Source organism: Brienomyrus brachyistius, chromosome 19 (assembly GCF_023856365.1).
Source record: "Brienomyrus brachyistius isolate T26 chromosome 19, BBRACH_0.4, whole genome shotgun sequence".
NCBI lineage: Eukaryota > Metazoa > Chordata > Actinopteri > Osteoglossiformes > Mormyridae > Brienomyrus > Brienomyrus brachyistius.
The window spans coordinates 17561710-17844313 of NC_064551.1; the positions used below are offsets into that span (position 1 = coordinate 17561710).

General features: G+C 46.1%; 16 protein-coding genes and 1 long non-coding RNA gene across 21 annotated transcripts in view; 9 read left to right on the forward strand and 8 right to left on the reverse strand.

Moving 5' to 3' along the window:
• Positions 1–2360: 2360 nt before the first annotated feature.
• On the reverse strand, positions 2361–19538 carry kcnk3a (potassium channel, subfamily K, member 3a). The gene is made up of 2 exons (XM_048986443.1): positions 19168–19538; positions 2361–5387 (listed from the first exon to the last, which is right to left on the reverse strand). Exons 1-2 carry the CDS (start codon positions 19448–19450, stop codon positions 4531–4533), a joined length of 1140 nt encoding a protein of 379 aa, XP_048842400.1. The 5' UTR covers positions 19451–19538; the 3' UTR covers positions 2361–4530.
• Positions 19539–28216: 8678 nt separating this feature from the next.
• Positions 28217–49731, forward strand: enpp1 (ectonucleotide pyrophosphatase/phosphodiesterase 1). Its single transcript, XM_048985417.1, has 23 exons — positions 28217–28440; positions 32881–32953; positions 35410–35470; positions 36361–36458; positions 36614–36693; positions 36862–36981; positions 37852–37961; positions 38979–39044; positions 39274–39346; positions 39490–39598; positions 40459–40590; positions 40683–40714; positions 41777–41898; positions 41979–42048; positions 43488–43575; positions 44668–44852; positions 45121–45160; positions 45297–45451; positions 45964–46099; positions 46245–46310; positions 47608–47740; positions 48064–48208; positions 48843–49731. The coding sequence occupies exons 1-23, from the start codon at positions 28294–28296 to the stop codon at positions 48993–48995; spliced, it is 2394 nt and encodes a 797-aa protein (XP_048841374.1). The 5' UTR covers positions 28217–28293; the 3' UTR covers positions 48996–49731.
• A 3429-nt stretch (positions 49732–53160) lies between these two features.
• Positions 53161–61234, forward strand: sytl3 (synaptotagmin-like 3). Of its 2 annotated transcripts, none has more exons than XM_048985132.1 (16): positions 53161–53465; positions 54998–55241; positions 55483–55698; positions 56333–56400; positions 56974–57025; positions 57699–57765; positions 57881–57953; positions 58258–58376; positions 58755–58877; positions 58997–59160; positions 59269–59371; positions 59465–59635; positions 59896–60004; positions 60124–60226; positions 60392–60582; positions 60894–61234. In XM_048985132.1, exons 2-16 carry the CDS (start codon positions 55144–55146, stop codon positions 60980–60982), a joined length of 1746 nt encoding a protein of 581 aa, XP_048841089.1. In that variant the 5' UTR covers positions 53161–53465; positions 54998–55143; the 3' UTR covers positions 60983–61234. The 2 variants fall into 2 exon arrangements, with proteins under 2 accessions (XP_048841089.1, XP_048841090.1); XM_048985133.1 differs by having other exon boundaries at positions 55001–55241.
• A 106-nt stretch (positions 61235–61340) lies between these two features.
• Positions 61341–78445, reverse strand: ezrb (ezrin b). Of its 2 annotated transcripts, XM_048985131.1 has the most exons (14): positions 78299–78445; positions 77504–77603; positions 73144–73227; positions 69906–70001; positions 67996–68270; positions 67690–67773; positions 67449–67595; positions 65992–66088; positions 64897–65060; positions 64087–64217; positions 63497–63657; positions 63217–63309; positions 62813–63058; positions 61341–62563 (listed from the first exon to the last, which is right to left on the reverse strand). In XM_048985131.1, the coding sequence occupies exons 2-14, from the start codon at positions 77513–77515 to the stop codon at positions 62399–62401; spliced, it is 1755 nt and encodes a 584-aa protein (XP_048841088.1). In that variant the 5' UTR covers positions 77516–77603; positions 78299–78445; the 3' UTR covers positions 61341–62398. The 2 variants fall into 2 exon arrangements, with proteins under 2 accessions (XP_048841088.1, XP_048841087.1); XM_048985130.1 differs by lacking the exon at positions 78299–78445 and having other exon boundaries at positions 77504–77670.
• Positions 78446–84973: 6528 nt separating this feature from the next.
• rsph3 (radial spoke head 3) lies at positions 84974–89227 on the reverse strand. Its single transcript, XM_048986442.1, has 9 exons — positions 88994–89227; positions 88509–88596; positions 88232–88373; positions 87699–87844; positions 87317–87520; positions 87078–87240; positions 86477–86563; positions 85621–85709; positions 84974–85054 (listed from the first exon to the last, which is right to left on the reverse strand). The coding sequence occupies exons 1-8, from the start codon at positions 89104–89106 to the stop codon at positions 85633–85635; spliced, it is 1020 nt and encodes a 339-aa protein (XP_048842399.1). The 5' UTR covers positions 89107–89227; the 3' UTR covers positions 84974–85054; positions 85621–85632.
• Positions 89228–93054: 3827 nt separating this feature from the next.
• On the reverse strand, positions 93055–98366 carry tagapb (T cell activation RhoGTPase activating protein b). The gene is made up of 10 exons (XM_048984844.1): positions 98211–98366; positions 97721–97811; positions 97478–97519; positions 96863–96932; positions 96567–96712; positions 95802–95963; positions 95568–95677; positions 95061–95229; positions 94762–94870; positions 93055–94467 (listed from the first exon to the last, which is right to left on the reverse strand). The coding sequence occupies exons 2-10, from the start codon at positions 97745–97747 to the stop codon at positions 93317–93319; spliced, it is 1986 nt and encodes a 661-aa protein (XP_048840801.1). The 5' UTR covers positions 97748–97811; positions 98211–98366; the 3' UTR covers positions 93055–93316.
• Positions 98367–110784: 12418 nt separating this feature from the next.
• Positions 110785–136613, reverse strand: ppp2r5a (protein phosphatase 2, regulatory subunit B', alpha isoform). Its single transcript, XM_048984846.1, has 14 exons — positions 135943–136613; positions 135674–135847; positions 126341–126537; positions 123108–123209; positions 122446–122538; positions 117492–117622; positions 116666–116725; positions 114884–114992; positions 114248–114301; positions 113235–113285; positions 112993–113112; positions 112787–112914; positions 112385–112486; positions 110785–111895 (listed from the first exon to the last, which is right to left on the reverse strand). Exons 2-14 carry the CDS (start codon positions 135822–135824, stop codon positions 111694–111696), a joined length of 1500 nt encoding a protein of 499 aa, XP_048840803.1. The 5' UTR covers positions 135825–135847; positions 135943–136613; the 3' UTR covers positions 110785–111693.
• Positions 136614–137635: 1022 nt separating this feature from the next.
• On the reverse strand, positions 137636–145035 carry dtl (denticleless E3 ubiquitin protein ligase homolog (Drosophila)). The gene is made up of 15 exons (XM_048984960.1): positions 144787–145035; positions 144230–144355; positions 143966–144058; positions 143739–143800; positions 143524–143644; positions 143051–143116; positions 142791–142906; positions 142629–142702; positions 142221–142324; positions 141998–142102; positions 140603–140715; positions 140173–140262; positions 139705–139840; positions 138799–139445; positions 137636–138621 (listed from the first exon to the last, which is right to left on the reverse strand). The coding sequence occupies exons 1-15, from the start codon at positions 144839–144841 to the stop codon at positions 138559–138561; spliced, it is 1971 nt and encodes a 656-aa protein (XP_048840917.1). The 5' UTR covers positions 144842–145035; the 3' UTR covers positions 137636–138558.
• Positions 145036–145040: 5 nt separating this feature from the next.
• Positions 145041–153735, forward strand: ints7 (integrator complex subunit 7). Its single transcript, XM_048984959.1, has 20 exons — positions 145041–145283; positions 145576–145705; positions 145826–145972; positions 146104–146241; positions 146391–146437; positions 146522–146721; positions 147028–147150; positions 147270–147387; positions 147869–148003; positions 148308–148405; positions 148489–148731; positions 149350–149487; positions 149592–149798; positions 150131–150325; positions 150565–150668; positions 150803–150871; positions 151189–151321; positions 151452–151550; positions 151671–151856; positions 152868–153735. Exons 1-20 carry the CDS (start codon positions 145190–145192, stop codon positions 153156–153158), a joined length of 2895 nt encoding a protein of 964 aa, XP_048840916.1. The 5' UTR covers positions 145041–145189; the 3' UTR covers positions 153159–153735.
• Positions 153736–154789: 1054 nt separating this feature from the next.
• lpgat1 (lysophosphatidylglycerol acyltransferase 1) lies at positions 154790–187964 on the forward strand. The gene is made up of 9 exons (XM_048984965.1): positions 154790–155250; positions 156134–156273; positions 156824–157096; positions 167879–167997; positions 169176–169271; positions 169603–169876; positions 178006–178132; positions 183503–183609; positions 183965–187964. The coding sequence occupies exons 3-9, from the start codon at positions 156859–156861 to the stop codon at positions 184114–184116; spliced, it is 1113 nt and encodes a 370-aa protein (XP_048840922.1). The 5' UTR covers positions 154790–155250; positions 156134–156273; positions 156824–156858; the 3' UTR covers positions 184117–187964.
• A 2841-nt stretch (positions 187965–190805) lies between these two features.
• On the forward strand, positions 190806–195716 carry nek2 (NIMA-related kinase 2). Of its 2 annotated transcripts, XM_048984963.1 has the most exons (9): positions 190806–191069; positions 192000–192217; positions 192514–192754; positions 192951–193033; positions 193124–193250; positions 193762–193981; positions 194130–194184; positions 194412–194491; positions 194952–195716. In XM_048984963.1, exons 1-9 carry the CDS (start codon positions 190974–190976, stop codon positions 195146–195148), a joined length of 1317 nt encoding a protein of 438 aa, XP_048840920.1. In that variant the 5' UTR covers positions 190806–190973; the 3' UTR covers positions 195149–195716. The 2 variants fall into 2 exon arrangements, with proteins under 2 accessions (XP_048840920.1, XP_048840921.1); XM_048984964.1 differs by lacking the exons at positions 194412–194491; positions 194952–195716 and adding an exon at positions 194261–194399 and having other exon boundaries at positions 190810–191069.
• A 1605-nt stretch (positions 195717–197321) lies between these two features.
• slc30a1a (solute carrier family 30 member 1a) lies at positions 197322–202330 on the forward strand. 2 transcript variants are annotated; one of them, XM_048984962.1, is made up of 3 exons: positions 197322–198501; positions 200040–200955; positions 201504–202330. In XM_048984962.1, exons 1-2 carry the CDS (start codon positions 197925–197927, stop codon positions 200945–200947), a joined length of 1485 nt encoding a protein of 494 aa, XP_048840919.1. In that variant the 5' UTR covers positions 197322–197924; the 3' UTR covers positions 200948–200955; positions 201504–202330. The 2 variants fall into 2 exon arrangements, with proteins under 2 accessions (XP_048840919.1, XP_048840918.1); XM_048984961.1 differs by having other exon boundaries at positions 197326–198501; positions 200040–202330.
• Positions 202331–209110: 6780 nt separating this feature from the next.
• rd3 (retinal degeneration 3, GUCY2D regulator) lies at positions 209111–219638 on the forward strand. Its single transcript, XM_048986531.1, has 4 exons — positions 209111–209775; positions 209980–210354; positions 216065–216388; positions 219011–219638. Exons 2-4 carry the CDS (start codon positions 210332–210334, stop codon positions 219330–219332), a joined length of 669 nt encoding a protein of 222 aa, XP_048842488.1. The 5' UTR covers positions 209111–209775; positions 209980–210331; the 3' UTR covers positions 219333–219638.
• Positions 219639–219942: 304 nt separating this feature from the next.
• Positions 219943–223054, reverse strand: si:ch211-22i13.2 (uncharacterized protein LOC553945 homolog). The gene is made up of 7 exons (XM_048986533.1): positions 222845–223054; positions 222491–222569; positions 222234–222389; positions 221914–221969; positions 221280–221369; positions 221068–221160; positions 219943–220973 (listed from the first exon to the last, which is right to left on the reverse strand). The coding sequence occupies exons 1-7, from the start codon at positions 222845–222847 to the stop codon at positions 220923–220925; spliced, it is 528 nt and encodes a 175-aa protein (XP_048842490.1). The 5' UTR covers positions 222848–223054; the 3' UTR covers positions 219943–220922.
• A 3326-nt stretch (positions 223055–226380) lies between these two features.
• rhag (Rh associated glycoprotein) lies at positions 226381–234255 on the reverse strand. The gene is made up of 10 exons (XM_048986530.1): positions 234042–234255; positions 230664–230841; positions 230026–230176; positions 229761–229908; positions 229181–229347; positions 228944–229081; positions 228659–228777; positions 228343–228416; positions 227926–227999; positions 226381–227835 (listed from the first exon to the last, which is right to left on the reverse strand). The coding sequence occupies exons 1-10, from the start codon at positions 234217–234219 to the stop codon at positions 227761–227763; spliced, it is 1302 nt and encodes a 433-aa protein (XP_048842487.1). The 5' UTR covers positions 234220–234255; the 3' UTR covers positions 226381–227760.
• Positions 234256–251658: 17403 nt separating this feature from the next.
• si:dkey-12h9.6 (macoilin-1) lies at positions 251659–265272 on the forward strand. Its single transcript, XM_048986526.1, has 11 exons — positions 251659–252002; positions 253410–253551; positions 253827–253953; positions 254421–254544; positions 255453–255631; positions 255840–256302; positions 256944–257102; positions 257526–257705; positions 259010–259136; positions 259754–259928; positions 261255–265272. The coding sequence occupies exons 1-11, from the start codon at positions 251926–251928 to the stop codon at positions 261440–261442; spliced, it is 1941 nt and encodes a 646-aa protein (XP_048842483.1). The 5' UTR covers positions 251659–251925; the 3' UTR covers positions 261443–265272.
• Positions 265273–279315: 14043 nt separating this feature from the next.
• Positions 279316–282604, forward strand: part of LOC125715219 (uncharacterized) — a 24656-nt gene continuing 21367 nt past the window's right edge. The window contains exons 1-2 of the long non-coding RNA XR_007383969.1: positions 279316–279350; positions 279602–279668. This is a non-coding gene — a long non-coding RNA (uncharacterized LOC125715219). The remainder of the gene's footprint in view (positions 279351–279601; positions 279669–282604) is intronic.

The following is a 282604-nucleotide window of genomic DNA, read 5'->3' on the forward strand; positions in this document are numbered from 1 at the left end:
CTGCAAATCGGGAATGGATCGGAACAGTTTGGGGTCACTTAGATCGCTGTTTCTCAAACCAGTCCTCGGGACTCCCAGGGAACTGGGAGAGAGGAAAAGGGGGGACTGCCTGGGCATCCCTTATTATATGACTCCGTTTGTATGTCATAGGACTGTGATGGGAATCTACGTGTCGCCTGTCCCCTTTGTGTTGCAGCTGCCGATGGAGCTGACAGACGGGCCACTTCGGCCCATGCCGAATATGTCACTCAGCAGTGCTGAGTGGGTCTTTTAAGTGCAAATGAAACCTTTGGTTTTATATTACATCTGCATGCAGTTTGTAAGGGTGATATTTATATTATTAATGTAAAAAAAGGTAAATGTCAGAGGTAAATAATTGATTAAAGAGCCAATAAAGAGCTTTTCAAAATGCTCTTTGGATAGGAAACACATCCTCACAATAAACACAAAACGGTTTAGTTTAAAATTTGTCTTTTAATGTCGGGTAAGTATGAGTGAACCGGGGAGAGAAACCAAAATCCCAGTGAGAGACCATTCAGAAGATCACCAGCTTGGTGCCAAGAAGCTCCAGGGTGAACGAATCGCCGGTGACCCTGATTAAATTGCCGTTTTGTTAAGGTATAAAAAGAGTCAGCTGCAACAGCGGAGTTTATCATGGCAGTTTTGGCCGTATTTTTGTAGCGGTGCCCTTTTGTGACTTGGGTTTGATTGTATCAAAACGTTGCTTGTTTCGCATGATTCTCCCATTTTCTGGTTATTTGTTGTTGTATATTATATTATTATGTGTGATGTTGGCTTTTGCACTCCTCAGTTTTTCCCAATCCTTTTTACGATCTGTCTTATGTGACCCCTGACTTTGATCCCCTTACCAGGGCTGCCACCTTCAATCTAAAGAAATACAGGATGTTTGCAGGAAAACACAGAACAAACTGTGTTTTTCTCAGCATCTTCTTTTTGGGATACAGACAGTCCTGTACCATCGAGATGGGTGGCAAATCTCTCACTAACCCAATTTTACGTATAATTTGGCGTATTCAAGGTTCCGTGAATCTGCCGGGGTGTCCATGCCCCTACTGTGGCCCTGCATGTGACCGCTATGCTTCTTCCCGATTGGATACTTCCTGCTTCTGACCTTCCTCCTTAGAGCCATTTCCTTGCAGAAGGACTTTGGGCCAAATCCGGCGCCATAGAGCAGACGCCAGCGCGGTGGGGGTTGAGCCACCGGGGACTGCAGCGATGGCGTACCTTCTGCCACTCCTCCGTGAGCCTTAAAATGCAGGAGGCGGCGTCTCCCACAACAGGCCCGGAAACGGAGGGTTGTGGGAACTGAGGAGGGAGAAGGGGATGAAGGAGGGTTACGAGGATGAAGGAGGGAGACGGAGACGAGGCAGGATAATGGAGACAAGGGAGGGATACGGGGAGGAGGGGGAGTGAAGATGAGGGAAGAAGACTGGGATGAAGGAGGATGATGGAGACGAGAGACGGGGGAAATGAGGATGAGGGAAGGGGGTGAGGGTAGGTTACAGGCACAGGGGAATGACACAGCGATGAGGGAGGGGGACGGGAATGAGGGAGACAAGGAGGGGGAATGGGGGAGGAAGATTGGAAGAAGGGAGGGGGTGAGGACGAGGATGAGGGAGGCTGATGGGGAGGTGGGAGGGAGATGAGGATGGAGGGGATGATGTGGACCAGGGAGAGGTATGAGGGTTAGGGTTGTAGGGGTGAAAGGGGGAGACAGATGAAGGAGGATGATGGGGATGTGTATGTGGCTTTGGATGAAAGCGTCTGCTAAATAAGTAAAAATATATCAGTGCTGCAACGGGTGGGTGTTACATATGCATGCACATGTGTGCACTGTTATTAGGAATAGAGTTATAGATGTAATGTTATTAATGTTGAGGTAGGAGGCTGTGTGTGTTACAGAGCACTAAGGCTCTGGCCCTAAGGTACGATCAGTGGGAATCAGTCTGTAGATCCGTAATTAAACAAGGTACAGAATGTCAAACAGGTTACTTGCGAAATAAGTGAGTCTTGTGACTTCATCCTCTCGTGTGTCACAATGGTTTAATGTTATTTATGGAGGACTTAACGGTCTGTAGCCTGTTCCCCTGCGATATGACGAGAGTCACACCGGGGTCGTCTGGAGGACCAGCCATGGACGAATGGCGAGGCAGCGTCTGCTGATTTGTTGCCTCTTCATGTTCATCTTCCAGGCCAGCTCAGTAAATTATAATGTGCTTTTAGCGATTTGTACCCATAATCCAGAGTATTAGCAGACCTCGTATGGACCTGAAGCTGCTCCGCGGACTGTGACCAAATCAGCACATAACAACAAAATAAATAACAGGAGAAGCACCAGCTGATTTCTATATCTAGACTTCTTTAATTACAGAAAATTTCTTATCAGTGGCAAGGTAATCATTCTCTAATTTCACACGCCAGCATAACAGTACTTTTCGTTAAATAATTCTGAGACAGTGAGACATTAAACTCTTCAAATATTTATGAAATCTCTTGTAAATGGAAATTACACCCTTTTCTGACAACCCATAGTATGCTGATTCAAGCTACTTTTGTTCTAGAAACCTCTATTAGAGGTTTATGCCTTCTTAATGGAGTGGTAGGGGAGAGAAATCACAGTGAGTTTTTACTCAATTCATCCCTAAGGTCTACCAATAAGCACAGTAAACCAAAACAACACAGGGGTTCAGATCCTGTCAGCGCTGAGGCCAAATGAAATTGATAGACCTCTGCCCAGCAATGACCTCATCCTGTACGTACAGAGCGGAGGGTTTGCTGTTTCTGGAGCCACCCCCCCCCCCCCCCCCCCGTATAGTGACTGTTTGTGTCCAACAAAGGGGCCCCAAACCTAAAGGGCCCCATGCAAATGTGTGATTAGAATGGTGGTCTATACCACCGCTGGGCACAGATGGACATATACATACATATACATAGGGACATTAGCAGTCTGTACCACACTAGGCTGTGTCAGCTGACATGGTACCACATGACCTCTGTGACTTTAAAAGCAGTTTAACCACTGGAAAATTCAGCTGTGGAAACTGTGTTAAGTCTTGTAGGAATGTGTCTCAAAAATAACTGTCGCAGGTTTGGGAATGACATCCTCATTAAAAGGTCCCACCAGCTCTAAAAGTACATTTTACGTTGGTGTGAGTGGACAGTGAAGTTCAGTGCAGGTCAAGGGAGTCCCCCGACGAGTAGCTGGCAGATCCGGCGGTGGGAAGAGCACCGGGAAAGGGCATCTGAGCAGCAGAGGGCAGTGAAGTACTTCAGGGAGGCATCCTTCACAGCGCATTCGGATGCATGGACCTGTGTCGACAGCCTCGGGAAATCGTTACCTTGCTGTCACCCAGTTCCAGCAGAAAAGGGAATGTTAGTTTTGTAGTGACATGCGATGCATCCTCCTCGAGTGATCTGGGTGTATTCTTTTAATCAGAGGACAGAGGACACACAACAAGGCAAGTTCCATCCACCAAATATTGCTGAAATCATGACTGGCAGCCTTTTTGCTTCAGATAGAATCTCGGCATTCTGGGAGCCACGAACCAGAGGGAGACCACAGTCTGATGCTTGGTCACACACTGGTCACCTCATTTTGTTGTGTGTGTGCACAGTGATGTTGACTTTCACATCCCTAGTCCAGTTTGTCGCACTGTCAGCAGACGCACAGACCACGTCGAGTGAATGGCGCCTGATTCCCGTACCATGCTTTTGGACCCTTGATCACTCGTCCAGACCCACACTGTCCTCAAGCACCATCTTCTTGGTCCCCCGCCTCCATTTTCTGTCCCACTCCACCAGCGATCGACATGTCTTCACATTTCAAAGGATATGAAATTCCCGTTAAGTTTCAAACTTAGGTGCTATAGTGTTCGTTCGGCTGGTTCTGCCACGAGTACCAGCGTGCGGATATCTAAGGAGGTTTCCTAAAGTGCCATTAACCCTCAATTACTCACTATACACCAGGTGTACCATGTGCCGCAGGACATTAAAGCAAGGTTAAAGCAGCTATGTGGACGGGAAAAGCATTTTTGAGAAACACAGTGGGGGGGACTGGTCTGTCATGGACTGGACATTACGTGAGACTGAGACTTAAATCCTTTGGCAGCAAAAATAAGCATATCCCCTGATAGAGTTATAATCTCTGTTAATTGTGAAAATTACAAATATATACACATTTCTTAAATATTCCTGCACTCGAAAGTGTCCCCTTAGTCTTCAAGGGAAACGAAGACACAACTTCATTTTATAAAAACAAAGCATTAGGACATTAATTAATGATGGGATCATCTGATAAATATCTCTGTCCTGCATATTTCAAATCGTAAAAGTATGAATCACTAAGTGTAGTATGTCTTACTGTTACTAAAGAACTTCCCCCTCACATATCCATTCCTATATGTCCCAAAACAGGTGAAAGACAGCTACACCAAAGAGGAACGTTCTGCCTGTATCTAATCCGAGCGTCGGTTCTGTTTGCTAGATAAAATGCGGTGAGTCCTCCGGCAGCTAGATGGAGCTGCGTCGTTTCATAAGTGCCCTGTAAGTGGAGAGACTGTGCAGGCCAGTGGACACGGAGCTGATGGCAGAGCGCCGCTGTAGGCTGCAGACACAGCCGTTGGCGTGGGGGTCGGTGAAGGCCTCACCCTGGCCCATGTAGGCATCGGAGGTGGATAGGTCCCGGGAAATCATCATGGGAATGGAGTACTGCAGCTTCTCCCTGCTCTTGTACCACAGGCAGGAGCACATAGACTGGAAGTGCATGACCTCGGCATAGACATTGCGGAGGCCACGGCCCGATGAGGATGACGGCGGGTCCGGCACACAGCACGGGAGGCCGGCCCGGCCAGAACGCGACAGTAGCGCCCGGTGCTCGGCGTCCCGCTTCTCATCCTCTGCATTCATGGTCATGAAGCGCAGCACCACCAGGTTGAGGAAGGCCCCGATGACCGTGAGGCCTGTCAGGATGTAGATGAAGCTGAAGGCAACATATTTGGGGTTGGTCTGCAGGGCATGGTCTTTCTGCAATGCCACGTAGTCGCCAAAGCCAATGGTGGTGAGCGTGATGAAGCAGTAGTAGTAGGCGTGGAAGAAGCTCCAGTCCTCATAGCGGGAGAAGGCGGCAGCACCCACACACAGTGTGCTGATGCACGAGATGAAGCCGATGGTCACCATGTTGGCCATGGACACCTCCGTCCGCCGCAGACGAAGGCACTTCTTGAGGCGGTGGAGCAGGTACTTGACAAAGGTGTTGATGCGCTCACCCAGACTCTGGAACATGACCAAGGTGAGTGGGATTCCCAGGAGCGCATAGAACATGCAGAAGACCTTCCCACCGTCTGTGCTTGGGGCAGCGTGCCCATATCCTGTATGACAGACGGGGAAAATGGAGAGCTGGACGTTAACAGATGGTGCCTGATGACTGAGCTCACACTAAGCCTCAGAATGTCTGTCACTAATGAATGAGTTCATACTAAGCCTCCCGCTATCTGTCCCTGATGATGGAGCTCACCCTAATCCTCCTGCCGCCTGTCCCTGATGACTGAGCTAACACCAATCCTCCTACTATCTGTCTCTGATGACTGATCTCACACTAATCCTCCTGCTGTCTGTCCCTGATAACTGATCTCACACTAATCCTCCTGCTGTCTGTCCCTGATAACTGATCTCACACTAATCCTCATGCTGTCTGTCCCTGATAACTGATCTCACACTAATCTTCCTGCTGTTTGTTTCTGATGACTGATCTCGCACTAATCCTCCTGCTGTCTGTCTCTGATGACTGCTCTCACACTAATCCTCCTGCTGTCTGTCCCTGATAACTGATCTCACACTAATCCTCCTGCTGTCTGTCTCTGATGACTGATCTCACACTAATCCTCCTGCTGTCTGTCTCTGATGACTGAACTCACACTAAGGCTCTCTCTCTCACACACAGAAAGTCTCCTGCTCTCGTCTTCCTGCCGACACACTGAGGAATTTGAGAGATAAGGGCGCGCGGCCAACTGGCCCTTTATCAGCATGATCTGTGAGAGAGAGCTGCGTGATTCAGTGACAGGCAATCCTTCATACGCTGAACTGCACTCGAAACACATCTATTAAAATTATTTACTTCTAATTATCTAAAACATTTTTTAATCAGATTATAGCCAAGTTTGAATTTTACATTGGAACAGTTCTGTTTTCTTGGACCAAAATGAAGAACACGAATAGGGGAAAAGCGTCCTTTTTCTTTTCTTTTTTTTTAAACCCGGTTGCATAGTTGTCACTGGGAATGGAAGTTCCTCACATGGTTACGCAGGTAAAGCTCTGCCAGAACAAAGAGGCTAGAGAGTCTGCAAGAAGAAGTTGCTGGAACGGTTTTAATTGCCTGTGTGTCCTTTCCAGTTCCAAAAATGAATGCCAGCCCAAAGCCCAGTAAAACCACGGAAATCATTCCCAGCTCAGAAGCTTGCAGTGACTTGCTGCAAAGCCGTCATCTCTCACACTGTCAGGGCCATGCTGTAAATATCGACCCGGGCCTGGACTAATGATGAGCCTTAATTAGTACAGTGACAAGTGTCACCTTAAAGATCACCCATGTGGCTTCGCACGCCACCCACAGGCAGCCCTGCTAAGACTCCATCCCTGGTCTCTGATTGGGGAACAAATCACCTCCCTGAGGCTCTCAGGGGAACTGCAATATATCACTGCGCTTATTTTGTAACGGTGGCCTCTCCTCTTTTTCCAGTGATGTCCTGCACTTTCCTTTCTTTTTCCTGTCTGAGTTCCTGTCTCCCCCCAAAGCATACATTGACTTGCCAGCGGGAGCTTCAACCCCCCCAGGATCAAGAACATGCTGCATTTCCCTCACATCAGCTGACACATTCTGCCAGCATATGCAATTTAAGGGTACGTGGCAATTTAAGAGGTGTGATGTCAGTGCTCCCTAATTGGATGCAGGCCCAGACATGCATCATGTGATCAGCCGGGCACTCAGGAGCCTGACATTTCCTTGCCTGTGTACATAGCCATTTGTAGACAGTCTTATAATGAGCCTGAAAATGTCTGGTGTTGTCTGGTTTTGGTGTTGTAGTCAGTGATGTAATGTTTTTCTTTGTACTATTTGGGATTAGTCAAAAATTAAGCAGACTGGGTAACATCTGTGTTTGCTTGAGGTTGGCTGAATATCACCAAAACATGCAATTTCATTTCTAATGCACAAGAGCAGCCGGTGCCTCCTTCCACATTCGATGCCATTTACAGTCCAAATGTCCAACAGCTAATACAGACAGACTGCGTTACGCAGGGAATTTAACATACTGCTCATCAATCTAAACCGACCTGTGACTCATTACCAATGACATGCTGTTAAGAAGACAGGCTATTTTCTTACTTATTAATCTACCTGCTTGGTAATTATTAATGGCAGTGAGCCATCTGATGAATTAGCTCACGCTGACATATGCGTGATTGCATGTAATGAGCAGGACTCGGCGTGACAGTGCTGCTGATCTTATAAAACACGCCGGTCATGGTCGTCATGCATAAAGTCACTATGGGATGGCGTTTATTGCCAGCAGGGGTGTGTCAAAGCAGATCAGATGGAGACAGAGGAAGGGATATGCTTTTACCAGCAGGGCGGCAACACCCCTTCCCACATTTCTCAGGATCGCCTCTAGTCCAAATCGCTCCATGCTGGTTTCCTAATTAGACAAACGCGCATTTTTGTGGGATGACAGGAATGCTGGATCCATCGCCGGTGTCACCTTGTGTTTCTGGGAGCGATGTGTGGATCCGGATCCACAGTGCTCTCCCGCTAGTGAAAAAATTCCCTAAAAAAATAGTGCCGACATAAGGGATTATTCCAGAAAGAGGGCCGTTTCCTCGGGAGGAGTCTGACCCCGACCATATTTAATTACACAGGCATTTGCTAGATAAGTGTGTCAGTCACAGATCCAAACAAAGCCTTGCTCTTAATCCATGCTCCTGTGTAATCCTTAAATATATGTTACTGTCCGCAGTACCAAACACAGATCTATAGGGGGCAATGTGTGGCTCAGTGGGTTGGGATGCTACGATCAAAGAGGTGCCGGATCAAGTGATTTCATTGTTGGGCCCTTGAGCCAGAGACGGACAGCAGGAGGATTGGTGTGAGATCAGTTATCAGGGACAGACAGCGGGAGGATTGGTGTGAGATCAGTTATCAGGGACAGACAGCGGGAGGATTGGTGTGAGATCAGTTATCAGGGACAGACAGCGGGAGGATTGGTGTGAGATCAGTTATTAGGGACAGACAGCGGGAGGATTGGTGTGAGATCAGTTATCAGGGACAGACAGCGGGAGGATTGGTGTGAGATCAGTTATCAGGGACAGACAGCGGGAGGATTGGTGTGAGATCAGTTATCAGGGACAGACAGCGGGAGGATTGGTGTGAGATCAGTTATCAGGGACAGACAGCGGGAGGATTGGTGTGAGATCAGTTATCAGGGACAGACAGCAGGAGGATTGGTGTGAGATCAGTTATCAGGGACAGACAGTAGGAGGATTGGTGTGAGATCAGTTATCAGGGACAAACAGTAGGAGGACTGGTGTGAGATCAGTTATCAGAGACAGACAGCAGGAGGATTGGTGTGAGCTCTCCTGATTTAACCAGGAGACTGTCCATGCATTTCCAAAAACTGTATGTCACTTTGGATAGAGGCCTCTGCTAAGTGAAAAACGTTACAAAAAAAAAACCCTATAAGAAAACCGTCATCGGCCTTGGCCTGAGGTCAGGCAGTATTTTTTTAGCATTGTTGGCCGTGATAATTTTTGCTGATAATTTTGCTGATGTGATTTCACGCATCAGTTTACGATTCATTCAACAGCTGAAATCACATCAGGCCGAGCGGGACCAGAGGCCCGCAGTGCTCATGAGAAAATGCTCCTGTGCAGGAGTGGCGAAGGGCGACCTGGCGGACGGTGACCCGGATTTGCCTTCTGTTGACTGTCACGGCAAAGCCGCTGTGACACAGCTGCACCCACGGATGTTTACAGCCAGACGTGATGGTTAGCGAAGCATGAGCTGAATTCACCATGTGGTCATATCTTTTGATGGTCAGATGACTTTATCCAGACGGCGGAGCTGAAACATCTTGGATATGTTATGTGCCACTGTACACCTATATATGGATGGTATGACAATAATGCCCATTTGATGGTTACTATTATTATTATTCTTATTTTGATTATTATTGCTATTGTTATTGCTGTTATCATTGACTTGCTGTCTGTATGTTTCCCTGTGGTCCTGGAAGAATCTCGTGCCGCTGTAGAGCTGTGTCTGGATGGAAGACAGTAAAAGCCCACTTGCTTTGATGCAAACCTGACTCAATATTCGGCCACAGATAAAGGAGTCAGACTCGGATCCATTTTTCCACATTTCTGGCTTTTCCCAGGGGCTTCAAAGTACGTGTCTCTTAATGAATTTTAATCCGTTCCATCATCCGCTGTTAATTCCCTCCTCACCATTACTGGGCCTTTATTGCCGTTCGCTCTTTCCACTAAAAGCCAAACCCCAATTATTCCTCCATCCTAACTGAATTTCTGCAGGCGTTTCTAAGACCGAGCCATATTCACGATTCCCTAAATTAAACATTTGATATTTCCGGGAGGCTCTTGCGCTTTTGAAAAGGCATTTCCTGCTCCTTTCGTGGCTAAAGGTCCTCGTGTTCCCTGACGATCGACTCAGTGCTGATCGCATGACGCCTCGCGCCGAGTTTCGCAGTCGCAATTAGCTGAGCTAAAAATGCTTCGAAAGCACTTTGAAGCTCAGCATGGTGGTGATGGGACCCCTCCACCCATGATGCCTTGGGAAGCCTCCACGCTGCTCTCATCCTTGCTAGATTATCTCCCGTATGTCAGTCTGTGTCGTGAGGCACGCTTCAGTTCAGATGGGACACTCGTCAACAGACAAGTGAGTTGGAATCTGGTTAAAAGCGAAAACTGAACACGCGCTAAAAACCCAGCTTTTGTAAGTCAGTTCATATTTCTGCCAGAATGAGAGCATCGACAGTCAGAGAAACCCTGGATTTGAGATGGCAGGGCTTTGGATTCATCCATTCAGAGGTGTCTGGAAGGCAGAGGCTTGGGACGTCACCGGAAAGCCCATTTGATGTTGTCACACTTTCACCTTGTAAGCATTTCATGACAAAAGCTAAGAATCTTCAGCTTCAGCTTCAGAGAGGAAAGGGATTACTGGGGTATTTCAGGAATAAGAAAAGAAGAATATGATGATTTGAAACAGAGAACCGATATGAAGGGACAGAGAAAATTTTGTAGCTTAACCCAACACTTCACGTAATTGAACATGGTTATCTACTGAAGTGGATGTTTTTAATGAGGGATATTACTGTAGCAGTTCTGCATCACTCACCTGCCTCTAAGGTACAACGGTGCAGTGGGACTTGAATGTTAGAGGACCCATAATTCCATCTGTCTCTAACAGCCCACTTGTCTTTTCCAAAACCACAGCACAGGCTTTGCAGATATGTTGTGATACCGCCATGTTACCTCCCATGCTGCCTGCCAGTAAAGATGAAATGATAAACCGCGGTGGAAGCATCTCTGTCAGCATATCAGGAAAGATCGGGATTCCTGGCGGGGGGGGGGAGCATGATCGGGGGATGGAAAATATGGCACCTACACCACCAACAACCTGAATGTTGTGAGAAGTGCGGGGCTCCCGAGGCCACACCCACCCCGTCACCCGCTGTGCGTGGGATGCATTCTGGACAGCTGGGAGATCCACCTGTTTCTTTTCGCCCCTTTTTTCGCTCCCTCCTGCCTTTCTTGGCAGCTTAATCGCCACTCCTCCACCCTGTTTACATTCCAGACACACTTCTTTACGGCAGCCCGGCTCGCTCTTTAAATCTTCATTAGTGGCCTGCTGCGAGAGGCACTCCTCCATCTCCCATTGACACCCTCACACTATTGCTGACCTCCTCACTCACAGCGTGTTTTTAGCCGCGAACATGTTTCCCCAGTCCACTGGCCTGACAACAGCCCTGGTAACTGGGGGATCTTGTTTACGAAGCAATCAGCTGTTAACTAAACAAAAGAATGACAATGTGAACCGAAGGGCTTCTGTGACCTTTGGCTTAATTTTAACATCAACAGAATACGAGTGTAAGAGAGATTGACGGTTCCGTGTTTTGCTAAAATTCATGTTTGATATAAACAAAGGCTTCCTGTGTGGATGGCCATGAGGGAGTGATGGGGGGTGGGGTGACACAGTGTGTACTGACCCAGGATCAGTCTATGCCTGTACTGTAAGGTCTGTGGTACTGTTTGTCTGGATCCACCCGTGTGACACCTTGACAGTTTGGATTACACGTTCCATCCAGTGGTTCAACAGCTGCACCTTCTGACAATCTGTGGTTTACGAGTCCATGCCTGTTCTCTTCATAGTACCTGCAGCTGCACAACCTTCAGCTCCGTCCTGCGGGCCGATACACCAACAAACCCAACTCACTCCTCTAATGCTGCGCCTGCCTCCTCTGTTCTTTCTTTCGGACAGCTTGGCTAAATCATCTCGATTGTTATTTTACTCAGCGACCACAAATCAGAATGATAACTTCATCTGCAACAGGCTGCCTTAAAGCTTCTGGATGCTACTCTTCCTGCCCCCTGAAGGCACACAGGTGTGACACCCATGAGGATTTATATACTATGTCTCTTTGATATTAATAAATAATATCTCAGATGAAAGCAGCACTAACAAGTAATAAAACAGTCTTTGTTTTTGGGTTTCACCCAGGTTTTCATGAAAATTACCAACCTTGAACTAAAGACACTGAACAGTATTATAATGTGTTAAATCCATCCATCTTACTCTGGTCAGGGTCACATGGGGGCCGGGAGCCTATCCCAGGCAGCTCAGGGCACAAGTGTACGGTACACCCTGGACAGGATGACAGTATGTGCTAAATTGTTAATGAAAATATCGCTAATCTAATTTCCAAAATCCTCACAATTGTAAGTAATAGCAGAGCCAAAACAATGTCACAGAGAAGATGAGTAGTGATGTTTTGTAATTCCCACTATCAGCCATTGCATGTTATTCATCAATTTATCTAAAAGATATGTCACACAATAAAATACACAAAGACTCCCAGCCATCTGCTGAGAAAGACATCCACATCCATCTTCCCTCCGGCCATTAAGCTGTCATAATTCACATTGGATACTGAGCTCTCCAGACAAGAGGAGAGGCTTGGTCACATGCTCAGCCTGCCAGCCAATAGCGTGGCGTCTCTCAGCCCAGCACAGCCGTCAGTAAGATGTATCTTATTTGCGAAAGGAAATTGGAGAAGCACAGTCATAAAACTATTAGGGGTATTAAAAGGCCCATAATGGATGTTTCGGTTTGTTTTCCACCCACTAGGCATCAGTGGAATCATCCACGAGCACAGTGACAACCAGGACCTGGGTTTTACCACATCGGGGACCCGGGGGGGTGGATCTGTGCCAAGAGGAATGGATGAGTTTGTCGTGACTTGGCAGGGGCCCTGGTTTTCTGTGGAGGGCTTCATGCAGGAGGTCAGGTGCCTGTGTCCACAGAGCCTAGCAATCAAAGATATAAAAGCAGAAAACGACCGGACCGGACCACATGTGGAGATCCCCCTACGAGATTCCATACGGAGACACATCCCGTGGCCTATCACAGGAATGAGGAATTTATATCCTGATTGTGGGAAAACTTGCAATCTATTATTTGGGTTGTACTATTAATGTATAGGCATAAAAATGAATATTAATGTGAGATTTTTTTCATTTTAGAAGCGAATACGCTTCCAGAGAAGAGCAAACATTTACATTTGAACCTGTCGCTACATTTTATTATTACAGCTCCGTTTGACAGCAGTCGGACTCCGGCCTTTTAAAAAGGAATCAGCCAATACCGTGACGGAGGACAGGGTAAACACAGATATTAGCATCAGGGTAGCTACAACAGCTTCACGGTTTAGAAAAGGGTGGCTTCATTGTGGTGTCACGCTAACGACCTTCTGCTTGGCTCCCAGCCCTCTGCTTGCTGATTAATCATGATATCAGGAATATGACTATTTTAGAAGCTCCATCAATTATCTCCGCTGAGCAAGGTGGTTTGTAACAGTTTAGTGGGTCCGACTCGCCCTTCAGAGACTTTTACAACCTGACGGTAACACGCCGGGAGAGTTTGAGCAAAACACGGTGTTTCATCAAGCTCCGTGTCAATCTCTCCATTCACCTAGAATCGAATGGAGCCAGCAATCAAATAGCAAGCAGCAGGCAGGCGGTGCTGCAGTATTAGGGCCTGAACTGACAGGCTGCCAGACGGTTTCTACCAGCAGGCCGTCAGAAAGGCTGAGCTCTGCAAAAACGCACATGTTTTTCACTCACCTGTACTTACCAATTTTCACGTGTTGTGACCAGTGATGTGATTTTATTTGATTCTGAAATTAACTGCTCGTCTTTGCAGCGGCATTTTACTCTTACCCGTTACAGGTTAAAAGGAAGCTGGGAATGAGCTTCAGTTTTTCCAGAGGCCAAAGTCATTTCACACTGGATCGCTGGACTTCCCACACTGGGAAAACATTCCTTGACCATATCCGGCTAATGCTTATGGAGGCTGGACTTGGAAAGGTGACTCAGAGTGGAGGGACTAAGTATCTCTTACAGCAGCGGAGTTGTGATAAAATATAGCCAAACATGCACAATTTCAGGCTTGCTGACTTCGTAATTGCTGTCATTAGGCATGATGAAGATCTTACTGAACACCAGGCTCTCAAACTCCCTTCAGCACCCTGTTGGTACCTCACAGATCTTTCTAGAACATGATAATGATCTTCGTCTGCTGACACGAGATCCCCGTAATGTTTGTCTCAGTCTGGCGCAGTGACTGGACTCAGGCCGCCGCAGTGCGATGCTGTTTATGCGCCAGCCCGTGCAGGCTGGGCGTCAGGAAACGGACTGATCTCAGCTGGCATCTGCTATGCTACATGAGCCCGGCTTGGCAGAGCTACGTCCCCATCCCTCTGGAGGCCCGGCCAACTAAGAGGCAGGTGTGCTCTGATTGGATGCCTCTTCCCAGGGGTACAGCACTCAAGGGTCATGTTCCAGCACTATGACAGCAAGCATCCAGGCCTCAAGGGCGGTGAATCGCTGACCCAGGGCACTGACAGCAGGGAATTGTTGTGTCTGTGCTTAAGCAAGAAGAGAACAGAAGGCCTGACCTGTACCTCCCCTGCGTCTGAAGTCCCCGGGCAGAACCCATAATCGCGCCCGTCATGTCGTAATCACATCTGCGAGAGTCAGCCTATTTCATATCAGCCTTTTGCTTTAGTTTGTTGTGTGCTTTTATTTGGTTGCTGAGATACAAGCTTTTTCCACTGGAAGCGGTCATCGGCTGTCCGGAATCACTTAAAATTCTGGGCAAGGCAGGTGCTCTGGAGTGTCTCTCCTTGGGCGCCAAACCGCCGGGGGCGGTGGAGCATACGCTTGTTCTGTCAGAACACGAGAGCGGGATCCATAAGACGGATATCTGCCGCGTGAGCTCCTGATGCAGATCCGCCTCCCAGATTATCACGCCTCACGTTTCCTTCGTGGCGGTTGCAAAAGAAGCATGAAAGATTATAGGAAGAAGCAACACTTTGTTTGAGTGTGTTGGCGGCCATCTTGCCTTGCTGCTACAACACGCCTCAAATGTTACCTGCGCCATTAGGAACCGTGAAACAGGAATGTAACAAATTTTAGCCTTAGGCACTATCACCACACAGAAACACCACCAGCACCATCCATCCATTTTCCAAACCGCTTATCCTACTGGGTCGCGGGGGGTCCGGGGCCTATCCCGGAAGCAATGGGCATGAGGCAGGGAACAACCCAGGATGGGGGGCCAGCCCATCACAGGGCACACTCACACACCATTCACAGTACCTGAACAGCAGACCATTGTGATATAATATATCTGAGTAATGAGTGCATAGGACATTAGTGATGATGGGTTCAATATTTATACTGAAGTCTCACTATGCGAGGGAACTGCAGGTAACCTGAAGGTTCTTGGACATACACTAAAGTCCTGCAGGTACTCTAAATGTCACTGGGGATACTCTAAATGTCACTGGGGATACTCTAAATGTCACTGGGGATACTGTAAAGTCCTGCATGTACTCTAAATGTCACTGGGGATACTCTAAAGTCCTGCATGTACTCTAAATGTCACTGGGGATACTCTAAATGTCACTGGGGATACTGTAAAGTCCTGCATGTACTCTAAAGTCCTGCAGGTACTCTAAATGTCACTGGGGATACTCTAAATGTCACTGGGGATACTGTAAAGTCCTGCATGTACTCTAAATGTCACTGGGGATACTCTAAAGTCCTGCATGTACTCTAAATGTCACTGGGGATACTCTAAATGTCACTGGGGATACTCTAAATGTCACTGGGGATACTCTAAAGTCCTGCATGTACTCTAAATGTCACTGAGGATACTCTAAATATCACTGGGGATACTGTAAAGTCCTTCATGTACTCTAAATGTCACTGGGGATACTGTTATGTCCTGCATGTACTCTAAATGTCACTGGGGATACTGTAAAGTCCTTCATGTACTCTAAATGTCACTGAGGATACTCTAAAGTCCTGCATGTACTGTAAATGTCACTGGGGATACTCTAAAGTCCTTCATGTACTCTAAATGTTACTGGGGATACTCTAAAGTCCTTCATGTACTCTAAATGTCACTGGGGATACTCTAAAGTCCTTCATGTACTCTAAATGTCACTGGGGATACTCTAAAGTCCTTCATGTACTCTGAATGTCACTGGGGATACTATAAACTTCCTCGGGGATACTCTAAACCCCTGCAGATAGTCTAAACTTCCTGGCTATTCTCTGAGCTCTTGCAGGTATTCAAAACGTCCACGGTGATACTCTAAAGTCTTTCAGATAATGAGGTCTTTCCCATCACAATCAGAAATGAACAGCTGTTGCTTAACATCATTGGAAGGAGCTGGACTTTATTATTTTATCAAGGCATCAGATTCGTTTAGCTTTTCACACTGAGCTGTCTTCAAGATCATCATTCAAACAGGCAGTCAGTGTACTGGAGGGGGGTCATTTATTTTTCATTAATGGCAGATTTACACTAATGTTCAAAAGTTTGGGGTCACTTGGGGTCACTATTTCCCATGGAATAGCTTTCCTTTCTCAGAACAGACTGATGAGCTTCAGAATAAAGTTCTTTATTTCTGGCCGCCTTCGATCAAACCCACAATTGCTGATGCTCCAGACACTCAGCTAATCTAAAGGAGGCCATTTTTGTTGCTTCTTTAATCAGCAACAGTTTTCAACAGTGCTAATATAACTTCAAAAGGGGTTTTTTAATGGCCAGATCTGACTTTTAAAATGATAAACTTGGATTAGCAAACACAATGTGCCATCAGAACACAGGACTGACGGTTACTGATAATGGGCCTCTGTACGCCAGTGTAGATATTAGATTTAAAATCAATCATTTCCAGCTAGAATAGTCATTTACAACATTAACAATGTCTACACTGTATTACCTATTCACTTGATTTATTCTAATGGAAAAAAATGCCTTTTTTTTTTAGAAACAAGGACATTTTTAACTAACTTGAATAATGGTGAATATGAACTATGCTTATTATTACATACATTAAGAGCATCCTGCTGCCTGCAGAATTCTTCACACCATGGATTTAACAGGGTGCTTGGAACTTTCCTTATGTAGTTAAGCCCATGACATTTTTGCACTCGTGGCCTACCTGTTGACTTTAACAAGTCTGACCATTCTCCACTGACATCCTTTATTAACAAGATGTTTTTTGCCAACCAAACTGCCTATAACAAGATCTTTTTTATTGCACCATTCTCTGTAATCTCTAGATAGTACTGTATTAAAATCCCAGAACTGCAGCTGTTACTGAACAGCTGGAACAACCATATCTGTCATCATTTGTCAGGGTCTGCATCCATCTGTTCCAATCTTTCATGTCTCCTCCCTATTTGGCCAGTAGATGTCGCTGGCCATCCTGTTCCTCCTCCTTATCCAAGTCCTTAGTGTGTTTCCTCTACTCCCTAAACCGCAGCGAGGCACAATGAACTGAGTGGGTGATTATTAACTCCTCTGTCGGGTGTTCAAATGCTGCTTCCTCTCTTTTTGTATTTTGTTTCCCTGGTGTTTCATTTATATGTCTAGTTCCTGTGTTTCGCGACTTATATTCTGTTTTGGCTTTTTGCTTTGCCTTGGTTCTGTTTTACCTGCTTGATCCTGCGCTGTTTTTAAAAACGTATTTCTAAAATAACAGCTTGGGATATTTTTGAATACTTATTTTCATAAGCCAGTATTATCACCCCAAACCAGCTGCGTCAATGCGCGAAATTACCGCTATAAATAAGTACGAATAAACTTTTATGCAGAGTAATTGAAGTAATTTCCTCAAGCCACGCATGCATAACAACCGAAAATAAACAAAGGCCGTTAATCGAGTTGCGTCTGTTGCTTTATTTTCCAGCCAGTGGGACACATTGATTTATTGCGTCCGTTCGTGCAGAGCCGGACCCCGCAGATCACCGCAGTTCCGCGGCTCGGCTGCCTGACGTGAGAACGGAGGCTTGGCATTCAGTGCAGCTCAGGTTGCCAAAGAGGAACCATGTGAAAGGTCCGCGAGAGTTTATCAAAACTGCCCTGATGCCAAAAGCCACATGTGTGAGAACACTTCCCAATTGCTTATTTATTTTTCCCATTCAGCATTCCTTCCATTAACGTGATCCTTCCCAAGAGGAATCTAGAGGGACAGGGGAGGGAACTGGTTCGGCGGCGCTCTCCAAGCGTTTTATTGAAATTCCTCCCTTTTGCTTTGCGTTTGAAGTCTAATAATATTTTCTCTCAATCCAATTCTACCAGTCTGTAAAACACGAAAAGCGTATTTTTAAACTATAGGCAGACAATTGTAAAACGAGAGACTGTATAGTGTTATTGCTCAACGTTTCCCGACAAAACGTATGTATGTCATACATAAAATCAAGCACTTTTAGGTATTATTAAGTGAAATTAAAGTATAATGGCTTACAGATTGACCCTGCGAAGTAAGGAATCTTTAAGGTACATGACGTGCTCTCTGCGGAGGGGCATTAATAACCGCCCTGATGTAATCATCACTCAGAGCCAGCGGAAATATGCCTGTGACTTCCCGTTACAGCATTGCTGTCAATGTGGATATCACTTAAAACACAATTAAGTTAAAAGGCATTATTATTATTATTATTATTATTATTATTATTATTATTATTATTATTAACATTTGGCCTGTTATTATTACTACTAGGCTTAATAATATTATTATTAAGTTCATGAAAATATTTACGGAACTTTTGAAATGATTCCCAATGGAGGAGGCTGAGTTTGAGCTGTAAACAATACTCTCGCGTATAATGATTTTCTGGGACGCCTTTTCATTGTAAAACCGGTTGCAGTTTAACTCAAACGTTTATTTTGCGGAATACGATTTATTCTGCCGTTACTGTATTTTGAGACGTTTATGATCCACCCTGCCTCGGATCACGGCGGCTCGAGCAAAACAGCTCAAAATCCCTCCGTAGTTCACTTTCAAGATCTGTCAGGCCACTCGCGGAGTCCCAATAGATAAGGTGGAATTGGGATCGTAAACTATAAAATATAGCTTGTATTATAATGAACATCCCGTTTTACTCATTTATGTTACAAATTCCCGGCGGTAATCGCAAAATTTCTGAATATCTATAACGGCAAATTTTATTCGACGCGTCAAGAAGCTGGCTTCACATGTGTCATGGACTAAAATAAACACGGATTTACATGGATGCGAGTCTGGAGCAGCAACCTTGGACTTGATCCACTAAGACCAGCTACAAACGTTTGAAAACCATCTAATGCCGCTCAAAATGAACCATGCATTCAAAATCCGCCAATTCAGTTTTTTAGGACTATTACCAGCCTCTTGCAGTTTAAAACTGATGTGCCGGATATCGACGAATCACCAAGCTATTGGAATTGGAAAAGTCCATCTACGGTAATATGAAAAGCGATGTCTGCCTTACACCTGTAGTGTTGAGTAACTTGCGCCGGGGTCTTACCTATTGTGGTGATCACAGTGATTGCAAAATAGAACGAGCCGGCGAATTTCCACTGCACGCCGGCTTTGTGCGGCTTCAGCTGCAACACCACCCCTTCCAGCTCGTCAAAGTTGACGTTAGTTAGGTTGTATTTACTCATAAGCTCTTGCTTTTTGTCGTCCAGTTTCTTCTTCTGAGTCGTCTCCTTTTTAGATTCCAGCACGTCGAAGACGGCCGCCCCAACCAGTAGGTAAGTGAAAGTGCAGATGATGAGGGCGAGGGTCCGCACGTTTTGCCTCTTCATGATCTGGCTGGCGCTGCTCTCTCCAGAAGTTTAAATGCACATCTTGAGGACGGAGAGCTGGGCTGGCTCATGGCTCCGCTGTGCTGTGCCAGACGCTCTTTGATCACTTTATTCCCAAAGCCCACGTTAAGGGGAGCTGTTCCTTCAGCACCACCCCCACGCCGGAGACCCACTGCGTGGCTTCCTTATTTGGCCATTTGTTCTGAGGTGTGTCTGCCTCTCTATTATGGCCTGTGCAGGCGTCCCGTATCACAGCATACTAATCCTTCCTATTTAGGATGTACAGTTAGCGGGAGGCGATGGGCTACGGGACGCCAATTCTCAGAACTTATCAAAATATCTCATCTGAATACAATTAAAGGACAGAGAAAGTCGGAATCAGATTTAAAATATGCATGACATAGTAAAAGAGCGCTTTGTTTTGAAGTTAACGTAAATTTTGTATTGTATATATGCTGTTTTCCCAAGACAATTTATAAATGTAGCAGTTTAAATGCAGTCGAATACCAAATTCTGTATCAACAGAGAGTATGCAACGTGTCTGTTTTGCAAAGTATGTGATAACAGGTAACCATTACGACTTGTTACTTTAGCTAAAGAACCAACAACAAACAGCATGTCACAAACCTGCGGCCGTAGAAGTAAAAATGTCACCAAATCAGAATTATTCACCTTAAATGTGTTTAATCTGTCATTCCGTGTATTGGGTGCGCTTAGACCTCATGCCGGTCCCATTGCTTCGTCGCTTTTATCCTCTGTTACCTCTCTCGTTTTATACCAGACTGTCAGTGCCATTGAACCACTGACCGGGCATATCGCTTCTGTTGTGAGGGCATAGCCTGGGGTAAAGACTGAGTGTTAGGCGGGGCTTCTAACGCGGCCTGATCGCTGCTTTATTGCCTCTATCCAATAAGTCAACCCCGCTTGCAGCTTAATAGATGCTGATAGCTGCTGGGGAGACTCCAGGGGAATATTTACTACGTATTATTCCCTGTAATATTTCTTATTAAACGGCTTCCCTCAGATGACCACAAATGATCTTACGGATGGGATGATTTCCATGATCCTGCGCGTAATTATGAATTTCGTTAACCTGTTTCGCAATTAGACTACAAGGTGCGAGAATTTCACCTTCCGGCGATTTAAGGTATTGTGTTCACTGAAGTAGAAATTATATTTGCATATATTATGGAACTAGATAAATGAACTTTTTTCCATATATAGGATAATATTTAGCATTTATTGTGTTATGGTACAAACATTGAATGCTGACGCATCACGTCGATGGTTTTCTTAATCTTACTAGGTGACATTACAAACTAAGAAGTCACGAGATATTTCTGAAAATGGAGGCTACGCCTTTACTAGGCGGGGCTAATTCTATTGAAAATGACTGAGAAGTGTACAGCTTTCATTCGCGGGAGGGGAGCTAATGCCCCCCCCCCCCCCCCCCACACACACACACACACAAAAACACAGTCCTAGCGACGCCCCTGTCACTCACCCGTGTGTGTTATGATCCCCTGGAGCCTGCAGCAGGAGGTCAGAGCCCCGGTGCCGCGACGGACCCCTGGCTGAATACGAAGCCGTCATTAATTCAATTTGGCGAGCCCAAGTGAAGAGCCGCGTCGGGGTGCCAGCTCGGCTTGGCGCGGAAATAGATTTATTTTATTTTACAGTGCAATGATCTTACTGTGCTTATAATGGGTCTCGGTATAAATAGAAGCATCCAGGAAAGATTGGCCTAATTATAATGTTGCCTTTTAGTCATGTATACAATGTATCTGTAGTATGTATACTTTGCATAAACCAACAAATGCTGTTCGTCTCCCTTGCATTACCGATACCTTTTAGTATAATCACACGTAATTAATATTTGAATAGACCCGCTAGATCTGAAGTCGTGTATGATTATAATTAAATCACTATAATCCTTTTCCACCAACTGAAATGATCGTTATTTGCTCCTCGTTGAGAGAGGAAAGTGCATGAAAAAAATGAGCCCTTTGAGATGAAGACTGACCTGATTTTCAGACTCACATGTAATCAGAAATATTTGCAGTAGGATGATTATCAGCTGTTGGTATTAAAGGTCTTCAAAAGGTAACAGCTGAACACTCCATACATTGGAAGTGCTATTGTTAGACATCTTCATAGTGTGATGGAGGTATAAGTTTTAGTTTAATCAGGTGTACCACAGGAGACAAGCAACATGTTCCAGTTAATTGGACGATCTACGCATGTGAAGTGTTTCGTCTTTAATGTCTCGAGAGGCAGCACTTGGAATCAATTACCTTGGCTTTCGATTTCACCATTGATCAGTCCTGGGGTCACAGAGAGCACCTCTCCCATGGTCGTCTACACCAGGCGATGTCTGCATCAGGTACCTGTCAGATGCCTTGTATCCTGTGACCAGAACAGGGTGAGCAGACCCAGATTATGTTGTGTTATAGAGAGGAAACAGTCTGTGTTCAGCTGAGTAGGGGGGCTCCAGTCTAGATGTGACATTTTAACTGTAACTGCGACTTAAATGAATGTCATTACATACACACGTAGCCTGTTAGGGTCTCCCTCAATCTGCATTGCCCCATGCCTGCATTTATGGAACTATTTTCCTGCGATATATTTCAATTACTCCCATCCATATTATAGTGATGCAACCAAAATAAATACACCCGTTGAAATGTATGTTTTTCACAGACTCCACAAGTTTTACCTTCTAATATATCGCACCTTCATTCTGCTGCTTCAAACTGGGATCTTCTGTTGTCAAAGTCACTTCACCTTCTATTTACCGGACTCCTCTGTTCGACGCAGCAGAAGTGTTAGAGAAAGCAGACTCAGCTAGTTGTTTGATCGAGGGCCAGACGCCACAATTGTACCACTGACCTCAGGATTTGAACTGATAACCTTCTAATCACAGAGTCTAAACTTGCTGAGCCACACACTATTCCTATAATTGTTCCTTCACTCATGGTTAAAACTGCGCTTTATTGACATCTGCTGTAGGGCAAACAGTGTGGGGGAACTCTGATCTGCGGGGTGGTACTTGACCACATAATTATGGCTTCATAACGAAGTCAACTTCAGCTTCGCTGAAAGATCAGATCTGACAGTTCCATCATTACATACGGTGCGTCGCCATCAATATCACAAAGCACTTCTGAGATTTACAGACCATAACGCAATTCTCCAATTAAAACAGTCCTGCTATCTCAAAGTCACAAACTTTCCCTTCATATGAATTGCTAATTGCAAATTGAATTCCATGTCAATAAATATAGATTCACATCTTCAACAAATTCCCTTAACCGTGTCCCCTGACGCAACTACGTGGACACAAGTGACTCCATGTCCTGAAGGTCTTTCTAATGACTTATGAGGACATGTGACCTGCTGGACATGTGACCTGCTGGACATGTGACCTGCTGGACATGTGACAGAGGCGTGTGACACCGAAAATATAAAAACAACAAACAAGCAAACAAACACACTGTGCCAAATGGACAGGGAAAGGAGGTCTGCATTTGCACAGCATTGGCAAGATAATACAAACTTTGAAGGTCACAACTGAGATTTGTGACCATTATTATTTCATTCTACCATATGATATATTTACAAATTTAGATATTTCCCTTCTAGGCACAATAAACCATAATTAGCAGAGTTATAATAGAGAGCTATACAGCTTGGCAACTTAACACACACACACACACACACACATATTACAAGTGTTTGAGAAACACATCGAGGGCCAGATGCCACAATAATTAACACACACACACACACACACACACATATATATAAAGAACAAAAGTATTAAAGAATTAACAATAAAAGTGATAAAAATTAAGTCTTGTGTGATTATATTTTGAAATATGAAAAATCCTCAGGATCATTTATATTCATCAGTTAATTATAGGATTATAATGTATCCTGTTATGGAGAGGAACCACCCCCCTGTTCATGCCAGTGTGAGGCCAAAGCCTAATTTGCCCGCTGGGGGGTCGTTATGTTTGCCACCACTGCTGGGCTCATTACAGCAGCATCACACATCTATCCCAAAGCCACACCCCCTCAGCACTTGCCTAGGTCCTCATTGGGGATGTTAATTAATGCACCTGTATTTCAAAGGTCTTATTCCTGGTGTGGTCCTCTTCATTATAGCTTCCTACCTGAAGATTCTCTGATTCTATATGAGCGCTTGGCTTGAACCTTTGCACAAGAACATAATTATTAACTGGAATATTTTGTTAAGACCATCATGAAGTTTTATCACTTAAACTGTTGACGGTTGGTTGGCTTGACGCCAAAACCCCTGGAAACCCTCATGTCTGTGCTTCCTTCCAGATCTCTCTTTTAGCCAGGCTGCCATAGTTACTTTAGTACTGCCAGAGGTTAGGTGTAGGGCAATAATTCTTCTCCATCTTCTCTTTCCCGAGCCGATACTACACCGCTTGAGCCTTCACCAGGACTCCTTGGAGATAATTACATGAAACCAACTGGGACTTTTAAAACTATATGAACTCTAATGAATCTCAGTATAAATGCAGTTTCATGCTGCCCGATCCCCCAGAGGAGGATGGGGTCCCCTTCCGAGTCTAGGTTCCTCTCAAGGTTTCTTCCTGCTTGAGGGAGTTTTTCCTTGCCTCTGTCGCCTCAGGCTTGCTTGGTGCGGTTTGGGTCAGTTATATGTAAAGTGCTTTGTGACAATGACTGTTGTTAAAAACGCTATATAAATAAAATTGAATTGATTTTTTTTTATTATTATCTCATGAGGGATCAAGGCACGTATAGGTCTTTAAATATTCGGTTAACATTGATATAGTATAGTACTCCTCCTGCAGGACCTTTACCTTGTGTGAACACAGTTAACAGTCTTATCCTCATCTCATACTGGTGTTACGAGGAGTAGTACCCGAGCTCTGAGTAATGTGATTTACCTGGCAAATTTCAGTGGTTTATGTGGGATTTTCACAAATCAGTCAGACAGACAGTTCAGTGATTAATGACTCACCAGTTCATGGATTTTACTCTCATTCTCTTCTGTTTTTCTCTACCCCCCCAAATGACTCTTCTACAGGTCTTCATATAAAAAAGCCCCCCCCCCCCCCCTTTAAGGAGAAGGATTATAAAAATTTCCCAATGGTATGTCCGTTCCTTTGGCTTCCAGCAATGAGACGCGGCATGCACGTAATTCGTCTATATTTTGAAAAGGTTAACAGTTTGTCCCGAGGCTACGATGAAGGGAAGGTTTAATTTTTAAATTAATGTATGCGTCATAAGGCAGGTTTATCTGAAAGGTTTGCATACATGGAGACGACAGGTGAATAATGCAAGATCTTCACATGCTGCCGTGCGGGGAATTAAAAAACTGAAAAGCTGACAGAAACGGTTATTCCAGGATTAAGATTTCTACTTGGTTTGTCCTTGCTATTTGTTTTCACCGGAAGTTGTTTCCACACATACATCTGTATGCACAAACACACACACGGTTACATATGTTTATTCATTATGTTTATTAAGTTTACACTCGGCTAATACGCCCCCTCATGACTGTCACGTCCCCTATCTCATGGGAAACGTCAAACACCTGATACAGCAGAGCGCATTCATGTCCCAAACGCGGGAGCGCGCACACACGGCCGCGCTGAAAAAGCGGACGCTGGAGCGCGAGCTTAACTCGTGCCCTGCAAGAGGTACAGTGCGCTGTTTTATTCATGAAGCTGAAATGACAGGCTGCCTTATGAAAATCGGTCCACCCAGGGTCTGAGTATCCGTGCACGTTTCGGGAAGCACCTTGATGCGGCACAGCAGAAAATTCAAATCAGTGTTTAACTTTAGCGCTGCCTAAACAGCTACATGGTGGTGTATAAAAATATTACAAAAAAGGCTTGGGGGCAGGTGGAAGCTCATTTCACAAAAATGCGTTTTCATTTACATTTCGGATTTGTAGAAATCGCTTTCCGTCCATGCCCCCTACCTAACTCTGCGGAGGGGGTGTAGACTCTGAAGTCCCCTCCCTCCCCCCTAACGCTTCCTCTGTCTGTCACCCAGAGGTTCTTCCCGGGCCCCTGTTTGCTCCACCGGCTGGTGAAAGGGTTTATAAATGGAAAGGCATTTCCTTACAGAATTTCATCACCTCCATGTCAGTGTTGTTATCCTGTCAGATAGGGACCTTTGGGCTGAATAGCTGACGTTCAGTCTTGGGGGAGAGTGGGGCCGTTTTTAAAGGCTATAGCTCGTTAGCTCGGGACCTACTATACTATATTTCAAAGCGGAACGGAGAGACGGGGAGTGTTTCAAACCCTGTTCTGGGCAATGGGGGGGGGGGGGTCACATGATTGTAGCCGTCCAATCCTATCAGGGACCAAACAGGGAACAGCGTCAGGCCAACCAATCAGGAGTCAGTCATCATGGAGGTGGGGACAAAACCAACCTATTTCGTAAGTCCATACAGGACAAACCGAACGTGTAGGTTAAGATTTAGGGTGTTAAACTTGTGTGTCGGTTTGCATGATGCTAGTTGACAGGGTATAGTTTTAAAAGACTGACGCATCTGGCGTGGCACTCACGCTTTCTGACTCAAACGCAGTCGCAAAAGATCTTACGGCAAATCTATATTATTCGATTATAAACCAAAAATTAGCGGCATCAAAAGCAATTGAGCAGTTTGCAAACCATAAAGACTATTTACAAGGTAATAAAACTGTTACATATATGTAAATGATTGAGCAGAGTTGTCTCGAATTGAATATGTCACGAAAACCCAGCCGACGAAAGTCGGCAACACTGAAATGAGCTAAACCAGTGTCTTTTAGGTCCATGAAAAAGACAGAAAGGCTCACGACTCGTGCATAAGATTTGCGTACAGCCCTTAAACTGGTTAGTGCTGGTTGGGGGTTGTAGGACGATTCCAAGGGCCCCTGAGTGGCAAATTACAAATTAACATGATTGGTGTGGACTGGGGGTCCCAATGTGATATATCTTCATGGGGCCCAAAATCTCTAGCAACGCACCTATTGGTGACTGCCTTTCAGTGACGCATAATTTCGTCACTGTTTCCCAGGGCAAAGTTTTTAGTGAGTCACGTTCATAAATAATTCGCATTATAAATCGCACAAAAAATCTCATTATAAATCACGCCATCCGTACACAATTAATGGGGTTCTTTTAGTTCGTCCGGTATAACCCGGTCCCTGGATGAATCAGCGTACCGAAAGACTTGTGGATGTTTGAAAGATTCTCCGTGTTGGATGATTCATTTATATTTTAACTCCCGAGTATACGACTGAGCTTTGTGAGTTTGGGAGACGCTGTTATAAATTTCGCTTTTCCAGCTAGGATTTCTATTCTAGGATCAGTACCATCGTGGGTTTTGTCGACTTGCGCTTTGTTATAGTCTGTTTCTCTGCTTTAAATTTCCACATAAATGCCAGTACGTACATCAAGGATGACAGAGTGTATGCCGAGGAAGCATGACTGGGTTGGCGTACCACAAAGTAGCAACAGAAACGTCCCTTCTAAGGATATATACTTTAGTTTATATATACACTGGAAATGTTTGAGTCTGTGGGAATGTCCTTCCCACGTTTCCCATGAACCCCAGTCACAGTGGCACCGCTGTGGGAGCCAGTGTGCAACGGAGGCGTCCTTGTCTTGATATAACTTTCTGGGAATAAGACGCAATAATGTTAAAATCCATTAAGGTTATACACGTCATTGACAAGTGCACAGAAAAAGATAACAAAGCCCAGCGGTGCAGATAAATGACCCAACGGAAGTGTGAAAGTAGCTGATGTACTCAACGTGTACAGTAATCAGGATCGGAAAATACCCTGAGTTTAAAATACTAAACTAATATTAACATCTTAAATATTTTGTGGCAATATATCCTAGTCAGATAGTAAACCGTGGGGTTTTACAGGTAGGCCATCTTCCGACTTTGCTCACAGCGTTAGTCATGTTTTACAGATGTAGCCTAAGATCAATGTATATGTTATCTTTATATAAGGTACATAGACCGAAGCAGTGAAGTGTGCTATCTGTGTTTACCCTGTTACCTGGGCCACTAGAATAAGGGCGGAAAATTAAAATATTAAAACATCTTCTAACCGCTTCTCTTGGTCTTGGTCGTAACATGGGGACACCAACCCATAATAATCCACTATTTTCGCCTGACTGCATGTTAATTTTGGCCTGGATACATGCGCAACATAGAGAAAACATGCAACCTAAACGCACACTGTGCGGAGCGCTACCCACTGAGTCCTATTCACAACAGTGGGAAACCGCGTAATTACATTAAAGAAATTGTATTCCGTGCAATATAGTTCAGCCATGTTCAATTATAGCTACAATGATTCAATGCTATTTATCATTCTGAAATAAGAGAACCACAAAAAGTTCGAACAGCGGAGAGTGCAGACGTGCCCAATTTCACTAGGTGGTGCTCGTATTCTTCTGTAGGCCTACGGATTGAAACATTGCGAGCTGTATAGTCAGGTTAATTTCACCAAATATTCCACTTAGCAGGATAAACACGTGGTTCCTTCGTTAAATGAACCGACCAGTAAGTTTTTATGAAACTTAACACGATCACTGATATATATAGATATCCAGCTGCAGACGGGTCAGCGGGGTCGGAGATCTTGGCTGGCGATCTCTAACACACTTGGTAAAATATTAACACGGATGTGCAAATGTGGGATTCAGCGCTCCTCATTTCCTCCTTATTTCGCTCAGCAGCGAAATAAACGCCCCTGTATCGCGTCAAAGAGCAGGAGGCGGTGCTCGTGTGGGAGCTGAAGGGCTGCGGCGCTAGAAGCCTGAGCTCTAGAGACATGGAGAACCAGGGCAATGGGTCGGGGTGTCCCGAAGCCGAGGAGCATACAGCCACGCAGGCTGCCACATTACTGGCCCAGGAGGAGGTGACACATGCCGGTGACAGCAGCGGGAGGAAGGCGCGCAAACGCCGGCTTATTTTTGTGGTGAGTGAGCCATCCACTGGGCAACAGTAAAGAACCGATCCGAAAAAGTTACACGTGTGAAGTTCAAACTGGAGACGACTGCAGATCTATCTGTATCTGCTATAACACGCAACAGGACTGAACCCTTACGAAAACCTTTTTGAATGATACTTTCAAAAACGGTGTTTTTTTTTAAACATTGGCAGTAGTGTTGTGTAATAGCAATTTTTAATAACTTGTATAGAATTAATATTTCCTAGTATGTAATGTTGTGTTAAAACGGACGTTATGTGTTTAGTTTTTCCTAGTGCACCTTTATGTTCCAGAATGTTGATATCTGTTAACTTTGTGGGCTTTGCAGACTCCAGACACAGCTGACTTACTGAATGTGTACATGTGCCTTTTGCAAAATTTCTATTACAAACATACGGCGTTTTACGCTGTAATTTTATTCCAAAACGTGAACGTGTATGAGCACGTCTCAGATTTTTTACTTGTTAGATTAATGGCTATTTGTAGTGAGTTCAGCTTATATCCATGTAACAGCGTTGTAGTGAGTTTTCTCAGAAAATTAAACTTTGCACTCATCCAGCTGGAAAGAAACTTCTGCAAACATTTAACTGACAAACACCGCCAGTTCTCATAAAATATAATTCCATGCAGTCACCGCTTGTAAAACATAATTTAAGTAGCCTATATATGTTGCTTTAGGTTGCACTACATGTACGCAAGCCTCGTTTCTGAAACTGCGTGTGAAATCGAATACTGAATTAAAAGGACATGCAAACTCCCCGTGATTAGAGATGATTAAAATCTAGAATTAATTGGTTAAGTTTAAGTAAGCTTTGTGAAAATGAGGTGTAACTTTTTCAAACGAGCCTTGTCCATTGCCAAGAAAACAGCGTATGTTCCCCGCACGGTTTTTTAGAGCGACTTGACTGTTTCTCTTCACAGTGCAGTCATTTCCATCAGATCAGGTTTCCATCAGACTGTGTTTGCTTTTTACAAAACCTCAGTGACTTGTGTGTATTTTGGCCCGGATCGGGTCAAGACTCTAGACCCTCCAGTAAAACATTACCTGCGGCTCGGAGCATAATATAAAAGGTAGTGTACGGGCAAAGTGCCGTGTATTAGTGTTTTAGGAATGGTAGCGATGTTTTAATGCCAGATACATTTTGGAAGGATGGGAATGTTTATCGGAATGATGTGCGATGGTGCCCCATTCTGCATTTTTCTCCGCCGTGCGCCCGTAGCCTCCGGAATAGGCTCCAGACCCACGTGACCCTGAATAGGACAATAGTTACCGCATAGGATGTAGTAACATAGTTACCGAAAATCGATGGATGGGATGTTTATCTATTTACTTTAAGTTTCACAGCTTTTTTCCAAACACATGTACAGTTTTTTTTCCCTTTTTTTGCATTTCCTCATGGAGATAAAGTGTGATAGCATTTTTAGATGATGTACGTAAGGCACTGTCAAAATGGTACACAGAGCACGGAACAAGAACAGAAAAGCCAAACTGTTTGAACTGGGAGCAGTAAACAGGAGTTGGTGCTTCACCACACCAGCCAGATGCCGCAGATCTCTGTGTCCCGACCAGAAAGAGACTTGAGCAGGAGGAGATGAGGAACCACTTTGAAGGGCCTGAAGACTTCGGATAGTGAAGCAAAGCTATGCCCTTAAATAATACCAGAGACTCTGTGTAACACGGGTCTGTGTGGGTGGCTGATGTCAAAAAAGCCTTTACAGAAATGGTAAACATCTGTGTGCCGTCTGGAGTTGACCAGAAAGCAAGGGAATAATCCCCATTTTGATGTGGGAAGAAGCTTTGCGGTCAGACAAGACGAAGATAGGCTATAAACTGAAAGCGCTATACTGCTGATATGACCCGGGGCCTGTATCACAAAGCTGGTTCAACAAAGTCAGAGTTCAAAGATAAGTTCCGGCTTGACACAAACAAACAAACATACAATCTTGGATAAACAACATTACAATGCTGATTATTAGCAATTGCTGTCAAGCCAGATGTTCTTACCGAGACCAAGATTACTTCATGAGCGCGTGTACGATCTGTACATAAAGGCATGTCGCATGCTACGACTGGCCAAACACATAAGCGTGGATCGCAAAAGGGCTACGTACTTCAAAGCAGTGGGACAGGGAAGTAATATGGTAGAATGTAATAATGGCGAAGCGGAAGACCATGATTTCCATCAGTGTTAGAAAAGCAGGCAGTGGATCATTGACGGTATAAATGCAAACAGTTTGATTGCCGTTAAGAAAATACCATAATTGTCTTAATTTCCAAAAATGTGCTTTGTGGATTTGAAATTATTCTTAGACTTTTTTTATTCATATCCATAATAATAAAAAAAATATTTTTTAATTTTTTAAAAATTATTCAGTATTATGTTTCTTTACCCATGTCACACACACATGGTTGCATTCATATCTTTGTGGAGACTCTCCATTCATTTCTATGGGAAACTCCATTCCCAGCAGGACGACCTTAACCATAAGTAACCAAACTAAATATAAGACTTGTGGGTACTGAAAAGGTGGTCCCCACAACATCAAAATAACAGGTTTTTATTATGACACCCCCCCCCCCACACACACACACACACAGCATAGGTATGTGGCCAGGGACGATAACAAAGGTGTGGACATACTTAAAGAGAGCGACCTTCATGCTCATGAAAGTGGAGAGGATGCAGTAAGTAAATGGGCTAATAACTGTAGAGGTAAATGAGCTGGACATGTTCAGCAAAGTGTGGTTTAAATAATGGCCTTTGGGGGACAATACAGGCCATTTGAGTTTCAGATTATGCATTTATATACAATATTATTAATAAATGTACTGTGTCCATTTGCCACCAATGAGTGAAAGAGAGTCACAACTATTGAATGTGAAATTCACATGCAAACATTGGAATATTGGAAGACCACAGGGTGTGCAAGAGTTGCTATAAACTGAAAGTTCATAACAGATACGTAGTTCATTTGATATTAACAAGATTCATCACACACTGGGAAAGGGCTCAGAACACAGAAATAATCAGTGTGCATCTCTGCTTGTGGGCATCAAAGGTCTATGATTATCTTGCCTGATGAAAGATAACGAAAACCTGGAGATAAAATGCAGGAAAATGAAATGAAGTGCAAGGCTACTGGTCTGAGATCCCTTGCAGAAGAGTTTCAGTGGGATAGTAAACCCAAGCAGGACCCAAAGCATCCCTGACAGAAAAAAAAGATGGATGTCGTAGTTTGTTCTTTTCCTGGCCGCTAGAGATCTGATACAATGAGGAACCTTCATGACCGTCTGTCCTGAAAGACTCTAAAAGCTGTTAGTCTGCAGAAATGTGCCAGTGTGGTTCTGTGTGGGGTCTGAATATTTAAGCAGGCAGCTCTTTTCAGACTGATTTAATCGCATTATAAAGAAAATTACACTAGCAATAAAAACACTGATTGTGGAAAAACAATTGTCATTAATGATCCAAGCAATGTTTTCAACTATTTCATGCACTGAATCCTGCAATTGCCTTTGTGTGTGTTTATGTGTGAATGTCCAAGAATTCAACTCTTTTTTTTTCATTTTTCCATTTTAACCACCCACTAGTTACAAATGCTTGATGTGCATTTTCTGGAGCAGAACCAAATATCCAGAGGACCAGCAGTGTTTGTGTAATTTGATGTGATTCATGTCTGAATTCTCTGCTGAAGGCGTGTCCCACACTACATGCATTGGAAGGGCCGTCTTTCACAGGGTGTACTTTCTATGATCATATTAACCGGGGAAAACAGATGCTTTTCTCTCAAGTATTATACAAGTGAGGAAACTGTGAGGTCAGAGAGCAGGATCCGCTTGAACAGTTTGGGTAAAGGACCTTGCTCATGGGCCCAACAGTGATCAGTGGGATTCAAACGCACAACCTTCTGGACACTGATTTCCAACCCCCTGAGGTTTATCTACATAAACCTATAACAGAAATACTCACGAAGCCCTTTTTTTTCCTAACTGCATAATAATGAATCATTATTGCCATATTTGAGCTGGTAACCTCCACGTTAAAGACCTGACAAGTGCTGAAAAGTGCCGGGAGCATTAAAAATGTCCCCACATTCTTTGGGACGACCATGTCGGTTCAGTGAGCGTTGTCTTGGCCAGGATTGTGCGTTTATCTACAGATCAGCGAGACCATGCCGAAATAGCATCACGGGGTGTTCTTAGTGAGGTAATTACGCAGGCTGGTTTGTCTGGGCTGGGTTGCAGCCTTCTTACTAATTAGAGTCTCTGAAAGACGACTTCATGAAAGAACAGGTGTGTGCAGGATTAGCGTATAACGGAATGCAGGTCACAGTCAATAGAGTCTGTGTGGGACATGGGACCATGTGATCATAGGCCACAAACCTCACTCGCCATTTACTCTCCTGTGTTGTTCTTCCCTCTGCCTGCAGGTGTTATTGCTGTGTTTGCTGATAGGCATCTTAGCAGTCATCTTTGCACTGAAGCGACACTCCAGCGTTAAAGGTAAAGTACTGGCGACTTCTGCATTTGCCAGCCGATTTAAAGGTGATGGATTCATTTTACGCGGTGCTGATTTTTATCTGCTGTAATCGTGCGACACAGTGGGGTGCTGTCCTGTCCTTTGTCTTGCACCCTTTCCCTCGCAGGACAGGACGCACTCACGTTTACCTCCGTCCTGGAAGGACTGAATTTCTATGAGGCGAAATCGGAATTTTACCATCACGTAAAGCCGTAGTCGAGCCAATTTGTCTGCAGATATAAAAAGTAATTATTAAAAAAAGATGGCAAATCTGAGGTACTTTTAGACGTACATCACCGTTAAGTCTAAAAGGAGTTTAAGATACTCATTTACTCAGTTACTCAGCCATGAACTTATAATGTAATGTACAAATTAAAGAAAAACACATAAAAGTGTCTGTTTCAACCCAGATGTTAACACAGTGGCCAAATTGGATTTTTGTTGGCATGGATGCATTGTTATTGTGTCCATGTTGAGCTTTGATCATTATCCTGCCTGACACTCCTCTTCATTTTTCATTGTGTGAATATTTCTGTAGTCCCTGCTGGGACCTTTACGACGTCCTGTGTTTGGAGAGAGGTCCTTGTTTCTCCTTGTAATCTATTTTTTGTCTGATGATCGTCAGGGAGAGCGAGGACCCTCAGCATCCTGTCCAGGATAATGTTGTCGTGTTTTATTTTTCTTTATCAGAATACTACAGTTTAGTGAATTTTTTGTAGCGTAGAGGAGGTTGACTGAAGGATAGCTCTAAGAGTGACCACAGCGCTTTCCTGTCAGTGTGGTTCCCCATGATTCCCCAGACACGAAAGCTGACTTATGATTGGCCAGAAGGGGGTGGGCAGTGTGTGGACCAATGGGCTAAGCCTCTGTGCCTGTGATCGGAAGGTTGCCAGTTCAAGCCTGGCCTTGGTTTGTCTGTGGGCCCTGGAGCAAGGCCCTTAACCCCCAGCTCCCTGAGCACCGCTAGGGGTGCTGGCAAGCTGGCTCTCAGCTACAGAGAGCAAGATGGGAGGTAAAAAGAGAATTTCCCCACAGGGACCAATAAAATATAGTCATAATCAACAGTCACACATGATGAGATGGCAGTGTACTTTTGTAAACATGTGGCTTCTGTGGAAGCGGGGTGTCTTCGAGATGACCAGGCTCTTTTGGCTGTTTATATGTTTTCTTTGCGTCTCTGCAGAAAACATCTCCAGTAATCATCCAGTAATCTTCCAGTGGCTGCCTTTGTGAATTCAATCGCAGGACTAGAAAGATGTCCGTAAAAGGCATGGCCACCTCACTGCCTACCATTTATCTGCTCCATAGTTTAACTGTCCTGTTGTACCAGACGAAGGAGCTTTTCCACAACTGGCTAAATAGTTGTACAGGATAATGGAGGGGGAGGGCCCTGGATGCTGTCCCAAGATACCGGGTTCATGGCAGGACACACACTCACACTCACACATACACAGTCGTGCTCTTTGGGAAATGCAGAGTCAGTATGTAAACGCACAGCACAAGGAGCACATCCTTCCTTCACAGACAGAGCGGAGGTAGGATTTAAAGGTGAAGGGCGAAAGTGTTCTGGGGGCATTGTGTTGCTCGAAGAGTTAGGACTCTATGATCAGAAGGTTGCTAGTTCGAATCCCAGGGCTGACAGACTGATGCTGCCATTGGGCATCTGAGCAAGGTCCTTAAGGCCCAACTTCAGGGGCACTGCATGCTGTCTGACCCTGAACTGTGACACTTAAGCTTACACACACCGATATATGTGTTTCATGTAGAGCAAGGATTTTCCCTACAGGGATGAATAAAGTATCCCTATTCCCATTCTGTTTCTACATGATATCATGTAGAAATGTGAAAGCCAGTGTATGAAGGATGGAATGCTTTAACATAAACATGATGGTCCTTTGTAAGGTGTTAAAAACACATTGTGGAAAAAACCCAGCCAGCCTCTCACCCATCTCTAATTACACATCTGCAGCTAATGACATGGTCTGGCTTTTTTGTTGGGGGGGGCGGGGCGGGGGTGGGGGGGGGCTATGCAGTAGTCAACGTCACTCTGAACCAGGTCGCCGGCCAGCCAATCAGATTCTCTCAGCACAGTCACATGACAGTAATGGCAGTTTTCTAGACTCGGCTTTTCCATCAGACTTTGGTGTTTCCTTAGCCCTCATGTTTTCTGCCCACAAAGAGCCCTGAATCTATTGCATGTCCAACCTTCAGCTTGTTATCTTAACAGATCCCAGATGCATGGAGTGCAGTAGGTTGAGGGTTAAGCTACCAGACATGCCTCAGTTCATTATCTTACTTTTGTTCTGCATACAATGTGGGAATTTCATCTGTGCTGCTGTTTTTTAGGGTATTACTTATATCCTCACCATGCAAATCGATTTACCCACACTGTACTGCATCCAGTGTCTGTGCCCTGACCCAAATTAATGCTGTCGCTCAGGATACAGCACCTGGATTAATGAGGCCTGTGAAGACATGGAGACTGTTCAGTGTCCGGAAAGGTGAGGACGGCAGAAACCGAGCACTAACTGCGAGACCCTCCATCAGTCAGACATCTGGAAAATGCTGCCACATAATTCTGAGTCTGTCGTCATGCTATGTGGCTGTGGTTTACTCAGAGCAGATTTCCAGACAGAGGATGGTAGACAGACCAGCCGTATCTGAATATCAACCTTGGGGCTTCCAAACAATGTTTTGTATTTTTTGAGTTTCTTTTAACTACAATAGTTGTACTGTGACTGTGTCCTGCTGAACTACAAGGCTGTAATTGTTCTGCTGGACTGCGAGGTTGCGGCTGTCTGTTCTGCTGGGCTGCGAGGCTGCGGCTATCTATTATGCTGGGCTGCAAGACAGCGGCTGTCTGTTCTGCTGGGCTGCAAGGCAGCGGCTGTCTGTTCTGCTGGGCTGCAAGGCTGCGACTGTCTGTTTTGCTGGACTGCAAGGCTGCGGCTGTCTGTTCTGCTGGGCTGCAAGGCAGCGGCTGTCTGCTCTGCTGGACTGCAAGGCTGCGGCTGTCTGTTCTGCTGGGCTGCAAGGCAGCGGCTGTCTGTTCTGCTGCATTGTCAGGCCTAACAGGAGTGAGGATTTTGGAATGAAGTGTACAGATGTTGGGGGGTTACTCAGTGTCTTTTGTAGAGGAAGAAAAACAAGCCTACTCTTTGTTTCAGTTCAGCTTTGAGGTGGAAACAGAGTGATCATAGTCTCTGGTTATTATTCTTGGAAACAGCTGCCTGACCACGCTCTGTGTCAGATCTGCCTGGGAGCGTTATATTAGCTACTTAAAACACACAAGGAAATCTGAGCGTAATGTTAACATGACAGGACCCAGCTTGTGTTATGCTGACTTATTTCACACCATTGTTAAAATTAATTCCATTATCTCACTTCACAGTTTCTCAAAATCGCCCCTCATTCTGGTTTCCATGGATGGATTCCGAGCTGGGTACTTGGAGGACCATGGCAAAGACCTGCCAGCTATCAGTAAATTGCGTGAGTTCTCGTCCTGTGATCTGTTTCAGGAAGAATCACAACGACCACAATGAATGTTTTCATAATCGTGTATGTGATATGGTGTTTCGTAGGGTTATCTGCATAAGCCTGACAGTCATGCAGCGAGCAATTTATCCTGTTTTATTTTTTTCTAGGAACATGTGGGACGTCCACCCCATTTATGCGTCCTGTCTATCCCTCAAAGACCTTCCCCAATCACTACAGTATTGTGACGGTGAGTGTGCACGGTATCCTGACAGTGTCGCTGATGTGATAGCGAGTGTGTGCTGTATCGTGACAGTAATGCATAGAGCATCACTAATGTAACAGCAAGTACCACACCTAAACTAAGGCTACGCTGATTACTGTAGTTTAACAATTGATGCTGTTTCGTTCTCTGAAGGGCCTTTATCCTGAATCCCATGGGATCGTGGACAACAAGATGTATGACGCCGGAAGAAACGTCAGCTTCAGTTTAAGGACTGAAGAGAAGTTCAACCCAAACTGGTACCTGGGACAGCCTGTAAGTACAGTCTCTGGGTTAAAAGCTCCTTCGAGGTGGCAGGAGCAGATTTACATTTACGGCTTGTACTGGACATGAATAGGCTGGCGTATTCTATTTGTAGAATTGCAAGGGCTTTTGTAGGACTTTTAGCCAATGATATGTTTGAAACAGTGAGATAAAGAGATAAAGATCTGATGCAGATTCAGCTGTGTCCCTCACTGGCCGTAGGCCCTCGCGCCTGCGTCCATTCAGACGGCCGCTGTACTCACTGCTTGCTTCCAAGCCCCCACATCACCGAGATACTAAATGAATAAGGCGATGAATGCAAACCATCAGCATTTTAATCCACTTTTAATGTCCTTTTCTTGGAGCCATGCCAGCAGGAAAGTGTGTATTTAACAGGAAGGGGGGAGCACTGTATGTGTGGCTGGTGGTCTCCTGTTCCAGATCACGAAGCCTCTAACGTAAATCCACCCTGTTCTCGGAAACCCCCCCCCCCCAACTCGCTTCCTAGGCCGGGGAGCCTTCGCAGGCTGCGCTCTGCTGTTAAAATGCAGCGTTTCCCGCTGTTCATTATTCGAGTACGAACCTGCCTCATGGCTGTCCTGCAGCCCCAGAAAGCTGCTGCCTTGCAGGCTTAACCAAGCCCTGAAAAGGCACCGTCTTCCACCCCCAGTCTCTTTGACAATTAACCCGTTGTCTGCTTCGAAACTTGTTCCCCTAGCAAGGGGGAGGGAATCAGGGATAGTTATGGAAGAATTTATTGCCACCAATCGGTCCATTATTGGACAACAGGGGAATTTATTGAGGATTCTGGGTTTGCTGACCTGGAAGGCAGAGTCTGTGGGGTTCCTTTAAGCTACAGGTCTACTATATGTATGCATGCAGGTATGGCTCACTGCTAAGTACAACAAACTGAAGGCAGGAACCTACTTCTGGCCGGGGTCCGATGTTCCGATCAATGGGAGCTTTCCAGACCAATACAGAAAATACGACAGGTAAGAATGGAAAAGTCAAAAGGGAAATTAAGTAAAAAGCACAACCGTAACAACAAATATTGTGTGCAGTACAACACTGGGGGGGGAGGGGTTAGCCTAGCCTGCCCTGTCCCAGATTGCACGTGCAAAAGTGTATTGCAGCATACAGATGCATTATGGGTAGTTCATATTTGCATAATTGTTGGAAGAAATATGCCCAACACAGTGAGAATTTGCAAACCCCAGAGAAAGAGTGCAGAGGTGGGATTTGAACTCACAACACTGGAACTGTGAGAGTGCAATGCTAAACACCAAACCACCATTCCTGATCTGCGAATTATAAAAATTACTAATGATGTTTAATATTATCAATAATATTTATAATTACACATACGATAACAGTTACGTTACTGATCACTATAACCCTGTACTGGATAACTTATGGAAGACATTTTTTGAACTTATGGAAGGCAATTTTGAGCGTGATCGTGAGCATGACCTTGGCTGTGAGCGTGACCGTGAGCGCGAGTGTGGCCGTGGCCGTGACCGTGGCTGTGAGTGTGACCGTGACCGTGGCTGTGAGCGTGAGTGTGACCGTAGCTGTGAGCGTGACCGTGAGTGTGGCCGTGACCGTGGCTGTGAGCGTGAGTGTGACCGTGACCGTGGCTGTGAGCGTGACCGTGAGTGTGACCGTGACCGTGGCTGTGAGCGTGACCGTGAGTGTGGCCATGACCGTGGCTGTGAGCGTGAGTGTGGCCGTGGCCGTGACCGTGGCTGTGAGCGTGAGTGTGACCGTGGCTGTGAGCGTGACCGTGACCGTGGCTGTGAGCGTGACCGTGAGTGTGACCGTGGCTGTGACCGTGGCTGTGACCGTGACCGTGAGTGTGACCGTGGCTGTGACCGTGGCTGTGAGTGTGACCGTGACCGTGGCTGTGACCGTGAGTGTGACCGTGACCGTGGCTGTGACCGTGACCGTGACCGTGAGTGTGACCGTGACCTTCTCCAAGGCAGTTGGCTAACATGGCTGCCCGTTCTCAGGGACGTGACCTTCGACAAGAGGATCCAAATTGTCATGGAGTGGCTGGATCTGCCTCCTGAGGAAAGGTGCACATTTCATTTCCATCCTTCATCCGGTGACGTACATGCAGCTCTCCACTGACATAAAAAACCAACATAGCCAAAAGACAACCAAGATTCACAGAGTTTAAAAAAGTACTAACACAAAAAGGTGACTTATGCCTGCAAGTAAATTTACACTTTGGATCACACTGGTTTGATAGGCGGCTGTTTTCATTTGATGAAAATTGTGACTGGGTCGGCATTCTGGTTTCAGGCCCGACTTCTACACGCTTTACTTCGATGAGCCCGATACAAGCGGCCATTACTACGGACCGGAGAGTAAGGAGGTAGGGGGTGAGAATACACGAGGTGACTCGATACCTGATGGAGCAGCCGACCCCGACCCTGCGGTGCCCCCTGCAGGCCATCAGCGTAAGGGCCGCTAACCATGTCTCCAGGTCACCTGATGCTCTGAAGTCGTCCTTTCCAGTTGCTGGATGCTCTGAAAACCATGGACACCAAGTTGGATTATCTGATGGCCAGTCTGAAGAAAAGGGGGCTGCACAAGTGCGTCAACATCGTCTTGCTCTCCGACCATGGTACGCACTTCCATCCTGGGGGGGGTCGCCGAGCTACTCTCCATCCAGATGTTTGGAGCTCTGTTTGTGTGGGTCTCTTTGGGAATACCAATCCCAAACTCCTCATGTCTCACCTCTGGATCCCTCTCCCCAGTTTGGAGACCATCTGAGACCCTTTGATGCTCACTTTTCTCCATGTGTTTTTTTTTATTTTTTGGTTGGGGGGGGGGGGGGGGGGTTGTGTTTTGGCCTCAGTGTATTTTTAACATTGAAGCTTGTGGAAGAAATTTCTCGAAGTCGGATGTTTAAGTGTTTGACAAACTTTATTATCTGATGAGCTCAAAGGGAACAGACACTCAGCAATCATGCGTCTCATGTTCTGCTCCTCGAACAACAAGTGCATAGATCTCTTATAGCCAAAAATGCCGTCATCAGATAGTTCAAAGAGAAGGACCAGGCACTTCTGCTTATTGAGGCTTCCTTATAGGCTCAGAACAGAGCAACCTGAACGGAATTTTCCTTTGCAGTTTCATACTGAGTCAAGTTCAATTTATCCAATTACCCAATTACTTAATCTCACTTCCAGGTCATGCTGACCCGGGCCCCTGCTGATCAAGCTGCATTATGGCAAATGTTAATTCCTTCATAGAAAATAGAAATCCCTTTACTTGGGCAAGCTTGCATTAGTACATTGTGCTTGATACATCAGACTGATTCAAGTGAGGTTATATTGTTTCAATCATTATAGGTAAATCAACAGCACCATTATAAATTCTATTATTAATTACTGATTAGATATGTATATATACTTGCATAATCATGAATTTTCTATCACAGGCTCCCTGAGGTATTGCATTATGTCATTAATCACCTTTGTTTAGGGATGGAGGAGGCATCCTGCCAAAGGTCTGTGAACATCTCGGTGCTCCAGGAGAACTTGGAGGCCTTCACTGTGCTGCAGGGGCCTGCAGCGCGTATTCAACCCAGGCGACTCCCAGAGGACTTCTTCACGTGTGAGATACACCCCCCAGTGGGTCGGACGGCTCACTCACATCTCTGCTTGGCTTTCCAGTAGCTAACCTTTCTCCCTGTCTTCTTCCTCCAGTTGACTACGAGGGAGTGGTGAAGAATCTGTCGGTATGAGGAAACACACTTTGTCAGTCTCTCTGAACCGGGACGCTCAAATTCCTTTTTTCTCGTGCGTGAAATTCGGGATTCAGCGTCTCTCTCTGCTTCTGCGCTTTGGAAAAGCCGTCGTTCTGAACGACGAGCCGTAACCCGGGTAACCAGCATCCCTCCCCATTCTCACACCTCCTGTCCAAACTCATGTGGCCTATCCCTAAGCCCTTTAGGCCCCAGGGGTGTGACACTCCCCCCACCACACCAAAAAAATACCAGTTTTTCACTGTAACCCACCTGTCTAGGAAGGTGACTGATGGCAGGAGCTAAATTGATAATTGGCATGTGGCAAATCAAATAACCGTCAGTAAATGCAGGTGATTTCTCAGATGAGAAATTATATCCACGTTCGTTTGCTCAATTGACATTGTTGGCTATTTACCAAGCAGCCGAAGGTCAGATGAAGCTACCTTCTGTTTCAGTGTCCTATTCATGGGTGAATCTCTCACTAAGAATGCAGAGATCGTACTTGTGGTCTTGGCAAGACCTGTTTTGCTGACTCGCCTTCCAAGAACGAACTTGGGGCCCAATGAATCATGGGATTGGTCTCGTTCAGTGCCGATGCAACTGCTGTATCTTTAATATTTGTGGTGGAGCAAGACCAACATCCAGGGATTTTTACAGTCCTCTATACTTGTCTTCTTAGTATTGAAACTGGTCTTCGGTAATGGAAGATGACTTAAAACGGGAACACAAGTACGGTCAAGTACGCATGTTGAGATTCACCCTATGTTGTGTTCCTCGTTCCATCGGTGTGAGAAGGGGGGCAGAAGCTATTCTGGAAACACACGCAGCGTCTTACTAACCCCAGGAAAGGGACCTTTTAATGTGGTGGGGCTGGGGGGGCAGCTGGGGACATTTACTATTATCCAAAGTGACAGTAGAGCGGTTGTGCTGTTAGCGTAATGTTGTATCTATTAAGCTACAGGAGCGTGTATTTCTAAGTGAGCACCCCTGAGTTCCTGGGGGTCTGTTGGCCAAAGACTCACCCCTCCTGCCTCCCCTGTTCTCCCATTTAAGTGCAGAACTGAGAAGATGAGGCCTTATCTGAAGGAGCACCTACCCAAGCGACTGCACTTTGCCAGCAGTGTGAGGATAGAGAGGGGTCATATATACATGAAGGAACGATGGCAGGCTGCCCTGTAAGTGCGCGTCTCACCAGGGGAGGGGGGCCACTCTCCACGAGGCAATTAAAGGGGCGCGTTTGCTCTTTCGCTGACAGGAGGCCAAGAGACCTGAAGTACTGCAAGGGAGGATTCCACGGCTCTGACAACGTCTTCAAGAACATGCAGGTTCGCTGTTCCACTGCGTGGCTGTTTGTTATTCTCACAATGAGTCCCAGATTGCGTTTCTCCTTTAATCAGCAGCGCTAAACACCCCCTCACACGGCCCGTCTCAGATGTCCACAGCTCACCCCGCCTTTTTATGGCCCGTGCGGGGCGGACATCCTCCCCGTGTGACCCAGACCCCAAGTGCCCGAGCTTAAGGCTTCAGGAATGCCGCTCTTCCCATCGGAATGAATGTGGAGTTTGCGGATCTGCTTCCTGCCGTCCCTTCTGCCAGGGTGTGGTCGCTGGCAGCAGCAGGAGGACAGGAATGGCACCGTCTGCTTTTGGAGGCGGTTTTCCTGCCCCTCGCCCCCATGTTTTCGATTTCCTGCTTCCATGACTCATGGCTGTGTGTTTGAGGGACATGAGCTCCCTCCTTCTCTCCCTCCTCTTTCCCTCCTTCTCTCCCTCCTCTTTCCCTCCTTCTCTCCCTCCTCTTTCCCTCCTTCTCTCCCTCCTCTTTCCCTCCTTCTCGCTCCCTCCTTTTCTCTCCCTCCCTCCCTTCCTAGGCATTTTTTCATGCACTAAATGCAGGTCATTGAAAGACGACTCCCCTAAAAATAAACCATCCCTGGGCGTAGCTCAGTCCAAGCTCGGTTTTGGAAACCACAAGTCTGCTTGGAAGCACGGCAGTTTATTTCTGAAATGATGCTTGATTTGCCATAGAAGTACAACTCCGGGTACGGTGGAATGTGTTAGTTTTCCTGTATTCCATCTTGCATTCCATTGAGATACAAACAATCACACAAGTGTATGTGAGTGTGGAGCTTGTGATCAGCCTTTATTCCGGCAGCTTCTGGAGCCTTTTTCATGGGGATAAAGGCCTTGCTTATGGGCTCAACGGACTTGTGACTATTTTGCCAAGGATGGGATTTGAACAGACAACCATCTGAGCACAGACACTGGGTGCTAATTGACTGAGACTCACCCCCCAGTGAATAAAACTGATCCGTATCACACTGTGAGCGAAAGAGCCATGTGACGTATAACTGAAGCAAATAGTCCTTGACTTTTGCGGCCTCCTGACGCCGGCTGCATAGAATTGCTGTCACCGTCCTCACTTGCATCGAGAAACTTTATGAATACAAGGGCATTTATTTGCGTTTTGTATATCAGTACTCAGGAGTTCCTGCTCACACCATCCAGTCATCCTTCTCATAACTGGAAGGTATTCATAAAGTAAATATGAAATACATTGAAGTAAGGGCTGAAAGAATATATAGCTAAATAAAATATTAATGTATGAAAGCAATATAAAATATATATATAAAAGAAATAAAAAAATAAGAAAAGGAGCAGAGTAAAGTGCAACGCGCTGTGTCACTTTGCCCAGTAAAGTGTGTCTGCTGTGTATATTACTGTTCCTGCCCAGCTCTGCAACGCCTTCCTCTGCCTTCCTGCAGGCCATCTTCACTGGATATGGTCCAGGGTTCAAGTCTGCAACAACCGTACCTCCATTTGAAAACATCGAAGTGTACAATCTCCTTTGTGGTAAGATTTAAGTCATTTTTAGATGTTTTTTAACCCTGCATTTTCTCCACGTTACATGATCTCACAGCGCTTATTGTTGTTTTGCTGCTGCATCTCATTGACATATATCACACTTTGATGAGTCTATATTTGTCATTGAGAGAAATTGACCTCGCCCGTGTTCTCTATGCAGGCAGCCTTAGCCTCAGGTAGCTAGCGAGAACCAGATGGGTTTCCGCAAGGCAGATTAGGACGAACAAAGTGAAGTAAACAAATGACCTCAGTTTTCAATTTTTCCGTATGTTGTCATGTTTTACAAAAAAAATATCCGTAGGTACCGTGGGCGTCAGTGGCGATAAAACTCATATGCAGTCTGATAGTCCAAAATTGGCTGTAATAGACAGACTGAGCAGAAGATACAGACACGAGCAGCCAGATGATATCTTCTGCATACTGATTTGATTAGTGTGTGGAGTAAGGTAGAAGAAAATAGTTCTTAAATTAAACTGCGTACTACAAAGCCCGTGAAATATCTTCAATAACTGGGTCATGATTTATGGTTAGAGACATTGCTGTTGAGTTTCTGATTTGTCTGGAGCTTCAACCACCACAGAATGAATGCCATTCACTCTCATGATATCCGATGTGCAGGTGTAACACCATCTCAAGTACGTATATAGAGCTGCACCCCGTGGCTGAAACAGGAACCTTGCATTCATTCCCAATAAAATGCAGAGCCACACATTACATTTTCATCAATAAAAGGTGCAACTCCCGCATTTTGCGATAACTGCCGCAGTATGTAATAATCTATTACGAAGTGCAGGGGAATCCATCCCATATTGCCTTCAGGCTGCCTATTACAAAATGCATCCGATTATTATAAAATACGGGTGCTATTACATAATGAAGTGGAAATTTGTTACATTTTTTGGAGTTATTACATAATATGGTTTTATTATATAAGGTGTAAGGAGGAAAGGGTCACCGACAGGTTTGTGGGCACAGGAAACAGGAAAATGCCCGATATGACTGATGCCAAGTCCAGCCCTGGACAAAAGGAACAGAAAGGAGACAATAAGGCAAAGGGGGACAATGTCTGTCTGCTTCCAGATCTGTTAAACATCCCTCCTGCCCCCAACAACGGGACCCATGGCAGCTTGAACCACCTGCTTCGGGCGCCTGTCCACACCCCTGTGTTTCCTGCTGAGCTGTCCCTCGCCACAAGCTGCGTGGCCCCCGGGCGCGCACCACCAAATGACCTGGGCTGCACCTGCCGCACTCACACCAAGGCTCAGGTGGGCTTTCAGCAGCCAATTAAATTAATCGGGCGTGTCATAATGGGATAGGAGGAGGCGGGACTTCCTGTTTGATTGGTTGTTAGCAGGTACGATACCTATAGTAGTGGTGATTTAAAGATGGTATCTGTTAACATGTTTGCTTTTTGTCATTTGATATGTTTTTAATGTTCTTCATGAATAATTAATTGGACGAAAGGGCTAAGAGTTGTTACATAATGATGAAGGACATTAGATATTCATGTGAGATGTGAACTTCTTGTTTCAGTTGCAGGAATTCAATGACAAGCTTCGCACATACAGTTTAAGTAAGTGCCCCGCAGTTGCCTCCGTTAGCTTGGCTGCAGGAATGCAGGTACACACTCAGAGAGGCACCTTCCACGGTGCTCCTGACCTCCGCTATGGCAAATGCTGCTCAGCCCCCTGTGCTTTTTCTGCCTGCAGATCTGGGAGCGAAACGCCAACACCTCCCCTATGGAATCCCCCGGGTCCTCCAGCCCGACGTCAAACACTGCGTTTTATACCATCCCGATTACATTAACGGATTCAGCAGGGACACACTCATGCCATTTTGGGTGGCTTACACTATTAAACCTCTGGTGAGTCATTTTCACAATCTGTAATATTTATGAATCAAGTTTATGTCTGTATAGGTCTACTCCAGTCTTTTCAGGCAAAAAAATATGTGTTTGGGCTGTCAGAAGTCTCCAAATCTCTTGGATCTGGCAAATTTGGCAACTGCCTAAGGGTCTGTTCGGCACAAGGGGGCACAGACAAAGTCATGAAAAAATACATATATTAACGGTCGGCTCTAGCTATAAGTATATAGTTATCCCCTGCGTTTGGGAAGTGAAACGACCATCAGTTTTCTTTGTGGGGCTGGCCTCCCAAGTAAAGCTTTGTCTAGAACCCCTGTAAAGGGTGAACCTCTCGTGTGTGTGTGTGTGTGTGTGTGTGTGTGTGTGTGTGTGTTCCCTTTGATGGGCTGGCATCCTATCACAGTCGTCTCCTGCCATGTGACCTTGTCCTGGATACTTGTTTATGGAATATAGGCGGTTAGCCGGATTTTTTTTTTTGCCGAAAGGCTACCAACTTTTCCAACGTTTTCCAGAACTCCGTCCAGCCTTTGAGATCGAATGTTTCCGACTGTCTCCGTGTGGATGTGCGAATCCCACAAGGAGAAAGTCAGAAATGTCCTAGCGCCCAGCTGGACGGCGCCACCTCTGTCGGCTTCTTGCATCCTCCCAGTAAGGCTCCTGCTTCTGACTTATAGATGCTGAGTCACAGACGCCCAGCTTACCTTCCATACACTTGGCTTGAGACTCTAGTAACTGTCTAGTGAACTCTTATAAACGAGCAGCGAAACCTCTTATCTCATCTTCTCATCTGTAGATCTCGGGAATGAAATGGACTCATTAATCACCAGTAACATGGCTCCCATGTTTCCCGCTTTCAGAGGTAAGGTCACATCTTCGGCAGAAGCTCATCGTGTGAATTCACCTCTCTGCTCTGGGTAACAACATTTCTTTGGAAATGTGACCAGTCATTGGCCCATTTCATCCAGTTAAGTCTCTGATTGTGCCGAGAGGCTTGACCTCCGTCTCTCTCACCCATTTGCTCTTTTATCTGATGCTTTTATCCTAACTTGCAGCAGCTCTGCTTTTCGAGATGCTGGAGCTTTAAAATCTGTGTCTTCGTGCGTCGTCGTTTTGACGACGAATGGATGGACTTTTGGAGCGTTTTGCTGAGATTGTTTAGTTATCGTTGGCCTTAGCAGCTGGGAAACTTTCAAAGAGCTCAAATAGTTAAGAATGAAATAGTGACCAAAACAGCATTTGTTGTGATAATCTAATCACACCAGAACGGGTCTGTTCATTCATAAAGGTTGCACGTTTATTAATTACCTAGCTTGGGGGAGTATGTGGCTTCAGCACAGTACTGCTATCACCCTCCACATTTCAGCACAAAGACCGATAAGTTCTTGACTTCGATAATGCTAATTTAGCTATTGCCAGCAGATGAAGGTTTTTGCACCAAATGTCTTCATTGGACTTTCTGTGTTGTTATGATGGTGCCGGTTATGTTCACCTAGTGCGTTTTGCGATGGGGGAGATGATCTGAGGAATGCAGGATATGAAACGATCCCCTGCCCTGAACCTCGCCATAGCTCCAGAAATCTCACTGACCCTCAAGGGCCACTGACTTCAGTTTGTTTGCCCTCTACTGTATTTCGTAAATAATGTAACGGAAAAACCAGTTTCGCTACGTTCAGATCATGCTGGCTTCGCTGAAATTGTAGCTATTTTGAGGGCAATATTCAGGATAGTGTTATCCAGCAGAGTAACAGTTTACATCCTTGGTTCAGTGCACATTCCAGTGTAGCTTGTTGTGTTGATGATTACTATACCCTTTATACAGTAGTTAATACGGTTATAATCAATGACCGGTTGTTGGAATATTTTTACCTGATTTTTTTTTTCACAAATCCCATCTTGCTTGCCATGTGGAAGGTGCAAATATTCATCTATATACAGGTGACAGCAAAGAAAAGCCCAGTGGATTATTCTACACAATTTTAAAACCAGACAGAAAGTTCCCTACTTTCCTAACCATGCACTGGTCCAGTGCAGGAGAGTAATATGAAATTGAATCAGAGAACTCACTTTTAATGCCACTTACCTTATGTGTGTATTAAATCACGTTAGTTTTAGTAAGAGGCAGGCTTATTGTATCTACCGCTGCTTCTGTTTCACAGCGGTGTGGATGTATTTCCACAACGTTCTCCTGGTGAATTACTCCAATGAGCTGAATGGATTGAATGTCATGAGCGGGCCCATATTTGACCAGAACTTCGACGGGAACTATGATGCGCCGGTGAAAGCCAAGCCGTGAGTCTGAGCACGTCGCATTTCGTTAACGTTGCGTTACTTTGTTACGTCTGCCGTCCGCCCCGACGGCCCCTCTGCTTGCTTTGCGGCGCCTTTAGGATTGTATAGAATATTCATATTTATGCATCTCTTTTAACTGTCATTTTTGCTCTTTGCCGTAAGATCAAGCCTGATGTCTGACTATAGAGCAACTGTGTAGCTTTTCATGGTGCAGATATGATACCTTTCCTGACCCTGCAGTGTCACATGATCCCCCCAACCAAAAGTCTTACCCCCCTCCACCCCCGACCTTTTGGAGTAATAGTGTCACCCCCCTTTGGCAGGAATGAGGCCCCAATCCCCACACATTTCTACGTGATCCTTACCAGCTGCAGGAACACCACCTTCTCCCCCGGCGACTGCGTGGGACCCCTGCAGACCGTAGCCTTCATCCTGCCACACCGGCCGGACAACACCGAGGCGTGTCCTGTGAGTTTGCACTCCACCGCACTCTGCTTGCTCGGGCACACCTTCAGTGCTTCTGCGGCACGGAAAACGTCTGTGTGTGCTAACGTGTGTATGAGTGTGTGTGCATTAATGTGTGTCTGTGTGTGTCTCTGTGTCTGTATGTTTGTGTGTGTGTGTGTGTGTGTTAATGTGTGTGTCTGTATATACCTCAGTATCTGTGTTTGTGTGTGTGAGTATGTGTGTTGGTGTGTGTTAATGGGTGTATGTCTATGTTTGTGCGTAATGTGTGTGTGTGTGTGTATGAGTGTGTGTGCATATTAATGTATGTGTGTGTGCTAATGTATATGTTGGTGTGTGTTAATGGGTATATGTGTGTATGTTTGTTCATAGTAGTGTGCATGTGTGTGTGTGTGTGTGTGTGTGTGTGTGTGTGTGTGTGTGTGTGTGTGTGTGTGTGTGCCTGCATGCCTCGTCTTGACCTGCAGCTGCACCCTTCTCTGTGACCCCTGCTTTGGTTCCAGGTCTTTCCACGATTCTGCACTGGATAAATGTCTTTGGACACAGATGGACCTTTGATATATCCTGATGTATTGAGGGCACTGCAGTCTCTGCTCATCCAGATCCTTGTCATCTCCTCCTCTTTGTCTTCTTGCAGAAGGGGTCTGACTTGCACTGGGTTCAGGAATGGGCTCAGTTTCATGTGGCTCGGGTTCGAGACGTGGAGCTCCTGACTGGACTGAGCTTTTACCACGACAGGATATCAGTCACTGAAACTCTGCAGCTGAAGACATTTCTGAAGCTTTTCTGAGCGTCGCGTTGCTGTCTGGCCGGGTTATCGTGGTTATCGTCTGGCCAGGTTATCGTGGATGGACAGGGAACTGAGTCCACAGACTAGTGACTTTTTGTGTTTTCATAGACAAAAGGAAATATTCCTGACAAAAACAGGACATTGACAACATTTCTGTTGCTGTGGACAATATTTTTTAACTTTGGATCTGAAGTACTTTTATTCAGAAAATTCCAAAAAACCTCAAACATGTGGATTCTCTGTTACTGAAAGTTTGTAAAACACATTCGCCAGTTTTTTTTTTTGTTCTTTCTTTCATCCGTTAGTGATTTAGAAAGTTGTCTGAAACAGGCTATAAACCAAAAAAAATATCTCATTAAGGAACCAGTCTTCTCTAAAAGCATGTTTTATTTCCGTTACAATTTGGTGTTTTTAAACAAGTAACTGCATACTATATTCTTAAAATGTTTTTATAATAAAAAGGTATTAAATGAGTGCCCTTCCCAAAAGTCAGCCATATGTATAAGTTCGGTTTTTAACACGGTCGTTTGTGCATGTTTGTGTTTCGTTATTACTCCGGTTAACCTCGATACTGAGAGACCAGGCTGAATTCACAAAACGACCATAGTGACTAACGTTAAAAGCTGCCAAATGTGTGTGAATTTGTGATCCCAAGAATTTATTGTAAATTCATTACAGAATATATATTACAGTTAAAATATGTAACTAATTAAAATTGTTATAGATTTTAAAGTGAGGATCGAGAAAATGTATTATATTTGGTTTTATGTGCACTTTAATATACGTTACATATTGATTAATTGACAGATACTGGTCAGACTACGGTGAAAATCCGCTTATATATGAATGTTTACATTGTCTACGTTCACAGCGTAAGGGCGGTGGCCCTTGAACGACGCCTGTACTGCTGTCTGTTACCAGTAGGGGGAAGTAACGATTCACCACAGCCCACAGAGAGCAGAACGTTGGTGTGTTAAGCTGATACGCCACCTAGCTGTAGTCTCGCTGTATTGTTAGGGGGACGATCGAGTGAAATGCTCTAAACAATTCGGATAAAAAGCAGTTAATTACTATTTAAGAAAAGGTAATAAGTGCTCAGGGGCATAGATTCCTTAATTTGAACTTTGCGGTAAGATGTTAAAAATAAATGTGGTGCCGGGATTTTTTTATTTTAATTTTTTAAATGCCAAAATGAAAACATGCAGCGTACTTATTTATTAGGCCCAATGCATATAAAATGCTATTTAAACCGAGGTGAGTCAGCCTACAAACAAACTCACGATCCCAACGTTGGAAGCTCGGGGTCCGGATGGCTCACGGCTACACACGATTTCTCACGACCTCCCGACGAGCCGCATTAAGTTAGCAGGGAATTACCTCTGCACACAAGTTATTCACTGCTAACTTAATGCGGCTCGTCGGGAGGTCGTGAGAAATCGTGTGTAGCCGTGAGCCATCCGGACCCAGAGATTGTCAGCGTTCAGGGACAATCAGATTTGGCAGAGGGCACAATCGGGGCTGGACTGGGATTAAAAATTGACCCACCCAACCATCGCCCTACCAGGAAAATGCCCGGAATGCCAGTCCTACCAGGGTTGCCCACTCATCATCTGGCTGGAGTGAGATTTTCACTTCGAGACAAGTCTGCACACACATCCACACGCATTTACATGTGTGTAACAATTGTATTACCTTGTAAATAATCTGTAGGGTTTGCAAACTGCCCCAGCGTTTTTGATGTACCAGATGCGTGACAACTGGCAGCCCAGCCGTACAGAGCTGTAGACGATACAGTCTACCGAGCTGGGGCGCCAAATCACGAAATACTGGGGAAACATGCGTCCCTTATTGGTTTTTCAGTACGAGCCGATCACGTAATAAACGGTGCAGTTGACAGCTTTACACAGGCGTGTAATGACTTCTGCGTTGTGTAGAGGTGCACAGGTGTGTAGTGACGTTGGTAGAGGTGCACAGGCGTGTAGTGACATGTTTTTTTTGCGGATTGTGATGGACTTTTTTTTTGCCAAAAAAATACATGCCAATATACTGGATATATTCCAATATAAACTTTCAGATTATTTTATAAGAGGTCAGCATAACACACAGGCGCGTAAACATGCAAACAAATAAACACACACAAAGAAAAGAAAAAAACGAGGGTAAGCAGAGGAGTCATACGGTGGATAATTACAATGTCATGTGTTTATTAGACTGTCATAATACCCAAGAAACGGAATGCTCTTTCTATTCTTTACCAATCTAAGAGACTAAACAATACTGAAATTCAATACAAAAAAAAAAAAAACATTCCACCTTGGTTTGGTGTTGAAGAACCTGTATTTGTGGATGAAAATGTTGCAAGATAGTATGAAAAAGTTAGTTACAAATTCAATAGCTTTATCTTCATGCATGAAAAAACATCATTTTTTGTAAAAACACATGAGCGACCAAGAAAGTGAGATAAGCGATTTCTTCGATTGATCCAGAAGTCATACACGACAGTAAATTCATAAAATATGTTGTTATTGATTCTTCCCCATCACACAAGGCACATTTAGCTACATCCATGAATTTTGATAACACTGCATTACAGGGCTATATATTGTGCAGAATCTTACAATGTATTTCTTTTATTTTATTGGGAATGCAAAATTTATATGGTAATAACCGGGCAGTTTTCCGGTCAACTACACCAATCAAATCATTCCAGAAGCACTTCCCTTTCGGAAAACACTTATTTTTTAGCATGGAAAGCATTGCATACAAACTCATTATTACAGTTTCTATCAAGAACATGGCAACCTTCAACGACTAGATTAGGGTCTGCGCTGACATTCATGCTGTAATGATGATGATATTGGTGATATTTAACTAACTGAATGATACCGGTAGGTATGGCCTTACATACCAGATTAAATTCTCTAGATCGTACATGAAACTGGTAAGTATGAAGAAATTTGTCATAAGGAGGTGTCCATGATTGTCAAGTAGGTTAATAATAATAAAAAAGAGATGCCTTTAAGGTGCCAAGAAGGGGGAAAGATAGATTTATTGTTGACTGTGATGTCTTTGTTATTCCGCAAGAGTGCTTTATGAGGGGAAAATTGTGAACGTAAAAAGTTTCCTCGCTAAGAGAGCTGCTTTATGGAAGTTAGATAGTTTAAGAGGAAGTTTAGAGTGAGAATAGTTACATTTTAGAAGAAATTGTAAGCCATCACATTTTTAAAAGATTTTGCAAGGAATAAAGTACCGCAGGGGCGGCATGGTGGTGCAGTGGTTAGCACTGTTGCCTCACACCTCTGGGACCCGGCTGGGTCACATGTGTGTGGAGTCGTGGGGTTTCCTCCGGGTACTCCGGTTTCCCCCCACAGTCCAAAAAACATGCTGAGGATGATTGGAGTCGCTAAATTGCCCATAGGTGTGCATGTGTGAGTGAATGGTGTGTGAGTGTGCCCTGCGATGGACTGGCCCCCCATCCTGGGTTGTTCCCTGCCTCGTGCCCATTGCTTCCGGGATAGGCTCCGGACCCCCCGCGACCCAATAGGATAAGCGGTTTGGAAAATGGATGGATGGATAAAGTACCGCAAAGAACCTTCGTCGTTAAACAAACATCTTCTCAACCAATTGATTTTGAAGGTATTAGTAATGTCAAAAAAATTAATCACTTCACGACCACCTTCGGATCTGCTATTTGATAAAAGCTAATTTTCTTTAGCTTATGCCGTCTGTTACGTATGTTAGAGCAACATGTATTTGATCTTTGTCCTTCGGAAAAGGTGTTGTCATCGGTAAGCTGTGACATCTTAATCTCTCTATTAAAAATAGATATACCAAGTATAAGAGAATTATTTCGAATATTAATAGACATTAGCTCTACGACCAAAATGAATAAAACGGGAGAGATGGGACATCCCTGGCGAATGCCCCAGTGAATACTAAATCTTTCGGGAGTATCACGATTAATAATTACAGAGCCATTGTTATCTTTATATAACAGCAGAAATAAAGTTAGAACCAAAGCCAAATATTTCTAAAGAAGCAAAAAGAAATTTGTGTTCTACCGTGTCACAGACTTTGCAAAAATCTACAAACAGAATTATGGCATCAGAATCAACCGAATCACAATAGTAAATCAGGTCTAAAACTAGTCTTATATTACAACTTATATGGCGGCCCTTCCTGAAATCTGTTTGAATCGTTAATCAGGTGATTTAAGCATTTTGAGTCTATTGGCATAATTTAAGGCAAGCAATTTGTATTCCGCAGTTAGCAAACTTATTGGGCGCCTCTGTAGTGACGCGTAGAGGTGCATAGGCGTGCAATGATGTGTGTATCGTGCAAAGGTTCACAGGCATGGCTGATGCGCGCAGGGCTCTCGTGGTACCTCAGGAAATGAGTCAGCTGACGTCTCCTTTCCTCTGGGTGCTTGAGCCGGTGCAGCGATTATTCTGCGCAAGCGGCTGGCTGCAGGTAAGCGGACTCTTCGTATTAAAGGTCTCGGTCTTTTTCGGCTGCCTCGCGCTCCTTGCCGTGCCGATTCGGAGGGTGGAGGTCTGTGGTTTCCGTGACTAGAGGCAGGTTCATCAGTGCCTCCATGCTCTCTGATCTTCTTCAGGAGTTCAGCTAGCAGCTCCTTGATGTTTCACAGGTCTGGTCTTACAGTACAGACGTTACTCCAGCGCTCAACGCGCAGATATACTTTATTTCGCGTTTCCCGATAAATATCAAATTGATATCTAAGAGCAGTACGCGTTTCTGTGTTTAGTGGTCGCCTTCCACGTTACTGTCAGGTTAGTGAGTTTAAATAACAGTCGGTATCTGGTACCCAGGACTTTTAAGACTCTGGGATGTCATCTGTGCAGGGATCACAGTTCGCCGTTCAGACGCTTCTTGATTGTCGCTCCTGTTTCCGGTGAGGATTCTTTGTCAGGTAGAGATTCTGTTACTCGAAATCATGGAAGAGGACTTGTAGTCAGTCTTGCATTTCTCGTAATCACTCTTCCGCGCGCCCCCCACCCACGCCGATTGACTACAGGAAGCATGACTGTAATGGGAAGTTGTGTTGAAAACCCTCAGAATACTGGCAACTCCCGCCTCACTTCTGCTCCACATGCTAAACTCGTTCACACAGCCGATGATGACGGCTTACACTCCCACAGTGACCAGCAGTGAGATTCACACATTTCCTATGGCTAAGACCTGGGCTGAATTATTAGATGCCTTTGATGCCCCATTTAATGCCTCATGTAGACGACTGGGTTCCCTGGTGCGAAGAATCAGCTCTTTCCATAACAGGTCAGCTGGAATTTCCTGTGACAGTGAGATTCTCCTTCCTGTTTCATTACCATAGTCTGCTGTACACCTGGAATCTGGGCAGAAATACTTAATAATCATATAACGCTTCAGAAGTCCAAATACCCAGTATAGCATTGCCGAAATCAGAGTAAAATTGTTCACTTCACGTCCACATACCTGCGTTTACATTAAAATGATTCTCCTTGTACTGTTCTTAATTTGCCTGGGCAAAAGTGGCAGACAGGCTTTTGCTGTGCAAGATGGATGGATGACATTAGGTAGATGCATTGGGTGCTTTGTTCTAGACTCTGGTCCTGACAGCGTGTTCGTGTTTGACTCATGCGAGGCTCAGATAAGGAGGAATTTCTTTATCTACGGTGACAGGAGGGTCACACAAAGCCTAGTACAGATGCCATCTGTATGTAGAACTTTAGTGATCAGGACAGATGTCTTGCCATATCCCACGTGAAGCAAACAAAGGAATCATGTAAGAGTGAAAATCTGTGGTTGTTTGGACATAACTGTGAGCTGAGAGGGGGGAGGAGTGATCTGTTAATCTGAGCTAAGAATCGGATCACTCAAGATTCTCAGGGTGCCGTGATTAAACGTTTAATGGCCAATAGCAGCGACTGAATCACGGTGTCCAAATAACAGTCTGTCTCCTCGGTTGTGTGAGAACGAACCCAACCCATGTGTGTGCTCCTCAGCAGACCCTGAAGTGGAGAAGCTCCGCCCTTCCTGCAGGGGGTGGGCCAGAGCAGCGTGATTGGCCGGAACGACGAGGCGTGAGGTCACACGTTTCAGGGAACATCAGGGTCTTCTGAGGCATCTCGTCGTGAAGAGGGGAGAGAACATGGATCTCAGCCTCCTCAAAGCTTTGGAGAGGGAGAAGGTTCTAGAGGTTCTTCAGCGGGATAAAGTTCTGCGCTCCGTGGATGACGAACGAGTGAGGTAGAAAAAAAAGAAAACCTTTGTTTTGTGAGACCCTTGGATAATGGTGGCATTTTATGAATGTATGAATATAAAAATGCTAGTTTATTCTATTTGACCATATTGGCTGCTTTTTAGCTCTAATTTTGCTTCAGGAAACAGCAGCAACCGACCTGAGAGTGTTTTGCCTGCAAAGAAACGCACCCTCACGCACATACTTGGTCTCCTCACACCCCGCTCACCCGCTGTCCTTTTCCCTCAGGAAGCTCAGGTCAGAGTTGCAGGAGATCCGCCGCCGCGGGGCAGTGAGTGTCATGAGGCAGTATGGGGAGCGCATGTGTGCCAGGTGCCAGCGGCCGCTGGGGCAGCTCTGGAACTGTGGTGCCGTGTGTCACGGCTGCAGCCACCGCATCTGTGCTGCCTGTCGCGTCGTCTGCAGCAAAAGAAGCTGGAAGTGCACCATGTGCCACGCCTACAGGTGGGGGGGCCCGATGTTGGAAGTGTGCCATGTGCCATGCTTATGGGTGGGCGGGGGCCATAGGCTGGAAGTGTGCTGTGCCTATGGGTGGGCGGGGCCATAGGCTGGAAGTGTGCTGTGCCTATGGGTGGGCGGGGGCCCTAGGCTGGAAGTGTGCTGTGCTTATGGGTGGGCGGGGCCATAGGCTGGAAGTGTGCTGTGCCTATGGGTGGGCGGGGCCATGGGCTGGAAGTGTGCTGTGCCTATGGGTGGGCGGGGCCATGGGCTGGAAGTGTGCTGTGCCTATGGGTGGGCGGGGCCGTAGGCTGGAAGTGTGCTGTGCCTATGGGTGGGCGGGGCCGTAGGCTGGAAGTGTGCTGTGCCTATGGGTGGGCGGGGCCATAGGCTGGAAGTGTGCTGTGCCTATGGGTGGGCGGGGCCATAGGCTGGAAGTGTGCTGTGCTTATGGGTGGGCGGGGCCATAGGCTGGAAGTGTGCTGTGCCTATGGGTGGGCGGGGCCATAGGCTGGAAGTGTGCAATGTGTCATGTGCTCCTAATACGAGGTTTTGATATGGCTGATCCTATGTAGATCTGCATTCATCTGACGGTTCCATGCTATATAACCCAACAAGGTGACCTCTTTATCTTACACAGGGATTTGAAGAATAAATCTGGGGAATGGTTTCTGGAAGAAAGAGGCAAGAAGTTTCCAGTAGACTCCGGTAAGTTCATTTTCCCAGGGTAAACATCCACAGTCATTGCTTTGTGTTTTTTTTTTTTTTTGCACTTAACTACTTTATATCTTTATCTGGCTGGTATTGTGCTCTGTGCAACTGAGAGTGGAGCCCCCTACAGGTTCAGTGCTGTCATTTTCCTCACGAATTGCCAAATCGGGGCCTTTGAAGGTTTCTCATTTGTGATTGGCCAGCTTATACTGAGCCCAACGCCCCTGGGAGTGACCCTGTAATCATAATTATGTTAACGAGAAAATTAGAAGCTAAAGACAGAGCTTTCAGATCAGGCCACGGCAGAATGGCCTTTTAATGCAGGGCTGAGTACCACATTAAAAACATACTTTACTTGCTTTGTAATGTCCTCAGTGCTGTTCCCAAACTGTATAGCCACAAAACCATAAAATGCATTTTGGCTAAATGATCCTTTTCTGTTCCAGGGTTTCTGTAATGTGAATTAATGGAAACAAGCTTCCTCCTAATGTAAACACTGTGATCTTGGCCAAAACATCGTGTCATTAAATAGAGAATGATAGTGATATAGTCTTTTCACTTTTTCTTAAGAGAAATACGAATGCGTTGGGGAAGAACTGCTGAAATCCTACCAGAGGTTAAGGTAAGCCCAGCGACCGTGCTGTTTTTGTGTTGCCCAGATGTCGTACGTGAGGCTGACAAGGCTGTTTGTGTTCCCCGCTTCGTAGAGTGCTTTAAACATGTGAGACTTTAACATGCTGTGCCAGACGTCTACGGGCAGGAAGTATATGAGGGAAAACAACCTGTTCTCTATTACAGTATAAAGTGTGGTACCACACAGTGTACCCAGAGCAGGGGCAGATTAACTTGCATGGGGGCCTTAGTCTGACATCCAAGGGCATGGGAGGGGTGTGGATAGCACTTTATTGCAGCCTTAAAAATCTACCCCTCCCACCACCATCCTGCGTGGCAAAATCGACTGAGAGGGACTTTCAGGTGTTCAAGTCACCATTCTGTTTTCCCCCAGACAAAGTGGGGGTTATAGCCAGAGTTGGGTAATTCAGGTCCAGAGGTTGAAGGTCCAGACCGGGATTTTGTTTCAACCAGCCAGTTGAGCATAAAGAGTCACAGTCACAGAGTACTCAACTGGCTGGTTGAAACAAAATCCCGGTCTGGACTTTTGATCTCTGGACCTGAATTACCCAACTCCGGCTGTAGCCCCCTGACCCAAACTTAACTTTTCAAGCTTATCAGAACCTGAAATACCAACAGGTACAGCTGGAACACAGCAAAGCCTTTTGTGATTTTCATTTCAGCCACATCTATGTGGTGCCTCCCACTCCGCCGCCGTTCGGCAAAGACCCGTCCGTGGGAGAGGCCGTGGTGAGCTGCCACTCTTTGCCATTCCATTCGTTTTCATTCCAGCTTTAATGTTGCCCATGACTTGGTTACGACTGATCAGAAGCAGTGATTACCAGCCTTGTGTTGTTGTTTTTAGGATCTGCATAATTCCAAACCCTTCACGAAATCTGTTGAAAACCTGTTTGTGTCATTCGCGACTCATATAAAAAGTAAGTTCTGCTCATTTGTGTATTTCGTTTATATATTTCATTTATATATGACTGAAGATGAAAGTTAGGAAATGCAATCATTAAATAATAATGATGAACAGTAATTGAATACAGGAAGCTAAGCAGGTGTCCCGAATGGTATAGGGGCGTCAGTCAGATGGGTTACTTACGCTAGTCGAGAGCCGTCTGTAATTCACTAGAGCCTTGCTGCTGTGTGCACATCTGTGCATTGAAGCATTCTGTGCATGTGAGTTTTTTTTTGCATTTTTTTTGTGGCTGGACTTCTCCGTCTCTGTACCTGCAGAAATATCGAAGTCCCAGAATGACATGTCCGTGGATCAGGACCTGCTGACGGAGGGTTACTGCAAGAACCCGGCCAGGGAGAGGCGGAGCCAGTCTGACACAGCCATCAACCAGTCCAGTGTACGGCCTCCACAGAGAATCGCCGCCGAGACACCGTGTCTCTGTGCTGCTTCCTGTCCTCGTAAAGCTATGAAAACCTACATGAGATATTGCTTTTCTTAGATAACCCGTAGCTGCTGGGATCACTCAGATGATATCATTAAAATTACGTTTTATTAAGACACTTTTATCCGAAGCACCATACATTTGAAAAAGCGGGGTCAGCCAGTCCCCAGAGCAATTCTGAGTTAAGAGTCTTGCTCAGGAGGTCGTCAGTGAAATCAGTGTGCTGACCTGGGGATTTGAACTGAAGGCCTTCTGATCATGGCCATAGTGTTCTGCCCCCCCCCCAATTATCATTCTGAACCCAAGTGATACTGTTTCATTTCCCCTCCACAGATTGCCAAAGCTCCCAGCCTTCGAGATCTGCCCAAGAAGGTTGATTCTCTCGATGGCTACTTGGGGGCAATGGGTAGCGATGACAACCTGTCCATTGGCTCAGGGCATGCCGGGAACAAAAGAGTAAGTCCCCGCGAAGCCGAAAGTGTAGCTGTACACGTATACCTCATGGGAACCTAAAATGACAATTGGGCCCCGGCCCGGACCTCACGTTTCCCTGCCTTCCCCTTCACTGCTCCCAGAACAGCACAAGCAGTTGTTGCTCTGAGTTTGCCTACGGCGGCGAGGTATCAGGGGAGATCCAGCTCGCCGTGGCCTACAGCTTCAGGAAGTCCAGCCTGGAGATCACAGTCGGCGCCTGTAAGGACCTGGCGGATGGAGACCCCAAGAGGAACAAATGTCACCCGTAAGCAGGGCGTCTCAGGTGGGCCGGATGTCCGGCCACCGCCGTGACTTCCAGCCGCAGGTTACGGCACGTCACGATGAGCTTCTTCATCTTTCCCGTGACTTGTAGATACGTTAAGATTTACCTGCTCCCCATAAAGTTCCCGGCCCGTAAACTGAAGACTAGCGTCAAGAGGAACACGGTGAACCCTGTCTTCAACGAGACCTTTTCGGTAAAGAGGAACCAGATCCTGTTCCATTGAATCCATTCAGCTCGGAAGGTCCTGGGAGGTGTGACCCTCCTCACCATCTCTGTGTTTTAACAGCACAAAATAGAGCAGCTACAGCTGGACAGGAAGACTCTCCAGGTCTCCGTTTGGCACTCTGGAACCCTGAGGAGGAAGGCTTTCCTAGGGGAGGTTCTCATCCCCCTACAGGGCTGGAGGTTTGGGGATGAAATCACAGAGGCTCCTGTTTGGTACCAGCTGTGCCCCAAGGTAGCTGCTTTGGCCCAGGGGCTTGTCATAGAGCTCTCACATCTTGTGCTGGTTTTCTCTGCTAATTATTTTTCATAATTGAAATTCACCCTTCACAAAACAGTTATTTTACTTTATTTACTAAATTAGGCCCCCTGAATGTCTGTCAGCACTGTGCTGTCCTGCATCGTGCATCTTTTCAGGGCAGTTAACACTGTGATCTGTATGGCTGTAAGAAGCACCTGGATAAGGACATTGTGTGGACTCTCTTCTCCTTTCAGTCAAAGCAGTCTGTAGGGGGCGCTCTGGAGTGGCCCACTGCCAGCCTGCTTGTGAAAGTGAATCTGGCATCGCCCACGCAGGAGAGCAGGGTTCAGTGTCAAAGGAACGGTAAGCAACTGTGGTGACGTCCCTTTGCACCCGGCCATGCTGTGCACAGTGCAAGCAGAAACTATGTCTAAGCACAGAAGGGCTTTAGACATTAATTGTCGTCTCATTCTTTTCCTCAGAGATACACTTCAGGCAAAAAGACATCAGTCACCTAACAGTCATGGTCACTGGAGTCAAAAATCTCTCTGTTTCAAAGCCTGGGACTGAAACTTTTGTGAAGGGGTAAGAAGCAGACAGATCCAACCATCCATCTATAACCACTTATCCCGGTCCATCGCAGTGCACAGTCACACAGAGAGCAGGCAGGATTCCAAGCCCCAGTCCTGTAGATATGGGTCAGCAGTGTGTGTGTGTGTGCATGTGGCTGAGTGTATTTCCTCTGTCTAGGTGTTTCTCTGTCGCAGAGCACAGGGACATTACGCAGATGACACCAGCCAGTTCTCAGTGGGGCCACAAGCTTGTGTTCAGCGACGTGTCCAAGGTGCACCTGCTGGAATCCTGTTTGGAGCTGGAGTTGTGGGAACACACCCCCTCTGGCCTGGGGGAGCGCCCCTTGGGCAGCACCAGATTATCAGGAGGTAAGACAAGCGTCAGTCATGCACAAATGCTGTGTAACATGCACGAAGACACAGATTGGAGATAAAGGGGTGGAGTTTAGGCTAGGTTAATCTGACAAATCTAGCCAGTAATCTAGTTCAATTTAAGAGAACTTAATCTCTAATCTTTATTTCCGACCTAAAAGCTAGTTTAGCTATAACATGATGCATTGTGCCACACCCAAATTCAGAGAAAAGTTCTTGGCTTTAGTTCCTGTTGAGGCAATAGGTTTCACACTTACTGCAAAACTGTACTTTTGCGGTTATGAAAGGACCTACACTTCCGTCCCCAGATCTGATTTGGCAGCAGATACAACATGAGCCGAACGGGTGGCACAGTCTGACCCTGCCCATGGAGGAAGGCGGCTCCAAGGCCAGCTGACAGGGCTCAGCTCGGCCTCACTGCACCCCCTGAGCTCGCCGACAATCCGGTGTGACTGCCTGCACATTTCCAGTGGACAATCTCAAAAATGACATCCTCCTCCACTTCAAACCCTATCAGTCTAGCCACACTCAATGGCCGCACCTGTTTCAGTGGGTGTGACTACATGCCGTCAGTCACAAAGCTCCGCCCACTTCTGATCTTTGTTACTTTATTAAAATCAACACCATTAAATGCATCTAGTCAAAATGATCTTTGCTCTTTGCACTTGGACAGCAGCCGGGCTTCCGAGAACTACGTTTTAGTAAAAGCCTAACCCCCTACCCTGCAAAGACCACCCTTAAGTGTCACACCAGCAGACCTTTGTCACGGCTTTCCTTTATTATTGCCCATAATGTTGAACACTTCATTAAAAAAAAAAAAGTTTCAATACAGGACAGCAATACAGAGGGGAAAATGTTATGCTGTTTAGATTTCGCACACTGTTAATTCCTGTAAATTTACATGACGGCACATTTCCTGCTCTACCCGGACAGGGATGCAAAATCCTGAATCTTAAAAATTGACAGAAGAGAGGTTAAGCTCCAGCCAGGCCCCGGAGTATTTAAAGCACAGTGCTTTGAGGAGAACGTCTCTCCACAGTCAGAAGGTGGCCGGCAGACTCTGGAGGGTTACGATTAACTCCGAAAAGCTGCGTGACAAAAATCAACATCTAACAGCTTCCTAAACTGATTTAATAACATGCAGCCAAATATATACTAATAAAAAAGTAATAATTTACAAATAAATCTCTTTAAATCAACTATATAGAACACAAATCTACCATTATTTTGGTTCATATAGGAACTTTATAATACAAATTAAATTTGTTATACTGCAATAGCAAAAATATACAAAGTAGGTTGAAATACCCTTTTTGGAATGACCCATATACAAACACTCACCTATGCATGATTTCTGGACATAAACAAGTGGAAGTGTTCAAATATAATGGAAAATAAAATGAATAGATGGTCAGCTTTTTGGGGCCTAGACAAGGGCAGCTTGGGGCTGCTGCTCTTTCAGAGTGATCCCTCCACACCCAAGAAGCAGCCCCCCCTCAGCGAGACTCGCTGCCACCCTCTCTCACGATTTCACTTTTGTTTTTAGCTACAAAAAAAAAAATCTAAACGATCTCCTCCTTTTCAAGCCGTAGAAAAGCGGCATATTTTTTTTGACCGTGTCAGATGTCATTTCAGTGACAGCGACAGCATGCAGATTCGGTAAATCGGGAAAACTCAGTTTGGCACGGCAGTGTTACAGGAACTCTCCGTTGCAGGGTGAAGGGGGTGTGTCTACAGGGTGGGGGGGTGGGGGCAGTGCAGCAACCACTCAGAAAGGGGCGCCGGGCAGAGCCAGGGGTACAGGACGTGGCCGTTACAAGGCCTCAAACTCGTCGATCCGCTGCTTGGTGTTGCCCTGGCGGATCTGCCGCAGCGTCTTGTACTTGTCGCGACCAGCACGGACGTTCTCTGTGTGGAGCAGGTCATTCTGGGTCTTCTTGCTCTCATCACGGGCCTGGGCCAGTTCGGAGGTCAGAGCCTGGGGATGGGGGAGCGAGGAGGTCAGGGTGATTGGGAGCTCCCACAGATTCAAAGCTACCATGATTTCAGCTCAAAGACAATGCAAGTAACACAGTGTACATGGCAAGAAGAGAGCCAGCCATCAGATATGCGCAAACGCCACCCAGGAAATGAGAGATCTGAAATGATACTGAGCTGACACAGAGCGGTGGGCGGGGTTTGTGGCTGTGGCTTGGATGGGCCAATGGCTGCAGAGGGCGTGGCTCACCTGCAGCTGCTTCTGCACGCGCTCGTTCTTCTCGGCCTCGGTGAGGCGGTCCTCCTCCTTACGGTGATCATTGATGCCCTCATTCTGGAACTCTGCACTGTAGCTGCTGTTGCTCTCCTCACCGTCCTCCTGCTCATTGTCGTCCACGAGATCGTAGACGGGGGGCGGTGGAGGAGGGGGAGGGGCCATCATCACCCCATGGAGCTCCTCCTTGGTCTTTTCCAGGTCCTTCTGAGCTTCTTCGGCCTGAGAGACAACCGGCAGTTTCAAAGCTTGCGATACCGAGTTTCAAACCCTTACTGCTCTCAAGTGCCCATTCAGGACACCACTGAAGACGTCGGCACGATAAACCACCCGGCTGCCCTTTGAGAAGCTGCCGCGACGCGTCACAGCATCACGCTCACCTTGAGCTGCCATGTGTTGGCTTCCACCTCCTTACGGCGTTTAGCCTCCTCCAGCAGGGCGATCCGTGCCGTGTGCTCCGCCAGCTCCGCTGCCTGACAGAGGGACCCAACCGAGACTTAAAACACAAACACCACCTCCCGCTTCCTGTATAGTAAAAAAAACTACATTTCCCATGAACCTGCTGCTTCCCCCACTTCCCATATAGCTAATCGAATTCAAATAACTACATTTCCCATGAACCCACCACCCATCCAGGTGATCCCAGCCCCCCTTCCTCACCAGCTGCTCCTGGCCCTTCAACTGGTCCTCAGCCTGCTTGGCCAGCTCCTCCTTGGCCAACAGTGCGGCCTGGCGATCCGCTTCCAGGCGCATGGCGTCCTCCTCTGCCCGTCGGCGCTCCTCCTCCAGCTGAACGGCGCGCTGCATCTGGTCATGCAGTTCTACGGAGACAGAACACAACAGTCAGCGCAGCGGCAGCCCGTGTCTGAGCTCAGCCACAGGGCCCACGGCTAGATGCTGCCTGCAGGGTTCAGCGTCCGGTTCACCGCATCCCCGGTGACCCGATTCTCCAACAGCGTGTACATGCACAAAGTCTCGGACAGACGCTGGATTTGCTTAATGATTCTGGTCTTTACGCTTTAAATGCTGAGTACCTGAGTGTGTTTAAATCAGCCCTTGAGATCAGAGTCAGCCAGATGACTCTGTCATTGAAGATATTAGTATCTGCAATCAACAGCTAATGTGTACAAAGGTCAATCAGGAAATCTGCAAAGGATTAACCCCTTACAGCCTAATGAATGACTGCATCGTCTTGAGGCCGCTCTGTAATGGGTGTGCCCCCCCCCAGGTCCGTGGCGAGGCCCCCCTACCTCTCTCGGCCTTCTTGGTCTTCTCCTCGATCTGGTACAGCCTCATCATCAGCTCCTGCTTCTCCCTCTCCATCTGCTCCTTCTCTCGCTCGATGGCCTCCCTCTTCTTCTTCTCATTTTCCAGCTGGGCTCTGCAGATAAGCGCGACGACACAAAGGGCAGTGACGCATGGGGATGGGGGGGAGGCGCGTAAAGGAGACGCGGCCGGGGGGAAGGGTGCTGCCTCGGGATCTGACACTGGAACGGAGCATAGCGAGATTCACGGTCTGCTGAGAAGAACGGCCATATTGTTTGTTACAGGTGTAGCTACGGGCAGATGCGTTATTAACACGTGGGTGTCAAAATATGAAATCTTCATATTTCGTTACAGAAAAACAACCATCCTAAACTTTAAAAAAAAAATATATATATATTTTAAAACCTTGTAATCAGAAAACTACCAAGGAACTAAATACTATCGACTGATTTATAATTTAAAAAAAAAACCCTTAAAGCTGCTAGTTTATCAGTTCTAAACCTTTAAACCACCGGTTTATGCCTATCTTGATAAAAACTACAATTTCTTCTGGTGATGTGATGGTGACCACCCTCTGTCTCCCATTAAAGTGTTAATATTCCTTATGTAAATTAACCCAAAAAAAACAATGAATCAGTTCTATTCTGTACTGTACATGCCTCAGATGATTGTAATCTAGTACTGGGAACGCAGACGAGGTCCAAGTCCACCATTATATACACTTGGCAATAACTGATGTCCACCCCACGCCTCGTTGCGGGTGGCAGGCATGCACCCCCCAATCCCACCCCTACCTCTCCATCTGCTTGTGATGCTTCTCATCACGGGCCTGCGCCTTCATCTGCTGCACCTCGATGGTGTCGGGTTTGCGGCGTCGCATGTACAGCTCGTGGTTGCCCATGCATAGCTGCAGGATGCGCTTGTTGATGCGCAGCCGGGGGGCATAGAACAAGAAGTCCTGTGGGGTGGTGGGTAGGGTGGCAATGTCACGTGAGGCAGCCCGTGGCATGAGGAAGAGCGGCGGGCGGAGCCGAAACGCAGCTCTGCACGCCTGCCTCTCACGAAACACGTTAGCGAGTCTATTATAAAAATGTGTCATTTGTTCCTGCAAGTTTGTCGGTCTCGGTCTTGTAGGAAAAAAAAAAAAAAACTCATATTACGTAGACGAGAAGCTGAGGTAGTAACTGTTTGACCACAACCTGTTGCATGGTTACTCTGTTTACTTGTAGTTCCCATGGCCTCCTGTAGGTGACACTCTTTCCCAATGCATCACGTTAGCTATTTACGGGATCATGACGCAAACGCTTACAGTCGACCAGCTCTCTCTCAGACTGCACCCGTGCAGCAGTTACGCACACACTGCATGCAGTAACAGCGTTTCTGTTCTTCAGTTTACGCCCATGGTTACGACGTCCCAGGCTACTCGACCCAGTAACCAAGTAATCCGGGTCTCCCTTCATAAATCAAGGGGGATTATCTCCTCGCTTTAGGGCTTGTCAAATGCTGCAGAGCTCATGGGGAGGGGGGGGGGCTTGCTGGATGGGGGTGGGGCCTGGTCGGTGCCACGTGGCCAATGTGAGGTCAGCGGCAGGTCAATGACCGCTGTGCTATTGGGTCGGGGACTGCTTTCTGCTGGTGCCACCGGATAGGTGGGTGACAGGATACACCGAGGACATGCTCAGGTGTGCATTTACAGCCGGAGGTCCTTCTTTTACAAATGGACTGTAAATCACATCTATAATATTACTGTGTGGGACAGCGGCCAGTTGTGCCACATGGTCATTTTACGGTAAAGTAAATACAATCTGCTTCTACGAGCTCCGATTCGAGCTCCTCCCATAATGCCGAGCATGCTCATACCGGGGGGGGGAGTGGGGGGTGTCACTTACCGGAGCCTTTTTGTCGATGGGCTTTATGATGAACTTCTTATCGTTGAAGGAGATGTTCCTGATTTCACTCCAGGGGAATCCAATCTTGGGAGTCAGTCTGAGACAGGAAATCGCAACGGGAATAAGACAGCAAAAGCCACTCTGGCTGCCCAATTAGCGGCCCATGGAAACCTCTCTTTATTACGCAGACACTTATTCCTATCCATGCGAGGGTCTGTGTGCATATTGGCGCCCTCCAGTCCCACGCCTGCAAACCAATACAGCGTGACGCTGGCCGGTGTCACACAGAAAGCCCTGAATCACGGCATGAAACGCCAGGGCTGGGGAGCCAGTCTGCTGAAGGACGGGATCTTAAAAACAGGGACTGAAAAGCCCACGTGCACCGGCAGCAGAAACAAGGGTGGCACACCGGGTGGGGTCAGGCAGGACCCCGGGGTCTGGACTTTCAGCTTGGCAGATGCCAGCTGAGGGATTAATGCCAGTCAGTTACCTCTCCATCTATGGCAGGGCGAGAGACCGACAAACCCCACGACAGCCGAAAACTGATATTTCAGGTATGAAAGGCGTGAGGCGCGTCTGGAGCGCGGAGTGATTCACGCATTCCCAGGAGTTTCGACGTTTACAAAGCACACAAAAGCAGCTCGAGAGACTCGACGGGCAGGGCTGGCTGGGCCCGCATGTGTGCGTGGGGGACTCGTGCCACACCGCGGGAGCCCAGCCTCACAAAGGCCGCTCTGTCGCCATCAAAGCGGCCTTGTGTCCGTGCGGGCGGGCGGCGGCGGTGGGGCCCCAAGGGTTAAGCACACGGCTTCGCCTGGATCCGTCTCCCCAGTCCCCGGCTCTGAGGCCGGCCCCACATTCTTAAGGCCAGCGCTGCCTGAAAAACCAGTCCGGGTAGCCATGGTTACGGCAAGAGCGAGGGCACTGCAGGAGAGAGGCGTTTGTTCTCTGAGCCCAGACAACACTGCACCTACTGTGTGTGTGTGTGACCCAAAAATATGGATTTCTCCACAAAAGGTTTCAGTGTGACCATGTTAAAAAGAACAGCTGTCAAACCACGTTCATCAAGTTAGTAAAGATGCTGAGCAGGAACATAACAGACGGTCTGTGTAATGGGAGACGATTTCAGGGGATTTTCCTCTGAGACGGAATGACGCAGTGAGTCCAGCTCACGGAGGTCAGAGTCAGCCTGAGCTTTAGATGCACGCGTGCGGATATAATGGGCCCCAGCTTGGGGAAACTCCGGTCACTGACCGCGGTGGCAGAGTCATGTTTGTCCGAAGCTGCGGCCCTGTAACGCAAGGGGTCAGGGACTGACAGGACGCGTCCACTGACGAGGAGAGCTTCTAATGCCAGCTCAGAGTGGCAGCCCTGCTGCGCCTGGCCTGTAATCGCAGAGCCTTTGACCAAGCAGCCTGGAAAATTTGAGAAAATGTTGGGGTCAGAAGACAACTCACCTGTCCTCCTTCTCATAGATGTTGAGCCCCAGAGCGTCCACCCCCAGCCACAGCTCGGTCCCCTTCTTGTTCTTGATGTCAAAGTAGTTGACACCGTACATCTCCAGGTCCTGTGCTATCTTCAGGTACTCCAGCATGGCGTCCTCCCTGAAACCCGACACGAGCACATCAGATAGTATGAGGTCCCGCACGGCGAGATGACCCGCCGTGTCGCTCTCAGTGACGGCCTCGCTCGACTTACTTCAGCATGCCGCGATGCTCCTCGTGCCACACCTGGATCCGCTCCTCCCACTGCTCTCGGGAGAGTTTGTGCTGCTCCAGCACGCTGAGGGTAGAGAGAACGGGGACTTTAAGAGCAGGAGGACGCCACTGGAACCACCACTGGGGAAACCCCAGGATACTCCGACAGCATCCACAGTTTGGCCGTTTTGGCGATCGATAATACAGCGTGATGCTAACTCGTAAAAACCACTGACGGTGCCCCCCATTTTGTGGCCTAGTGACTGCTCAGGTGCCCCCCCGTGATCCTCGGGAGACAGGCACTCACCGCTGGGGCAGCAGACGGTCGGAAGTGAGGTATCCAGTGCGGTGCACGTCTTTGGCAAAGTCCCCGTGTTTGGCCTGGACGGCGTAGGAGGCGAGCAGCACTGCCGTCTCCGGGGGGCAGTAGATCTCGTCGGTCAGGATGGCCTCCTTCACCTGCATGAAGAACAGCTTCTGCGTGATGTCCTGGATCAGCTCCTCGGACACGTCTTCTGGGAAGAACTTGGCCCGGAATTTGAACTGCAGTGGGTTCTCCTTCTTTACGTCTTGGGACGCCACCTAGGGGAGCAGAGGGGAAGATAGGGCCGTCGGGTCGCGGTCACTACCACTTGCTGCCAGCCTGCGTCATGCCAAGGGCATCCGGGGTAAGCTCTAAGGATCCTGTAAAAGCCCCAAGTCCCTACGGATGACGCTGCTCTTAGGTAACATGCTGTGATGAAGCTGTTCCCACTGCGACTCTTCATCCCAATTACTCATTCACGCTACATTTACTTAGCAGATGTTTCTATGCAAAATGAGAACGTGGGGACAGAATCCCCAAATGTTCCCAGGACTAAGGGCTTTGGCTCAAAGGCCCAATTGTGAAATCACTCTGCTGACCCTGGGATTTGCACCAGCAACCTTCTGCTCACAGAAAGCCACTGTATGCTAACCAACTGACTCGCACCATCACGTCAGGACGAGATACAAGTTACAGGTAAAGCACTACACTGGCTAAATCCTGTCCTGGCTGGGAGAGCTTCGAACCAAAATGGTCTCCTGCCCAGGTGGTCAACAGGGCCAGACACACACGGGAGTCAAACACTCCGCACTCCTTGGGGAATTTCACAACCCCAGAAAAAAAAGCTCAGCTCCGACGAATGGAGAACATGAACCCGCAGTCTTAATCAAACGGCACTAGGTCGGCCAACTGACCTCTGCGCGGCCGAACGGCGTCCGCTGACACCCGGTGAAACCCGACACCCGAGATCTTCGCCTCCTTACACGCGGCGGCGGCCTCTTCCACATGTGGTAGCTTCACTTACTGGTGGCATTTTTAAATTAAATATGTCAGCTAACGGCTTGGGCTGATGGAGGGGGGATGAAGATCAGCTACATGCAGGGGAACCAGAGCAGGCCGACCGGACAGTGTGTCAGCTCTCTGCATACCGAGGTTTCCTTTACCCTTTAGTCAATGCAATAAATCTCAGTCCGTTTAGCATTGCGGTGCACCAATTTAGAAACTTTTGGCAGACACTGATAACGATAAGTGGCTAACCTCTGATCTCCAGAGATCAGCAGTGAAACTGATGTGACTTCCCAAGATCTCGGCAATGTGTAACAGCCGTACCATATAATCAGGCAGTGAGGCATCAGGGAAGTTGCTCCGACTTGGGAGGTTCTAAGTGGCGAATAAGCTGATGGAATCCCTCACCCTCCACTACGGAAAATAGCGGATCATCCAGTGCAGTCATCTCCACTATTTTAGTAACTATGTCTTTAGCTCTGTTGCTATTAACTTTGAATACTAGCTAATGTCTAAATATTGTATCAATCATGATTGATATTGCTACCCAACAGACCAATGGCAATATCTTGATTTTTAAATGATAATTAGCTGACGCCATTATGTAAGCCCAGTGTTTCCCAATCCGGTCCTAGGGGCCCCACAGTAGGTCCATGCTTTTGTTCCCTCCGGGCTCCCTGCCAGACAGTCCACAGTCTTAAAATGCAGACTGTCTGCGAGTCTCCGAGGACCGAATTAGGAAACACTGTATAAACAAATCCATTGTGCTTCTCTAGTTCGGGACATGACGGTCCCACTGAGATGAAACCCTGGAACACGGAGGGGCCCCCTCATCGCCCCCCATTTGAGTCCCTGCCCGCCTCCCAGCGGGCTGTGAAAGACAAAACGACGGCTTCAACCTTCCTTACTTTTTTATCGAGTTTCAGCCAGGTGAAGTATCCCTTGCTGTCCATGTACTGAAGGCCAAAGTACCACACCTCCCGCAGACCGATGGTCTTGACCACCTGTGAGGGATGCAGACCGTGGGCTTAGGGTTAGTGGGTTAGGTGGTCAGGGTAACCGTTTGTTCCTTGGTTAACCCAAAGTCATCACAGAGAAGGTAACAGCACACAAAGAAACCAGGAGAGCATCATGATGGACCCTCCAGGTTAAATGACATGCAGCAAGAAGATTCAGGATTCACCACCATCCTCCCAGTGTGTAAGGACGTGTGTGCACCATTTGCATACCGTGCACCATTTGCATACCATGCCTCACACAGCCATCATGAAATTTTATGTCTTCAGGGGTACTGTGCAAATTGGAATGATGTAAAGAAACTAAAACAAAATTAGAAAAGCATCCACTATTCACACCTGAATTGATAATACATCCAACATAAAAAGCAAAAATATTTACAATATATTGACCTGTTTGCATGTGTATGTACTGTGGTGATACAGATTACATATAAAATCACACACACACACACACACACACACACAAAGCCCAGAACACCAACTGCCCTGTACAGATATATATAAAAATAATATAGGAATATGTATCTCAGAGGAAGTCTTATGCCAGTGGGCCGTCTTTGGGAACACCCACCCAAATTAATGAAAAATTCAAGTAATTAATAAAGCACGGGGCGTCGCACACTGAGGGTTAATCAAAGTCTTCTAGACGGGGTCAGATGTCAGGCTCTGCTACTGTAAAGAGGCCCGCCTAGGTGGGGAGGCGGCCACCCAGCGCGAGGGCCCTCACCGAGCGTGTCACTCGATAGTGCCCGCCGTCATCACACGAGGACGAGCAGACGTGGATAATCCGCACCCCGGGTGCTGAGAGGAGCAGCATGTCGCTGTTCAGGCATTCTGAGGAACGGCAACGCCTAAACCCAAACGGCCACTGCAGGACTGGGACCCGGAAGTGGAGGGTCTCCGGCCTGCCTGCCGTTTCCTCAGGTGGGTGGGGAGGGGGGTACATGCCACGGTGACCTCGAAATGAGGCAGCTGGCACACGAGCCAGGACTAGATCCTCACGCCAATGAAATAGTCTGTAGATGGGGCCGGTGTAGCGGAGCCAGACCCAGTGGACAAATCTGCTCCCGGCTGAAACTGGAGAGCATCGCTTTTCCTCAGCACTAACCACTGATTAAATACTTTTGAACACAATCGGCTCATTCATGCGGCCGTTTGCCTTGGGACGGATATGGGGGGGGAAGGGGGGTATGGGACAGACCTCAAAGTGGGATTCATGAGCGCTGGAGTAGGTGCAGATGGTATTTTATCTTATATTATGAAAATGGTGTCAGTTAGCATAACGCTAATGATACAATCTAATGGGCGAGCCGGCGGTCGCTATTCACAAACGCACATCGTAAAAGGACTTCAGAGGGTGGCTCCCCAAGATAAGGAGGAGAAAGAGAAACCGCGGAGGCCGGAAATCACATTCCAGAGGCTGCTCTGCTCCTCCTTTCTGAGGGTGACGCCTCTCGAGCGTAACAAATCGCAAGTGAAGACAAACTCAAGCTGCAGTAGATAAAGTCTCACTGGCTGCATTAATCGCAGATCCCTTATCCAGACCTTATCCGCGGACGCGATAGCAGATCTGGCTCGGCGAGCCTCGCTGGTATGAGAGCCCCAGCTGGGCGCGACACAAACGGCTGGAGGGGGAGGGGGGGGGGGGGTTAGGGTACACGGGAGAGCTGTCAAAAGGGATTCCAAGCGGAAACGGCAGCCATGACGGCGCCGGACACAAATCATGCCGTTTTTCACATGGGCCCATACTCTAAGGGAGGGGCTCGGGGCTAGAGGACTGAACACTCAGCATTTCCAGCAGAACAGAAGGGCGGGGTCTGCACTCAGGCGGGGAGGACGGCAGCCATTAGCGCCACGCGAACGCCCTCATTACATCACCTTGCAGCCTTTTCCTGCTTCTTAAGCCATCTCACTGCTGCAGCTCACAGCGACATCAAGTTTGACCGCAGACAATGAAAATTAAACCCGTTTCTCTGATAAAATCTTATATATTTAAGAGCCAGGGAAGAGTACGTTACAACCCCAGCAACACCGAGCGGCGAGATTCGGCTGGGCCGAGCCATGCTCTGCAAGCTGGTTCCACCTGATTTACTCTGGAGTACCGAGCTCGGAGCGTCACCCTGCACCCCCGCGTACGGCCCACACAGCCTCAAGCATCCCAAGACTCACATCAGAGCTAAAAATCTGACATTCTTCCGACAAACCCGTCAGGTAGGTACCGGTTCCGCCTGAGTACGCCCCGTGGGCTCCCATGGTGACAGAAGCGCATATTTTCCCACATATGGAATGTCCAGCAGTATCGAAAGCTTAATTTCAGGAGACACGTCAGCAAGAGGAAGGTTCTAAACTTCCTGATCCACCGCGCCCGGCCGTGTGGGGACGGCCCCAGCCAGGGCCCTCTGGTGGCAGGATTCCTGACGATTCAGATTCCTGGCCTCCTGCCCGCCTGTCACCCCCCTTATGTCCAGCCTCGCCCATTTTGTGTGCAGATAAGCCCTTATCACTGCCCAGGGCCTTTGTTGTGCTGTATACTGGGTAGGCTTCCCGTTTTCAAGACCTAGCCGAGAGGGGGGAGGGTGCGGGCCTGTTCCTTACTGACCGTTCGCATCTTGCCCTGTTCGAATCACAAGCTTTGCTCTTTCTGATCGTTCGATCCCAGTTGTGCAGCCCAAGTCTTTAGTTAAAAAAAAAAAAAAAAAAAAAAAAAAAAACAAAAAAAGAGGAACAGGCTGGACTCCGATTCTGCACATCTACATGCACAGCCAGACACAGATTAGTCCATTTTCTGGTCACAGGCCAGCTTGGATAGACTGAATACCATTTAAATCTGGAAATGGAAAAGTAGTTAAATTACTGTTTAATTTAATCCTCTGCCAATCCAGGCTGATTCCATATTCAGCATAATATTTCTTTATGGGCAAAAAAGGTTCTAGGAGGCCACACAAATCAGCTCATTATCTGCGCAGTTACTGCTGCGTTTTGCTCTTAGCAAGGACGAGTTGGACAGCAACCGGCACTCGGGAGTGTACATGCAGGAAATATGCAGGTAACGTGCGTCCAGGGAACAGAGGTGGAAGAACAGCAGGTGACGAGGCGAGGAGGGGGAGCGGGTGAAGGTAGCACACACCTGGTCGAAGAGCTGCTTCCCCGTGGTGCTGGGCTGGATGGCAAACTCCAACTCAGCGTCCATGGTGGTGACGCGGACATTGACCTATGGGGATAAAGAGGCTGTGAGTGGGGGCTGCAAAAGGTACCGGGGGGGGGGGGTGAAGTGGTATGCTGCAGCACTGCAACCACGACATGGATGGATGGAGCATCAACCCAGCACTAAACGCACTCCCAACACAGGCTCTCCGTACCATAAAGGAATGTTCTAGAAACTAAACAGCAGGACAGCAAGGCTCCAATCCAGAGAAAGGCATCCCTCACTGCCCTCAGTTACAGCAGAACCAGACTGACTGCCTGAGGTGCTGTGGAGTCAGGTTTTGAACAAACGCCAACATCAGTCACCAGAAAAGCCCCTAAATCCACCACAAACATGCTCCACATTGGCGTATTTTACAGAACCTAAAGTGAGAGCAGCAGAGCAACGAGACCGTATTTTACCTCTATTACAGTGTGCATGAAGGGGGGGGGGGCAATTTAAAGCATAATCTCAGGGCATCTCACACAGAGTGACGATGTAGCTCAAACACTGGCGGTAAGAGGGGAGCACTTGGGGCCTGTGGAAAGGATTAATAACAAAAGGATAAAACACCCCCGGCTGTACCATGTGACTTGTGAGGGCCCCGCCAATAACAAAAAGGTCTTGCTTAATTCTGACTCTGGACACACACACACACTGTAAAACAGCAGGAACATGTTTGTCTATAACACTGCCAGTGAGCAGGAGCTACAACACTCCATCTCCCATGTCTGCTGCACAGCGAAGCACCTCCCACCTGCAGGGCTGGCCATTGGAGCCACTCCGCCGTGCACTTCCTCCCTGCAGCCCCCGCCGAGTAGCTGATCGAGGTCAGGGGGCGTTTGGGCTTCGCCAAGAGGCACAGCCATGGCTAAATGCTCAACGGGGACGGCGACAGAAAGACCCTGCACCTCAAACCATCACTGACCCCCCCACACACACACACACAGGGACATGGAGGGCAGCTACACTGGGTGCCCAGAATCACAAAAGGGGGCAGTTTGGGATGGGGCGTGGGTGGGAGGGACACGACCTGGATCCATCGTTAGCATTAGTGTGTCTAGAGTGGGGGGGATTCTACTTCTGGGAAATGGCACGCAGGAGGTTTGGGGGGGGGGGGGGAGAATCCATTAACATGGCAAAACAAAGGACGCCTTTCACTGTTGCCCTGCTGGGCCTTCCTCCAGCAGCAGGGGCGGCCTGATGGATGCGCAGAGAGAAGCTGGAAAACACTACATTACCCTCTCATTCACATCACACTGGATAGAGGCCTCGCAAACACCACGGCGGTCATCATTTCCGGATGAACGTCGCCCCGCCCCGCCACACACACACACACACACACACACACACACACACACACGCAGGGCGCCGCCCCTCTCGCCCCAGCGCTGGCTTTTTCGCGGACGCCGTTTGCTGCCAGCTGCTAGATGGCTTTTGTTTATACGGAGGGCCGTCTTTGTTGTGAAACAGAATCTGCTTGCCGCAGGCTGCTGACAGACATCCTCCCAGCGAGAGGCGCCAAGGGCCACAAGGCTGTGCTTCTGGCTGACGTCTGCTAACCTGCCCACCATCACAACGGTGGGTGGGGGGGGGGGGGGGGAGTTTGCTGGATGTTTCTATGACGTCATGTTGCGATACTGGATCCCATCGCCTGGAACCGACAAGACCGGACTGCACGGTCCGATGATCGGGCGGGGGGGGGGGGGGGGGGGGGGGGGGGAAGAGAATCAGTGAAAGAGGGAACCCGGGCGGAGGAGGGGGGGTAACTTCAGAGTGAGGAACAAACAAGGCCAGACAGGTGTCAGCAGGAGGGATCACAAAGCAGGACACAGAAGCCACACGGGCGTCAGCCAGGCCTGATCACACGGTCCCTGTCGGGATTGGCCGATCATCGAGCGGATCCCTTATCCGGACCTGAAGGTGAATAATATTTAAACTGCGTTTCAGCCACACGGAGAAAAGGAGGTTAATGAGTAGATCCCGAAGCGCTGGGGCCCGACTGAAGGTCACCTCACTCCTTAGCCTCAAAGCCCGTCACTAAAGGGCTATATAAGCGTCAAAGGACTCAAAGGGCCAGCGCCAGGCATGAGGAACATTTTTACTGTTAAAAATAACTGACAATTCAATTCAAACAGTCAACTAAAACTTTTCCCTTCCCACTGTGCAAGAAAAAAAGAAAAGAAAAAAACCACAGGACATTTTAATGAACATGTACCCATTTCTATGGCAACGATTACTCAAAATCCAGAGCTGAGGATTGGATTAGCATCTGGTTTAAACAAACAAACCCCGTCGACATGGACAGGCACCAGAATCCGTACATCCGACACTGCGGACGGTTACGTCCTTTGAATAACATTCTCTGCAGGCGTATCACCATTATACACTGATCAATTATTCAGGTGAACAAATGGTGACCACAATGGCCGCGGACGCAAAAAGAAACACCCATGCGAGTCGATAAATGCCACACCTCTCATCCGTCACAGGCATTTTTGCGGCGTGACTCAGTCTGCCAGTTTCAGAGAGACTCCATGTACTTCGAATAGGGACGGGACAAGGCCTGCATGGGGTGATGGCCATCTTTACAGCTTACTGCCGCCGTCACGCCAGTGACACACATAAATAAATTAAAGCACTGCATTACACTGACATCGTTTTTTGGAAAACGATTTGCAAGCACTTTCCTATAATGAATTTAAAATGAGTGTGGACTTTCGGGAATGTTCCCCCCCCATGATGGCCTTCCTGCATAAAAGTAATCTGGACTTCCGGAGAAAATACATTTCATTTCCAAGTATATTTAGAGAGAACTTCAGCACTGGTGTTCAACCAGAAAATTGTTTGATTGTGTGCAACAGGATGGAGGAGGCAGGTCCTATTTAAAGCACCGGCCATTTTGCATTTATAGCAGTGCATCCAGGGGAAGACACACGCTGTCACACTGATGACCTCATTTCCAAGGCAACGCTCACAACAGCCAGAACGTGCTTCTAAACAAACCAGCAGCACGTTTCAAAGCCGGGGTTCAAAAGGCGAAAGTCACCCAGCCGAAAAACTGCCACCTATCAACAGAAAACAGGGCTGTCCGTAGCTCACTGCACCCATTACCGACATCACGCATCCTCGCTAAATCCACCTGCATGCCGGTTCAGTTTTTACTGAAATTGACTAGAACAACTGCAGTTTGCAATTTCCAGTTTTGAACAAATGCACAAGGTAAAAAGGCCATAAGTTTATATGACACCGCGTTACGACAGAACAACTATCCATAAACAGCAACTAAACGGGTCCACACACTGCACGAATGACGCACATTAAATTATGGTCCCAAATCAACTCAATTTCATTAACAGCCATGACAAAATGAAAACGAATACGCAAGGATGAAACGAATCCCAATCGCCACTGAATGACTGACATACCCCCTTGACAGCAGGGGCCTCCATCAGAAATACAGTAAAAGATCGATTGTGCAAGTAACTTCATTTCAAAACAAATGTAAATGATGACAGTTTAATAGTGGGAGTGTTATGACGTCAGGATAAGGCAAAAGGTGTACATAGGGTGGCTAGATTTAACCCATGTCAAGGTGACACGTTCGGACTAGATGCAGGTCAGTAAGGCAGCCGGACACAGCCCCTGCTCTGCCATCTGCCCTGATGAGTCTGAGGTCCTGCAATACTTCCTGATCACCCTCTCCATCCTACTTTCCAATTTACTGCTTTTAAGGTAACTGCCAGCAAGCACTCTGACTAACATATACGTCGCCATTAAAATATTTTCCATTTTGCCCACAGGAGAAGTGAAACTCCATCAGACTATGAAACCATTGCCTTAAATTTCATGGTGACATTTCAGAGGCATAAGTGAGGATTTATTACATAATTATCTATAGTTTATAGTGGAAGCGCTGGACTAGCATAAAAACGACTTTCAGAGAAAGAAAGCAGCTAACTTTCACATATAAATGACATTCAAAATGAGAAATACGGGCTTTACAAAGTTGAGCAATCAGCCCAGAGGTCGGACACGTCTTCACCGCAATGCCAGTTAAACCTTGTTAAACTTTACACAGCTAACTAATCCATAATAACCAGTTAAGACCAAACGCGGGATATTTCTCAATCAATCCTTGCGGGAAAAAAATCGTTTAAATCGACCCCAAAGCCAGAGTTACTTAGTGTGTTATTAAACCATCTTACGGGATGTTTAATTACGGAGTATGAGCCGCCCGGACCTTAAGCGGACACGAAGGGGGAAACGTCACGGACATGAAACGACATTAAAGCATATTTACCGGCTTTGGCATTTTCGCTGGCTGTCCTGGGCGAAGACGCGGAAAGTCGGGCTCCTTGAGAGAGACAGAAGCACAGCCGAGGTCCGCCCTGATTCTTCCTCTGAAATGAAAGAAGAGAAACAGGTTTGAAAGACTCCAGCCGAAGGACGTCCCCTTTAAAGACGGGTGAATGAATCAGCCGGCGCTCCCTCCGTGAATCACGCCCGCCAGCCTCCCTCCCCCTTAATCATCTTTACAATTAGAATTTAAATTATTGCTACGTTAAATCCAATCGAAGTGGGCTGGGCCGGAGTATTTTAGAAAGGTCCCTATAAGGGACACAAACGAGGAGGCGTCCCAGCAAACTAAACTACGCCAGAAAAAAAGAAATAAAACTTTCCTGCTGCGTAAATTTCTAAAAAAAAAAAAAAAAAAAAAAAAGACAAGAAAAAATAATTGACTGCGGTAATTCAGTTCGGGCGAGATGGGGGGCCCTTATGATCGTGGCGGCTCCCAGAAAGCGTAAAAAGCCTTTTTGCACATTTTAACAATTTTTTACATGATTAATCTATTGCTGAAGCTCCGCGGTCAGCAGGCAAACGGCACCGGTCGGATCTGCGTGAAACGTCGCCAAACGCACGAAGTTTAAAGAAAGAAAAAGGTTCTTTGTTAGTAAAAACCGAAAGCGGCTGCCGTTTAAAAAGCCCCCGTCAGATTCCCCGAAACGGCCCGGAAAGGCAGCCGGCAGCCTCCCGTCCCGCATTAATCCCCAGGCACCTGTTGATCAGTTACTGATACATTTGACGGGCACCGCACCGCAAAGCCCCGGCTCTCGGCCCTGGGACCCCTGAAGTCCCCCGCAGCTTTTCTCACTGCCACAAAAACAGCAGGTGTTTTGGAGCAGGTTCCCTTCCCCCCACGCCCAGCCGGCGACCGAGGCGCGGCAATATGGCCGACGGGCTGTGGGGCGGTGTGCCGGGCTCCAGGCACCGTGGCCGGCCGGCCAGCAGAAGGCGACACCGGTCATGGCGACGGGGAAAGGTGTAGGGTTGTCGCGGATCGATGGCGCCGATGATACACAATGTACCTCTAATAGAATGCAAAGTGATTATTTTAAGTTTTTATTTTTCTAAGACTTGACTTATTCAGTGAAGCTGAACGTAACAATTTTACGTGTTAGTTTGGTAGAAGCGCCAGTTTTGATGACAGCCCCAAGTGCTGTGTCTGCACTGAACAATGTAAACGTTAAAATTTGCATGCATATCCCCCCCATAGCCCTGAATGTGTCCCAAGATCCGTCACTTTAATCCTGATACGTAATCTCCATTCCTATCTAAAAAGTTTAAGGTACGACACTGGCTATTGTCTTCAGTTGCTTGTTTGGTTTATTTTTGGAAGGGGATATTTTAGATTTTTTTTCTATAAAAGGTACTTTCAGTTTTTCCTCTAAAGATTCCGTGTATACCAAAAGATAAGCATTTATCTTGTTAATTTATCTTGTTATTATCTGTTTGGAGTGCTAGAATGCGTGGTATGTATTACAGAAGTTTAAGTTTAACATCTTTGCCATATTATATGTGTGGGCTTAATTACTCCGCTCTGTACCGCTTTATGGCTAAACCATCAAAGTGATTTACATGTGCGTGTGACTATTTACTCACATCATCATCATCCTTCTTCAGCTTATCACATTTTCCATTTAACATGTCTATCCTAAATTTGTGTCTCTGACTTGGGGGGGGGGGCGTAATACTTTCTTATGAAAAATCACAGGAACAATGCAGCCGGTATATTGTACCAAACAGCCCAGCGTTGATGCTGGGTGTAACAATGTGTTAGAGGATGTTTGACTGTTGATCACTTTTTGTTGGATTAAGTGATGAGGTTGACCAGGATGTCCATGTTTACCGAAGACTTAAAGCTTTCAATTTATGTTTGAATGACTCTTGGCTGATGCTGAGAGTAAAAAAAAGGTGATGACCAGAGAGAGTCTCCCCCAGTGCAGCTGGGGTCAGGCACAAACACCCGGACATGTGGACAGGTTGGTGCAAGTGAGTGTCTACGGTTTAAAGCCTGCCAGTAGGTTAACTTCATTTATTGGCTTTATAAGCAATTCTGGGTACCTGACCTTTATTTATACATCTGCATTTATTAAAGCACATATTTCTGTTTCTAAGTGTAATTTTATGCTATTTATAATTTCTTGTTTTTTTTCTCTTGGCAGTGTGTTTTACTGTAAACTCCATGCCACCACTTGCACTTTTTATAATTCACGAAATACATTTTATTTTTCTATAGCGCCTTTCACTACACAGCCACGCCAAGGCACTTGACAAGTGTGTGATAATCCATTGCTACATCATTCATGCAAAACATTAATGTGTAAAACAGGGAAGGAATGGCAGAAAATAGAGGAATAAAAGGATTCTGATTCTGATTGTCAATATGGTTCACAAGGCCACTGTGAAGATGGTAACTCATTTCAAAGCAATGTGCATTAATTAAAGTGAGAGCAGTGTGGCTTCTGACGTGGTTGAAGTCACATGTCCTGATCTTTCAATTCTGCACCCTGCCACTCCCTCTGGAACAATGAGCTAATCTTCTGCTTTTCTAGTAATTCCTTCTCCAAAAACCATGAAAATAATAAGATCCATTATCTGTCTTTGTGGTATTTTCTCAAAGGTTAATTACAAACAAAACCTTCCCCGTGTCCAGATTATTCTTCACAGTGCGTAACCAACAAACTCATCCAAGGCGTTTACACCTTGGGTCATTACTGGAGGTAAGGGTAAGGTTAATCAAGTACTTTAGAGGTGAACCAATGGATGTTTGCAACCTTCACTTCTTAACCATTGCACCCTGTGATTAGATAAAAAATAAAAATGAAGAAAAACTGCAACTTAGTGATATTTCTTACTTGCATTGACAAGGATTCCAACACATTCATGCTCTGGACACTCAGTGGTTACTTCATTAGATACCATTGCAAAATACCAGGTAGGACCCGCTTTACTAGGTACCCTACGCGGCGCCGGGTAGGACCCGCTTTATTAGGTACCCTATGCGGCGCCGGGTAGGACCCGCTTTACTAGGTACGCCTACGCGGTGCCGGGTAGGACCCGCTTTACTAGGTACCCTACGCGGCGCCGGGTAGGACCCGCTTTACTAGGTACCCTACGCGGCGCCGGGTAGGACCCGCTTTACTAGGTACCCTACGCGGCGCCGGGTAGGACCCGCTTTACTAGGTACGCCTACGCGGCGCCGGGTAGGACCCGCTTTATTAGGTACCCTACGCGGCGCCGGGTAGGACCCGCTTTACTAGATACCCTACGCGGCGCCGGGTAGGACCCGCTTTACTAGGTACGCCTACGCGGCGCCGGGTAGGACCCGCTTTACTAGGTACCCTACGCGGCGCCGGGTAGGACCCGCTTTACTAGGTACCCTACGCGGCGCCGGGTAGGACCCGCTTTACTAGGTACGCCTACGCGGTGCCGGGTAGGACCCACTTTATTAGGTATCCTACGCGGCGCCGGGTAGGACCCGCTTTAATAGGTACCCTACGCGGCGCCGGGTAGGACCCGCTTTACTAGATACCCTACGCGGCGCCGGGTAGGACCCGCTTTACTAGGTACGATACGCTGCGCCGGGTAGGACCCGCTTCACTAGGTACCCTATGCGGCGCTAGGTAGGATCCTCTTTATTAGATACCCTACGCAGTGCCGGGTAGGACCTGCTTTATTAGGTACCCTACGTGACGCCAGGTAGGACCCGCTTTATTAGGTATCCCTACGCGGCGCCGGGTAGGACCCGCTTTATTAGGTATCCCTACGCGGTGCCGGGTAGGACCCGCTTTATTAGGTACGCCTACGCGGTGCCGGGTAGGACCCGCTTTACTAGGTACGCCTACGCGGTGCTGGGTAGGACCTGCTTTATTAGGTACCCTACGTGACGCCAGGTAGGACCCGCTTTATTAGGTATCCCTACGCGGTGCCGGGTAGGACCCGCTTTATTAGGTATGCCTACGCGGCGCTGGGTAGGACCCGCTTTATTAGGTATCCCTACGCGGTGCTGGGTAGGACCCGCTTTATTAGGTACCCTACGCGGCGCAGGGTAGGACCCGCTTTACTAGGTACCCTACGCTGCGCCGGGTAGGACCCGCTTTACTAGGTACCCTATGCGGCGCCGGGTAGGATCCGCTTTATTAGGTACCCTATGCGGCGCCGGGTAGGACCCGCTTTATTAGGTACCCTACGTGATGCCGGGTAGGACCCGCTTTATTAGGTATCCCTACGTGACGCCGGGTAGGACCCGCTTTATTAGGTATCCCTACGCGGCGCCGGGTAGGACCCGCTTTATTAGGTATCCCTACGCGGTGCCGGGTAGGACCCGCTTTTCTAGGTACGCCTATGTGGTGCCGGGTAGGATCCGCTTTATTAGGTACCCTACGCGGCGCCGGGTAGGACCCGCTTTATTAGGTACCCTACGTGATGCAGGGTAGGACCCGCTTTATTAGGTATCCCTACGTGACGCCGGGTAGGACCCGCTTTATTAGGTATCCCTACGCGGCGCCGGGTAGGATCCGCTTTATTAGGTATCCCTACGCGGTGCCGGGTAGGACCCGCTTTTCTAGGTATGCCTATGTGGTGCCGGGTAGGACCCGCTTTATTAGGTACGCCTACGCGGTGCTGGGTAGGACCCGCTTTACTAGGTACCCTATGCGGCGCCGGGTAGGACCCGCTTTACTAGGTACCCTATGCGGCGCCGGGTAGGACCCGCTTTATTAGGTATCCCTACGCGGTGCCGGGTAGGATCCGCTTTATTAGGTACCCTACGCGGCGCCGGGTAGGACCTGCTTTATTAGGTACCCCTATGCAGCGCCGGGTTGGACCCGCTTTATTAGGTACCCTACGTGACGCCAGGTAGGACCCGCTTTACTAGGTACGCCTATGCGGCGCCGGGTAGGACAGAACTTTTTTCCGCAGAACCCCTTTATGCATTGATGAGCTGTTTGTTCAGAGAAGGCTTTCTGCACACCACTGTTGTGTTGAGCTGTTATTTCTGCACTTGTTGTCTTTCTGTTCATTTTCACAGATCTGGGGATTCGATCACATCTGACTACTTTCATTATGAGGTACTTTCAACCACAGAAATGCCCCAATTGAATGTTTCTTTAATCCAAGGATCTTCCCTAAACTCTAGACACCACAGTGTGTGAAAATCCCAGGTTGTTTCTCAGATACTGTATTCTCCACTTCTTGTTCCAACAATCACATGACAATAAAAATCTGTGGTGTATATGTTCAGTTCCAATTACTTTATTCCCTGTTAGGAAGCTGTTTGGTTAAGGACCTCATGTACATAATAAAGTGGCCTTTGTGTCTATTTAAAAACACACACATGCACAGTGGAATGGTTTTCTCTGTTACCCACAGGCCTATACACCTATACGTGTAGGCCTCTGCCATTTCGGACCCATTACAGTGTAACACCCGGCTGGTTCATGCACTGAATTGAGCATCACTTTGAATGAAGACATTCCAAAACAAGTACATGTAGCCTTAATGTCAGCTTTAGGAACCATATAATACACGCTTAGAGTTATTGCTATGTGCGGGCCACTTAAAAGACAAGAGATCTCCCACACAGCAGGAAGATTAAAATGTATTTTACGATTTAAAAAACATTTTTTTACGATACATGCATGTTAGAGTTCCTTGGTTTCCACAAAGTGCTACAGTTCATCTGTGCAGGACGCGGTTAGGAAACAATGATGCCGGAGCGCATTTACCGTCAGGCTGATTTGCTATTCCTGCTTCGAAGCAGGGCTGACGGCGGGTGGCCGCACACACGCCCATGCCTCAGACTCAGCGGAACAGTAAATTGGGTGGGAAGGCGCTATACACGAAAACCGACCAATGGCGAAGCGCGATTAAAAATAGAGGCATATATATTGCGGAACCACTGTAAACGCCGCAGCCACCTGCGAGCGGTAGGTTAGAGAGCGAGTCGCGGGTGCATTAAAGTGCAAGCCAAGTGCGCTATTAAGCAGAGTCATTTTCAGGGTGACGAAAACAGGTCCCTTTACGCAATACTAGGCACCATTTCACCTACTGACGCTATTATTATATACAGCGTATATTTTCATAGCTACTAGAAGGCTAGAAGCGCAGGAATGATCGGAATGCGTTGCAGCCTGTAAAAGTCTATTTTAAAACAGCTTGGCTTGCTTTTGTTAAAAGCTATTACAGCCGTAAAACTGAATATCGAACCAGAAACTTTCCCGCACTGCGAAAACTGTGCATGTAGGAATGTGATTGATCCATCTTATCTCATAATTTAGATTTAAGATCTCATAATTATGACTTAGTATCATTATTATGACTCAGTATCTCATAATTACGACTTAATATCCAACAACTTTTTTTTTAGTGTGGCCGAAACTTAACAGCGCCCTAATAAAAATGACACCGCCCATTTTTGGATTTCGGAGGCATTTTTAATGTTAAACTTTCCTAACTAACGATAAGAACAGTTAAGGAATAGTCCGTGCCGGTGTAATCTCAGCCTTCGCAAACACGCGCCACTCCCAAGTCTAACTTCGTCCAGCTCGTATTGACTTACTTATTCATGGTAATGAATGGAACCTTTTTCCAAGAGGCCTTTTCCTTAATCTCCTATCAGTGTATCCGCTGACACATCGACTTCCTTTCTTTTCCTTAAATTAACCATTAACAACTTCCATCTTACCTGTTTACACCCTGAGACGCAGATCAACTGCATTGACACCTCAGTATGTTTTCTCAGCCCTATCCGCACATCGCAGACTGCAGCTTGGCTGTATTTAACCTACATCTGACTAACTTTATTACAGACCTCTAAGAAGACTAAGTAAACAGCTGATACGCAGCCAAGTAAATGTTGTGTTTGTTCCAAAAGTCAGTCCATGGAAATTTAGTGATTCAGTAATTAATCAGTTTCAAAGGGGAGACGTCTGAATAAACTTCTGTGTTGTACGGAGATTATGTGCAATTGGTTGGGCAATAACTACAATATTATAGCACTAGGGCTTCACACCCTGTTAGTACAGTGGGCTATTCTGACTTGTGAAATATGATGGGATGGCAGTGCTCTGTGAATCTGAGTGAATCCAGTCAGGCTGCAGTAACGTCGGCCTCCTTTAGCTCCACGGATAATGAGTGCTTGCACAGATGCTTCACTGGCTCCGACCACAGGTGCCCTTGCAGAACAGTGGACGTTGTGGGGAACAGGAGATTCCAGAAGAATGTAGATCATTCCAGAAGATCACAAAGAGGTCAAGTGCCGTGTGAAAGGAGCAGGCAATGTGGGGAGGGCCGGTGACCCAACCCCCCCCCAGCAGAAAAAGAAGAGTCACCACAAGTCACACAAGTATTTGGAAACAAAGATACCGTACAAAAATTAAAAGTGGTCTGTTAAGTTTTGTGTCTATATTAAGACACCTTAAGTACACAATTAAAATAGGTGTGATTTCCTTTATTTTTTGAAGACACTTCCATAAAGCCTGCTATAAAATCACCGTCTACAGAATCTGTCCTGCAAAAGAACAGAGAGATGGTAAGTAGCAGATATTTGTCAGTAGCAGTTCACACCTTCGCTTACAGGTGTATAACTAGTAAATGTGTGATGACATCACAGTAGTGTCACATGACGATCCATAAAAATGCACATGATGTGCTCTCACACAGTGATGACTGAAATGAGGGTCACATGGAACTTTCACACCGCAGGAGGAAAGCCACAGATACTCCACACTCAGAGCAGGGGCAGGACTCGAACCCTCAACCAATAATGTGGGCAGCTACAGTGCTGCCCTAAGACAGAAAATTAGATGTGGAATTTCTGTTCGGAGTCTGCGGCACTAAAATCCACCCACTGACCTACATTTGGCACACCTGTGTACGTCTCATCAGTGCAGTCAATTACTCAAAAGGAACACAACTATTGTACATGCAAATTACAGCAAAACTACTGAAATTATACCGACACAATGTAGTTTATCTTTAGGTAAAAGGCTTGCCCTGAGAGGTGTGGGCTGGGGCAGGCAGGGCGACTCTTAAGAGCTCTCTGGCAGAAACACAGAGCTGGCCATGACTACTTACTTTCGTAATCGCTCACTTTGAATCAGGTGACAAATCTGCCCCCTGGTGGAAGGCCTCTACTCTCTGAGTTGTCACATCTTTGATGAGCACTGAAACAGAGATGAGAATTTAAAAAAAATCCCACTCTGGACACACCCTCAGGATACTACAATGTGCATTCAGTAAGTGATTCTTCAACCGTCCACAGTGTACTCGGGCACAAATTAAAGGTGTATATGAAATGCTATACAGAAATATAGTTTTAGGTACTAGTATACGACTAAATCATCACAGTATTAAAATTTTCTGATATTTTATGGAGCTAGTCTGTTAAAACTGGTCTTAAAAACGTGGAGATGCAAAACTTTTTTTTTTTTTGCCACTAGATGGGGAATTTGAGCTGGACCATAACGAAGGCATTTTACTGAATCATTCATGTTAGGAACAGTACAGTCAGTCTGGTTTTCATTAAATTTTATGGCCATAGCCAGTTTCCATTACTGCACCTCTACACGGTCACTTTGACAGCCTGATCTCAGCGTCATCTGCCTCTTCTGACCAGGTTATACAGGTTTAAAGGGACAAACAGATCAACGCTGAAGGAATCTTATCAAACTATTAGGACACTCACTCACTTTATGATCCACTGTGCAATGCTATACATTTCTGTGCCGGTACAGAATTCGGTGGCAAACTTTCTCTGACATTCTTTGCACTGTTGCTGTTAATTGCTTATTGTTTATTGGTTTTGTCTAAGCATGTGTTGCGTTACTGTAAACCTGCAATTGTCTATAGGATTAATAAAGCATCTATATATGTTTTTCAGAAACCGGTTTCTGTAGGAAAGCTTTGCTCTTGGCTTGAGGCAGTGACTTACTGTCCAAAACAGTCCTGGCCGCACATCGTCTTTCCAATGCGCTACTCACTTCTTCCATCAGCCATGGCAGGAACCCAGTTTCCACGTCTGCACGGCAGATTGGAGTACATTATTGCTTTACTATCACTCATGGGCCCCCTGTTGGTCACAAGCAGTAACTACACAAACAATGATCTTATCTCTTATCTTAATAAACAGACACGTTCCTTACTTAGAAGCTGAGGCAGCCTGTTCTGCTAGCGAGCGAGCTATCTCCTGACTCGCCCCCAAAGTGAATATTTCAGTGGGACCCCAAAACAATGATCCCGCTCCTGACATAAAGACACAACCACCCACAAAGCCCAGCCTCGGCAGTTTAGTCACATGACCTTGGGCCCTTGAGCAAGGCCCTTAACCCCCAGTTCCCTGGGTGTTGCAAGGTGGCTGCCCCTTCGCTTGTGACCCTCAAGCCTACTCTCACCTATACGGTAAGCAAGATAGAGCAAAGCAAAAAGAGCATTTGCCCACAGTGATTAATAAAGCATCACTATTGTATTATATTCTATTCTACAAAGTAATCCGTTCAACAGCAGTGATGCGGGGCGACTCCGTGGCAGCTAACCTCTCTGCGTGGGGTCGTAGAAGAAGCCCTGCTGTTGCAGCACGGTGTAGACGGACGGCAGCAGCTCTGCTAGATGTTGCTGAGCAAAGGCGCGAGCGGCCACCTTCTCCGCCAGCTCATTCTCCTTCTGCAAGACCTCCCTTTGCTCCCGGATCCTTCGCTCCTGAAACAAGACATGTGGAAGGTGACCTTCTCCTTTGGCTAAACGGCCCCTGCTGTTCCGGAAGCCCAGGCACCACCTTCTCCTCGCGCCGCCGTCGCTCCCTCTCCTCCAGCCTCTGCGCCTCCACCAACTCGGCATCCCGCAGGGCCTCAAAGGCACGCTGCTGCGCCCGCAGGCTGGCCAGCTCTTCCTCCTCCATCACCTCCAGCAGGGCCTGCTCCATAGTCTTCCCCACCAGCACCTCCAGCAAGGGGTGCACCTCCAGGTCAAAGTCGAACAGCTCCAGAGACGGACAATGTGCATAGTTATTATAGGAGGGGGTAACATGCCCAAAGGTCTATAGGATTAACTCTTCAACTCTGAGGATTTTTGGGAAACTCTAATTTCATACATAGTATCTGATGTCCATCCTGCCCTTCAGATGACCTTAATATGCCCGTCATTGTTATACAAGATACCTCTCCGTCCTCGATCTGTGTGGCCACGTCTTTGCCAGTCTTCGCTGGAATAAAGAGTGGAGTCGCTGGTCTATCCAGAAAGGCATCGGTCTGGCATCCCGCATTGGATTCCTCGATCCGGTCACTCAGTTCCTCGAGGTATAGGTCTGAAGAATAAAAAAATGTAGCTTTTATTACACCAATAATCTACACAATAAATGCACAATGTTTTAACTTGTATTTAAAAACGTGAAAATTATGTTAAAGTGTAAACACCTGAGTTAAGTTAAAATCTGAGATAACTATATCTTTCAATGATTAGAAACTAAAAAATTGAAGTTTTTTTTAAGTAATCCACGTCACAAACATAAAATACGCACATGCTGCATGATTAATTAGATTTATCACGTTACATTTATTTATTTAGCAGATACTGACACTGGACACTGACTGGCCTTAATGGACGATGACGCCCGACTTCTACCTTAATCTACTGTTTGCTGGGTGAATTTAAATACGACACGTGACCTCCGCTTCCCGTCATGTGACCGTACCGGTCTGGATGTCCGCGTGCTTCCTGCCCTCCACCGGCTCCGGCGCCGCGGCCCGCTGCTGATCTTTAGCTCGTTTGCGGGCGACGGCTCTCCTGCGGGCCTCCAGCTGCCTCTGAGTCTCTGCAGGGTCCAGCGGGGCGGTCTGACACAAACAAACGGGTTTCGCCCGATAGTCATAATAAACAAGCCCGGCCACGGCTGCCAGTTTCGGTTAGCGTGGGTTTCACGCCAGGTGCATGAGAGTTGGCGATCTTGCACCCCGGGGTGAGGTGCTCACCGCAGGCAGAGTGTGCAGCGCGTACGTATTCCCTCTGATCACCCGCCTGTCGTACATGATGTTCCCGTAACTGGCCGGCCCATCGTTTCTGCGTTAAAATAAGAGTGTACAGCATTGCTCTTTCCCTGCACACAATCCTAAAGGGACATTAACGTGGAAGTTTAGATTGAATTAATCGCCCATTGTAAGGGTTTCATATGGAGACGGACAGGCAGCCAAACAGCTCAGGATGAAAACAGTGATTAAGAAACAAAATCCGAAAACCTTCACTTTACAGTAGTTAAAGTCCCATTTTCACACTGAGCTCATAATCCGTCTCCAACTATAGTTCATTATTATTATTATTATTATTATTATTATTATTATTATAGATCAAATAATAATAATACAGCCAAATGATGTGCCGGGTGTATATAAAAACTAAACGAATCAGGAAAGTTTGCTATCACAGTTGGTGCGGCGAGTTGCTGGGCCGGCAGACTTACTGCTCCGCCGCGGATTCACGGTACTTGCTCCGGCTGTGTATGGCTCTGGGGCGGCTGGCAAAAGTGTAAGTTTCAGCCGGAGCCTCCTTCTGCGGAGGCAGAACCGTCGTCATTTTAACAGCACCACTAATTATTTTTACTTTATTTTTTTTTCTTAGAAGAAATGGGGACAAATGATCTGCTATGTTTTTTTTTCCAACTCAGCCCATGGCAACAGTATCCAAGAAAGCGCTACAACAGCTTCCGCCGGTTATTCACTTCCCATCTCATGTGATCGTGTCTTGTTAGGAGTTCTAGTTGCTATTGGATACAAAGGCTCGTCTCAGCATTAATGCGCAAAGCGGAGGGAAAGTATTACTAAGGAACTGCAATGCAAAGAATTGGTATGCAGGATAGCCCCTGCCTCGTGCCCTGTAGTTTCTGGGATAGATGCCAGCCTAAGATGAAGTAGCTCTGCTTAACCCTTCATCAGAATTTACCGAGTAAAACATATGAGCAAATAATGCAAGAAACATATTCCGCTAAATTACAAGATAAGCACAGAAAAATGTGTGCGTGTTTGTGCGTCTGCCGCATGACAGGCAAACCAGTAAGTCGTTTGACGTAGATAATGTTTGTTTGGTATTCCACAGGTTTCTACAACTGCGTTATTTATAACAGACTTAGTAAATACATGGGTGTGTAACAAAAATTATCATATTTTTGCTCAAGTACAACCTTCTTCCAAATGAGGGACTAAAATTTGAAATAACAGTTTTTAAAAAACCCAAAATTTTGATTGACAAGCTACAGTGTTGAAAGTTAGGGTGGCTAGAAGTTAATACTGGTACTGCCAGCTACTTGCATTTATGGTTTGTTTACTCTAGCCCCCCCCCCCCCCACCCCCATTATGATTACACATTATCCCCGTCCTACCATACACTGTAATTGAATAACCTATTACACTGTTACATTATTTTTAAGCACATTTATCTTCAGCACTGTGCAAGCTGCTCACATGTTACATTATTCGGAGAGGCACATGTCTGTTCACTGTACAGTTCACACAGTTCCTTCATTGCAAGGTTTGCTAATGAATTTGCTTTTTGAACTTTTCAAGCTTCCTATCCTACAGCAGTTTATTCAGCACTTGAAAGCAAGGTCAGCCACTCGCTGAAGCCAATGGGGGTTAAGGGGTTTGCTCAAGGGCCCAATAGTGACATCGCTGTACTAAGTCAGGGACCTGATCACAGACAGCATTCTGACCAGCTCAGCCTCACACCATTCAAACAGGCTGTTTAGTCCTTTCTCTGTTCTACCTAGTCTGTCCTGTCAGCTGGATCTCTAAGTCTGACACTGTAGTTTTTGCAGGACTAGACTTTTGGAAAGGAGAAGTTGTTTTTGGGGGAAGAGTGTAAGTTTCTCAGAACTTAGCTAATTATATGAACGCCTTAGATTTAAGGCCTTTATTCTTTTTAGAAATTCGTCTTATTTTGCAAATAATATTCTTCAAAAAAGATGTTGACATTAAAGTAACAGAGTTCTTTTTAATAATTATAGATCCTTTACAGATAATATAAATGAAGCGAACAGCAGCACATTTATAATAAGCTGTGGCCTGTGTAATCATCTGTTCTGATCTGATTGATCTGCTGTGCTTCTCATTGCAGCTCTCAGTTGTGTAAATAATTCGGCATCAGGTTCATCATACCAAAGCTAATAAATTGTGTTAGTTGTTATAGATAACTTGTTGGTATAGCAGAAACTAATCGTGTTGTATGCATGCAAACTCAATTTTGTAAAGCTGGACCAGTCAGATGCACATGATCCCAGGCCTGAATCACGCTGAGCTGGCAGAGGGATGCTGTTATCAGTTCTCAAGTGCCCGGGGGTGTGGTTTTGCTGCTGTTCTAAACATTCAGCTGGTGTGGAAACCATCGCATGTTCATGAGAATATCTAACCACCTAACTTCATATTTCAGTCTCATTTGCTGAGAACATCTATCCATCTTTCTGCCCTTTAACTTTCAATCACTTTTCCTATACAGGGTGCTGGTGTGCCATACAGCATTGGGCACAAGGCCCAGTCCGTCACAGGGCACATACAATGGGTACTATGCCAGTTCCCTTAACTGCTTGTATTTGGGTTGCAGTAGGTAACCACAGCACCTGGAAGAAACCTGGGCAGCACAAAGAGAATGTGCATACCGCACACACACAGAGCGGGGGAGGGATCGGCGCCCCCAACCCTGCAGGTGTGAGAAAAGAGTGCTACAGATTGAGCCGTCTATTAGAAATAAATGTGTCTGTTGTTTTCAGCTGACTGTGTCTGATAATTCACTGTTGTGCCAAAACCCTTTAAATGATCACATGATGTACTACAGTCAGGGGGGGTGAGTTTCCTGTGTGGTCAGGGGTGTCAGAGAGGCATGGAAGTTCTGGTACATTCCAGGGCCCGGCACTTTATGGGGACCCCAAAATGTATCTCTTGGTAATCGCCCTCCCTACTTGAACTTGTACTAAGACAGCTGACTATTGCCGGAGCATGTCTATTAAGGTTAAGAAACCAGATGTAGCTTTTGTTTGATTATTGATTAAGCTTCCTTCACAAAATGACTGTATCTGCAAGTGGATGGAATGGCAGCCATTGACAGGTGGTGGTAATGACCAGTGACAGTACAGTGGTTTTCTTTACTGTTTAATCAATACTCGATAAGAATTTATGTGCCTGCCTTTTCAAAAGCTGGATTAACTTCATTTTAGGGTTAGGTGACTAGGCTAGGAGCTGTGGGGGATTGGTGTATGAGCTAGCAAGTACAACTGCGTCTGCTAGATGGGCTAGTGTGTTAGCCTGGTCGATGAACTTCAGCACAGTCAATGCACCTTAACATCATCAGTAAGGCTTTAGCATTGTGAATGAACTTTAGGATTGTCAGTAAACTTGTGCAGTAAGCCTTAGCATTGTCAGTATGCTTATGCATGATTAGTACACTTTAGCATCCTTAGAAAACTTTAGCAATGTTAGTAACCTTTAGCTTTGTTGGTAGGCTTTGGTGCAGGGTTGCCAAATCTCATGCATCTGACGTGATACGCTTTCAGACTCTTATGCTTCCACAAGAAATCTTACAGCAAATCTATATCATTCCATTATAAACCTAAATTTGCTACATCGAAAGTGCTGGGATAGTACTATACTTGTCGCTAACTGAAAATCTCACGCCAGCCAGCAATCTTGTTATTATGATTAGTGCACTTTACCATCATTCGTAAACTTTAGCATTCTTAGCAAGCTATAGCATTGTCATAAGGCTTTTGCATGATAAGCACATCATCATCAGGAAACTTTACCATTGTCAGTCAGCTTCAGCATTGTCAACATATTGTAGAATCATCAGGAGGCTTTAGCATTATTAGTATACTTGAGCATTGTCAGTTAGCATTAGTATTTAGTGGTTAGTATACCTGGGATCCCCATGAGTATGAACAAGTAACATATAGCTTCTCCTTTACAATCAGTTTTATAAACATTAGCAGGTCAGCTACCGGCATGGTAGTATGATCATGACATATGGTCACGTTATGTGTAATGAGCGGATGGCAATGCATGCTGAGCGGCACTGAGAGTGTCGGGGCCCTTTGACAGCACAACTAACCCAGCCGCAGCAGGAAGAGGAAGTCCGTCTGCCTGTCCTAAAAAAAGAGCGAGCGACACTCTCCTCAACGAGGCAAGAGAGATTCAGAGAAAAACCAGATCAGGCTTCACATATTTTCTGGTTTCCTTTGTCAAGCAGACAGAACATTTTGTTCTCGATCGGGGGGGGGGGGGGGGGTGGATCCACCCGCTGCTTGCAGATAGCAGATCTGGGTGGCTTCCGGAATGCTGCATCTCACCGCGCATTTCGGATTAGCTTATGAATATGATTATGCTTGTGATTGTTCATGGTGTTTTAGGTGGAAGGGTCTTCTGCCTGCTCTGCTCAAGCCCAGCATGCTCAGATGTTGTTAAAGAAATGTCTTCTCTTCACGTGAGCCTATGCTTTCTGCATTCCTGCTTTGCCAAGTAAACACACAGAAACCATAGGTTAATGTAATACTGTTTTAATGTAGTGGAAATGAAGTGGTTGTAGTTAAGGTGAAAGATCAAAATATATACAAAGGTTCTTCTGTATTTACAAATGCACATTATATTACTGAAACCAAAAAAGTACATTTATATGCTAAATTTAAACCAAGTATATTTACAGAGCTTTAAGGTGCCGAAAGAAGTCATTGTTCTTGCTGTTAGGCTATAACCTATGCTACGAAAGAGAGTGCTGTAAGCCAGCATGCTGCTGCTGCTAGGCGTCAGACGTAAGACTCCTTAGCGTAGGTCATCTCCTCAAACAGGGGCTGGCTGCACCTGTGAACCACTCTCTCTGGCTGCCTCTTGGATACAGACTCGGACATTGCCCTCTGGCGATACACGACAGCCTGCTCCGCCAGACCAGTGTCGTCTCTCACATCCGCAGCCCCCGTCTGAAGGCAGCAGTCCGTGTAGCTATTGCTGGAGCAGAAGCCCAGCAGGTCCTCTGTCATGGAAGCGGGGCGTGACTTCCGCTCCATCATCCAGGCGTCCTGCACCGTCATACGGCGACCCAGTGGGAGTCCAAGGATGGTTTGCTCATATGAGGGGGGTTTTGCGGGGATCTTGCTGTCCACTCGCTGGAAAACCTCAATGGCTGACAAAGGGCGTGGCCTGGGAGGGGGTGTGGTAGATTCCGTCTCATTCTGTGAGTCTTCCTGAAGGATCTCACAAGAGAACGCCATCTCTTTCTGGCTATCGCCTTTTTTCAAGCTTCCCCTGTTGTAGGCAAGGGCAGCCCAGCTCATGGTCCTCGTCGGTTTCTTCTTCTCATTCCTGATGGAGGACGTACGCCTCTTCACCTCCTTCTCCTGATTTTGGAGCTCTTCTCGTGCATAGCTAGACTTCCGGGAGTTGGGAGGTGAGGACAGCGGAGAGCTGGTGAAGACAGAGTTCTCTGACAGGTTGGAGAAGGAGCTCTCCAAAGAGCAATTGGATGAATAGGAACAATCCTTCGATCTCGAAGTGGCCTTTGGTATAGTCAGCATGCCACTGAGGTTCTGGAGACCCAGAAGTCTCTGGCTTTGGCCAGGCTGCAGGACAGAGTCAGAGTTCTGCTTTTTCAGGGTATTGTTCTCCAAAGCAAAGTCCTCCTTCTCCATGGAGAAGTCATCATGGCTCCTGGCTTTCAAGTTGTTAATCTCCACCAATGGGAACAGAGAAGGTTCTGAGCATCTCCTGGAGACAAACTTGGTGTCATTGGAGGAGCAGATGAGGATTGATGGTTTGTCGTCCTTGCACTTTGGAGGGCTGCATTGGTGATCGTCTTCGATCTCCCTTGCCTGCTCTTTCCTCTTTGCTCCCTGTACATCTCCATCTGCATCTGGGTCAGTGCTGTCGTAGGCGGAGTCATGCTGATGTGAGGACAGCAGGTCTGTAAACCATCACAAAAACATTGCACAATGAGCACGTGTGACTCACGAGAGGGTTTAGAAGATGCTCATGGGGGTTTTTCTTACACAAAAATGTTCTGAGGACAGAAGAATGATTGGATCAGAGAGATCGATCAAATGTGGTCCCGCCTCCTCTACAATCTGATTGGTTATCTCTCTGATCCAGTCATTTTTCCTCCTGTCCTCAGAACATCTTTGGGTAAATAAAACTCCCACGAGCTTAGAAGATCACCAACAAGTCAGATTCAATAGTTTACATCAGGTCGTCAGCACACCTGAATTATCTGCCTGTTCTTCCTCGTCTGGATCTCCTAGAAGCTTCTGGACATGTTCTCCAAATATTTCACAGCAGTTTTCGATCAGGAACTGTGTAAGGGCTGTGACCTGTAGACAAATACAATTTAATTAAAGGAATGAACAATCAAAGCTTTTTGGTTTACAAACTGCAATGATCATACCCTTTTGTTTGAAATTTATTTGGAAATACATCCATCCTATAAGCAAGAGACCTTCTGAAACCTGTTGCATGTTACATGTTAAGCACCATGGGACAGGGCGGCCTGCATTCGCTAACCTCTCCCACGTCGGCCAGGTTATCACACCGGAGCAGGTTTGGGGCGATGCAGACGGCCAGGTTGCGGGCGTCCATTTTGCTTGCATTGGCGTTTTTGCTGATGTGGTGGAGCACACAGAGCAGATGCTGTAGGAGGACGGCGTTGGGTCTTGGCAGCTTGTCAGTTACCCTGAAGGAAGGAGAGAAGCTCTGGTTGGTTTTTTGTGCCCTTTTGATCCAACTTCTCCTTTTTTAAGAGATGCAGAAAGCAGAAGAACTCGGGCCTGAAGTTGTGTCATTTTTTAGGGTCACTTCCTCTTGTGGTCTGGCCAAAATATAAAAATTCCATTCAAAAGCCCCTGTATTTTCTCCTACGAAGCTGGTGTCAGTTCATCTCAACTTCAGAACTGAAAGTGGTCCCTCGTGACCCTGAGCAGATACGTGCTTCGAAAGCTCTTTGAGCACCACAGTGTGGGACATCGGGGACACTTGGGGACCAGAAGCTTGTCCGGCGACGGTTCACCTCACCTCTTGACCTCAATGCACCTCAGCTCCTCATCCTTGTTCTCCATGGCCATCATCCAGTCCTTGTACAGCTCTGCCACCAGCAAGCTTCCAGGAAGCTCCCTCAGGAAGTCCTACAATTTCACAAGTGGGAGAAGACTTTACTACCTACGCTTAACACCAGCTCAAGAGTCCACGCATCCAAGATTAAATGGCTCAGAGATATGAAGGGAGCATGAGTTTGCCCCGTGAGCTTACCTTGAAGAGTGCGGCGAGGAGGATGACCGGCTGGGTCTCCATGTCGACGTCCAGCCCCTCATTCAGCTGTGCCTTCAGCTCCTTCAGGCACTTGCTGTTCCCCGCCTTCCTGAAGACACCTTCTGTAGTTGAGCCCCTCTTAAGCAGCAGGGTCAGCATTTCCTGTAGCGTGGAAGAGAGACACCGAGCATCAGAGCTGAGGCTCCTGTAATGTTCAAGGAAGCCGTGGGTAGATAAAGGGAAGCGAATGTGCACTCAGAGGAACATCAGAGTTCCCAGTGAGAGATCAGCTACAGATTCTCTGCCAGCTTCACAGTCTGCTTGGTTGATAGTCACCACAAGAGCTGGGAATACCAGATATCACTAGATATCACTAGATATTCAGCCAAGCAAATTACCCACGGTGCCCCAGTGGGGAGCGTTGAGAGTAAGATTCAATTCTGCCTCTGCTCTGTGTGTGTGTGTGTGTTTGTGTGTGTGGCTTGTTTTCACAGTATTGTGTGGGTTTCCTCCCACAGTCCAAAAAACATGTGGTTAGACTAACTGGTGTGTCTAAATTGCCTGTAGCATGTGGGATGGACTAGCGTCCCATCCAGAGTGAACCTCTGCTTTGCATTCTTTGCTGGCTGGGATACGAACCATCTCATCTGTTTACCAACTACTTATCCAGTACAAGGTCGTAGGGATAAAAAGTACCATCATTTTCAAAGTATCATGCAATGTGATTGGTTGGGGATGATCTCTATTTAGAAGTATCATACGTACTGTGATTGGTTTGGGAAGGTTCTCATTTTCGTCGCACACGTTTGACAGCAATTGTCCGAATAGGGTCGTCTTGGAACTGTTGGAATGCAGCAGAATCTTCCTGGATTTTCTCAGGAAGCTCCATCGGTTGCTGTTGTTCCCGTTTTCTGCATGAGATACACAAAGCGGCTTCAGGCTTCTGCCCGCGGTGCGCTTTCAAAGCCGTCGCCCCTCCAGCCGCGTGGCAGGGCCTGGCAGCCGTGCCGATGAAGCCACATCCAAAACAAACGGCCGCAGATTCAAACATTCAAACTCACCAGTGGGCGGGGCCACCCTCTCATCTGCATTGCTGAGCTTCTCTGACTGGGGAATGGGTTGCATGTTGCCCTAGAAACAAGGCGATATGATCAGACCAAGCACATGACCTGCTACTACACGCATATGTGTGTGTGTGTGTGTGTGTGAGAGAGAGAGAGAGAGAGAGAGTTGGGCAAGAAAAGAAAGTGTCGCATCCATTTGTTCAGCACTTCACACCTCGTTAAATAAGGTGCTGGAATCCTGCCCCCATGCCCGAATTAACCCTAAACTGTTTCTAAAACCACTGCCAACCAATGAAAACCCCAGTCACAGGTGCAAAACTTCGTAGCTTCATGCAATTGAATTCGCTTTTAAACCATGTAAGGATGTATACAATCACTAAATCACTAAATAGTTGTACATTTTTTAGCTATTTATCACACACGCACATATATACACACATACATGACGACAAAGTGCATTTCGTTGCCTGAGTATTAGTACTTTGTGCAAATGCAAAAAAAAGTAGAATTTAACTGAATCTAATCTAAGATCAAAAGTTTAGCCCGAATTCACTGAGTGCTCAATGATTCAGCATGAAGTGATAAAGCAAATCAGGGCCGTTTGTTACTTACTTCCATCAGTGAGTCCATGTCTCCCAAGATTACAGTCTTTGACTAAAATATGGGAGAGAAAGAGAGAATGGGTTATTTATTTACAGCAATGCCGGGTGTCCATTTAGGTAGCAATTAGATTATTCACGCTGTTCTACTGTTTTATTTGCTGAAGCTTTGAACCACGGGTGTCGATCCGTGACGGTGGGGAGTGACGGAAGCAGGAACGGCAGAATGTGAAGAGAGGATGTGAAGATTACGCACCACGACGCTGCCGCTTGGCACCTTCATGGGGATGGTCGGTGGTGGGGGGGCTGACCGGTGGGCCACTCTGTCCTTCACCTCCTCGACAGTCCTGGGGGTAAAGCAAGGCGCTTTTATCACGCAGGGTGACACAGGGAGGGCGTACACGACATCGGCGCGTTCGGACGGGAGGGGCAGTGCTTATCACAGATAGCGTTTCGTCAAAAACTAGGTGGGGATGTTTGCTTTGAAAATACGCCACAAATGAAACCATGCAGACTAGCGCTTTTCGTAACGCTGTCATCAATACACTTCATATATCTTTTATAAGTATGAGTGTGCTTTTATATACATATATGTACATAATTTATTATACAATTATTATTTATATAAATTAGATTATACAGTCAGAGGAAACTGAGTGTCATTGATAATACAGTAATATTAATCTGCATTACTAATTTGATTATTTGCTATAATGAAGCAATAGGTCGCTGATGTATTTACATACCTGTGCAAAGTGTGTAGTTAGTGATCCTTCAGCTCAGGCGATCTGCTGGGACAGGGGCAGCATGGTCCTCGATGCTCACACACTCACGCACTGCGACACTCTGACCGTCTGTTGGCTGCCACCCGCTCTCTTAATGACTCGCGCGCGGTGGAAATTCTCAGCGCGTTGTAGCGAGCGGAAACGGCGTCACACACTCTCACTGCCTGCGAAAGAAAAAGCAGAGAAACCTTCCAGGGGCGGTTGTGGCGGGGGCCGCGTGGCAGCAAGGGGGAAACGCGAGTCACATGACACCTGGCCACCGGCTTCCTCTTACCTGGACGCGTACGTGTCCACGTGCATCCTCTCTGCCCTCACGTGAGACGGGTTCGACCCCGATGAAGCCTTAAGTAACAGGTAGATAACTCCCCCTCACATGATTGGTGGCTTGACTTTTGTCTTTCTGTTTACTGCCCTTCATTTATAGCAGTTCTGCTTAAGTACCTGAACCAATCCCTTAATAACTACGCCACCTGCTGGTTGCAGCATTCTGTGCCTCTTTCCTCACTCACAGAACCATTTCACTTTTAACTGATTTGGTTTATACTGAGTCAGACACACTTCTGTGTGCGTCAGGATAATGCACTAGGACACTAATCTGAATAGCAAACTCTACCCATTCACCCCTCGTCCTGGGCTGATCTTCATTCATTACAGGGGACCTTGCTTTCACTTCCCTTTTGAGTTTTTACATAATGTCTCAAAGTAACTTGGCAATGCTGTGTATGAATTTACTTAGCAGGGGTCCTACTAGTTAAGGGTGTGACCTTGGATTAGTCCCCATGTATTCCTGAGCCAATCTTTTAGTGGCTTTGGATGAAGGCGTCAGCTAAATGATGGACCTAACCACCCCAAGTCAGGTTCAGGGAGATCTCAAGGTCACACTGGAAGTTCCTTCATCATGGTATATAGCAGGTCACAAGTCCTGCAGCACACATTTCAGCTTGTATCATGCCTTCTCCCTGGAAGAGCAGATTGCCGGCCAAAGCGGAGTAGATCACTCCAAACATCTCTGCACTCATCCACTACAATGGATGGCCAATCTCCGGGAAACAGCTGTAGGCGAGAGCTAAGGTCACATATCTGGAGGTTTAATATATTTTTGCCAAAACTGTGTTCAGATTATTTTCATTAACAAACGGTGTGCCAGAAATAAACCTACAAACACCAGAATGTGCTGCTAGCTGGTAATCACCGACAGTTTGTCACCTGACCATAAAAATATGTGGTACTTTCCCATACTGGTGCTATGAGAATCTCCTCATCAGTGTGCAAACGGGACCTGTGTCCTTGTTATTGCTAATTTTACTGTAACAGTATAAATAATGAGAAATATTATCAGGTTAAAAATAGCCCAGTAACACAACATCCATGTTTTACCTATAAAAAAAACTTATGACTAATATTCAGTGTTTTCTGTTATGTTTCATTGAAAATATTGCTTTCATCACTTTTTTGGGGAAGTGCCCGTGTTTCGTTTTGACACATTTTGATCCACAGCCAGTTTCCTGTCAGCTGACAGGAAGGGCCAGTTGCTCAAGTGGGATTAAAAGGTGTTACTTTGGTGTTACTTTGGTGTTATTGGTTCATATACATATCATATAAATCTTTTAAGAACTGGTCACCCCACACGTGCACGATCATGCTTTTCTTTCTCTTTCTGAAGGACATAAACACTTTTACGGGAATTTATCTGTGGCTTTCAGTGACTCATAGCTATTTTATAATTGTTTTAGACTTGACTAAGATGAACTCGGCTTTCTATCGTAGACTGAGAAATTCACTGCAAAAGATGCAAGATGCAATTTTTTTGGTAATTTCCCAAAAATGACAGAAACCTTCATTGGTTTCCTCAAACATCTCATTTGGATGATCACTCGAGTCCTGCAGCCATTTATTTCCCAGAAGTGCTTCTAATTCTTCTTCTAATTCCAGCCATCATCCCATGCACCAGAGGCCACAAGACCGGAGATACCCGGGGTGAGATGCTGGTCTGTCCCACGCCCACATGCAGGACAGGACAGGACAGGCCGGGCTGGACGGGTCAATAACACCCTGCCAGTGGATTCCCAAGCCCCAAAATTATGGCGGATTTTCTCCGCAGAAGCTCTAAGCCAAACTTTGCGTTCTGTCCCCACCACAAGACGTGGGAAGACTGAAGGTAGTCATACCAAACCTTACCCTTTTCTGAAAAGACCACCAAAATAACACAAACAGACAAACATACAGGGCAGCTCTACAAATGCAAATGAAACACCTACAGATAGCCCGTCCATGTTATGCTAGACCACAGAGCGAGGGAATCAGTCTGAAGAGACTGAGGGGTGAATTCTGCAGAAAACTGCTCTGATCCTCTCATCATCTGTCTGATACCTTCAGTTTCATATCTGCTCTGATATTAAACAAATATGACCAAAGTACCAAAGTCAGGTCAATGTCAGTTCCCCTGGATTCCATCACTTTAAATATTTTTGGCTCAGCCATAAATGGTGATTTGCAGAAATTCCCCTGTTTGTGGTCACCTGCTCTCGTGTTCAAAGTTCCCCATCTACAATAACTGTCTCTTGTTCCTAAAAGTAGAAAAAGGTGATTGGAGTCCACCCACACAGTGCCAATGAGAGTGTTCACACTGATTGATGTCTCACTCTGAGGGTTTCCTATAAGTGAAAATCAGTGTTCACCTCCTGTCTGTGCTTGGCCATGGCTAGAACATTGCTGAAGAGGAGAAGGTGCCATGTTCTGGTCTTCAGACCCCCTTCGATCCGCTCTTTTGAGAATAGCTCTGCATTCTCATCAATGAGGCCCAGGACGATTGGACGCTGGCTCACAGTGACAGGACTGGAAGAGTCCTTTGTGAAAACCAGCAGGAAGTGGACAAGCAACCTTTAGACCAGACTGGACAAGTCTTACTTGAAAGCCAGCAGGAAGTGAACAATCAAGCTTTATGAAGGAACCTGCAGTCACACTCTTGATCTTCACCATACTGTGCTTAATAAACAAAAATACTGTATCAATGTCAAGATCCTGACAGGACTGCAAAGGCTCAGAGCCTCACATATCACGTATCAAGCTGCTTCTGATCTTCGATTTGTAGCATAGCGATGGGGGAACATCAGGTCATTAGAGAGGAGTCAGGGTTCAAAGTTCTTCGCTGTCATTGTATGACTGTACATACAAGGAAAACGCGCTTGGTTCATTTCTAATAACAGCAGCAGTACACAACAACAGAGACACATGAAAGGACATTTACGGAAACAATAACTACCGTAAGACCATGATTTAGAGTAAAATGTAAAACAAAAATGTTAAAATTAAGGAAAACGTGGGTAGAATATGCCATAAGACCTGGATAAGATGGAATAAAAACATGACGGTGTATGTATAAAGGGGTGAGAGTGTAAACAACTGTTAGGGTATCCCCTAACTTTCAGCGTGCCGCAGCGGGGCAGAATGTCGGAAGTCACCTTTGAAGCTCGCTCTAGGTCTTATCGTTTTACACTGGAGGGTACAGTAGGTTTATAGTTTAATAAGAAATCTCTTACATCTGTGAGCTGCAACACTGGCCAATAAGATTCTTTTCACATCTGTAGAAGACGTGTTGTAAAACAGGACCTGTCATCTTAACATCAGAAGGTGCATCTATCACTGTTTACGTCACTAAACTAAACAGGCATTCATCACGCCGTGGGGACATTTGGTCCTCATAAGGTAAAGTATACCTGGACCACACACACACACACACACACACACACACACACTATTTACAAACAAAATGCACACACACACCCACAGACAATTTAGCAACTCCAACACACCTGAACATGTTTATAGACTGTGGGGGGGGGGGGAACCGGAGAACCCAGAGGAACCCCAACACCAACGCGGGGAGAAGATGCAAACTCCGCACACATGGAGCTGTGGCAGGGAATCATACCCAGTTCTCCAGAGGTGTGAGGCCACTGCGCCGCCCCAAACCCAGAACACGATACCCCAGCACCTCCACACACATGAAAACTCTCTTTGCAAAATGTTAGGCAATAATTACCTGATACACACAAACTGCAGATTTCCTAAACTGTGTTTGCAAAACCGAAAGCATGGGTTTCATCACAGGCTGTGTTAAGTTTACGCTGTCATGCAGAGTCCACTGTTACTCAACGCCAGCGACTCCAGTCAAACAAACGTGTCCTTCTATACATGCTAACAAGCTAAACTGCTCACATACAGGCTAAGGGGTGAACACTGGCCACAGCAGTGGACCCTGGCATCTCTGGGGGCAATGTCACCCTTTGTGGAGGCATCATCCACCACCATGCCACCCCTGTACCATATAACACATCCAGTGATGACTTGTAGGGCTCCAAAGGATGTTCTGTTCCAATGAGACCACTAAGATCTGGAACAATCGGGAATTCCCTGTGCATCATCATGTAGAACCATATCACCTTTCACTGCAGCTTTTCCACATCATGAATGAGTGTTTCCACAAAGATCCACCTTTCAATGGTCTTCCTTCCAGAATATTCCCCATTTCCCAACCCCATTAAGGAATTTGTCTCATCGTGGCAGGATTATGTAGGAGAGAAATCTCCATAAATTGGAATTTCTTCAGGCTATGGAGTTGGCATGGTTCTGTCTAATAGATGCTTTCTTTCTGTAATTATTCCTAGTATCTGCCACTTTTTCCCCAATGAGAAACTCATTTGCATCATTAGCAAATCAAAGTTCAGTTCTGAAAGCATTTTTCTTCACATTGTATTTTAGCTGCTAACAGTGTGTTAAGGTCCTTCACAGGGTATCTCAGCTGGCTACAGCTGGTTAAGATCCCTCACAGTGTTTGTTATGCTGGTGATGAACCAAGCGCAGGCCCACCTCCCACTGCGTCTATAACCAAGCGCAGGCCCACCTCCCGCTGCGTCTATAACCAAGTGTAGGCCCACCTCCCACTGCGTCTATAACCAAGTGTAGGCCCACCTCCCACTATGTTTATCCGCAAGCACAGCCCCTCCTCCCACACTGCAGTGTTCCCCCTCGTCACTTTTGCCCTGCGTGACGCAGGGCCCAGCCTCCTCCTCGCCCACCACACACCGCCAGTGACCGTAAAGCCAACAGTCACGTTCATGTTCTGGCTGCGCGGGTCTGAGCCTCTGATGTCTCATCATGCTGGGAATGGCATCTAATCAGCACTGCTCGCAGTCATAATGCGCAGACTGAGAGGCTGCATCTCCTACAGAGGCTTCACGGTATGCAGATTGCAGGGACATTTTAGGGCAGCCTGTTTGCAAATCTGTCAAATTTACGAAATTGGTGGGAAGCTGGAATATTTTCAGCAGAGAATCTGTAGGAACTGGGAGAGTGTTTTACAGCAGAAATGTGCTTTAACTGGTTCCTGGAGGCCCTGTGGCCCTTGAATTATTGAGAAAGTCATTGGAAAGGAAAACAAAACTGAAACAGTTTGTTCCAGTTGCTGATCGGTTGGCAATAAAACAGGCCTTTGGTTCATTTCCTTGCGTTCAGACTGATCTTCCCCCTGCATTACGCAGTGCTGGCTGCAGTGCTGGCTGCAGTGCCAGCCCTCCTATGGGTATGACTTTAAGTACGAAAGCATATTCAGCGGTACGCTACACTGTCACGGCTTAACCAGATCACAGAGACACGCGGCGCATTCAGCAAAGAGGCCCTCCCCAGGAATACGCCGTGACCCATTTCTACAGGCCTCCTTGCCCCCCCCCCTGCCCCAGCACAAAACACCATAGTGCCTGAAAGGCCCACAGCGGTTGGTGTTTGTGTGTTTTTTCTGAACGAGATACTCAGTTTCGTGTTTTTTTTGTTGCTTTGGGGAAAAGATGCAGTAGGGAGATTTTACACTTTTATTTTCTTCTGCTGTGTATCTTTAGGGTCAATGTACTTGTTTCCCATTAATAATGACTCATTCGTTTTAGTTAAATGACTGGTACACAGTTAGCGTCTGTCTGATCAGATACATTTAATACTGACATTCGTCTTGAAGGTATTGATATTTAAAAGAATCCACCAGCATGGGCAACGTTTGTCATATTGCAGCCCCCCCCCCCCCCCCCCCCAAAAAAAAATTCTCTGTCGGCCTGAAATAACTGGTCTGGCCATCTGGCACCACTGGGGCGGGGCAACGAGCACAGCTGCTCACTGGCAGCGGTACCGTGGCGACCCACAGCTGCCCCTAGAGGTGAGGTCAGCTGCTCTCAGATGTCTATCAGTGTTTGGTGCTCATGTCAGGCTCCACCCACCCCCCCCCCCCCCCGCCACCCACCACGCTGCGAGTCCCCCGGGGAAAGTCCCATGAGTCAAGCGCGGTGACCGCAGAGTGGGCACTGGAAGATCCGCTGACTGTACTGGTGGGGGCGACGCGGCCAGACACAACCTGGGGCGAGTTTGTTGTTCCTGTGGCCTTCTGACAGGCTGCTCTCTAGCTGCTCTCAGGTGACTCCTACGCTTCACTTATCTTTATATAGTGTTTTCCCTACACATGTGTTCAGTGTATGTTTGTTTATCCACATGTTCAGTGTATGTTTGTTGTCTATGCAGGGTGACGGAGATCCAGAGCCTATCCAAGAAGCTACGGGTGCAAGGCAGGGAATAACTCAGGACGGAATGTTAACCCATCGCAGAGTGTGTGTATGCGTGACAAATAAAACTGGAGACAGACAAGTAAGGGGCTGGAGAGAGATGAGAGAGATAGAGAGGCAGACAGATATGTAGAGAGATGGAGAGAGGGGTAGGGATGCAGAGAGAGAGGCAAGTAGATAGACAGGTAGGGAGGCAGGTAATTATACAGGTAGGGAGGCAGGTAGATAGACGGGTAGCAAGGCAGGCAATTAGACAGGTAGGGAGGCAATTAATTAGACAGGTAGGAAGGCAGGCAATTAGACAGGTAGGGAGGCAATTAATTAGACAGGTAGGGGGGCAGGAAGATAGACAGGTAGCGAGACAGGTAGACAGATGGATAGGTGCTGATTCCATAGTACATTGCAACGACAAATGTACTGTAATTATGTATCCTGTTCTGCACAAAACTGAAAATAAAGGGCTTGTATTTATTAAATTCTCTTTGTGGATATTATTTATTTAGACTTAATGGCAATAAATTTAAGCATGTTGTTGGGAGGGGGAGATGGAGGGCCCCATGGATTATTTATGTCGGGCCCCCAGTGCCCATAGAATCGCCTCCAGTAGGGAGAGGCAGCCAGCCGCAGTGGAGAGTTCAGGCCCCTCCCAGAGATCTGCCGAAGGGCAGCGATGGAGCTGGTCGCCTCCTCGGAGCGGAATTTCTGAGCCAGACAGTAAGATGGGGGAGCAGCTTGTGGCTCGCAGGCTAAGTGTCTAACCGAAAAGCTGCTAGGTCCTGCCCAGCCTCAGCAGAATAGTCACATATCCATGGGCCTTTGAGAAAAGCCCCATGATACAGACAAACTATAGTTTTGTGATCAGTGTGATTTCTTTTGTTGCTTAAATGAAAAGATTTTGAATTTAAAGTCCCATTTTTTTTTTCATGAACAGATCCAATTTGGATCCGGGCCGGGTGAGCTATTATTTCGGCAGATCTGGGGAGTCTTTCCCGGATCCAGTACGAACCCATGATCTTTATCTGTTCCGGATCCGTGCCGCTGTGCAAGTGGACCAAGACCTATTGTGCGGGTCCCTTCCAGAGCTTGTGATACCTCTGGTCAGATCCGGTTTGCTATCTGGTGATGATGTGCTATTAGAAAGCAAGACAAAGAGAACAGCTAAACACACATCAATAGCGATAGTGTTCTGTGCTTTAAAAGTAAGGAAAACACGTCTAGGAAATAAAGTAACAAAAGCAATGCGATGTTTCTCTGGAGCTTCAGGCATTGTGTGCAGCTAACAAGCTAAAATCTGTGCTACCATCTAGTTTATAAAAGTTTACATTATTATTATTATTATTATTATTATTATTATTATTAATAATAATAATAATAATAATAATAATAATAACAATCCTACTACTACTACTACTAATAATAATAATAATAATTATATTAATCATCATCATAATAATAGTCAATACAGATAGTACTCCTGTGTGGGAAAACGTTGTAAACCAGGAAACGACGCCACCCAGTGGCCAAAGTACGGATATAAGGTTTTAAACACGCGGAAACAGAAAAACAAACTTGACTTTTTCTCTTAATGCTTAAACTGCAACGTCACCTAAATGGAGTAGAATAACGGCAGTGATATTATTAACCTTGTTTACGCTGGAATCAGGTACGTGTGTGGGAATACCTTTCCGTTTATACATCATTTACAGCGTCATTCCTGTAAAACGCCTAACACGGAAAAGCCCCAGGGAGCAGCTGCCCTCCTATGACATTAACAGCGGCGTCTTTTGCTCCCCTTCGTCATCTGCTCGTCCTTTAATGCCGTGTAAGATGAACTGCTGTTACGTCTCTCTGTGCCGCTTCCATTATTGCATAATTTTCATTAAGCGATTGCGGGAGACTACGCTGGCAGTGGGGCGAAGTTGAAAAACTTGTCTGAATTTTATTTTTCTGGTCTTCCATTCCAGGAAGTAAAGTACTCATCCTTCTGGGTTACACTGGAGGAAATTGTTTTAAATATTATTATTAAAAAAAATAACCATTCATTGCTGGAAATTGGCTGTTTGTTTCCTGTAAACAAGACGTACCAAAAATGGACGTCCCTTTGGAAGAAAGCGGCTGATAATACGTAATGTGTGCATTCGATCAGATTAGTAATATGCTTAACTTTTGGGATGAATATAAATCAAGCTCTGGACCTTAAAATATAATTGTATAATAATAATTAAGTCTCTGGCCATTTAAGAAATTCCGCCCTGTTAGCCTGCAGTTTTCACAAAATGTTAATAAAGCAAATGTTAAACTATAATGAGTTTTTGTTGTATAGTACATATCCCTTATGCCATTATAGTCATTTTATTTTTGAATCTGTAACAAAACAATTATGGATGAATAAAATATGCCTTGATTATTAAGAACTGGTACTTTTGTACACCCAGTTTTACTGACAGGACGGTAAACAATGACTTGTATAAATAACAGGGTGGAACGGAATGTAACAGGTTGGAACCCCAGTATTAACAGGTTCTAGCAGGGGATGAGTTTTCCCTCATTGTCCCGCACGCTTTGCCATCTGCATTATGTGGAACTGCATGCATATAATAATAATATTCTAAAATATAATAATGCTGCAGAACAATCACATTTTTTCCCCAGATTTCCATGCAATGTGCAAATTGAGGGAGGGACATAAATAACTGTGGGTGTGGTTCCTTATCGCGATCAATCATGATGACAAGTGGCGCATTATGTGTTCGGGTGGCTATAGAAAGAATTACAAATGAGAGAGAACAAACAGAAGAAATTGCGTTTTATTTATATTTCATAAAAACAAAGATGTGGCAGCACTGTTACCTGACCTCTAAGACCAGGGTTCGAATCTCTGCCGTGGCCCCACGTGTGTGGAGTTTGCATGTTCTCCCCATGTCGTCGTCGGGTTTCCTCTACTCAAGTTTTCCACCACAGTCCAAAAATATGCGGAGGTTAATTCAAGTTACCAAATTGCCCATATTGGTGAATGATGTGTGTCCCCAATTACATTTTCACTCAAGTTGGGTCAAAGACAGGACCTCAGCCAGTTTAATATGCACATCTCTCCATCTTCCAACCTCTTCTTCTGGACAGAGTATAGATATTTATATTAAACTACATATATCTGCTACATCACCAAGGTCATTTCTGTAGAGCAGCCTGCTGTTTGATATATAATTACTTTTTAATCCCATAATTACTGCCTGTGTTCGGAAGCAACACGCCGAGGACCTTGATCTCCATCCCAGTCACTGTAGACCAGGGCAGCAGATGCTGCCTGTCAGGGCTTCATGAAGACCAAACCCAAGGAGCAGATCGAACGCGACGCTTGGCGTCTGGCGAGTCCAACTGGTAGTTAGTTAGCTCTTACATGACGGAGTGACCAGCGGTCATCTGCCTCACAGCAGGAAGGAGGGACTGTACATGAGGCGTTCAGATGTCAGACGCAACAATGATGCCATTATTACAACACAAAGGCCTACAGTGCAGCTCTCAGACACTGCAAAGAGCAGCTCTCGGATCATGTTGAGTCCTGCAAAATTTTTAGAAATTTTAAAGGGCGTCTTACATTTATCAGAGGATTAATGAACAGGCTAAGAACCAGACACTGTGTTCACGCACGTTCCCTTAAAATGAAGATGTGCCATTTTCCAGATGATTTACCCTTCAGTGGACTGATCATCACCACTGAGTCAGGTGCCATTAGGCCTCTTCAGCCCTTAAGGTGATGTCATTACATCAGTTGAGGACAAACCCTGAGAGACTATAGATTACATACATCACCAGATACTTTTCTCATAATTCCAGAATTATGAAAGGGTTTTACACAATGTGTGCAGTGCTGTTGCCATAAAAACAAATTAAATTCTTGGTGGAAACGTTATTCAATACACCTAGCTAGTAGAGAGTAAGACTCACTTTATTAGGTATACCTAGCTAGTACCAGGCAGGACCTACTTTATTAAGTATACCTCGCTAGTACTGGGTAGGAATAGAACCCACCGTTGAGCTGAGCTGTAATTTTTGCAGTTGTCGTCTGTTAATTTGAACAGGTCTGTTCATTCCTCTCCGATCTCTCTCATGACCAAAGTATTTTCAGCCATAGAAATGCCCCTGCCTGGATGCTTTTTATTTTTCACACCATTCTGTTTAAACTCCAGACACTGTTCGCTCACCCAGTGTTAGCAGATGGCTGTTTCAGAGGTACTGGAAGCACCACGTCCAAAACCATCTAGGAGGAGCAGGATGTTTGCATGAAGAAGAAACTGTATGTAATCAAGTGTCCAGGGGATGTATTGCCTATTACATACATACATGTTTGAAAGCCACAGAGCCAGAGTCACTGTCCGGCTGGCCCTACTTATGCAGTCACGGTCTATCCTGCTGGCCCTGCTTATTCAGCTTCCGTCCAGCTGGCCCTGCTTATTCAGCTTCCGTCCACCTGGGCCTGCTTATTCAGCTTCCGTCCAGCTGGGCCTGCTTATTCAGCTTCCGTCCAGCTGGGCCTGCTTATTCAGCTTCCGTCCACCTGGGCCTGCTTATTCAGCTTCCGTCCAGCTGGCCCTGCTTATTCAGCTTCCGTCCAGCTGGGCCTGCTTATTCAGCTTCCGTCCACCTGGGCCAGCTTATTCAGCTTCCGTCCACCTGGGCCTGTTTATTCAGCTTCCGTCCACCTGGGCCTGCTTATTCAGCTTCTGTCCAGCTGGCCCTGCTTATTCAGCTTCCGTCCAGCTGGCCCTGCTTATTCAGCTTCCGTCCAGCTGGCCTGCCTACTGAATGTATCACAGTTCAATAACAATGAATTGCACATTTATCCACACATAAATGATCATTTAGAGCTCAGGAAGATTAGGTCGGTGCAGTTTTCAAAGTGCCACCACATGGCAGTTGCCTGGGACAGACAGTATTCACTGCACTGAAGCTTCAGGAGCTAAACAGCGGCCTTGACGGACTCACGTTCAAATTTACATTAACAAACTGCTACTGCTGCTTTTTCCCCCGAGAAGCGAAACCCAAGGCACTCCGTCTAATGTTACCCACACAGCTGTCACGCTGCTGGTTTTCCCCCCTTAACACACCCAATATCGTGCCAGCATGATGCCCAACATAGAAAGAGCACCAGCTTTGAAGACAGGGACAGATGTCATGGCACTATTTGTTGCTTCATCTCCGGCTCCTATGTCCCACACTGAACAGTGGATCGGGTCTGATACAAAACAATTAAAAGAGCAAAGCATAAGCTATCACATTGGTTCGTTAACCTTTAGAACTGACACCATCAGAGGGGGAACCTCAGACAAAACATCTGGAGAAAAAGTTTGTAGGGGCCTGGAACCTGTCCCAGGCGTCCCAGTCCAAGGAGATCTTCACGTTCAGAGAAAGAACAGCGGAGAGGAAGCTGGGGATGAACGTGGGATGAATGAACATTTCAGTCACTGTTTTGAGGAGATGATGCAGGAGAAATGGGATGTAAACACTCAACTCTGCCCTCTGGTGGCCGATTACCAGCCACCCTTGACCAGAGTGACCAAGTGTCTACAGGGCAACCTCATGAAAACAACATCAACTGCAAAACAGCACCTCCTACAGGACAGACTTTTTACTACAGGGTCCAGAACATGAGAAACAGAAATTGAGACATTTTCTTAAGGATTTGTTGCCACAAAACGGTTCCCTTTTAGAATCAGAATTGGATTTGTTTTTGCTTTAGAACAAACCAGTTTTAAATCACAACATGCATTGCCAATGAAGGCAAAAGTACAACAATAAGTTGGACTTAATGTAATTAAGCACAAAGATACTGGCGGCCAGGAAGGAGCAGCTCGCGGCTAAGGAGCCAACCGTGCGAGTGACAGTTCTGCGGTTTAAATATGTAACAGAGAAGAACTGGAGAGCAAAGCCTCAAGTGAAATAAAACCACAGTGTTATCTTTATTGTACAGAGTTGGAACCCTTAAGGTTTCCATAAAAAAAGGCTTCTGCAGACACTGGTATATGGCAGAGACCAGAATGATGCACTCTGACTGAAAGGCCACAGAAAACAGGGAGCCCCCCCCACACAAACCTTTTGAAAAATAAGCTTTTCTTAACATCACCACACTTTATAAGGTGCTGGAAAAATATAGGGCTCGTGGCTTCTTTGTGTAATCTTTTATTTATACATATATTCTGAAGAAATTTTTAAAATACTTAAATCTGTGCCCATTCGTCGATTTCACAGAGGTCAATACTTAAGTTTGTAGCTGCAGATCTTGAATATATTACAGCAGGAATCACCCCCCTCCAACTAGATTAAAATATAAAATACCCAGAGTGCACTCACGCAAGGCGCGATCTACTCCCTACCCCCAGACACACCGACAAGTCCCCGATCCCATCGGCACCCACGTTAACAGACACGGGTCGAAAACACATTCGGGACGAAGGACGTCGTCATTAAATAGCCCCTTAATTCCTAACTACAGGCAACACAATCCAAGAGGAAAAAAACATTAAAAAAAATTCAAGTCTTCGCTCGGCTTGCCGGGTCATTATGACAAAGTTCGTGTTAATGCTCAGTGAGACGGCAAAAAGCGAGCCTCCATCTCTCAGGAATCGAACACACAACATACTGGTCACACTATCATGTCCAAAAATACTCTGAAAAGTCAAAAATATGTCTCTCTATATAAATTTTCAGAAAATCTATGGCCTTGCTGGATATTCTGCAGGCTTCCTTTAATACGCTGGCGAGGGCGACGTTTTTTTTCGCTGTGTCGTTTTGTTAAACCCCCAACCCCATCCTGATGGACAGTTCTCACAAGCGCTGGTCTTGGGTCATTGGGTGCTGGTGAGGTTGGGTTCTGCTTCGCTGGGACCCGGCACATTGCCGTCGCCCTCATTGCTGTTGTTGTTGTTGGTGTTGCTGTGCAGGTTCTGCAGACCATGGCTGTTGCTCTGCGCTCCCAGTGCCTTCTTGATCTGCAGATCATCCAGCTTCTTCCACAGCTCCTCCCTCTCCTGCTCCTTCTTCTTCTCCCTGTAGACCGGGGGAGGGGGGGTGGGGTTGGTCATGGCACCGGGATGGAACAGAGATCCCAAATGAAGCAAGAGAAGGTCACAGGAGGGCCCCCCCGTTACCTCCTTCATGGGGAACATCACACCAAACAATCCTGATCCTTAACCACATTCATGCATAACTGTCCAAAGAGGAAACCAGACACAATTGCTGATTTTTTTTATTTTCATTTTTATAAATTGTAGAAAAATGACAACAGAAAAAAAACTAAATTCCATTCAAAGTTGTATCAATTTTCTTAACATCAGTGATTGTCTTTGGAGTACAAATTTTGCAGGATAATTACTGTATCCTGTTGAACAACTGACTCCATTCAAGAATTGTCCTTAGTCACCCCTATTAATAAGGTCTCTAAAGGTTATAACCCCCAAAGGATCGACATAGATGCATGTCACACTCTCTTACAAATGCATAGTCTCTCGAACTGGAAACCATTCCCGCATTGCTTACCGCTGCCTTTCAGCCTTGTAAGAAGATGTTAGCTCGTCAAACAGCGTGTTGTTCATCTCCATCATCGTCTTTAACACGCTGTACACCAGAGCTACAATGGTGCTGGAAGACAGGACGATGCGCTATGGGTTAACACAGCTTGATTGCTTTTTAGCATTTACCACTAAACAGCATCCACTCAGTCAACGAATTATTTATCAGAAAAAAGTGATGAAAAGATGAAGATGTTTCATCACCTGCTGACATACAGTTAACTCCTGCATGACTATTATTATTTACTCACCGTGTCCTTGACTAGGACTTGCTAGAACACGTGAATTGTTACCATAGCGACAGCACTTTATAAATCCTAAGGTCTAACAGTAACTGGGCGGATCCCAGCATGGGAGAAACGATACTTACCTGTTCCAGTGCTCCTTGGAGATCCGGTACAGGCTGCCGAACATGACTGGCAGGATCATGTCGATATTTTCTTCTATGAGGCTCAGTATGTACTCGTTGTTCCAGAAGTATAGCGCTCGTTCGGCTACCTGTAGAAGGAAGAGCTGCAGAAGTGAGATGGCGGGCCAGGCAATGGGATGAAGGCATCTGGCCTGGGAGGATGCTACCTGGAAGTGGGGGTTGGCCACACATTTGGCGATCTGCTTGAAGAGAAGCTCTTGGATCTTCTTGAACTGTGTGGGCTCGATGACGTCCAGGACCTCCTCAATTTCTCCCAGGAACATTACCTTGGTGGAGAAATAGCAATAAGTACAGGAACAGCAATAACATTCCTGTAAATAGTGACAACCGCGTGCACCACCAGTTATGGTGCAATGATCCCTTGTGACGACCTCCCTTGCACACATACCTCTTTCTGGCTGCAGGTTTTTGGCCAAAATTTCAGCAGACCTCGTATGACCTGCAGAATTCATCACAATGGAGCCGTGAGATGTACGAGAAGAGACCGCAAGCATAACCATGCATGATGCATAAGACAGCAGTTCTCAACCGTTTTGCACTGCGACCCAATTTTGACCATGTCAGGTGAGACGCGACCCAATATCAAGTATAGGTTTAAAATAACACTATGATCGAGCACGCTGTCACGCCCGGCTCGTCCGCTCCTCGTGTGTGCCACGCCCCCTGATTACCCACGTGTGCTTCCCTGATCTTGCCCAGCTGTGTCCACCTATTTTCGCCCAGTCCTGTCTATTTCAGTCCATGTCTTACCTTAGTTTCTTGTCCGTCATTGATGTTTGTCAATGTCAGTATTCTGTCCCGTTTTGCTCCTGAATAAACCTCTAGTTTTCCCCGTACTTTGCCTGCTTCCTGCCTGTTGCCTGCCCGTGCGATCACCCGTTTTACCCAGCGATCGCGCCCGCACCTGACACACGCAGTGCACTCTGCAATTTATGCCAGTCAATGTCTATTACATAAATCTGATTGGATGTGCCAGTGAATTTTAAATGAAGATCTTGAATATGAATAATATTCCATGAATATTTAAATGTTTGGCTTTTTGATTGGCTGAGTGTCACTACTTTTGCACTAAGCATTTGCAGACCCGAGACCTTTTAATATAGGTCATTTCTACTATTGGGCTGGGAAATCTGATCTTGGATCAGCATAGAAGCTTGCTGGCTTTAAAATGCTTACATTTCCAATTCTGCCTCACAACTCTTTCAGAAGGACCCATTGGCTGAGAATTGCTGGCCCAAGATCATGGCAGTGTTTTCATAGGCTGGCGATCATCTCACCACTGTGAGATAATTCCAAAGGTTCACTCTAGGTCTTGTGTCACCTCTGGTCTCAATGGCCAACAGCTCAAGCCGACTTTAACAGTCACATGAAAGCTTTTTTGGGAAGCTGAAGCAGACATACCGGCTCAGTGAGAGAGGAGTCCTTTTCCAAAAACTGTACCACACAATAGGCCAGCTGAAACACACAATGAAGAGGTCAGTCTCTCCGCAACAGGCTGCCTGCTGTGTGCCTGACAGACATAAAAGGCTTTTAGTAATGCTATAAATGTTGACATATTGCCAAACTGATAAACTGGCAAAAACAACAGTGGTATTCTAACCACATGGGGGCACAGTTGTCCACAAATTAGCCTGAGGAACTTCAACAAACCTGCCAAAACAAACAAATAACCGTCTGCACTATAACCGAATTTTACTTTCCTTCCTCAGTGATTCAAAGCTATATTAATAATTCCCGTCGCAGATCAGTCCATTATTAAAGTCCTTTCAAGGTGAAAGGCGGGAAATAACCCAGGATAGGGCGGTAACCCACCCACACAAACATCCATCCATCTATACCTTTGGGCAATTTCACAACTCCAATTAACTTCAGCATGTGTTTGGACTACAGGGGGAAGCTATGGTACCTACACATGCATGTTAGCAAAGTAATCAGCAAATTATTTATTGTCAGAGTGTACAAGTGTCCACATGCGTGACAATTAGAAGAGGAGCCAGGCTTGAGTGGGTGTCCAATATCACAGTAACACGGTCTCACCTGTGCATGGAACAGTGCCAGTCCTTTAGCCGTGTGCATGGGAATGAGGACCTTCAGCAGGAACTGCTTGTGTTCGACCTTCAGAGGCAGCGCAAAGCCATTGATGATGCTGGAGGGGAAAAGGGGATGGTCCTAGTTCATTAAGATGGTGGAGGAGAAGGTCACACCTTCATAAGGAGGTGGAAGAGATGGTCACAGTTCATAAGAAGGTGGAGGAGAGGGTCATAGTTCCTAAGATGGTGGTGCAGGTCACAGGAAGCTGCAGCTGAAGTCGGACGGATACAGGACCAGGTGGTAGGAGTGACCCAATAGTTACCAGATCTCTTTGACCTCAAAAAAGCAGGTGGTTTAACAGCTGCACTCTATGCACATGGAAATCTCAGACTACTGCCCTCTGCTGGCATGGAGGTGATAATTCCTCCTCTACAGCATGGTAAGGTAAAGTCACACTCAAAGGATGTGACAGCGGAAGCTCTTACTAGGATGCGAGGCTCGCGACTGTGGTGCGAGACCCCTTACAGTCTGAGGAGACTAAAGGCTAATGAAAATCAGGATGCGAGCCTTGGCTTCATCAGAATAAAAGGGACAGAGGATAGAAATATCAGATGTCGATATTCCCAACTGCCCATCACTGTGCCGGCAAAAATTAATTAGAAGTTACAGAATGTTTATCAATCTGTGTGACCGGACCATCCATCAGAAACAGGTTCCAGGCTGCGTGCCCAATATGACCATTTCAGTTTTCAGAAAGATTGACTGCTGCAGGCAACAGAAAAGCTACCAAAGACTGATGCAACCTGCAAAGGGCATATAGTTTTCCATGATGAAAACTACATGCCTACACCTTCATTCATAATTCAGGAGTAAGCGCCTACCCCTCGTCCAATAAACACATGTGTCTCGTTCATCATTAAGGAGTCAGCCTGCATCTCTCATCCAAATCGACATAAACATCTCATTCATCACTCAGGATTTCACTCTTTCATTCTTATGCTTTATCTAGATTAAAAAAATGTCTTTTTAGCTTCATGAGAGACTTAGTGTGACCAGATTTGCATCTGTGGCTGTTCGTTTATGTGACACTGCTTTAATTTTGGTGCCATTTGTCTGAAAATAAAACTGCAACCCAGATGATTATTATGTTCTTGGGGAGTTTGAAAAAGATCCAGCAAATACTTTTATAGTTACTATGTTCACAAGATCAAGTGTCTTCTGCAGCTGCCATTGTTTTCCTTAAATGCCACCCAGAGCTGCTGCTTCAATTTTGGTGCGATTTGTCTCTAAATAAAACCGGCTGTAGATAATTATTAATCATTTTGCAAAGTAGCAATGAGATCCCTTAAATACTTTTTGAGTTATCACATTCAAAAAGTCAAGTGTCTTCAGTAGTCACCCGCCCCATTGCTGACACAGCCCTGCTTCAATTTTGATGCAATTTGTGTCAATGGATGCAATTCCAGATCTTCACCTATACAATGTGTTGGGGAAAAGCACTTTTTGAGTTATCACGCTAACAGCATCAGAGTCTGTGGCGGTGAAATGATCCCAAAACCATACAAATTACCCATATAGGGAACATAACAAGGCAACAACAAACAATATTGTTTATAGCCGAACAGCATAAAACAGAATCTAGATTATAAGATAACCTGCGTTTACTTGAATGACACTGAATGATGTGTGGCTCAGCAGGTTAAGACACGGTGCCTGTAATTGGATGGTTGCTGGTTAAAAATCCACCCAGTGCCATGTGACCTGAGGGGGGAAGGGGTCTTCACTTACCTCCCCAGGATCTCCAGAAGTTCCGCTATCCCATTGAAGTGATCTGTCTCATAGATGAACCTGCCAGAGACAGAGGTATCGACGTCACACAGGCGTGTCCATCCGACATCATCCACGCATGAGATGCATGTGAGCTGCGCTACAGGGCCTCTTCTATTTGCCTCCCAGAATTGCTTGCTGCGGCGCTGAGCCGCATGTTTCCGTGCAGACACCTCAGCGTCATGGTCTTTGACGGAGCGCTCTGACATGCGGTGCTATTTTTGATTACCCACAGCAGATGGTTGACATAGACAGGACGTGGGTGGGAGAGCCTGTCAAAACAACGCTTTGTCCTCCACCCACCCGCAAAACATTAGACAGACGACGGACATTTTGGGTGACATCAAGTGCTGAGCATTATTTTTATTCTTTTGAACAGAAAACATTCAGAATCCCTGAAGATTCCTGCCTCCCCATGACTCCCAAACCCCAAGATTCTGCTGTGCATGTTAATATAAATTAACCCCCCCCCACCATGCCGGGGTGGGTGGACTGTGGGTTTCGGTTCATCTGCAGGTTACAGTGTGCGCATCACTTCCGGCTGGCCTGATGAATGAAAGGACTGAGTGCCTGTATAAGGGAGCAGAAGCTCGTGTTGCTGCAGGGAGATAAAATGGCGTATGTGTGTGTGTGTGTGTGTGTGTGTGTGTGTGTGTCTTGGGGGGGGGGAAATCACACCCTCTTTACTCCCCCGATGTGAGTGACCTGCAGCCTGAGGACTAACCCGGGTCCAGCAGGTTCTGAAAGCATTAATTCCAGTGTCTCCGCACTGGGGCCGCTGACTTACCGCAGAAAGATGTTGTTGATCTGCTTCCGGATGAAGGCTCTCAAGCCCAGGAACTTGCCGTAGATCCTGTGCAGGATGGTCTTGAGGTATTCCCGCTCCCGCGGGTCCTCGCTGTCGAAGAGCTCCAGGAGCTGTGGAGGCAGATTGGGGGATTGGGGGTGACCAAGGGGCAGGACAGAACAGGCACGATGACCCAAACAGCACAGGGAACCAGACATCTCTCTCTCTCTCTCTCCTGCAAGCAATCTCCAGTATGCTTCACTGCAACCTGCAGACACTCAACCCCTGTACCTCACTTCGGCCCATCGGTAGACAAACCGCTTTGTCACAGAGAAATATGTCAAATTTTGACTCCTCAGTCATGAGCACCTGCTGCCCTTGTCCTGTACTCCAGGTCTTGCGTTTTCATGCACGGGCGAGTTGCTTGGCCTTGTTTCCATATGGAAGGTAGAGCTTTTTGGCTACACGTCTTCCATGAAGATCACTGGATATCGCCTGATTGTGCAGACACGTCTGCATGATGAGCTTTACATCTCTCACTGTCTTTGGCCACTATGTTTGTGGTCCTCAGTGTTGCCTGTTCCTTTGTGCTTCTGCAGAAGACCTTGGGCAGCACATCTGTAAACATCTGTCTGCCTTAAAACGTCTGCCAGTGAGAGATCTTGCTGATGCAGTAAGACCACTGTGTGCCTCATTGCTGTGCTCAGTCTTGCCATGGTGTAAGATTCCTAAACTTATTTACCACCCTCACCTTCTTAGTAGGGCATTATCGTTCCGCAAGCATCTTCATTCCTCCTATACAGGGTTTCCATTTCAGTCTGTGTTTCAACCTGCATATCATATTGTTCATCATTGGTACCTGTATGCAATCACTTAAATTATGCACTAGTCTGTATGCCCATGTGTATGTATTTTGTATGTTAATTGACAAACCTACTCATGGTATTTTTGGACGCACTCACACTTTACAGCAGTTTTTCCATGACAGCCTGAAACCTCATGGCGCCGCCTGCGTTTTCACATTAACGATATAAAAGAACAAATATCCTCAAGTGTGTCAGATAATATAAATGTATCCTAAATTCACAAAGAATTTCTAGTGTAAACTGTGGAGCTTCTCTTCCGTTTCCGGCAATAGACAGACCCTGACTGATGTCCACCTCAAGATCTTTGTGTGACACCAGGAGTGTCCTGTCAAGCTTGACCAGAAGACTGTTCCCGAAAGTAAACCTTAGTCAAACTGAAGTACTTCATTACCAGTTTTTGGACTAAACCCAAGCAAACCATCATTTTAAGATGATGTAGAAAACACACAGTCTCACATCATCATCCTTTAAAATGTTCAAGGGATTGTAAAACTGTTGAAAATGAAAGAGACCAGATTTTATTTCCACTGGAAGAACAGAAGAATCCTCACAGTCGGTTTTGGAACTGATCCACAGACTGACAAACCTCATTTCTTATCACAGTAAATAATGGCCTTAGGATTCAGTGTCTGATGCGCACTGATTAACAGAAACTGTTAGTATCACTGCGTGATTCTTGAATGTCCCCGACAGACGGACCTGGGCTGGGCTGCTGGCTGTAAGGAGGTGATGTATCAGGGTTACCTAGTTAGTAATCAGCACACAAGGTAGAGAAGCAGCACAGCATTCAGCCTGTGGCATACTGCCTGGACGCCCGCCTCCGTACACACAGCTGCCGGGACAGCGCTCGTCAGGTCAGGCTCGCAGTTCGCACAGAGACCGCATGCAGTGCCACTGGCCGTTAAGGTTCAAGTGTATCGCACAAAAGAAGCCCAAAGATAAACAAATCAGTACTTTAGCTAAATGGTATTTTAAAAATGGCAACGGAAAGTATTTGACGTTTATTTTTGTTTTCCTTCAGTTAGCTTCAGAAGCAATATTTATAGTTTTTTTTGTCAGTTTACGGAAATGTTTTCGGTAATGATAACCTTGCCTTGTGTACTATTTGTACGTGGTTAGGGTTAGGTTTAGTAAAAGTCTTATTTTTAAACAGAGCATCCATACCACACTGCATAAATGTACTATCAGCTACCCCAAGCTGAACATTCAGGATCGTGGAAGGTCCGGCACTACGTTGTGCGCCGTGGCACGGCCATGTCCGTAGTGAATATGATGCAGGCCTTAAGTGGGGGGGGGGGGGGGGGGGTTCCTGGTAGAGAAGGGGCCGGACCATCATGGAAAGGTGTGGTATGGCTCAACAACACCACAGCTACTGAGGTTACACATGACAAAGCCACAAGTAAAAAAAAAGACACAGAAGATAAAGGAGGAGAAGAAACAAGGCAGGGGGGGGCTTAGGGGTGGGGGCAGGTCAGGCTTAGATTCCAGGGATCCAGGTGACAGCAGATCACTGTACCTTCCCCCAGGGCCACCACCCATTTCCAAGCTAGAAAAGGAGAGGGACGTACTGTTAGGCTAAATCAGGACGGCGAGCTCGCGGCCAGCCCCCTAACGGCCATTCAGAAAAATTGGCAGGACTTCCTGTGACTCAGGGAAGCTGTGATGTCATTGGCCGGTTCTCCTGGTGCAGCATGGCCTTCATACGAGTATCAGAGAGTCACCGCACGCCACTGAAGATGGCACCCGCCTGTTAAGCGGCCCCACCCCCACCATGCCAGTGGCCCCGTCGCGGGTGGCCAGCTTTCCCAGGGGGTGGGGGGTCTCTGACCCCATGGCTCTTCCTCTCCCCTCATGCCGGTGACGTGCCTCTGGGCCCAAAAATAGCCTGATGAGAACTCAGGACACAGGCTCTTTGTTACAGTTTCCATACTTTCATCCCTAGAGTCACAATAGCTCGTTCATTAGGATTAATGCTGAATAAGGAGGACTGCGGCAATAAAAAAAAAATTAAACATCTCCATGTGGGACGCAGGTTTATGGTACAAAGCGGACAGACCAGTCCTTTTCCCTTACATATGGTCATCAAGAGCCTGGCCAAAACCGTCTAGAGAAGAAGGGACAGATGATCTGGCACAGCAGGTCTTCATTGACACTAAAATGGAGAATCTCACACACACACACACACACACACACACACACACACACTTCTATTTGCATCTTTGCAGGGAATGCCCATCCATTTCTACGGGAAAAATCCAACCTTAACCAAAAGTAACCAAACAAAATACACACAATGTAATATATACACGCCCACACAGACACAGCCAGACACACGAAACCATTTTTCAGTAAACAACCGGCCTCAGATGGACCTGCTAAACCCCACAGTATCACTGATTATCGCGGATATGAATCGGCAACTTTATGGCAGTTGGAGAACCACGGGGGAAACAAGGGGGCAGCCCTCGGTGGAGGACCACAAGGATCCAGAACCTGCCCTAGAGATGTGCAGCGTCTCCTGGTTATTCTCCCACCATGGCTCTTAAACACTAGCTGTCAAAATAACATTGCTCAGATCTTGATATTTCATGGGTCTAAACCATTGTAAAAGAAATATTTGGGCAAAGGTCTGCTTGTTCTAAAACGGTGCAGTGAATAGCCCGATTTAATGGCACTTTGTTAATTGGATTTTCATAAACAAATGTGCTGTCCTGAAGTAGCGGCCTGCTTAAACCAATTAAGGGCTTAAATCTTGCAGGAAAGGCAGATGAAGATGGCCCGTCTTCCAGGCAGTGAAGCTCTGCTTAAGGTCATGGGTATTAGTGACCAGAGTGTCAACGGGTTCCCTGTTTAAATTTAGTCTGGTCTCATTCACTGCTCCCCAGCGACGTGTGGTACTGGTATTAATGTGTAAATGACGTGGAGGATGGGGTAAAGGGAGAGTCACGTAGGGAGGCCTGAATGGAATCAACCTTCCACACCAAGAGCTGGAGACAAAAGGTAGAATGTTCTCGAAGGGAGGTTTTAGCGTCCGCTAAAAAATAAAATTAAAATTAAGCTTCAAAGGATACAGAGAAAATTTAAACCGGTTAGCGAGTCTGTTATTGGCTAAAGTGCCAGGCTGACATCTGGAGTGCATTTTAACATCTTTAGATCATAAATGATACTCTTTGATAAAAAGCAAACACATTCACACTGAAGTGACCTGAACTGACCTGAAAGATTTCATTTCTGTAATTAAACCACAGCCACAGAGAAAGCAAAGATGTGTCTATTGTCTATTTTATTTTTTATCATTTATTACTTAAAGGTTATTGCTTGGGAAATCAGCAGATCATGAAAAAGAGAAGCTATTATCTTAAATACTGAACCATCAAAAGTATCTAAATTATCAAACACGATAAGGCCACTTCCAATAGAGCAGAGACTCTGCGTCCTGAGATTTAAACAGAACATCCTCGGTTTGGGAATCCCTCCAGTGAGCAAAGCCGGTATCTGACACTAATGGACATTCCTGGCTGGAAGGCCGCTGGTGAGCAGCTGAGGAAGAACAGGTCTCCCTCCTGGGAAACCTCCCCAGTGCTTGTGGGCAAAAATGTGAGCTGGACCCGGGTGGTGCTCGGAAGCTGATGAAAGAAGATGATCACGCCCTGCTGCGTGAAGACAAGGTTTTCATTGAGCACCGTTTAAGGTCACCGGTGAATGGAAAAGCAGCCCGATTGCACATTCAGACATTTTTTCCCTGAATTAAAAATGTGTTATGAGCAAGAGCACCCCCATATTTTATCTGTCCAAGGTTGGCTATATTCGGTTAGGTAGGCAGGTTACTATACTCTTTTTGCCCCTGGTGGGAATAACTCCTTTTAACTCCTGTGCAGCGGCTATGGCTACAGACAGCAGACTTAACCTACGACTTGAACGGCCTCGTAACTGAAACAGACCCCGTTCAATTCAGAAGCAGAAAGCACCTGACCACTAAGTAAAAAGAACCGATTTAATCTCGATTAATAAACACTGAAGTGTCCTGAAGATGCTACGAGGAGCCGCCGAGATCCAGGGTGTGGAACGTGGCGCGGAACGTGGCGTACCTGTAGGACGAACTTCTGCTCGATGTAACGTTTGGCGAGGCTGGACTGGAAGTCGGGGTTTTCCAGAAACCTCAGGAAAAAGTCGTACACCAGCTGCGGAACGGAAAAGCAGGGAAGCAGGCTGCTTCACATATAAACACTTAAAAACACCAGGAAACTACTAATGCCCTCTTCGCTGTTGAAATTTTCAGCCGTAAGTATATCTTGCTGAAATGATCAGTATAAATCAAAGAGAGAGCAATGCAGGCAGATGTAACTGATTACACATCAGGAAATCGTGATAAACTCAGTTTTCATAATGCACCCGTGCAAATATTCATCTGCATATTAACGTCTTGTAATACAAACCCTTAACTGAAAGCGTATTCCCTAAACACTCAGCCCTTTCACCGATATCATTTCCGGCTTCAGAGTGTATTTATCTGACTGATCATGGAGAGAGAAAACCCTTCAAAGTTTACATTAATCTCACTTAAGTCTTATTGAAGAGTCTCTACACACACAAAGGGCAACAGCATTGAAAGCATTTCCGATATAAAGAACATGAGATGACCTATGAACTTTGCTAGAACCAGCAGGTGCATGTGACCAGGCATGCTGCTAGAGTGGAATGCCAAGACCCTCTCACACCAAGACCCCCAAATGCCATGATAGTTCTTCACCTGTATGTGGGGCCATGAGGCCTCAAGGGTGGGCTCATCCTCCTCTGGGTCAAAGTCTGGGTTCTCGCTCGGAGGCAGCGTCCGGAAAAGGTTGGTGCTTATCTGCAGACACAGGATATGCCATGTGTAGCACCTCTTACTGCTACAGCATCCAGGCAAATTAAGCGTCGTCCGAAGCCAGTTCCACAAACAGATGCAGACTAATCGTGCTCCAGGTCACAGACCTATCAGGAGCTCGAGGTCCCGAACAATGTAAAATTAGGGTTAAAAAAATATTTTTGTCACGATGGTGAAATAAAACCTCTCAAAGGAAAACAAATAAAAAACCAAATGTTTGTTGCATTAAGAAAAAGGAGAAACACAGTAAAGTCACATCTTCCAAAGAGAAATGAAATATTTCACCTTAAAGATTGTATGCAACACATAAGTGAAAAAGGTGGAGCGATTCAAACCTTGGGTAAAACCTTGCATCGAGACCCACAAGTTGCCCTATGTCCTTATAATATCCTATAATATCCCTCTATAGGGGTTCAGACTTGGTCGCATTTCAGTCACTAACACAATACATCACAATGATGTACAATACATCAGCATTGCCCGATGTTTGTTAATCAAGTCATCAGCCAACACTGCCAAACATTTAAACTTCAATCGATATCCAAAGTTAGCAGCACCAGAGCTAAAGAATTAACTGCTAAAATTGTGGCAATGACTGCATTGGACCATCGGCCACTTTCCATAGTGGAGGACGAGGAATTTTGTTGACTTATTTGTCGCTTAGAACCTCGCTGTGGTCCCCCAATTCAGCGCTACTCAGCCGACGTCACACTGCCCGAATTATACAGTGCAATGCTGTCGTTACACACATGCACAAGATCTTAAGAAGTAGCAAGACCAATTTCAGTTTCACTACAGATTTATTAAGTTCGGAGGTCAGCCGATTATCGGTATCGGTAACGTTAGGCAAAAATAAAATCTGTATTGGGCAAAATTTCCACATTGGCACAGCACCATTCCCACAGGGAAGTGATCATTTTGATTTTTGATGTAAACACTTTCAGGACACATAGGTCTCCGACGTGCACTGGAATGCTTACTCAGTCACACCCAAGACGAGGAGCAGCAACTCGTAGTAATTAAGCAACAAACAGACAATGTAGTGTTAGGCGTGCAGTAGCACAATAAGGAACAAGTAACGCCCAAACACACCACAATTCACATGAAGAGCAGGGTGCAGTAACCCAGCCCAGCTAAGCATGACATGGACGCTTGGGGGGTGGGGAAGAGGCTGCTCCTGAATCTCTGGTCAGTGTTTGGAGGCCAAGAAAGACCAGCTTGTGGTCAGGCCTGTAAAGTTAGCTGTGAATGTGCTCGATCTATATCCAAGCAAAGATCGGGAGCTGGTACGAGTAAGTGTGGTAAAAATGTGGCGAGGCTGTGCCGTGTGCTGGAAGGCCTCCTTGGGAGCAGAAACGTCGCAGGTGATGCCACCCCCCCCCCAGGACACCTTCGTTAATAATCTTAACTGCCGGAACCACTGAAGGACTCCCTGCCTGGGAGGGGGCTTGCATGCTAGGAATCTTGAGGGAATCACCTGGGAGGATCCTTCCTACAGTGATATTACTGGGTATACTACCCCCCACCCTTGTCAAATACCGCCATCAGAGAGCATGTGGGTCTCCTACATCTGAACACCACCCTTAAATTTCCACAAAATCCACAAACAGCCACCGGATCCTCGAGGTGCTACCATGACAAGGATGGGGCAACGTGGGCATGGACAGTCCAGAGGGCTAACGGCATTATCGCCTTCCATTTTACAGAATGGATTTTATTTAGGCTGAGCAAAGACCCACACCAAATTCTCCTTAAAAGAACCTTTCCACGCCCAGTACAAATTTCACGTTTTATCTGGAACTTTCTGATCAGTGACTATCGAACTGGTCAGTGCAGCACAGTAAACATGGAGACTGGTTGCGTCAATAGCCTGGCTTTAGTTTCCAAAGCAACAAGGTCAGAGGGTGGAGCTATGGGAGAATAGCAGTGGAGGACTGCAGTGACAGGACCCAGTGAGAATTTAGAGTTCTGCTTGAATTTCTTTCGTAGAAGATTCCCAGACAGCATTTGCCCCTCATATGAACCTCACATGACACATGCATGTGTGGGTGGATGTAATGTTTGCCTGCAGCTACCTGAAAGCTAATACTACACCGACCCGGTGAAGCCGGGAGGTACTATTATCAGCTGGCACTGAAGCCACAGTTGCCAGGAAATTAATTTACTGACTGACACTTTAGTCTCTGCTGAAGGGGAGGGCATGGTGTTGTCATGGTGACTGGGCTTCATACAGCCAGATGCAAGCAGTGGTCATGGTTTCATAAGTCCATCACAAACTTCCAGCTGGAAGACAAGATGGTGTGGTATGAGGGGGCAGGGGTGGGGGGGTCCTGTTTGACCCCGAACCGTGCTGGACCATGATGACTCAGGCAGTACACTGCACACATTTCTGAAGTGTACATGCGAGCATGTGTGCTATTTCTTGGTTATACAACCCTCAAGGTAAGCTGCAGATTGTTCATTTTAAAACATTTTCCACACAAGCAACATTGTGCCTCAAAAGACTGAAAAATCCGAGCGGCAAATAGCACGACCATCAGAGAGCCAGACCTGCATGTCCCTGACACTTGGAGTGTCTGCAGAAAACCATCTGCCTGTCATTGCCAGGGAAGATGATGGTGATCCTGACAGCTTGAGGGCAGCTAGAAAACCAAAGCCTCGAATAACGAGGAGGGCAAATGCAGACGCTTTCAGACAGGGGATGACGGATGGGAACACGAGAAGAATTTCACACTAGCACCTGTAACAGGATGTTTCACAGATTTACTGACAGTAACCTGTAAATGGGAGCAGGTCAAATGAAGAATGTAAAGGGGCTTGTCCATTCAAACAGGAGACAAGGGTCTGAGGGGCTCCTAAATGGGGAGGTTTCCCCACATTCAACTATCACATGCTGAGACAAAGGAAACCTCAACAAATCATCAGACCTACTTGCCTTATACTTCCTGTTTTGCAGTCATGACAAGATTTCTCCTGCATGCACCTCACACCCTTTTAGTCTTTTCCTTCTGCTAGAACCTGACCACAATCACCCTAGATGATTTTTCATCTTCCTTAAACACACGCAGGTGCCACGAAGGGAGGCTAAATCGTCATCAAGGATGAGAAGCACCTACCATAATAATGATGTCTGGGTACGCAGATTCCACCAGTATACCCCTGCAGGAGGACATGTACTCCACCAGCTCGCTGAGAGCTGCCCGCTTGATCTCCTTGCTCTTAAGGTCGGACACAGAGTCAAAGTCGTCGAAGAGCGTGCAGCACTGCTGAAGCTTCTGGGTGAAGAGCTCCTGCTGCTCGGTGGAGGAGGCATCTGGAATAGAGGTGGAGATCATGAGAGCAATATGATCAACCATGGCGTCTGCCACTGCGTCAACCACATGGTCTACTACGGCACCTACTGCAGGGTCTACCACGGCACCTACTGCAGGGTCTACCACGGCATCTATTGTGGGGTCAACTATGAACCCAATATGGTCTGAAAATGATTTCAGCATAAGGCTGCAACACAAGAACATGTGAAAAGGGTGAAGGGACCTGAATACCTTCTGAATCCACTGTACGACTGGGTCTTGCAAAAAGTCAACAGCAGAGGTGACCACACGGACCTAGGGTCTGCTAGAGAGCCAGCTAGGTAGTCTACCAGGAAGCCTACCACAGGGTCAACTGCACGGTCTACCACAAGGTCAACCACAGAGTCTACAATAGGGTCAACCACATGAATTCGGGCCATGGCATGACGCTGCATGCAAAGCATAATCACATGCGAAACAAACTGTATAAAATATCAAAAGGCTTTGTGGCGTTATAGCATTGCAACGATGTTTTAAAAAAAAAACAATATTAAAATCATTCATCTGGGCAGCTGCGGAAACGTCGTAAATAACTGAATGGGGAGACATTGAGTGCCTTTAATAAAAGTCTGCGCGGATCAGATGCCCCTCAGTGTTAAAACGGATGCCAAGCCTGACCCCCAGCCAAGCTATAAACAGTGTCTGGACGTCTTCCAGCACACAAAGCGATATAGACACCACTCACAGCAGACTTGGAAGACAGTTTGGGAATGTCTGGATCAGTGTGTACGATTCATAGCTCACTCTCAGTCCGTACAGGGAAACTCATGTTTCATTATGTAGTATTTTTAGGCATCATATCATATACTAAACACACGTTTTTTTTGGCTAGGAGACATCTTGCCATGTTTAGAATATGAAGCCAGATATTAACTGGACACTGCTAGATGTCATTTGACCTGTTTTGCATTCTAGTCATGGTTACCAGGCTGAGAACCGATCCAAAGTCCTTCAGAGACCAATGTTTGGAACACCTACTTAGAAATGGAAAGATTGGTATGGAGCACGACGCACAAACTCAATGCTTCCACTTCTCATGTTTTCTGAGCTCATTCCTATACGCAAAACATTTCAGTAGCTGAGTGATTTTGAACATCAGCCCAAATGTTTAATGCTCATTATGTTACCTCCTCTGTGCTGGGAGCCAATCACGCCAGTGGACATGAGTGACGTTCCCAGGCTAACAGACAGCGTGGTTCTGCCAGGTCCAGGTCCAGTGAGAATTGGGGAGAAGACCTGAGGAGGCGCCAAGTAGATCTCAGAGTGCCAAGGGGCAGCCGTCACCATGCAAACAGCATTTGTAGAGTGGTGACCTACAGGGGGCTGATGTCAAACCCAGTTCAGATCCCTTTTCAGACAAACCACACTCTCACACTTTCACTGGGCCAGCGCAGGAGTAGATCGGGGGTCGTGTGTGGCTCAGTGGGTTAGGATGCTATGTCTGTGATCAGAAGGTCGCTGGTTCAAATCTCTTGCTTGGCAAAGTGATGTCACAATGGGCCCATCAGGAAGGCCCTGAACTCCATGGTCAGACGGTCCACGGTCTAATTCAGAAGCTGTTTCGGATAAAAGCATCTCTTAAATGATAAAATGTAAATGATCTGTAACACACTACCGAGCTGTTGTACCACCACAGCTAGTAACACACACAAGAAGAGAGACACACAAATTAGTCTGAGAACCGGGCTTGACCGGAACATGGTCTTGGGCTCCTTAGAGCTCCAGTGCTAGACCCGCATGACCACTGGAAAACCCATGAACTAAGTGCCTCATGAAGTATAAAGAGTGAGCCACCCACCAAACAAGTAAAACAAGTCTGGCTTTGGCAGGGACTACAAGTTTCATTTGGGCAATTCTGGTGAAGAGAGCAGCCTGACTGGTGAAGAACAAAGGTATATCAGAGGTGTATCACAAGACCATGCTGTTCAAACACCGAACATCTACCGGAGGGAAGAAAACCCAGGTCCAAAAGCCTGGCAGAGGTTCCGATATCCTTGGGTCAAGTTCACAGGAAACAAATACCTATCCTGAGTAACCAGCGCTGAGCGCCACTTCGGGGCAGTGTTCAGGAAACAGTCAGTGCTTTAGGAAAAAGGCCAGTGCTGGCAGCAGTGTGCCTGTAGGGGGCACACTGAGGCTCCCAGCCCCCAGCTACCACATTTATACAAGAAAACTACCACACTGGAGAAGGATAATTAATAATAAGAATAAGAATGTCATCACACCAGGTTAGGATGCCCCACTGACACAAGCCAGTAAAACTGGACTATCTTCCTCATTCACACTCTGCCCCAAACGTTCATGTGCTAACAGCAGGAAAGATGCCAGCGGCCGTAAGCAAAGTGTTTTACAAGAAAAAAAATTAAATGTGCAGACTTGCCACCATCAGACACACAGTTCTGTTTTAACACAGGAAACGGCTTTTTTTGTGCGGTTAACAAGATAACGTGAAGGAGAAAGCGAAAGAAATACCCGTAAGCACTTCCCATCAGAACCGCCCAGCCGCAGCCTGACAGATCACACGTGTGGCACAAAGGACCAGACAAACAGGTAGATCATTCCCAGGGAAATTCGCCATCAGCAGCGCAAAGACTCTTCTCATGACCTTGAAACAGGCCACGGCTTATTAATACTTAAGATTTTCATGGGAAAACAAGCCTCAGGTGAAACCAAGAGCAAAACCTGCAGCCCCAGAGTCACAGAAGCCAAAATACTGGACCATGTGGTCCCAGAGTCAGCAAGGAAAAATAACGAGGCCAGAGTCGCCAGAGGAAATTATGGGGACACTCACTACGGGCCGGAGTCACCAAGGCCAAAACACGGGTCCCAGTGAGGAGGGCAAAACCAGCTGAAGCTGACGAGATCTGGGGAAGCTGGGGAGATGTGACGCGTGTCTGACGACAGGAAAGGGGGCAGCTTCTTCACCCCCAACTGCTTTAATGAATAGCCTTCAAAGACAAAGACCGCCATCACCTGAGGTGCCAAAGCAGGTGCTATCACCCAGATGGGGGGGGGGGGGGGGGGAGACCCCAGAAGAGGGTCTCAGGGTTTGGTCAGCTGTCCTTTCCAGTATGCATGCTTTCCCCCGTTCATAGCAATAAAGCCAATTCTATTGGGAGGATTCATGCACTCCTCTGTCTGTCTTCCACCCCACGGTGGACCTCTGCTCCGTCATCAGCTACCTAAAGGCGTCCTACTCATGTTCCCCACGCAGCATTAAAAAAAAAACCTGTCGGGCGAGGTGCATTCATTCAATTCAGGGTCATTTCTGCTTCAGATCTTCACCAACAGACCCATGCTCCTAAGTGCAGGTTCCCGTGACGGAGCACAAACATCAGAAGAGCAAGCTCCATGAGGATATGCCAGGCCTGGGGGAGGGGGCTCGCTGGCCGGCTCTCCTGAAATCAAAGTCGCAGCTCCAGATCGCTGCAGTGGCCTTCTAGCTGGTCTGGGGATATTCACAGCACACAGCCCCGCTCCCCCACCCGTCAAGTCCGTCTGGGTGCACTGTCACTGCTGACGATATTTATGTCCTGCTGACACGGTCCAGCATCCCTACTAATAATACACTGCGTTGAGGGGGCTGGGACCAGCATAGTGAACAGCAGAGGGGATGTTCGGATGCGCACACACACACCATTTGCCTCCTCCCCCACTTCAATGCCAAATTACTGGCTTTCAGGAAACAAATGTTAACAGGTGCGGGATGAAACGCACCTTTGGGCTCGCCTGCGGCAGGGCTTATGCACAGGAAGTACCTGAACCGTCAGGCATTCATGCCAGAAAGAGGAAGTGAAGCCTATGAAAACCCACAAGCGCCTTTAAAGAGAGCAGATTTATGCCCCCTTTGGGTCACGTGACACCAGCACTCCGCGAGATCCAAAACAAAACTGCCGCTCATCTGCGAGGACCTGCAGCGGCGGCGATCACGTGCCTGGCCGGGAGAGGCGCACATGACGCCTGGAATTCCAGTTCACCCTGCAGCCAGTAACGAACAAAACTAGTCAAAAGAGCAGCAGGCAAAACGAAGAAAATGTCAAGGGGCCCTGGAGCACAAGAAGGACAAAAAGTGCTTTAACAGCAGACACAGACAGTGAGGAACCCCTAACCGTAACGATGAGGGAACCACCACAACTACTGTTCATTTGAAGTTTGCTTTTGATGCTGTTGATGATGAAGGGTCAAACCCCGGAGTAAATGGGGTTAGGGGCCTTGGGATTTGAACCAACAACCTTCTAATCACAAGCACAGGGTCTAAACCTATGGAAGTCACAGAGCACCCCCAAGAGAGCCGAAGCCTGATCATTGTGAGTGGGCCTCTGTGACAGGTGGCCAGCAGGGGGAGTCTGGCTGGCAATACCCAGAGAGGGGGGGGGGGAGGAGAGAGAGAGGATGGGAGAAGGAGGGAGACCACAGGAACCATCAGAAGCGTGAATGAGACCCAGAGCTAAAATAAGCTTCAGATGCAGCGCCTGTCATGACGCCATCGAGTCTCAACCCTTTAATTAACTGCTGCCCTTTAAATGGCTGAGGGTGGAATTATAACAGGGGGCAGCAAACAGCCTGCCTCTGCACCCCCTTTCAGGAAGGGAGAGGAGGGCCCCTAGCAGCAGGCTAAGCAGAGCCACAGGAAATGTCTGCCACACCACTACGCATTTATGCTAATTTTATTAGAGCTGTGACGTGATGCCAGGGATCCAATTTACAGACGAGAAAAAAGCCCCCCCAGGGCTGGACTGGGAGCCCAGACATGCCGTGGGGGGACATAGCGTGAGGCGCTGGCCTCTGCCGTGTTAGAGGCAGACACACACAAAGGGGACCGACTTTTCTGAAGTGTTACCCCACAAATTTTGCCACGCCATGTGTCCCGGACAGGCACCCATCTACACAGACCGAAAAAGCAAATCCGGCTTCAGCGTGAGTGAATCCTGTTCACAACACCCCAGTGACACGCAACAGCACAGGAGTGAATCACAGCCAGGAACTGTGAGCAGAACGCACCACTCCCAGGAAAACAGCGAAATCTGGAGGAGGAGAGCCTGTCGACCTCCGTGGGCATGCACAGGAGCAGCACGCTTTGGAGAGCCACGTGCAGGACAACAAGTGGGAGAAAACTACACAGGAGGACCACATACAGGATTACTAAGCTACAAATGAGGCTGCATTCCTTAAGTTCCCTTCCCTCAGCGGAAGGCGGGCCTGAGAGCTCCCTTCCCTCAGCGGAAGGCGGGCCTGAGAGCTCCCTTCCCTCAGCGGAATGTAGGCCGTCATAGATTAAAATCCACTTAATCTGAGGCAACACAAAGCTGATGACGAAAGGACTGTTATTCAACAAAGTTTTCCTCATTGTTTCCAGTAAAAACATGGACTGCAAGTATGCCTCCTCCACTTTTTCCATTCTCCACCTTACTGACTGCACATCGGTGACCTGCAGGTCCCACATTTCATTGCGATTAACCACTCAACCTGAATAAAATCCAATATCCAAAGCCCACTTAGAGACCAAAAAAAATCTGCCCTGTAGGAATCCACAGAGCCAGAAATATACAGCAACCTTGTCAAATACACGGTTTTGGTCATTGGTGAGTCGGATGTGAACGATTAAAACAGGAATGTCTTCCAGCTTGCCGAAAGACAGCAGAAACTCGCAGGCAACACATAAGCAAAACACAAGGCTGAACATGATTCAGATCACATATATTAATGAGTGATGCATGCTATACCTTTAATATTAAAAGTTTCACGTGTCTTTGTGACCGTGGAATCTCACAGTAACCTTTAAACTATCCAGCGCTGTTAATTTTGCATTGTTAATAATGTGTCCCAGGCATAGCGCTCCCAGTGCGTACAGTAGCAAGTTTGTACATACAGGGGGCATAATTTGGATGACTTGTTAATTACATAAGAAGGTCTTGCTAGGAAACTACAAAGTACTTTAACGTGTACAGTACAGTATGTTTAGAAATTGGTAAATCGTTCGCGTTATTGTTCGGGCACGCAGATTTATGGGTTGAGGTTAGCCGCCCCCCCCCCACGAGTATATTCACAAATTTTCACATTCATGGGAGTCTTCTGCCCCGAACGCATCCGAATATGAAGGGGTTACTGTACATTATATTTTATTACACTTGATTACAAGCTTGAAGTGCCGGGGAAAAGCTCCTGCATCAGCAACAGTCCTCAGAAAAACTCCAGCTGCAGGTATGATGGCTTCTCTACCACAGTAAGGGAGGGGCACAGGATGGGGGCCAATCCCCCAGATGGTCTGAAACAGCAGGCTATCATCCATCCACTTTCCATACCCACTTGTCCTATTCAGGGAGCGGGGAGTCTGATGCCTATCCCAGACACTACAGGTAGAAGGCAGGGAATAATGCAGGATGAGGTACCAACCCATCACAGGGCAAACTCACACATCAATCCCTCATACATGAAACCCCCACTGTAACACAGGAAGAGCAGGGTGGAGACTCGAACCACTGTCCCAAAGGTATGAGACAACAACACTAACCACTGTGCCACCCTGCTGCATGCATTCGCATGTTTGTTTGTTTAATAGACGCTTGTATCCAAAGTGAAACAATTTTCAGAAAACGGAGTCAGCCAGTCCTTAAAGCAATTTTGGGGGGGGGGGGGGGTGCAACACCCCAGCAGTGAATTCTGGGATTTGAACTAGTGACCTTCCTGTCACCGCAACGCGACAGTGACCTGACTTGCCGAGCCACAAATCAGAGCCCATCGTGACTGCAGCAAAAGTGACACCCTGAACCACGTGATGTAACCAAACCACCCAGGCGATACCGAGGGAGCTACAGGTCCGCTGGGCCAGGGAGCCGGTCCTTGGTCTACATCTCATTCTAGGAAGGCAAAAGCAAAGCTGGCGCTGTCAGAATGAGCCTCTGCATTTGGCAGCATGTCTGAAACACCTGGAGAGAGGTAGGCAAGAAACCCACCCCACCCCCTGATACAGTATCTCCTATTCTGGGAGGACTCACCCAAAGAAACAGACATGTGACCACAAGAGCTGCTAGCCCATGTGCCGACAAACGCGAATCGCTCCGGAGGGTAAATCTGCGGCACGTTTTCACACGACTGCTAGATTATGGTAAAAAAAAAAAAAACATAATCCCGATCATTTTGGTCAGTATTAAGATCACAATTATTTAACACTCCCTGTTAAATAATTCTGGAAATTATTCGGAAATATCGTGCATTTATTAAGTTTTAACCCCCCCCAACACTCTGGACCTGCTGCAATGATGGCAGACCCTGCACCCGGACCCCAAACTCTTTGTGCGACTTAAAGAGAGCAAGATAGGGTATGAGAAAACTGATGAATTCTTTTGTATTTCTGCAAATAGCAATTTCTCTGCCCTATCCTCTCCTTCATGGTGATCGCCATCAGCCTGTCTGCCTTCACTACTTTCTGTTTACTACTCCGGCTTGGTGGCTGCTGACGGGGGGGTAAGGGGCCTGCACAGATTGCACTGTAATCTCAGCATTACGTAACACGCCGTGGTGTTTATTATGGGTACAGGCAAACCAAATATGGCCAAAAGAAAGATATGGCAGGCATTTTTAGCCAGCCTGTGGTAAACACTTCCAGACAAGTGGCGTCCCTCCCATTTCTCCGCTCTTTACAAGCGTTCGTGTCTCTTCAGGCCGTCTGACTGACGTGCTCAGACTCGTTCCTGAAAATGTCAGCAATTTTTTCCCCTCTCGCAATATGAAGTGCAGATAAGATCTTGCAAAAATTCCTTTCTTGCATCCATACAAATAATCAAGTTAGACCTGATAATTTTTTTTTAAAATCCAAATTATAATGCTTATTTTTAAATGCACATACATGCATGTCCCTGTAGAAGCCCAATAAGACACCGAAAACGCCCCAATAGAGCTTCTGGTTTGGAGACCTGGCTGTTACTCTAACAGCAGAGCCAGTACATGGAGAATCAGAGAGGCATCTGTGTTGGTCCCAGTTCTGCCCGACTCACTTTACGGTTTCTGTAACACTAACACACATCTCACCCGAAAGGAAGCTTTTAATGTGGCGTGAGGCGGCCGTTTCAGTGCAGATATGGTAAAAAACACAGCCATCCATCAAACTGGCTGTTGGCTAATGAACAGCAGACAGAGAAGTTCCTCAAATCTGCAGCAACTTCAAGCAAAAGAAAGCGGATGACTGAAGCCTTTTTTGATATCTTTTACAGCAGGAACACACTGACTTTTTGGGGACGGAGGGGAGATGCCAGCTTTTAGGGTACAGAAGTGGCACACGGACTTATTTCTCAAGGTGGCCGTATATCTCCACACCAAAAACTAAGGGACAGCTGATGATGTAAGTTTCCAGCACAGAAACTGGACCGAACCGACCACAACCACAGGACACTAGCAGTATCCGTGGGCCCAGCACGTGACCGAGGCAACTGCATCTGCTAAACTAAATATGTGAAACTGACCAATGGCCCCAGCATTTCTACATCCTTGTACAGAGACACACGGGGAACATGAGGTTTCCACAGGTGTGGCCACTATAGACAGATGAACAACCTGACCAGTGAACAACTCAAACAAGTGATCAAGGGAAAGCAGCAGGGAGGACAGAGACGATCTCTGACGAAGATGGCAGCACAGGGCGAGCGCTAGTCAAGGTAGATAGTGGAAGGGAGTGAACACGCAGCGCCATGTGCCCGGGGCGCCCAGACTGCGATCCACAGCAAGAGGATACATGCGAGGGGGAAACACTAACACCACCCAAAAACAGCACCCAAAACATATGGGCTGGATCCGCAAGTAAGCGGCAGGCGCAGAATCCATCAAAATAATCACCCTTTCGGACACTGGCAGTAAGTTATGCGCAGGTTTCTCCCACATTAGCTTATATTAACTTTATAGATCCCCGGGGGAAAACGCATAAGCATCGGCAAAACAAATGAAAAAAGTACACAGAACAAGAGAGGAATCCTGAAAAGCAGTGTATTACGGAATATCAAAGCATAAGTAAGTGCACTGCTAGTATATGGGCGGTAATCGGTGCGGATGACAGGGTGCGGATGACAGGCTGCGGATGCTCGGCCGCTGCGGCCGGCCGCCTACCTGTGAGTCGAGGCAGCTCGCACAGCTCCACCAGGCTGCTCTGGCTGCGGAACTGCGAGGAGCCCTGGGACCGGCGCTGCTGCCGCTGCGCCTTTCGCACGGATTTCCGCGTGAATCCGTCCACCTTCTCCGACGCAGACACCGCCGACATTTTGCTGCGCTTTTTTCCTTCTTCTTCAGAACACGAAATAAAACAGCACTAAATAACAAAACGCAAAGTAAAAAAAACAACAACAAAAACTCACTGCGGTGATATTCTACCTACGCACCCAGTCGTGGGTAACAATGTCGGGGGCGCCGCGTATTATAATATACATTAAAGAAAAACAACAATAAGAAACAGCTTAAAGTCCCAAAAACGGTCGAGCTGCTACTGCCATCCGAGGAGCCGCTCCGGCACCGGCTGAGCTTCACCCTCACACGGGGTAAAACGAATCCGCCGGTAAATAAGACAGATTCGGGTCCGATCCAATACAGTAGATCCACAGGTTATCTAAAAAATATATATATATATATATTTTTTTTTAATATATATATATATATGCGCCAAAAACGGATATTTTATATGCGGAATAGCAAACAGTCCAAAAACGAACAGGCTCTAGGTGATTCGTTAACGCACTCGAAGACCAGCTCCGGGACAGTCGCAGGTGCCGGTGAAGCACGCCGTCCTGCGGCGCAATCGTCCGGCTTTAATCCCCTGCCGCGCAGAGCCCGCTTATTTACGGTAAAAGTTGCGGGGGAAAGCGGCATCAGACCGAGGCAGCCTGGAACCACCGGCGAAGAGCAACCGACGGCCCATCTCCCGCGCGCGCAGCCGGTTCCATGCTCATCTTTAACGCGCTTTTCGACACTCCGAACTTCTCCAGCTAGACCAGACACTCCGAGGCCACGAAGCGCAGCGCTCCGCTCCGGGCTCTCAAACGTCACCCAGCAGCCTCCCCGACTAGCGACACGCCGCCGACGCAGCGCACTTGGGCATTGGGCGCCGTATTTGACAGGCACTCGAGCCGTCCAATCAGAGCCTTGTGCCCAATAGCACAAGCCTACGGTGCTTAACTACGTACCGGGCCCCGTGAAACGTGTGCAGGAGCCGCCTTGTATACAATGACACTAACGGAGGCGTTGGAAAGTTAGCATTGTAAACACGTTGTAAATACATAACCACGGAAGCATGATAAATGATCCTAGCAGACAATAGGAAACGGTGTATTTGAGTAGACATTTTCAAAGGCATATTGGAATGAGACATCCGAAGGTGCAGTCTGTAATCTGACACAGTAGAGCAACTGGTCTTAACAGGTGTGAATTGCCCAGCACTGCATATCCCTGAAGTGCAAATAGCTGTACTTCACATTCCACTTACTACAAAGCCAGACACTTTCCTCACTCATTTAGGGCAAACAAAGCAACTTCTGAGAAAGTGTGACCTACGTCACGTATACAGCATGAAAGACAGTCAAGGAGAAATTTGTGAGTTTTGCGGAAGCAAATATGCATGAATTACCAATTAATAGTCAGTAACTGGAAGCCCACATCAACCAAGTCACACAAATTAAACTTTTAAAATGCAACCACAAGTTGAGTTCAAAATGACATTATGCCCCAGTTTACCATGATCTGTCAATTGTCCTGTTTGTATAAAGCCACGAAAAAAAAAGCATATGTGAATGTGTTCAGAGATGATGGGACACAGGATGATACAAGCACACAGCCATACTATCAGCCTAAATACAGCGCATTATGAGGGATTTAACTAGAAATATACCAACATTACATCATAAAAATACCAGAGTAGATCATTTTCCTCTGATAGTTGCACCGGCTACCGCAGAGTTGTGATTCAAGAGTAAGTTAAAAGTAACTTCCGGTTATGTTCAAGCACAGAAATCACCTCAAAAAGGTATATTGGCTGGTGTACAAGCAGAAATGGACAGATTATAAAAGAGCAAACGCGAGTAATTTGATCACGGTTCCACTGCTATTTAATCATCAGATAATTCAAACAGCATCTGTAGTGCAAATTTACATAAAAACGTAACAAGTCCGAGAATATGTACATATACACAAAAAGCAAGCGGAACATTTGCACAAGAACATTTCAGACATTAACTGGTCAAGCAACCAGCTACCATGATGCTTACAAATGGTAATTTAAGAGTGTACACGAAGAGTCACAACAACCTAAAAAAACACAGGAATGTTCCATTACTAGTTTCCCAGGAGAGTGACCCTTTAGTCACGCTTAGAGCTCCCACACAAACAAGCAAAAAACTTATGTCAAGGGAGAAGCCACAGGGATCAGAACTTTGAAAATAAATCCTTAAAACAGATGAGCATGTATAAGCTCTAATCACAGAGTAAAAATCATTCACACACACAATCAGCAAAATGTTTCCAATATCACCTCTCAAAATTAAATGCTATCTTTCCCCCCACACTTTTCTCAGATGTTGTTGGTGTGTGATATATATATATATATTCTATTCAGCAGTGATACATTTTATTTTTTGGTAGTAGAAACCAGTAGAGGCTGTTACTGCGAACACTTTCTCAGCCCGCTACTTTCAGTACAAGACGTTCAAAATTAACACAGCTTGCTATTTAAAAGCACTTCCAAAATAAAAAGCAGGCTAAAGACACTTGCTGTAAGTAATGTCCCACAAGCCCACATGGGAATCAGTGACCAGCACCCACCACGCACCCACTCCTCGCATGCTAGGTCAAAAATCAGCAGGACAAGTTCTCGGTGGCAGAGAGGCAAGAAGCACTGCCCCTCTGCAGGGACCTCGTCTGGGGGAGGGGTCACAGAACTTGAACAGGCGGACTGGACCACTCTGGTCCCTCCCAAGTCGTGGATCTGCCCAGCAGATGACCCCAGGAGCTCACTCTGGGTTTCTTCTCAGGAAGTACGAGGAGATCTTCTTCATGGAACCTGGGAGGCGTGCCTGAAAAAGGCAAAAATACAGAAAATATAAAACCAGGCATGGTCTTGGTGGGGGGCAGATTCAGTACCCCCACCCCCCCATTTCCTCAGTGGTTTAGCCAAAGCTGAGGATGACCCTTTAGCTCATGAGCACAGCCCCTCCCCCCATACTCCCATGTGCTGATAGAGCGCCCCCTACCGGAGACGTCGGGGGCCGGCTATGCGGCTTCCTGCTGCCGTTCAGGCTCCTAGCCGGGGACCCGGTGTCGGGGTTACTCCTCAGCTTCTGACCCAAGGCGGACAGCCAGTCCACACTCGGCGGGATGCTGTTCTCCTTGTCGGCTCGCGCAGAGGTGTAGTGCGCCCGGTCCTCACCGCGGGCTGCTCCCTGATTCTCAGGCGGCGGGAAACAGCATACCTCCGCCAGTCCCCGGCTCCGCTTGGCCACAGGGTGCAGCTCAGCGATAAGGTCGCAGGCCCCGATACGGCCTGGCTTCTCATCCCCGTCGGTCTCCAGGCGGCGCTTGACCTGGCCTTTGGGTTCAGGGGAGGCAGCCAGGCCTACGCTCTGGGAACTGGAGCCGAGGACCTTCCTGGGGGCACCAGGTGAACCCGAGACACGGAAGAACCAGTCCTGGATGGAGGTGGATGAAGACGGCATCGGTTTAGGGCTGCCGGCCGAGTGTCCTTTGTTGCCGGGAGTTAAGGGGGTGGTCGGCGTGTTGGATGGCAGGGGCAGGTCCGCGCTGCTAGGGGCACAAGCCGCCAGCTGTGGGGACGCCAGCCCCCTGGGGCCCTCTGCTCTGGGATTCTTGCCTGGGGTGTGCTCAGAAGCACAGACAGGACCTGCACGAGAGTAAAGAGAGCGTGGGGCCTCCATGAAGAACCACCAACACAGTAGCTCTGGATGAGGAACATCAGCAGACACCCGTCTTGGTGCTGCTGGATCTCAGAAGCAGCCACGTCACCCAAGAAGCCCAGAGACTCAACTGTAAATTGGCCATTGAATTGGTTGTATAGTGAAGCTTAGATCAGAGCAGCCTGAAAGAGCAGAAAACCTCCATGCGCAGCTAAGATGGAAGATAAACAAGAGAAGTACACCAACCACAGAGCTTCTCTTCGCATGGCAGTTTCTGATAGGCTCTCCCCACCAGGTGGGTCCCCCCACAGGGCCTTGCTCCATCTTCTCCTCGGTTCAAGCGCCACACACGTATGGTGTTGTCGTCTGAACAGGAAGCAATCTGCCAACACAGATCCGAGCTCACATATGTGCACGTGTTCCGTCACATCTACACATACAGTATGTTTCCTGCTTCGAAACCTCCGAGGTTCAGGTTACCGCACATAAATGTCACTTGAGTCAGAGAAAGTCCCCTTCGAGTCTGGCACTCCACTCTGAAAGCTAATACACCAGGGATCTCCAGGACTTTGTAACTTACTGAACACAATCACAAAGGCTGAAGTCACAGGACCACAAAGAGCACCACCAACCCAGCGGGAACGGCCTCTTCCATAGGTATCTTAATAATTCACATCCACATGGATTAGGGCGAGTGAGAGGAAGATGAATCACCTTGGTGAAATCTGTGGGACACCACATCACTGAGGTCACTTCCTGGCAATGGCCTTGCAACATCATGGGGGAACGTCCTGGATCAGAAATCTGGGATGGGAAAAAACGACAATTTTATCATCAGTGTTCACTCTGGGGTGGTGTGTCAAACTCCAGTCCTGGGGGGCCGGAAGCCCCGTGTATCTTAGTTCTTTCCCTGTTCCACCACAAATAACTCAGCTCAAGTGCTGTGTGGTAATTAGCACAAGGGGCTGAATCAGCTGTGTTAAATGAGGGGAAACCCAAAAAAGTGCAGGGGTCCAGCCCCCCAGGACTGGAGTTTGTCACCCCTGCTTTAGGGAATAGAAACGATGTTCAAATGTGGGGACAATGATCCTTTTTGGAGAGCAGAGTCACCCCCGGAGACCTGTGGGGCAAAGAAGCCTCTCACCTTCCAGATGTAAGCCTGATGGTCACTGGAACCGCTGACCAGGAACTGGTCATCCGGACTTACAGTGGATTTGACGTAGAAGGAGGAGTTTAGATGACCACTGAAGACCGCAACTGGGGGGGGGGGGAAACTCAGCATTAACCCCAATTCCACTAAACATACAAACGACACAAACAAAAAAAAAGACAACATTTCTGGGCAAACAGAATGTGCATTTGCCCACACGTGTTGTTTGAGACTCCTCTTTACCTCAAAAAGAAAAGTGGCAAAATGTGAGTCATTTTATTTTGTGGGCAAAGAAAAGTACCCAAACAAAGACTAGAAACTTTTAACTGCTGGATCTAATCCTGAAATCCATAGAGCACACAGGGAGGAGGCCCAGCCCAGCCCCCAGAAGCGTCCTGTCACACACGACACCCGCCACAGGATCAGGAAAAGCCTGCCGGGCCACATTCCAACCAGATGCCTGGGAAGGCCTGGACTGACAGCTGCAGCGCGAAGGTACAGGGGAGGAGAGCAGAGAGAGAGTGTGACGGCAAGGGCGGGGGCGCGGTGCCAGTCAGCCCTGGAAAGAACTGGCATGGACACCTTTCGCCCCCAGGGTCCCACAGAGATGGAATCTTAAGATGAGTAAGTTATGAGGGAGATCACCAGGCATGTGGGAACCACGCCCACAGAAAAGGGACCAAACCATTCTTAAGCCTTGGTAAATGGAACATCCCACAGTGTTGTTAGGGGTGATCTCCCATGCAGTCTCACATTCCTATCCTAAAACATGAGACATTCCTACAGTATCCTACAGCAGTGCTCCTTACTGCCCCCTACTGGAAAGTTTTCATGTCAACTCATGTCAACCTGGCATCCTGGCAGCTCACTTAAGGTGCCTCCACTGTACCAGGCAGCATGGTGCTGCCAGCCCCCAGAGCTGAACCATTCATGCCATACCACGGCATGTTGGATGATATCAGAACCGTGTTGGGTCAGAAGAGACAATGTCACCAAAACTGTACTCTATCCGTACAGTTAAGAGGCACCTATCATGTACAGATCCTGCCAACAGGAGCTGACACTGTATACGATATCAGGAGCCCAACCATCAATTAAGGTGGTCATGTGACTTAAAACAAGACAGTCCATTGGCAGGATAACGTGGGCAGCTTCCTGGAGCACCACTCACCCTGGAGATTAACATGGGTCTCCCAGGTTACAGTTACTAGCACAGTGCTAATTTTCCACGCCGATAGCCCTACAGCACCATCTAGTGTGGATAGACAGGCTTCCTTTACATGACATGGAACAATGAACTGCAGTGATATGGATGGAACAAAAAGCCCGAAGTAAAAATGAACTGAACAAAACAGTTCAGAACAAAAATTCAGATTTTTTTCCCCTTACCTGGAGTTGTTTTGAGTCCCGCAATATTGAACATGTAAATGTTGTCATCCGTGCAGTTTGAAAACAGATTTGTAGAGCTGGAATCCAGAGTGAGTCCAGAATAACCTGTCACGCAGAAAACAGAACCGGGCTTAGAAATTAAACCTGCGCAGATACTATGGGGGAGTTTCCTGTCAGGACCCAGAACAGCTCGCCTGAGAGCGGAGGTGTCCGACAGACCCACCTAGCTTGCGCACGCTGGACCCAGGGTAGGGGTACACTTGCAGGGGCACAGGGTCCTGGTGGTATGCCGTGTAGTTCTTTCGAAGGTCCCACATCTTGATGGTTCTGAGAAGAATGAACAAACAGAAACGCTAACCTGATGTCTCCCTAGATTCCTTGAATCTTCTTATGTTGCACTGCTTGTTTTATTAGGCTATTGTCTTGTTAGATGTTCTTGTGTAGCTTCAGCTTCCATGGCAGCTGCACCTACGCCTAACTGACCCCTTGACAGCATGAATGTTTGCAATGTGCTATCTGCCTCACTAGAGGAAAAAGTGCCCGTTAAATACGTAAATGTAAAAGTGCATTGTTATGGTGTCACACCGGCAGAACAGCATCTTCCGGCGGCCTTAGGGAGGTGTTGACGTACCCGTCTACAGCCCCCGCTGAGATGAGGGTGTGCTCATCGCGGAAGAGCACGACAGTGACGCTCTGCTGAGAATCCTGCAGGGAGCGGTAGAGTGCAGCTGTTAGAGTCCAGCCTTCGGGTGCGAGAGCATCTGGCCGACAGGAGGGAGGTTCCCCCACTCACCACGCTGGGGAGGATGCCTTTGGGCGCGTGCTTCTTCCTCTTTATCTTGGAGGGTGTGTGTCGGTCCGTCTTGTTGTGGGCATTGCTGATCTGCTTCACCTGCCTGTAGCAGCCATCTGACAGACAGAGAACAGGGGCCTGTGAGTATCTCAGAACAGCCTCCAATCAAACAGAAGGGCGCAAAAGGAATTTATAATCCATAAAAGCCGCGGCAGCGGCTCCCGTTTCAAATGGGAAGGATGTCCAAGGAGGAGACGCACCTTTCTTACTGCACCTCGTGTCCCAAACCATGATGTTCCCATCTCGTCCACCGGTACAGAAAACAGCTACAAGGGAGAGAGATTTCAATCATGGAGCCTGAGAAGCATGCAGGGTTTTCCAGCATGCAGTGTGTGGTGAGTCATTTGCCCATCAGCACAGGAAGACATTCACACACACAGGAAGGGCTGCCGCGTTACTGTGGGCAACCGGAGAAAACACACACTAACCGACAAACTCTGGGCTGTACCTATGGGACCCAGATTCTTAGTTACAATGGACATCAAAGGGATCTGCGAGCTTTCAACCCGGAAGGAAATGGGAGAGCAGGAAGGGGCACAGCCACACCCACACTCCCCACTTCACATCCTGATGTAATGGTTACCTTGGGATAAACATTTTTAAAGGAGACATATCTAAATGTAAACTGGATTGTGTAAGTGCAGTTACAGTTTCCACAGAAAGTCCATATTACCTTTCTCCTGCTTTGTGAAGGCTACGGATTTCAGGCTGCACTGGTGCCCCTTGAATGTCCCCAGCAGCTCAGAGGTTTTTACATCCCACAGCTTTGCTGTCTGATCGCCTGACGCGGTAACCTGTGGCCAGTAAAGTCAGATGCAATGCTTCCAGTGAGCACTTTAATCATTTCCCCATTAGGAAAAGATAAAGACCAGCAGACTGACAACTCACCACACTGGGCTCTCCTGGCACCCAGGCAATGTCAAAGACAGCATTGTCATGGGCCAACCATTCTACGGGAAACAAAATATCGAATTTGGCTGAAAACCCGTACAAGTGATTGCAAGGTCAATTACCAACAAATGCGTCTAAATACATCCTGTTACCTTTACACAATTAACGTGATGTCACATAACTATAAGATGTTAAAGTGACTGCTTCCTTAAAGTAGATGGTACCTTTCAGAATTGGCTCTCTTCGGCTTTCAGTGTTGTACAGTCTCACGATGCCTTCTTCATTGGCCACGGCCATAACGTCCCGCATATCTCGGGCTAGAGGAAACATCAGTTAGGACGTGCGCGTATTACTTGTGTCGAGTGATGCAGAATTAAGCTGAGGTTTCAGTCACCAGACTACTCAACTCAGCTCAAAATAGCTCCAACATGATGCCCGAAAGACAAATAAAATCGGTGATCAGTAGTACTCCAGAGAACGCGGCTTACCGGTGGAAAATGTGCAGCCAAACGGCGGAACCGTGGCGCCATTGCTCCCATAAGAGATGTGCTCATCATCGCGTACACACTCAAAGCCCCCGAGCAGAGAGAAAAGCGGATACTGCAACCAAAGATCTGCAGAAGAGAGAACGAAAAGGTTAGATTCACTCTCCCCGGCAATTCATCTAGGGGGAGTTTCAAGCTCCTCCATCTGCCGTGTTGAACAAAAAGTTTGAGAAAAGTGGGAACGTGGCTTACGAGATCGATGGGATCGAGATCGATGCCACAAAAACGCATACTACAGTCACCCATCAAATCAGTAATGAAATATCGATCATGCCAATTAGTTTTAGAGGTTTTAGGCTGTCCAATGGCCCAGTAACAGTACTGCACGCGGGCATCTTGGCAACCTAAAACATTATTTACAACAAGGAATCGTAATCAACTACGGCATTTCGGCACACATTATTTAATACATTATACCGCTTATTAGCATTCTACATGCAAAATTGCAGCTAACTAGGCTGCTTGCTGCTTCTGTTGTACTAAATTGTACAGATGCTTACCATGGCGCCTCCTGCTACTGATGACTCCTTTATTAACAATCGAGCGAAAAAGCATTCTAAAAAGCTTCGGGAAACCACCTGATTGATTGCTACACCCTAAAACACGGCGATCTTGGTTTGCAGGGAACAACACGATTTCTTTCCCGTCCGGAACAGCTCTACTTTTCCCGCGAACGAGAGAAAAGGGAAAAATCCGAACTCCCCGCTAAAGTGACGTCTGGCCTGTTGATTGGTCGAACGAGATACTACGCGATACGCTAGCGTACTGCGTCACTTCCTGTTTATCGTCATCCGGAGGCTGATTTACCCCTGTATTTATTCTATCAATATTTGGTTTTATGCTCTTTTAAATTAAAAGCACGATTTTTGCTAAGCAGATTATTTTTATTCTTGGAAATAAACAATGTCGCTTTCAACGGCGCGATCGTTTCTTTCAGAGGCTGGTTACGGAGAGCAGGAACTTGATGCTAATTCTGCTCTCATGGAACTGGACAAAGGTGTGCGGGTAGTTTGATTAGTTGATGAGAAAGATTACTGATAACTTGGCTTGACCATTTGAAATCTATGCTCCAGGGTTTTTGCTGTTTGTCATGCTGATAAATTGTTGGCCAACTAGTGCGAGCGACGTGTCTTGACCTTCGTTACCACTGCTACGGTTTTGTTACTGCTATCTTTTTTTTATGTTAAGAATATTAACATATGCTGGGTTCTGAATAGGTAGCTGGTTTAAGTATCTGCCATATGTCTTGTGTGGCGTAAGTTGACGTGCCTATGCGTCTTTGGTTGCAGGGTTGCGGTCCGGCAAGCTGGGGGAACAATGTGAGGCTGTGGTTCTCTTTCCGAAGCTCTTCCAGAAGTACCCGTTCCCCATTCTCATTAATTCTGCCTTTCTTAAACTGGCGGACATTTTCAGGCTGGGGTAAGTAATGGGTATTCTGAATATCTGTTTCCTAGAAGGAGTTCATTGCAACTTTTTGGACACATTGCATTTATTCTTAAGTTTTTATGATCGTAATTTTCTGCAACGATTTGTTTTAAGGAATAATTTCCTACGGCTCTGCGTGCTGAAGGTCACACAGCAAAGTGAAAAGCACTTGGAGAAGATTTTAAATGTGGATGAATTTGTGAAGAGGATTTTCTCAGTCATTCACAGTAATGACCCAGTTGCCAGAGCCATTACTCTGAGGTACTACAGGTTTCTTCCCTCAGCTGAAAATCCAGAGGGACAGTAAATGTTCCCTTTTCTGCAGTTCAGCTCTTAAGTGTGGAAACTCATTGCTGTAATGATAGATGATGGTTATTCCCCCTCTCAAACAGAATGCTGGGCAGTATGGCCTCCATCATCCCTGAAAGAAAGAATGCCCACCACAGTATTCGCCAGAGCCTGGACTCGCATGACAATGTTGAAGTGGAAGCTGCCATATTTGCTGCAGCAAGTTTCTCTGCACAGTCCAAGTAAGGAACCATGTTCAGCACTAATGTTCATTCCCAGTAAAGAGGGGTGTTCAGTGCTAATGTTCAGATCTTTGGCTACAGTCAGCATGTCTTGTAAGTGGTGTAAGGCTGTAATATTCACTCTTCCTTTTGTCTCCTTTCCCATTCAGAGATTTTGCCGCTGGAATCTGCAATAAAATTGGCGAGATGATCCAAGGTAAGGGGCCCTGTCATAGAAGTGGCACAGGGCTCATCTGTGCAGCATTCTTTAGGGTCCCCTTCAACTGGCTATCCTCTGCAGGCCTGGACACTCCGGTGGAACTGAAGCTGAAGCTGATCCCCATATTGCAGCACATGCACCACAACGCTGGGCTGGCCTCCAGCAGCCGGCAGCTCCTGCAGCAGCTCGTCACCTCCTACCCCTCCACGCAGATGGTCGTGGTTACCCTGCACACCTTCACCCAGCTGGCCACTTCATCGCTCATTGACATCCCCAAGCAGGTCAGATTATGGTGGTCGGATGGTCTATACTGTTGCACCATTTGGGGCGATTTAATTTGCTTTAATTTACAAACTGCATTTTGTAGTGTCTGTAATTTGATGTCAAAGTATAAACTTCACATAAATCTGACATATTTACATAGTTATTTAAGTGCAAGTTTGTGATATTTAAAGAAATGTGTGATCATGCTCCAGTCAGTGAAAGTGTGTTCCCTACCCCTCGAGCCCAGAGGGTTAATAATCCTGCTTTCCAAAAGAAGGTATGGCTTCCTGTCTCATCCATTTTCTCCTGTCCCACCAATTTAGATTCAGCTGCTACTCCAATACCTGAAGGAGGACCCCAGGAAGGCAGTCAAGAGGCTCTCCGTCCATGACCTGAAGTTACTGGCTAGAAAGGCTCCCCACCTCTGGACGAAAGAGAACACTCAGGTGAGGGCTGTTTACCCTCCTGTCCTGGTGGGGACGCTGTGCCATATCGCGATGAACATGTGCCTTTAAATGCTGATCATGCCATGTCTCCATACCCGGTCCTGTTATTTGTGCTTCAGGCCATGTGTGAATGCGCGCTCAGCATCCCATACAACAACCTGAAGTTGGGCATGCTGTCTGTGCTCTCCACCCTCTCCGGCACCATTGCCATAAAGCAGTACTTCAGTCCTGGTGCAGGTAGGCTTTGTGACGTGGCCCCAGACCAGTCGGTCTGATTGCATCAGAGGCCAGTATTGGCTCATCACAGGAGCTGCTTGAAGCACAGGGTGGGGTGGCACTGTGGTTACAGGATACAGACGTGTAACCTGAGGGTTCCAGGAAGGGCCTAAGTGGTGATTGTGTTTCAAAAGTAATGTCCTAATAAAGAGCTTCCTGATGACATGGTGATGGATCTCTGTGACGTTGCTTTCATGCTCTGTATCTACTGTTATGTAATCAGGGGTACATGTTAGTAAATGGTATTTGAAAGCTTAGTGGGTGTGTAACACAGTTTTTTGTTTTTCACAAAAGGAGTTTCTCTTGCCAGTGGAGTAATGGCTATATTAAGATCTGGCCGGGTTTCAGCAAATCCTTTTATTACCGTTAAAGTCCCTGGAAGCTGAAAGAGGGAACAGAGCATGCTGTGTAACACCCCCCCCCCCAACTGTCATTCTGCCAGGCAGTGCTCCGGCCCCATCCAGAACCACTGATTTGGTCAGGCTGGCTCAGGAATGCTGTTACCACAGCAACCTTGCTGTGGCTGCCCACGGAGTGACTGTGCTTTCCAACATCGCCATTTCCTGTCTGGAGAAAGGTGGGGGTCTCGTGTGGGGTCTCCTCTCCTTAGCGGAATGCGCCGTGTCCTTCCCCTCCACTGTGCTTAGGCCGTTTATGTCGGGTTACACTGTGCTGTCGCTTCAGCTAGGATTTCGATTCTGCGCTCCAGCCGTGCCGGGCCTCAGGTTGCAATGAATAAGTAAGGATAACAAAGTCTGAATTTAAACATTATGTTGGACACCTCGTTTAGGCGGCGGGTGTAAATTATGGATGTGGGGCCTTCGCTTACAGCAGCGCTCCCTGTATCCGACGTCATGGCGGCCGCTGTCCCCTCTCCCCAGACTTGCTGCAGCTGGAGCAGGACACAGTCCTGGGTGTGGAGGCCTTGCTGGTGCTGTGCAGCCAGGATGACGGCTCCCGGGCACAGGCCATCCTGAAGGTACGGGTCCCTGAGGGTTTTGGGGATACCGATTGCCTGTGGAGCCTATGCCCCTGGGTCACTGACTCCAGCCTTCCCTGCAGACGGCCCTGGCCTCACTAGTGAAGCTGCTAAAATCACGGCCTCACCTCAGCCCCTCGGCCGTGGAGCTGCTACTCTGCCAGTTGCGCTCGGCCCGGGACGGTGCCCGCGTGCTGCTCTGCCACGCCCTGGCTGCTATCGCCATGCAGCAGCCTGTCCTGGGGGAGGCCATGCTGGGGGACCTCGTGGACCTGTACCGGGTCGCTGGCTCCTCCTCTGGCTCCGGCAAGCAGCAGGAGCTCCTGGTGAGTAGAGGTGTGAACGCCGCTGTGAGAGCTGCACCAGTCACTCTGGCTGCTCACCGGCTGCTGGTCTCTGTTGGCTCACTAATGGGTGTAAATCACTTAACACCACTGTTCTGATACAAAGCCAGTGATATACCGGTATTATTATACTTTAAACGACAGCATGTATTGAGTTCTGAGATGGACAGAACTCTTGTTTCCTGTTATGGAGAAGCTTGCAGGGTGTCAGGTGACTGCTACAGTGTTCTTATAGTGAGTAAGAAAAACATGCTTGCATCCCTAATTATGGATGCTGGGCTCTGAAAATGACCAATAATAACTGGAGATGCACCGATGTATCGGCACCGGTCCAAACCTATTTGACGGATCGGATTGTTGCCATTGGGAGAAAAATTTTGCCACTTGCGGAAAATATTGGAAAGTATTCAAATTGAACTGCAAGATGCCAAAGATTTTTTGGCGTACATTTTTTCATTTGTATTTACTAGTTTAAAACTATTAATAATTCATTATAAATATATAAATAAATAATAGTAAAGTAAAACGAGCTCTTGTATCGGAATAAGATTTGAAAAGAAAATCGAAAATCCCTAACGACAACCTCCCTGCCACGCTCAGGTCTCCCTGGCGACCGTGGTATTCGTGGCTAGCCAGACGTCGCTGTCGGCCGAGGTGAAGATGGTGATCAAACAGCAGCTGGAGAAGGTGGCCAACGGCTGGACGGTGTACCGCGTGGCGCGCCAGGCCTCCCGCACGGTCAGTGTGCCTGCAGAGCAGCTACGGCTCGCCGAGGCCCCGCCCCACCTCACTGAGACCCCGCCCCACCTAGCTCACCACCTGTCGGCCTGTCGTGCCTACAGGGCTGCCACGAGTTCTCCGGGGAGCTGTACCAGAGCCTGCGCACGCGCGTGGCCTCCGAGCACTTCTACTTCTGGCTGAACGCCCTCAAGGAGTTTGCCCGGGCTGAACAGTGCCTGAGTGGCCTGGAGGATGGAGACTACAGCGGGGCCATGAGCGCCATTGCCGAGGCGCTGCGGGCTTACCAGAAGGGCATCGCCTCCCTCACGGTGAGCGTGACTTCCCCCTACCCCCCTCCGGTCACCCTCAGGGTAGTGTGGGAATAGCTCAGGACTCTGACTAATGAGAAGGTCACTGGCTCAAATCCTGTGGCTGCGCCAGTGATGTGACCGGTGGGCTCTTGAGCAAGGCCCTTAACCCCAGTCGATGGTTCACCCAGCGATCTGATGCTCACTTGTACGACAAAAGTGTGCACTAAATAAATGTGGTGGCTTGGTATTGCCTGCCTCTGGGTGAGGGTGGGGCCTGGCAGATAGGGCGCCTACTCTCTGTCTCTGATTGTGAGGACTAATCAAACCTGTGTCACCCATCATATACACAGGCAGCCAGCACCCCCCTGAGCCCACTCACCTTCCAGTGCGAGTTTGTGAAGCTGCGCATTGACACGCTGCAGGCCCTCTCGCAGCTCATCTGCACCTGCAACAGCCTGAAGACCAGTCCGCCACCTGCCATCGCCACCACCATCGCACTCACCTCGGGCAACGAGCTGCAACGCTGCGGCCGCGTTTCGACACAGGTGTGTTTGGGGGAGGGGTGTTAAACTTGAGAGTTCGAATTTCATGGATGTCTTATTTTTGTCCAGTTTGCCTGCACTTAATCATGCAGTTTGCACAGTGTGCCAGCATGCAGTTCATGTAGAGTGCGGTGTGCAGTGTACGTGGTTTGTACAGCGTGCTGGCATGTGATTTTGCACAGTATGCAATTTGTGCAGTGTGCAAACGTACTAGCCAGTGAATGCAGCGCTCTCTCTTACAGATGAAGCTATCCATGGATGAATTTAGGAGCCTTGCGGGCTGCTACGCTGACCTGTACCAGTCCTCGTTTGATGCAGATCCCGCCACTCTGAGAAACGTGGAGCTGTATCCTTAAGCGCATATGAATGGTGACTCTCAGTGTCATCATCATCATTCTAGAGGAGCTGAGTAATCTAATATCGCCTGCATGGCTGTTCCAGCGCATGGCTCTGGATTTGCCTTGACCTCCCGGGGGCCAGACAGCAACAGAGCTGCCTGCTAATCTCTCACGTTATAGAGGCGCTCATTCTCGATCCACACACTGCCAGGTAAGATGATGAAACCTGGTTATCTCCAAGATGGTCAGCTGATTTTGTGCCTTCTCCTGTATTTTAGAGCTTCTGTGATTGATAGGCAATTGTGTTGTAATCCGAGGAGGGAGGTTCAGATAATATTACAGCCTGTCACAAAGGTGAACAGAAGTGAGCAATGACCACTTTCTTCCACTCTCACTCCAAAAGAGAGGGAAAGAAGCTTTCTAAGATGAAGGCCAGATTAGCTGACTAATTGAGCGCCTCGGTGTGCCAGTGTAGGGCCTGTGTTGGCACATTAGGCTACTGCCCATCACTCTCTCTCTCTTGCTTAGCTTCCAGGAGTACAGTGTCTTGGGCTCGGTCCAGGCTGAGAGTCGGTATGAGCAGAGGATGATGTCCGTCTTCAGCCGTGTCCTGGAGGAAGTGGAGACGCTCAGCAGGAAGCACCCCCCTGTGTCGTACCTGGTGAGTGTGTGTGCGCAGAAAGGCTGCTCAAACTCACAAATAGCTATGAAGCTCAATTCTCGCAATAGAGGGATCTGTAACTTCTGTCTGTCCATTGTCTCTAAAATATATAAATGTTTTATTATTATAGCATACAGGCTGTCTCTGTGACGCCGTAATTGCATCGCTCAAGGTCCCACTGTCCTTCCAGAGGTATTTTTTTCAGAAACTTCAGTCCACTAGTATCAAGGTAAGTATGACAACATGGGGTAGACTATAGGAAGGCTCTTTCCTAAGGGATATGACTGAGGCATGCAGATATACGGCATGCCTTCAAAAAAATAACGCTTCACATTGTTTTAATTGGTAGCTTGCCCTTTCGCCTTCCCCTCGGAGCCCAAATGAACCAATCCCTGTTCAGAATAACCAGCAGCTGGCACTTAAGGTGGAGGGCGTGGTCCAACATGGATCTGCGCCTGGCCTGTTCCGGAAAATTCAGTCCGTTTGTCTCAATGTCAGCTCCACCCTGCAGAGCAAGTCAGGACAGGAGTACAAGGTAACGGATCGCAGATTCTGCCGTGCACAAAGCAGCCAGTTATATACATCAGGCTGATCGATGATGTAATCTCCCCCTTCCTAGTTTCTTGGAATGAAATTTAGACTTGTTCTTTGTGTGTGTTTATTTTTATTTAGTATCTGAGATAGACTTCTCCGGGTTTGGGTCAGACAGTCCCGGAAGCAGGACATTAGGGGGATTAGAACTAGCAACCTTCTGATCACAGGCAGTGTCCTAACCCGCTGACCTATACAAACTCGTTTAATTTGGTTTAAAGGGCCGTTTTTATTCAGAAAAATGATACAGAATAAACTTTTAACTTGGAGGCTTTCGACTTTATCCCTCTGTATAATATATACATGATGGTCATTTCTCCTCCTTGGGAGTGGCTGTGCTTCATAATAGCTCGTGTGGCTGTTACCCAGTAAAGTGACTTTTCCAGAGTCACTGCTCTGCAGCTGTGTTATTTTAAATTATGGGGTGAAAGCAAGGCCATGGGGATGCTGAACTGTAACATACTGTTTTTCAAATACTGTCATGGCTGTCTGGCTCTCCTCTGTGAAATTAAACAATTGTTAGGTTAAGCAGTAGTTTTTCTGACTGTTGTAAACTCTCCTTGCATATGCACTTTCACTACATGCTACTACAGGACATGGGGGACCTAAAGAGGAAAAAAAAAGAATAGCTCATGAAATTTCAAAGGAAGACATGCATCTCAATGCCAGCTGCATCCTTGCTGCGCGTTCCTGTCATTTCTCTACTTCGAGGTTATTTCAGTGCAGGACTCCGGCTGATTCGCCAGAGGGAGGAATTGGGTCATGCTGAGGCCTTATGTAATGTAGATTATGCAGCTCGTTGGAGATATTAGATACAGGGGCATTTAAAGCTGCCCCATCACTGAGTAATACGAGGAGCTATGTTTGTACACGTGACATAGGATTGCAGGATACAGACTTTTAGTGACTCTTCCCTTGGTGCCGTTTTGCTCAATCTATATGTGATCCCTTATAGATTCCTTCTGAAAACAAGACCAATGAGATTGAACAGAGGGTGGAGCCTCACAACGATTATTTCAGCACGCAGTTTCTTCTCAACTTCTCCATACTGGGCAGCCACACAGTGACCGTGGAGGCATCTGTTGTGGACTGCAGTGGGATTGAGTGGAAGACCGGACCAAGGACAACCATGGTCATAAAATCCCTGGAGGATCCCTATTCCCAACAGCTGCGCCACCAGCAGCAATCACAGCAGGCTGTGCCCCAAGCAGGCCCACAGAGGAGTGTGTATGCCCGTTTCCAGTGAGCTTTTTGCGGTGTTGCCTGACGTCCAGGAAAAGCTGACTGAGGAGGGGCCGCGTGTGTCTGTGTGTGGTCATGGAAATGAAGATGCATAACACATGACTGTTATATATTTTTAATGCCCAATATTCCTCAAATTAAACTGGAATTTAACTAGCATACGTAAGAAATACATAATTTAAAAAGTTAATATTGGTCTTTTTAATTTGACGTATTAAGGTCATTGGTTTAGTACTGTAACATAGCTAATATTTTATCTTTAATAGGACTTTATTTCACATTTTATATAATTTTTGCAATCACATTACTTAAATAGTATTGAACTTATAGCTTTTCATAGCTTCTTTTGGTTAGTAGCTTTTTTCAGTGGCAATATAGTGCATCATGGAAAGATGGAGAGAAAACAGCGCAGTTACCAAGAAACTGATTCACTGTTGTGTAATTGTGGAAATGGGATTTGTGTGCGGTGAGCAGTGCAGTAACCTATTCCTAAAATCCAGGATTTGGGAACCCAGTGCATTCTTGAACATGATCCCTCCCCCTGTTAATCTTCACGCAGAAATAAATGAAATTTAACTAGATATTTAACAAAGTGACATGACTGTAATGGTACCTGTTTACTGTACTTAACTAAAACAACTATTTTCTTCACAGGAAAGCACACTTAAAACTAACCAGTAAATCACAGCAACAGCCATACTGCTATGCACCAGCATAAAGAGAGACGGCTGAAAATAGAAGCAGCACATGTCATGTGACTTACCTTCTAACAGTTGTCAGGCTTATAAAAAAGTGTGGGTTATTTTAGGGGGAAATTTAATCTTTCTTTAATGATCTGGATGTCATTTTCAGTGATATCACTTTATTGTGCCTATTGATTCAATATGTAGGTCATCATTCTTCCTTACAGAGCACTTCAGTTCTGCCATGTCCAATGGTTACATATTTATTGGTATTATCTGCATTTAGCAGGGTGTATGATTTGTGTGTGTGTGCGCGCGCGCACACACACACCCTGTGATGGACTGGCATCCCATCCATCCTTCCCATACTGAATGGGATAAGATCAAAATTTCCTTGCAACCCTGATCTGGATGAGTAGTTGGAAAATGGATGGATACTTTACATGCCAATGAGGCAAATAAAACGTCAAATGTTTATGTATGACAACTTAAGTAAAATACCCAACAAACCAATATGGCAATTTTGAAAAACTTTTTTGTAGTTGTATAATTTCAAATGTATGATGTATGCACCTCACAATATGTAATTACTGGAAGTGGTGTGGAGCTAGGTTAACATCCATCACCGTGTACTTCACAAATGGATGAGTTTGTGTCAGGTGACAAGCTATCCCTAAGTGGTAAATCCCCTGAGACTCAGAGCTTCACAGTCCAGTCTGCTCCTATATATGCACTCCATTAGGAAAGAGCCTTAATGTTATGGTGAGCGGCCATCACGTGTGTTCATTCACAGCCATTCTTGCTCAGTTCATCCAGTTTGGACACCATATCTACTACAGCTATTAGCAACCAACATACATAGCGGTATCGATCTGGATTCAGGTAGCATCAGAAATTAACTCGGTTCAAAGAGCCGGACTGCCTATAATGGAGGTTCTGTCCTGAACCTTTATGTTCTGGTTCCTGCACAAAGCGAGGACGCTACACGAGGTCCGAGCTGTCCTTACAAGCGGAGCACCGGGCCACGTTAGTCCGATAGAAGGCAGTAGAGAGCCGTGGATTAGAAACAGCCAAACTCGGAACCGTGAAAATCGTTAACAGAACATTATGGTGTATATAACACAGTGCTCAGCGTGAATATCTACGCACTTTCCGCCATACAATAACCGACTGACGCTCCCCACGGCTCACAGAGGCACCAGGAGCCGCACCGTTAAACCGGGGGCTTCATCTTGATGTTTTTCGTTTGGACCTCTTCGCCCGGACATGTACTTAGTATTCCGTGGGCGCAAAACGTCTAATTAATGTTACCCTTTCTCCGGACCACTGTCCCAAACGGCAGCCTCCGTTTAAAATCTTTCCGTGATCTGCCCCGGACTGAAGACCGAACCAACGCGCCGGGCGCCACCGCGGGTACGGCCGCCGACCAGTCGGGATGACGAGCCACAGCGAAGAGGAAGGAGTCGGGCAGCCTCCGGAGCGGTTTTTAAGAGCGGCGATAGGATCTAAATGGGCGCCGTGGAGAAGCGGTTCCGGTTTTTTTTTTTTTTTTTAACGGCGCCGTTCTAACAGCAAAAAGAACAGAAGAACGGCCGGTGCCAAGCGACACCCCGCGAGACGCCAGCGGGCTCGTGCCTCGTAGCCTAGCCTAGCTCGGCTGCAGCAGCCAGCGTTCCCGCGGCATGGGGAGAGGAGGAGCGCCGAGGCGGCTTCTCAGCTTTAGGGAGCGGCTAACGGTGCCCATCTCACAGGCTGCGCCGCCGTTCGGGGGAGGGGGAACATAGCTCTGGCGGTCTCTCAAAGAGCGGTGGGACGTACTTCTGTGATGAGGGGTGGGGGAGACAGAGATGATGACACGGAGAGCCTAATCCGTCAGTCTAGCGGTAACTGGGCGCTTGGTCGGTCGGCCGGCCGGTGGGCAGCAGCGCTTTGGGAGGCGTCGTGTCGTATGCGGTCTGCTTGCAGTTTGCAACCGTAAATAAATGTTGATGAGTTCGGTAGTACGGCGGGTCAGCTGACGGCGGGGAAAATACAGCGAGTCCCGGACGCCCGTTCCGCGTGTTTGGTAGTCCGCGAGCTAGGTGGCGAGGCGGATAAAACGATCCATCCGGGAAGGGAAGAGCGGGCACTATCCGCGTCCAGTCAGCCGACCTGGGGAGGGGGCAGAGTTAACGGCGCTGCGAGGTTTTCGCTACGTCCGACGCGTCGTCCTACGGCCGGTCACCCCTCGACACGCCATTTCCTGGTTACCGCTAACTGGCAACCCCGCTGTCTTTCGGGGGCTGTTTTATTTCAGCGCCGAGCCGAGAGTCCGTAGAGACGTCCGCGTCCCGCCCGCCTCCCCATGACCTCCGCTTCCCGGACAGCAGGAGACCGCATTTGAGCCCGGCGTCGGCCTCGTCGCGCCCCTCGACGCCCGTAGCGCCACTGATTCGGGTAAGTAGCTAGGTCGGCCCGCTGCATGAGCCCGACACGGATGGGAGTACTTAGCCAGGGGTAGAGCCCTCGCCGGGGATATCGGCTGCGGATACATCCAGGTGTCGTGTGTCTGACTAGCAGGCTAGCGGGCTAACGCCTTCATTCTCTGTCATATTTCAGCTGTACTTAAGGGGAATGCTAAAGCTAAGCCGTTAGCGATGCCGGTGATCGGCTGAACCCTGGGTTTTATGTGAAATAATTTGCCCCAGTCACCCTTTAATCAACGACACTGAGCGCTTGTAGTCCTGGGTGTGGAAACCGGTAAGCTAACGTAGCTCCTGGCTAAAAGGAGCAGCTTGGTCACGAAGGGCATCTTCCACCATCCACCCGGACGCTCAGCTAGCCGGCTAGCTAAGCCTTTTACTTTGTGTTAAATTAAAAACCGAGTCTTGGCCGCGTCCTCTGCCGCTGCCACGGTGTTTGGATTTATGGTGAGATGTACGGCGTTCCGTGGCTCAGGATTATTAAAATAAGGCTGGTTATTCTGTCATCCTCGTTCCCGGCATAGGCACAGCAGAGGCAGAGAGGCATCGGGCAGAGAGGATGGCGCTGCCCCTCGAAGATGCCCGGAAGCTGGGCTGGATGATGCTGAAGTCGGTGACACGCTTCGTGTTCATGTTCATCAATAACTGCGTCGCCATCCCGTCATACTGCATATACCTGCTCCTGCTCCAGCCCCTGAGGCTGATGGACAGCCGCACCTTCTGGTACATCGAAGGAGTAATGTTCAAGTGGCTGCTGGCCATGGTGGCGTCCTGGGGCTGGATCGCGGGCTACACAGGTAGGACAGTTTCTGCGCCGTGGAGGTGTATGTGCCTCGGCCCTTGCTATGCTGTGATGAGATGAAATTGGTTGAAAATCGATGCCGCATCCTGGACTGTAAACTTTTCCCTATTGCTGAGGTGTAATTGAGCTTTAAGGTAATGATTAAACTGTATCATTTGGTTTGGACCGACCTCTGTTCTCATCAACCAGCTTTGATTACTTGGGCAATCGTGTTTTTCTAACCTAGCGAGCACAAAGTTCTGTTTACATGCAGTTTTTTTTAGGACCACCGATGTACTCCTGTTGAATCCATTTCATCTTCACATGGGAATTGATTGTATGTTCAGAATATCCGGTCTTCTGTGCCCTGCAAACCTCACTAAGGAACAAGGAGCATTTTAGGTTGTAAAAGACTGGTGCCATAGTTTGCACAAGCACTTAATTCTAGCCCAACTTCACAATGTTGGGCAATGCTGTGCTTTACGTTAACTTGCCAGTTAGCAGTTTTGCGGCAGTTATTCTCATAAAATGGTATATTTTACCAGAATACCAAAGAAGGTAAAGCGTGATTCATTTAAGAGGATCGAAAGGTGCATGTCCTGGTTTCCAGTGTATAGCAGTGAAGAAATGCTGTGATGCTGAATTCTGCAGATTTTTCGACACTTGCATCTGGTCATTGTACAAATCTCTCAAAAGGAGGATCTTGAGTTTCCTTCCCTCTTTTTGAATGTTACTCTCACGAGGTGTAAGATCATGTTACGGGAAGTCATAAGGCCAGACAACCTGAGCGTAGTGTTAGTGAATGGAATATTTACGCTTTTGCGCTTTACGCCCATGTAGCCTTGCTGAAATCTCTCACATGCATACATGCACTTAGTAATAGACAGGGCCCTAAATGTACTTGTTAGTTTCAGCAGTTTCCATCTTTGCAGCGTTACACATCGATTTGGTTTGTTCATGGAGTGTGGATTGTCCCAGATTTCAATCAATTATAATTTTAAAATGTAGAGGGGTTCTCATCAGACAAGTAGGCTGAAACAGTCGTAAAGCACTTAAGCAATAGTTCATGGCTCAGCACTCCTCTGTCGAGGTTGTCTCACTGGTCTTCTGACAAGCTCGTAAATGATTAGGTGGCAATACGAAGGCACAGTTGTCTCCTTAGGTGTGGTTTTAACTTTATCAACTTACTTGCTTGGGGCTGTCTACCTGATTACTTTAAGTACTTTGTCTGGGGTGGTGTTCAGCTATGATGGCTATCTAAATTATATGGTTAATTTTCTACCGGATGGGTTTTTCTGTTTGGTGCTAAGGGTTAACTGGTGTTTGGGTTAGCCTCAGATTCCTCTTGCTGTAGTTGCTGGGTAATCTGAGCAGCTCATAAGGAGACAGTAGAACTGTGTTTCTGTTTTTTCCCTTTCTCCTTTGGGATAACCTTTTACAGTACTCTGTCAGTTCACTCTTCAAGGGAGAGCATTAATATTTAGTGTCTGTCACAGCCTACAACAGTTTCTGTGAATCGGCTAACATATGTGAGGAAGATGGACTTTAAATGCTATGGTTGCTTTATGATACCTCACGTGGGAATAAATCTTTGTTTCTTTATTGTCAGAAAGAATCTCTTAAGATGGAGCAGTAATCATCTTGAGGAGAAAGCAGCCTCTGATGACTTTTGAATGTTTGTGGCATAAAAACAAGTAGAACGGGGAGGTGTGGCGCTTGGTGGGTTAGGGCATCGTTGGCAGAGTGAATTCAGCGTTGGCCCTTTAAGGTGCTCAGTCCCAGCTGGTTCCAAGCTTGGTTGACAATGCTTTCTGAATTGTGTGTTAAATAAATGCTTCTGATAATAAGTGTAATTGCATAAGCAAAGGTATGTATCCTCTTTTTTTACACTGAAAGGGAAAGCTTTGGTTCCCTCTCTGTCAAGGTGGTTAAGGTTTGGGTTTAGCTTACAGCAGCCAAACACCACCATCTCCTTGCCACATGTGAACTAGCTTGCCTGTGTGCTTTCTTCATTAGGCCTGAAAGCAGGCCACGGTTTTATCTGTTTTGGCGTTGACTGATGGTGCTTCCCTGGGCCCCATTGTGTGGAATATGCTTTCATTCCTTGTTCCAGAACCAGCTTTTCTGTGATTCCGTACTTTGGTTTATTTGCATGTCCCATCAATCTGAAGAATGATTAACCTTTAAGGAAATTAGATGTAGACTGCCCCTTTCAGAATTTCACCCTGGGATCAATAAAGTTAATCTTAATCTTCTTGGAGTACAAGGGTTACACTCTACCATTGTCATTTAGGCAGAAAATTAGCAGTAATCTTGATAAACGGGTGGCTGCTTGTCTATGCATGCACTGATATATACAAGTGAGTAACATTTAATTAAATTCACCCATCAAAATTCTCTTGGCCTCATCCTTTTAGGGATGGGAATCACTAGTGACCTCCCGATACAATATTATCATGATACCTATTTGCAAGTGTGTTGCGATTCTGTGAATATCCTGATTCGATACTCCTTTTTGTTTTTTCAGATTTTTTTTTTAGAATTTTACAACTTTGAACTGAGTAAATGTAGCATTCTCAGAAAAAATTTCTCCTCAAAAAACCAAAGGCAGCATTTGAACAATGCAAAACAACTTAAAATACAACAGTAAACATTTTAACTTCTAATTTTAAGTTAGCAAAAAGCTACATTGGCTGCTGTTGTGGCATAAACTACACCAAGCTTTCATGCTTCTCTGCTGCCTTGTCTTTCTCAGGATGATGTCTAGCAATATGTGCCCATATGTTTGTCTTTATACCACAAAACTTTTCGCAGGACAAAGTTTGCATATAGCATGGCTCATGTCTAACTCCTCTTTACAGTTTCAATTTTGAAAGCAAAAGTTCCTCCATACATTGGGTTTAATCTGTGGAAGAGCAGCATGAACCTCTGCTATGCATTCCTGTTATCGCTAAACAAGATTAGAAAATAATTTGTTCCTGCTGCCTGTCAATGTGGGAATAGTTTAGAGCACCCACCTGTAGGATAATAGAGGAACTGCAACATTTCTCCACTTCAAATCCAAACAAATATGAATTAGAAATTAATAGACATCTGATGGAGGCAGCATGGTGGTGCAGTGGTTAGCACTGTCGCCTCACACCTCTGGGACCCGGGTTCGAGTCTCCGCCTGGGTCACATGTGTGCGGAGTTTGCATGTTCTCCCCATGTCGTCGTGGGGTTTCCTCCGGGTACTCCGGTTTCCCCCCACAGTCCAAAAACATGCTGAGGCTAATTGGAGTTACTAAATTGCCCATAGGTGTGCATGTGTGAGTGAATGGTGCGTGAATGTGCCCTGCGATGGGCTGGCCCCATATCTAGGGTTGTTTCCTGCCTCGTGCCCATTGCTTCCGGGATAGGCTCCGGACCCCCCGCGACCCAGTAGGATAAGCGGTTTGGAAAATGGATGGATGGATAGACATCTGATGTCGGTGTTAGTGTAGAGATGCAATTCTTTTGTGTAGCAATTCATGTGATACATAATTGAAGCCCCCCCCCCCCCATCTCTACAAGATTGTATGAAAACATGAAACTGCAAATGTATGAAGATGTGGCAGTAGTGACCTGTACAACACAACAGACAGTTGCTGTCCATATTAGTGCTTTGCAGTTTAGTAAAAGCATTGTTTTCTGGAAATTAAGTGCTATAAAACTGGAAGCTTTAATTTCTGTTTACATGATTACATTTTGTTGCATGTATAATAGACATATTTGCTGCATCGTTTAATCACATGCTTAATTTGTGAATGTTTAATAAATTTGAAATGTCTCACAGATGGATGATTTGTATTATGGTATTTTAATAGCCTTGCTTTGGACAGGTTTAAAGAGGCAGTCTATGTTCTTTGTCCTTAAAGGTTAATCATTTTTCTGATTGATGAAATATGTAATTAAACCAAAGTACAGAATTTTTGTCTTTTTGGACTGTATAGTGCAAAACATTCTGGGCTCCAGACTAACTTTTTCTTCTGGCGGCACTGGTGCTTCTTGTTCTACATTTTAGAAGCACCTACACGATATTTAGGTGCGCCACTTAAGTTGTCGTTTAATGCAACCCATTCATATTTTTCCCAATTTAACTGTATTACTGATAAATGCTTTGGAAATAAATATACAATTGACAGAAATGTTTTTTATTTGAAAGCAATAAGTCCCAAATTAGTGCTTAAGAAAGAAATGGTGGTTTTTACAACATAAACACCAAATAATAAATTTACTAAGGTAAACACAAAGTATGTGGTCAGCCACTATTCTGTCCCTGCATAGTCTACGCTTCAGGCTATTGTGCTTTATGAGTGTTTTCATGAATAGGGCTGGGTAATTAATCGAATTAATAAAAACCGACATTCAGAACCTCTAACACAATCTTGCCCATGTGAGTTGCTTTTTTTTTTTAATTCTGGTTGAGCTGACTGAGCCACTTGAGCAGCTTGTACCCAAGAAAATGTCTGTTGTTTGGACACATTGTGTCTTTAGTGAAGACAAATGTGTTTTGTACTGTGTTGAGTCAAAAAAATTCAGTAAACGCTAACACTCTGTTTTATTACCTTATATTCATGTAATAAAGATACAAATGTCAATTACAAGGTAATCTACCTGTGACATAAAGAAAAAGACCAAAAAAATCGGTTATATTGATCATCCACTTATACACGTAGTGATCAATTTCACCCAGACAGACGGTTTATTTTGTTTGCAAGAAATGCAAACTCCTTTCTACTTTTTTAGGGAACTTGCTTTTTACATTAAAACTAAAATGTGACATTTTTCACAAGACGTTTTCATTTCAAGCAGTTTGAACTAAAACCACAGCACAAAATATTCAATGAATAACCATAAATGGTTCATCTGTGTGTGTCCTTCAATTGTTTTAAAATCATAGATTTTTTTTCCTAATAAACGACTGTATATCCCAGCTTATGTAGTTCAGCATATTTACAGTACAAATCTTGTCAATGAAATATAAGGACAAAAAACTAAATAATCGTCCACTACTAGTAATCGAGGTAAAATGTTCAATTAATTGATATCGGTTTGAGGTCATATCACCCAGCCATATTCATGAGGCATTTTCCCACTGAAATTCAGGATTCTAATTCTTGGTTCCGAGTTTCTGGGCTGTCTCGATTCGGGAAGTTTTGTGGCTGTGGGCCATTTTCTTATCGCTTTCCAACTATACAACTGGAACCTTTATGCTAAACAAGCATGAGAGACTCAAAGATCTTGTAGGTTAAAATTCACACGTAATTACACAGGGAACTACATCGGCACCACAAAACGATGAATGATGAACAAATCATTTTGTTAGTTATTTGTTATTTCCTGGCTGAATCGATCGCAGTCATAACGGGACACAACCTTTTATTTATATCTTATTTATATAATCCACGGCATGTTTATTAAATCTGGCCAACAGACTGATCTAACATTTTCCACAGAATATAAAACGATATAAACACAGGCAGTTTCATTGCCGGCACCAGCTATATTAGACAAAAGAGTATCAGTTGTCGATGAAATTTTCCGATGCAGAAATATGGAGATACAAGCAGGAAGGTATTCAGTAACGTAATTTAATCTTCTCTGTTTTTGTTCTGCTAATTGTAACTCTTCCCTGCATTTCTTAACTTCTAAGTTAGTGCCAGTGCTTGCGGTCAACAAATCAGCAAGATATTGCTGTTAGCACCTCCCCTACTACAATTGGGCAACGTTCCTGCAGTAGGAACATGACAGAAGTGTCTGGTTCCAATAAAAAGGTTCCTGCACTCTGAAAGTGCCTTATCCTGCATACACACACTCACGCTCACACCCACCACATTTCTCACCCACTCATGGTGTTCTTGCATGATATACTATTATGGTTTAAAAAAAAAAAAGGGGGACAAGTTTGCAAGCCACACTGGTGCGCCTTGTTTTAAAATTTAGGCGCCAAAATTCTCTCTCCAAAATTGGTCCCAAAATGCGACTGAATGGTTGCAGTCTGGAGCCCTGAACTTTGAAAATGTGTTTTTCTTGTCCCACAGTTGCTTGTTCAGTGTCTAGTGATCGCCATGTTAAAATCATTGTATGCGTCCCATGCTTCTTACCCAGTATGTCCTCTGGGGGGGTTAAAAGAAGGGGCAGAGAGTGATTGATGGGAATGACCGAGCCTGGTCTTCTTTTTGTCTTTGGTGTTGGGTCTGGGTCATTGCAAGGTCACGGTGTTCACAATGATTCTGTTTTGTAAGGAGGGGAGCCGCTGTGGTGTAGGATGTGGCCCTTCGTAGCAGCAGTCAGCCTGCCCTCTCAGCCTGTGCGGAGGGTACTCTGACACATTGTGGCGGCCTTGCACTCTGTCCTTGCTCCGCACCTTCTCTCCCCTGTGTTATGAGCAGCATGGGTACAGTTGCATGTCACACAGGGATATGGCACAGCTGCTGGCTTTTGATTATGCTTCACCCTTATATCTCAACAGAGCAGTCATCCTTTAGCAAATTCCACGAGGGTTGGGTTTACATGGTTGCACTAGGTGGCCTATCCTAACCACAGAACAGTTGTTTTGCTAAACGACTAAACTTGTGATGGGTGCGTAAACCTTTTAAATATATTATTCAGTCAGTGGCACATGTCATATCACGTTAACGATCATTAACTAGGTAAACTTGTTTCTTGGTGTCCCTTGAGCCCTATGCTCCTTTATTGATACCCACAGCAGTTCGGTGGCACCATTAGCTCCCTGGACTGAATTCTGGATTCAGTGCTACTTGTAGTTGGTGGGATTTAGGTATGCTAAAGGCATTCAGCTGCGTGTACAGTTATACAGACATTAACTTATACTGATTCTACTAAGGTACTCCTAACCTTATTGGACAAACGCTACATTACTAGCATTTGTTGTCCCAAAGCAATTTCACAGTGTCATTCACATGCTAGAAATGATTGCCTACTGCATTGCTGGTACAATTTCTGTTTTGATCCTTTGAACTGTTAATTCCTGAATAAGAAATCAATTAAATCCTCTGAAAATGGAATATTTCTAGTGGTATTTCTGTGCTCCAGGGCTTATAACAGTTGTTATCTTTAGATTGGTATCTAGCTTCTGTCAGTGTATGAGCTCCTTTGGAATGCAGAGCATGTGTTCTGACTGGCCAGTTAGTTTATCAAACCACGGCAGATGACAAACCGCCTCTGCTGCGACTCGGCGTTTCTGCTGGCACAGCTGCATGTTCAGGCACTTCTACATGTTTTATTAGTGCATGAAGATAAAAGCAGACTCTTTCTGAACTTCTGACCAGTGTGGGCTGTGTGCTCATCCAAAGTGTGTAATAGTACAACTGGGGTTGGGTGAGGTTCATTTTGCAGGGGCTTTGTGTAACCACAATCAGTGTTTCCTTTGCATGCCTTGTCTTTGGGTGTCTGGGATTTGAAATGCTTGACTCTATATGAAGGTGTTTATTTGGCAGTGCACCGCACAGCCGTAGTGGTGCTGCCGACAAGTGATTTTAGGTTTTTCTGTGCACTATTATAACCCTGTGGAGGGACACTGGTATCGGTGCTTGTGTCCCGTTGAGATCCGTAAGGAACGGGGCAGGGGAGGGGACGTGTCGTCAGCCCCTTCGCTGTCAGCGACTGGCAGCTGCTGCTACAGCCCACAGCTGGCTTTGGCTGTCAGCGGCTCCCCGATCTGCCAAAGCCGGGAAGGCCAAGATGTGCACGTGGTGGTGCGGAGTCAGCAGCACGGCTTTTAGCTGAGGAGGAAGAAATGCTCCTTCTTGGGCTTTATCCCCATTTACAGCACTGTCCTGGAGGCTGATCTGGGACTCCAGTATGAATTACAGGCCTGTCTGTTGAGTTTGCTCATCGACTCTATGAAAGGATGCCGTCCTGCCTCTTTACTGATACCTGAACTATTACACATTTATTTACCCCCTAAAGAGCTGTATTGTTCACAGTAAGAGGGTGGTCCGGTTGAGCCCCCCCTTAATTTTGTTACTTCTCACCCATTATTAAGTACTTTCCAATGACTATAAATAAGCTGTTGCTTGCACATTTAGCTCTCTGTTTACATTGTGTGTGTAAATGTATGTGAAGTTTTTCAGGCATTGAAGTTGTTCCTTTCTAGGTCTTAAAATTTCCGAGTAAGTTATGGAAACTGGGCTATTGAATCGTGATCTTTTACATTAACTCTTTGATTCTAGGGGAAAATTCTAGTGGAAACATGTTTTAATCTTTGACTCAGCTGTGCATTTTGATCTTCTGTAGTTTTTCTCTGTGTTGTTTTTTCTTTTTTGTTTTCACTATATATTTATTTAGTAGGCTATTCTTTTTGAATACACATTAATTTTCAATAGGTAAATGGCTGACCAGTAAACTAATTTCAACAAGAAAATGAAGTGGCTAAGGTGTACAACTGAAGTAGTTCCATTGATCACATGCCTCAGTTGTGCTACTAAGTCTTCGTTTTGATAGAAGATATGTCACTCAAACCCTTTCGTATTTCTTTGAATTTATAGGTGAGTTAGTGACGAATGACGTAACATTTTGAACAGAGGCCAGTCAAGCTGTTAAAGAAGCAAGAATTATGTAACAAATTTATGTTGGCCAAGTGTCTGAGGTTCCTATATTCTTAAAGCTTCTTATTTAATGTATGTACACCATTTAAGTGTATGAATCTTGATTCTCCATTCACTACCCATAATTACTGTTTAGACCATCTCCTGGTGGCACTGTTAAAAGCACTGAAGAACAAAAGTACTCAGGTTTTTGCTTGAATTATTTTTGATTCCTCGATTGGGGTGGCCAATACGGCCAAAATGTCTCATTTTTTTTGCTATGAACATTTAACTATACATTTCTGAACTCGGCTTACAAAAAATACGAACAAATGTTAGATATATAAAATTGGTTTTGACACCTATTGTACGAGCTGTATCTTTGCAAAGTTTGCAAATTGCAGTAGGTTGGTCGATTTGGAATTTTGCCAATTCAATCTATTTCCATATGATTGAAGTTGAACCTTTTTTGGAAGCAGTTTTTCATCACGAGCTATTACGCACAATGTTTGACAGTGTAGCTGACCAGTCCATAGACTGTGTGTTCTGTACCACATGATGAGTACAATATTTTAGTAGTCCAGTGGTATACAGAGATTTAACTTATTTTTTATAACAAGTTAGCTGACTGATCAGAAAAGATCAATAACGTTTTTAGTTCAGGATCTAGTCACTAAATTCAGATGTACTGGACAGATAATTGATAAAGTGAGATATTGAGGTGGTGCTGAGATGTTGTTCACACTGAAATTTTGTTTTTGTTTTGTCTCTGAACATGCTGGTATCTTATGATAGGCACTTGCTGGTTTGTTCTGTCTCTACAATAGTGTTAAGGACTGCCCTTGTCACTGGGCATTCACTGGAAACTCAACCTGCCACACTTATGCCTAGTTGACTCCTCGACAGCAGGTATGATTGTAATGTGCAATTTGCCTTACTTCTATGTCCGCTAAACAAAAGTGTTTGCTAAATAAAAGTAAACGTGCAGCTGTATTGTGATTTTCACAATAACTCTGAAGCGCTTATTGTGGATACAGTTGCAACACGACACGACAAATTATCATATCGCCCACCATTATTCTTAGGTATCCTTTTTTGTGCCATTGTGTGATAGCTAATAATTTTGCTACACCCTGGCAGCTCAGTGGGCCAGGAAATGGGCAGAAACCCATCTGGGTTTTATAATACATTGCCTGCTTTAAACTTTTTTTTTCTTCTCTTTTCCCCAGCAGGGCAGGCAGAGGTGTGGTTTAGCAGCCCAGAGTGGGCCTTCACATAATGTACCAGTCGTGCTTGTAATGAAAAGTGAGACAGAGGTTTTTTAATGAAAAGCTTAGTCAAATGTTATCCTGCCGTTAACACTGTGCGTGTCTCATTTTGGCTACATTTGCATGCATCCTTTGGTATACATGTTTTTTGCTTCCCTGTTACTGTAGTCTCTGTGTTTGTACTCTGTGTTTGGGATGTAAACGTGTACCATGGCGCTCTGCCAGTCCCAGGGCCCAACGCCTGCAAAAGAGCAGTTGAAATGGTCTGAATGGTCTACTACAGATGATGGTGTCATAGTGCGCTGAGTGCTTCCTGCTTACGGTGGCGTAGTCATTGTTAAACTCTCAGTTGAAAAGTCAGTTTATATGGCACTTGGCAGTTTTGTGTAGAATGAAGTTCTATAGAAGTTTGATAGTTGTTTTTGTCTTTTTCTCTCAAGCAAAGAGCCTGAAGTTCATTGCTCTTCCTCAGAGGGAAATTACCACTATAAATCAGAAACCAGGATAACGTTTATTGACGTGTGTGCGTATGTGTGTGCGTGTGCGATGTGAGGCTAATGGCAGATTGTGGAGCTCCATGCCAAACTGCAAGCAGGTAATCTCTGAGAGTGTGTGTGTGTGTCAATAAATCAGAATGCAGTTACAGACACATTAGGCAGACAGCAGTGGTAAAACTGGTCCTGTTTTCCATGAAGTGCCATGTTGGAGAATAATATTTACTAATGATGTTGCAGAAAGTAATATACGCTGTGGATCTGTACTTTTCTGGTTACTGTAGATTAGCTGAAGGTACTGAATGGGCCAGGCGGGGTACCGTGAGGTTGAATGAGGAATGGTTCATTCACAGTACATAACCTGACCGGTTTTATTTAAAAGTCTATTTTTGCCTTTGCAATGAAGATTGGGTATGTGTTGTGTGGTGGAGTGCCCTACTTGACTGCACTGTTCCTTGTTTCCTAGTGACGGAATGGGGGGATGATGTGAGGCCCATCTCTGAGGAGGAAGCCATGGTTATAGTAAATCATCAGGCCACAGGTGACGTCTGCACTCTCATGATGTGCCTGCAGGACAAGGGCACGGTAAGGAGGAGTTAGGCCTGCATCCCTTTTGTGTGATGTGGTCTAGCACTTATCCAGTTAATGATATACGTACCCTGTTGTGTGCATGCAGTCTGATGTGGAGTTCTGAAAGTTAACCAGCACTCACCTAGCAAGGCCTTCTTGAAATGTTAATCACAATTGTAGAAGCTGCTTCAGAAAGCTTAGCCCTTGCATGCATCGGTCTTGCTCTGTTCCGTAGCGATATCACACCATCCCTGTAGCGCATGGTTCTATTACCTTTTGGCTATATTTTGAAGAGTAGTCAATAAGTGCACTTAACACAATTACATCACATGGAACTCTAATTAAGGTATTACCTATCACTTATTAAAGGATAAATACACCTTGTGGGAAAAGTGAAACCATATCTCATGAGTAATCAATCATCGGGACAATTAGCTTTTATTTCACTTTCTGATGGTGTCCTTTCAAGTTAACTGCTTATTTTTGGGCTTGTAATAAAGATGTATATAGTGCATGTAAATTTGTTTATCCATTCATCTATTTATGAGAACTACTTTTCCAGTGTAGGTTTTCATGTGACAGGGTCTTGTTTTCCTGCACATACAGTCACACACAGTGAGGGTAATACAGAGATACTGAATGAAGTCATCACACAAAGTTGTGGCAGCCTAGACTTGAATGCTGTTCTTAAAAGCTCTGAGAACATGCTGCTGTAGTAGTTGTGAGTAAGATGCGAAATCCTAATTTTATCAACCCCGGTGCTAGGCTTGCAGGGGTACCATTGTAGGTCAGCAAATCGGGTGGATTCCAAGAAGCCAGATGTAACCGGAAGCTGTTTGTTGTGTGACATGATCTGCTCTAACAACTGGATCTTCAGCTCGCTATCTTAGAGGGTCACTGCACATGATAGAGGTCAAATGGAACTGCTGAGCAGGTTTAGAATATTAGTGTGCGTCGAGTCGTGTTTTGTGTGGTTATGTAATGTTAAATGTCTATACAAGCCTTTTGCAAGCAGTTCTTGTTTGAAGCTATTGTGCTTTTATATTGTGGGTTCACATGATAAAAGGCCTGCATATGTTCAGGTTTAGCCAGTATTTTCTGGACCTTTATGAGGTTTCAGAGCTACTTTGGTCCTGTACTTGGAAGCTGAAATGTCCCCCCCCCCCCCCCCCCCCCCCCGATATTTTTTACAGGTGGTTCGAAAAATGATGTGGTTGATGGACCATGTATTCAAATACACAAACTTTGGGCTTGTGTCATTAATCCATGGGGATTTCTTTATTAGACAGGTAAGAACTGCATCTTGTCATTGAATTCAAACTTGATGTCTCCTTTAGTATGTATATGAGGAAAAACAAATGCTGTGTATTTGCAGACTTGTATTAATATGCAGTGTCTGATTCTGGCTGCGGGGGGGCACGGGTGAGCATCCTCCAGTCAGTTTAGCCCACAGAGTGGTGTAGTTTTCTCCAGGCTGAAATGTTGGCTGCCGCCTCTAAGCCTCGCTAATGTGCCCTTGAACGCTCTGAGGGCTCGCTAGGCTCTTCTTCGGCCTGTCCAGATCTGTCCACCCGCACGGTCGCTGTTTGCGTTCTGCTGAACCAGGTGTCACCCCTGCAGGGTAAAGCACACCGGGACAAGCAGCTCTTTTACCTGAAGGATCACTTGGACAAATTCTACTACAGCCGAGACAGGAAGTGGATTGTGCTTTTTCCAGAAGGCGGCTTTCTGCGCAAACGGCGGGAATCCAGCCAGTCCTTTGCGAAGAAGAACAACCTCCCTCACCTGACACATGTGACTTTGCCCCGCCTGGGGGCCACACAGGTCATCCTGAAGACCCTGAGCCCACAGCAGGAAAACGGAAGTCTCGGGGCAGGGGATGCTAACCTGGCAGGTATGTACGTGCCTCCAAGGTGTGGGTGTAATAATGCCTTTTCCCTTAATTAGCTCTGACATTTTATGCATCAAATATCTGTATTCAGCTCAGCGGCAATAGCCAGACACAATACCCAATGCTGTAGTTTTGACATTTGCTTTTATTCAGGACCAGAAGCATGTCAGCGTTGCCTTAGTAAATTCCTTATAATGGTTAAATAGGATTATTTGGGTGCACTCTGATAAAAATCAATGTGGCCAACAAGAGTGCATTCCTTATGCATTTTCAAAAGTTTTGAGAACTTAATTACAGAGTAATTAGAAGCGATTGACAAATGCCTGTGATCATTTGTGATTTATTTACTCTTCTCTTTTTAATTGATGATTACTAATTGCTTGTAGAGACCAGTGCAGCTCAGTGTTTCATAAGCCCAGCTCTATTGTGTTTTGCCCAGCAGAAACGTTCTCGGGGGATAAATGCCAATGAATGTTGGCATTTTCTTCACGTCTCCATGCAGATTCCCATTTTAGTACTTTGCAACTACTGTCACTGGCACAATGAACTTTTAAAACTGCTTTGGAATTGCTTAAATTCCAAATGTCTGCTAATGTCTGGAATGTCTGTCTGCTAATTCACAAATATGGGCTGCATGTAATGCATGTAGACTCCAAGGTCATCACAACCTTAATGTGGATAAGGCTTGAGATGTAAGATAATTTACATAGATAATTTAACTTTTTCTAGCATTGAATTTAATCAGTTTCATTGTATGATCGCAGTTGTTTATATACATAATGCTATTCTGATAGCACTTGTGCAATAAGGATCAGCTGAGTGTCCAGTAGTACGTAGTGCTTATAAAGTTCTTAATTATGCATAGATGAATGTGTGTTTAATTTAAGTTTTAAATCTGCCCTAATAATTATTTAATGAACCATGGTGAAACAGGAAATGGGAATGTACCTCTAATTACTATTTAGGTTGATAGAATTCTGACAGCCACAGGTTTAGATCCTGGTCTTCATCAGTAAGTGCTGTCAAGTCATTGTTGATTCCAGATTCCCATATCCTTCAACTTTTCAAAGCAGAATGCACTGGTCTTCTGTCATGCACTGGATCTTTTAATAATTTGCTCAAAATAAGTCAGGTCATTTATGTTTTGAGGGAAAGTTCAGCCTTGATTTGAACAACAATTCACCAGTTTGTTTCCTTTGTGGTCCATGTTCGTCTTAAGTCTTTGTCAGGACCAAAATTCCAAAGCATGGATACTCTTCCTGTCCTGCGTCTTCATTGGCCAACCTTCACATCCATAAAGGGCTGTAGAACATGCTATACTCTATACAAATGCGGACTTGGTGCTTAGAGAGATGATTTTTTGCCCCCAAGGTCCTTCGTTGTAATGCCAGTCTACAGTTTATTATTGAACTGTTGAATCCTTTGTTCATTGTTGTTCCAAGGTCTTCGACGTTGCCATTTTCAGCTGTGCTTCCATCACCTTATCAAAGGTTCCACTGATTGATTCCCACATGCACGATTTTAATTAACTATGTGCAGGTTAATGCACATGAACTCTGCTTGCATGTTTGAGCTAGAATTTTATATGTTTATGAGCTGAAAACGCATTTACTAGTGGTACTACTCTTTAGGGTTGGCGGTATAATGGCACCGCAGCATATTGTGGTGTTTACTTTTGGTAAAACTGTCTTGGGGAATTTCAAAATACCGGAATAGAACTGCTATTCCAGTTGAAATACTGTATACCTGAGTATAATGTCTGGAAGGTATCAGATGTTACATTTCGAATTACTGCTTTTAGGTATTTTGGCTGTATGTGACCCAAGCCACCATCTTTAATTCAAAGATACTCCATTGCTCAGACCATAAGCCAGTCATTTGTTCGGAAATTACCTACCGCTAAACCTAAAGGCCACGGATGTACAACCATGTAAGCTAAATGTGTGATAACTGTTGTTTAAGTGGGTGACTTTTGTACGTTTTTGAACACATGGCTGCATAGAGAAAGTGTGTGTGTGTAATATAATATATTACATTATGTGTAATATATTACACTAAACCCCAATTCATGCCTTTTCCTTGTGACTGAAAACATTTTTGTTTAATTTTACTTGCATCATCCTCTTGTATAGGTGGAGCTACTTTCTCACAATTCACCTTATTTTGGAATGTGCCACTAAATGGCTTTCTGAACTCCTTTATTTTTGTGTACTTCCGTTTCGCACCACAATCTACTCATGTCATTGTCTGAGGATATCGTCTTGTGAGCAGCCTGTGTAGAAACAGCCCACCTTCTCAAGTGTAAACTTTAGTTATGACACTAGTTGTTATTACGTACTGATTACAAAGGTGCATGCTAATCAAAATATACCGATGATTAACATTAGACTTCAGAATCAAAAACCGGTTTATTTGGCCATGTATGTTCGCACATACAGGGAATTTGTCTGCGGTTGCCACTGGTTCCCATACATTCAGCAGATACTTACACAGTTTAGACAAGACCAGACTGGTCAATACTGTCCGGCTGCTATTTACAATGTGGGTGTGTTGGTAATAAATGTAGAAAAAGTGCAGGAGTGCATGTCAGCACAAGGATCCTGTATAAATACAATATTTACTGAACAATATGTGCAAAGCGATACAATAAGCACAAGGAGTTGTTTGCAGTAATGATGTATTGTTTGTTAGTATCTCTTTGTGCTTACTGAGTCATGAGCATGATTACATCACTTTAGATATCATCACTTTAGTGGACAGCGGGAAACACATGCCATGACCTATCAAAACCCACAGAAAATAACTGGCGCTAGTAAAATATGTTACCAAACATTCTAACTAATGGTGCCATATTAACTTCACAATAGCTTCCTTTCAAATACCTCTCTAAGTTAAACGACCTTAACCTTTCTGGTGTCAGATGTTTGGATGTGTACACTACTTACGGTGACGCAAAATAACCTTATGTAAAAGCACAATTAATACAATGAAATAAAAGCAAATGATGTAAGGAGAAAACAAATATTATTGGATGATGTGACCTGCTGTTAGTTACAAAGAGAGGTAAGGAGCGTGCATTGATGACACAACAAACCACCTCAGGGATGAGAACCTGAGTGCAGCCATGTGGCGGGTGATGCCTCAGCACCACACTACTCCAGACGGAACAGTGTGATTTTTTTTTTTCTGGTGGGAGAAGTGCCAGTCCTGCCGCCAACCCCCAAATTTTCCCTGTAAGTTGGAGGACCTGTTTGCAGGGCTGGACGTAGGTTAACGTGATGCTCCTGTAAAAGCAATTTCAGGTTAAGGGTCTTGCTGAAGGACCCAACAGAATGGATCACTCTTGGCACCCGTCCAAGTGTTGGCATAGATCCCCAGCCTCAGAGCCACCACTCCACCCTAGTTAGTTACAAGAATGTGCTTGATTATCTTTTTTCTTTCTCTTTCAAATGTCTTTCAAACTTTTCAAATTGTTTCAAACTGAAACAATTGAATGTGACTAAAGGTATGCAAGTATTATTTACTCCTGCCTGGGTACAAGAACTGCAGAGGGAAAAGTGTCAATGAAATATTTTGGTTTATTCACGGGTAAGTTCAAGATGCATCTCGTGCTTATTATATTGTTTTTCGTTATCTGGTTTTTGTCGTAGAATTGCTGCAGTGTTGTTCCTATTTGTTGTTTTTATAACCAATGTGGTTTAATTGCACATTTGTGAATGTGTCTTAAACATAAATCGAATAGAGTCCAAAATGGACTCCAATTGGGCACTTGTGAATTAAAATCGAATTGAATTGTGAGATCAGGACCGATTCCCCAGCCCTAAATGATATTTGTATGTTCTTCAAGTAATGATTATTTATGTTCTTGCTACTTCAATTCCTTCTGAAACATGGCATGCGAGTGTTAGAATTGCCCATTTTTATTTTCAGTTGTTTTCAGTCAGAAGTTATTTTCTTGTGCTAAGAAAGAGAGGTTAGATTTGTTTTTAAGGAACTATACCCATGTGTTCCTCAGGTAAAAAAAAAAAGTGTACAAGCCTTTGTCCTTTTAGTTCATCCATCGTTTTTCTGCCACTTATCCAGGGTTTGGTCATGGGCGCAACAGTCTGAGCAGGGATGCCCAGACCTCCCTGTCACCAGCCAGCTCCTCCAGCTCCACCAGGGGAATACCAAGGCGTTCTCAGGCCAGCAGGGAGATGTAATCTCTCCAGAATGTCCTGGGACTGCTCTGGGGCTGCCTCCTGGTTGGATATGCCCAAAATACCTCCCCAGGGAGGCACCTATAAGGATACCTGATACTGAATCGGATTTGAATCGAATCGGGACATTTGTCCCAATACCCAAGCCTTATGTATTATAATTGGAACTAGGAATTAATAAGAACTGGATTTGATGTCCGTAAGCATTAAGCTTTGTTTTAAAGGTGCGGACGCACCCAGTTCCTCACTAAAGCGATCATGTGACAGAAATTGCCTTTTTATTTGTACTTCCACTGATATGTACTAATTACCAATAAGGCTGAGTAAGTTGCTCGCAGCTAGACCCCTGAGCTTTGAACCTTGTGCTTTCCCAGGCTTAGTAGTGGGTCGGTCTTCCTCCTTGTAATGTGCAGTTCTGCTGTTTCCACTGAGCTGCTGAGTGTGCTGAGAATTACTCTCTTGGTTTTTATCCTTTGGTGATTTATGTGCTTACTGCAAGCTGTTCAGAGCTTTTGCATTTGCTTTTTAACTTCTTTCCTAGCCTCAATATTGTTTAAGTTGGCAGGTGAACATCAGGCTAAGCATTTACAGTCATATTACTCTTATATTTTGATGTTTTAGTAAACAGTCTTGACCTGTAACCAAGATGTTATCATTTTCTTAATTACTGCAGCATTTTTAATGGCCAAAAAAATAAAATGGATAATCATTTAATAAAATGCACGTGGGAGAGGCAACCTATTATGTTAATGCATCTAATCTGAGAGTTTAGGGTGTAATAGAGAATTGATTTGCCTGCACCACGCTGAACCACATAACTTTTGGGCTGATGTAAATCGCACTTCCATGCTGATATGATACGGACTACAGGTGCAGTAGTGGCTGTGATCGACCAGCACAGACGACTTTACAGGGACTTCATTCATGCTACTGTTTAATCTGTATTGCAGTACAACAGGTATATAATGAGGTAACAGAAGGCAAGTGGGTTAAACCAAGCAGTACAGACAGTGCGGAACGGTCCCACCAGATACAGTCTCCATTGTTGATTGAGCAGCACAGACCCAACGTACGGTGCTTTCATTTAGGGCACAGGTGCTCAGATGTGTAGAGGGCTCTTGTTTCTCTCCTTTTGTTGTGTGACATGCGACGTGAAGCTCACCCGTTAAAATACACCGACCTGCTAAAAGGTGACAAGGAGCTGGGTCCGTCTCGGTTTTGCTGCCAGTGGGGGCTGGTTTTAAATTCCCCGTTAATCTATGTCAAAATAACCTTCGCGTTTGGTCTAAAGAAATTGCACATTGTGACCTGTAACCTTTCTTCACCTTGCTGGAAATAAGAAAATCGGTGGGAAAATGACCAGTGGTGATTTTTAAATGAAATCCATATCCATCGTGGAAAAGCTCTCTCTTCATATGCATTTAAAAGCTGGCACAGAGGCTCAGTGGCCAGTGCTTTTGCCCTGTGTGCGTTGCATATTCTCTCTACAAAGTGCAGGTTTCCTCTGGGCACTCAGTCCCCAGTAACAGCACTAGCTGCTGTCTCTAGGCCAGGCGTCCACAACTATTTTTCCCCGAGGGCCAAATTCCATCAGTGACACAAAGCCAGGTTCCACTGTTTCTGAGGAATAGGCCTAATGGAGGGAAGGTCCCTGGGTCGAATGAGGTCTGGAGGGTATCAGGGTGCTCATCTATTCTGGGTTCAATACTCTGCATCAGGACCGAAACAGAAGTCAGTGACCGCTGCTGCAGTGTGTGAATGACTTTGTGTGCTTCCTGTAGTGAACTGACATGCCAAGGGTATGGAAGTGCCTGTTCTGAATTGTTGATGTAGGTCGGGGGTTTCCCAAGCTATGGGTCGCTGATTAACCCTGAAAAGCCTAATTTTATAACATGGTGGCTTATACAGTGTGGTGGGCCTTTCTGCACACCTGTCAAACTATGAGCCTCTGCAGAGGATGCTGTGAGTACCACTTGTCAATGATTGGCCACTATGCTATTGTCAAGTTGAAACTTCATCATATTGTATACTCATCGTTTTAATTCAGTAGTCCGTGCATACAGTCTGGTAGCCATTCAGTCAGAATAGCCAGGGTTTAGTAGTCGCCGAAATATCCAAACGTGAATATAAAGAAGGATGTGTTTCAGTTGCATTGGCACCATGAAACAAAGCACCCTCAGCTTAAGGACAAGGCAAAAGATTTTCTTCTGGTTAAGAGCAGAACTTCGAGAGAGTGTTTTGACAATAGAAGTTCGGGGTTAAATTAATGTTAAGGGTGCATTGATTGTATGTCTGTGCAGCTTAGTGCTAATGTCAGTAGCAGTTAGAGTTCAGTGACATTTCACTGAATGTATACACACATAAAGTATTGGGTTTGGTGGCAGGGGGGGGGGGGTTGTTTGTAGAGGGCTCCATTAATTGTTATGAACAGTAATAGAATTTTAAATTCAATTAAGAAGAGAACGTTTAGTTGAAGAATAAATATTGTTTTCATACTTTTTGGTTCTTTGGGTTTTTTTTTTTTTTTTTTTATATTGTTTACATGTCATGGTGTCATTACAGACTTTGGGTTTGGGTCCCAAAACGACATGTCACTTTTGGGAACCCCTGGTTAAGGCAGTATATACATTAAGACCAAGATGAGAATTCTATGCACCGAACACACTGACTGAGGTTCTTGATTCCATTCGTCCAATTTCCAAGCTGAATTTTGGGTCTGTGTCTGTCCATAGCAGTATTCATGACATCTGGTCATGCTGAATACAAAAATCGCAGTATGTCATCATCTGTAATTTTACTGGACTGAGTCCCAGAATCTCAGCAGTTTGGTTTTAATGGGTTATTTACCTCCACTAAGTAACCTGATGAACTCGTGTGCACTCACGTTATTGAAGGTTTAAATTTTAAAGCTTTTGCAGCTCCTGTCCATGAGCTATTATCAAAATGTTCCTTCGGTCTCTCAGCAATATCAGCATTGGCAATATTATTAAATCATTTTAGGAACTGCTTTAAAACGGAAAGTTGAAAGGTATGTTTATATTCCAAAGTTGCATAAATGACTAAGGTCTGTTGAATCCCTCTGGTGATTAATTGGGGATCTTATTTGGCCCTTGGAGACTGACACTATATATACTGCTTGGCCAGGAAGCTGTCTCTGCAGTTAAGAATCGCTGAAATTTCTCTCCTTTCCCATTCATCACCATTTAGCTTAATTCTGTCTTTTTGCGTGACACCTCTCCTTACCTGCCTACACTGGTTCATTAGTGTTTTTAAATTTAAACCTTGCGGAAAGTTCCTGATGCCCTGCATTAATCAGGCTTTTTCAGTATTTATAGATCTATAGATGCTTTGATGAAAGGGCAGCCTCTGACTTGCTGTTATCTTGACTGACTCAGGAATCCCAAGCCCTTAGTGTCTGAATATGGACGTAGATGTTACTATCTTAGTTTATGTCCTGCTTCTAATGAAAAAAGTGTCCTTTCTGTGAGCCTGCAATTTAATTTACTTCTTCCCCCTGAAACCTCAAAGGGCATCTTATGAGGCACATGAGTGCTGCTTCTCAGTTTTGGTAATGGAATAAAAAAACCTCTCCTGACGTGCATATTTACATGATCAAAGGCAGGATGGTCTCAATGTGGTCTGGACTAAGAGGCAACACATTAATCCAAGAATTAATGTAACAGTTATGGATTCAGTTTTTCTGCAGCAAAGTGTCATTTTGCACTATCAACATATTGAGTCCTAATGCAATAATTGAATTTGTTTTAAAATGGTGTAGTGTGTCTTTTCAGGGGAATATTCCATAATGGGCTTTTCAGCTCAGACAGGTGTGCGCGATTCTGGTTTGACCGTACGCTCTTTCTTCGCTGGCTTTTGTGGACTGTAATCTCCGTGCCAGTTTACTCACACAGGCCCTGTGTCTGTTTCTCACAGAAGCCAAGCCGAGGGGCCTGCAGTGGGTGGTTGATGTTACCATTGCCTATCCCAAAGCCCGTCCCATGGACATCCAGACCTGGATCTTTGGGTACAGGCCTCCCACGGTCACCCATGTGCATTACAGGTAAGAACAGCTCATGCACACGTCTTCTGTGTATACAGCAGGGACCTGCATGGTGAAGGTTTGTCAGTTTTGCCATCAGTCTTGTTAAAAATAAATAAATAAAAAATGAAGTGCTGGCTTCACTATTCTTAGTAAATGTGTAATATGAGATGAGATTTCCCAATGGGATGAGCTTAAGGGGGGGGGGACCTCTAGGAATGTGGATGCTATGCTATGATAGTCATGTACTCTTTGCTTTAATGATTAGCTAATTATAGCTGACACCATTTTAATTTGATAGCCCAGTTAATAACAATAGACTGCATTGAATTAACCCGCCCTTGACTGCTGGACTGTCTGTGACAGATATTGGTCACAATGCCAGCACTGTAACACATGCATGTCTGCCGGTTCAACTTCATGCCTTTGGAAATACATTTCAGAGGTTTGCCATGGTGTGTTATGGACTGGTGAATTTATGCCGGATGAATTTTTTGCACTTATTTTGTGAATCCTTTACCTTTAAGCACTACAATGATCAGACGGCAGCTTCTGCTTGTAGCTGGGGTTCTTGTTTACATACTCACACTTTTTGGTTATTTTTATCGTGAGTGAAATACAATTCACTTTTAAAAACTTTTGTTTTTTTTTGCGGTCTAGTTAATGGTGCAGACGGCTGAAGAGGCCTCACTAAAATTGTTTTAATAGTCTTAAATGGCTGCGTCTCACTGTGCCTTCAGTGTAATTGCAGTTTCCCTTCAGAGTGGCCATACTCCCCTTGACCTAGAGGCAGTCTGGGTTTGTTCTCTCAGGCTTTTCCTTGTCTGGTTTCCTCTGAATCGCCCTGAGCGACAATGTGGCCTCACTTTACGTCTAACTTATGGTGTTTTGTGACACCTTGTCCTGCCCAGTGAACTCACTTGTGGCTGCCGGGTTCCTTTTAGATTCAGGCTAAAGACTCACCTGGCTAGTAATGAACTTGACTCCGGTGAGCTGTCAGGGTCCCACCTGGATTCTCCTCTCTGAAATCTCAGCAGGGGCAAGGCGCCATGCCTGTGGCAGCATCCTGTGAAGAAGCTGCATGAATATTATGCAGGGATGCCATCACAGCACGCTCTCAACTTATTTTGCTTTTGCTCCCTCTTGTGGAAAGAATGTTAACTTTTTCTAGGGATTGTGTAGCAATTGTATTTCGTTGATGAATGCTGCTGTTTTGGTGAAGATGCAGCTTCTGACTTTGAGGTCTTTGCCTTCATGTGGGCGCTACCTGCCAGCTGAGAACTGAATGGTCTCAATGACCACATACTGCTGCTTTGCCTTGTGGTTTCCTTAATTTAAAACCTTCCGCTGTCAGATTCATTTTGTGCTGTTCATGGTGTGGGTGAGTGTGTTCACGCACACTGAGCAGAGAGAGCAAGTTACCCTTGCTGTTGTGAATTAACGCAGGTATGTGACAAGTTATTTTGTGTGCCCTGAAAAAGATGCCACTTGGGAATCTAAACTGATACAGAGACGGTTTTTATTTTTACCTCCTGCTCTGTCAGGTTATAAAGGAGTCTGTGTGAATGCCAGGCGAGCAACGTTAAAATCCCAGTCGGCTTTTCCCCATTCCTCCGTGACATGAATATCCCAGATGTTCAGCCAGGTGGGAAAGTGGCCCAGGTGCTAAGTGGCCGCCGCTCATTCTGTTTTTTTGTGTTTTTGCACCTGTGAGCATCTCTTTCTGTACATCTGTGCGAAAGGTGATTTGATGAATGGCTCTGGGCTGCCTGGTCATCAGGACTGTGCCGTTCACCGCACGCCTGTCTCGCACGTGTCCGAGCAGGCTGCAGCGCCATCACTTTCGGGGCTCACAGAGGCGAGGAGGCATAAAGCTCATTGTTAATTCAGCATCTGAAGTCACCGTCGCGACATTTCAGGGAAGAGGTGTTCAGCATCTTCTCTAGCTGCTGACATTTCTACAGCCTGGCTGCAGAATCGGATTCGGCGCGTCATGGGCTGCAGATCGTATGATAGGCTTAGACTTCAGGTCGACGGCCTTTCGATCACCAGGTGCATTTAATCGTAAAGGGTAAATTGCAGCGTCAGACCGGAAGGGCAGCCTTGTCGCTTGGAGACCTTGAGAGCCTGCAACAATGCATAGTCTAAGTGGGAACCACTACATAAATGTTGAGCTGTGTCCTGTGTCAGTCTGGGTCCTCCAGCTGGCTGGCATTATTCATATGCTGATCTGTTTGCCTGACATGAAAGAAAGAGGCCTTATTTGCAGTCAGAATGTATGTAAAGTAGGTGCTGGCCCACGTGTTTGGGTCTGTGGCGCTACGGCGTGATGGGTGACACGCCCTGGTTATTACACACTGCCGTCTGTCGCTCCTCCCATCCGTGTGCGAGAGACCTACTCCGCATGCATCACTTACGGTGCAGTCTGAGCGGGCGCACCATCAGTCGCCAGAGGCTCTACAGTGTTTGGCATGTGAGCCTTGATACTGCAAATTGATGTACAAAGCCACCTGTGAGAGGCAACCTTTTTGCCCCCCCCGTCACAGGTCCGGGATGCACATCAGCTATCCGGCTGCTGGTGTAACTCCTGCCCAGCATTTTCTCCAGCCTCGCTCTACTTTCAGTCTCGGTGGGATGAGGCAGGAACTGAGTGTCCTTGAAATAAAGGATAATAGGTGGGAAAGGTCTTATCTATAGATGCTTATAATTGGAACAGAATGAAATGGAGGGCTGTATTGTGAAATATCTCACCGATCATTTCTCAGCTATGAACTGTGTCTGAGCATAATTGAGCATTTTGAGAGTCTGGGTGGGTTCGAAGTTTACCGGGCATGATGTGTGCGGGGGCTCCGTCTCCCCCCCTTTGGGTTTTGCAGAACAGAATCTGGTCCCTTTACACTGTTCATAAATCATTGCAAATATCGGGTCGACCTAGTTATTTGTGTTCTTTTTTTGGTGAACTACTGGGCACTTTTTAATAACAGTGTGATATATTTCAGATTGAAGTTCATCCCTGTCATCTGCAAATCTTGGACCTAAAGCCAAAATTCTTCTGCGTAGCCTGGCAGCTTTTTCTTTTCTGATTATTTTCCCCTCCGCTTCCTGGGAAAGTAGCAGGATTTGACTTGTCCTCAGTTGGGCTCTGCACATCTGTCAGATAAATGATAGATAAGCTGAGTGTGCTGATGGAAAAAGGGAGTAACGTTTAAAGTCTTTTTGCTGCCTCACACAGTCATCATGCGCTTACAGTTCAGAGGGCAGGGGTAGTATTGTGATTAGTGTGTGTGTGTGTGTGTGTGTGTGTGTGTGTGTGTGTGTGTGTGTGTGTGTGTGTGTGTGTGTGTGTGTGTGTGTGTGTGTATGCTGTTACCATAGAGACCAGTAAGGGAACTTTCCTTTGGCGTGTAGATGAAGCCTTTGGCCACTGTACACTTTAACAGTGCACTGTGACTTATGTATGAAACTTCTTTAATGGTGTCTGTTCGGCACAACAGAGCTGTTTAGAATATGTAGTGAATATAGGTATATAAGAATATAGGTATATAAGATACTGATCCTTTTTTACACAGTTGTTTTAGAGAAATGGATCGAGTTCAGTGTGAACTCTCTAAATCTCAAAAATAAGGAAACTATTTGCTGGAAAGAAATTAACCACCACCATCACCTTTGCATGTCTTGTACAACTGGGGTATTTTTTTCCCCTCCACTGAGGCCAAACAAGTCAGTATGTCTTTGTAATGGATTTGGGCAGGAAGAACCTCTGCCCTGTTGGATTGGGACTGAAATGCACATTGGCTGGCATGACGTGCACTTTCCCGTAGTCTCCGTCCTGTCAGTGAGGCTCAGCCTGCTGGCCGGAGATGTGCTAGAGATGGACTCTGTGCTACGTGCCTACCTGTGAGCAAGATTTCCGTGTCTGCCTATAAAGAGGTTCAATGCCGTGCCAGAACTTTGATGGAATATCGAGCCTTTAATGTTTTTGTGCGGGAGATATTTGAAACTTGGGTCAAAGTGGTGCATGATCCACTTCTCTGGTGCCCCTGGAGCGGCTTGTGTGAAAGGCCTTGCTAACATGCATCTTGTAGCTACTGAGCTCCCTGCCAGCGTGGGGTTTCTGACCCTCGTCTAAGGCATGTGCAAAAGTTCACATGCTTTCCTGCCGCCATGGTGGTGCAATGGGGGCTCACTGACCCAGGTGTGATGGAGCCATCAGCAATTGTGCTGACAGGGCCATCTCTACAGCTTCTTGCATTCCACATTGGACCTGAATCGTTACAAACTCTTAGATACTGTTATTGAACCGCGCATTCAGTTATGACAGCACCCGGTGATGCCATTTATGAAGTGTTCTGTCATAGCTACTGAACATTGCCCCATCTTTGAAGAAAGACTATGCCATTGAATGGGAGCACATGCCTGTGACACATAGGTATTACACGCAACCGATATGGTTACTTGACTTCATTTTAGAAGGAACAGACTAATTAGGGTGGAAGTATTAGGTTAATAATGATTTTCCTTAAATGCTGCTACTAATACGGCCTGCTTAACTCAAGGGACACATTAGCATAAGCATGACTAAATGTATATGTAATCTAATGAAGTGCTTGTTAGGCCAGACGTCGAGAAAGGGCCTTGTCCGCTTTGATGGGAGTCAGTTACCCAGGACTCATCGTGCCCTGAGTGGCTATGGGTACCTGGCCAAGCTCATCTGTCATTCTTTGAACCTTGGAGACGTGCAGAAGCCTCAGACCGCTGACGTTAACTGTACCTCAATTATAGGCCTCGAGGGATCAAACAGCCCTGCTCCAGTTGGCTGATGGTAACCTAAGCAGCAGAGGTTACCACACTCTCCGCTGTAGGGGGACAGCAGAGCTGTCTGTCTAGCTCATTCCCAGCTGGTTCTTCATTGTGGAGATCCCACTGGATCAGTCAATGATCCTCCTCTGTTACGCCGTTCATAGAAACTAGCATGTGTTTTAAAAAAATTTCACATGTCCGCTAACTTTTCACTCAGCTATGTTTTAAGGAGAAAAGGTTTCCTTAGCAGTAGAGTCGTCTAGCACACTTTCATGCTGACGATTATGTGTGTATTGCTGCATGTTGGGGACATCTGCTGGTTAACGGATGCTCTCAGGCAGTGGGAAAAGTAGCCATGCTAGTTTATGTTGTCACATGACCAAATGCAACAGCTCTGGGTGTGGAGCGCAGGAGCAGTACGCCATACTGACCAGGAAGTACATTTGATTTGCTAATACGCACAAATCCCTTATTCCGCCATTGCTTTATATATGCCATCCTGTCAGTCATGTTTTTGTCCCAAAACGCCCAGTCAGAACAATTTGTGGGTGTTATGACCTCTGATGCATGCTGTTACTATTTATGCCGCAGGATCTACCCCGTCAAAGACGTCCCAGTAGAGACAGAGCAGCTGACGGACTGGCTGTACCAGAGGTTTGTGGAGAAGGAGCATCTCCTGGCCCACTTCTATCAAACAGGTCTGTCGCCCTCATCTTTCTCTTGCTGTGTCGCTGCTGGCTTTGCGTAGAAGGAGAGTAGGAGATTTGGGGGGGGGGCTCACTGTACCATCTGTTTGCAATTCTGCATAGGCGTGCGGGCCTGTTTAAAACCTGCAGGAAAGGTGATGATATCACACTGAGGTGTGAGGAGGCGAGCAGATTTAGCAACTTTTCAATCTCCTTGAACTTATTAGTAATCTGTATAAACCAGGAGTCTATAATAAATATGTATGTGCAGAGCTCTTCCAAGGGTTTCATCCAAGAAAGCAGGATGATGCCATGATATGTGTGTGTGTACGAGTTGCCAGTGACAGTCTCTTCCTTTCTCCCCTAGGTGCTTTCCCACCCCCCAAAGGCCAACAGCAGGCTAACCCTAGGGAGATGACGCTCGACATTGCGTGGCTCCTTGTCATACAGTCACTCGCCTTTCTGTCTGGTTACATGTGGGTCAGTCTTCTTTGCAACTTCTACTGCTGGCTCTTCTGATTTGGCTAGCAGCTGGAAGAGAGATTGGACGGACAGGATTGGGTCTCGATGGCTTCATGGCTCGGGGATCATTCTCTTGATGTGTGAATGTACATTTGCTAAGTTAAAGCATTGAAAACTGTACATCTATGCGGAACATATTTCCCCAAACCATGGACGCTCACTCACACACACACACACGTATATACACACACGTATATACACACACGTATATACACACACGTATATACACACACGTATATACACACACGTACGTACACATACGTACACACACACACACACGTACACACACAGAAAAATGCAGAACTGCAACCACAAACACAAACTAAATAATCATAGGCTCAGGACTCATGAGGAGAAGGACATGGCCGTCACCAAACTCCTCATTTAGATAGTGTGAGGGGAGTGACCTTCCAGCTGTACGCGCTCTTCTCAACCCAATGGGGGCAGCATTTCCATCTCTGGGACACACCTGTCTTTGCCCCTTCTGATACGAAGTTCAAAGACGCATTTAGCCAGAAGAGCTGGAACTTTCCAGGCCCTGCTGCTGTGTATGAGGTCTGCCTGCAACACTGCGATCCTCTTCCTGGCCTCATCTCCTCGATTGCACTATGGATCCGTACTGCCCCCCCCCCCCCTAAACCCAGGGATTCCTCAGATCTCCGGGTTCCCCAGATCCTTTTCTTTTCCCCTGTCCTACTCTTCTTCAAGCCGTTTGTTTCCTGAAAATTTTGTTTCCATTCTGATTGACGGTATCCCAGGTTTGGGTCCCCGTTTCCTTGTTTACACTGATCATCTTGGTGGGGCAGTTAGGATATCGGCCTGGTACTGCCATTGTGACTGGACGGAGATGGAAGCGGCTGCTTCATGTGCCAGAGCAAGGCCCACACGCTGATGACGGCGGACCGATGGCGTGTGGGCGGGGCTCCGGTCGGGCGGGGCTCCGGTCGGGAGGCTGGCGGACACTGACGGAACTGCCTGGGTGCACGCGGCCAATGCCCCGGGATCACCGAGCTGTCTGCAAATATTTAAGCCATATGCTTAGATGGGAAAAACTTTATTTTAAAGGTCTGGGAGTGATAATCTTTATTTTAAGGACTCTTTACCAAAATGGTGTGTTCATTTTTGGAAAATAGCAGACAATTTTAGGTGTTACTGTAAATGTGCAGCGTAACCTGCCCATGTGGGTGTGTGTGTGGGAGAAGCGTCTTTTAATTTCTGCTTTCTGTAGTCTGTTTTTCCTCCCTTTTCTTCTCGTATCTGCTGGGGTCACTCTGGGTAAAATTGGAGCAACAGCAATCGTGTCTGTGACAGCTCAGCTCCTGGCATCTTCGTTTTAAATTACTTGAAATTATCCCGAGTCATGCTTTGTCCGGTCTTGTACATAAATATGCAGGGCGACAGCTAATGTTGTGACTAGAACCCTGTCTTTTTAAGTCCGATGTTGCTCACCTGTTTTAGATTGAAATATCATGGACATTTGATTTGAAGACCTGTCGCTGTTCTGAGATTCTTGTTTCCTTCATCTCCCTGCCAAACACACGATGGATATACGCACAGTGCATTTTCACTACATGGAAATTTCATTATTACTCTTTAGTCAGGGGGGGAAATCGGCCGTATGTGTCAGATGTTGCACTTGCAGTTTTGGGCTGAAGTAGCAGCATCCGCAGCCTGGGGGGCAGCGGGCTGCCGTCTTCAGCCCCAGCGGGAAGGAGACGTGTGGTGCTTTGTCCAGGTGCACAACTGTGGGTGTTCATATGATACATATGAAATAACTGTAGGTTATACATGCTGATTGGAACAAAACACTGACTAAAAATAGACTTCTTCTGTTCATGTCCCACAATGTCATGTTAGTCATTGAGTGTTGGTAAATACAGTCATATAGACTGATAGTTTAAAATGCAGTTTACCGGAATTAGGAATCCTGTCATTTACCAATTGCTTCAGCAATTTAAATAGAAGTCATGTCTTCTAAATGGCTAGCTTATTAGCATACCGGATGGGTTCAGAAAGCTTGGTGGTCCAAATTGGAGAAGCGTATTTCTCCCGTCTCAGGCTAGTGTTTCCATTTACCAGATTCTGCCCCCTCTTGCTTTCCCACTCTGTCTCTGGGCAATATGAATGTTCTGTGTTGGACACTAATTCAGGAAGTCAATAATTAAAATTTAACTCTTTTAACCGCCCCTTCCCCCTGCCCCAGGCTTGGCTGTAAGGCAAAATGCACTGTATCCTATAAGCCTGTATCCGCTTTTAAGAAAGCAGACCCCAGTGCTTCTGGGTTTTTTAACAGTGTTCAGACCCCTGGGTGTTCTAATGGTATGTGTCCCTCGGCGATGAAATAATGTTGAAATCTGTTTTTCGGATGCAGTGGATTTAATGTGCTGTTGGGGATGCTGGTGCCCCCCCTACTTTCGGTAAGAGGCACTGCGAATGCTCCCAAGGCCTGCTTAATGTCCCCATGAGACGAAAAGCTGCAGCTTGACCACTGTAATGCAGTGAATACAAGATCATCGCTCACTGTCAAGAGCTAAGATAACTGGAACAGTGAGGAATTTTAAGTATTCTGATCATTGTAATGTTTAGTTTGCTTGAAGACCAAACGGCCAGCATCAGAATTGTCTTGTACCTGCTTCATCTGTGCCTGAGAAGGCATGTGAGCCAATGTGTCTATTTCCACACCGAAATGGCAAATTCTTCACTGAATTCCCCTTCCTTTTAACGTGTGGATGTTCTTTGGCCGCCTTCAAACACTGCCACCGGAATCAACTAAATCCACACTTAAGGTTGGCCTCCTGCCCATAAGTGCTGTTTTGTGTTGCTCTGTCCATTCTCCGGGTTCTTACATTCCTTTTTTTATCCCATTGATCTTGTGAAAGGGATGCATTTCTGAACAGAGGTGGTCATCTAATATTAATCATAAAGAACAATATGAACAGGCCCTGAAAGGTATCTGGTTGAGATCGACTAATAAATTTTAGTATGAAAACTCTTCGGACCTCTTGGGAGGGGGGGGTTTCTGGCCCGCTTGACTATGTGCTTACACTTGTGATCGGCTCTAAATAGAGGCTACAGAGCAATAGGTGTGCTTGTTGTAACGTAAGTGAAGTTTAGATAAGACTAATGATCTAGTCATCCTAGAGTAGAGCAGTAGAGCAAGTCTCAAGATTTGTGATTACGTGGTAATATCTAGGCTGTAATTTGAATCAAAAGTCGCATTTTCCGTTGTGATCATGGTTTCGAGGCTGTAGTGTATTACGTTTTGTTGAATGAGACCCAAGTCTGACGTAGGAGTGTAGGGGAAAGAGCTTTGATACAGACGCAGGTCAGAGGGGCTCTCTGTGCGTTCGAGGACTGCTGAGACAGTGTCTTATGACAGCAGTTAATTGTGGCTCTCAGAGTTGCTGCAAGTCTCTCAATTCCTGTCGTACTGTTTCAGTGTAATGCACTAATGCGGAAACCACAGGGTTTCGTGCTTTTTAGCTTTAAAGCTGTCCAAGTTGTGAACGTTGGTTTTACTACCGGAAAGGTGATTGGAGACGATATCCTTGACTAAGGATACTGCGTTACAGTAGCCTTAACCACTGTGATCACGTGATCAAGCCTCTGGGAAAAACATTCTGGGGAAAAATGTCCACAAATCTCTGATGCAGTTTATTTCTGTGGCGTCACTGTATGTGTTTGTCGCGATAGTCTTTCCTTTTTTGAAGGAAGAGAAAATGTCTGAATTTTGAATCGAAGAGGAGACTCAGTCAACAATTTTAAAAATGTATTAATTGTGACTATCAGAAGTGTAAGCAAATGGTTTCACAAAATGCCAATACAATAAAAGTTCTTACATGATACCGGACCTGCCTCATTCCATCGCCTTCATGTGGATTGCCTTGATTGAAGCCAATTTACTATGCTTTGTGACACTATCATCTGTTTACTTTGCTGAGGAAATCCAAGCCCTCACAACACGTTTGCTTTCATCAGAATGAAACAGCCTTTCCATGTTGGTCAAAGGAAATAAGAGGCACTCAAGAACAGTGGGATTAGTTGCTTAGTGATTCTGAGTGGCCATTAGTTTTGGAGACGCTAAGTGGTGTTTGCTGATGTTTACCGGTAGGCCTGGGGGGGTTCCTACTCCATTCGTTCTCTCCCTAGATGGCGTCAAACGACCCCTCCCAAACAGACGAATGTGGCAGAAGATCCAGGACCTATTAAGCAGGCGCTTTATTCAGGATGCCTACGCCTCTTTCCAGAGTGCTGAAAGTGAAATGCCAGTGAGTTGGCGCAACTGGAGTCTGTCCGTCGCTCTCCTTGGATTATTCTTTTCTTTTCAGTGGACTTTAGCTTTTCTGCCATAGTTTGTGATTTGGGCAGCATAATGTAATTGTGCAGCTTAGCAGTACTTTGATAGAACCTCCCCTCTGTCTCTCTGGTTCTTCAGGCAACATTCATAGCTTGGCTGATGTGCAGACTGTTTTCTGGAACATTCTCTGGTTCAAGGAAGATGAGTTTTTATGGTGTCTGTATGGGATTGTGCTTTATGCAGCTCATAAGAGCCCATTGTCTTCGGGAGAGTCGGCAATTGGAAGAGGAATTTGGTTCCACAATAAAACATGGGAACTGCTGGTTGTGTAGGTGCTTCTGTCATGACCCTATATTCCGAAGGAGGAAGACGTGAGTACACATGTAGGGAAATTGACAGACAGTGACCTCAGTGGGGACGCCAGGAGCAACTTTTAAAGAGAGTCACAACACTGTCCTTTGGGCTGGAGCTGGAGATCGGTGGTGGGCCCTCTTTGAACCAGCGGGCTCCGAAACGTCCCGCTGTGTGTGAAGGCCACGCCAACCTGCCCGTGCGACAGAAATAGCCACAGCTGAACGCTCATCTCACACGTGCTAGGAGGCTGCAGTGTGCTGAAAGCGACTTAATTTCACTGCTAATTAAAAACCACTGTTCATTATAGCTGAGGATGGCTCATCTCAACAGTGTCTCCAATCAGAATGTGAGGATCATTCTTGTCCATTCTTTCCACAGGTAAGTTTCGATTCACCAGAAGTGCAGCTTTGCCACGCAGACTGTAAATGGGGAAAGCTGAACGGTAATCTGTAAATGTTAATAGTCCAATAAAAAAAGGCCCTTTTATAATCTGCGTTTAGATATGTGTGATTCTTTCCATGGCTGCCAATTAACCAGTGGCATTCTGAAAGCTGGATGTCGCTCTACACCTGTTTCTGATCCAAAAAGCCCCGTGCTGGGATCCGGCTGCTGTGATGTGTAGATAGCATCTGCTCCAGCCCCATAGCTGTCCTCATAGCATCCCTGTCACGCTTGGTGAGTCGCTGTGGTCTCTCTTCAAGCCTGATGTCCGTCCGACACCCAGGATAAACCCCCGGAGTCCTCTTCTGGGGCACTGTGTCCTGCCGCTCCAGCTCATTGAATCCAGCACCAGGAGACCTGCGTGATTCATGCATGACGCAAGCTACTGTGCCCTGGGCTCACGCGTAGACCCCATCCACCTGACCTTCACCTGGCAGGTGCCCCTTGTATCAGGTTCTGTCAAGGTGGATGTAGCAGTTAGCATGCTCATTACGTCATAACAGGCAGACTGATCCTTTGATTTACGCACCAGCTCAGACAATTATTAGAATGACAGCAACAGATCCATAACAGGCTGTGTTATATTAAACAGACTTTACTGTATTAACACTTATGAGTTTCAAGTCAGTGGGTTCTATTGTTCGTGTTCCAGATTTTAATCTCAAGGTAAACTACATATGTTTTAAAACATGTTATGCATTGGTTAAATTGTGTTAAACTCCTACGTGTAAGGTGTGAAGACGTGCCCGGAAGCTGTAGGCTTCAGACTAGTTTAACACTGAGCATAAATGGAGATGGGCTATTTTTACACACTGTTTACCTGCACAGTGTAAGAGTTAAGATGCGAGAGTTGAGGACGAGTGTCCCTTTTTGTAACGCTTTTACTGCCATCTCGTGGTGAGGTTTAAAAACATTAATGGGAGTTGTATTTTTTATACGATACGAAAACCAAATACAGTGGATCTGGAAAGGACAAGACGGCCAATTCCCCAGGACGGCGTCTTCTAAGCGGGCGCTTACCCCCCGTATAAGGTTAAATTCTAAAATGTCATTGTAAAGTCCAGTATAATATTACGTATCAATTTTAATTTAAAATGGTAACTTTTTTAAGTTGGAGGTTTTAATGGCACAGAATTTGCACGACGACAGCATCAATTATGTATAATATCATTATAAAGTGGATTTGACTTAAGCATTTAGTTTAATTAAATTAGCGAAATTATCAGGTATTACGATTTTCCACGTGTCATGTATACATTAACTATTCTTGCGTTACTATTGAACTATTCAGTTTTTTGTAACAAGACGTACATAAGTGATAGTAATACCAAACAAATTACAAACAAAACACATTCAGACATGTGGTAATGTTGCTTTTACAAACGGCTGCAGACGAACATCAAGGTCCCTGGAAGGTGATTAGTTTTTGCTGGACTTTAAATTGTCGACAGAAGTAATTTGGAAGCCCTTTAAGAGAGAGCCCGTTTCCCCTTTAATTACGCGCCATTCTCACGCGGGTTCAGTGCTTGGCAACTTATAGTTTGCATTCATCCTGGACCAATGACAGCGCTCGGATCGTACTCGGGCAGCCAATCGGGTAGCGCTTTTAAGGCACCAGTTTAAATCTTCGGCGTCCCTAGTTCCGGGGTGATCCGCACGCCGTTTTATTTCACCAAGCAGACGCGCTGATCTCGAGTTTATTTACCGACCCGAGCGCTGCTTGGATCCGATTCCCGCACGGCCCGGCCCGGCCCGGCCCGAAATGCCGTCTCGTGTGGATGATTACGAAGTTTTGTACACGATCGGCTCTGGTTCCTACGGAAAATGTCAGAAAATACGGAGGAAATCTGACGGAAAGGTGAGGGCTAGAGCTTGGCACCGTTAACCTGCGCCGGCTGACTGATTGACCAGTATTCATTAAGCTTGTTAACAATGACTTACCACTTCTGCCGTTAATGGTACCACACCATTCCCTCTCGTTAAATGTCATGTCCCAGAAACGCATCTGCCTGCATAAATTTCTTTTTCTTCCGTGCCCTAAGAATGAACATCGTATATCAAAATGGCTTAACGGGTCAGTAGCCCAGTAAACTGTCCTTTTGTGTTATTTTGAAATTCAGAAACGGTGAAGTTTTGTACAAAGATCGGTCATGGTTTGAAGTAACAGTTACCGATGTCGACCTATTACAGCTGGTTTGTTGTGATAAAAACGTGATACCTGAACGTTTTGATACGCAGACGTCTTACAAATTTACTCACCTAGGGCCTATAATATCACGAAGCTGGGTTTCTTGCTTCCCCGTGTTTAAGGTAGTCTGAGTTAAATGCGAGCTAAGTCCATTTAAACTTGGGTACCATACATCTGACAAGTTATCCGACTAGACAAGAAATCCTCCTTCCTAATGCAGGACTTTGATCTTTAGATGTTGAGTCATTTAACCTGACCTCTGGTTGAGCTGAATCAGGTGGTTTAATTGTGAAACTGGCTAGAGAATGTTTGGTTGGGATTTAAGATAAAGGTCTTTATTGTCGCTGCACAGAACAGTGAAATGTCGTTTGGTGGCACTCAAGCCAGCAGAACAGAATATACATTATGCACAATTAATGTAGAAACGTGCAAAATTAAGAGGTGCAAGTGGCAGAATGAATTATATCTGGATCCTCTTGTGCGTGAGTCCTGAGCCTCACTGTGGTAAACTTTTTAGAACCGGTTTGTGGTGCAGATAGTCCCCACCAGCTGTGGTCTGGTAGGTGACCTCGTAATGTCTTGCACACTTGGCCCTGCCAGACGCTGGTGTGGAAGGAGCTGGACTACGGCACCATGGCAGAGGCGGAGAAGCAGATGCTGGTGTCTGAGGTGAACCTGCTGCGGGAGCTGAGGCACTCCAATATTGTACGGTACCACGACCGCATAATCGACCGCACCAACACCACGCTGTACATCGTGATGGAGTACTGCGAGGGCGGCGACCTCTCTGGCCTCATCTCCAGGTGCCTCAAGGAAAGGTGGGTGTGTGGGTGGCCTGTAGAGGGCGCTCCGTCATGGAAACCGTTATTGCGAAGAGCACATACTACCTTATATTGTAATTGAACGGTGTTGGGGAAGTTGCTCACAAAAGTAATCCAACACTATGGTTGAACTTGCGCAAAGTCAAGCATTTGGTTTCAGCCAGGATTGCAGTGGTTAAAGACACAGGCTTCTGAGCTTGAGGTTGTTGGTTTGAGTCCCAGGAGGTTATAGTTTAACCCAAGTGACCCAAAGAGGAACACTAGTGTGGCTAAACGCTTTGTCTCCGTGTCAGGCGATACCTGGATGAGGAGTTCATCCTGCGTGTGTTGGCACAGCTCGCCCTGGCACTGAAAGAGTGCCACCGGAGGCGAGACGGGGCACAGACAGTGCTGCACCGTGACCTCAAACCCGCCAACATATTCCTAGACGCGCAGCAGAATGTGAAGCTTGGAGACTTTGGCCTGGCCAGGATCCTGAACCATGACACAAGCTTCGCCAGGACCTTCGTGGGAACACCCTACTACATGTCCCCAGTAGGGTCTGCTCTCCTGCCCACGTCTCCTTTTTTTTTCTGTGAAAGGATGGCCCCTGCATCACATCAGAATTGTTACTCGTCAAGCCAAACCGTCGTTTCAAAACGCAGGCATTTAATGAAATTGCATTTATCTTGGGCTTTAAAAGCTGCTTTGTGCAGAGTATGACCACATGGTTTGTCATGTTGTACCGCAGGAACAAATGAATCGGCTGTCTTATAATGAGAAGTCCGACATATGGTCTCTGGGCTGCTTGCTGTACGAGCTGTGCGCCCTGTCGTAAGTACTCGGCCTGCGGCTCGACCCCTGGTGCCCAACCTGTCACGCGCAAAGCCAGGTGGTGATGCCCCCCCACCCCCCCCCACACAGGCCCCCATTCACGGCACACAACCAGGCAGAGCTGGCGGAGAAGATCCGAGAGGGCAAGTTCCGGCGGATTCCGTATCGGTACTCAGAGGAGCTGAACAATCTGCTGTCCAGGATGCTGCATTTAAAGGTTCGACGAGCAACCTGGGGGAGAAAACCACGACGCAAATGGGGGCATTTACTCGTTTGGCGGGGGCTGTGCAGAGAGCAGCATCGTTTACCATGACTTACAACACATGTGTAGGGCCACAAGTAGTTGCTGCACTAAATATTAGACGTTTTCCTTGTGTAGGAGATGCTGAAGCTGTGTGTTCTGCTAACCAGATGGCAAACTATGATGTTCTGATTCTGCTCACTAGCTGCTTAGTTTTTGAAATTTAATTTAATTTAAGTGGCGCTCCAGAAATAAACCAGCCTTTGTTTACAAGACAGAGCACAAACTCGCATATAAAAAACTTTAGGTGGTGCTGTTCGTTACTGATTAAGACTGTTAATCATACCCTTACTTGCCATATGATTCAGGTAGAGCTCCAGCTACCTTGTGAACCTCCTGGTTTATCCCCGTCACTGGTATGCGTGTGAGTACACTGGCGTCTCCACTCGGTCACGCTTGCTGGCCTCTGGCTCCGTTCCCCGGCTAGGACTACCTGAGGCCGTCTGTGGAGTGCATCCTCCAGAGTGAGCTGATCGCGGATGTGGTGGCGGAGGAAAACAGGAGGGCGCAGGACAGGGAGAGACGTAGGTCAGGCGACAGCACTCAGGCAAAGGCCCAGGAGCCATGGCTGGCGGAGCTGCGGCTGAAGGAGCAGCAGTTGCAGGAGAGGGAGCGCGCTCTGAAGGACCGCGAGGAGCGGCTGGAACGTGAGTGGGCCAGCTGGGGGGGGCTTTGACTGGAACTGTGTGAGATGTCAGTTAGTTCTGTCATTGTGCATGTTTATTTGCTGTTTGTTCGTTCATGCTACTGAGGCAGTGACATGATGATGTGTGGAACTAACTGTCTTTTGTAAAGGAAGGGAACAGGAACTTTGCATTCGGGAGAGAATATCAGAGGAGAATCTTAAAAGGTAGACTTTTATCAATGATTAATTTTTACCCCCCCCCACCCACCACCAGTTGTCAGTAGATTATTTTCCCCTGCAGAGTGTTTGTGCTGCAGCTGGGCTCTTGTTGTTCTGTGTGGTGTTACTGCTGAGTCACGCAACCTGAACCCTCTGGCCCCCTCCCACTGGCTTGGGTCATCTTACCCGTAAGCGTGGCAGCTAACTCTATACCCCCATCCCCTCCCAAAAAGAGCTGAGACTCTGATGCGGAAGCTGACCCTGGCTAAACAGGGGCGGAGGACACCCCCGGCTCCGTGTTCCAGTGGGACAGGTACGGGGCCCGATCCTCCACCACTGGATCCACTGCGTGTTGGAAACTAGACTTCGCTCTTCATTCTTATGCTTTTTTTATGAACCCTGTTCTGTAAAATAAAACATGAATTTTATTTATTGGGGTGGAAACACACCGCTGTGATCCTGTAATGAGTGACTGAATGATTTAATTTCATAGAGTACAGTGCATTTTATTAAATTAAACCAAACTACATAAACTTGAATTTTGACATTTTGGGCCGAACAAACACCCATTGTCACTGTTTGTATGACAGCCTGCTGTTGGGGGTTCATATACACCCCCACCCCACCGTACACTAATCTGTAGGGCAGAAGTGTCATGTAGGTTTCAAGCCAGGCCGGGTCCTATAGTTTGATCTGCTCAATAAATGGTCCATGAAGGTGAAAGATCCACCCACCCATTGCTGAGGTGACCATCCACTTTGTGTTGGTTCCAGATGAGGAGGAGGGACTCTTCCCCGGGAAGAAAAAGGTCCACTTTGCTGGGGACAGCAAGGAGAACAGGAGACCCCTGAAAGACGAAGGTCGAGAGCTGAAGCAGAGGTTGCAGGCGGCTGGGCGGCGGGCACAGGTCCTGGGTGAGGTGGAGAGACAGTACCACCTGAAGAGCAGGCAGCTGCTGGGCATCCGATGACCACTGGGTGGCACCATACTCGGCCTCATTGTAACATATAAAAGTGTATGTGTGTGTGTGTTTGGCCCAAATGGGCACAAACAGTGCTTTCTGTGGACTGCTGGTCTTTGTCTGTCTGTCATGCAGTGTCAAGGGGGGTGAATGTGATTGGTTGAAAAACCATATTTGACAGTAATATGGTCAATATACAGATTCCACTGAAAATTGATTAAAAAAAAAAAAAAACTTTCCAGGAATGTTCCAGGCAACTTGCATGATAATGATCCTAAACACAGACATCAGACTCCTCTTCTGCATAGACATAGGAGTGTCGAAACGCTGTGTTGCTGTTGCGGGGGGATCGTTACTGGCAGTTACAAAAACCCCTGCATTTCATTCTGAACTGACACTCCATGTGTAAATATTCACTAGATTCATTAAATGTGTCTGGGTGTATTTGATTTTCTAAAATGTTTATATAGGCATTTTATATGTTTGTTAATTCTGTCACTTTCCTTTATTTGTTTAACTCTCAGAGATGTACCAACAAATTGTTTTATAGGAGTAAATGAAGCTTTGGGTTTTAGAATATCTGATGTGGTGTCAAATTTATTGTCATTTACTAAACAAAAATATAATCGATAAATTACAAAAATCTAATTTTCTTTTGGTATGTTAATTGGCCTTATGGTAACCTTAGTCACACACTGATGTTTTGAGACGTCTATATGCTTTTGGGGGGACAGGGACATTGGAGGGCCGTGGTTACCCTGGTACACTCTGTGGGCCCAGCGTTTGACCTCAAATACACAAGATTGGGCGGGGGGGGGACAAGGTGACATTTTGTCTGGGGGCTCAGAATCTCCAGGAATGCATCTAGGTGTGGAAGATGCAGATTTAAATGCTGAGGTTTGTTTATTGGGGGGATGAATGAAGGCAAATTACATGTTGGGCTGTACGCATTGAACCGAGTGACTTTCCCCTCCACTGTTGGGTTATTATCAGACGATTGCACGAGGGGGGGCTCCTACGCTCCTAATTTGATAATTCATATAGATGGATTTCATGACTGGGGAATGAAATCAGCCTTTAATTTCACAGGTTTATTTTACAAAAACCTCAAATTAAAATCCTGCTTGAATCACTGAGTACCAGCACCGATGTACTCCTCAGTTTGCCTCAGTTTTGTGCTGCTTTCAAAATCGTTTTCTCACGCTTGTCTATGCGGAGCATAACGTGCAGATGTCCACAAGGGGGAACCAAACTGCCCCTATAAACAACCCAATCTGTTAAACACTGATCAGGAAGGTAACCCGTTTATGCCCTTCTTCCACATTTTTATAATACATTTGAATTTCATTACACACGTAATTAGAACTTACCACTCGTTTGAAGTTCAGATCAGGAGAATATAAGTGGTCGTGTTGATGAGAGAAAAAGATAAGCTTCATTCAGTGTATTTACTCCCCAGGGCCCTCCAACTACGGCCCTGGAGAGCTGCTGTCCAGTAGGTTTTCTATCCTGTCTGGCTTCAGATGAACCACATCTGCTCTCAGGTAAATACAATGAATACTTGTGGCTCATCAGAAGCGCTGCACTTGGAGACCCCTGAACTATACGATAGAGTGACACTAAAGTAACTGCACTTTATTTATGTATTCTTAAGACTTTGCAGCAGCCTGTGAATTCAAATGCATTCGACCAATCGATAATAATAATAAGTGTTATAGCGATAGTGGAGAATTTGTGGGTTTTCACGCAATGATTTTTCCAGAAGCAGAAGCTGACCAAGACTTTCCACACGGTTCGGAGCCCAGACTGTCTGCACACCGCGCCGCGCATCCCGCTTAGGGACGTGTTCAGCGCTCGGATTCCAGCCGGGCCTTGGTGGAATTTTCCAAGATTCCGCCCCATATCAGCTCCCGACCACTAACTTAAATCTAACGTTATATACTGTACTATATAATTATAAAGACTGCTTGTTACATTTCTATTAACTTCCAATAGCGAAAATCATATTTTTGCAAAGGATCGACGTAGCTTTATTTCAAGTCGTTGGGCATTATGAATGTCGCCTGGTACTGATACCTGATGTTGTGTTAAACACCAGCACTTAAAATAATAATGTAATAAAAAAAATAATTAATTTCCATTGATCTACATAAGCATCCACCGCGTTGCCTTGGCATTTTGCACCGAAAAAGAGGGGGAGCAGGCGGGGTAATTGCTGCGATTGATGGTCCGATTTACCAATCCGATCCAGGTACGTGTAACGTTATGCGTCACGAAAATTCAGCAGCAGTGTGTATGGAGCACCCGTGTATGGAAACGGCTCTCTTGCTAATCGCGCCGCTTCGTGGACAGTGTGCTCCCCCCCTACAACCCAGCTAAATGGTGCGAGCCGCTTCCCGCCGGCCGCCAATCGCGGAGCGCCGGGGGCGTGGCCGTCGCGAGTCCCCCTGTTCCGTGTGAAAACTTTGCCGGCGGTCCGGGTGCAAAGTTTGAACCCGTCTGCAAAGAAGCGAGCGGCCGCAGCGTCTGGCCGTGGCCCCACTTTCGCGCGGCACCGCAGCTTCCGCACCACCACCCCGTCTTTTATCGGAGACACACTGCCCTTCGCAAAGGATTGAAATGATGACAGTGTGTTAACAAAGGAAGCTTGAGCACTGAGATCGAAGGATCGCGGAGCCGGTGTCGGCGTGTGTAGAGAGGAGCGGCGAACCACCGACGGGAAGCTTGTGTCCCCGTAGCCCTGCTGTACAAACCCAGGTCTCCCGGCGTCTTTCGGCTGGTGAAGATGGACTGCGAGCCGAACCGCGTCCGGCTGCTGTGCATGCTGGGGCTGACCGCCGGCTTCTTCGTGGCCGAGGTGGTGGTGAGCCGGCTCACGTCGTCGCTGGCCATGCTCTCCGACTCCTTCCACATGCTGTCGGACGTGATCGCGCTGCTGGTGGCGCTGGTGGCCGTGCGCTTCGCCAGCCGGACGCAGGCCACCAGCAAGAACACGTTCGGCTGGATCCGCGCCGAGGTGATGGGCGCGCTGGTCAACGCCGTCTTCCTCACGGCGCTCTGCTTCACCATCATCTTGGAGGCCGTGCAGCGCTTTACCGAGCCGCATGAGATCGAGTCCCCGCAGGTGGTCATCGGTGTGGGCGCCGCCGGCCTCCTGGTTAACTTGCTCGGGCTCTGTATGTTCCACGGCCACGCGGGGGGCGGCGGGCACGGCCACTCCCACGGGGGGCACTCCCACGGCGGCAGGAAGGGCAAGAGGGCCAAAGGCTGCAAGGCGGACCGGCCCGGCGGGGCGTCGGGCGAGGAGACCAACCTCGTTGGAACCTGCGGCAGCCCGAACGGGGTCAACGCCGACAGAGCTGGTGAGTCTCGGTCCGGCTCGCTCTTCGGTCTCCTGTTCGCGGCCCCGTACCAGCTGCCGGTCCGGTCTCGCCTATTGCTGATGCCATTTTATTTTAATGAAATTTTTCGCGGTTAGTCACCGTGTGCAGTAATGCGTTAATCTGAGGGTTTCCTGGTCTGAACCATGCAGTACCCGTTACATGCGGGTGGAGGTGGCTGCAGCTGAGATTCCTGTTCAGACTTGTGTGATTTTGGAGGACGTTGCCCCAGCAGGGTGGGTGATGCAGCCTGCATCAGAGGCCGCCCCCTGGCTCCGAGTCCGGCGAGGTGGGGTTAGGGTCTCGGGGAGTCTTAGTGGAGGCGGGCTCTGGGTCTTTTGTGAGTCCTCTGGTTAGAATGAATGCTCTAGATCTTTCCTCCCGTTGATAAGCTACTCTTATCTCTGCATAGTTGCTTCTAAGTAAGCCGTTTACCCATGAAGCTGTTACCTGGTTTTAGGACTAACTTTCAGCAACCATTATAATGCTTTTTATCTGTATATTATGTTCTCCCATCTCCCAAGCAAGTGTCTCCAATGGTGTTTGACTAGGGGTGTGAGACAGCTTCTTTACTGTCACTCAGGGTTCCCTTGTAGCACCTGGGAACCTGGATGTCAGACGTGTTTGTGTTGTGCTGAGCATCACCTCTGTGCTGGTGTCTTTAGCATCCTAACACGTCCATATGGTGTGAGCAGCTTTTCTCACTAGCTCTTCATTAAGCACTGATCCCTCTGTATCCATGGTAACCCCTCTGTTACATGAGGTCTTGTGTGTTTCGGCCAGAACCTCAGTAAATGGGATGTCAGGATCCCCCCGAAGTAGGAAGAGTGCACGCATGAGCAAGCCAGTTTGGAGGAGGTCTGGTGTCTGGATGGTCACTGTCAGCTCCTCCTGCCATGGCTGCAGCCCTGACCTGGTCCCCGGTCTGCGGCTATGAAGCTATTCAGTGCTTCCTTCCATAGGCCAGAGACCGGCACCATTTGTGTGTATGAGGATCTGCCCCTGGTGGGCTTCTGATTTCCCAGTTCTTTCCCAGTCTGTCTTTTATTGGTCTGATTTTGTTTTGAGGCAGATTATGTCTCTTTATCTTTCTTTTATTTAGTTTAATTCTCACCAAATAGTCAAGAAAAGGTCTGTTGGCAGGATTGTACCCTTCTCTCCTGTTCTGCATGTCAATGTTTGATATTTTGAATAGAATATGATATATCATCATCACAGGCTATTTTTGAATAAAGGCTGTCATTTTCTGAATAGTTCTGTAGTATAATACTATACTATACTGCTTGGGCTTGTATATTAAGATTAAGATGGCCTTTATTGATCCCAGTGGGAAATTCTGGGTATTCAGGGGTCCCATAGTCATAACCGTCTTGCCTTTAAGCTCCAGATGTTTTATTAATTTGTCCTGTCCCAGTGTAGCTTAACCCATCTTTATCCACGTCACAATCCTGACCAAGGCTAGACGTGTCTCCCCCCCCCCCCCGCCCCCCAGCACTGACTCCCATCTCTGTCCTCCGCAGAAGTGCACCGAGCAGATAGCCCAGACGTGCAGGTAAATGGCGGTGCCCCCTATGACGAGCTGGAGCAGAGCCAAGACTCGGCCTCGCAGCTGAACATGCGCGGCGTCTTCCTGCATGTGTTGGGTGACGCCCTGGGCTCCGTCATCGTGGTGGTCAACGCGCTCATCTTCACCTTCGTGTGGAAGCCCTGTCCCAAGGGGGAGCCGTGCATCAACCCCTGCACCAGCAGCCACTGCACCGACCATCAGCACGTCAACCACACGCTGGTGGATCTGTCGGGCAACTGGACGGGCACCGTGGCTTCGGCGGGGCCGTGTTGGGTGCTCTACCTGGACCCAACCCTCTGCATCATCATGGTGGGCATCCTGCTGTATACCACGTACCCGCTGCTGAAGGAGTCGGCCCTCATCCTGCTTCAGACGGTACCCAAGCAGATCGACATGCACCAGCTGAGCGAGCGGCTCCAGCAGCTGGACGGTGTGCTGGCCGTTCATGAGCTGCACATCTGGCAGCTGGCTGGCAGTCGCATCATCGCCACGGCGCACATAAAGTGCCACGATCCGGCGTCTTACATGGACGTGGCCAAGCGCCTCAAGGACTTTTTCCACAATGAGGGCATCCACGCCACCACCATACAGCCCGAGTTTGTCACCGTCAACTCGGAGTCTCGGACCTCCCTGTGCGAGCTTTCCTGCCTCACGCAGTGCGCGCCCAAGCTGTGCTGCGGGGCGGCGGACAAGGTCGCCGTCGAGAAGAGGCCTGAGAACAAGCCCCCGGCTCTGGAGATCATCAGCGAGGCCCAGGAGAGCTCCAACCAGGAGCAAACCCCCTCTGTCACCTCTATTCAGGTGGTGGCCAGGCAAGAGGCAGAGGCCGTCTTCTCCAGGGAGGTCGAGTCGTCGCTGTGAGGAGGACGGTAATGGTCTTGAGATCCACATGAGGTCATCACCTCCCTAGACAGACCTATGGGTGGAGCTCGCAACCTCCCTCGCGGCAGGATGGAAATCCGCACTTGGTCAGGTTCCACCCAGCCGCGACGAGAGCCGGTCTCCGCGTTCCTTTCCACTGTCGTGGAATATCGCCGTATCTCTGCCAAAGCTTCTCAACACACCAACTGCTGGAGGGGGACATACAAGTCAAAGCACATCTGCAGGTTTCAGCGTATAGTGGTTTTTGTTCCCGGACCGCCTTCAAGTCCTCGCCCCCCCAGTAGAAGATTTATTTTATGATGTGTAATTTATGTATTTAAGTTATTCTTTGTCTGTATACATAGACACTTTTAAAATCTAGCTCCGATATCACAGCCAGGCCGGCTGTCAGTACTGGACCTTAGAATACAAGCTTCACCTGTGATGTTAAATATAAGAAATGGTCTCCTAAACACTGTGCTTATTTGTCTTCATGCCTTGGAACCTGCTCACTAACCCTCAGTAGATCTCGTCTCCTTCACCCTGCCTTTAACAGGAGCTACTTCAGATAGCCGTGGTTGGTCAGCTGTGTTTTTCCACAATGTAGTGAAGTGGCAAGTCCAATCAGCCCTCATTTGAAGATGGGACACTTCGCGTATGATTTACGCATCACTGATAAAGTCCGTCACCGAATGACGACGAAGAAGTGGATGGCAGAGAAGTCTGACTTTCACCATTGCCGCTGGAGGACAAATGTCACTTTTGGGTGGATAGTCCTGTAATTACCCCGAGAGGAACTGGATGTGAGGTCACGAAATCCCCAGTTAAGGGTCATGTGTTTTACCACTACTTTGCATGAGCGGGCTGTAGTGCATCATGTGAACGCAGCTCCTTCTAAGGTGCTAAGGGGCGCAACCACTGAACGCCCCCCCCCAACATTTCCCGTCCAAGTAACTGATGGTCAGAAAAGCTCCCCTTTAGTGTTGTCGTCGGGGGTGTTTGTGCTCTGTACTTGTAAAACTGTTTTGGTCCGCTTTAGTATTCCCGCTTGTTCGGCCATCTTCAGTGGTCGTCGCATAATTTCCCCTGACATTCTCCCTCATTTATAAAAGGATGTTTTATTTTGAGAGTGATTCACGGATGCATTTCAGATTTTCACACAAATGAAATGTATGCAGTGTAGGAGGGGCTGTTCCGGCTGCGTGCTATAAGATATTCTCCCGTAGAAATTCTCCCGTAGTTTTATGCTTTGACTGTGGCGGTGTGACGTCCTGATAGCAGCTCTGTACTTGTAAAATTTAATTTGTGTCATTTTGAATTTTAAATGTACTTCACCGGCTGTAATGTTGGTATTTGAGCATTAAACACGGCTGTTGACGTGCAGTTGATGTCTGTATGGTGTAGGGATGGAAATTTCGAGCGGAATTACTAGTTGACTGATCTTTATTCGAATAATATTCAGTTAACGCCACCACACACACGTACACCAATAGAGTATTGATCAAGATATTTCTTTCCATACAAAATATTGCAGGTAACGTTAGAAGGTAGCTTGAAAAAATTTAATTGAAACTCAAATTAAACTTAAGAGATGACAATAAAGTTTAAATGCCTCCGCCTTATACAGTTATACCAAATGGATATTTCTTGGTGTTTACAACAATACCCTAACGATTCTTTCTCTGGCTTATAGGCTATTTCGTTAATTTATTTCCATGCAGATTGTGACATCACTCATTCCGAATAATATAATCAAAACACTGGGAAAAGCCAAGTCGGTAGCTCACATTCTGGTTTACAGACAAGTCTCTACTGATACACTGACAATTTGCTCATATTTAAAATTATATTAAGAACAAATTTCAAGAACATTTACCACCGGCCATAGCATCCTAAATGTATATTAAATTAACAGCAACAGCGTAATCAAACTATGCAACAGGCGCAAAGCAGGGCCGATCGAGCGCTTGCTTTTGCTCCATATCGCACATGTTGAAAATTGCTAGTTTATAAATGTTTTTGAATATTCCACCATGCTAACTCATCCCTACTGTGGTGATGAACAGCCCCCCCTCCAGTGCCAGTTCTACCCCCTTCCTTGTTTCTGTCTAATGGCCACCATGCTCATGTCGTCACTGTTCACATACATGGAGTCCTTCCCCTAGCTGTTCGGGCTGCCGTGTGCATTCTGACATAACCGGTGGCGTTTTCACCCCGCGACGTTCTGCGACAGTCAGTCATTCCTTTCACTCCACGTACACCGGTGCCGGCTGCTTTTTGCCCACCCCCTTTGCACACGCTCCCGCCCCAGCGGCAGCGTTACTCATGCTGTCGTCACAGATGCTTGCGGCAGAACCTCTCCGTCCTGTTCCCCCCCCCCCCCCCCCATCAGCTACAGTCATGGACATGAACAGTCTACATGAAAAACACATATTGATGTAGAAACTCTCAAAACCCAAAAAGCCATCGGAAGGATGTGTGAAGCGTAAAAGAAACTTAATGTGACCATTTCAGGAGGTGTGTCACTGTCACTGTGTCACGCTGAGCTGGGCCAAGAGTGACTGAGGACTGTGGCTTTGACACCTAGCAGAAGGTCTGTAGGACCGCTTCAGCGATGCGATGTGCTTCCGAGGACAGTACACACAGCATCTTTTTTTAAATGTTTTATTATTTAAAATGATTTACTCTGAGACGACGAACACAGTGATCCCACCACTGAAAGACTGGCCGAGCTGTCGAGGTGACCTTGAACCGCTTACTAGTGGCAGAGAAAATCTCCATGAGATAAATGTGGAGAGTTTGGAAGCGTTTGAGCTACCTGCAAACAGTGGGAGGTCCCAGCATCCTCTCAGATGTCTTCTGCAGATAAGAGCGAAACCCAAACTGCAGAAGCTGGTTGTAAATTGACATAATTCACTGGATTCTCATCACATCTGACTGAGTCAGATTCCTTGCAGTGTTTATATACCAGATGTAGCTGACTGAGACAAGAATGAAAGTTTTCTGCTCTTGGTTAAACTTTAAGTTACGTGACCCAGTACTTAACTTAAGTGAAGTTTAACAAAGAATCTCACATCCCATTGAACTTTGACCTATGTAGCCCAACCCCCACCCCACTCCCCAACCCTCTGTTTGGGTTCATGCATCACCATACCTTCTCCACGTCTCTCCCCCCCCCACCTCTTTTATTCCGATGGAAGCGGGTGTCTCACAGACTATGCCAACGCCACGAGATCCTGCTATTGTGTGCCGTTGGTAACACCCCCGAATTCCTTTCATCCCCGGGGTTTCCAGACTGGGCCATGTCATCCTATGTCACGTTCCAGTGCAACCCCCCCATCGGGACAGACAATTCAATGTAAACAGGATGATTTTGCTGCTATTGTCAGCCGACAATGCTGATTTGTGAAGAAAGCCAAGCAGTCGTACAATGCAGACGATGTTTGTTTGTCTTCACTGTACACGCTGTTCGTTCGCTCTTTTCACACGAAGCAGCATTGTTTTGCTAGCGTTAGCTCACAAATGCTAGCATCTGAGCAATACTCCCGTTCGTTCACTTTTCAAAGTTAATTCTCTTAATATCTGTTTGAGCTCTTTTCTGTGGGCGTGTACCGTTGCTGAAACGCTGGAGGTGGCCTTTCATTGAGCGTCGTTTCGCCCCACACCGGCTCCGAGATGAGCGATTCAGTGAGCCAGCTGTCGGACGCCCGCTTAGCACCTCAAACAGCCACTTACATCATGCTCAACAGCCCTGGGCTAATGGCATTTCCCACTGCGGTAGATGAGGTCAAAGATCATTTACTCTGATAGGGAAAATAAAGCCTTTCAAAGGTGTTTTTTTTTACCTTATGACTCATAAGACCACAGGAAACATTACGCAATAACGTTATTCACACACTTTTTAAAGAGAGAACAATTTGGATTCATCGCGGTTACACCATCAACAAAGAGAGGCTGAAGGGCTTTGCATATGTACCAGTGGAGACCTTTTCTGATTTTCTGGCCTGAATCAGTTCTGCCGAACACTTCTGAACAGCTCTTCATAATCCGCCTCATGTCATAACCATTTTCAATAGTCACTTTTATTTTTCATTAAGTTGGTGTGAACAGACTTCACATCGCACGAGGGGACTGGAATAACAGCGTCCCTGTGCCTGAACACAGTGGCGTTGTCTTGTGACTCCTGTGTGAGCCTTTTCAGTCGGGATCAAAGCTGACCTGTCCCACCAAGGGAGATCGTTTCAAACAACTTTGAACCAAAAAAAGGGGAAACCCTAACTTTATAAACTCCCTGTCACACTGTAATGACTTCAATGCCTTTTTCTAAAGCAAAATCACATGACAGTATCATACCTGACCTGTCTGAAGGAAATTAGACATTTGGCGCCTCAAGCAAGCAATCTTGTGTGATACACTGGTGCTACACTTAAGGTAAGGAGCGTGCACAGATACTCCACTGAAACACGACATTTAAGTGACCTGAAAACAGATGGTACCTTAAAATTGCAAAGCCATAACTGTAGCTGATCTGTACTAGCGACAGTATGAACACTGAGGTGCTACTGACTCTGTAATACTGCTGGTATGGACACTGAGGTTGGGCTCTTCAGTAGTACACTATGTCCTAACCCACCTAGGCACATGCAGCCGCTAAAAAGAGTAGACAAGCAGAAACCTGTTTAATTACAGTTCCTGCGTGACAAAGACACAGCTCAGAAGGGACTGAAACCCCCAATCCTGATGCCTTATCAATTAGGACACTGGCTCGTATACCAGTGTGTGTCTTATCAGTAAGTAATTGTTTCACAGACAGAATGTACAGTGTGATTCGACCTCTAATGTCACGGACTTTGATCTCTAAGAACAAGCTGCAGTCGTTAAAGGCAAACAGATAATTCTCTTGCGAAACTGGCTGCAGGGATCACCTCAGTCACATTGGTTCCAGGACCCCCTGCAGATACCAAAATGCTTAAGTCACTTATATAAATTGATGTAACATTTGAATGCAACCTACGCAATCGGCTTCCCTTCTTGGTAAGTAACAGTCAGTGGGTCTAAACCATGAGGAATCCCTGTCCTGGTTCCCCACAGGGAATTTAGGTCTGGAGACCAGTGGCATCCTGAACACATTCCAACCCTCTGATCCCAGTGAGCAGATATGACTGGAGCTTCTGGATGGATCAGGGGGGGGGGCGGGGGGACCAAAGGCGCCATGCTGGACACACGGTGCCTCCAGAGATGTGAAATATTTCTCCACCAGAATTCTGGGCCCACATACAAAATGTCACCTTGGACCCCACCGCCAACCCCACTCCACTCCGTCCAGTTTTCCATATCATTTTACAGATTGAAGCGCCCCTGTGAAGTGCTTAGCCCCCTTGGATCTGCCAGGGCATCCATGCCCCTCCTCCTGACTGAGCAGTGAAAGCGTAAAGAAACATGTTCAATATTTAACAAGCTTCCCTTTGGCTGCCATTCTCCTTAAAACCTCGAAAGAGAAATTGGTGGGATGAAGAGAAAGCAGCGTTTATGTCTCCATGGTGCCGAGTCTGCATGTTAAATCCAGATCAGATCCTCTGTGTCCGTACTGTTCATTACTCTAATGTATCCTTTGAGGAAAACTCTGAGAAGTGGATCAAGAGTCAGAGGCAAACCTTGTAGTTACACTAAAGCTCGACACAAATTAGCAGGTATGGCTTCAGTGAAGCACATGTGTGGCCAAAACAACGAGCCTTTAATATGAAGGCAGAGCAGAAGTGTTGAGATACTGGTGCACCCTGGGTCTCGGGGCTTTAACAGCCTGGTGTTTAAATGCACGGTAAAGCCTGTCAGTGTTTAATATAAAACCCAGTAAACAAGTCCGTGTACAGTATGGGTACATGGGCTTTAACAGGCCGGTTTTTAAAGGCACGGTACCATAAACTAGTCCGTGTACAACCTGGGGTTTAAAGGCACGGAACAGCTGGTCTTCCTGACTGTGAGCCGTCTGCAGTATCTTCAGAGCATGTGACTTTATTTCATAATATCTGGACAATTTCAGTGCAATATGATGAAATTTAAAATTCCTTCCCTTATCTGTGGAATTCAAAGGCAAAACTGAAGCATTTTTTTAAGTCGAAACTCCAGCGTTATGGTTTTCATGAGACTGATTTTGTGGTCACTTGACCATGTTTAGTTATTGCACAATCTTCCGGCAATCTTCATTAACCACTTGCTTCTGTATATCCGGATACTATGAAGAAGAAGGGTGATTTTTATGTTTTAACTCTGTAACTAATGACGCTTGCAGTGTAGATCGGGTTGTGGGTTTTATGTTATAGGAACTAACCACTGGGTCGGACTTCAAGGACATATACTGTTTCTGTGCCCAGAATGTGTAACTGTCTGGATGCAGGGCACATGCTTGCTAGAAGTTTCTAAACTCCCTGCCCAAGTTCAATGAAAGGGAAATAGGATTTAAGGAGAGCTTTTACCTAAAGGAAATACCGGGACTGAGTCTGAAGTTGTCAGAAGACCTTAATGTATGGCTAATATGTATTATATATATATGAGTATATGGTGAGCACCTTGATGGTTTATGATTCTGTCTCAGCTAATTTCACTGTAAAGATGGCACATGTCATGGAACCTTTGCTTAAACGACAAGATAATAAGACACAGATAATCTTTAGACCTTGAGATCACAATTGACCGAGGCTTTTGGCCCCATGCTATTGGTCACTAGCGGCTTCAGGTCTCCGCCCACTGCTCGTTCATTGGTGAAGGCATCACATGAGTGTTACAGGAAGCTGGCAGCAGGGGCTGAGTCAGGATAAACTAGAAAATCCCAAAACAATGGAAAACTGCATTTGAAAAATAACAGCATAGTACAGCAGAAGTTATTAATATCGGCAGAATCCAAGGGGCTGTGGAAATTCTGGGGGGAGGGAGGGGGCAGGGTCACGGCATGTAGGTTCTTGTGTTTTTGTTTACCTGTCTGACATCATCTTCCATTGCCAAAGTACAGTTCCAATGCTCAAGAACAGAAAAACAGAAGATGGTAAAAATCCCTGGATATTGATCTTTCCCTGCCCCAAATATCAAGGATGCGTCGATTGCATCCTCGCCAGTGAAAACAATCCCATGATTCATTGCATCCGATATTCGTTCTTGGGAGGCAAGTTAGCAGGACCGTTCTTCCCAAGAACACAAGTATAATCTTTACGTTCTTGGCATTGAGAAACACCCCTTGTTGCCCAATCCCACTTCTTTTTGGCTTCCCTATCTTTCCCCTGTCCTGAAGCTGACATTGCTGATCTTAATTTTGTTCCCCTAAACCAGGTTCATAAAAGGGCTTATGTGTGACTCAGTAGGTTAGGATTCTGTACCTGTGACTGGAACGTCATTGGTTCAAGTCCCATGATTGGCAGAGTGATTTCCCCGTTGGGTCCATAAGCAAGGACTGTAACACTCAGGTGTTCCAGGGACTGGCTGACCCAGCTTTCTCAATCACTTTTGGTAAAGGCTTCTTTTACATAAATACTCGTAAAAGCATAACCAAATGAAATCTCCATTCCTGCCTCCCATGCCTTTGCGGTGTGGTCCTGTGTACTATCTTTCTCTTTCACTGAATTGATTGTTACTGTCGGTAAAAAGCTAACAGTAAGGGATTGATGTGGCGAAGCAGAAGGCGAGTAGAGGCGTGCTTCAGAAAAACCAGGACGCCCAAGGACAGATAAATTATGCCTGGTGTCAGCGAAGTGCGGCCATCCTGCGGTTTAGGCAGAGCGCCATGCTTCCTCTCTTGGGTTTGCTGACAAGTTACTTGCTTCTGCACAGTCATGTGTGCGGCGAAAAAGCGCGACACTCTTCCAAACACGGGCTGTTTGTAACCAGAGTTACAGGAGCTGCTGCCAAACAAGAGATGGGTGGCAAGAAAGATCACAAACAAACGGCGACGGCTGTAGCCCCCTGGAAGAGCTGAGCTGCAAAATGGCAGAGAAGTTCAAACTGTATCTCAGCTGTGATGGTTTGGGTGATGTGGGTTAAGGTTATGGTTTGGGTGATGTGGGTTAGGGTATGGTTTGGGTGATGTGGGTTAGGGTATGGTTTGGGTGATGTGGTTTAGGGTATGGTTTGGGTGATGTGGGTTAGGGTTATGGTTTGGGTGATGTGGGTTATGGTATGGTTTGGGTGATGTGAGTTAGGGTATGGTTTGGGTGATGTGGGTTAGGGTTATGGTTTGGGTGATGTGGGTTATGGTATGGTTTGGGTGATGTGAGTTAGGGTTTTGGTTTGGGTGATGTGAGTTAGGGTATGGTTTGGGTGATGTGGGTTAGGGTTATGGTTTTGGTGATGTGGGTTATGGTATGGTTTGGGTTATGTGAGTTAGGGTTATGGTTTGGGTGATGTGGGTTAGGGTTATGGTTTGGGTGATGTGGGTTAGGGTATGGTTTGGGTGATGTGGGTTAGAGTTAGAGTGATGTGAGTTAGAGTTAGTCAGTTAGGTGATGTGGGTTAGGGTTATGTTTGGGTGATGTGGGTTAGAGTTATGGTTTGGGTGATGTGGGTTATGGTTATGTTTGGGTGATGTGGGTTATGGTATGGTTTTGGTGATGTGGGTTAGGGTTATGGTTTTGGTGATGTGGGTTAGGGTATGGTTTGGGTGATGTGGGTTAGGGTTATGGTTTGGGTGATGTGGGTTAGGGTTGTGGTTTGGGTGATGTGAGTTAGAGTTAGTCAGTTAGGTGATGTGGGTTAGGGTTATGGTTTGGGTGATGTGGGTTAGGGTATGGTTTGGGTGATGTGGGTTAGAGTTAGAGTGATGTGAGTTAGAGTTAGTCAGTTAGGTGATGTGGGTTAGGGTTATGTTTGGGTGATGTGGGTTAGAGTTATGGTTTGGGTGATGTGGGGTAGAGTTATGGTTTGGGTGATGTGAGTTAGAGTTAGTCAGTTAGGTGATGTGGGTTAGGGTAATGGTTTGGGTGATGTGGGTTGGGGTATGGTTTGGGTGATGTGGGTTAGAGTGATGTGAGTTAGAGTTAGTCAGTTAGGTGATGTGGGCTCCCCAGCAACTGTTGAAGTGTCTTCTTGATAAATAATAACATGACAGATTGGAACCTTTTCACTGGTATCTTCTGGGGAGGGATGCAGAATCAACATGCTTAAAAAGTGTTTAAACATGCTTTAAAAGTGTTACTTTTGACTTTATTAAGACTCTCTTTACGTAATTGAGCCATTTAAGCTTTAATACCACACTCTGGCTCGATTTGACACAGTGAGTGACACGTGCCGTTTAAACTTTCCAGTGAGTGTGTCATCGACAGTGTATTTGTGGATTGAATCAGGCCACAGACTGGAAACCCGGACCTCTGATGGCTCTGACCCACCCTAGGCCTAAGAAGTATGAAAAGGAGCCGCCGGCAGATGTAAGGTTTCGCCCGCTGTTTGCATAACAGGATGGAGTTTCCTTCCTTAAACTTGCATACTTTTGAACTTCTCGCTTTTTGTTAGCCATTCTGCAGATTGTTTTCGTGTCGGCAGGAGAAATACTGACTGTCTGCTTTTTGAGGTCCTGTTGTTCCAGCGTGCCTTTTTTGCGACGTCCGTCCAGTATGTTTGTGTCTGTGAAAAAGAGATTTTCATTATCATTTTTCTACATAAATGTTTATGATAACAGCATAAGTTTAAAGGATCCCTTAAGGCCAGTACACTCATGTCAGAAGCATTCAAGTGTCGTCAAGCACAATGACTTTGACTTATGGGATTGCTTTTAAGGTGATGTACTGAAGTGAAGTATTTTTGCAAACAGTAATTGAAGGTCAGATATATTAATGTGAGAAGTCCTTCTTGTCCAGTAGAAGTGACACGCCCTGCGTTTGCTGGATATACATCTAACCCTGTCCTCTTAACCCAAAATCGCCCACCCTAACCGTTCATTACTAATACAAGCACCTTCACCTCAATCAGAAAGGTCTTTATTGGTTAAGCATGTTACACATATAGGTGCCAAACCCCCCGCGACCCAGTAGGATAAGCGGTTTGGAAAATGGATGGATGGATGGATGGATGGATGGATGTTACACATACCAGAAACGTGTCTCTTTGGGAGTGACCCAGGACCGTATACAATGTACAAGATGAATTCAAGATGGTTTACAAGTTTCAAAATTTTAAGTATTGGTACACACCACTTAATCATTGAATTCACTTGTTTCATTAAGACCCATTGCCACATGTGTGTAAATTCAAGCACCTAGCCATACAGTCAGATTTACAAACATCTGCGAAAGAATGGGTTGTTCTGAAGAGCTTAGTGAATTCAGGCATGATACTGTCGTGGGATGCCACCTTTGCAATAAGTCAGTTTGTGACATCTCTACCCTGGCAGATATTCCACGGTCAACGGTAAGTGGTATTATTGCAAAGTGGAAGCGTTTAGGAACAACAGAAACTCAACCATGAAGTGTCAGACCATGTGTAGTAGCAGATTGGGGTCGCCGAGTGCTGAGGTGCATAGTGTGTAAAAGTTGCCAACGCTCTGTTGACTCAGTAACTGCAGAGTTCCAAACTTCCTCTGACATTAACCGCAGCACAAAGACTGTATGCGGGAAGCTCCATGGAATGGCCTTCCGTGGCTGAGCAGTCTCACAGCAGAATACCAGGTATGGGATGCAATGGTGTAAAGCACGCCACCACTGAACTCTGGAGCTATGGAAACTTGTTCTGTGGAAGAACATGATTCTCTCTCTGGCAGTCTGATGAATGAGTCTGGGTTTGGCAGATGCCAGGAGAACGTTACCTGCCCTACTGCATTGTGCCAAATGTAAAGTTTGGTAAAGGAGGGATAATGGTATGGGATTGTCATAAAAGTTCCTGTAGGTGTAACGGTTGGGTATCCCAATATTTTTATCCATATAGTGTACTTTTAACATGGGACTGTCTATCTACAATCAGATGGAGCAGGGGATGGAATGACGGGTGAACGGACAAATACAACAAACCTTCCATCCAGCATCTGCCATCCGGCTGTTCTTTCCCCAAGAGGCAAAAGTTGGGCTGCATTTCTCCAGCTCTGGAGACTCTCAGAGGCAGTGTTTGGACCTCAGCGTGATACCTGCCATTTCCTTAATCTTTTTTTGCATGATGGTGTCATTTTGCTTAGGGACTGATATAATGAAAGGTCTTAACAACGTTACGACTCCCAGATGAAAGATAAAACAGCAAAAGATTTGCTGACAGCGTTTCCTATTGTCTAACCGTTTGTGGCACCGTGCCACGTGAATCGCGTGGCCATGGCGACGATTCTGTGTTGGCAGGGCGACGCCCAGGAGTGAGCAGGTCCCCGGGTTCAGCTGTAAAGGACAATGGGTTTACTGGGACCTGCTCAGAGGCCCATGTGTGACGCTGAGTGCTGAGTCAGAGCTGAGCTCTAAAGACACGCAGATCTGACTCACAGCCTTTGCGAGAAAGAGAAACTTATAGAAAACCCAGCCAGTCGAGAGCCGAGTTCCTCTTTGGTTTTTAAGGGAAAATATATAGTTTCAAAAGCTTTATTAGCATTAATGATTTATATTGATGAGTCTGTGACTAAACACTACTGAGCATGCACTTTATCCAGGAAAAAAAGTGGCTCTGGACAAAAAACACATCCAATTGTAGGAATAAACTCAGCGATTACGCAAGCCTGAGTGATTAAGCAGTGAAAGACCTCCCCTAGTGGTGGAAATGCGAATAGCTTTTTCTGAAGATTTTCAATCTATGACATTCTGCAAAAGACTAAAGAAGACACACTAAAGCGTGATTGAATCTGCAGTATATACCCAGATCTGCTCTCTTTACTGTCTCGGTCAGGGCTTAGACATAGTATCTGGCACTTGTAATACAATTTTTGGATGTATCACTCTCAGAAAGAGTCATAGTTAAGAATTAATGAGAAAGTCATTTAGATTAGTAAGTTAGTAAGTTCTGGGTCCTTCATCCCTGAATTTGACTGCTGATTGAATTACTGAAATTGTCAGTATAATCCTGACTGATTCTATCTGAAAAAGATGTTACACAAAAATATCCCACTGAAAGCTCACAGTACTTGGAGAACACAGACTTTGCACCAGCAGCTGTATTCTCAATGGTGATAAAGTTGTTTGCATTTTGCACACCTGTAGATAAACGCTGAGTGGGTACCGAACACGCCCCGCATGAGAGGCGTCGATGCTGCACCCAGCATTCACATCAACGGTGGCCATACTCAGCATGTTCACTAAAATAACGCTTTAAAATAGATTTTTGAGACTCAAACAGTCCGGAAGGCTGATTTACAGAAGCTCATTTAAGCATCAGGCCTGCAGCCTGTTCATTTACCTTCCAGAAGACAGATTTGCCACAAATGGGTCATGTAAATAAAATCAGTTTGATGTGGCAATAAAAGCATCTGTTAAATAAACGTATGGTAATATGATCACATTTAAGCTGCTTTGTGGGCGGGGGGGGGGGGGGGGGGGGGCTCACCCAGTTATGAGCAAACAGTCGTTGCTTTGAATCCTGGCGTCAGAAGAGCGACTTCTTTGCTGGCCCCCTAGTACAAGGACCTTAATCTCCGGCTGCCCCATGAACTGGCCCTGACCCTGCGCTGTGAATTGCTTGTTGATAAAAGTATCTGCTAAATAGCTGTAAATGTAAGACAGTACATCACCTGTGTTCAGAAGGTGTATTTATTAAGTAAAATGTCTTCAAAATGCAGGCCACATTCACACAGGAGTCTTGTTCCTGAGACCCCCCCCCCCCCACCCCCCCGAAGAAGTAATTTGGGGGCCTTCCGCCCCCCCCCCCCCCCAGCCCCCCTCAGATGTTTCAATAATGAAATGGGTAGCTAGTGAGTAGATCGAGAAGATTGTAGCTAGCTTAATTTTAAGTGTAGTGACTGCTTGTGGCCAGCAGGGGGCGAATATGCAAATATGTGGTTTGAGTAGTGGTGCTCACAGAGCTCACATGAGGCTGGTTCGGGTGTGAGAGGTTGTGCGGGGGGCGGTGGGGGGGGGGGGGGGGGGGGCAGGCAGAGCAGAAGCAGGAGTGTTAACCATCAGAAGGGGACCTCATATAGCCTCAGTGAGCTTAGAGAATCAGCATGGATTAGGAGGAGATTCTACCCGTCCATCTGCCATATGTCAATGTGCACCAGAAGTCCCTCTTCACCTTCAGGAAACACCTCAAGACCCATCTGTTCCAGGAGCAGCTCTCCTGGCCTGATACCAGTCCATGTTCCCTGAATGCTGCTGTCTCTGCTCACTGAATATTCCTCCTGTTAGCTTCCTGCTTTGTTTGGAAGATGTTGTGTAGCTCTTGCTCCTGTACTGCTGACACTGTTACCTGGGCCTTCACTGGAAGCTCAGCCTAGCTGCACTCATGCCGCGTCCCTTACAGCTGTATGTTTGTAATGTGCCATTTGCCTCACTTGTACGTCAACTTTGACAAAAGCGTCTGCTAAATAGAAGAAACGTGAATGTAAAATGGCAGCAGCAGGACGGAAAATCCCTGAAGAGACTCTTCCCTGAGCAGGTGACTCGTAGAATCTTTACTCATGAAACATCTACTTGTTGTCTTGAACATTTGGTGCATCTTGAATGAATTTATAGCTGCATGAGACCTAACACCTACATCCAGAATCAATTAGGTTTGAGTCACCATGACCCCTCACGCATTTATGTTAATGATCAGTTTGAGAGACAAACTCGATTGGTAAAATGACCACCCACACATGAAACCTCCTACTGATGATTTCATTGCAGATTCGCAATACGTTCAGATATCGAGTCCTGTTTGTGTTCTGTGTGATATATCTCTGCCTCATCTTTGCTTCATCTCTCTCTCTCTCTCACTCCCTCTCTCTCTCTCCCTCTCTCCCTCATACTTAAAGCTCATTGTGGCCAAACAGGCTTAGAAGCATCGCTATGGCGACCGTAAATCATTATCAGTTACCGTCGGGCTGCTATGCGCTGAGGTCCCTTGAGACGGCACACCCGGCCTCTAGCGAAAAGTGAGGGCAGGCTCAGGCTGATCTGGGAGGCTGGGGGTACCTGGGGGGGGGGCGGACGGGGGCGAGGACATCCCCAGCCAGGAAGCCTCACTCTGTTTTGACTTCACGGGAGTGCAGAGAAAGGGAACAGGTAGGATGGAAGCCGTCGTTGAGCGAACCCCTGATGCTCCGTACGGGGTTAAGAAGCCCGAGATGGGCATCATGCAAACACTGGAGGGTGCTATTGCAGGGACCAGTTAGAACAGAGCGTTTAGGTAACAGAGGTGACATTTTGTAGTGACACTCAATAACAATGAATAACAGCAAAACTTTCTGCAAATTGCTGTCGCCTGCTGCTGGTGGGATTTTACACTGTGGATAAAGCAGAGCGGAGGGGGGGCTCATCCATCTGTAGGTGAGGAGCAGAGAATGCCATTCATTATGAGGGTGATATGGGCCAGGATGAGGGGAGAGATGACACACACACACACACACACACACACACACACACAACGCACGCGACACATGAATCTCACTTCCATTGAACAGCCAACTCGCCAAAGGAACCTGAAGTCCTTGGGGGGGGGGGGCGGGGGGGTTGAAATCTAAGCAACTCGCGTCCGTTTGAGCTTCAGAAGAATGTAAATGGAGGTTTTATTGGGAAGCGGCGAGAAATGGAGGCTGGCGGTCGCCATGGGGAGCTTTGATCTGAAGGATCTGAGGAGCCTGCGGTGGGACTGTGTGAGGGCCGTGGAAGGAGCCGGTGCAGCAGCTGGGAGGCTCGTTAGAGAGAGCGGCAGGGCTTATTCTGTGCTCAGCGTGAAAGGTATTATATGCAGGCAGACGGATGAGTAACATGAGGAAGACTCAGACAGACTATGCTAACCGCTAATGCTTTGAAGTACTTTTATTAAGCAGTGAAACTCTCCAAATATGTTCACACAAAGCTCTTTATAACGTTCGCAGCTCCAGGTTGGAAATGTGATCAGACATCAAGGTGAAGGAGTTGATATTTGTTGGCTTAGCTACTATTTTTATCCAAAAAACACAATTTTGTCATTTATACAGCATTTTTCCTCTTCCTCCATGCTGGGTCGTCACCTTCAGGTTATGCTGTCTGTCTGAAGGTTATATTTCCAGGGCAGCAGTGAGGTACCGAGCATGGCGTCCTGGTTTGGCTGGGGCGAGCCGTGCCCGCGGTGGCCGCAGAGGAGCCCAGCCGACGTGGTGATGGACACGCTGATGCTGGAGCTCGGTTGGCAGATGAAGGAGGCAGAGCGGCAACAGCGGGAACGGAACAGCGAGTACCAACGACTGCGCACCGGCGTGGACTACAGCTGGCTGGCGAGCGCCCCACGGAGCAGCTACGAGCTGCGGGCTGGTGAGCGGCTGGGCCTGGAGGACCTCTGCTCCAAGGTGCACCCCTCACACTGCGGCAGGGTCATAGTCAGGTAAGCGGAGAGAATAGAATGTTCTAGAAGATAGCATCTTTATTTTCATTGTACATGTACAAGGAAAGCTGTTTGCTTTCACACCAATGCTAGACATTAGATAGAATAAAAATAAATCAATAATAATAATAATAATAATTGTTATTATTATTATAGTCAAGTCAAAGTCGATTATTTGTCATGTGCATAATTCAGCCATACAGTGAAATGCTTATGAAAAACTGTAGATAAATATTACAGACATATAGGTGGTGGTTAAATTTAAATATATGAAAGTATAAAAATTCTATATAGTGTCCCAAGCCCAACAAAATAAAAATAATAAAATAATATAAATTTTAATGTAGTTATAGATGTAGACGTCGGTATGAGAGCTGCTCCTGTCCGCTGACGAGTCCTTTGAAGGAATAACTGCCTCTGTGGTTTATAGCCGATTGAGACCCGTCTCTATCGGCACTCAATGGTCTTTTTATGGTATGGGTCAAAGGTCACAGGTCATCTTCGGGTCGGAAGGGCCAGCCTAAAGAGATGGTTTCAAGAAATTATGTTCAGTTAAATAGACAGATGATCCAAAAAGTGAAGATGAGATTTTGTGGTAGGGGGCATGTGTGCCTTTAGGGGACCTTAAGGGTGATTATGCTGTTTCTCTGGTGAAGGTGACAGAGGTGGGGGTGGGGGGGGGGGGGGGTGATGATGATGGAGAAGCTCATGTCTCTGCCAGAGTATTAAATCAAATCAAATCAAATAGGCTTTTATTGTCAATTCCTTATATGTTTATAACATACAAGGGAATCCAAACGCTGTTCCTCTCTCTTCTTTATAATACAGTATTAAGAAAACCATACAAAACCACACCAGCAGGTACACGGAACATTCTAAATTCTAGAATCATCTTTATCCACAGGAGATAGAGAAGAGAACAGCCACTGATACAGTAACAGGGCTTAAATTGGCAGGGACGTCCCTGCAGGCAGCAGATTTACTGGCTTACAGGGCTGACGGCTTATTCAGACTCCGACTTACTGCTTTATTTATGGACGAGGCTGAAAAGATGACAGTCCCCTTCGGATGAGCGGTTTACGTGGACGGATTGACAGAGGAGAACAACTTCAACAAAAGGTTTTTCAAAATTGCACATTTGAAAAAAAAAATCACTAGAAGCAGATGTTTGTGTTGCAATGCTTTTGCTGTGCACAGTGAGATCTCACAGGTGGAGACGCACCGCCTTACTCGGGCAGATTAAGGCACTCTTAGGATCAGCTGCATTCACGCACTTTACCAGAAAGCCCACGTGTATCGCAGTGCATCCCGAATCCGAGCCACTTAGATAAACCAGAGCTTGGGCTCTGATGTCACCAGGGGCCTGGGAGCTCTGCCATTGGCTGATTCAGGAGAGCTTCTGGAGAACATGCCAGGATGTATGAATATGGCGAAGGACACGCTCAGCCCACCGGGATGAACTCAGACCTTTTGTGAATCTCGCCGCCCACACACCGCCTCGCAGGCAGCAGCCGCTATGTTTCGCTCTGAAACGGAGCGGTGATGTTGCTTGGTGTAGTTGGTCTGCAGGGACTCGTTTTCACTGCTGCCCGTTACCCACAGTGTATCCAGAACACGCCATGTTCTTCAAGTAGAAGTGGAATGTATCACACAGCATTACACCCAGAAAACAGGAATGCGATGTCTTTGCATTTCTTGTAATCGCTTAGCTGATTTCTGGAGAATTCCAGGGGATGGGGTAAGCATGTACTCCCATGTACCAACCCTACCCAATTTTTTGGATCAGTCATATATATATATATATATGTTCACATGTGTTTTGCTGTCTGGAAAAAAAAAACAAACCGAAGGTACTGTTTGCTGTTGATTCCACTTGAAAAACATATATTTAACGTTAGTTCCGCTTAAAGCCTCTAACCAGAGCGAAGCAGGAGTGAGCGAGGAAGGATTTTGGCCGGAGCAGGACCAGAGCGGCATGTTTTTTTAAAACAATCTCTCACTCCATCTCAGTCCACTTTTGCTGGCTTCCCAACTGCCCCACATCTGAATTGACATGCAAGACATCTTACGGCAAATCTGTATGATTCCGTTATAAATCTAAAATTAGCTACATCAAAAGAGTTGTGATAGTTTGCAAACCCTACAGACTATTTCCAAAGTAATGAAACTTACATCCGTGTAATGAGTGTGCAGACTCGTCTCGAATTGAAAATTGCAGGCCAGCCAGCTGACCAGAGTTGGCAATACTTTCGCATCTTGAAATAAGTCATTTCTGCTTGCTATGGATTTGGCTGGTGTGTTTTTAATGCAAGGCTGCGGTTTAAGCTACAATAAATCTTTTTTGGAATGAGCGGGGGGGGGGGGTACTGCTCCATATACTATGACTGGAAATTCTCATCAGTCCACTCTGCTCACATGCTCTGGGTCTGCAGCTCATTTTAGCACACGCTCAACCTGCGACTTGTGCTTTGTGCCCTCCCTGCAGTGCCACAGCGCCCCCCAGGGGTGGGGGGTACCAGGCACTTTGAGAATCACTGGATCACATGGTGCTGGTACCCTCAGGTGGATAGGCCCGGCCTTGTGACTCAGTCCCTCTCCCATGACCCGGCTGTCCTACTGCAGGTTCCGGCAGGTGATGCTAGAGAACGAGCCGGATGTACAGGAGGTTTCTGGCCTGTTCCGCACCATCCTGCTGGAGGCGTTGGACTGGATGCGGGACGAGGAGGAGGCTAAGAGGCCGTCCCGTCAGTGGAACAACAAGCGTGCCGCGAGCATGTCCCTTATTGGCTTCAGGTCCCGCGTCCGCATCGACCCATTCGGCAGCAGTCAGGTGAAGACAATCTCGGAGGATGTGGAAAGGGGGCTGGTGAGGGGCTCAGAGGGGGCCGAGGAGGCCAGGCGGGGCTGGAGCATGCCCGACTTCAAGCACAACAAGGGCATGTGACTGTCCCGGGGAATGCTGGGATAGGTCATCTGACGGGGAGACACACGGGTAGCAAGTCACCAAGAAACAAAGACGTGAACAACTTTCACAAGCGGCTGAAAAGATCAACCTCTGCCTGTGTAGTTCTCTTGAATGAGGTTCATTTCCAGGAACATTTACGGCAGATTATAACGACGGATTGATCATAATCTGTCGCATCTCTGAAGGACAGCAGGCTATATGTTTGTACGGATGTTACACAAACAGCTTATGAAAATTAGTTTACAGACACCTACATTAAAGCCAGACTTTGCATTTTGGAATAAAGGACGTGACTTTAATTACTGAACTGCTGGCATAAAAACATCCACTAGTGACATTCTTGTTTGAAATTCACGGTGGCAGACGACCTTGCAGTGCTGCGCCTCATCCGGGAAAAACTTGATGAAAGACAGCGCCAGATAAAATCGACGATAATTAAGTCTAAACAGGTCACAGTCGGCTGTCAAAGCCTGCACTGGTTCAATAAATCACCCCTGCATCTGACCAGAGGTGGGCGGGCTTCAAAATGCAATGATGCATGTGTGAGACTTCATGTCTGCCCCCTCACCCCCAAAAAAAACCCACTTCATACACACACATATATATTTTATTTACGGGGGGGGGGGGGGGGGACGACATATTACATTGACGTCGATTATGAAAAGATGATTTCCTGTCAAAGTGACCAATCAAGGCAGGCAGAAAGCTTTTCTTTCAGGAATATTCCAGAATAGTCTGTGAATGGTATCACTCTGGTACAGGGACTCTTAGGGCCAATATTTACATGGATCTGATCTGAATGCAAGAGCAATCATACTACATCATCTGAGCATAAAAAGGAACATAACCCACGGACTCCCCTCAGAACCACGTTCCTGTGACGTTCCTCCAGCTAGACTGTCTATAAAAATAAACACAGTATTCAGTCATCATAAAAGGATCCCGTCCATCTTTACTGTAGCTCAGACACTGGTATAATACTCCAATGTTGCACCTACCAGACCCCCTGGTTCTTAAAACCATATTTTCAATAAGCACCACCGTAAACAAATGACGAGAAGGATAGATATGCAAGTAGAGGCAGGTAATGGATCACAGGAATGACCCCTGGAGGAGGAGAGGGGCTGGAACAAGGATTCAAGACTGAAACAGTGAAAAAGTTAAGATTTGCCTTAAGCACTGATTATCCTAAATATGCTGTATTGCTTACTAAAGGGATAAAACCCATGAAATGTTAAATCGTGGCGGGGAAAGAGTTCCAGGAATTTGTGGACAACAGGTTTCTTCCAGTCTAATCCACTGGGTCAGCTGTTCTGCTGAAATCTTATTTAACACCTGGCCAGACTTTCTCGTGGTCGTCCTGACGGTTAAACGTCATCAGCAACACGATCCCGGTGTAGGATCAGGTCAAGAATTTCCCTGAGTGTCATTGTAGCTGGTTGCAAGGAAACTCCTGGCAAAAAGAATTCAGGATGTCGAGGAAAATTCTGTAACTACAGTGACGGGGTGGTAGTGGGTAGGAGGCGGGGTGCTGTATTACAGCCACAATCCGGGGGGGGGGGGGTCTGTTCACAGGGCAGAGTTCAGGAACTCAAGCAGTTCTGCACGATTTTTATCCCTCTGCAAACAGAACCAGAGAAAAGGGGACAATGAATCGGAGAGAAGAGTACGACCATTACGAGGCACAGTTCTCTGCAGAAGTGAGGACCTTCACCTGCTTGTCCTTCTTGGACTTCTTGACTTTCAGCTTGATCCTCTTTCCTGAGATCATGCTGTACTTCCCACTCTTCCTCTTCTCCCTGAGATACTGAGGAACAGAGACCTGCCGTTATTTCACGGCCCCAAGCTTCCCCCAACACGCCCCCACCCTAGGAAGAACAAGGTCTGGCTGTCTGACTTTTGTTAAGCAAGATCAGCATCCCTTACCTTGGATATTTGCACTGGACCAGAATCTCCATCTTCACCTCTACTCTTCTTCTCCTTCTTCTTTCTGTGTTTTTTCTGTTTCTTTCCCTTCTGTGAGACAGACAGACACACACACACACACAAACGTTGGCGTACCTATCAAAATGGGGACCTTTCATTCATTTCTATGGGAAAAACCCTAATCCTAGTCTCCCAAAAACACCCTTAACCCCCACCCAGCCCTGACCTTAACCATAAATAACCAAACAAAATACAAGACTTCGGGCATTTTTACTTTTTTGATTGCATTCTCAGATTTTTATAAAGTTGAAGTTATCCAAATGGGCACCTGAAAATGTTCCCAAAAGTAAAGAGAGTTTCAGGTTTTACCGCACTTTGGTTGCAAAACATGATCTATGAAACCCCCCACCCCCGCGGAAATCAACAGTGAACCATACACTGTAAGCCTCGGCCTGGAAGAATCACACATTCCTGACGCCCGGAGCAGATTCGCATCAACATCAGCAGATTTCACACCCCCCCTCCCCAAGCAGACACACGAGTACACCTACACATCACTTTGGTAAAGCACCCATGGCGCAGATCGGGGAGCCCTCCCCCCACGGAGCCACCAACACAGGGTGTCACACATTACCTTTCTGTGACGCTTCTCCTTACTCCTCTTCTTGGACTTTGACTTGCTGTGGGAATCTATGAAGAAGAGAGACGATGTCGCTCAGTTAGGAGAAGCTGGAGAGGATCCTGCATCCCTGCAAAGCTTTAAACTGTCTGCACTTAAATCGCCAGCCCAACAGGGGGCAGCATCACAGAGAAGGTGGGCACCTGCTCATGTCCACCTCAGTGTTACCTTCATCTGTGTGTGTGTGTGTTTGTGTGTGCAGACGTCCTTGCAGGACTGAACGTGGTGTGGCCCCACAACACAGACACCCCCACCCCACTTGTCCTCACACTCACCCCCGCTGCTGCTGCTGCTGGAGCTGGAACTGCTCCCACTGAGGGAGGAGCACGACGAGGAAGACGAGGATGACGATGAGGAAGACGAGCTAGACGAGGTGGAAGCTGATGAAGACGACCGGCTACGACTGCGCTTACGCTTCCTCTTGTCCTTTTCTGTGTATGAAGGAAGACACCCCCCATGACAGCCAGGGCCAGGCAACGAGTGACGAGGAGGGCGTGTAACGGGAGAGGGGTGGGCCAGGAACCTCACTCACCTGTGCTCCGAGACCTCCGTTCATCTGACGCTGTGCTCGACTGGGCTGGACGTCTCTTCACTTTGGAGTCCCGCTCTGACTGGGAAGCACAAGTCACCGTCTTCACTCAGGACCTACCAACAATACTGTGGTCCTAATTTACATCCCATTTACATGTGCATACATTCATGCTGTATATACAAACTATCAAATTTATATAACACATTCAACTCCACCAAACTACTAATGCATATGTAATCAATTATCTACCCTGCTTAACTAGTCAGCTAATCGCTGCAGTTCTGGTAATACCCGTCTGTGTGTTTAGCAATTTGTCGGTTAGCATCACCATCTTACTTAACCCAAGCCACTTACCATTATGAAGCCACAACACGAATGTGAATTTTGCGATGAATATCAGAAAAACGCAATCACTTAGGCATTGTATCCAGCAGGGTGTTAACCGGCTCGGTATTAGGTGCCACGAATTATTATGAGGAAGCCGCACACCAGGTATCACAAAAGGCAGCGACCATCTTGTATCCCACAATCCCCAGGACGGCTGCGTGTGACGTAGGCGCGTATGCTGCACGCGGCAGTCTGGTACGGCGCGAAATTAGGGCGGTACGCGCGCCTCTGCTGGAAAAGCAGGCAGGTAATTTAAAGGGTTGCTTCGTGTGTTTACTGATCTTTTTAGATGGTACTTTAACTTGGGGTTATGTCTGAGTTTTGCATTGAATCATTAAGTCATTTACGAATCGCGTTTGTAAGACTTCAAGATTTCTTGGAAATCTCGAACGAGTAAAGGTAAATCACAATAATTAAGGAGGCAATGCACAATGTAAATTTAAATGAAACGCCGCCTAGGTTGCCGATATGACTGTCATCAAAATCCTTATTGCGTCAGCACATTTGCATGCATATACCTTTAAAGGATCCTTATGTTTTACACCGTAGTGGTCAATTACTATAGATGTTAACCGTGCAGAGCTTTCAATGTACCACCTTGACTCAGTGTAATCTTTCCTACACATGGATGGCTGTGTCTAATAATTACAGCGATTATTTTAAAAAGCCTTTAGTGGAGTGTACTAGCTGTCCTATCCATCGAAATATGAATAGGGACGGGTGTGCTGGAAGTTAACTGGGATTTAACTTAACTGGATTCCTGCAACCTTTTTAACATTGAAAACCACTTATACCAGCCCCCCCCCCCCCAGGAGTTCTTAAGGTGAATCTATATTCCATTATAAACTGAAACGAGCTACATCAAGACAGTGGTGCAATTCGCAAGCCCTACAGATTAATAACAAGGTAATTAAACTGTTACATACATGTAATCTGATCGAAGTTATCAGCTCTGCTCATACACACTATGTCGGCTAAGGCAGACCCACACCTGCCTCTGAATCTGTTTATTGAGCATTTCGTTAAATACAAACAACATTTTCTTATACAGCTGGCAAAAAATGACTGCAAATATGGCAAAAGTTCAGAAATGATCCCTTCATATTCCCTAGTAAGACTTAAATTTGTATTGTCATGTTTCATTTACATAGTTATTAAACATGGAAACTATTTAGTCAGCAATTAACTAAGCATGAGCACTGTTAATGGCCCTTATCTTAATTCTTCCCAGGTCCATTATACCTTGTAGCAGTGAGAAACAAAACAGCCAGACTAGCTTTATTCTCTTGCGGGTGTCAGGCTGATCTTGGCCCCAATGCAGTTCATTGTGGGCGATTACGGAAAAAAACCATATTGAGACGTCAGAACCAAGTGAGGCCATTACGTCAAGGCAGTATTGCAGAGGGGCAAAGATCATAAGTCTTTTGTTCTTGCATAAGAAGTAGGGGAGAAATCAAAGAAGTGAAAATAAGTGTAATGTCAGATGAGGTTTTCCAATTCCCGAATTCATTCCATAGATATCTTGATAAGCAAGTTGTAGAAACCCAGAACAAAGTGCCGTTCCCTGATGTCTGTCCAGTGAGATAACGGCACATGCCGGGCATTAAATTAGCTTTCAATTTACCGAGACCAATAGATGAAAGGTCTTTCACTTCTGAAGCACTTTTGTTTTTCTAGAAAAGCGAAGCGGTTTTCTACATCGTTAAATCCAGTGAGCAGGAAGAAAGATTAAGCTGGTCATGAAGTAGAGAGCAGCTGGCAGGAATATTTTATCTTACTGTTAGCACTGGTGGCACTGGACTTCAGACCAGGGTCATAGGCTCAGCTTCTGCTCATATGTGAAGCTCCTGCTGATGTTCTTGTGCTCTCCAGCAGTCCAGAAACACCCCTGTAAGCTTTCCCTAGTGTGTTGCTCTTTGATGGCCTGAGAGTCAGGCACGTATTCAGATAGTAAAACTACAGAACTTTATTTATTCAGTTGTGTTGCTATTAAATGATATTCAAATTGCTGTTTGTTGCCTCTGAGGGAAACGGCGAGCAGTTCTGCAGGTGAATCATGTCAGAGTTTGGTCAGGAAGGTGCAGGCAGTCATTTGACTCTGTTTCTGCCTTACTGCTGAAATCCTTGCTGTTGTTTGAAGCTGTAATCCCTAAACTCACCACACTTGACCTGATTAACACAAGTGAACGAGTACTGCAGGTACCCGGTGTCTCAGTTTTTGAGGGATTGGAACATTGGCAAGATGTGGTCTCCCAGATCAGTACTTCCCTTTAGCTAGACCCAGCCCAGACTGAGCAAAGCTGAACTATGGCCAAGAGGTATTGGAAGGTATGACCTCAAAGTTCTGACCAGTAATGCTAGTGCTTTTAATTTTTTCTATGTTAATTTGTGTTTTGTAGGCCTTCTGGAACTAACGCTGACCAGTGAGGCACCTTCCACCCGGCTGTACAGAAGACGGCTCCAGTGCCTCGTTTCCACCAACACCGAGCTGGTGCCGGTGCTGTGCTGGATCTCGCTTGGTGCCTTTTGAGAACCTGCCCACATTTCCACCAGTTTCAAAAAAACGAATGGAACAGACATGTTATGTATGCGGTCAGTGAAAGTAAAGTAAAGATTAATCTGTATTTCGGTTTTTTTAAAGATTTGTTTTGCTGGACTAAAAAAAAACAAACATTTTGAGCGTATGACTCATTGCGCCATGTCCCTATTGCCTGTATCCACTTTTGTCTCAAAGGCTCCCACGTCTATCTGTGTAAATGAGTTTATTCTCACTCGTCGTTTTACCACTGTCCTTCTTAAGATTGCGGAATAAAAGAGTCTAGTAAAAACCAAACTTATACTTTATTATGAAATCTGGCCAGCAAATCGATCTTTTGTTTTTCACAGAATAAAAAAATAACAACATTATTCTACTAATAAGCTGGCAAGTTGTTTCACTGCTGCCACCGGCGATAGCAGATAAGCTTTATATTGGTTATAGATTGAATTTTCCAAGCATGCAGAAGGTTTGGATGTAGTAGCCCGTCCCACTTTCGCTGCGATTACGGTGCCACATTCTGAGCCCACCTTTCCCGTGATGCTGTGCTGCAGCTGTTTTATTCCTGGCACGGGGCCATATTTTGTGGTGGAAACGCGTGGAACCAGTGCCTGATTGGGAAGAAGTGGAAACCAGGCGCGAGAGCGTCACATGGCTCAGCGCGTGGGCTATGCATGCATTGCTAATCATAATGTGAACTTGCTTGATTCATGGATGCTTTGAATCCTGCAACAGATTCAGTCCCAGATGTTTGCAGCTGTCAAAGGTGTGTTTTCTGTGCACCTCCATAAAGACTGAAGTTAGTCAGAAGTGTGTTTTCTAGCTGCTTTCTAAGCTGATTTTGACGCTTCTTACTGTGCGCCGCATGTTAGGCAGTGTTGCTTGTTATCTGCACGCAGTGGATGTCCTGTACGTGCCTGAGAAGTGCTGCAACTCAAATGTCTTACTTTATAAACACACAAAGCCCTAGGTTTGACACATTTACTAAAAATGTACGTGACCATTTTCATATGTATAATTCGTACAGCCTTTAAAAATAAGCAAGTACAGAAAATGGCACAATTTAATACAAAGTTATATAATATTTATGACAGTATTTATACATTTTAAACTCCACAATTTTTCTTTCATACATATATCATATTGTAGATTTTGCTGCCTTTAGGAATATTACAACTTTCACACAAGTGCCTAACTATTATCAGTCCCATTTCAAGTTTATTTGTCCCACTAAATGAAGAGTTTGTCTTATTGAACCTCTTTTAAATCAGAAAAATTATTCAGTCCAGTGTGTGTGAAAAGTCTTTAACGATAGAGTACTGAGTGTCCTCAAACTGTCGCCAAACCAAGACGTCTGTCATTTTAGTGGATGATAAGACTGAAGAGAAATGGACCACGTCCTTTCATATATACATAATGAGGTAAAGCTGGGTTTAACGCAGTGGATATACGCCGTAGACCTGCCTGTCTGTCCCCGGGGATTAGATGTATCTCAGTTCCTGGCTCCAGTTTTAGGTTCTAGTCTTGTTCAGTCCTCCGCAGACCTCCTGCAGACCTTCTGGGAGCTCATTTGGATTTAAAGAGCTGTGCCCTATCTGATCTATCCTCCATTTCTCGAGGTATGATCTACCATCATGGGAGTGATGGGGGCAGCTCAGCGGGTTAAGATACTGTGCGTGTGACAAGAAGGTCGTTGGTTTGGAGCCCAGGGTCGGAGAGTGACATCACCATGGGGCCTCTTAGCAAGGCCCTTAACCCCCAGTTGCTCCAAGGACTGTCTGATCCTGCTCTCTCTAATATGTGTTTCGCTATGGGTAAAAGTGTCTGCTAAATATATTAAATTTTAGGTAAATAAATTGCAGTCTTGCTTCTGACATGATAACTAATGTCAGTCTAAACTATTCAGAAAATGAATGTGTACTACAGCTCCTTTTTATATCAAATCATTCTAGCTCATTCATATTTACTCATTTCACTGTCTGAAACTCCTGCTGTTTGCTGTACTGTTACGCATTTGATAAATAAACATTAATTTGATTTGATATCATTATAATGGTGAGTTGGCCGCCTGCAGGGTAATTTAGCTCGTGGGAATGTTCTTTGGTAGCCAATGATATTGGTGTGAAGAGCATATCTGATCACAGCCTCACGACTGAGTAGCAGTGGTTTCTGTACAACGTCCCTGAATCCTACACATTTAAGCAGTTACTAAGAAACCATAAAGCAGTGAAGTAGCTGGAAGACTAAAACGCTCACACGAGGACACGCGTCTCACACGGGGAAGCAGGCATTTCTGAACATGAGGGCGTTCTCGGGGTGTTCTGCTGGATTTGGCGATGTCCTCGCTTCAGGCCTCCGCCTTGTTCTTGGAGTGGTCTCCATGCGCCAGGCACTCCTCATTCTCCTCCTCCTCTTCAGGTACCTGCAGGACACACGCAGTCACAGCAGAGCTTTGTAACACAAATATATGGGCTGGCACAATGTAAAGTGTGAGTAGGAAACATTCACCCACCTCCCAGTAAACGGCATCATCAAAGCAGTTCTGGTCCGGTGGTTGTCCCCACAATGGAAGCCTCATAAGGAAACCTAATACAGTTAAAATAAAGTCACTGATGTGGCACTGGAGCCCTAATACAGTTAAAATAAAGTCACTGATGTGGCACTGGAGCCCTAATACAGTTAAAATAAAGTCACTGATGTGGCACTGGAGCCCTTATACAGTTAAAATAAAGTCACTGATGTGGCACTGGAGCCCTAATACAGTTAAAATAAAGTCACTGATGTGGCACTGGAGCCCTAATACAGTTAAAATAAAGTCACTGATGTGGCACTGGAGCCCTAATACAGTTAAAATAAAGTCACTGATGTGGCACTGGAGCCCAAGAATTCACTTTCTGAAGAACATCTCGGTGAAGTCTGGCCCACAGACCTGTGATGGCTCCTCCAACCACAGCAAAACCCAGAGAAGATCCGAGGGCAGCGAGCTGGTAGCCGGCACTACCACTGGATGGAGAAAAAGGACGTCTTATCGACCTCTGAGGCCACGGTGAGGTGGATGCAAGGTGTGAACCCACTTTGGAGTGAACGCCTCACTGGTAACCAGTGTTTCTACTCACTGGTATCTCATTGCTAATTATCTCATCATCTTTATATGCATAACGGTAACTGATAAATGATACTGTATGGAAATATCACTAAGTAACAAATTAATCTCAGTAATTAATAAAAGGGCTTTTTTGTCTTACTGCGCTTTGCCCAGAGCCACGGTCACTATCCCGGCCACTCCACCCAGAATCCCCGGCATGCCGTGCAGGTTGTGTACGCCACACGTGTCCTGGATGCCCAGCTTCGATGCCAAGATCGGCTGGAATACAGAGACTCTTATAAATGATCCCCCCGTAACCAGAGCTAATGCATGAACATAAATGAATATATGACTTATATATGGAGGGCTAGAACAAGAGGGCGGAGGTGTGGTAGATCTCCAGCGGCCTCCATGTTGGTGGGTGGTATTCCTCTTTTTAACTTACGGACAGGAACTTAAAGCCTAGGGTGGAGATTATCCCAGCCAAGGAGCCAATTATCATGGCACCAAATGGTTCGATGCTCATGTCTGCGCAAGTTCCCACAGCAACGCCTCCGGCCAGCGTGGCATTCTGGATATGTACCTGGTCAAGGGACAGATGCAGCAGTGGCTAAGCTCTCCAGATCTCTGAAGGCTCAGTGGAGTAGTTATGGATTTTTGGTAATGCTCTTTTACGACTCACCATGTCCAGTTTTCCTCGGTGGTCCACAAGGCTGGAGATGGCATAGGCCGTGAGCACACAAGCGGCCAGGGAAAAGTAGGTGTTTGTGATGGCAGTGAGCTGAGCCTTGCCCGGATCTGCGATGGCAGAGTTGAAACTGGGCCAGAACATCCACAGAAACACGGTACCTGCAGAAGTGTAGAACAGGTTCAACGTCAGAAATAAAGTAATGGAAGCAATGCGCTATTTGTCCACCAGAGGGTGCAAGTCACACATTGTGAGTTGGGCAGGGAGGGCTGCCATCTTGTGATGTCAGCCGACCTATTGTGTTGGTTCTAATCCACCTGCTCCTTTTTTGGTGGCATTTTGAGCATTTGCTTCTTTTCCTTCCTAGTGAACCTCCTCCCAGACCCCAACGCCCGTCCTGTCTCCAGGACGTCTACATCCAAATTACATTTTCCATGCCTCACTCCTCTCACCGTACCTGACCCATGACGCACGGTCCTGACCGCAGCAATTGTCTCAGACATTTTTCAATGTCAGGAAGAGCTGACTTTTAAGAAGTTGCAGACGACGACGGTGCGAATGCGGCGCTGCTTACCGATCATGGCGAACACGTCCGAGTGATAAACGGAACCTTCTTTCTCATGGCCGTTCCTAAGGCCGGGTCGATACAGCATGCGAGCTGCAGCCAAGCCGAAGTACGCTCCAAATGCATGGATGGTCATGGAAGCGCCGACATCCCTGGCCTGCGAGGATCGAGCATGCAGGACACGCATTTGAGATCGCATGTGAGATCATTCCCCATGCTCCCACTGAGCCGGTGTTCTGGGGCTCATGGGTAATCGGTGACATCATGGACCAACCTCGAGTAAATCCACGACGACGTACTCGTTGATGGCGAATGTGGTGATTTCCAGTATTGTCATGATCAGTAGCTGGACTGGGCTGGTTTTACCCAGAACAGCGCCGAAGGAGATGAGTACTGTCGCTGTGCTGAAGTCCGCGTTTATCATCCTGTGGGTGCAGGAGGAGGTCGTTATGAAATGATGCTTTATTTGCCATTTGCAGGCAAGTAGGGATATTGGAATGTGTCAGTCTCAGCTGCTCTAAGGACTGTTCTCTGAATTGTATGCTCCTTTGGATAAAAGTATCAGCAAAATTAATGAAATGTGTGACCGTTTTTGCATTTCCCGTCATTTTTAAGGCATACACACATGTACATTTGGTGGAAAAAAAACAAAGTGTGGGATCTGAGAACATGGTCAGCCATTCACACAGCACCCCTGGGGCATTTTTTGGCAGGTTAAGGGCCTTGTGCAAGGCCCCACAGGTGTGGCTACTCTGGGATTTGAGCCAACTACCTCCTGATCGCAGACGTAGACACCAAACATTCTGAAGCAAGCCACGTGATCATGCAAGTGCAGAGAAGCAGATGTGAAGAAGGTGGGTTGTGATGGCCAGCTTTGACCGGCGTCTGCTGGTGCCCTGGGTCCCTGTTTACCTAGAGATGTTCACTTTGATGGGAATACCGTGCCAGATACCCTGCATGAGCAGACCCCACTGCAGCCCGAAGCCGGCCAGCAGAAGGTTGAAGCCCACGCTACTGAAGCTGTATCTCTTCAGGAAGGTCATCAGGAAGCCGAAGCCGATGAAGATCATGACGTGCACATCCTGGAACACTGTGGAGTAGCACGGCTAGGTCAGTGATGCAGTGATGGGAACGAGTAGTGTACCAGAGAGACTGCTGGGAACTCGCGTAGAACTGTCTTCTACTCCACCGTGCTGCACCTACCGCGTCTCAATGAAGAGTATTTTTGTATGAGAGGTGCCGGCTCTCAGAGTCAAATGTCAATGGAGTTTATCAAAGTTTACAATGTCAGACTCATCCTGTAAGGGACGACGTTGTGTGAGAGCGCCCACATTACTGAGAAGTGCCTTTGTAAGCACTGTGGTGTTATCTGCACGTGCTTTGAGGTATCAAAGCCCATTTTGATGTTCCTCCATGACTTCATTACAACTCGGGTGTTCTGTGCATGGTAGGTTGATTTATTAAGCAACATTTTCTTGACGGATAAGTGGTTCATCACGTTTGGATTTACATTCCTAGTCTGGTTAGACTTCAGCACTAGAACCAGTCATGTTAAACAGAAGCAAATACATGTCTTCGTATGAAGGTGATCATTTTGATGAATGGAGATTAGCTGATTTGCTCTGAGAGTCATGTGGTGTTTTGAGGGGCTGTAGAATAGCTTCAGAGTGTGGTGCAATGATGTGGTGATGTCCAGAGTGTCCCCTTGTGAGTAAATGGATGGATGCCGTGAAACAAGTGATTGAATGCATTTTCAGCCGCGTGCTGCTGTAGTACGGATATGTCAAGTTAGGGTTTCATTCTCACTGAGGTGACATTACCAATGATTTGGAAGGTGAGCTATGGCACCTGGTTTGTAAGGATCTGTAGCAGAGCAAGTGATCTCCAAACCTTCTCGAGAACCTGCAGGCCTCAGCCTTTAAGGTCTGTAAGATCTCACTGCTTCTCGAGATGTGGGATTAGTCGTTGAGTGTTGTTATACTGAGGAGCTGGTCCCTGTTCCATGAAAGAGGTTATAATTCCTATCAGATCTCCCTCCCTATCATCTACATCTCACTTTGAGTATCCGGAGTGTATTCAGGAGTCGTGAGCTCCAGCTAAGGGCTGTCTGGGGGTCCCACAGGGTCCAGCACAATTGGCTGCCCCCCATTAAGGAAATGAATGCCAGTGGTAGGGTGTTGACAAGTGAGGCCTTCGTGTCTAATCGACATCTGGAGAAAAGCTCAGGTAGGGGGTTGTGGTAGAGGCCGCCAGCCCTTCCTGACTGAGAGTCCGCTGGGGATGTGTGGGCAGCTCATACTCTGACAGGGAGGGGGGTTGCTTTTGAGGTCACTCTGATGTCACTGTAGCTATTGATCTGGTTGGTTACTTTTAAGGGGTGTGTCAATCAGCGGGTAGCTAGCAGGTTGCTTTGTGGTAAAGGGAGGGTTCTAGAAATTAAAGTCCCCAGAGGAACATGTGATCCCACCCTAAGGCAAACTCTTATTTTTTACTACACAACTGTAAATGTACTGGAGCAGTGGTCACTGTTAACAAAGCAGTGAGACCCTAACTACTGTCACACTACTCTGCTGTGTAACTCTTTTGTGTAACTGTGTAAACACAAACTGTGGCAGCCTGTGCTGGCTGCTGACACCTAGAGCTCATCAGTACTGATATAAATTTAAATTCATAGTTTTTCTCCACACTGCATCAGCTTGGATGTTGACAGTGATATATTTAAGCACTGTATCCAGGAACATCTGACCGATCCCAAATTTCAAAGGTCTGCATGCTACTTCAATCCCTGTCCTGGATAGCATGTCCATCACATTTCACAAGCCTGTCTCCCTTTCCGTTTAACATGCAGTTTTCCGTTCATGTGCACCACATTTTTACGGCCCCTCAATCTTTCGCACCTCGTAATTTAATTTTCACAGCATTTATTATGCAAAAGCAAACCACAGATGCATGCTTAATGCAAATTACCAACAGCAGTGTGTGCATCAGTTAAAAGTCATTTTATGATCTGATGCTTGCATTTATAACAATGACCTGAAATGTGCAGGTAAGATTGTTTCTGTTGGTATGGAAAGTAGGTATAGAATTTAATGCTGACTTGGGAAAAGAAAAAGAGCTTAAGGTGGCAGTGAATTCTCTGTGTTTTGCTTATAAATATAACACATTTTGAGACGTGTTGAGCATTCGGACGCATGGAAAACAAAATACATCCCCCTGTTTTTGTTGTGGGGGAACTGAGAGTAAAAAAAAAGAAAGAAAGAAAACCACAGAATTAAAATGACTGCAGAGATTATTACAGACAGTGATGAGCAGATAATAAGTAGTATGATGATAAGTGGCAAAAATACCATGTTTGTCCCCCTGTCCTTCTTTCAGAAGCCGTAGCTTCTCCTCTATGTGCTGAAAGCAGATGCAGGGTTTATGTGAAGCTCTTGTGTTATCAATCCTGTCTGCACCTTTTCTGCCGCATGAGGTAGTCGGGGAGGGGGGGGGGGGCATTTCTGTTTTTTTCCCTTCAAAGTCACAGAATTTGACTGCCTTCACTTGCCCCTCGCCAGCCCTGCTCCCAAGAGAATTAATGGAGTAACTCGAGCAGTTTGCTGCACAGCAAGTCCCCGGAGATGAGCTCTGATAACTAACCGTGTCCCTGCCTGATAGGTCCTGACTCTACCCAGCTGCGCCGGCTTGTGTTGTAAACACAGAGCCCCCATCAAACAGCTATATGCCACTCACACAATGTCTTGGGATGCTTGCTTAATTCAGCAAAAATATTGCAAATTTATTGATTTTATAACAAATATCATTACTTTATTCATCTGTATGCAGAAGCAACCAGTAGTTTTAAATAAAACATTAATTTCAAGTAGTAATAAACGGAGCTGTTTTGGATTAAAAAGTTCATTGACAATCTCATTGGGTGCTTTTTAATTAGTAACACCCTTGCAGCATAAAATGCCAAACATTTGTGCTTAGTGTCCATTGGGAGTCAGTGACTACAATTGCAATGAATAGCAACATGACAAGAACAGAACTGAGTTAATCAAAAAAATTACGACACTTAAAAGAAGATGAAAGTATGTGCAGGTATGTTAATCATTGCCTGTCAATGAACTTTTGTTGTGTGAATAATAAATTTGCTGCATTTTCACAGAATTAAGCAAACGTCCCGGGACTTTCTGTGAGCTCTGCGGCTGGTTTGATACTTTTAAACTTTTAATCTCATGACTGAAGACGGAAAGGCGACCCCCCCGTCCTCCATTCCCCACCCCCCCGACACCCTCGGAAACTCACTCGGGTAAAGGCTGACATTGCTCTGCTCCGTGTGGTTACTGGATGAGCTGTGACCGCCGTGCTCCGAGCTGCCATCGTCGTAGACCACAAACAGGGCATACAGGATGATGGTGAGAATCTCCAAGGCGATGGCCAGGATGGGGAACTTGAGCCTCATGTTGGTGTCGTGGACCGCCATGGCTGCTGCTGCGCCACTCTGAAATGACGGGCCGCCTCCCGCCTGCTCTTAAATCGGCGCCCCCTTCAGAGGGGGGCCTGGGGCAGGGCGGGACACTCTGAACTCAAGGATCACCCCCCCTATCAGGGGCAGGGATGGATCCAGCCTGTGAGCATCTGGGTGCGTACACAGACAGAGAGAGCCAGCACAGAGCCCCACAGAGTTAATTGTTACAGCATTATTTTTATTAGATACCAGTTATCCTGATGGATGAGATGTGAATAAATGTAGAGTGTCCTGACTGTTCTACAGCCGTCATTTCATTTGCCTGAATTGTTTCACTTAATTTGTTTAAATAATTTTTCAGAGCTCATCTACTGGTGTGAGATTGACGACGCAGCTCTAGATAGGGCGCCCCCTGCAGGAACATTAGCTTCAGTATGGTACACGCTACAGGAACGCCAGCTTTGGTAGGGCGCCCCCTGCAGGAACATTAGCTTCAGTATGGTACACGCTACAGGAACGCCAGCTTTGGTAGGGCGCCCCCTGCAGGAACATTAGCTTCAGTATGGTACACGCTACAGGAACGCCAGCTTAGGTAGGGCGCCCCCTGCAGGAACATTAGCTTCAGTATGGTACACGCTACAGGAACGCCAGCTTTGGTAGGGCGCCCCCTGCAGGAACATTAGCTTCAGTATGGTACACGCTACGGGAACGCCAGCTTTGGTAGGGCGCCCCCTGCAGGAACATTAGCTTCAGTATGGTACCCCCTACAGGAATGCCAGCTTTGGTAGGGTAGGAAAGCCAGCCGTAGGAACGGCACGTCCTGCAGGGATGCCATGTTGGGTAGGGTGTCCCCTGTAGGAATGGCAGCTCTTGGTTGGGCGCCCCCTGCAGGAACGCCAAGTTGGTCAGCTGTCACAGATGATTTTTATCTATTCCATACGTAAGTGTCAATCTGATACCGAAGGTTGATATGGTGTCCTGTCAATGTCACGGCGCCCCCTGGGAGATAGGTAGTGTAACAGCAGCACACCAGATGTGTTTATTAATTTAAAAACTCATCAAAGCTGTTTGAGCAGTCGACATTTTTTTGGATTGGTTTTTTTATGCTTGAAAGGCAAAACAGAATAACTGTTTTTCTGTTTCTTCACATTCTGAGACGAAAAGTTATTTTCTTATTTATCTGAAACATCAGGAATCTATTTGTGTGCATAAGTCTGCTTTCAAAGTTCAGTCTGACAGATACAAGACAAATTACGGTGATGATTAAAGGGTAATGAGTCTTTTTTTGAATCCACTCTTAATGAAGTTTTCCGGCTTCTATAGACGGAGCGATTTTTAATCTTTAGCAAAAATCTGACCGCTCTCTGAACTCTGTAGTCCAGGAAAGTCATTAAGCGTGTTATCACTACGTTATCAGTTTTCACTTATAGCCATACGTCTAAAGATAATAAGCACAGCCAATCAGGGCGAATTCCTGTACTCATCACGGATGTTTGATTACGCCACTCATTGTATGGTACATCATCACAGGAGTTCATGGTTTAATGCAGAATTTCTTAAGAAAACTCTTAGATTTTGGTCGCGATGCTTTAGAGAAAATGCTTTAGTTGGAGAACACTGTCATATTCTGTAATTATGGGATAAATTTATACATGTCGGTTTACAGATCCAATGTACTTGCAAAAGCCAGTCGAAAAAATATCTGATTAAATGAAACATGTTAAAAATGCGGAGTGCGCAACGCCTCAGGATGTCCATCACTCCACCATAGGGCATTTGGAATTGGCTCCTTCTCAGATCTGATGGCGGAGCCTTCAAAGTGGCCAGATGGGTGTCGTTCCCACGCTCGCTTGTGAGCGAACCCGCTTCACCCCTTTTGTGCTCGGTCCCACCCGTCTGTCATGCTGATCGCTCCCACATGGACTTTCCCATGGCTCTTAGACCTGTGTTGAACGCAGCCATGTTTCAACATCTAACATGCTGGTTCCTCTCGGCCCTCTGGTCTCACTCCCGTAACGTGGCACGCATGGTGGTGACCACTTGCGTTCGGTGACAGGCCCTGTTCGACGTCTGGATGAGCTCCTCTGAACCTCCTTCCACCATCGGTGTGCTTCATCCATACCTTTATGCCACTCTGTTGCCATGTTGGGGTGATGCAGCATTATGGTGGCACATGCCGTTTGATAAGCTCATTGAGCAAAGGTTGAGAACCATCAGAGGAGCATCTCACACCACTCCGGTTTGAGGTGCAGCACCCCGTGGAGCTCGTCAGTGTAAATAGAGATCTTCACGCCCTTTACTCTCACCTTCTCCGTGAACAGAGCCAAACTGTCCACAGTGATTTCTGGAGCTTTTAGTAAAGTAACCAGGAACTTTGCATCTGAAGGAGTGAAGTTTATAGTATAGTTCCTTGTATTAAAGTGAAGAACCTCATTTTAGGTTAGAGCCCTGTGTAAGGTTATAGCCAGGTGACCTCCAGATGGGAGGAAGGGATGGTTCTGTGTTTGCGGCTGATAGAAAAAACATAACCATGTCTTGTAGGACTGGTAGCAAGGCTCATGTGAAGTGAATGAATGGGTTTGTCACTTGGCTTCACCCCACACCAGACCATCCAATCCTATCCTGTCTCACTATTTCTAACAACCAGATGTTATCAGACTGACAAAAGCAACTGAAATGAGACAAGAACATGAAGTCACGAGGGATACGTTGGACATATGTCACATGTGCTTGTACCTCCCTGAAGGGTGTGGGAAGCTGCAGGGGGCATCCCCTCACATCTCATGGTTTTGTGTGTCATTATGGGAGCAGATATAAGGAAGACTGCAAGCAAAAACTAGCATGTCTGAGTCCCTTCACCACGGCTGCGCTGATTTGACAGAAGCCTCTTTATGTTGTTCATTTCCACTGGACATCTTCTGATTGTATTTATTTACTTTTACCCAAAGCAACATGTAATTGAATAATTAATGTGGAAAATTCAGGCCCAGAAAGTAAAGAGATTTTGCTTCAATCAAGCAGCTGAGTACTTTGTGTCTGTGACTCTTTATGCTCAAATGGTTTGTTGAAACAAAATTCTTGGACTGGATTGGACTGTAGGAGGTCCCACATATATGCTGAGCACTGATTGGCCGCTTTTCCTTCAATCGCTGGTCAATCTCCTCCAAAACCGTTTCTACTGTGTTTAGGTCAGATGACCAGGTCATGTGATGTATCACTCTCCTGTGGAGGCTGCCTTGGTGTGTCCACATTTTTGACTGGTATTGTACATGTATGAGATTATTGTGATACAAGCTTTCAAGGTAAGGTCCCGTTCATTTCCAAAGCATGCTTATGAAACTGATATTCGAAAGGGCAGGTGTGGAGAGGTTCGTTCTGAGAAGAAATGTGTCCCACAGCACAGTTGCCAAAGAGGGTAACGGATGAGACCTCAGTATCCGGCCATTCAGACCTGGAACGCTCAAGCGAGACCTTCATAGGGTGTGTCTCAGTAGATGCGCATAATGAACGCAGCATATGTGACATGTCTCGGTCTTTACAGGTCTCAGAGAAGTGAACAGGATGCTTCAGAATGTGGAGGTCCGAAGGGGAAGTCTGCTGATATATACGTCCTGTCCATTCAAAACTAACCCTGTGTACAACCCTATATTTCTGGGGTAGCTGGTTCAGTCCATACAGGTCTCACTGGTGTATCTGCAGTCACTGTGCTTCAGCTTCTCAGGCAATGAAATGTGATAAATTATCAACAAATGTAAGCTGCAGGCACACGGGCGTGTCTCAGAGCCCTCAAAGGGGTCACGAGAGCCGTTTGTTATCAGGAGTTCAACTGAAAACGGGCAATTCATGCTGCTAATTTTATTTTTCTGTGGTTATGGCTAGTTACCTATAGTTACACATCAGATGATGCAGAACCACCCCCACCCCACCGGGGAGTTCTTGTTTTGAACAGAGGACTAGCATGAAATTTGTTCAGTGCATTTTTTCAGTGGCTTAAGGACCCTTAGAACAACACCAGGAATGTGGGTCCTGATTCACAGCCAGGTTGGTGGACCTGTACTCTAGGTAAATAAGAAAGGGTAGGTTCATATGCCTGGTTAATGACCTGTGGCATGTGCTTCCTATGAAGCTGCTAACTTCAGACATGCTTTAGTGATTCATCATAACTGTCAAAACAAGCTTCTCGGGGCAGATGTTATTTCAGTTTGTACTGGTGCATCCTGTCCTCCATCCATCCATCCATCCATCCATCCATCCATCCATCCATCCATCCATCCATCACCATATCCCAAGAGGCTAAAGTTGTTCCTGCTGTTCCTGCCTTAACCCCCAATTGATCCAGGTATTAAATGACCCTACTCTCTTAGTTGTACTTTACTTTAGATATAAGACTCTGCTGAATACATAAATATAAACCAGCATCAGTTGTGTAGAAAGGCAGGCTGCTTACAGAGACAATAAGGAAATGGTGCTAAATGTGGAAAACGTCAGGCATGGAGGACCTGTCAGAGGCCGACGGAGATGATGGAGCTCCCGTAGTGTTTATGGCTTCCAGCGGTCCATGTCGCAGACTCCTGCTGAGCCCCGCGATGCTCTCTTGCTCTTCCTGCAGCGAGAACATCGGCAGAAATCAGGACCCCTGATAAGCGTGCGAGAGGAAGGTGAAGTCAGGAGGCCAAACGGGATGTTATATGTTACTAATCAAGAACAATCATGGGACGGCAGCCTGTTTGTTTTTACAGGCCCCTGCGGTCGGCCTGGGTTCAGCCGGCCGCCTGCCGAGGTTCCCCACGTCGTCTTATGTCGCCTCCATCCCTGCAGCTCCGCGGATCTGTGTGGGAAAGCGGCTTCATGCTGCAGGGCTCCCTGCTCACCCACATTTAGGCAGAAGAGACACCTTTCTAGGCGTTGCTATGTGTGGACACAGTACCTATAATCCGAATGGTTGCTAGTTCAAATCCCACAGCCAACACTGTGAAATTCAACTGGGTTCACTGTTGGGCTCTGGAATATAACCCCTAAGCCCAATTGCTCCATCAACTATCTGAACCTGCTTTCTCAGACCAAAGGCTCTTAATTTGGTTCATTATCTTAGGGTTGCACTTGGGTGACTTCATAAAATCTCCAAGTTGTATGTAGCAACCTGAACACGTAGTGTTAGTTCATAGGCTTACACTTACAATGAGAACATCTGGACTATTATGCAAAGCTGCCTTTGAGAGTCTGGTAAATGTAAGGTCCTGAATCTCACGCGTGCATTTAACTGCACCACAGATGTTCATTACAGTCAAGAGTTCATGTGAGCATTGGGAATAGATTACTCTGTAGATCACATCAAGGCAATGTAACGAGTCTGAGTGTGGTTTGTTGTTTTGATGATGATCTGAACATCGTCACATTACAAAAATCTTAAATTCTGTACCTTTGGGATACTTGTACCCTGTATTACATTTTATTTGTTTAGTAGATGTTTTTATGAAAAGCAGGGTCAGACTGGGAGCTAAGGGCCTTGCTCAGGGGCATAATGGTGAAATTTCTCTGCCAGCACTGGGATTTGAACTGGCCAGGGGCATGGGAACCAAGTGCATGTACCCCCCAATACTTAATGTGGCTTCATTTGTCCAGCCTATAAATAGACTCTATATCAAACTCCCTCCTCCACTATTGCGATTGGCTTCTTTCAGATCACAGCATCCTAACTCACTGAGCGTCAAAAGCTGATGGGTGCACTGGAGGATGTGGGCATGGATCCCACTACCTCTCGCATGCCAAGCAAGAACTCTACCGTTTGAGCTCATCGCTGTAAACCTACTGCAGTATATAAAGCACAAAGATATGCTCTCATAGATACTCCCCTGCAGCCCTGGCATGGAGGTGGAGAGGAGGGTGGAGCCCTGAGCGATTTCCCTATAACTCGGGGTGTGGGGGGGGGGCTGCATTCCTCTGAGAGTGGGCATTCTGACAGGACCTGTCATCCCTGTGCTGGACTGTGAAGCCAGGGAAACGCCATGCCCAGCGCCAGGCGGCATGGGGTCACTCATGAACTCAGATAACCCATCATTTGCTCTTTCCTTTGAGGCTCCAGATGACTCAGATAAAGCACAACCAGACCTCGCTTGGCTGCCAGTGTGACATTTCCGATGGGCTTGTGTCCTGTCCACACAAAGCAGGAGGGACACCGACTGACCAATCACAATCTTCTGCTCAGTTCTGCCGTTACTTTCTATCTGTTCACCTTCTTTCATCCTTCTTGAAGCAGCTTTTTAGCATTTGTTTGGTTTCATTAATTATTCTCGTTAGCATTTAGCATGTTTTAGCCAAATACATTCTACAGAACTGAAACTGTTGAGGATATTTTTCGATCAGCAGCTTCATCGTATGACAGGTCTAACATCGAGATATCACACCACACAAAGAGTGTAGCATGTACATGTGATTGTTATCAAATGAGGATATATTTGGGATATTTAAATTGTTCCCCCGTTTCCTTCATGTAGTAAGGTCCGGGGTGTTATCAGCTGATCTTAATAAAAACTAAAATGATTGGAACACCCGGAGCTTCCCATGGAAACTGGGGGGGAACAGAAAACATCCGCAGTGAGTGAGACAGTGGCGCTGCCTTTGCAGAGGAAGTGGAGAGATTAGATGCATGTAATGCATGTGGATGAAGGAACGGGGGGGGGGGGGATGATGTCGTTTGTCACGCGAGGGTCACAGTAACTCCTGGGTGTCAGAGGCGTGTGAATAGGTCATGGCCACAGTTAATGTGTCTTAAATATCATGTCTCAAATGTCTCACATATTAACCACATACAGTTCTTGAAAAAATTAAAAGACCACAGCAAAATTTTCACTTTCACTCACATCTCAATTTATGACTATGCGCCTGCGTAAAATATACATATTTTTTGCTAACTGCAGCCTGGTTCTTCTCCGTTTCACATTAACAAAGGGCTTCTTCCTCATTTCATCGGACTTGAGTCCTGCTTCAAGGAGCCTGATATGAGCTGCCCTAGCAGTGCATGTCACACCTGCACTTAATGTTTACGTACATCGCAGTGCGGGGGGACACCCTGGACAAAATGCCAGTACATCGCAGTGAGGGGGGACACCCTGGACAAAATGCCAGTACATCGCAGTGAGGGGGGACACCCTGGACAAAATGCCAGTACATCGCAGTGAGGGGGGACACCCTGGACAAAATGCCAGTACAACGCAGTGAGGGGGGACACCCTGGACAAAATGCCAGTACATCGCAGTGCGGGGGGACACCCTGGACAAAATGCCAGTACATCGCAGTGAGGGGGGACACCCTGGACAAAATGCCAGTACAACGCAGTGAGGGGGGACACCCTGGACAAAATGCCAGTACATCGCAGTGCGGGGGGACACCCTGGACAAAATGCCAGTACATCGCAGTGAGGGGGGACACCCTGGACAAAATGCCAGTACAACGCAGTGAGGGGGGACACCCTGGACTATTCATTGCAGGGTGGATGGGATGCCTGTCCTTTGTGGTTGTTTAACAATTTTTTGACATTTTTTAAATGTTTTTGTTTTCATGCTTCCAGCAGCATTTGTTGCCTGATTTTAACAAATAGTTTTTTTTTTTAATGTTTATGAGGAACCATCATAAAGATGGAGAATAAGATAATAACATTTGGTCTTTTGAGTTTTCTTGGAAAGTTGTACTATGTTGAAATACCAGGATCGTAATCAATTCAAACTGCAGCTGTTCTGGGGAATGCCTTTAGTTTTTCCTTATATGGTAACAGTTCACCTTACAGCACTTTGTGCAGAACTTCACCACCGAAAAACCATCCATCCATTCATCAGTCTTCCGGTTACAAGACACTTTAAAAATGCGAATTATACACCAATGAGCCATAACATTAAAACCACTCACAGTGACCTGTCAAGGGCGCAGTTATACAGTACATTAGGCAAGTGAACAATTAGTTCTTGAACTTCATGTGTTAGAAGCGGAAAAAAATGGGCAACAGCAACATTTGGCATGTGAACCAAACTGTACCCAACCAGAACTGCGAGGGGACACTGCTTACACTGCAGTTCTAGCCCACTTTGATTTTCCACTGCTGATGGGACGGCTTGGTAAAGATGTCACAGGGTTTGGGGGGGGCGACAACTATGAGAAACCAAAGAGCCGCTTTATTTACTGTTCATACTGTTATTTGCTGTTCATGTGTTAATTAAGGTTAGCAGGTCTGTGAGACTCACTGGATCATTTTGGCATCAAACGCAAGCAGAATTAGCATTAGCTTGTATAAATTTACATTACAAATCCATTCGGTTCAGCTGCACTGTAGTACGTTTTGAAGTAGGAGGATGGAAATCTTCCAGTTCTGAGTTACCAGGAATGCATCAGTAATGTTAACTTTCTCAAGCATGTGCATTGCTGGTAAATGTAAGTTGATGCAGTTTGATTAAGTTTACCAACCTGATAACTGCATTAATCACAGAGGCTGGCAGACTCTTTAACGACAGTTCGGCTGTTCAGCGAGACATCCACCCCCCATCCACCCCCCATCCACCCCCCATCCACCCCCCATCCACCCCCCAGTACAACATAATTTTCATCACACGGCGTGTTTATGCAGGCGATTACACACATGCCTGTGTGTGGGGTGGGAGTGGGGAGTATGGGTAGACAGTAAAAACTGAGCAATCAGACCATGCTCAGGGGGGAGGGCTAATCCCCTGCGACATTCATGTGCTCTATTGGGGGGGGGGGGCTGTAATGGCTATAAACAGGCTAAGAGGGTGAACAGGGAAGCCCCACCTAGGTTCATTACGCCATGAGGCCCGGCAAGTGTCTGCCTCAAATCACAAATGCTGCAGAGAAAATCAGATAGCGAATGGCCAGGGTTATTTATTACTGGAGCATTATGGGAAAAATGCAGGACTCTTGGCAAACTGTTATGAAAATGGCCTCTTCTCATGCAAGGCTCGGGGGTTTTGTGTGTGTCCATGACCGGCACATGTGTCTGGGACCATAGCTGTTGACATGTGCTTGATGGTTACCAGATTTTTCTACCGTGTAATAATTTGAACTCATTGCTAAATAATTTCTGGCATGAAGGAGTGCATGCATATTGCTTTTGGATATTAGAAGCCTTTTAAAATGAAGCCAACTTTGTCTAAGGGAAGGGGGAGTATATATGGGGTTTATATTCCACAATCAAGGTCTTTTGGTGTCTTGAAAAGACCACTCTGATGTTCCAGAAATTATGGCCTTAAGAGAAACCCCTGATTTACTAATTAGGTAACTGAGCCAACTGTGGGCTGGTGTCAATTAGAGCCCAACCTTATTTAATGCTCACTGTTCAGTCATCACTATTTCTCTTTTAGTGACTTGATGGGGGGTGGGGTCATGTTTCTTGTTGACCTGCATCTTGGTGTACGGATTCATGATCCCACCATTCCACAGCTGGGGTGCTGTTCCACTGGTGTCCTGTGTTTGGGGGTTTCTACGTATGTGTCCTGGATAGTGATGTAGTGAAGACCACCTTAACCAAGACCAAATCGTTTGAGACACTCGCAGGACACATGTACTTTCCGCTCCAGGTGAAAACATGCCCTCCATGTGCACAGCTAAACCTCCGATGTCTCACCTGGAATGAACCTTCTGCTTAATGCACAGGTCAAAGGTTGAGCTCCGTTGCAGGAGTCTTAGATCAAGCCACTTAGCTTTGGTGAAACATCTGCAGGGAACCCCCTGTTCTTTGTGTATTTTTCCTCATTGGTTAGTTTTATCACCCAATGCCATCTGCTAACCTTTGACCTTTGTCCTTATAGGAAATCCCTTTAATATTGCATAGGAATACTGACAGTCTAAGTCAGGCCTATTTGCTTCAGTACATCACTGTCCCATTGATACATTAACTGACACAGCATGAGCATCTGTTCTCCTAACAAACTTATTTCTGGAATCCCCTGTCTGTGACCCTGTACTCACATGCAGCTCTATCTGCATTTTCGGCAGTTTGAGGAACTTCCTGTGGTTTACAGATACGCTGGCTGTCTGCCTCCCCAGAGGAGGAATAATGACGAGTAATAACACAGGAGCTTCCAGACCTGGCTGAAGACGTCTTATGTGGAATCTAATCCATCCCAAAGTGTATCTCCATGTTAGTATACAGCTGGAAAGGGACGCTGCGTGGAAATTTACCCAGCATCTATGATCTCTGCTAGACACTGGAGTCCCTTGGAAGTATCTGATATCACATGTTCTCTCATCAGTTTCATGCCTTCATTTCAGCTCAAGTTCAGCGTATTGTAATGTAAAGGGAATGGGCAGCGGCATAGCTAGTCATACCAGGCCTCCTGACAAAAGGTCACCTGGGCTAGGGTTACCATATTTGGTGAGGTGAGATCAGATTAATAATGAGTTTTCGCGTTCACCAACCAATCACGTATCACTTCTATCATGAATATTAATGAGTTTTCACGTGCACTGGGTAATCAGGTAGTGCTTCTCTTATGAATATAAATGAGTTTTCTCTAACCAGCTTGTAAAACAAAAATTCCCGTCCAAGGAAATGACACGATTCACTGTTCACACAAAAACAAAAATAAAGTTTCAAAGTGCCAATGGTTTCTGGAAATTGACGTAAGACTCATGCAGCTTGACACGCAGGGAGGTGCATATCATTTAATTTTTAAACTACACGTGTGTACGAGCCTTGCAAACACTGTGTAATGATACTGAGTGGCTGCCGTACTTTGAAAATTAGTACCTGTTTCTTCACTTAGTAACTTGCGACACTGAATCATATGGGTTGCATTGCTAAACCCGGACAAACCAGCGGTTTTTTAAGAACTGCCGGAAGCCCAGACAGGGACACAAAAAGAGGGTGTGTCCCCTGTGAACAGGCTGGAAGGTGGAGTAGAATTGCTGGACGTGAGGAATATTATTTGAACCTAAAAACACTGAAAATGCGGTATTTGCCAAACATCTGGGCTTACGGCACTGGTTTGATTTATTCATGCTCACAGAACAGGGTCCCTGTCGCGAGTTTCTCAGCATTTTGCGAGGCCCCCAGGACCCGTCTACCAAAACAGGGAGTCCCACTGGCAATAACAGAGCTGACTGACTCATGTACGTTGTGGGTGTAACCGTCAGAGCCTGGCTGTGAGTGCCGATAACCTCCGCGGTCCCGGTCAGCCCGTCTTATCACAGCTCTGGCTTCTATCGCTGGCTCCACACGCGCCGGAAAGCTGTCTGTCTTATCTTTCCGGAGGGATGCATCTTTTGAAATATGGCCTCCCGACTAAATATGTGTCCCGCCGTTTATACTTCTTGATGTGGCCTCATGGGGGTTAACACATTTCACACTCTCCGTTCCCCTACCAGAAGCACAAACTGAAAACACACAAATCTTTGGGGTTGCGCTGTTTTGTACGCTACCTCAGAAAGATATTTAGAAAATTTTGAACCTCTGTGGTGTTCTTGGGAAATGCCATCTTCAGTTTACACAAGGCTGTGTGTGTGTTTAAGACATGTGAGTGATTATCACACTATTTTGAGATGCTCTGATTCAAATTTGTCCTTCATGCATTGCACGGAGAATACAATGCTAAATTTAAACACACAAAATGAAGGTGAGACGTGAACAACCGCCCTCTAGTGGACAAAAAAACACCTACGATTACGATGTTCCTGTCTGTTCACTGTGTTGCTACAGCAGTGAATTCCCAAGTAAAGACACCTTGTGTTTCTTGTCTCACAAATAAGATTATGTACCACTTTTGTTGTTTACTGTTTTATGACATGTGACGTGAAACTGTCTGGTCAGAGAGCACAGTGCACATAAATTGCCCGCAGCATGTTCAGAGGCAGTGGGTGCCACCACTCAAAACGTTTGCATGGAGCCCCCTGTTGGCCAGAAATATTCACTACACTGGGCGTGAACCCGATGCCATCCAGCCTGTGAGGCTGCTTTTTTGGAATCTCCTGTGTCCGTCGTGTGTCCTTATCCGTGGAAGGTGATGGTTGGATTCATCAGAAGGAGGGAGCTGTTTTCCTGTGACCTTAAACCTTCTTTGATAACCTCATAAGTTATTGTGAGAGTATAAAACAAAGATTTTACAAACAACAAATGGAGGGACAGGAAGTACTCACACACACTGGGATGTTTATAAGCCACTGCCAAAGGCAGCAATCATTGATAAAAGGAGCTCAGGAAGGGATAGACCACTGAAGGGCTTTATCGCCAAGCTCCATCCTGGAAACCGAGCGCATGACACTCCCCAGGGCTCCAGGTCGCGTGTGTTTACATGGTCCTGCAGCAAACGCACGTCTGTGGAAGAACAACGTAGAACGGCGGTGGGACTGGCGTGTGGATCTGTTGATTAATAGTGAGATTATGAAGTTCACCAGTTCAAATCCCAGGCTCAGCAGAGCACTCTCATCTTTAGGCCCTTGTGCAAGGCCCCTAAACCCCCATTTGCTCCGGAGACTGGCTCACCCTGCTTTCTTAAAAATGTACATTGTTTAGTCAAAAAATTAAATAACCCTGAGGGAAAAATGCTGCAAGAGGTGCAGCTCCTCACCTGTGACGACCTCTGACTCACTTCGGCCTGCTGTAATATATGTGAATGTTCCACTGCTGAGTTGAGATCATCAATGTTCATGGATGAATCAGGAGCTACCATGTATGCAGCAGTCAGACATAACATTAATACCACTGACAGGTGAATGGAATAACACTGATTCTCTTGTTACAATGGCAGCTGTCAAGCCATTTTATAGTAAGCAAGTGAATAGTCGGTTTTTGAACCAAAATGCGATGGCTAGATGACTGGTCCAGAGCATCTCCAAAACCGCAGGTCTCGTATGTTGTGTTTCAGGTATGTGTGGTCAGTACCTACCAAAAGCGGTCCAAGGAAGGACAACCCGGACAATGTTCACTGATACGCGTGGGGAGTGAAGGCCAGTTTATCTGATCCCATCCCGCAGGAGAGCTAATGTGGCGCCAATTTCTGAAAAAATGATAGATGATGGATGTCAGAGAGTGGATAGCATCTTGCTGTATATGGGGCTGCATAGAAGCAGACCGGTCAGACTGCCCATGCTGACCCCTGTGCACTGCAGAAAGCGCCCACAATGGGTACATCAGCATCACCACTGGACCAAGGAGCACTGGAGGAAGCCTGATCTGATGGGTCACATTTTCTGTTACATTATGTGTGTTGTTTACCTGGGGAAAAGATGGGACCAGGATGCATTATGGGAAGATGGCAAGCCGGCGGAGGCAGTGTTCTGCTGGGAAACACTGGGTCCTGGCATTCATGTGGATGTTACTCTGACACGTATCACCTACCTTAACACTGCTGCAGATGGAGCACACTCCATTCATGGCAATGGTATTCCCCAATGGAAGTGGCCTCTGTCACCAGGGTAATGCACCCTGCCACGCTGAAAATGCTGTTCAGTAATGGTTTGAGGATCGTGGAAAAGACTTCAAGGTGTTGACTTGGCCGCCAAATTCCCCAGATCTTAGTGCAATCAAACATCCGTGGGATGCGCTGGACAAACAAGTCCGATCCATGGAGGCCCCACCTCACAACAGGACCTAAAGGATCTGCTGGTAACGTCTTGGTGCCAGATTCCACAGGACACCTTCAGAGGTCTGCTGGAGTCCATGCCCAGATGGATCAGAGCTGTTTTAATACCATGACTGTACAGAGTAATGGCACAAAACATTATGACCACCCACAGATGATGCGAATGACAGTGATTATCTCAGAACAGCAGCTCTGCTTTGCAACTGAGGGAACTTAAAGGACATGCTGCTGACGCCTTGGTGAGGTCTCGTTGAATCCATGCCTCGGTCGGTCACGCTGTTTTGGCGGCACATGGACGACCAACAGCATATTAGGTAGCTGGTTATCATGTTTTGGCTTTTCAGTGTATAAGGATGTAGAGTTTTCCTGAAAGACCTCGGGGAAGAATGGCTGGGGGTTTGGAACCCATTTCAAATTTTCTGGAATCGAAGTTCTATCCATTTAACTTAAGTTACCCGTTTGTCCTGAACTGGACAGCGTGAAAAGTAGAGAAGCTTCCAGAGAGGTCCCCGTGACACGCAGAATGTTTACAGACATTCTTCGAAATAATCCGACTGCTACTCTTTCTTCAACGGTGTAAAAAATGAACACATTCTTACAATGTGGGCATGGTGATGTTTTTATGCTGCAGAAACTGTGGACAGGCTGCAGGAGCTCCAGTGCATGCCAGAGAAATGCGGGGATCTGCCATCTGCAGGATATAACGGGCTACAGGCTGTCGTCTGCCCAGACGGTGTGCTCATACATGCCAGTGATTCACTGCTGCTGTCCATACATGTTTCCGGGGGAAGAGCTGTTTGTGCAGCACAGGGATTTCATTCATATAACTACATTAGTATTGTACGCTGAAATCTTTCATATGTCACAGACCTACTGTAAATAGATTTGCAGGATATTGTAAATAAACATACCTGATTTAATATAAATCATTAGGTAATGATTCTGAGATAATCAGAAAAATGTACAGAAATCAAGCTGTGGTGTAAATTAAACTATTTTATATTGTATCCACAGCTTGCTGTCGATTATGTTATCATTTACTGTCCCGGAAATTTCAGTTATATCATCTTATGGGAGCCACATAAGCAGAAGTGGATTCTAGCATTTCAGGCAGATTTTGGCCCACGTGGCCCACCGTATGCTGCACAGCCCCAGCGCCTGAACCTTGAGCCCCCCCACGGTAAATGCAGGTATCTCCTGACATGAAGGCTTCGGGGTCATGGTGTGTAAATTCTCAGATGGACATCTGAGAAAAAAGGCCGGAACACAGACAAATGCCCAAAGCTACAAACCTGGGCTGGGCTTCACATTTGGTGTTTTTCTGCATTACCACAGCTTGTTTGGACATGCCTGTATACATGCCTCTGGTTATTGAACTTTCTCTTCTAAAGCGCAAAGGGGTTTGACATCCCTCCCAGATGGGGACGCTCTGCTCCCCTCCTGTCATGTGAAACACTATTGCCCCAGGCTCAGGCCCCCCCTCCCATGGATAAGAAGAGCGGGGGGGTGGTGAGTGGACATCATTAACAAGCCTAAGCAGCGATCACCGCCATGAGCGCCCACTCTCCGGCCTGCCGCACAGGCCACACAGAGCGTCTCCGCTCCTCTTTATTCCACCCTCTCTGTGCTGCTGTATTTATTATCTACACACACATTGCACTATGTATATAATCCTGCCGCCCCCCCCTCGGTCCTGGGGAAGCATTATTACATGCCACTGTATACCTGCAGGTTAGTACAAGCCCACCCCACCTGACATGATCCGCTGTGCCTATTGTGGGGAGGGAACAAGACAAACTGTGGGCAGTATTATTATTACTACTACTACTATTATTATTATTATTATTACTACTACTATTATTATTATTATATAAGACTACCACCACTACCAATGGTACTACTACTGCTACTACTACTAATAATAGTAGTAGTAGTACTACTACTACTTCTACTACTGCTATTACTACTACTAATAGTACTACTACTACTAATAATACTACTACTGCTACTACTACTACTAATAATAATAGTAGTAGTACTACTACTACTTCTGCTACTGCTACTACTACTACTAATAATAATAGTAATAATAATAACAAAACTACTACTACTTATACTATTAACTGCTATTAATACTAACAAAAGCAACAAACACATTAATGATATTTATTATTTTTACTCATTTTATGATGTTTTCTAATTACCCAGAGCTTGAATATTTATGACAGATGTTGATTAATTTATCAATAAATTAACATCCTAATATGAATGAGCCAAGTGCGGTTTCCGGGCTCATTCTCCATGACGGGGGGGCAGCGTGTGGTGCAGCAGACTCTGTACCCGTGATTGGAAGGTTGTCAGTTCAAATCCCAGGCCTGACAGTTTGAAGCCGCCATTGGGCCTTTATAAGCAGGGCTCAGACATGAAGCTTCTCTCTCATTTATGTCTTGAAGGGGAGCAAGATGGGATATGAATGTGTGCCTGTGCTTGGAGAGGGGGAGGGGGAGGGGGGGTTTAGGAGTGCAGAGATCCAGGGGGACCTTGAAATACAGCTGTGGTTCCTTCAGACTGAAAGGAACCAGATAAGGCGAAGTGGGCTTTGTATATTAAGGGCGCCACCTGCAGGACTCCCAAGGGAGATGTTCCAGGCAAGTCCCATTGGGTGAAAGCCACCGGGAAGCAGCACTGCTCCCAGCCAATGTGACGCATAGGCAGGCATCACTGCCGGGGCCCCCTGACCAAGGCAAAGTGGAATTGGGCAGCGAGTCGGCGCCCCTGAGAAGCTGGCGCCCTGGGCGGCCGCCTACGTCGCCTGTGGGATTGACTGGCCCTGCGGGGAAGGTTCCAGAACAGGCTGGAGGGAGGGATTACATCTCTCAGATGGATCATCATAGACAGGGCCTGTCCTTCCTATAGGTGACATAAGCAGCCACTTAAGATGTACGCTTCTGAGGGGACGCCAACTTCCCAGACGATTTCACTTTACATCCTAGTTGGGTGGGTAGGTGGGGGGGGTGGTCCTCACTCAGGGCACGACCTCAGCTAGGACCGGTACTGCTCATAGGTATTGTCTGACCCTGCCTTCTCAATTTTACAGTGCATTAGATAAAAGTATGTGCTATATAAATAAAAAGCATATTTCCTAAATGCTTATAGATCTATATTACAGAGACTATAGCAGACTCCAGACTTATATCTACGTATACTAGAGAGACTATAGCAGACTCCAGAATTATATCTATACTACAGAGACTATATCAGACTCCAGATTGGCAGGGGTGGAGGAGGCGGAGTCATGTGACACTTTTGCCAACTTTGGTCTGCTGCTTACAGAGAGATTTTCAGTTCGAGACGAGTCTGCATATACATTTACATGCATGTAACAGTTTTATTACCTTGCAAATAGTTTGTAGGGTTTGCAAAGTAGCCCAACGCTTCTGATGTAGCTAATTTTGGGTTTATAATGGAATAATATATATTTCCCCATAACATTTCTTGTGTGCGCGTGAACATTACGCCAGATGCGTGAGAGGTGGCAGCTCTGGTTACAGTGTAACCCTCTGGCGCCGTCATACATTATTACTATCACTTCCAGAATTTCACAGACGTGAGAAAAGCATATTCAGTCGCAGCTTTTTTTTTTTTTTTTTTTTGGGGGGGGGGGGGGGGGTAAGACGAAAAAGATGGTGGACTTCACGCACATTCTTGCAAAAGCCCTCTAAAAATTCTCTAAATTCTGTGAATCTTCTCTCATATAAGTAGTATTAAGTTCGCATATTAATACAATACACTTTTATTATTATATATTACCCTTGTGCCCAGTGCCCTGCGTAATAAGTGTATTTGAACATGTTTTCAAGGCCAACGCTCTAAATTAACGTCTTTACTTGCTAACTAACATGCCCAGGATCTATCGGGAAATACAGACCTTTTCAGACGCCCGCTGCACGGCGCTGCCGGCCCGGGGCGCCCAGGGGCCTAGGGGGCACACGGCGCATGCGTGCTGCAGCCTGTCGCCGTTTCATTCAAGCGCGCTGACTATTTCCGTAGATCGGGACCGTACCTGCATCCTCCAGGATCTGCGATTCGGGGGTGGGGGGACCCGACATCTGCGCTATAGGGGAACATAAGCCATACAATGAAGAAGCGCTATGTGGACGGCAGCAGGCTACGGAAAATGAAAAAGAGTAAAATCAGCGAGAGGATCTCTGAAAGGTAGGCGGGGGGGACGCGGCTTTGTGCGGCTCCTGCGCGCTCGCATGTCGCCGCGTCTCCTATGGCTTATTTACAAACTAACCTCACCCGTGTGCGGACACGCAGTAATCTCAGTTTGCTCCTAGTTTACCTATTCCGAGGGTATAGCCTATATATAAATATATTTATTAAGTATTTTCATAAACATTGAATTTGAATACGTGGCAAAATGTTTGTACAAATCAGTAACATCAGCAGGAGCTTCTAAATCTTATAACTGGTTTTGAAATATATTCTCTTTTATTCATTCTTAGTATCATAAGCATTGAGCTATGATCAGTTGAATTTTATATATCGCGCCTTTAAGGCGCTTGTTATGAATTTACGTAATAAAATTTTTTTATATTAGAGCATGTCGGCAGTTCAGGTGTTTTCTCGGCTTGAAACAAAGAAATGCTCCATACAGGTGCGCGTTTTATGTGCGTTTATTAGCTTTGCGGATTTGCTCGTCACGCTGCGTATCTGAGGCTGTTTCTCACTTACGAATAACAAACACGATGGCAGGATATTATACCAATGCTATACAGTAAATAACGTATATACCCAATATAGGGAATAACATACTGGGCCGATATAAGCAATAATATAGGGGCTCGATATATGGAATAATACGGAGTCGGTGTGGGGATCCTTTGTCTGGCTTTTTAATGCAGCCACGTAAGGCCAGTGATGCTGTCACTTGTCACCGCAGATTTGTGTTCATTATAGATCCACGTTTTGTTCAGGTTACCTGCGTGTGATGTCCTGATTCCTCTGGTGAGGAAGCGGCTCTCTAGCTACCGACTCGAGGATTTGCACATTTTTGATGTTTCAGTGTTATGGACTCCGCCAGCCCAGAATAGTGTGTTGTCATGGTTACTAAACATAAACTGGGCCATGCTATGTCACCAGTGCGGATTGCACAGCAATGGGATGTAAGACGCGGAACAAAGGACGTCGGTGCGACGGGCACTTTTTTCGATTGTTTCTTTGTTCAGTTTATACCTTTAATTTGTGCGTTTATCGCGCAGAAATAGAATTTGTAATCTAATTAAATGCTATGTATAATGAAGTAGTTGGCTTCCTATGTATTTCTATATGTCTTTGGTCCTGTATGGATGAATTATTATGTATTATTACGGAGAATGTGCGATTCAACCTATGGCGGTTGTGAATAAATTTATGTTCTCTTTGATTTGCACTCTTATTTTTAGCTGATTTACAATTTTAGAGACTTTTATGCCACTGAATTTAGATATTATCTGTTGTCTGTGTTAATGTTTTTGAATATATTTTACATTTAATTTACAGTAACTTTTTTTTAATGATATTAATAAGTATCCTATGTGTACCTTTTATATAATAAGTGGTTTTCTGTGTCCGTTTCAGTGCTTATACCTTCCTGAAGTTTTTGGTGGTGTGGATCTTGGTTCTCCTGGCCGACTTTATCCTGGAGTTTCGCTTTGAGTACCTGTGGCCTTGCTGGCTCTTCTTCGGAAGTGTCTACACCACCTTCCACTGCCATGGCCTGGTAAGAATACCTGCCGTCTCCCCTTCTCATCCATGACGTCTCCAGCTAAATCTCTGTTTGCAGTACAGCTGCTGCTTTAGTCATGACTCTCTTGGGTTCATCATTTTAAAATCAGTGTCATTTCACTTGAATTCTTAAAAGTCCTCGGGGGGGCTCGCAAAGCATGATTGTGATTGTGCCTGATTGGACCTGTTGGCCAGACCATTGCAGTGTCAGTAAGGTGCCTTTCTGCTGGAACATTCCGGGTGTCTGACGTGGCCGCCTGCCTCCTGCAGGTGATCTGCGTGGTCTTCGTTTCGGCCGCCTTCACTCTGGACGTCTTCTGCTTGATTTTCGTTCCCCTTCACTGGCTGTTTTTTGCCGCCAGCACATATGTGTTGTTCAACTACATATGGCATACAGGTACGGACACGCCGTTTTCCTCCCGTTAAAGCGGGAGACGCGGAGGTTCAGGTTGGTATGAACCGGCATCCTTGCTTATGAGAGGCAATTTACTGAAAGGACTTTCAGTGAGTAATTTTAAATTATAATTATGAAATGACCATCTTAGGCTTTACCGTGTTGTGGATATGTGACAGTGATATGTGCAAATATAATATCAATACAATGAACAGTTTGCATGGTATTAGTCTAGGGGAGGTGTGTGGCTCAGTAGGTTAAGGTATCGTGCATGTAATCAGAAGGGTGTTGGTTCAAATCCCTGGGTCAACCAAGTGATTTCACAGTTGGTCAATTGAGCGAGACCGTTAGCCCCCAATTGCTCAGGACTTTGTCTGATCCTACTTTCTCAAATAATACATGATGCTTTGGATAAAAGCATGTCTCAAGGTTGTCTGTTCATTTCGCATGTCCCCCTGCGGTCGTTTCAGAGAAGGGGCTGTGTGTGTCCACAATATCCCTCTGGATCCTGCTCATGTACACAGAAACATCACTCAGGTTTAAAGACGTCAAGAACTCCCACGTCAACCTCTCACACCTGTTTGCGGCTCACTGGTGAGTGTGAACGCACCTGTGAGCGTTTCGCGTCGAAGTACGCGGTGGCCGTGGGAAGCATGCACTCTCCGTGAGACTTTAGCGTCCTTTTGTGCTTTACTAATGGGATTGCAATGTAGTTAAATCAGCTTTTAGAAACTGGTGAGTTCAGAAACTGTTCTGTCTTTTCTAATTATCAATAATTAATTTAGGGGGAATTGTTTTTGCTTGTGTCTGACTGCATGTTTCGGAGGGCGTGTCAGACATTCGGGTGTTGTCATGCATGCAAAAGTGACAGAATTTGCAGATCCAGAATTAAATTACTCCATGAATAGACTCATCTTCCCTTCAAAATCCCAAAATCCTAATTATAAAAAACATCAGTACCGTCAAGTGTGGCAAAGAGGCTTGATGCTTGTCATTTATAACTGGAAGCACCAGGCTGTAAATCTTCAGCGCGTCTTACTGATTTATTATTTAGTCATCAATCCTAATCTTAATGGTCTTTATGGTGTTTAAAAGCTTCCTTAATAACGCACTGCCCCCCCTAGCCTGCTGCGCTTAGAGGTCATATGCTGAATGTTTGTGATCTGCTTCTAAAGCCCTTGAGACTAAAATGATTCTGCACCCTGCATGGTAAGTGTGGATTAGTGAACCTTATGTTCGGGTCTTATTGTCGTGTTCTGAGAGACGCAGTTAAATACTTTTGCCACAGTTGCACGAGAGGGGATAGGTGTATGTGGGTTTAGATTAGATGCAATATGAGATATTTACAAGAAGAACTGTGCTATAAAAGTACAAGAATGCAAATGGACCACAGAATAGTTAAAATAAATTAATAGAAAATAAAACCTAGTTTTTCTTGAGAAAGGAGACAGGATTTGGTGTGAAGCAGATGCACTGATCTCAGGTTCTCCTCTCCCTTTTAGCATCGGCTACCCCGTCGTCTATCTGGGATTTGATGCCACCTGTTACTTCACCAGCGTTTTCAAGCTGCGCTCGCGGAAGGCCGTACAGAGTGAGAATGACTTTCACATGCAACTGCTGCTTCAGTCCCTGCCTCCTGGACTCCAGCTGTACCCCAAGTGTCTGGCTGACTCCAAAGAAAGTAGGTCCCTGCCAAAGCAGACATGACCATGAGGCTTCCTTAGAGAAGCATGGCGAGTGGGCGTCTTGAGAATTGGCCGAGGGCCCTTAAGTCATATGGCAGTTTATGATGTTGCATCTGCCTTCACTGAATAATGTTACATTTTACGATCTGAGCAGCTCCCAAAAAGGAATATTTAATAAGTTCTGTTGTTTTTTCTGGTCTGTAGACTCCAAGTGGAAAACTAAACCGGAGTGCACACAATACCAGTGTTCGAACGTTGCAGTTTCTTCTGAAGACAAGTACGTAGTGGACTGTCTCCAAATTGATGGTGTGGAGAGGAGGAGTGGTAAGGACCTAGAGGACACCAAGCTGGGCTGTCCTCTCTCCCAGCCTCTGGATCCGAAAGGTTCTGAGACTGATATTCGTGAAGATCCCCCAGGTCATGAGCAGGAGCCTGACCCTCAGGGAGCTTCCAGCAGTATGGCATCTCAGGAAGAGCCAGGAAACAGAGGCCCAAAGACCTGCAAGGCGTCCTCACCCAAAGTGCGCAGGGTGCCATCCAACAGCACCGCTCCTTGCCTTCGAGGGGACAGGAAGCCAAAGGGCTCCAAGGCCACCAGCCCCAGCCGAGAGATGACTGAGAGGAACATCCCCAGCAACCAGAGCAGCTGCTTAGAGCAAGTTACTAAGTATGTTGTATGTTTGAGTCTATGTCTTTGGGCACCATGGAAACAGCAGCCTGTGAATAACCGTCACTCAGGCTGTGTGGGGATCGCGGTATCATTCTCGATGTTAGTGATGGGCACCATGGAAACAGCAGCCTGTGAATAACCGTCACTCAGGCTGTGTGGGGATCGCGGTATCATTCTCGATGTTAGTGATGGGCACCATGGAAACAGCAGCCTGTGAATAACCGTCACTCAGGCTGTGTGGGGATCGCGGTATCATTCTCGATGTTAGTGATGGGCACCATGGAAACAGCAGCCTGTGAATAACCATCACTCAGGCTGTGTGGGGATCGCGGTATCATTCTCGATGTTAGTGATGGGCACCATGGAAACAGCAGCCTGTGAATAACCGTCACTCAGGCTGTGTGGGGATCGCGGTATCATTCTCGATGTTAGTGATGGGCACCACGGAAAACAGTGGTGGGGACCATGATTTCCTTCCAGGGAAATGAGCCATGTTAGGTTTACTTTCATATAATTAACCGGGTGTTTAATAAAAAATCCATCCTTCAGAGCCTGTTTTCCTAGTGTTGCTATGGAGATAGCTTGTACTTCCTAGTGAATCGAAGGCCCCGGTCTTGTTTGCTGGGGTTTTTGTACAGGCTGGAGCAGGAGATGCGCCGGCTGAAGGGAGAACTGCAGACGAGCAAGCAGGCGGAGGTGGAGCTACGGAGCCACATGTGCAACCTCACCAACAGCGAGAGGAGTCTGCGGCCAGAAGTGTCCCTTCTGCGGCAGGCAAACGATTCGCTGCAGAACAAGTGTGTTTAACCAACACTCTGCTACCACCTAGGGGCCATGAGTGAAAAATAACCCAGCATGATCTCACTTACTTGTAAATTGTTATTGATTTTGCACAAATTTTGCACCATTTGTGTTGCTGTCAGCCAAGCTAAAAATAAAACATATAAATAAAATAAATTTTTTTAATCACTTGTAGCAGTTGTGTACAAGCCTCTGCCCATATTGATATCCCCACAGGTTATTATAATAATAATAATCACAATTATTATTGTTATTGTTATTATTAAATTGATGTCCCCATTATTGGGGTCAGTAGCTTTAGCTCCCACACATCCACTGTCAGAAATAGATCATGTAGAGTCACATTTTATGAAATTGATTGATTTAGCTAGTATTGAAACAGCCAGATTTCTTCTAAATGCATCTGTGGGAAATTGCAGGATCCTGTGGCTAATGAAGACAAAGCAGAAGGACAAGCAGACCAGCACGTTGCTGGAGAAGAAAGTGAAAGTGGAAATGGAGTCCCGCATTGCCGCCGAGAAGCAGCTGGCGGAGCTTCAGTCGCGAAAGCTGGACGAGGCACCACCCTCACCTCACGGGGGTCTGCTGTCAGCCAGCAGGTACAGACCCCCTAACCCTCACCTCACGGGGGTCTGCTGTCAGCCAGCAGGTACAGACCCCCTAACCCTCACCTCACGGGTGTCTGCTGTCAGCCAGCAGGTACAGACCCCCTAACCCTCACCTCACGGGTGTCTGCTGTCAGCCAGCAGGTACAGACCCCCTAACCCTCACCTCACGGGTGTCTGCTGTCAGCCAGCAGGTACAGACCCCCTAACCCTCACCTCACGGGGGTCTGTTGTCAGCCAGCAGGTACAGACCCCCTAACCCTCACCTCACGGGGGTCTGCTCTCAGCCAGCAGGTACAGACCACCTAACCCTCACCTCACGGGGGTCTGCTCTCAGCCAGCAGGTACAGACCCCCTAACCCTCACCTCACGGGGGTCTGCTCTCAGCCAGCAGGTACAGACCACCTAACCCTCACCTCACGGGGGTCTGCTCTCAGCCAGCAGGTACAGACCCCCTAACCCTCACCTCACGGGGGTCTGCTGTCAGCCAGCAGGTACAGACCCCCTTACCCTCACCTCACGGGGGTCTGCTGTCAGCCAGCAGGTACAGACCTCCTAACCCTCACCTCACGGGGGTCTGCTCTCAGCCAGCAGGTACAGACCCCCTAACCCTCACCTCACGGGGGTCTGCTGTCAGCCAGCAGGTACAGACCACCTAACCCTCACCTCACGGGGGTCTGCTCTCAGCCAGCAGGTACAGACCCCCTAACCCTCACCTCACGGGGGTCTGCTCTCAGCCAGCAGGTACAGACTCCCTAACCCTCACCTCGCGGGGGTCTGCTCTCAGCCAGCAGGTACAAACCCGCTCTATTTCAACTACCTAAGTAGCTGCGTAGGAGACCTTTCCACCTTTTAAAGTTCTGCTTTAACGACACTCTGCTAATTCGCTGTCATGATAAATCCAGGAGCTTTTTGATATTTTATTTATGGATTAAAATAGGCAGATGTTGCAGTAAGTATGTGTCACCCTTCGTCAGAGTGCCTGCCAATAAAATCATTAAGTTCTTAATTGCTAGCTTTTAGTTTGCTTGAAATGTTCATTGATTTTGCTCATTAGTAAGTTGTAGTGCTCGACATCAACGGTAATGGGTTTTAGGCGATACTCTGTGGCCTTGTGTCTTCGTATCAAGGTTCCAAATGTGGGTTTTTTTTCACAAACTTGTCACATTTCGCTGTTCTTTAAAGACGATGACGTTCTAGCTGCTGTGCTTTCCGTGGTGCATGGAAACAGAGTTTAATCAAAAGAAATTTGCCTTCGTCGGACTAAAAGCCTGTATTCTTTCCATCTCTTACAATAGGCAGGAACAAACAGAGACCCTGTTGTTAAAAAGGAAAGCTAAAGATCTAGAAACAGAATTCAGACAACTTCAGCTGGAGAGTCAAGGGAAAGAGAGTCAAATAATAGCTCTAGAAAATGAAGTGGAGGTAAAAATGCACATTTTAAGTTTACCCGTACAGATGTAGGTGTTGAGCAATGTGAGATGCAGTCTGTGACCTGTGCTTGTTACAGTGCTGCCTGACTGTTTGTGTTTTGGACGTGGTTTGTCTTATTTTACATTCTTTGCTTTTTTACGTGTGACTTGCATGAGGCTACCATTGATGATGGGGCGCGTTGGCGTCATGGCGACGTGCCAGCGAGAGATGTCATCCTTTCCACCATTATTTTTCTTAGTTCAACGTGCAATTAAAATGATTATACTTAACATTTAACTCAGTATATTCGATATTTTATCTATGTATACGTTTATTTACATTGACTTTGCTATTAAATCATGAAATTTGATGTCTGCATGAAACATGCATGAGTTCATAGTAATATCATCACACGTTTTCTTTACACGACAGTTGTGCTCTTCTTGTGTCTGATTGCTATAACACCTCGCCGTGTGCCATGTCGTTCTCGTCGTCTGTGCGGCACGTGATGATTTTCAACGATTATCGAGCTGCCGGCCACAGCCTTTTGCTGTGACGACGCCCCAGATTTTCCCAGCAGCCCTAGTGACTGAAGCCGCCTGAACTCGGCCTCCGTGCTCCTCTCGCAGGTCCTCCGCAAATACGAAAGCGTGGAGCATGAAGCCGAGATGTTGCTCTCGGCGCTGACAGCCATGCAGGACAAGACTCAGCATCTGGAGTACAACCTAAGTGCCGAAACGAGGATCAAGCTGGACCTCTTCTCTGCGCTGGGAGATGTTCGCAGACAGCTGGAGATCGCCCAAGGTGCCTCCGTCTTCATGTTTTCATGAGCATCAGCGTACCCTGTGAAGTGCATTATACTGAAATATTGGCCATATTTCTGATATTCTATGCCTGGAAAACTTAAGGGAAGCTGCTCTTGATGTGAAATGTCTGAGACGCACGCGGGAAGGTTAGGGCAGAACGCGTGGGTCCTCCCGGGACGGCATTAATTGTGTACGGTGAGAGTCGTTCTTCTGCATTGTTTACTTCAGCTGTGGGAAGCGGGAAACCTGCTTTGCGGAGCAGCGCTGTCTGACTGCACTTTGATCTTCGACACTTGGCTGCGATTCATACTAAAAATAGGATCGTACAGCTTTTCTCATTCAGCCCGGCAGATATCTCAGTCTAGACAGCGTTATTTCATCAACCCAAAACTGTATTAAATTGAACGTCCAGCAGATTTTGTTAAGAAAAGGATATAAATGAGTCTTTGATTACAGGCAGTTGTAGACCGGTGTAATTAATCTGTTCCACAATACACATAAGTGAAGTTTTATGTACCTTGGATATAGCTTCCCATACCATTCAGGGTATCTTGTAGCGAAAAACACATAAGCCAAAAAATATACTAGTAATGCGTACTGAAGAACGCTTGCAGGTCTATGTCGTCTTTTTGCATTAAGGGTTCTGTAAACTCTGTGTATCTTGGATATTTTTGCCGCAAGTCCGAATTTACTTAAGTTGGTTTTACGTCAGTCAAGAGCTGCCTGTACCTGGCTTAGGGCGGTTCTTTTTCAGCAATGAGTCCATTTTTTATATTAGACAGAAAATGTTTTTTTTTTTGGTGCTGTTGGGGATATTTCATTGGCTGTAGAAAGAGGTAAATTACACAGATGTCTGTGACCCAGGCTGAGAAAAGTTAGGTTTCAGTATAACGTTTGAGACATTCATAATTTATCTGAGTCCCGCATGCATCCATTTTCCAAACCGCTTATCCCACTGGGGGTCCGGAGCCTATCCCGGAAGCAATGGGCACGAGGCAGGGAACAACCCAGGATGGGGGGCCAGCCCATCGCAGGGCACACTCACACACCATTCACTCACACATGCACACCTACGGGCAATTTAGTAACTCCAATTAGCCTCAGCATGTTTTTGGACGGGGGGGGGGGGGGGGAGGAAACCGTAGTACCCGGAGGAAACCCCATGATGACATGTGGAGAACTTGCAAACTCCACACACATGTGACCCAGGCAGAGACTCGAACCCGGGTCCGAGAGGTGTGAGGCAACCGTGCTAACCACCGTACCACCATGCCGCCCCATCCAGCATGCAACGTTCCTGAATTGATTTATGTTTCTTCTGCAGGGAGAACAATCAAGCAGGATCAGGAGATCGGTGAGATGAAAAAGAAGATCGCAGAGGTCATGGCAGTAATGCCTGGTATAACCTACACAGCCCCATACCCAATAGTGCCACATCTCACGAAGTTCCTGAGCTCTGAGGACTGTGTGCTGGATCGCACGGCACTAATGTACCAGTGTCTTAAGAAGTAGGAGTGCTATGTTCTACAGAACCAAACAGAATCTTCTCTGAGTACAAACCCAAAACTTACCCTCTGGAGTCAGTTTGTTTGAATGAACGTATTATTCTCCGGTCCTGGGCATGGACATGTGACCCGGCCGAGCTCGTTAACCGTCTGTAAGATCTCACCTTCCTGAACGTGTTTCACACTCCTTCACAAATGTGCACTGAGGACAGTTAAGCTTCTCCGGATTTTATTTAAGCCATCAGTGAACAAACTCTGCCGTCGTGGATGCTGAGCAGTGTCGGATAGGGGTGTCACTCGGACGTGATCGTTTATCATTGGTCGTTCAGTAAGTCGTTGATATATATTTTAAATATGAATAAGGAATGCTTTTAAATATATGTCAAAATATGTGGTAAATTAAAAGATATTGTAAAATGATTAATGAATACATTTACTTATTGCTTTTGTGTACAGTGTTATCTATAGCGTCATATGCTGTGAGCGCTTCAGTAATCAGTCTCTCGCAGTGTACTGAAAGGAACAGGTATAAGACTACAGAATTTGAGATTTTATCATTATAAGAGTAATATTTAAATGTATCATTTAATTATTTAACTTCGAGAGAATTTTCATTGCAGGTAGAACTGTCTGGGATGGTAACCGAAAAACCTCAATCATTTATACGACATCCACAAAATCACACAAAAATAGCAATAAATGTCGCTTTCAATTAAAAGGACATATTTTGACATATATGTTCAGAGATCCTTAGGGTTATGTTCACATGTTACTGATGTTTAATGTTCTGCTATACTGTTCTTGGCTCCTGCTTGATGTCTAACCCGTCAGTCCAAGTTCGACAGGTTCGGCAAATGAGAGAAACCCACTTCTGTTTAACGGAGATAAACGGAGGGTCTCATCATTACTACGTATTACAATCCGTACACATGAAACTCTTACCGTTGCAGTTATTTTTAAACACAAGTTTTTCAGTAATCAAACTTAAGGATAAACTTTCAGATTCACACAACGGGAATCTAGCTGAGCTTTCCGAAAAACAAAGCTATCATTTTTTGCAAATACAGTATTTTTTTTCCCCCAAATTGTCAATTCCAGTCTGATTTTTCAGAATAGTTCTGCAGATCTTAAATAGCGCCATAGACGATATGTAATGTATACAATTTATCCTTATTTACGCAAATGCTCCACACCGTTTTTTTGTGGTTTAAATGAATTCTTTGCCCACCACCCAGCGGGACCACATCACTGACAGAAATCGGGGTAAAACGTGCAGACGGGGGCCGCTGAATTATTCATGAGCTGTGTGCTTTTTCGCTTTGCCAGATCTGATTACAGGTGTGGAAACGGCGATGGCATGCGCGCGGCATCAGACACCCGCCTGAGTCACAGGTGATCTTCGCGTGTCACTGCAGGCTAAATCCACCAGGTGTCTTTGTCGCCGTACACCTTGGAAGCCGGGTGACAGATTTGGGTCATATGACTTCTAGGGCTGAATAAATTGCCGTAAATAGTGTGTTTGTTCTGCAAACAAGCCCCTCCCCCGTAGCTATGTTTCAGATATCTGTTACTCAGATGCTATTTCCATAATACCTGTAGATACTTATTATTTCCACTATTTTCTGTGCAGGGAATGATATTATAAACAGCCTAAGCTACAGAATATTGAAAACAAAGACACAAAAGGTCACGCTTTAGAGCGGAATACGCTTCATATGCTCTAATCTGAAATGGAGTGTGGAATATATTATTTGCTTCTTTAGATTTACGGTTTATTTTTCATTTTCACTGGCTCTTGGTGCAGTGGCTTTCTAGGAGCCCAAGAGTACAAATCAGCAGCCGCCCTATTGCTGTTTAGAAACAGCACTGAAGATATTAACCATCGACAGGCTTTACTATGAGCAGTGGTTCAACCCGAGGTCTTTATTGAGGTCTTTTTGGCTGTTTTTAATGCATTTTTTTCCCTGCTGCTGGGCAAAATCATATAATTCCTTTTAGTGAGTAAAGTTCGTATCTTACATTACAAATCAGCTTGTTCATAAGTAGCAGCTTCAGTTCTATCCAAATTGGTTTCTTAAGCTTACTTTATATTTCCCAGCTAATCAGTTCCAGTTTAGACTAAATCTTTGGTCTGTGATCTAGCAGTAATGTCTCATTTAGGGTGTAAGACTTCACAAGTAAAACGGTTCTTCAAAGGCTTGGACTTAACTAAGATTTGATCAAGACAAGGTCAAAGTAAGATAAAATGTAAACGCTTTTCAACCTACATGGGTCACACTACATTTCACTGTGTCGAATGATCGATTTTGACATTGTCTCTGCACTAAAACCAGTCAATTAACCTTGCGTTGACCAATTCTATATAAACTTTATTTTGGATGTTATGTCATTTTTGTCTCTCTGTTGATTTGTAATCTGTTTAGTACTTTGTTTACATTTTCATGTGTGTATTATGTACTGTTTTTGTGATTATTGGTGTACAGTATTTATACTGAATAAGGAAGGTTGTGTTCGAGTGTCCAGGCGAACCGGTGATTCTCAAAATGTACACATGTTTTAGTGTGATTAAGTGCTGATGCTCTGTCTGTATGCTTTATGGAGACTGTAGTTCAGTCTTTGGCCATATTTTAAATTTAGACTCGTGAGTTGTCTGGTTTAACTCAAAAGATGTGGCTTTTAAACTAGGACAATGAAACTGAAGGCGAAACACCTGCTTCACAGGCATGATGTGTCAGAAAGACACAGAGAAAATGTTTCATATTCCAAATGTAAATTCAAATAGCTAAACATTGCAGCAGTATACTTTCTAAACAGATACGGAGTCCTGTTTGTCAGATGTGTATTACAACTATCGCTTTCTGATAATTCTGGTTTCCACTGCCAGTGTCCCAAATCTGCCGCGTCACAGATGCGACCCGCCTACAACTGTGAGCAAGACCACTACGCTTTTTCTTCAAAGACCCCTTAGTACCAAAATCGCATAAGTCAACTATCAGTGCAGGCAGACTATGGAAAAAAACCGGACACCCATAACACCTGGTGACGGGTCAGGTTAGTCCTGCGATTGCCCACATACTGAGTAATTGCGCTCGCATGCCACATCGCGTGGCATTCAGTCTGCCGCATGGACTGATCTCCGGCTTGCGTCTGCTGCTCATACTGTCTCCCTGACATTTTTAAATCTCATTCTCTAAATCCCAGAAGTTTAAATAAAGAGACCAGAGCTGTCCTTAGAGGAAGGCCCCTGCCATGGGTGAAATTTCAGCGTTTCACTGAAATGAATTTTGATGCATAACAAAGTTTTTTGGTTACATGCTAGAATTTCATACACTTGTGCCTATAATATTTCATTTGGAAGCTCCACTTATATACACACACTTATACAAATTATGTAATTAACTTTGAATCAAGGTACACAATGTTTTTCAGTCTTTTTTTAAATGGATGTAATGTACTTTGTAGAAGTTAGAATAGCTGTGATCAGACCTTGGAGTTATTTGTAAAAAAAAAAACAAAAAAAATGATTTATACTTTTTATGAAATGGTCGCCGTTGTTTTTGTAATTCTTTTCCATCAGTACTTTATGGGAAGGAGGTATTTTTACGGCTTAATGTGCATTTTTACAATGCTTTGGATTCATTTTCATTTTGTCCGTGTTATTGTCTGCACGAGGAAAAAAAATGCATTCCGGGTTATTTTTTAATTTCAGCAGCTCACCTGTGAATGAGACTTTTTAAATGCAGGATGTGAACATCAACACAAGGGCTCATTACTTGTTCGTATTTTCCCTGCATACCTAGTGAGCAAGAAAATAAAGTTTTCAGTGGTCTCTTCTTACTTTGACTTCTGCTATGGATTTAATATATATATCCAATGGCACATTTCGTGTGCATATTAACTTGTTAAAAACCTCTTTCCATAGACCACAAGAGGATCGTTAAATAGATATGCATCCTACCTTAGTTAGTCCTCTCATTTGCTAAAAACCCAGTCATGCACGTTTTCCATTTAAGGGAGATTAATTGAAAACAAGCTTTTAGTTAATCGCTTGCTAATCATTTTAACGTTTTCGCTACATGCGGTTTAACGGATGACTGCCTGGCAGTGTGAGCCGTGCCACATCTGGCATCCCTGTCATCCTTCTCTTACATTTATTTACATGATACTTTCATCCAAAGTGACATGCAGTAGAGGAAACAGTGTCAGACAGTTCTTAGATCAATTGGGGGGAATCATTCTATTCACTGTGGGATTTGAACTGGCAACCTTCTGGTGACAAGCAGAGTCCCAACCCACTGAACTAAATACTGCACCTGGTTTTCTGTGCCTAACCACCAGAGCCACAAACCACAGACAGGGTCATGCTGAACCCAGTGCTCTGCTGGGTAAAAAATTAGGGGGAGGGGATGGATGGATGGATGGATATTATGCACCTCTTATACCTAGAGCTCTGATTGCAACTGTGGATTTAATGACAAACGGTGAAAAAACATCCAACAATCAGTCTTTATTTAGGACTTGATTCATCAGTAAAGCTTGTTGTAAAATACATTGATTTACACTTAGTGGTCGTGAAACCCGCCACCTTTATCTGCCCATTTACCTTTATCTGGCTGTTTGTAATGTGATGTGTTTCTGTGTTCACCTTGACCAGGAAAAGTGGTTAAAATATGGTCAGACCCGTGTGTAGGAATCCTTCAGAGAAACCTGCCTTCCAGTTGTGCTGCGTTTAAGGTGCTAATATAATATATTCCCATTGAACAGTGTGCAGTATAGACAGAAAGGCCTATTAAATTATCCTGTAGCTGACGCCAGACTGTAGCTGAGTTTTTATACGCGGTGTCCTGATTAACTGCAATGTCCAGCCCCCAAAGAGAGCAGGAAATCCCGGGACGGACCTCCCCCCATTGCCCCCCCCCCCCCCCCCCCCCCCAGATGCGGCATCTCCACCCCTCATATTTTTGCCCAGCGGAGAACCACATTGAGCCTTGGCTCCGGTGATAAAGCGGCGCAGAACTGGCCAGCTCTGAAACAAAGGTTATCTGGCAGGAAGGGCCATCTCGAGGGGAGCCCTTAAAGCCAATGACTGTCAGCTTTCATCATCCGGCGAGAGCGCAGGCCCTCCTGCAGACGCTGGCCTCGGGCGAGGAAGGTAGATGGAGCTTATCCTGTCTGGACGGCCCGGCCTACATCTTTGATGCCGGCTGAGCCCTTCGCTTGGCTCGCTCATTCATTAACCTTCAAAACGGGCTCTGTTTAAGCCGCCGGCCGCCGTTCGATACGCCGGAGCCCCCTGGCCACCCCCTCGCCATAGCCGGGTTACACACCGTACTGATTCAAACATCTGTCTGAGGATACTTTTGGTTTCCGGGGTTTGGATCATTTAACTCAGCCACGCTAGTTCATCACGGCTCTTCGGGGACAGACCGGGGGGGGAATCCGTGGATTACACGTTTTAATTAGTCCTGGGTGTCTGTGGGGGGATTTTAAATACAGGATATGGATTTAACCCCCGATTGAGGATACAGGCCCTGTTTACATCCTGTTAGCATCAGAGGTGAAAATAATGCAAAGGTGCTTGAGGTGGGATTAGCCTTCAGCTGACACCATGCATTCTTTGTCTGCCGTTCCCTGGTAACTTACTCGCACGGCTAATCTCGTGGAGTAACTGGATCCTGTCTTTGTTCTGCATTTTGTTTTAATGGTCCTGTCCTCTTTGTATGTTTTCACGTTCTACTGTCGTTCAACAGCATCACATGTTAAAGCTGTATTCGAGATTTCACCAGTGTGTTACAGATGGTTTTGCTAAGGTGTACATTAAGTTTATATATATATGCATATATATAGTAATGCAGTAAGCAAGATTTAGTCTTAGAACCTTTCTGGCTTCATGCTCTGCTCTGTAGGACTTACCGGGGTTGTACTGTAGCATTGTGATAGTAAACAGTGGTTCTCAATTCACACAATTTACATTTATTTAGCAGATGGTTTAGCCCAAAGCAACTGAGGCAGACAGAACTCTACACAGCTGTCAAGGAGCCAACTTCAGTGTGGTGTGTGGTTCTGTGGGTTAGGCCTCTGTGTCTGTGATCAGAAGGTTGCTGGTTTGAGCCCTGTCTTTGGCAGTATAGCTGCATCCCCACTGGACACTTGATCAAGGTCCTTAACCCCCTGAAATCCTCCAGGATTGCCATATAAATGGCTAACCCTGTACTTGGGAGCCAAGCTTTGCTCTTAGCTGTACAGTACGATGCAATAGTCAAAGAAAACATTTAAGGTTGTTTATCTGGGTAATAAGAGTATATTTGCTAAGGACAAAAAAAAAAATCACAATTTATCTTTAGAACTCTATTAAATTAGAAATTAGTAATTCTTCTGTTCTTAACCAAGTTATATCTAAAGTGATATCTTATTGGATGGCTAGATGAATAATGCTTTGGGTCGCAAACCTCCGCTCAGGGGCACCTCAGCCATTCCATGTCTACAATGAATTTCACCACCAGCTCAATCAATCAATATGGGGCAGTGGTCAAGTCAAAAACACATGGCTGCATTGGATGGTCGCTACAAATACTGCAGTCATTTTAGAAGATAACTCACTTTGACAGACATAATGTCGTAGTTTGAAATCAACATAAAGATCATTTAAACATCATTTTCTTTTACTGCCTACAACTTTTTCACACTAATGTATATATGTATGTGTGTTTGTCTCAAAGGAGAGCAAGATGGAATAAGCGAGAAGAAGCTTTCCAATGTACTGGTGCAAATGGCAAATAGAGCGTAATTTCATTTAGGTGCTGCTTGGCTGAGCATCTAATGAATGAACAGTGCAAATTAGCATTGGAGCAAAAGCTACACAATGGATTGCAAATATAAGAAGCTAATAAGGCAGCTATTCAATCAAAGACAAGTGGAAAAAGAGCATTCAGGAGAAGTAAGAGATTAACTAAGGAATCACAAATGAAGACAGAATGGTAAGGCTTTGGATGACGGAGTTTCTGGAAGCTTGAGAGATTTTGATGATGGTTCTTATTCAATATCCAAGCAAATTCAATTTTATATCCTGCCGTTCCCATCATACAGCGTCCATCCCATGGAGGCGTGGCCTAGCCAACACACACGGCCTCATAAATGGACATTGCAGTAGCTGAATTATAGGCAGCTTGTATGGGAACAAATCCAGAGGAAGGCAACAGAAGAGAGGATAAAAACATGGTGGTTCATGGTGTACATCCCATATTTTACATTAAGAATGATATCCATCCATCCAACACCACACACACACACATTTGAGCCTCCAATCCTGGAGATGGGTAGTGTCTATACTACCCACTGAGACTCCGAGCTAATGGAGGAATGGAAGATCTCTGTGAAAGAGGGCAACCTATGTTCGGATTCTCCATGACACCATGTTGATTTGTGCAGAGACCACTAACCACCATGGCTTACGGCCCTAAAACGCAGCCAGCAGTTTGATGAGGGCTGGTCCTCCTTATCAACACTGATCTTATAACTGGCACATAATCTACTGCAAATGATGCATGTAAGATTTCTGGACTAAAAGGTGACGTTTTGTTTTAAAGGAAAGAAACTACATAACTCAGAGATAAAGAATAGGGTCTGAGACAGGAAATCTTAATTTTGGGGGACAAATTTAAATTCACACTTCACAAACTTTAAGAGCAATTTATGTGCAGATTTAAACACTTCTGTGTTTTTGATCAGAAATGCCACCTGCTGCTATGTAAAGTTAGGGGACCTGGTGGGTCGGGCTAAGGGTAACCCCCCCTACCCAGATTTTGTCTTCCACAACAACGTGTTTTTTGCACTTCAACCAGCAATCTTTTAAAAGTCCATGTCTGTAGTCATCAGTCATCACCGTCGCCCCAGGCTAATTACTGCTTCTTTAAATTTCCGTTAATTTTCTGGTTTTTCAGGTTCACCTGTCACCAGCCTTTGCACTGCCCCCACCCTGTCTGTGCTGTCAAACCGCCCGTCGCTTGCCTTACAATGATCGTCCATTTGTCAGGCTACTCGAAGCTCAAAGCAGGTTGGACTGTAACTGGAAAATTACCCGTGATTCGGATTCGTTTTTGACGCATTACTGCCGTTTTTCCAGAGAGCGGCAGTGTCGAGTTCATGCACGGACATGTGCATAGTTCTGTAGACATTGAAACTTATGTTACACGTTCTCAATTATAATGACTGAGCTGTTTTATAAATATCAATAAAATGTGTATATAAATTGTATAGCTTATCCATTCAGTTCCGCAAACATCAGTCTAAGAGACATGTAAACTTTAATCTGTTCAACAGTAAACGTACCATTACGTAGATTAAACAATTGCCACAGAAAATGTATTAATCCGACATTCTTTGGTAAAATGGTCATTTTGAATACACGGGTGACACAAAAAAATACTTAAAGATGCTTTATTTATATGTTTCCAGTTTTCTTGTTCAAATTTATACACAAGAAGTAAAATGTAAACTTGAATAATATTGATTTCCATCTAAGAGTATTTTTATTATGACACGTGTTAACACCCATCCGATTGTATCAAGATGCCGTCCTTTACAAACTTAAAATATGCCGTAATTCCAGCTTGTACCGCTAGATGTTGCTACATACCTACATTGCAGGTGAGAACCTTTCAACGCCGCAACGCCCCTAAATCTCAAGGCTTACTCCATCAGAGCATCTAACTTTCGATGTCATTTTCAAAACATCCACTTGTGGTAAGTGGTAAGATATGTAGAATAATGTGGAGTAATTGAAAAGTTTCAGAAGTGTTAACCTACATTTAGGCTTCCCCCTTGAGCTATTTGCGCTCTAGGTGCGCTTGTCCCACAAGACACCGATAAGAGTTTCGCCGGATGGCAGACATACCCAGCAGCTTTTGATAACGACGGATCTCCCCCTTATCCCACCACGAATACCACTTCGTAATGGACACGGGTCCACAGAAAGTGGCGGTAATTTATCCCACGATCCCACGTGTGATGTCTGAGTCCCGGGTAGGGTTATAGGCTCACCGAGTCACCACCCACAGGCGCACCGTCTGACCACGAAAAACGCGCATTAAACCAATATTAATTAAATTGATCGGTGGGAAAGTGTTAGTTCACAGTCCAGGAGCCGCTTTTACAAATGCGCTTGTGATGTTTGTTTTTGTATAAAACCTTTTCTATACAATCGTCTAAATTGTAAAATTTTTCTGATGACTTTACTATTTTAAAATACAGTAATTGTAGTAGCAGTAGTATAGTAGTAGTGATAATAATTAATAAATTATTATTAATAATATTATTATGTAACACATTAAGTATAATCTTTGATTCAAAACAACATGCATATTTTCCTCATGCCCTATGCATCCTAACATGAGCTTGGTGGCTCACTCCAACTCTGTAATGGACAAGCCATTATGGAATATGGATGAACATTAATTACATGTATGTATATATGTATATTTGTATATAGCAATCATTTTCAATGTCTTTTGTCTTGGCAGATTTTGCTGTAATTAACAGCTCTGGGTAATTAGTTTCTTGTTTTCCGTCTATTTATTGAAAACCTAATTGCAATAAAGGATAAACATATGAATACGAATGAATGGTAATGTAATTGAATGGGAATTGCCATAATCAGACACCGGAGACGATGCTGATTCTTTTAACCCAGACATTAGATGGAGCTCCAGTAACTCGGGCCTTGAATGGTGCACGATCTGGGGGCCGAGCTCTTTGACTATGTATGCGTAGGTCTGCAATAAAAACAGCTGAACATTCATGCAGTTTGATGAGGCTCCGGCGCCATCAGACACGAGGACAAGCCTTTGTTGCTGGGCTTTTGGCCGTAAGGAACGGGCGGACATTAATAAGAGATGACCGTGTTGTTATTGAGAAACATGCAGGAGACATGCCTTAAAAGGCAGAGCCGCGAAAGGGTCCAGATCTGCCAGACTGGTGATGGGGAAGCGCGCTCCTACTCACGTCCCGTCATTTAATATTATACAAGGTATCTGTTTCTGCTAATATGCGGATATGCCAGCAATTTTCTCATAAATTGGTTTTGGGGTCTGTGTCAAAGATGAGCCGCACTGCAGATTAATAGACAAAATGACTCGACCCTGAGTGATTTAGGGTGTTTTGTGACCCTAACGTATTACCTGCAAAATGCCATTCTGCACTTTTCCAATGTGTGGAACGCAGGTGCTGTAGGTTTTAATGAAGCTTATCTCACCCTGCGCTGAGTGGCGTTTAAGGTTAAAACATCCCAGCTTTTAAGAAGTACTAACCATCACCTAGTTATAGCGCCCTGCCAAGGATATTTACAGGGCGACGTGTTATTTCTGCGGCGCTCAGAGGACTGACAGCATGCCCGGCACAAACAATAAGACAGAAGGGAAACAAAATTACAGAAATTTACAAAGTTTGACAAATGGTGGCTGCATGTTGCCACAAGCTAATGACTCGCAATGATTAATAAGTGTAAAAATAATTGCATTTCATTAAGATTGATGACACTCCATTTAACCTCCTCTCTCATTTCAGCCCTAAAGTGGAAAGAGATGAAGTTCTCATCCATAATGGCTCTGGTAGCATCACTATAGTAACATGGGCAGTGATGGAGTGTGCCCAGACCAGCAGCCAATCAGAGCCCACCGCACCAGCGCGCTCGCCAGCCGGAAACCGGCGCTACCTGGATCTCGGCATTCACCTGTTTCAAGCTGCACGGTACCTAATGACCTCTTAAATAAAACAATTAGGCCTTTAGACGGAATTGGCTGCGAATAAGATGGATTCCGTCTCTTTAAACATATGTTAACATAACGAATTAATAAACGTTTCCCCTGCAGTGAGGGCTGATGTGCCGTCCCATTAGTCAGTAACTATCAGGGAGATAAATTTGTACTGTTTTACTCTTCATAATTCAGCCGTTAATATCATAGTAAATGTGTTTCATCTACTGTTACATATGTGTGTGTGTGTGTATATATATATATATATATATATATATATATATATACACTGTATGTCTCTGTGGCCATTTTCACGGTGAGTGGTTCATTCTCTCCTTATGATAAAAGTGTCTCTTCCTGCCTCATCGTGCCCACGACGGTTATTCCCAGAACAAGTAATGGAATCTGTGTGGTTTTGATAGCGTTTACACGTCGTAATCCTCGGAAGTGAGGTGTAGAGACGGAGTCTCTCTCTACTTTCATTTCTGTCCTTGGCTTACTGGGTCTCTGGATGGCCCAATGCTGACTTATTGCTGAAGACTTCTCAGTTCCTGGTCGTGCAGTAAAGGCTAGCTGCTGTGAAAACGCTGTCTTGACCAAAATGTCGCCTGTTTTAGAGGCAAATCTCGGCTGAGGATCAGTCCTGCTGGATACTTATAGATGTGCTGCACCTCAGGCAAAAGGCGACATGCATATTGATCAGCAGACTGCCAGTAAGGCAGAAAAACCTGCTGCACTCCTAATCGAAACCCGAAGACGAGAGCAGGAGGCCATGCCTGTCGGAATGACATTTAAATATTACAAAAGACTAAAATGCTGTGTATGATGTACCCACCAATGTTCAGATCCCTCAAAAACACAGACAATTCTAAGAGTTTCACCTTAAACATTTATTTTGTTTATGTTTCGAGTCAGACCGGATGGCAGGCTCCAGAAATCCTTTTTAATGTGTGATGCGGTGCATACGGAAAATCAAAACGGTAGACTTTTATCGCGGATTAAGATGATATCAGTTTGGAAAGTAACATTGCCAAGGTTAGCGAGGCGGTTGGGGGGGCGGGGGGTGTAGTGAAGCAAGATGGCCGCCACGGTAACCAGAGGCATTGTGGGGAGATAAATGGTTGACCCGGGTCTGTGTCAGGTTAGGATTGATGCCACTATCAGCCCAGTGCTTTTTCAATGATTTTTTCAGATCTCTGATAGAGTGTGTTATCTAGTTACTGGCATGAGGGCAATGGCCTGCAGGCAAGAAGAAGGTCAATCTATGAGGACAATCTTTGTTGGACTAAATGAGAAAAAGGCTGAACAAAAAAAAAAAATAATAAAATAAATAAGAAAGCAGCTGCTAGATCTATGGGATAGGATAAGCTAAATTACTTCTCTTTACTAAGACAGGCCTCAGGCGTGGCTGACAGATTTGAGAGGAAGCTCAGCGGAAGGCGCACTCCAGCTGCAACTGTACGCGATATGCCGCTCGGACCCGCGTGAAGGACGGCGCCCCTTGTGGCGGCCGCCGGACGCAGGCGGCGGGACACGCTGGGGCTCGTTCTGACATTTGGACTCGTGAGGGTGAGGAATGGCTGTGCTGATGCGATTAGACGTTAGTCACCGTGGGTGAGGCGGAACGACCGGAGTCACAGAGGAACAGATGAGAGGCCGTGAAGCTGCAGGTGCCGTTTCATTTCAGCTCTTCTCATTTTCTCTTCCCATCACATTTAAGGTTCCCATAATCACTCTGCTTCACCAGGACTCTGCGCAGTTTCGCACTGATAGATGGAAACACATTCATTGAGCTCGGTGCCACTGATGTCCTTTAATATGATGCTCTGTTTCGGCCCAGCTACCTAGTGCATTTTAGCGATTCAAAGTGCATTTCAGTTAGCCAGATCCATTTCATCTACTCATTTCCGTGACCCACAGTGCATTTTAGCTACCCAAAATGCATTTCATCTACACCTTTCTGCTACCCAAAGAGCATTTTAGCTACTCAAAGTGCATTTAAACTACCCACAGCACATGTCAACTACCCAAAGTGTATTGCAGCTACCCTTTTGAACCCCCCCCCCCCCAAAGGTCATTTCATCAGCCCAAAGTGCCATTTCAGCTACTTGATGAATGAATCACTGTGTTCTTCATGGTAGGTAAATTGTTACTGACACAGAGATGTGTTTTGGTTGCTGTTTTCTCTGTTTGGCCTGTGGATCTTTAAGGAGGTGTGTATGTTTCATTGAGCCTTGGCTGAGGTCGGTGGGAACCCTGACAAGAAAACAAGCCCAAGGATGCTGCTCTTTAAAATACTGTCCCTAATTTATCCCACTTTGTTTCTGAATGAGGTGGTGTGTTGTTCATCATGGATTTGTGCCTGTCTAGAACATTGTGGGTTCATATCCAGTTGCTGGCACAGTAATCATATTGCCCTTGGGCCCATGAGAAGGGGCCTTAACCCCAACTGCTACAGGGAGGACAGTTCCTGGAGTCTGACCCCAAGCTTTCCTCACTTGTAGGTCCCTTTGGACAAAAGCCTCAGCTTAGTAAATGTAATGTGAATAAATGGCTAAGAACAGTGACAGGTATGGACTGACATAGAGTAAAACAATGATGACCCTCATTGCCACAATTCAGAGGGACTAGCCTTTGTTAGTGTCATTTGTTGTTTCTAAGTGTGTCTGAATGAATAAATACAGTACAGACCTTTAGAAACTCAGAAATTAAAAAAAAATTATACTGAAGATTATTTCAGGGCAGTCCTGATTTTTTATTTATTTATTTTTTTGATAAAGGTGTTTTTAGAATAATTTTCCTCGGGGCTTACTGCTGCAGTTCTTCCTCAGAGACTGTAGAGGGCAGCACACATCACCTCCGCACTCGATCTGCGCGGATCTGCCATCAATAACAGCAGGTTATTAGAAGAGTGAATGAGAGTTTCAGTGTGAGTGGCAGCACAAACTTAGTTTGGCAGCACCGTGTCCCTGGGTAGCAGCACTGCTGAAATCCCTCAAGCCTGTTTTATTTGGAGACAAACTAATTTGCCCCCTCTGCTATTGCTCAGTGTTGTATTATTAGATGTTTTGTTGTTGGGGATGGGAAGCAGCCCTGTCGTTGCATAAGAAGTTTCCCAACTCAGTAACTGCTAAGTGGAGCATTTAACTTTTCCAGGTCTTGGCTGGACTTTCATCTTTACTCCTCGAGTGTTAACAGCAGCCCCCTCTTCTGAAGAAGCCTTTTACTCTGCGGTTCATCCTTCAGTTCTGTCTTAGACGCCATAAATCACAATGATGACGTTTCCATAATTTCAGAAAATGGCAGTGAAACTGTCCTTTTTGGCTGCCACCCAACTCCAGTGTGACGTGTGTCCAAATTCAGGGGCTGCAAGGACGAATGCGTCGCAACGTTGCGACAAGGCTGTCCCATTAGAAATGTGCCAAGTTGCGAGGGATGCACATAATGGATCCTTTGCAGCCCAACATATCCCAAGATTCATTGCAGAGAGGTAAAGTGGGCGTGTCCCGGCTAGGCGATAGGAGCGGCGCTTCGTGACTCGAGGTTAAGGGCGGGAACTGCCGGTAACGCAAATAAGGAATTATCCATTGGGCAGACCGTCCCATTTAACAATGCTTTCTGTTTGACCTTCAAAGAACGCGGCCTAGAGAGGCTATGCCCTCATAGAGCCTTTGAAGAATGCAGCTCTTGAATTCGGACTCTCAGAGTAAATGACTTTCAGAGTGAATGACTCTGAGAATGAATGACTCTCAGAGTGAATGACTCTCAGAGTTATGCACGAGAGCCATCAGGCTGATCCAAGGCCCTCCTCATGCAGGATGTGGGCTCTTCCCATCCTTCTGTGTGAAGGGTGATCCAAGGCTCTTCATGAGACACGCAGACACATATGCAAGTGACGGCAAACTTAGGGACCGCAGTGTAGGGTCAGCCAGTGTGCAGCGCCCCCTGGGGCTGGGGGGTCACAGTGCAGAGTCAGTCAGCATGCAGCGCCCCCTGGGGCTGGGGGGTCACAGTGCAGGGTCAGTCAGCATGCAGCGCCCCCCTAGACCTGGAGTTTAAGAGCCTGTGGACAAGTGACTATTCTGCAGAGGCCAGGGATCGAATCAGCGACCTTCCAATCCCAGACACAGAGACTTAGTCTGCTATAATAATGTCATAATGCATTTCAGTGCAACATAAAACTATCTCAATTAGTTAAATGACAACATGAAATACTGTGTATATGAAATTTGTCATTATACTACTGAAGAATTGTATATTCTTGCATTCATTACAAACAGAAACACTAATTAAGTGCTCATAAGTGCTGTCCTTTTATGAGAAGGTTAACTTATGTTTTCAAGACTAGCTATGGATATGAACAATGACACATGCTCTGTGACTTTGCTCACAGCGATTGATGTGGGCCCCATCACGACTGGTGTAAAGAGTAGAGCAGTTTATTTCAGTCACACACAAGGTCAGCCCTCCAAACATGAAGGCCAGACTTCTGCTTCCGGAGGCTTTTGAGTGTAACATTAAGGCTGCGTGCTATGTGAGGTGAACACGCATGTTGCGGGGGGGGTTCAGACAGGCCAGAGACGTCCATGTTTTCACACATGCAGCATCTGCATGATGAAACTTGTCACGGCAAATGCCATGTGTGTGGCCTAAAATGATTCACACCGTGACACGTCCATCAAGCTACTTGTTCATGACAATCTTTCTCACAGAGGAAAAAAAAATCGGTGAGAAGGAAGTAAAGTTTTGTATGAAATAAAAAGTCACTGGCAGCTTTGATAGACTTACTTTAAATACATTTCTCACGCATTTTTCAGGCTTTAACATTAATTTATAACCTAATCATATGTATGAACATAATATAATTGCCACCCGTAGTTTATTACAGAATGGAAATTTAATGAATGTCATGGTGCAGTTCTATATATTTGCTAATATCTGTAATTAATAATTTACGTGGAGTTTCTCCCGTGTCTATAACATATACTTACCGTATGTTAATTTTGCAAATATCACACTGTTATTACACAGTCAGAAAACACATGTAATGCTAATATTGTGCAATTAGCATTTAATTGGTTACTAACATCATCATAACTATATCGCGATTTTAATGTGATTGATTTCACATTCGTAAGATGTTTTTACGTTTTATTACTTTTTGTCGGTGTTATTCTGGGCTGTCGCATGGGTTCATGACACGTGCAGAAGATGATGTGACGTAAGGTCGTTGGATGACGGACTGCAGCATGAACCCGCTCCGGGTCGCTCCGCCAGGCTGCTCTCACACGGCCGATCCCGGGCTTTCGTTCGGTTCCTGCTCCTCGTATCGATCTCGCGGCAGCCACAGGGACCCTGAACGCTGGAGCATTAAACGCTTTCCATCAAAGTGGGGAGGGGGCCTCACTGTTGACCTTGTCATGTTAGTGACTGAGGGGAGGTCTCTGCACACTGGACTAGTGGAAGCTGTCAGGAAGCTGAAAACCCTTATTATCCCTCATTTCCCCTGTATTTTCTCTCAATACACTTACTTTATTTTCTTTTGTCACAACACTAACAGAGAACGTGGCAGGGGAAAGAATGATCTGATTGCTTTTCTGTGTCGGCTTGTTGAAGGAGCCTCCATTCATCAGCGGCACGGGGGTGACGTTAACAGCAATTAGATAATTCACTGCGGCGATATTTTTCACGTAATTTGACAAATAATTTAACAAGTCTCCAAGCTGCTGGCTTCATGAATTGTGTTTTTAATGAGGCTGTTAAGAAGAAAAATACATTTCTAGTTAGAGGACTGTTAAATTAGAAATGGCTGACAACACAAATGCCTCGATTAAGTTAATGAATTTCAGGAACGGATCGCATTCACCAAAGTGGCAAAATTAACCTTATTCAATGTAAGTTACGGCCAAGGGGATGCGATTAAAAAAGATCCACTATGTGCTACTGTAACTGGAAGGCTGCTCTTAGGTTACATGACGTAATTCAGGACACTGTAGTAAAGGTGGACGCGAAGGTATGGAGAGACAAACTTGATCTTTACTACATCTGTATGTTATTTCCGATCATTTATTAACATGTAACATGTCTACAGGCAGTACAGCTGGCTGCCCCTAAACCTACAGGAAAGGCGTAAAATTGGACATTGAAAGGGCAGATAGAAGTTCGCTCAGATCGGCCAGAATAATAGGGCGAGTCGCTGCGGGCTGAGGAGACGCCGCCGGAGGACGCCGATGACTGGGAGAGATCCCAGTGAACCGAGGGAGGTACAAAGCAGAGTCGGCCAGGGGAAGACAGAGGCGGTAATGAGCTGCCCACAGCGCCTTCGGACGGGGTAACATCGCAGCAAAGCAGCGGGACTCCCCCGTCCCCCGCATTCACAGCCCGTAATGAATCCCACTTCATTAGGCACGTCCGCTAATTACCAGTCAGACGTGCAGAAGCCACAAATGTTTATTTCCTTGCGGGGCCGCATGATTGGGTGACCACGGTGCTGGTGTTAAGTGTCTTCAGATGGATGGTACTGTCCATGTCTAAATACGGTGCTGGGAGTGATCAGTATAACAGGAGCAGTAATAATTAGACTTATTAATACATGGTGTCATGAAATAGACTCTGACATTTACTGAGTATGAGTTTTCATTAAAACTTATTTTGCTAAAAGATTTGGATTAACAGCTCAAATAAAAATTGTAATGGGTAGTTATTCTTCCAATATTCAGACAAGAAAGTAATAAAAATGTAGGTTTTATGAGTATCGGAGTGGAGAAACTTTACAAAGGGCAGTCTATATCTTTGCAAATGTTCATGGAATGGCTAGATACTAGAAAGCAGAGATTACGTAACATCACCTGATTGTAAGCGTTTTAAAAACGGATACCAGCGATTCAGAACGTCAGTCAGCCGACCCGTTACGTGCAGTAGTGGGGCTGAAGCTGATGCGGCGCCTTTCTGCGCTCCACCACCAGATGGCGCTAATGTAACAAAGACGAGACCGAGGCGCTTGAACGCTGGGAGGCCAAGGCTAGGCCTCTGGCGGCTTGCTTACATTCACTTTGTTTCTGTACTTTAGCTAGAGATTTGGTGAAAGAGCTCCTGACACGCACTTTTCCTAATTTTAATTAGAAGAGTGAAACACTATTTGGAGTGCTTTATTTCCAGAAATTACTGGTAATGTCATGTTCGTCTTTAACATGATTATATTGTAATTTTGTCATTTGTAAATGTTCACATATATAAATGTTTTGCAGCTGAAAATCTTGTGTAATTAATGACGGTAATAACAGTGGACTGTGGTGGTTGAGATGTTTCTGCTGCTCCTGTATGTGCAGGTTAAGTGTCTAACCTTTTCTCTTCCTTGCGTGCCTGAGGACCCGACCGTCAGCACAACTGGCTGTTTTTCTCTGCTTTTGTCCCCCAAGTGTTGATCGTGATGAAACTGCGTGCCTGGAAGCTGGCCGAACATGGATTTGTCTTCCTTTTGCCTGGGTGCGCACTCCTACAGTCGTCTGGTCTTAACACTGTAGCGCTGAGTTTAGCCGTCTGTTTATATTCAGGAAGACGCCTGTACCAGGGTAAATCCACGCCGTTACCATGCAGGGCCTCCCCCCCCCCCCCCCCGGCCTTGTGGATGCTGTGCTTCAGCTCAGGCTGCAGGGCCCTGGCCTTTTTGAAGATCCATAATTTGCCACTACTAACCCGCACTCTTCTACTGCAGAGGCAGTAGCTTCAAAGCGAACGGTGTCGTGTTGGCATGTCTTAAGACTCAAGGTTTCTGGCTTCTCCTGTGGTAATGTTCTCAGCTTCAGCGGCGAGAATAAAATCCTCACCTTAACGTCTGGCTTTACCTCCAGTGTGCTTGGTATGAATGCTACAGCAAAATACGTCAAAACGGACATTAAAGCGCTCGGTGGTCACCTTTGTTCTCTCCCTGGCGCCAGTACGTTTAGCTGCATTTCATGGTGACCGTCTGTTATGGTGTTTAATTAACTTTAAACGCCGCACGAACTCGCCAGTCCGTGTCTCGCGGTAATGACGGCTGTGACTGACGGCAGTTGAAATCCAGCCCGCTGAAGCCCGAGCCACACTGATGCCTATCAAAGACAGAGTGGGAGAAATACTCCACATATTTGGAGATGACAGGATATTGCCCTTCCTTGTTACTCCCATTAGATTCCTTGCAGGACATCTGTCTCTCATTACTGGTGCATAATTTGTGTTCTTTTGCTTGACTTTTGTTTTCTTAAGGAGAATTGCGAGATCAGTGCGCCCCCCCGGTTCGTAAACTACCCAAATAATTTAACCGCATTTTATTACCATCCTTAGAGAAGTGGGGCGCTCGATCATGTCTGAAGATGCAGAAATCTAGTCAGGGCAAGGCTAAGTAGTTTTTATGGATTATTAGTGCATCTGTGTACCATAAACACGTAGATAGAAGAAGCCTCATTTCCTGAGAGTGTTAAAGGTATTTTGATGGGATGAAGCTGGTCTGACCTTCCTGAGAAAATGTCACGGCTTCTTCTGGTGTTTGTAGAGTGACGCTGGGGCTGGGCGGTGGGCGGAGCAAAGAGAAATGTAAAGTCACACGTGACACTAAAGAACGGGGAGGAAACCAGCTGCCGATGCTCGTGTGATTGTGACGTCCTCTGGTGATCGCAGTCAGGGTCCCGCCCCGGTGGCCTTTGATGTTACACGAGACGTTTAGCTTTGCGTACCTGTTTTGGGGGAAAAGGTGACGGAGGGAACACAGCAGATGGGTCTCAGAACCCAATCCGCTGCCTCCAGACGTGTGTGAAGTACAACCGCATTTACACTGATACCTCTATCACATATTCCCAAAATGTTTCAATCCATTAAAGGCTAATTAAATTTCAAGTGTAAGTTTGATTAAAAGTGGCTCTAATTAAAAACACTGCATTAAGTGATTAACCCAGAAAGACGTGGGTCTTTCATCAAAGATGTGATCATGAAGACATCACGACTGACACATTTCACAGAGGAATATGGTCCAGTACAAATTTCTGGCATGAAGTTGAGCCCTCGGTTATCAGAAGCCGTGGCAGGACAGGCTCTGTTCCAGAATGTTCTACACAGTGGCCGTCATCGTTTCTCTTTCCCTACTTTTGTTTCTCATTCCCAGGCTTCGCTGAACTTCTATATATGAGCACCGTCAAGCTATTTTTCATAGGGATGGTGCATAAATTATTAACTGGCCCGATAAGGCACTTGGACACTCTATTCTCATTTAGATTAATTGAGATACAGGAAGATGAAAAAAAAACACCACACTTTATAAAACCATAAGCTGTGCTCCCAAATTTCTTTACCAACTTTTATTGCCTTTGGCCCCGCAGCTAGCATACTTATGCATATGTAATTCACCCTCCTTCACACACTGTCCTGACTTGTCCACGATAATACTGCCCTATTGTGGAACGGGGAGGAACTTCACTTAACTCAATCGACCTGCGCATCGCGGCCATGAAGCTCTCTACGGTTCCCTTTGTGTTTATTAAGCTCTTAAAGCTGCTCCGTGCTTGAAATGTCATGTGACTGACAAAGCTTCTGTTAGCCGAACACTTGACAGACGGCTTTCCAGGCAGATTAAACGATTTGGTCCGGCAGACATAGTCGTCTTCTCCGTCCTTTGGCTGTAATCTTTGTAGCAAAAACTTTATTCAGTACATGAAGCTACATGAGATACTTTAGCTGAGCCCATCTAGGGTTGCTGACTGTGTGACTGATGTATTTTTAGCCGTGTTTAAATATCCAGAGTCACACTGTGCGATACATGTAAATATATGGAGATTTGTTTTTCATGGCAAACGGTAAACAAACCATCGCTGTGCCTGGTTCAGCCTGAACAGATTTCTTTCATTTCCTACAATGGGCCCGGGGATCCGAAGGGATCTTGTATATTTGTGCTGGTAACTGTTCTCTGGCTTGGGAAACATCGCGTCTCCCTCGAGTTTTTCCAAGTGACTCCTCGGCCGCTGGGTTGCAAAACAAACTTCCCATTCCAGCTGTGGGAGGGGGTTCTGGCCTAACAAAGGCTGGGCCGAGAGGACGTGGGGGTCCAACGCAGCCCTCTCCCATCTAGACGGGGGTCCGATGCGGCCCCCAGCTCTCTGAGGGTGGTCCCACATTACCATGCCATTTCGCACCCCTAGGTTTGCCCGAGCTGTAGTTCCGGTGGTTTTATTTTCTTACCCCCAAGGGGGTCAGTGTGGTTGGGGATGGGGGGTGGGGGGGGGTTTAAAAAACTAATTGTGAACGGCTGCACTTAGAGCGGAAGTTTCCATGCCTCAGGGCTCTGTGTGTGTGTGGGGGGGGGGAGGGGGGGTAATTGTCTGGGTAATTAAGATAAGTGATCGTTTTTATATTCTCTTTACCATCAAACAGCATAAATATGTTTCCTATTCTGT

What these genes read in the sequence shown, in the direction of transcription:
- lpgat1 (XM_048984965.1), top strand. Translation starts at nt 156,859, where the DNA reads ATGGCGCTGCCCCTCGAAGATGCCCGGAAGCTGGGCTGGATGATGCTG. An exon ending in GCCTGCAGGACAAGGGCACG is followed by an intron (nt 167,998 to 169,175) that starts GTAAGGAGGAGT and finishes TATTTTTTACAG; the next exon opens with GTGGTTCGAAAAATGATGTG. An exon ending in GTCACCCATGTGCATTACAG is followed by an intron (nt 178,133 to 183,502) that starts GTAAGAACAGCT and finishes TTTATGCCGCAG; the next exon opens with GATCTACCCCGTCAAAGACG.
- si:dkey-12h9.6 (XM_048986526.1), top strand. Translation starts at nt 251,926, where the DNA reads ATGAAGAAGCGCTATGTGGACGGCAGCAGGCTACGGAAAATGAAAAAG. An exon ending in CCTTCCACTGCCATGGCCTG is followed by an intron (nt 253,552 to 253,826) that starts GTAAGAATACCT and finishes TGCCTCCTGCAG; the next exon opens with GTGATCTGCGTGGTCTTCGT. An exon ending in CAACTACATATGGCATACAG is followed by an intron (nt 253,954 to 254,420) that starts GTACGGACACGC and finishes CGGTCGTTTCAG; the next exon opens with AGAAGGGGCTGTGTGTGTCC.
- tagapb (XM_048984844.1), bottom strand. Translation starts at nt 97,747, where the DNA reads ATGAAGGTGCCAAGCGGCAGCGTCGTG. An exon ending in GAGGGTGGCCCCGCCCACTG is followed by an intron (nt 96,713 to 96,862) that starts GTGAGTTTGAAT and finishes TATCTCATGCAG; the next exon opens with AAAACGGGAACAACAGCAAC. An exon ending in AGGTGCATTGAGGTCAAGAG is followed by an intron (nt 95,230 to 95,567) that starts GTGAGGTGAACC and finishes TCCTTCCTTCAG; the next exon opens with GGTAACTGACAAGCTGCCAA.
- ints7 (XM_048984959.1), top strand. Translation starts at nt 145,190, where the DNA reads ATGTCGCTTTCAACGGCGCGATCGTTTCTTTCAGAGGCTGGTTACGGA. An exon ending in GCCAGAGCCATTACTCTGAG is followed by an intron (nt 145,973 to 146,103) that starts GTACTACAGGTT and finishes CCTCTCAAACAG; the next exon opens with AATGCTGGGCAGTATGGCCT. An exon ending in TTCAGTCCACTAGTATCAAG is followed by an intron (nt 151,551 to 151,670) that starts GTAAGTATGACA and finishes TTTAATTGGTAG; the next exon opens with CTTGCCCTTTCGCCTTCCCC.
- nek2 (XM_048984963.1), top strand. Translation starts at nt 190,974, where the DNA reads ATGCCGTCTCGTGTGGATGATTACGAAGTTTTGTACACGATCGGCTCT. An exon ending in GGAGGAAATCTGACGGAAAG is followed by an intron (nt 191,070 to 191,999) that starts GTGAGGGCTAGA and finishes TGGCCCTGCCAG; the next exon opens with ACGCTGGTGTGGAAGGAGCT. An exon ending in TCCAGGTGCCTCAAGGAAAG is followed by an intron (nt 192,218 to 192,513) that starts GTGGGTGTGTGG and finishes TCTCCGTGTCAG; the next exon opens with GCGATACCTGGATGAGGAGT.
- kcnk3a (XM_048986443.1), bottom strand. Translation starts at nt 19,450, where the DNA reads ATGAAGAGGCAAAACGTGCGGACCCTCGCCCTCATCATCTGCACTTTC. An exon ending in CACTGTGATCACCACAATAG is followed by an intron (nt 5,388 to 19,167) that starts GTAAGACCCCGG and finishes TCTGTCATACAG; the next exon opens with GATATGGGCACGCTGCCCCA.
- si:ch211-22i13.2 (XM_048986533.1), bottom strand. An exon ending in GTCCAGTGCAAATATCCAAG is followed by an intron (nt 221,161 to 221,279) that starts GTAAGGGATGCT and finishes TCTGTTCCTCAG; the next exon opens with TATCTCAGGGAGAAGAGGAA. An exon ending in AGTCCAAGAAGGACAAGCAG is followed by an intron (nt 220,974 to 221,067) that starts GTGAAGGTCCTC and finishes TTCTGTTTGCAG; the next exon opens with AGGGATAAAAATCGTGCAGA.
- dtl (XM_048984960.1), bottom strand. Translation starts at nt 144,841, where the DNA reads ATGCTTTTTCGCTCGATTGTTAATAAAGGAGTCATCAGTAGCAGGAGG. An exon ending in CAGTAGCAGGAGGCGCCATG is followed by an intron (nt 144,356 to 144,786) that starts GTAAGCATCTGT and finishes TCTCTTCTGCAG; the next exon opens with ATCTTTGGTTGCAGTATCCG. An exon ending in AAGGCATCCTCCCCAGCGTG is followed by an intron (nt 142,703 to 142,790) that starts GTGAGTGGGGGA and finishes CGCTCCCTGCAG; the next exon opens with GATTCTCAGCAGAGCGTCAC.
- enpp1 (XM_048985417.1), top strand. Translation starts at nt 28,294, where the DNA reads ATGGAGAACCAGGGCAATGGGTCGGGGTGTCCCGAAGCCGAGGAGCAT. An exon ending in GCTTCGCACATACAGTTTAA is followed by an intron (nt 45,161 to 45,296) that starts GTAAGTGCCCCG and finishes TTCTGCCTGCAG; the next exon opens with ATCTGGGAGCGAAACGCCAA. An exon ending in CTTACACTATTAAACCTCTG is followed by an intron (nt 45,452 to 45,963) that starts GTGAGTCATTTT and finishes AACGTTTTCCAG; the next exon opens with AACTCCGTCCAGCCTTTGAG.
- ppp2r5a (XM_048984846.1), bottom strand. Translation starts at nt 135,824, where the DNA reads ATGTCGGCGGTGTCTGCGTCGGAGAAGGTGGACGGATTCACGCGGAAA. An exon ending in CCTCATGGCCCCACATACAG is followed by an intron (nt 122,539 to 123,107) that starts GTGAAGAACTAT and finishes TCCGTTCCGCAG; the next exon opens with CTGGTGTACGACTTTTTCCT. An exon ending in TGGCCAACCCCCACTTCCAG is followed by an intron (nt 112,915 to 112,992) that starts GTAGCATCCTCC and finishes TTCCTTCTACAG; the next exon opens with GTAGCCGAACGAGCGCTATA.
- ezrb (XM_048985131.1), bottom strand. An exon ending in GAGCATCGCGGCATGCTGAA is followed by an intron (nt 67,596 to 67,689) that starts GTAAGTCGAGCG and finishes GTCGGGTTTCAG; the next exon opens with GGAGGACGCCATGCTGGAGT. An exon ending in CATCACAAGCAGATGGAGAG is followed by an intron (nt 64,218 to 64,896) that starts GTAGGGGTGGGA and finishes GCTTATCTGCAG; the next exon opens with AGCCCAGCTGGAAAATGAGA.
- slc30a1a (XM_048984962.1), top strand. Translation starts at nt 197,925, where the DNA reads ATGGACTGCGAGCCGAACCGCGTCCGGCTGCTGTGCATGCTGGGGCTG. An exon ending in GGTCAACGCCGACAGAGCTG is followed by an intron (nt 198,502 to 200,039) that starts GTGAGTCTCGGT and finishes TGTCCTCCGCAG; the next exon opens with AAGTGCACCGAGCAGATAGC.
- rhag (XM_048986530.1), bottom strand. Translation starts at nt 234,219, where the DNA reads ATGGCGGTCCACGACACCAACATGAGGCTCAAGTTCCCCATCCTGGCC. An exon ending in ATCAAAGTGAACATCTCTAG is followed by an intron (nt 230,177 to 230,663) that starts GTAAACAGGGAC and finishes CTGCACCCACAG; the next exon opens with GATGATAAACGCGGACTTCA. An exon ending in TCGTCGTGGATTTACTCGAG is followed by an intron (nt 229,909 to 230,025) that starts GTTGGTCCATGA and finishes CGATCCTCGCAG; the next exon opens with GCCAGGGATGTCGGCGCTTC.
- rsph3 (XM_048986442.1), bottom strand. Translation starts at nt 89,106, where the DNA reads ATGACGACGGTTCTGCCTCCGCAGAAGGAGGCTCCGGCTGAAACTTAC. An exon ending in CGTGAATCCGCGGCGGAGCA is followed by an intron (nt 88,597 to 88,993) that starts GTAAGTCTGCCG and finishes ATTTTAACGCAG; the next exon opens with AAACGATGGGCCGGCCAGTT. An exon ending in GGCCAGGACTGTTTTGGACA is followed by an intron (nt 85,710 to 86,476) that starts GTAAGTCACTGC and finishes TCTCTGTTTCAG; the next exon opens with TGCTCATCAAAGATGTGACA.
- rd3 (XM_048986531.1), top strand. Translation starts at nt 210,332, where the DNA reads ATGAAAAGGAGCCGCCGGCAGAT. An exon ending in AAAAGGAGCCGCCGGCAGAT is followed by an intron (nt 210,355 to 216,064) that starts GTAAGGTTTCGC and finishes GTCTGTCTGAAG; the next exon opens with GTTATATTTCCAGGGCAGCA. An exon ending in TGCGGCAGGGTCATAGTCAG is followed by an intron (nt 216,389 to 219,010) that starts GTAAGCGGAGAG and finishes GTCCTACTGCAG; the next exon opens with GTTCCGGCAGGTGATGCTAG.
- sytl3 (XM_048985132.1), top strand. Translation starts at nt 55,144, where the DNA reads ATGGATCTCAGCCTCCTCAAAGCTTTGGAGAGGGAGAAGGTTCTAGAG. An exon ending in CAGCCATCAACCAGTCCAGT is followed by an intron (nt 58,377 to 58,754) that starts GTACGGCCTCCA and finishes TCCCCTCCACAG; the next exon opens with ATTGCCAAAGCTCCCAGCCT. An exon ending in TCTTCAACGAGACCTTTTCG is followed by an intron (nt 59,372 to 59,464) that starts GTAAAGAGGAAC and finishes GTGTTTTAACAG; the next exon opens with CACAAAATAGAGCAGCTACA.